At 45.6% G+C, this 288358-nt stretch overlaps 3 protein-coding genes across 15 annotated transcripts; 1 reads left to right on the top strand and 2 right to left on the bottom strand.

Moving 5' to 3' along the window:
• Positions 1-93710: 93710 nt before the first annotated feature.
• RB1 (RB transcriptional corepressor 1) lies at positions 93711-226214 on the bottom strand. 12 transcript variants are annotated; one of them, XM_084821242.1, is made up of 28 exons: positions 225169-225389; positions 214449-214563; positions 211228-211337; positions 204808-204942; positions 192487-192525; positions 191794-191861; positions 191137-191247; positions 189224-189366; positions 180520-180597; positions 179841-179950; positions 179061-179135; positions 178631-178718; positions 175684-175800; positions 174248-174304; positions 174114-174145; positions 173953-174029; positions 173515-173723; positions 151194-151312; positions 140467-140525; positions 139175-139320; positions 133333-133437; positions 132358-132471; positions 132100-132266; positions 124899-124929; positions 115163-115305; positions 109557-109664; positions 97735-97784; positions 93711-95022 (listed from the first exon to the last, which is right to left on the bottom strand). In XM_084821242.1, the coding sequence occupies exons 1-28, from the start codon at positions 225276-225278 to the stop codon at positions 94949-94951; spliced, it is 2790 nt and encodes a 929-aa protein (XP_084677368.1). In that variant the 5' UTR covers positions 225279-225389; the 3' UTR covers positions 93711-94948. The 12 variants fall into 12 exon arrangements, with proteins under 12 accessions (XP_084677368.1, XP_084677394.1, XP_084677359.1 ...); XM_084821268.1 differs by lacking the exon at positions 225169-225389 and adding an exon at positions 224823-225087; XM_084821233.1 differs by lacking the exon at positions 109557-109664 and having other exon boundaries at positions 225169-226214.
• Positions 226215-247668: 21454 nt separating this feature from the next.
• ITM2B (integral membrane protein 2B) lies at positions 247669-275066 on the bottom strand. Its single transcript, XM_084821206.1, has 6 exons — positions 274755-275066; positions 267413-267541; positions 263343-263549; positions 261749-261859; positions 249511-249661; positions 247669-248363 (listed from the first exon to the last, which is right to left on the bottom strand). Exons 1-6 carry the CDS (start codon positions 274878-274880, stop codon positions 248272-248274), a joined length of 816 nt encoding a protein of 271 aa, XP_084677332.1. The 5' UTR covers positions 274881-275066; the 3' UTR covers positions 247669-248271.
• Positions 274718-286268, top strand: LOC146358832 (uncharacterized). 2 transcript variants are annotated; one of them, XM_084821217.1, is made up of 3 exons: positions 274761-275271; positions 285774-285974; positions 286080-286268. In XM_084821217.1, exons 1-3 carry the CDS (start codon positions 275215-275217, stop codon positions 286182-286184), a joined length of 363 nt encoding a protein of 120 aa, XP_084677343.1. In that variant the 5' UTR covers positions 274761-275214; the 3' UTR covers positions 286185-286268. The 2 variants fall into 2 exon arrangements, 1 of the variants encoding a protein (XP_084677343.1); XR_014785934.1 differs by lacking the exon at positions 286080-286268 and having other exon boundaries at positions 274718-275505.
• The last annotated feature ends 2090 nt before the right edge of the window (positions 286269-288358 follow it).

The raw sequence follows: 288358 nt of genomic DNA, 5'->3' as shown, positions 1-288358 counted from the left end.
AGATGCTGGTTCCTTCCTGGGAAGCCTAGTGTCCCCAACCCTAACCCTAATTTGAGTCTCAACCCTTATTTCCTGTTTTGACTGAAACATCACCCCGTCCTCACGTTGTACGAAAAGATGGTCGGCACCCCTTTCTGATGACCTGCTCAGTTCGTTTCACCAAGCTAGTCTTCCCTAAGAACCTGGTTCCCTCCTCGGAAGCCAAGTCTCCCCAACCCTAACCCTAACTTGGGTTTTTACCCAAATTTTCTAGAGGAACTTTAACATCCCCCAGTCCACGCAGTGTACTAAAAGACAGGAGGGAACAAATCCTGTTGGGCCACTCAATCCGTTTCAACATGCTTGGCTTTACAGACGCCCTGGTTCCATCCTGGGAAGCCAAGTCTCGCCAAACCTAACCCTAATTTGATTCTCAACCCTAATTTCCTCTTTGGACTGAAACATACCGCCGCCCACAGAGTGTACCAAATGTCAGTATGGAAGACATCTTGATGTCCCCCTCAGGCTGATTCACCAAGCTAGGCTTCACCAAGAACCCGTTTCTTACCTAGGAAGCCCAGTTACCCCAACCCTAACCCTAACTTGGGTTTTTACCCTACTTTATTTTGGGAATGAAACATCCCCTCGTCCACGCGGTGTACTAAAAGACAGGAGGCAACCCATCCTGCAGGCCCACTTATCCTATTTCTACATGCTTGGCTTTTCCGAGGCCCTGGTTCACTCCAGGGAAGCCAAGTCTCCCGAACCCTAACCCTAACCTGAGTCTTAACCCTAATTTACTTGTGCAACTGTCACAAACCCCCATCCACAGGTTGTACTAAAAGACGGCAGGCATACCATTCCTTTGGCCCTCTCAGTCTGTTTCACCATGCTTGGCTTCAGCAACACCCTGTTTCCATTCTGGGAAGCCAAGTCTCCTGACCCCTAACCCTAAGTTGGGTCTGAACCCTAATTTCCTCTTGGGACTGAAACTTGTCCCTGTCCACAAGCTGTACTAACAGGCAGTTAGTTAACCACCAATGGCTCACTCAGTCTGTCTGACCAATCTAGGCTTTACCAAGACGCTGGTTCCTTCCTGGGAAGCCTAGTGTCCCCAATCCTAACCCTAATTTGAGTCTCAACCCTAATTTCCTGTTTAGACTGAAACATCGCCCCGTCCTCACGTTGTACTTATAGAGGGTCGGCACCCCTTTCTGATGACCTGCTCAGTTCGTTTCACCAAGCTAGTCTTCCCTAAGAACCTGGTTCCCTCCTCGGAAGCCAAGTCTCCCCAACCCTAACCCTAACTTGGGTTTTTACCCAAATTTTCTAGAGGAACTTTAACATCCCCCAGTCCACGCAGTGTACTAAAAGACAGGAGGGAACACATCCTGTTGGGCCACTCAATCTGTTTCAACATGCTTGGCTTTACAGACGCCCTGGTTCCATCCTGGGAAGCCAAGTCTCGCCAACCCTAACCCTAATTTGAGTCTCAACCCTAATTTCCTCTTTGGACTGAAACATACCGCCGCCCACAGAGTGTACCAAATGTCAGGATGGAAGACATCTTGATGTCCCCCTCAGGCTGATTCACCAAGCTAGGCTTCACCAAGAACCCGTTTCTTACCTAGGAAGCCCAGTTTCCCCAACCCTAACCCTAACTTGGGTTTTTACCCTACTTTATTTTGGGAATGAAACATCCCCTCGTCCACGCAGTGTACAAAAAGACAGGAGGCAACCCATCCTGCAGGCCCACTTATCCTATTTCTCCATGCTTGGCTTTTCCGAGGCCCTGGTTCACTCCAGGGAAGCCAAGTCTCCCAAACCCTAACCCTAACTTGAGTCTTAACCCTAATTTACTTGTGCAACTGTCACAAACCCCCATCCACAGGTTGTACTAAAAGACGGCAGGCATACCATTCCTTTGGCCCTCTCAGTCTGTTTCACCATGCTTGGCTTCAGCAACACCCTGTTTCCATTCTGGGAAGCCAAGTCTCCTGACCCCTAACCCTAAGTTGGGTCTGAACCCTAATTTCCTCTTGGGACTGAAAAATGTCCCTGTCCACAAGATGTACTAACAGGCAGTTAGTTAACCACCAATGGCTCACTCAGTCTGTCTGACCAATCTAGGCTTTACCAAGACGCTGGTTCCTTCCTGGGAAGCCTAGTGTCCCCAATCCTAACCCTAATTTGAGTCTCAACCCTAATTTCCTGTTTAGACTGAAACATCGCCCCGTCCTCACGTTGTACTTATAGAGGGTCGGCACCCCTTTCTGATGACCTGCTCAGTTCGTTTCACCAAGCTAGTCTTCCCTAAGAACCTGGTTCCCTCCTCGGAAGCCAAGTCTCCCGGACACTAACCCTAACTTGGGTTTTTACCCAAATTTTCTAGAGGAACTTTAACATCCCCCAGTCCACGCAGTGTACTAAAAGACAGGAGGGAACACATCCTGTTGGGCCACTCAATCTGTTTCAACATGCTTGGCTTTACAGACGCCCTGGTTCCATCCTGGGAAGCCAAGTCTCACCAACCCTAACCCTAATTTGAGTCTCAACCCTAATTTCCTCTTTGGACTGAAACATACCGCCGTCCACAGAGTGTACCAAATGTCAGGATGGAAGACATCTTGATGTCCCCCTCAGGCTGATTCACCAAGCTAGGCTTCACCAAGAACCCGTTTCTTACCTAGGAAGCCCAGTTTCCCCAACCCTAACCCTAACTTGGGTTTTTACCCTACTTTATTTTGGGAATGAAACATCCCCTCGTCCACGCGGTGTACAAAAAGACAGGAGGCAACCCATCCTGCAGGCCCACTTATCCTATTTCTCCATGCTTGGCTTTTCCGAGGCCCTGGTTCACTCCAGGGAAGCCAAGTCTCCCGAACCCTAACCCTAACTTGAGTCTTAACCCTAATTTACTTGTGCAACTGTCACAAACCCCCATCCACAGGTTGTACTAAAAGACGGCAGGCATACCATTCCTTTGGCCCTCTCAGTCTGTTTCACCATGCTTGGCTTCAGCAACACCCTGTTTCCATTCTGGGAAGCCAAGTCTCCTGACCCCTAACCCTAAGTTGGGTCTTAACCCTAATTTCCTCTTGGGACTGAAAAATGTCCCTGTCCACAAGCTGTACTAATGGGCAGTATGTTATCCTCCAATGGCTCACTCAGTCTGTTTGACCAATCTATGTTTTTCCAAGATGCTGGTTCCTTCCTGGGAAGCCTAGTGTCCCCAACCCTAACCCTAATTTGAGTCTCAACCCTTATTTCCTGTTTTGACTGAAACATCACCCCGTCCTCACGTTGTACGAAAAGATGGTCGGCACCCCTTTCTGATGACCTGCTCAGTTCGTTTCACCAAGCTAGTCTTCCCTAAGAACCTGGTTCCCTCCTCGGAAGCCAAGTCTCCCCAACCCTAACCCTAACTTGGGTTTTTACCCAAATTTTCTAGAGGAACTTTAACATCCCCCAGTCCACGCAGTGTACTAAAAGGCCCGAGGGAACAAATCCTGTTGGGCCACTCAATCTGTTTCAACATGCTTGGCTTTACAGACGCCCTGGTTCCATCCTGGGAAGCCAAGTCTCGCCAACCCTAACCCTAATTTGATTCTCAACCCTAATTTCCTCCTTTGGCTGAAACATACCGCCGCCCACAGAGTGTACCAAATGTCAGTATGGAAGACATCTTGATGTCCCCCTCAGGCTGATTCACCAAGCTAGGCTTCACCAAGAACCCGTTTCTTACCTAGGAAGCCCAGTTACCCCAACCCTAACCCTAACTTGGGTTTTTACCCTACTTTATTTTGGGAATGAAACATCCCCTCGTCCACGCGGTGTACTAAAAGACAGGAGGCAACCCATCCTGCAGGCCCACTTATCCTATTTCTACATGCTTGGCTTTTCCGAGGCCCTGGTTCACTCCAGGGAAGCCAAGTCTCCCGAACCCTAACCCTAACTTGAGTCTTAACCCTAATTTACTTGTGCAACTGTCACAAACCCCCATCCACAGGTTGTACTAAAAGACGGCAGGCATACCATTCCTTTGGCCCTCTCAGTCTGTTTCACCATGCTTGGCTTCAGCAACACCCTGTTTCCATTCTGGGAAGCCAAGTCTCCTGACCCCTAACCCTAAGTTGGGTCTGAACCCTAATTTCCTCTTGGGACTGAAACTTGTCCCTTTCCACAAGCTGTACTAACAGGCAGCTTAACCACCAATGGCTCACTCAGTCTGTTTGACCAATCTAGGCTTTACCAAGATGCTGGTTCCTTCCTGGGAAGCCTAGTGTCCCCAACCCTAACCCTAATTTGAGTCTCAACCCTTATTTCCTGTTTTGACTGAAACATCACCCCGTCCTCACGTTGTACGAAAAGATGGTCGGCACCCCTTTCTGATGACCTGCTCAGTTCGTTTCACCAAGCCAGTCTTCCCTAAGAACCTGGTTCCCTCCTCGGAAGCCAAGTCTCCCCAACCCTAACCCTAACTTGGGTTTTTACCCAAATTTTCTAGAGGAACTTTAACATCCCCCAGTCCACGCAGTGTACTAAAAGGCCCGAGGGAACACATCCTGTTGGGCCACTCAATCTGTTTCAACATGCTTGGCTTTACAGACGCCCTGGTTCCATCCTGGGAAGCCAAGTCTCGCCAACCCTAACCCTAATTTGATTCTCAACCCTAATTTCCTCTTTGGACTGAAACATACCGCCGTCCACAGAGTGTACCAAATGTCAGTATGGAAGACATCTTGATGTCCCCCTCAGGCTGATTCACCAAGCTAGGCTTCACCAAGAACCCGTTTCTTACCTAGGAAGCCCAGTTACCCCAACCCTAACCCTAACTTGGGTTTTTACCCTACTTTATTTTGGGAATGAAACATCCCCTCGTCCACGCGGTGTACTAAAAGACAGGGGGCAACCCAACCTGCAGGCCAACTTATCCTATTTCTACATGCTTGGCTTTTCCGAGGCCCTGGTTCACTCCAGGGAAGCCAAGTCTCCCAAACCCTAACCCTAACTTGAGTCTTAACCCTAATTTACTTGTGCAACTGTCACAAACCCCCATCCACAGGTTGTACTAAAAGACGGCAGGCATACCATTCCTTTGGCCCTCTCAGTCTGTTTCACCATGCTTGGCTTCAGCAACACCCTGTTTCCATTCTGGGAAGCCAAGTCTCCTGACCCCTAACCCTCAGTTGGGTCTTAACCCTAATTTCCTCTTGGGACTGTAACTTGTCCCTGTCCACAAGATGTACTAACAGGCAGTTAGTTAACCACCAATGGCTCACTCAGTCTGTTTGACCAATCTAGGCTTTACCAAGATGCTGGTTCCTTCCTGGGAAGCCTAGTGTCCCCAACCCTAACCCTAATTTGAGTCTCAACCCTAATTTCCTGTTTAGACTGAAACATCACCCCGTCCTCACGTTGTACGAAAAGATGGTCAGCACCCCTTTCTGATGACCTGCTCAGTTCGTTTCACCAAGCTAGTCTTCCCTAAGAACCTGGTTCCCTCCTCGGAAGCCAAGTCTCCCCAACCCTAACCCTAACTTGGGTTTTTACCCAAATTTTCTAGAGGAACTTTAACATCCCCCAGTCCACGCAGTGTACTAAAAGACAGGAGGGAACACATCCTGTTGGGCCACTCAATCCGTTTCAACATGCTTGGCTTTACAGACGCCCTGGTTCCATCCTGGGAAGCCAAGTCTCGCCAAACCTAACCCTAATTTGATTCTCAACCCTAATTTCCTCCTTGGACTGAAACATACCGCCGTCCACAGAGTGTACCAAATGTCAGTATGGAAGACATCTTGATGTCCCCCTCAGGCTGATTCACCAAGCTAGGCTTCACCAAGAACCCGTTTCTTACCTAGGAAGCCCAGTTACCCCAACCCTAACCCTAACTTGGGTTTTTACCCTACTTTATTTTGGGAATGAAACATCCCCTCGTCCACGCGGTGTACTAAAAGGCAGGAGGCAACCCATCCTGCAGGCCCACTTATCCTATTTCTACATGCTTGGCTTTTCCGAGGCCCTGGTTCACTCCAGGGAAGCCAAGTCTCCCAAACCCTAACCCTAACTTGAGTCTTAACCCTAATTTACTTGTGCAACTGTCACAAACCCCCATCCACAGGTTGTACTAAAAGACGGCAGGCATACCATTCCTTTGGCCCTCTCAGGCTGTTTCACCATGCTTGGCTTCAGCAACACCCTGTTTCCATTCTGGGAAGCCAAGTCTCCTGACCCCTAACCCTAAGTTGGGTCTTAACCCTAATTTCCTCTTGGGACTGAAACTTGTCCCTTTCCACAAGCTGTAGTAACAGGCAGTTAGTTAACCACCAATGGCTCACTCAGTCTGTTTGACCAATCTAGGCTTTACCAAGACGCTGGTTCCTTCCTGGGAAGCCTATCCTATTTCTCCATGCTTGGCTTTTCCGAGGCCCTGGTTCACTCCAGGGAAGCCAAGTCTCCCCAACCCTAACCCTAATTTGAGTCTCAACCTTTATTTCCTGTTTAGACTGAAACATCGCCCCGTCCTCACATTGTACTAAAAGACGGTCGGCACCCCTTTCTGATGACCTGCTCAGTTCGTTTCACCAAGCTAGTCTTCCCTAAGAACCTGGTTCCCTCCTCGGAAGCCAAGTCTCCCCAACCCTAACCCTAACTTGGGTTTTTACCCAAATTTTCTAGAGGAACTTTAACATCCCCCAGTCCACGCAGTGTACTAAAAGACAGGAGGGAACAAATCCTGTTGGGCCACTCAATCTGTTTCAACATGCTTGGCTTTACAGATGCCCTGGTTCCATCCTGGGAAGCCAAGTCTCGCCAAACCTAACCCTAATTTGATTCTCAACCCTAATTTCCTCTTTGGACTGAAACATACCGCCGCCCACAGAGTGTACCAAATGTCAGTATGGAAGACATCTTGATGTCCCCCTCAGGCTGATTCACCAAGCTAGGCTTCACCAAGAACCCGTTTCTTACCTAGGAAGCCCAGTTACCCCAACCCTAACCCTAACTTGGGTTTTTACCCTACTTTATTTTGGGAATGAAACATCCCCTCGTCCACGCGGTGTACTAAAAGACAGGAGGCAACCCATCCTGCAGGCCCACTTATCCTATTTCTCCATGCTTGGCTTTTCCGAGGCCCTGGTTCACTCCAGGGAAGCCAAGTCTCCCGAACCCTAACCCTAACTTGAGTCTTAACCCTAATTTACTTGTGCAACTGTCACAAACCCCCATCCACAGGTTGTACTAAAAGACGGCAGGCATACCATTCCTTTGGCCCTCTCAGTCTGTTTCACCATGCTTGGCTTCAGCAACACCCTGTTTCCATTCTGGGAAGCCAAGTCTCCTGACCCCTAACCCTAAGTTGGGTCTGAACCCTAATTTCCTCTTGGGACTGAAACTTGTCCCTGTCCACAAGATGTACTAACAGGCAGTTAGTTAACCACCAATGGCTCACTCAGTCTGTTTGACCAATCTAGGCTTTACCAAGACGCTGGTTCCTTCCTGGGAAGCCTAGTGTCCCCAATCCTAACCCTAATTTGAGTCTCAACCCTAATTTCCTGTTTAGACTGAAACATCGCCCCGTCCTCACGTTGTACTTATAGAGGGTCGGCACCCCTTTCTGATGACCTGCTCAGTTCGTTTCACCAAGCTAGTCTTCCCTAAGAACCTGGTTCCCTCCTCGGAAGCCAAGTCTCCCCAACCCTAACCCTAACTTGGGTTTTTACCCAAATTTTCTAGAGGAACTTTAACATCCCCCAGTCCACGCAGTGTACTAAAAGACAGGAGGGAACAAATCCTGTTGGGCCACTCAATCTGTTTCAACATGCTTGGCTTTACAGACGCCCTGGTTCCATCCTGGGAAGCCAAGTCTCGCCAACCCTAACCCTAATTTGAGTCTCAACCCTAATTTCCTCTTTGGACTGAAACATACCGCCGCCCACAGAGTGTACCAATTGTCAGGATGGAAGACATCTTGATGTCCCCCTCAGGCTGATTCACCAAGCTAGGCTTCACCAAGAACCCGTTTCTTACCTAGGAAGCCCAGTTTCCCCAACCCTAACCCTAACTTGGGTTTTTACCCTACTTTATTTTGGGAATGAAACATCCCCTCGTCCACGCAGTGTACGAAAAGACAGGAGGCAACCCATCCTGCAGGCCCACTTATCCTATTTCTCCATGCTTGGCTTTTCCAAGGCCCTGGTTCACTCCAGGGAAGCCAAGTCTCCCGAACCCTAACCCTAACTTGAGTCTTAACCCTAATTTACTTGTGCAACTGTCACAAACCCCCATCCACAGGTTGTACTAAAAGACGGCAGGCATACCATTCCTTTGGCCCTCTCAGGCTGTTTCACCATGCTTGGCTTCAGCAACACCCTGTTTCCATTCTGGGAAGCCAAGTCTCCTGACCCCTAACCCTCAGTTGGGTCTTAACCCTAATTTCCTCTTGGGACTGAAAAATGTCCCTGTCCACAAGCTGTACTAACGGGCAGTATGTTATCCTCCAATGGCTCACTCAGTCTGTTTGACCAATCTAGGCTTTACCAAGATGCTGGTTCCTTCCTGGGAAGCCTAGTGTCCCCAACCCTAACCCTAATTTGAGTCTCAACCCTTATTTCCTGTTTTGACTGAAACATCACCCCGTCCTCACGTTGTACGAAAAGATGGTCGGCACCCCTTTCTGATGACCTGCTCAGTTCGTTTCACCAAGCTAGTCTTCCCTAAGAACCTGGTTCCCTCCTCGGAAGCCAAGTCTCCCCAACCCTAACCCTAACTTGGGTTTTTACCCAAATTTTCTAGAGGAACTTTAACATCCCCCAGTCCACGCAGTGTACTAAAAGACAGGAGGGAACAAATCCTGTTGGGCCACTCAATCCGTTTCAACATGCTTGGCTTTACAGACGCCCTGGTTCCATCCTGGGAAGCCAAGTCTCGCCAAACCTAACCCTAATTTGATTCTCAACCCTAATTTCCTCTTTGGACTGAAACATACCGCCGCCCACAGAGTGTACCAAATGTCAGGATGGAAGACATCTTGATGTCCCCCTCAGGCTGATTCACCAAGCTAGGCTTCACCAAGAACCCGTTTCTTACCTAGGAAGCCCAGTTACCCCAACCCTAACCCTAACTTGGGTTTTTACCCTACTTTATTTTGGGAATGAAACATCCCCTCGTCCACGCGGTGTACTAAAAGACAGGAGGCAACCCATCCTGCAGGCCCACTTATCCTATTTCTACATGCTTGGCTTTTCCGAGGCCCTGGTTCACTCCAGGGAAGCCAAGTCTCCCGAACCCTAACCCTAACCTGAGTCTTAACCCTAATTTACTTGTGCAACTGTCACAAACCCCCATCCACAGGTTGTACTAAAAGACGGCAGGCATACCATTCCTTTGGCCCTCTCAGTCTGTTTCACCATGCTTGGCTTCAGCAACACCCTGTTTCCATTCTGGGAAGCCAAGTCTCCTGACCCCTAACCCTAAGTTGGGTCTGAACCCTAATTTCCTCTTGGGACTGAAACTTGTCCCTGTCCACAAGATGTACTAACAGGCAGTTAGTTAACCACCAATGGCTCACTCAGTCTGTCTGACCAATCTAGGCTTTACCAAGACGCTGGTTCCTTCCTGGGAAGCCTAGTGTCCCCAATCCTAACCCTAATTTGAGTCTCAACCCTAATTTCCTGTTTAGACTGAAACATCGCCCCGTCCTCACGTTGTACTTATAGAGGGTCGGCACCCCTTTCTGATGACCTGCTCAGTTCGTTTCACCAAGCTAGTCTTCCCTAAGAACCTGGTTCCCTCCTCGGAAGCCAAGTCTCCCCAACCCTAACCCTAACTTGGGTTTTTACCCAAATTTTCTAGAGGAACTTTAACATCCCCCAGTCCACGCAGTGTACTAAAAGACAGGAGGGAACACATCCTGTTGGGCCACTCAATCTGTTTCAACATGCTTGGCTTTACAGACGCCCTGGTTCCATCCTGGGAAGCCAAGTCTCGCCAACCCTAACCCTAATTTGAGTCTCAACCCTAATTTCCTCTTTGGACTGAAACATACCGCCGCCCACAGAGTGTACCAAATGTCAGGATGGAAGACATCTTGATGTCCCCCTCAGGCTGATTCACCAAGCTAGGCTTCACCAAGAACCCGTTTCTTACCTAGGAAGCCCAGTTTCCCCAACCCTAACCCTAACTTGGGTTTTTACCCTACTTTATTTTGGGAATGAAACATCCCCTCGTCCACGCAGTGTACAAAAAGACAGGAGGCAACCCATCCTGCAGGCCCACTTATCCTATTTCTCCATGCTTGGCTTTTCCGAGGCCCTGGTTCACTCCAGGGAAGCCAAGTCTCCCAAACCCTAACCCTAACTTGAGTCTTAACCCTAATTTACTTGTGCAACTGTCACAAACCCCCATCCACAGGTTGTACTAAAAGACGGCAGGCATACCATTCCTTTGGCCCTCTCAGTCTGTTTCACCATGCTTGGCTTCAGCAACACCCTGTTTCCATTCTGGGAAGCCAAGTCTCCTGACCCCTAACCCTAAGTTGGGTCTTAACCCTAATTTCCTCTTGGGACTGAAACTTGTTCCTTTCCACAAGCTGTAGTAACAGGCAGTTAGTTAACCACCAATGGCTCACTCAGTCTGTTTGACCAATCTAGGCTTTACCAAGACGCTGGTTCCTTCCTGGGAAGCCTATCCTATTTCTCCATGCTTGGCTTTTCCGAGGCCCTGGTTCACTCCAGGGAAGCCAAGTCTCCCCAACCCTAACCCTAACTTGGGTTTTTACCCAAATTTTCTAGAGGAACTTTAACATCCCCCAGTCCACGCAGTGTACTAAAATGCCCGAGGGAACACATCCTGTTGGGCCACTCAATCTGTTTCAACATGCTTGGCTTTACAGACGCCCTGGTTCCATCCTGGGAAGCCAAGTCTCGCCAACCCTAACCCTAATTTGATTCTCAACCCTAATTTCCTCCTTTGGCTGAAACATACCGCCGCCCACAGAGTGTACCAAATGTCAGTATGGAAGACATCTTGATGTCCCCCTCAGGCTGATTCACCAAGCTAGGCTTCACCAAGAACCCGTTTCTTACCTAGGAAGCCCAGTTACCCCAACCCTAACCCTAACTTGGGTTTTTACCCTACTTTATTTTGGGAATGAAACATCCCCTCGTCCACGCGGTGTACTAAAAGACAGGAGGCAACCCATCCTGCAGGCCCACTTATCCTATTTCTACATGCTTGGCTTTTCCGAGGCCCTGGTTCACTCCAGGGAAGCCAAGTCTCCCGAACCCTAACCCTAACTTGAGTCTTAACCCTAATTTACTTGTGCAACTGTCACAAACCCCCATCCACAGGTTGTACTAAAAGACGGCAGGCATACCATTCCTTTGGCCCTCTCAGTCTGTTTCACCATGCTTGGCTTCAGCAACACCCTGTTTCCATTCTGGGAAGCCAAGTCTCCTGACCCCTAACCCTAAGTTGGGTCTGAACCCTAATTTCCTCTTGGGACTGAAACTTGTCCCTTTCCACAAGCTGTACTAACAGGCAGCTTAACCACCAATGGCTCACTCAGTCTGTTTGACCAATCTAGGCTTTACCAAGACGCTGGTTCCTTCCTGGGAAGCCTAGTGTCCCCAATCCTAACCCTAATTTGAGTCTCAACCCTAATTTCCTGTTTAGACTGAAACATCGCCCCGTCCTCACGTTGTACTTATAGAGGGTCGGCACCCCTTTCTGATGACCTGCTCAGTTCGTTTCACCAAGCTAGTCTTCCCTAAGAACCTGGTTCCCTCCTCGGAAGCCAAGTCTCCCCAACCCTAACCCTAACTTGGGTTTTTACCCAAATTTTCTAGAGGAACTTTAACATCCCCCAGTCCACGCAGTGTACTAAAAGACAGGAGGGAACACATCCTGTTGGGCCACTCAATCTGTTTCAACATGCTTGGCTTTACAGACGCCCTGGTTCCATCCTGGGAAGCCAAGTCTCGCCAACCCTAACCCTAATTTGAGTCTCAACCCTAATTTCCTCTTTGGACTGAAACATACCGCCGCCCACAGAGTGTACCAAATGTCAGGATGGAAGACATCTTGATGTCCCCCTCAGGCTGATTCACCAAGCTAGGCTTCACCAAGAACCCGTTTCTTACCTAGGAAGCCCAGTTTCCCCAACCCTAACCCTAACTTGGGTTTTTACCCTACTTTATTTTGGGAATGAAACATCCCCTCGTCCACGCAGTGTACAAAAAGACAGGAGGCAACCCATCCTGCAGGCCCACTTATCCTATTTCTCCATGCTTGGCTTTTCCGAGGCCCTGGTTCACTCCAGGGAAGCCAAGTCTCCCGAACCCTAACCCTAACTTGAGTCTTAACCCTAATTTACTTGTGCAACTGTCACAAACCCCCATCCACAGGTTGTACTAAAAGACGGCAGGCATACTATTCCTTTGGCCCTCTCAGGCTGTTTCACCATGCTTGGCTTCAGCAACACCCTGTTTCCATTCTGGGAAGCCAAGTCTCCTGACCCCTAACCCTCAGTTGGGTCTTAACCCTAATTTCCTCTTGGGACTGAAAAATGTCCCTGTCCACAAGCTGTACTAATGGGCAGTATGTTATCCTCCAATGGCTCACTCAGTCTGTTTGACCAATCTAGGCTTTACCAAGATGCTGGTTCCTTCCTGGGAAGCCTAGTGTCCCCAACCCTAACCCTAATTTGAGTCTCAACCCTTATTTCCTGTTTTGACTGAAACATCACCCCGTCCTCACGTTGTACGAAAAGATGGTCGGCACCCCTTTCTGATGACCTGCTCAGTTCGTTTCACCAAGCTAGTCTTCCCTAAGAACCTGGTTCACTCCTCGGAAGCCAAGTCTCCCCAACCCTAACCCTAACTTGAGTCTTAACCCTAATTTACTTGTGCAACTGTCACAAACCCCCATCCACAGGTTGTACTAAAAGACGGCAGGCATACCATTCCTTTGGCCCTCTCAGGCTGTTTCACCATGCTTGGCTTCAGCAACACCCTGTTTCCATTCTGGGAAGCCAAGTCTCCTGACCCCTAACCCTCAGTTGGGTCTTAACCCTAATTTCCTCTTGGGACTGTAACTTGTCCCTGTCCACAAGATGTACTAACAGGCAGTTAGTTAACCACCAATGGCTCACTCAGTCTGTTTGACCAATCTAGGCTTTACCAAGATGCTGGTTCCTTCCTGGGAAGCCTAGTGTCCCCAACCCTAACCCTAATTTGAGTCTCAACCCTAATTTCCTGTTTAGACTGAAACATCACCCCGTCCTCACGTTGTACGAAAAGATGGTCAGCACCCCTTTCTGATGACCTGCTCAGTTCGTTTCACCAAGCTAGTCTTCCCTAAGAACCTGGTTCCCTCCTCGGAAGCCAAGTCTCCCCAACCCTAACCCTAACTTGGGTTTTTACCCAAATTTTCTAGAGGAACTTTAACATCCCCCAGTCCACGCAGTGTACTAAAAGACAGGAGGGAACACATCCTGTTGGGCCACTCAATCCGTTTCAACATGCTTGGCTTTACAGACGCCCTGGTTCCATCCTGGGAAGCCAAGTCTCGCCAAACCTAACCCTAATTTGATTCTCAACCCTAATTTCCTCCTTGGACTGAAACATACCGCCGTCCACAGAGTGTACCAAATGTCAGTATGGAAGACATCTTGATGTCCCCCTCAGGCTGATTCACCAAGCTAGGCTTCACCAAGAACCCGTTTCTTACCTAGGAAGCCCAGTTACCCCAACCCTAACCCTAACTTGGGTTTTTACCCTACTTTATTTTGGGAATGAAACATCCCCTCGTCCACGCGGTGTACTAAAAGACAGGAGGCAACCCATCCTGCAGGCCCACTTATCCTATTTCTCCATGCTTGGCTTTTCCGAGGCCCTGGTTCACTCCAGGGAAGCCAAGTCTCCCAAACCCTAACCCTAACTTGAGTCTTAACCCTAATTTACTTGTGCAACTGTCACAAACCCCCATCCACAGGTTGTACTAAAAGACGGCAGGCATACCATTCCTTTGGCCCTCTCAGGCTGTTTCACCATGCTTGGCTTCAGCAACACCCTGTTTCCATTCTGGGAAGCCAAGTCTCCTGACCCCTAACCCTAAGTTGGGTCTTAACCCTAATTTCCTCTTGGGACTGAAACTTGTCCCTTTCCACAAGCTGTAGTAACAGGCAGTTAGTTAACCACCAATGGCTCACTCAGTCTGTTTGACCAATCTAGGCTTTACCAAGACGCTGGTTCCTTCCTGGGAAGCCTATCCTATTTCTCCATGCTTGGCTTTTCCGAGGCCCTGGTTCACTCCAGGGAAGCCAAGTCTCCCCAACCCTAACCCTAATTTGAGTCTCAACCTTTATTTCCTGTTTAGACTGAAACATCGCCCCGTCCTCACATTGTACTAAAAGACGGTCGGCACCCCTTTCTGATGACCTGCTCAGTTCGTTTCACCAAGCTAGTCTTCCCTAAGAACCTGGTTCCCTCCTCGGAAGCCAAGTCTCCCCAACCCTAACCCTAACTTGGGTTTTTACCCAAATTTTCTAGAGGAACTTTAACATCCCCCAGTCCACGCAGTGTACTAAAAGACAGGAGGGAACACATCCTGTTGGGCCACTCAATCTGTTTCAACATGCTTGGCTTTACAGATGCCCTGGTTCCATCCTGGGAAGCCAAGTCTCGCCAAACCTAACCCTAATTTGATTCTCAACCCTAATTTCCTCTTTGGACTGAAACATACCGCCGCCCACAGAGTGTACCAAATGTCAGTATGGAAGACATCTTGATGTCCCCCTCAGGCTGATTCACCAAGCTAGGCTTCACCAAGAACCCGTTTCTTACCTAGGAAGCCCAGTTACCCCAACCCTAACCCTAACTTGGGTTTTTACCCTACTTTATTTTGGGAATGAAACATCCCCTCGTCCACGCGGTGTACTAAAAGACAGGAGGCAACCCATCCTGCAGGCCCACTTATCCTATTTCTCCATGCTTGGCTTTTCCGAGGCCCTGGTTCACTCCAGGGAAGCCAAGTCTCCCGAACCCTAACCCTAACTTGAGTCTTAACCCTAATTTACTTGTGCAACTGTCACAAACCCCCATCCACAGGTTGTACTAAAAGACGGCAGGCATACCATTCCTTTGGCCCTCTCAGTCTGTTTCACCATGCTTGGCTTCAGCAACACCCTGTTTCCATTCTGGGAAGCCAAGTCTCCTGACCCCTAACCCTCAGTTGGGTCTTAACCCTAATTTCCTCTTGGGACTGAAAAATGTCCCTGTCCACAAGCTGTACTAACGGGCAGTATGTTATCCTCCAATGGCTCACTCAGTCTGTTTGACCAATCTAGGCTTTACCAAGATGCTGGTTCCTTCCTGGGAAGCCTAGTGTCCCCAACCCTAACCCTAATTTGAGTCTCAACCCTTATTTCCTGTTTTGACTGAAACATCACCCCGTCCTCACGTTGTACGAAAAGATGGTCGGCACCCCTTTCTGATGACCTGCTCAGTTCGTTTCACCAAGCTAGTCTTCCCTAAGAACCTGGTTCCCTCCTCGGAAGCCAAGTCTCCCCAACCCTAACCCTAACTTGGGTTTTTACCCAAATTTTCTAGAGGAACTTTAACATCCCCCAGTCCACGCAGTGTACTAAAAGACAGGAGGGAACAAATCCTGTTGGGCCACTCAATCCGTTTCAACATGCTTGGCTTTACAGACGCCCTGGTTCCATCCTGGGAAGCCAAGTCTCGCCAAACCTAACCCTAATTTGATTCTCAACCCTAATTTCCTCTTTGGACTGAAACATACCGCCGCCCACAGAGTGTACCAAATGTCAGTATGGAAGACATCTTGATGTCCCCCTCAGGCTGATTCACCAAGCTAGGCTTCACCAAGAACCCGTTTCTTACCTAGGAAGCCCAGTTACCCCAACCCTAACCCTAACTTGGGTTTTTACCCTACTTTATTTTGGGAATGAAACATCCCCTCGTCCACGCGGTGTACTAAAAGACAGGAGGCAACCCATCCTGCAGGCCCACTTATCCTATTTCTACATGCTTGGCTTTTCCAAGGCCCTGGTTCACTCCAGGGAAGCCAAGTCTCCCGAACCCTAACCCTAACCTGAGTCTTAACCCTAATTTACTTGTGCAACTGTCACAAACCCCCATCCACAGGTTGTACTAAAAGACGGCAGGCATACCATTCCTTTGGCCCTCTCAGTCTGTTTCACCATGCTTGGCTTCAGCAACACCCTGTTTCCATTCTGGGAAGCCAAGTCTCCTGACCCCTAACCCTAAGTTGGGTCTGAACCCTAATTTCCTCTTGGGACTGAAACTTGTCCCTGTCCACAAGATGTACTAACAGGCAGTTAGTTAACCACCAATGGCTCACTCAGTCTGTCTGACCAATCTAGGCTTTACCAAGACGCTGGTTCCTTCCTGGGAAGCCTAGTGTCCCCAATCCTAACCCTAATTTGAGTCTCAACCCTAATTTCCTGTTTAGACTGAAACATCGCCCCGTCCTCACATTGTACTAAAAGACGGTCGGCACCCCTTTCTGATGACCTGCTCAGTTCGTTTCACCAAGCTAGTCTTCCCTAAGAACCTGGTTCCCTCCTCGGAAGCCAAGTCTCCCCAACCCTAACCCTAACTTGGGTTTTTACCCAAATTTTCTAGAGGAACTTTAACATCCCCCAGTCCACGCAGTGTACTAAAAGACAGGAGGGAACACATCCTGTTGGGCCACTCAATCTGTTTCAACATGCTTGGCTTTACAGACGCCCTGGTTCCATCCTGGGAAGCCAAGTCTCGCCAACCCTAACCCTAATTTGAGTCTCAACCCTAATTTCCTCTTTGGACTGAAACATACCGCCGCCCACAGAGTGTACCAAATGTCAGGATGGAAGACATCTTGATGTCCCCCTCAGGCTGATTCACCAAGCTAGGCTTCACCAAGAACCCGTTTCTTACCTAGGAAGCCCAGTTTCCCCAACCCTAACCCTAACTTGGGTTTTTACCCTACTTTATTTTGGGAATGAAACATCCCCTCGTCCACGCGGTGTACAAAAAGACAGGAGGCAACCCATCCTGCAGGCCCACTTATCCTATTTCTCCATGCTTGGCTTTTCCGAGGCCCTGGTTCACTCCAGGGAAGCCAAGTCTCCCGAACCCTAACCCTAACTTGAGTCTTAACCCTAATTTACTTGTGCAACTGTCACAAACCCCCATCCACAGGTTGTACTAAAAGACGGCAGGCATACCATTCCTTTGGCCCTCTCAGGCTGTTTCACCATGCTTGGCTTCAGCAACACCCTGTTTCCATTCTGGGAAGCCAAGTCTCCTGACCCCTAACCCTAAGTTGGGTCTTAACCCTAATTTCCTCTTGGGACTGAAAAATGTCCCTGTCCACAAGCTGTACTAATGGGCAGTATGTTATCCTCCAATGGCTCACTCAGTCTGTTTGACCAATCTATGTTTTTCCAAGATGCTGGTTCCTTCCTGGGAAGCCTAGTGTCCCCAACCCTAACCCTAATTTGAGTCTCAACCCTTATTTCCTGTTTTGACTGAAACATCACCCCGTCCTCACGTTGTACGAAAAGATGGTCGGCACCCCTTTCTGATGACCTGCTCAGTTCGTTTCACCAAGCTAGTCTTCCCTAAGAACCTGGTTCCCTCCTCGGAAGCCAAGTCTCCCCAACCCTAACCCTAACTTGGGTTTTTACCCAAATTTTCTAGAGGAACTTTAACATCCCCCAGTCCACGCAGTGTACTAAAAGGCCCGAGGGAACACATCCTGTTGGGCCACTCAATCTGTTTCAACATGCTTGGCTTTACAGACGCCCTGGTTCCATCCTGGGAAGCCAAGTCTCGCCAACCCTAACCCTAATTTGATTCTCAACCCTAATTTCCTCCTTTGGCTGAAACATACCGCCGCCCACAGAGTGTACCAAATGTCAGTATGGAAGACATCTTGATGTCCCCCTCAGGCTGATTCACCAAGCTAGGCTTCACCAAGAACCCGTTTCTTACCTAGGAAGCCCAGTTACCCCAACCCTAACCCTAACTTGGGTTTTTACCCTACTTTATTTTGGGAATGAAACATCCCCTCGTCCACGCGGTGTACTAAAAGACAGGAGGCAACCCATCCTGCAGGCCCACTTATCCTATTTCTACATGCTTGGCTTTTCCGAGGCCCTGGTTCACTCCAGGGAAGCCAAGTCTCCCGAACCCTAACCCTAACTTGAGTCTTAACCCTAATTTACTTGTGCAACTGTCACAAACCCCCATCCACAGGTTGTACTAAAAGACGGCAGGCATACCATTCCTTTGGCCCTCTCAGTCTGTTTCACCATGCTTGGCTTCAGCAACACCCTGTTTCCATTCTGGGAAGCCAAGTCTCCTGACCCCTAACCCTAAGTTGGGTCTGAACCCTAATTTCCTCTTGGGACTGAAACTTGTCCCTTTCCACAAGCTGTACTAACAGGCAGCTTAACCACCAATGGCTCACTCAGTCTGTTTGACCAATCTAGGCTTTACCAAGACGCTGGTTCCTTCCTGGGAAGCCTAGTGTCCCCAATCCTAACCCTAATTTGAGTCTCAACCCTAATTTCCTGTTTAGACTGAAACATCGCCCCGTCCTCACGTTGTACTTATAGAGGGTCGGCACCCCTTTCTGATGACCTGCTCAGTTCGTTTCACCAAGCTAGTCTTCCCTAAGAACCTGGTTCCCTCCTCGGAAGCCAAGTCTCCCCAACCCTAACCCTAACTTGGGTTTTTACCCAAATTTTCTAGAGGAACTTTAACATCCCCCAGTCGACGCAGTGTACTAAAAGACAGGAGGGAACACATCCTGTTGGGCCACTCAATCTGTTTCAACATGCTTGGCTTTACAGACGCCCTGGTTCCATCCTGGGAAGCCAAGTCTCGCCAACCCTAACCCTAATTTGAGTCTCAACCCTAATTTCCTCTTTGGACTGAAACATACCGCCGCCCACAGAGTGTACCAAATGTCAGGATGGAAGACATCTTGATGTCCCCCTCAGGCTGATACACCAAGCTAGGCTTCACCAAGAACCCGTTTCTTACCTAGGAAGCCCAGTTTCCCCAACCCTAACCCTAACTTGGGTTTTTACCCTACTTTATTTTGGGAATGAAACATCCCCTCGTCCACGCAGTGTACAAAAAGACAGGAGGCAACCCATCCTGCAGGCCCACTTACCCTATTTCTCCATGCTTGGCTTTTCCGAGGCCCTGGTTCACTCCAGGGAAGCCAAGTCTCCCGAACCCTAACCCTAACTTGAGTCTTAACCCTAATTTACTTGTGCAACTGTCACAAACCCCCATCCACAGGTTGTACTAAAAGACGGCAGGCATACTATTCCTTTGGCCCTCTCAGGCTGTTTCACCATGCTTGGCTTCAGCAACACCCTGTTTCCATTCTGGGAAGCCAAGTCTCCTGACCCCTAACCCTCAGTTGGGTCTTAACCCTAATTTCCTCTTGGGACTGAAAAATGTCCCTGTCCACAAGCTGTACTAATGGGCAGTATGTTATCCTCCAATGGCTCACTCAGTCTGTTTGACCAATCTAGGCTTTACCAAGATGCTGGTTCCTTCCTGGGAAGCCTAGTGTCCCCAACCCTAACCCTAATTTGAGTCTCAACCCTTATTTCCTGTTTTGACTGAAACATCACCCCGTCCTCACGTTGTACGAAAAGATGGTCGGCACCCCTTTCTGATGACCTGCTCAGTTCGTTTCACCAAGCTAGTCTTCCCTAAGAACCTGGTTCACTCCTCGGAAGCCAAGTCTCCCCAACCCTAACCCTTACTTGAGTCTTAACCCTAATTTACTTGTGCAACTGTCACAAACCCCCATCCACAGGTTGTACTAAAAGACGGCAGGCATACCATTCCTTTGGCCCTCTCAGGCTGTTTCACCATGCTTGGCTTCAGCAACACCCTGTTTCCATTCTGGGAAGCCAAGTCTCCTGACCCCTAACCCTAAGTTGGGTCTTAACCCTAATTTCCTCTTGGGACTGTAACTTGTCCCTGTCCACAAGATGTACTAACAGGCAGTTAGTTAACCACCAATGGCTCACTCAGTCTGTTTGACCAATCTAGGCTTTACCAAGATGCTGGTTCCTTCCTGGGAAGCCTAGTGTCCCCAACCCTAACCCTAATTTGAGTCTCAACCCTAATTTCCTGTTTAGACTGAAACATCACCCCGTCCTCACGTTGTACGAAAAGATGGTCAGCACCCCTTTCTGATGACCTGCTCAGTTCGTTTCACCAAGCTAGTCTTCCCTAAGAACCTGGTTCCCTCCTCGGAAGCCAAGTCTCCCCAACCCTAACCCTAACTTGGGTTTTTACCCAAATTTTCTAGAGGAACTTTAACATCCCCCAGTCCACGCAGTGTACTAAAAGACAGGAGGGAACACATCCTGTTGGGCCACTCAATCCGTTTCAACATGCTTGGCTTTACAGACGCCCTGGTTCCATCCTGGGAAGCCAAGTCTCGCCAAACCTAACCCTAATTTGATTCTCAACCCTAATTTCCTCCTTGGACTGAAACATACCGCCGTCCACAGAGTGTACCAAATGTCAGTATGGAAGACATCTTGATGTCCCCCTCAGGCTGATTCACCAAGCTAGGCTTCACCAAGAACCCGTTTCTTACCTAGGAAGCCCAGTTACCCCAACCCTAACCCTAACTTGGGTTTTTACCCTACTTTATTTTGGGAATGAAACATCCCCTCGTCCACGCGGTGTACTAAAAGACAGGAGGCAACCCATCCTGCAGGCCCACTTATCCTATTTCTCCATGCTTGGCTTTTCCGAGGCCCTGGTTCACTCCAGGGAAGCCAAGTCTCCCAAACCCTAACCCTAACTTGAGTCTTAACCCTAATTTACTTGTGCAACTGTCACAAACCCCCATCCACAGGTTGTACTAAAAGACGGCAGGCATACCATTCCTTTGGCCCTCTCAGGCTGTTTCACCATGCTTGGCTTCAGCAACACCCTGTTTCCATTCTGGGAAGCCAAGTCTCCTGACCCCTAACCCTAAGTTGGGTCTTAACCCTAATTTCCTCTTGGGACTGAAACTTGTCCCTTTCCACAAGCTGTAGTAACAGGCAGTTAGTTAACCACCAATGGCTCACTCAGTCTGTTTGACCAATCTAGGCTTTACCAAGACGCTGGTTCCTTCCTGGGAAGCCTATCCTATTTCTCCATGCTTGGCTTTTCCGAGGCCCTGGTTCACTCCAGGGAAGCCAAGTCTCCCCAACCCTAACCCTAATTTGAGTCTCAACCTTTATTTCCTGTTTAGACTGAAACATCGCCCCGTCCTCACATTGTACTAAAAGACGGTCGGCACCCCTTTCTGATGACCTGCTCAGTTCGTTTCACCAAGCTAGTCTTCCCTAAGAACCTGGTTCCCTCCTCGGAAGCCAAGTCTCCCCAACCCTAACCCTAACTTGGGTTTTTACCCAAATTTTCTAGAGGAACTTTAACATCCCCCAGTCCACGCAGTGTACTAAAAGACAGGAGGGAACACATCCTGTTGGGCCACTCAATCTGTTTCAACATGCTTGGCTTTACAGATGCCCTGGTTCCATCCTGGGAAGCCAAGTCTCGCCAAACCTAACCCTAATTTGATTCTCAACCCTAATTTCCTCTTTGGACTGAAACATACCGCCGCCCACAGAGTGTACCAAATGTCAGTATGGAAGACATCTTGATGTCCCCCTCAGGCTGATTCACCAAGCTAGGCTTCACCAAGAACCCGTTTCTTACCTAGGAAGCCCAGTTTCCCCAACCCTAACCCTAACTTGGGTTTTTACCCTACTTTATTTTGGGAATGAAACATCCCCTCGTCCACGCGGTGTACTAAAAGACAGGAGGCAACCCATCCTGCAGGCCCACTTATCCTATTTCTCCATGCTTGGCTTTTCCGAGGCCCTGGTTCACTCCAGGGAAGCCAAGTCTCCCGAACCCTAACCCTAACCCTAACTTGAGTCTTAACCCTAATTTACTTGTGCAACTGTCACAAACCCCCATCCACAGGTTGTACTAAAAGACGGCAGGCATACCATTCCTTTGGCCCTCTCAGTCTGTTTCACCATGCTTGGCTTCAGCAACACCCTGTTTCCATTCTGGGAAGCCAAGTCTCCTGACCCCTAACCCTAAGTTGGGTCTGAACCCTAATTTCCTCTTGGGACTGAAACTTGTCCCTGTCCACAAGATGTACTAACAGGCAGTTAGTTAACCACCAATGGCTCACTCAGTCTGTTTGACCAATCTAGGCTTTACCAAGACGCTGGTTCCTTCCTGGGAAGCCTAGTGTCCCCAATCCTAACCCTAATTTGAGTCTCAACCCTAATTTCCTGTTTAGACTGAAACATCGCCCCGTCCTCACGTTGTACTTATAGAGGGTCGGCACCCCTTTCTGATGACCTGCTCAGTTCGTTTCACCAAGCTAGTCTTCCCTAAGAACCTGGTTCCCTCCTCGGAAGCCAAGTCTCCCCAACCCTAACCCTAACTTGGGTTTTTACCCAAATTTTCTAGAGGAACTTTAACATCCCCCAGTCCACGCAGTGTACTAAAAGACAGGAGGGAACAAATCCTGTTGGGCCACTCAATCTGTTTCAACATGCTTGGCTTTACAGACGCCCTGGTTCCATCCTGGGAAGCCAAGTCTCGCCAACCCTAACCCTAATTTGAGTCTCAACCCTAATTTCCTCTTTGGACTGAAACATACCGCCGCCCACAGAGTGTACCAATTGTCAGGATGGAAGACATCTTGATGTCCCCCTCAGGCTGATTCACCAAGCTAGGCTTCACCAAGAACCCGTTTCTTACCTAGGAAGCCCAGTTTCCCCAACCCTAACCCTAACTTGGGTTTTTACCCTACTTTATTTTGGGAATGAAACATCCCCTCGTCCACGCAGTGTACGAAAAGACAGGAGGCAACCCATCCTGCAGGCCCACTTATCCTATTTCTACATGCTTGGCTTTTCCGAGGCCCTGGTTCACTCCAGGGAAGCCAAGTCTCCCGAACCCTAACCCTAACTTGAGTCTTAACCCTAATTTACTTGTGCAACTGTCACAAACCCCCATCCACAGGTTGTACTAAAAGACGGCAGGCATACCATTCCTTTGGCCCTCTCAGGCTGTTTCACCATGCTTGGCTTCAGCAACACCCTGTTTCCATTCTGGGAAGCCAAGTCTCCTGACCCCTAACCCTAAGTTGGGTCTTAACCCTAATTTCCTCTTGGGACTGAAAAATGTCCCTGTCCACAAGCTGTACTAACGGGCAGTATGTTATCCTCCAATGGCTCACTCAGTCTGTTTGACCAATCTAGGCTTTACCAAGATGCTGGTTCCTTCCTGGGAAGCCTAGTGTCCCCAACCCTAACCCTAATTTGAGTCTCAACCCTTATTTCCTGTTTTGACTGAAACATCACCCCGTCCTCACGTTGTACGAAAAGATGGTCGGCACCCCTTTCTGATGACCTGCTCAGTTCGTTTCACCAAGCTAGTCTTCCCTAAGAACCTGGTTCCCTCCTCGGAAGCCAAGTCTCCCCAACCCTAACCCTAACTTGGGTTTTTACCCAAATTTTCTAGAGGAACTTTAACATCCCCCAGTCCACGCAGTGTACTAAAAGACAGGAGGGAACAAATCCTGTTGGGCCACTCAATCCGTTTCAACATGCTTGGCTTTACAGACGCCCTGGTTCCATCCTGGGAAGCCAAGTCTCGCCAACCCTAACCCTAATTTGAGTCTCAACCCTAATTTCCTCTTTGGACTGAAACATACCGCCGCCCACAGAGTGTACCAATTGTCAGGATGGAAGACATCTTGATGTCCCCCTCAGGCTGATTCACCAAGCTAGGCTTCACCAAGAACCCGTTTCTTACCTAGGAAGCCCAGTTTCCCCAACCCTAACCCTAACTTGGGTTTTTACCCTACTTTATTTTGGGAATGAAACATCCCCTCGTCCACGCAGTGTACGAAAAGACAGGAGGCAACCCATCCTGCAGGCCCACTTATCCTATTTCTCCATGCTTGGCTTTTCCGAGGCCCTGGTTCACTCCAGGGAAGCCAAGTCTCCCGAACCCTAACCCTAACTTGAGTCTTAACCCTAATTTACTTGTGCAACTGTCACAAACCCCCATCCACAGGTTGTACTAAAAGACGGCAGGCATACCATTCCTTTGGCCCTCTCAGGCTGTTTCACCATGCTTGGCTTCAGCAACACCCTGTTTCCATTCTGGGAAGCCAAGTCTCCTGACCCCTAACCCTCAGTTGGGTCTTAACCCTAATTTCCTCTTGGGACTGAAAAATGTCCCTGTCCACAAGCTGTACTAACGGGCAGTATGTTATCCTCCAATGGCTCACTCAGTCTGTTTGACCAATCTAGGCTTTACCAAGATGCTGGTTCCTTCCTGGGAAGCCTAGTGTCCCCAACCCTAACCCTAATTTGAGTCTCAACCCTTATTTCCTGTTTTGACTGAAACATCACCCCGTCCTCACGTTGTACGAAAAGATGGTCGGCACCCCTTTCTGATGACCTGCTCAGTTCGTTTCACCAAGCTAGTCTTCCCTAAGAACCTGGTTCCCTCCTCGGAAGCCAAGTCTCCCCAACCCTAACCCTAACTTGGGTTTTTACCCAAATTTTCTAGAGGAACTTTAACATCCCCCAGTCCACGCAGTGTACTAAAAGACAGGAGGGAACACATCCTGTTGGGCCACTCAATCCGTTTCAACATGCTTGGCTTTACAGACGCCCTGGTTCCATCCTGGGAAGCCAAGTCTCGCCAAACCTAACCCTAATTTGATTCTCAACCCTAATTTCCTCTTTGGACTGAAACATACCGCCGCCCACAGAGTGTACCAAATGTCAGTATGGAAGACATCTTGATGTCCCCCTCAGGCTGATTCACCAAGCTAGGCTTCACCAAGAACCCGTTTCTTACCTAGGAAGCCCAGTTACCCCAACCCTAACCCTAACTTGGGTTTTTACCCTACTTTATTTTGGGAATGAAACATCCCCTCGTCCACGCGGTGTACTAAAAGACAGGAGGCAACCCATCCTGCAGGCCCACTTATCCTATTTCTACATGCTTGGCTTTTCCGAGGCCCTGGTTCACTCCAGGGAAGCCAAGTCTCCCGAACCCTAACCCTAACCTGAGTCTTAACCCTAATTTACTTGTGCAACTGTCACAAACCCCCATCCACAGGTTGTACTAAAAGACGGCAGGCATACCATTCCTTTGGCCCTCTCAGTCTGTTTCACCATGCTTGGCTTCAGCAACACCCTGTTTCCATTCTGGGAAGCCAAGTCTCCTGACCCCTAACCCTAAGTTGGGTCTGAACCCTAATTTCCTCTTGGGACTGAAACTTGTTCCTTTCCACAAGCTGTAGTAACAGGCAGTTAGTTAACCACCAATGGCTCACTCAGTCTGTTTGACCAATCTAGGCTTTACCAAGACGCTGGTTCCTTCCTGGGAAGCCTATCCTATTTCTCCATGCTTGGCTTTTCCGAGGCCCTGGTTCACTCCAGGGAAGCCAAGTCTCCCCAACCCTAACCCTAATTTGAGTCTCAACCTTTATTTCCTGTTTAGACTGAAACATCGCCCCGTCCTCACATTGTACTAAAAGACGGTCGGCACCCCTTTCTGATGACCTGCTCAGTTCGTTTCACCAAGCTAGTCTTCCCTAAGAACCTGGTTCCCTCCTCGGAAGCCAAGTCTCCCCAACCCTAACCCTAACTTGGGTTTTTACCCAAATTTTCTAGAGGAACTTTAACATCCCCCAGTCCACGCAGTGTACTAAAAGACAGGAGGGAACAAATCCTGTTGGGCCACTCAATCTGTTTCAACATGCTTGGCTTTACAGATGCCCTGGTTCCATCCTGGGAAGCCAAGTCTCGCCAAACCTAACCCTAATTTGATTCTCAACCCTAATTTCCTCTTTGGACTGAAACATACCGCCGCCCACAGAGTGTACCAAATGTCAGTATGGAAGACATCTTGATGTCCCCCTCAGGCTGATTCACCAAGCTAGGCTTCACCAAGAACCCGTTTCTTACCTAGGAAGCCCAGTTACCCCAACCCTAACCCTAACTTGGGTTTTTACCCTACTTTATTTTGGGAATGAAACATCCCCTCGTCCACGCGGTGTACTAAAAGACAGGAGGCAACCCATCCTGCAGGCCCACTTATCCTATTTCTCCATGCTTGGCTTTTCCGAGGCCCTGGTTCACTCCAGGGAAGCCAAGTCTCCCGAACCCTAACCCTAACTTGAGTCTTAACCCTAATTTACTTGTGCAACTGTCACAAACCCCCATCCACAGGTTGTACTAAAAGACGGCAGGCATACCATTCCTTTGGCCCTCTCAGTCTGTTTCACCATGCTTGGCTTCAGCAACACCCTGTTTCCATTCTGGGAAGCCAAGTCTCCTGACCCCTAACCCTAAGTTGGGTCTGAACCCTAATTTCCTCTTGGGACTGAAACTTGTCCCTGTCCACAAGATGTACTAACAGGCAGTTAGTTAACCACCAATGGCTCACTCAGTCTGTTTGACCAATCTAGGCTTTACCAAGACGCTGGTTCCTTCCTGGGAAGCCTAGTGTCCCCAATCCTAACCCTAATTTGAGTCTCAACCCTAATTTCCTGTTTAGACTGAAACATCGCCCCGTCCTCACGTTGTACTTATAGAGGGTCGGCACCCCTTTCTGATGACCTGCTCAGTTCGTTTCACCAAGCTAGTCTTCCCTAAGAACCTGGTTCCCTCCTCGGAAGCCAAGTCTCCCCAACCCTAACCCTAACTTGGGTTTTTACCCAAATTTTCTAGAGGAACTTTAACATCCCCCAGTCCACGCAGTGTACTAAAAGACAGGAGGGAACAAATCCTGTTGGGCCACTCAATCTGTTTCAACATGCTTGGCTTTACAGACGCCCTGGTTCCATCCTGGGAAGCCAAGTCTCGCCAACCCTAACCCTAATTTGAGTCTCAACCCTAATTTCCTCTTTGGACTGAAACATACCGCCGCCCACAGAGTGTACCAATTGTCAGGATGGAAGACATCTTGATGTCCCCCTCAGGCTGATTCACCAAGCTAGGCTTCACCAAGAACCCGTTTCTTACCTAGGAAGCCCAGTTTCCCCAACCCTAACCCTAACTTGGGTTTTTACCCTACTTTATTTTGGGAATGAAACATCCCCTCGTCCACGCAGTGTACGAAAAGACAGGAGGCAACCCATCCTGCAGGCCCACTTATCCTATTTCTCCATGCTTGGCTTTTCCAAGGCCCTGGTTCACTCCAGGGAAGCCAAGTCTCCCGAACCCTAACCCTAACTTGAGTCTTAACCCTAATTTACTTGTGCAACTGTCACAAACCCCCATCCACAGGTTGTACTAAAAGACGGCAGGCATACCATTCCTTTGGCCCTCTCAGGCTGTTTCACCATGCTTGGCTTCAGCAACACCCTGTTTCCATTCTGGGAAGCCAAGTCTCCTGACCCCTAACCCTCAGTTGGGTCTTAACCCTAATTTCCTCTTGGGACTGAAAAATGTCCCTGTCCACAAGCTGTACTAACGGGCAGTATGTTATCCTCCAATGGCTCACTCAGTCTGTTTGACCAATCTAGGCTTTACCAAGATGCTGGTTCCTTCCTGGGAAGCCTAGTGTCCCCAACCCTAACCCTAATTTGAGTCTCAACCCTTATTTCCTGTTTTGACTGAAACATCACCCCGTCCTCACGTTGTACGAAAAGATGGTCGGCACCCCTTTCTGATGACCTGCTCAGTTCGTTTCACCAAGCTAGTCTTCCCTAAGAACCTGGTTCCCTCCTCGGAAGCCAAGTCTCCCCAACCCTAACCCTAACTTGGGTTTTTACCCAAATTTTCTAGAGGAACTTTAACATCCCCCAGTCCACGCAGTGTACTAAAAGACAGGAGGGAACAAATCCTGTTGGGCCACTCAATCCGTTTCAACATGCTTGGCTTTACAGACGCCCTGGTTCCATCCTGGGAAGCCAAGTCTCGCCAAACCTAACCCTAATTTGAGTCTCAACCCTAATTTCCTCTTTGGACTGAAACATACCGCCGCCCACAGAGTGTACCAAATGTCAGTATGGAAGACATCTTGATGTCCCCCTCAGGCTGATTCACCAAGCTAGGCTTCACCAAGAACCCGTTTCTTACCTAGGAAGCCCAGTTACCCCAACCCTAACCCTAACTTGGGTTTTTACCCTACTTTATTTTGGGAATGAAACATCCCCTCGTCCACGCGGTGTACTAAAAGACAGGAGGCAACCCATCCTGCAGGCCCACTTATCCTATTTCTACATGCTTGGCTTTTCCGAGGCCCTGGTTCACTCCAGGGAAGCCAAGTCTCCCGAACCCTAACCCTAACCTGAGTCTTAACCCTAATTTACTTGTGCAACTGTCACAAACCCCCATCCACAGGTTGTACTAAAAGACGGCAGGCATACCATTCCTTTGGCCCTCTCAGTCTGTTTCACCATGCTTGGCTTCAGCAACACCCTGTTTCCATTCTGGGAAGCCAAGTCTCCTGACCCCTAACCCTAAGTTGGGTCTGAACCCTAATTTCCTCTTGGGACTGAAACTTGTCCCTGTCCACAAGATGTACTAACAGGCAGTTAGTTAACCACCAATGGCTCACTCAGTCTGTCTGACCAATCTAGGCTTTACCAAGACGCTGGTTCCTTCCTGGGAAGCCTAGTGTCCCCAATCCTAACCCTAATTTGAGTCTCAACCCTAATTTCCTGTTTAGACTGAAACATCGCCCCGTCCTCACGTTGTACTTATAGAGGGTCGGCACCCCTTTCTGATGACCTGCTCAGTTCGTTTCACCAAGCTAGTCTTCCCTAAGAACCTGGTTCCCTCCTCGGAAGCCAAGTCTCCCCAACCCTAACCCTAACTTGGGTTTTTACCCAAATTTTCTAGAGGAACTTTAACATCCCCCAGTCCACGCAGTGTACTAAAAGACAGGAGGGAACACATCCTGTTGGGCCACTCAATCTGTTTCAACATGCTTGGCTTTACAGACGCCCTGGTTCCATCCTGGGAAGCCAAGTCTCGCCAACCCTAACCCTAATTTGAGTCTCAACCCTAATTTCCTCTTTGGACTGAAACATACCGCCGCCCACAGAGTGTACCAAATGTCAGGATGGAAGACATCTTGATGTCCCCCTCAGGCTGATTCACCAAGCTAGGCTTCACCAAGAACCCGTTTCTTACCTAGGAAGCCCAGTTTCCCCAACCCTAACCCTAACTTGGGTTTTTACCCTACTTTATTTTGGGAATGAAACATCCCCTCGTCCACGCAGTGTACAAAAAGACAGGAGGCAACCCATCCTGCAGGCCCACTTATCCTATTTCTCCATGCTTGGCTTTTCCGAGGCCCTGGTTCACTCCAGGGAAGCCAAGTCTCCCAAACCCTAACCCTAACTTGAGTCTTAACCCTAATTTACTTGTGCAACTGTCACAAACCCCCATCCACAGGTTGTACTAAAAGACGGCAGGCATACCATTCCTTTGGCCCTCTCAGTCTGTTTCACCATGCTTGGCTTCAGCAACACCCTGTTTCCATTCTGGGAAGCCAAGTCTCCTGACCCCTAACCCTAAGTTGGGTCTTAACCCTAATTTCCTCTTGGGACTGAAACTTGTTCCTTTCCACAAGCTGTAGTAACAGGCAGTTAGTTAACCACCAATGGCTCACTCAGTCTGTTTGACCAATCTAGGCTTTACCAAGACGCTGGTTCCTTCCTGGGAAGCCTATCCTATTTCTCCATGCTTGGCTTTTCCGAGGCCCTGGTTCACTCCAGGGAAGCCAAGTCTCCCCAACCCTAACCCTAACTTGGGTTTTTACCCAAATTTTCTAGAGGAACTTTAACATCCCCCAGTCCACGCAGTGTACTAAAATGCCCGAGGGAACACATCCTGTTGGGCCACTCAATCTGTTTCAACATGCTTGGCTTTACAGACGCCCTGGTTCCATCCTGGGAAGCCAAGTCTCGCCAACCCTAACCCTAATTTGATTCTCAACCCTAATTTCCTCCTTTGGCTGAAACATACCGCCGCCCACAGAGTGTACCAAATGTCAGTATGGAAGACATCTTGATGTCCCCCTCAGGCTGATTCACCAAGCTAGGCTTCACCAAGAACCCGTTTCTTACCTAGGAAGCCCAGTTACCCCAACCCTAACCCTAACTTGGGTTTTTACCCTACTTTATTTTGGGAATGAAACATCCCCTCGTCCACGCGGTGTACTAAAAGACAGGAGGCAACCCATCCTGCAGGCCCACTTATCCTATTTCTACATGCTTGGCTTTTCCGAGGCCCTGGTTCACTCCAGGGAAGCCAAGTCTCCCGAACCCTAACCCTAACTTGAGTCTTAACCCTAATTTACTTGTGCAACTGTCACAAACCCCCATCCACAGGTTGTACTAAAAGACGGCAGGCATACCATTCCTTTGGCCCTCTCAGTCTGTTTCACCATGCTTGGCTTCAGCAACACCCTGTTTCCATTCTGGGAAGCCAAGTCTCCTGACCCCTAACCCTAAGTTGGGTCTGAACCCTAATTTCCTCTTGGGACTGAAACTTGTCCCTTTCCACAAGCTGTACTAACAGGCAGCTTAACCACCAATGGCTCACTCAGTCTGTTTGACCAATCTAGGCTTTACCAAGACGCTGGTTCCTTCCTGGGAAGCCTAGTGTCCCCAATCCTAACCCTAATTTGAGTCTCAACCCTAATTTCCTGTTTAGACTGAAACATCGCCCCGTCCTCACGTTGTACTTATAGAGGGTCGGCACCCCTTTCTGATGACCTGCTCAGTTCGTTTCACCAAGCTAGTCTTCCCTAAGAACCTGGTTCCCTCCTCGGAAGCCAAGTCTCCCCAACCCTAACCCTAACTTGGGTTTTTACCCAAATTTTCTAGAGGAACTTTAACATCCCCCAGTCCACGCAGTGTACTAAAAGACAGGAGGGAACACATCCTGTTGGGCCACTCAATCTGTTTCAACATGCTTGGCTTTACAGACGCCCTGGTTCCATCCTGGGAAGCCAAGTCTCGCCAACCCTAACCCTAATTTGAGTCTCAACCCTAATTTCCTCTTTGGACTGAAACATACCGCCGCCCACAGAGTGTACCAAATGTCAGGATGGAAGACATCTTGATGTCCCCCTCAGGCTGATTCACCAAGCTAGGCTTCACCAAGAACCCGTTTCTTACCTAGGAAGCCCAGTTTCCCCAACCCTAACCCTAACTTGGGTTTTTACCCTACTTTATTTTGGGAATGAAACATCCCCTCGTCCACGCAGTGTACAAAAAGACAGGAGGCAACCCATCCTGCAGGCCCACTTATCCTATTTCTACATGCTTGGCTTTTCCGAGGCCCTGGTTCACTCCAGGGAAGCCAAGTCTCCCGAACCCTAACCCTAACTTGAGTCTTAACCCTAATTTACTTGTGCAACTGTCACAAACCCCCATCCACAGGTTGTACTAAAAGACGGCAGGCATACTATTCCTTTGGCCCTCTCAGGCTGTTTCACCATGCTTGGCTTCAGCAACACCCTGTTTCCATTCTGGGAAGCCAAGTCTCCTGACCCCTAACCCTCAGTTGGGTCTTAACCCTAATTTCCTCTTGGGACTGAAAAATGTCCCTGTCCACAAGCTGTACTAATGGGCAGTATGTTATCCTCCAATGGCTCACTCAGTCTGTTTGACCAATCTAGGCTTTACCAAGATGCTGGTTCCTTCCTGGGAAGCCTAGTGTCCCCAACCCTAACCCTAATTTGAGTCTCAACCCTTATTTCCTGTTTTGACTGAAACATCACCCCGTCCTCACGTTGTACGAAAAGATGGTCGGCACCCCTTTCTGATGACCTGCTCAGTTCGTTTCACCAAGCTAGTCTTCCCTAAGAACCTGGTTCACTCCTCGGAAGCCAAGTCTCCCCAACCCTAACCCTAACTTGAGTCTTAACCCTAATTTACTTGTGCAACTGTCACAAACCCCCATCCACAGGTTGTACTAAAAGACGGCAGGCATACCATTCCTTTGGCCCTCTCAGGCTGTTTCACCATGCTTGGCTTCAGCAACACCCTGTTTCCATTCTGGGAAGCCAAGTCTCCTGACCCCTAACCCTCAGTTGGGTCTTAACCCTAATTTCCTCTTGGGACTGTAACTTGTCCCTGTCCACAAGATGTACTAACAGGCAGTTAGTTAACCACCAATGGCTCACTCAGTCTGTTTGACCAATCTAGGCTTTACCAAGATGCTGGTTCCTTCCTGGGAAGCCTAGTGTCCCCAACCCTAACCCTAATTTGAGTCTCAACCCTAATTTCCTGTTTAGACTGAAACATCACCCCGTCCTCACGTTGTACGAAAAGATGGTCAGCACCCCTTTCTGATGACCTGCTCAGTTCGTTTCACCAAGCTAGTCTTCCCTAAGAACCTGGTTCCCTCCTCGGAAGCCAAGTCTCCCCAACCCTAACCCTAACTTGGGTTTTTACCCAAATTTTCTAGAGGAACTTTAACATCCCCCAGTCCACGCAGTGTACTAAAAGACAGGAGGGAACACATCCTGTTGGGCCACTCAATCCGTTTCAACATGCTTGGCTTTACAGACGCCCTGGTTCCATCCTGGGAAGCCAAGTCTCGCCAAACCTAACCCTAATTTGATTCTCAACCCTAATTTCCTCCTTGGACTGAAACATACCGCCGTCCACAGAGTGTACCAAATGTCAGTATGGAAGACATCTTGATGTCCCCCTCAGGCTGATTCACCAAGCTAGGCTTCACCAAGAACCCGTTTCTTACCTAGGAAGCCCAGTTACCCCAACCCTAACCCTAACTTGGGTTTTTACCCTACTTTATTTTGGGAATGAAACATCCCCTCGTCCACGCGGTGTACTAAAAGACAGGAGGCAACCCATCCTGCAGGCCCACTTATCCTATTTCTCCATGCTTGGCTTTTCCGAGGCCCTGGTTCACTCCAGGGAAGCCAAGTCTCCCAAACCCTAACCCTAACTTGAGTCTTAACCCTAATTTACTTGTGCAACTGTCACAAACCCCCATCCACAGGTTGTACTAAAAGACGGCAGGCATACCATTCCTTTGGCCCTCTCAGGCTGTTTCACCATGCTTGGCTTCAGCAACACCCTGTTTCCATTCTGGGAAGCCAAGTCTCCTGACCCCTAACCCTAAGTTGGGTCTTAACCCTAATTTCCTCTTGGGACTGAAACTTGTCCCTTTCCACAAGCTGTAGTAACAGGCAGTTAGTTAACCACCAATGGCTCACTCAGTCTGTTTGACCAATCTAGGCTTTACCAAGACGCTGGTTCCTTCCTGGGAAGCCTATCCTATTTCTCCATGCTTGGCTTTTCCGAGGCCCTGGTTCACTCCAGGGAAGCCAAGTCTCCCCAACCCTAACCCTAATTTGAGTCTCAACCTTTATTTCCTGTTTAGACTGAAACATCGCCCCGTCCTCACATTGTACTAAAAGACGGTCGGCACCCCTTTCTGATGACCTGCTCAGTTCGTTTCACCAAGCTAGTCTTCCCTAAGAACCTGGTTCCCTCCTCGGAAGCCAAGTCTCCCCAACCCTAACCCTAACTTGGGTTTTTACCCAAATTTTCTAGAGGAACTTTAACATCCCCCAGTCCACGCAGTGTACTAAAAGACAGGAGGGAACACATCCTGTTGGGCCACTCAATCTGTTTCAACATGCTTGGCTTTACAGATGCCCTGGTTCCATCCTGGGAAGCCAAGTCTCGCCAAACCTAACCCTAATTTGATTCTCAACCCTAATTTCCTCTTTGGACTGAAACATACCGCCGCCCACAGAGTGTACCAAATGTCAGTATGGAAGACATCTTGATGTCCCCCTCAGGCTGATTCACCAAGCTAGGCTTCACCAAGAACCCGTTTCTTACCTAGGAAGCCCAGTTACCCCAACCCTAACCCTAACTTGGGTTTTTACCCTACTTTATTTTGGGAATGAAACATCCCCTCGTCCACGCGGTGTACTAAAAGACAGGAGGCAACCCATCCTGCAGGCCCACTTATCCTATTTCTCCATGCTTGGCTTTTCCGAGGCCCTGGTTCACTCCAGGGAAGCCAAGTCTCCCGAACCCTAACCCTAACTTGAGTCTTAACCCTAATTTACTTGTGCAACTGTCACAAACCCCCATCCACAGGTTGTACTAAAAGACGGCAGGCATACCATTCCTTTGGCCCTCTCAGTCTGTTTCACCATGCTTGGCTTCAGCAACACCCTGTTTCCATTCTGGGAAGCCAAGTCTCCTGACCCCTAACCCTCAGTTGGGTCTTAACCCTAATTTCCTCTTGGGACTGAAAAATGTCCCTGTCCACAAGCTGTACTAACGGGCAGTATGTTATCCTCCAATGGCTCACTCAGTCTGTTTGACCAATCTAGGCTTTACCAAGATGCTGGTTCCTTCCTGGGAAGCCTAGTGTCCCCAACCCTAACCCTAATTTGAGTCTCAACCCTTATTTCCTGTTTTGACTGAAACATCACCCCGTCCTCACGTTGTACGAAAAGATGGTCGGCACCCCTTTCTGATGACCTGCTCAGTTCGTTTCACCAAGCTAGTCTTCCCTAAGAACCTGGTTCCCTCCTCGGAAGCCAAGTCTCCCCAACCCTAACCCTAACTTGGGTTTTTACCCAAATTTTCTAGAGGAACTTTAACATCCCCCAGTCCACGCAGTGTACTAAAAGACAGGAGGGAACAAATCCTGTTGGGCCACTCAATCCGTTTCAACATGCTTGGCTTTACAGACGCCCTGGTTCCATCCTGGGAAGCCAAGTCTCGCCAAACCTAACCCTAATTTGATTCTCAACCCTAATTTCCTCTTTGGACTGAAACATACCGCCGCCCACAGAGTGTACCAAATGTCAGTATGGAAGACATCTTGATGTCCCCCTCAGGCTGATTCACCAAGCTAGGCTTCACCAAGAACCCGTTTCTTACCTAGGAAGCCCAGTTACCCCAACCCTAACCCTAACTTGGGTTTTTACCCTACTTTATTTTGGGAATGAAACATCCCCTCGTCCACGCGGTGTACTAAAAGACAGGAGGCAACCCATCCTGCAGGCCCACTTATCCTATTTCTACATGCTTGGCTTTTCCAAGGCCCTGGTTCACTCCAGGGAAGCCAAGTCTCCCGAACCCTAACCCTAACCTGAGTCTTAACCCTAATTTACTTGTGCAACTGTCACAAACCCCCATCCACAGGTTGTACTAAAAGACGGCAGGCATACCATTCCTTTGGCCCTCTCAGTCTGTTTCACCATGCTTGGCTTCAGCAACACCCTGTTTCCATTCTGGGAAGCCAAGTCTCCTGACCCCTAACCCTAAGTTGGGTCTGAACCCTAATTTCCTCTTGGGACTGAAACTTGTCCCTGTCCACAAGATGTACTAACAGGCAGTTAGTTAACCACCAATGGCTCACTCAGTCTGTCTGACCAATCTAGGCTTTACCAAGACGCTGGTTCCTTCCTGGGAAGCCTAGTGTCCCCAATCCTAACCCTAATTTGAGTCTCAACCCTAATTTCCTGTTTAGACTGAAACATCGCCCCGTCCTCACATTGTACTAAAAGACGGTCGGCACCCCTTTCTGATGACCTGCTCAGTTCGTTTCACCAAGCTAGTCTTCCCTAAGAACCTGGTTCCCTCCTCGGAAGCCAAGTCTCCCCAACCCTAACCCTAACTTGGGTTTTTACCCAAATTTTCTAGAGGAACTTTAACATCCCCCAGTCCACGCAGTGTACTAAAAGACAGGAGGGAACACATCCTGTTGGGCCACTCAATCTGTTTCAACATGCTTGGCTTTACAGACGCCCTGGTTCCATCCTGGGAAGCCAAGTCTCGCCAACCCTAACCCTAATTTGAGTCTCAACCCTAATTTCCTCTTTGGACTGAAACATACCGCCGCCCACAGAGTGTACCAAATGTCAGGATGGAAGACATCTTGATGTCCCCCTCAGGCTGATTCACCAAGCTAGGCTTCACCAAGAACCCGTTTCTTACCTAGGAAGCCCAGTTTCCCCAACCCTAACCCTAACTTGGGTTTTTACCCTACTTTATTTTGGGAATGAAACATCCCCTCGTCCACGCGGTGTACAAAAAGACAGGAGGCAACCCATCCTGCAGGCCCACTTATCCTATTTCTCCATGCTTGGCTTTTCCGAGGCCCTGGTTCACTCCAGGGAAGCCAAGTCTCCCGAACCCTAACCCTAACTTGAGTCTTAACCCTAATTTACTTGTGCAACTGTCACAAACCCCCATCCACAGGTTGTACTAAAAGACGGCAGGCATACCATTCCTTTGGCCCTCTCAGGCTGTTTCACCATGCTTGGCTTCAGCAACACCCTGTTTCCATTCTGGGAAGCCAAGTCTCCTGACCCCTAACCCTAAGTTGGGTCTTAACCCTAATTTCCTCTTGGGACTGAAAAATGTCCCTGTCCACAAGCTGTACTAATGGGCAGTATGTTATCCTCCAATGGCTCACTCAGTCTGTTTGACCAATCTATGTTTTTCCAAGATGCTGGTTCCTTCCTGGGAAGCCTAGTGTCCCCAACCCTAACCCTAATTTGAGTCTCAACCCTTATTTCCTGTTTTGACTGAAACATCACCCCGTCCTCACGTTGTACGAAAAGATGGTCGGCACCCCTTTCTGATGACCTGCTCAGTTCGTTTCACCAAGCTAGTCTTCCCTAAGAACCTGGTTCCCTCCTCGGAAGCCAAGTCTCCCCAACCCTAACCCTAACTTGGGTTTTTACCCAAATTTTCTAGAGGAACTTTAACATCCCCCAGTCCACGCAGTGTACTAAAAGGCCCGAGGGAACACATCCTGTTGGGCCACTCAATCTGTTTCAACATGCTTGGCTTTACAGACGCCCTGGTTCCATCCTGGGAAGCCAAGTCTCGCCAACCCTAACCCTAATTTGATTCTCAACCCTAATTTCCTCCTTTGGCTGAAACATACCGCCGCCCACAGAGTGTACCAAATGTCAGTATGGAAGACATCTTGATGTCCCCCTCAGGCTGATTCACCAAGCTAGGCTTCACCAAGAACCCGTTTCTTACCTAGGAAGCCCAGTTACCCCAACCCTAACCCTAACTTGGGTTTTTACCCTACTTTATTTTGGGAATGAAACATCCCCTCGTCCACGCGGTGTACTAAAAGACAGGAGGCAACCCATCCTGCAGGCCCACTTATCCTATTTCTACATGCTTGGCTTTTCCGAGGCCCTGGTTCACTCCAGGGAAGCCAAGTCTCCCGAACCCTAACCCTAACTTGAGTCTTAACCCTAATTTACTTGTGCAACTGTCACAAACCCCCATCCACAGGTTGTACTAAAAGACGGCAGGCATACCATTCCTTTGGCCCTCTCAGTCTGTTTCACCATGCTTGGCTTCAGCAACACCCTGTTTCCATTCTGGGAAGCCAAGTCTCCTGACCCCTAACCCTAAGTTGGGTCTGAACCCTAATTTCCTCTTGGGACTGAAACTTGTCCCTTTCCACAAGCTGTACTAACAGGCAGCTTAACCACCAATGGCTCACTCAGTCTGTTTGACCAATCTAGGCTTTACCAAGACGCTGGTTCCTTCCTGGGAAGCCTAGTGTCCCCAATCCTAACCCTAATTTGAGTCTCAACCCTAATTTCCTGTTTAGACTGAAACATCGCCCCGTCCTCACGTTGTACTTATAGAGGGTCGGCACCCCTTTCTGATGACCTGCTCAGTTCGTTTCACCAAGCTAGTCTTCCCTAAGAACCTGGTTCCCTCCTCGGAAGCCAAGTCTCCCCAACCCTAACCCTAACTTGGGTTTTTACCCAAATTTTCTAGAGGAACTTTAACATCCCCCAGTCGACGCAGTGTACTAAAAGACAGGAGGGAACACATCCTGTTGGGCCACTCAATCTGTTTCAACATGCTTGGCTTTACAGACGCCCTGGTTCCATCCTGGGAAGCCAAGTCTCGCCAACCCTAACCCTAATTTGAGTCTCAACCCTAATTTCCTCTTTGGACTGAAACATACCGCCGCCCACAGAGTGTACCAAATGTCAGGATGGAAGACATCTTGATGTCCCCCTCAGGCTGATACACCAAGCTAGGCTTCACCAAGAACCCGTTTCTTACCTAGGAAGCCCAGTTTCCCCAACCCTAACCCTAACTTGGGTTTTTACCCTACTTTATTTTGGGAATGAAACATCCCCTCGTCCACGCAGTGTACAAAAAGACAGGAGGCAACCCATCCTGCAGGCCCACTTACCCTATTTCTCCATGCTTGGCTTTTCCGAGGCCCTGGTTCACTCCAGGGAAGCCAAGTCTCCCGAACCCTAACCCTAACTTGAGTCTTAACCCTAATTTACTTGTGCAACTGTCACAAACCCCCATCCACAGGTTGTACTAAAAGACGGCAGGCATACTATTCCTTTGGCCCTCTCAGGCTGTTTCACCATGCTTGGCTTCAGCAACACCCTGTTTCCATTCTGGGAAGCCAAGTCTCCTGACCCCTAACCCTCAGTTGGGTCTTAACCCTAATTTCCTCTTGGGACTGAAAAATGTCCCTGTCCACAAGCTGTACTAATGGGCAGTATGTTATCCTCCAATGGCTCACTCAGTCTGTTTGACCAATCTAGGCTTTACCAAGATGCTGGTTCCTTCCTGGGAAGCCTAGTGTCCCCAACCCTAACCCTAATTTGAGTCTCAACCCTTATTTCCTGTTTTGACTGAAACATCACCCCGTCCTCACGTTGTACGAAAAGATGGTCGGCACCCCTTTCTGATGACCTGCTCAGTTCGTTTCACCAAGCTAGTCTTCCCTAAGAACCTGGTTCACTCCTCGGAAGCCAAGTCTCCCCAACCCTAACCCTTACTTGAGTCTTAACCCTAATTTACTTGTGCAACTGTCACAAACCCCCATCCACAGGTTGTACTAAAAGACGGCAGGCATACCATTCCTTTGGCCCTCTCAGGCTGTTTCACCATGCTTGGCTTCAGCAACACCCTGTTTCCATTCTGGGAAGCCAAGTCTCCTGACCCCTAACCCTAAGTTGGGTCTTAACCCTAATTTCCTCTTGGGACTGTAACTTGTCCCTGTCCACAAGATGTACTAACAGGCAGTTAGTTAACCACCAATGGCTCACTCAGTCTGTTTGACCAATCTAGGCTTTACCAAGATGCTGGTTCCTTCCTGGGAAGCCTAGTGTCCCCAACCCTAACCCTAATTTGAGTCTCAACCCTAATTTCCTGTTTAGACTGAAACATCACCCCGTCCTCACGTTGTACGAAAAGATGGTCAGCACCCCTTTCTGATGACCTGCTCAGTTCGTTTCACCAAGCTAGTCTTCCCTAAGAACCTGGTTCCCTCCTCGGAAGCCAAGTCTCCCCAACCCTAACCCTAACTTGGGTTTTTACCCAAATTTTCTAGAGGAACTTTAACATCCCCCAGTCCACGCAGTGTACTAAAAGACAGGAGGGAACACATCCTGTTGGGCCACTCAATCCGTTTCAACATGCTTGGCTTTACAGACGCCCTGGTTCCATCCTGGGAAGCCAAGTCTCGCCAAACCTAACCCTAATTTGATTCTCAACCCTAATTTCCTCCTTGGACTGAAACATACCGCCGTCCACAGAGTGTACCAAATGTCAGTATGGAAGACATCTTGATGTCCCCCTCAGGCTGATTCACCAAGCTAGGCTTCACCAAGAACCCGTTTCTTACCTAGGAAGCCCAGTTACCCCAACCCTAACCCTAACTTGGGTTTTTACCCTACTTTATTTTGGGAATGAAACATCCCCTCGTCCACGCGGTGTACTAAAAGACAGGAGGCAACCCATCCTGCAGGCCCACTTATCCTATTTCTCCATGCTTGGCTTTTCCGAGGCCCTGGTTCACTCCAGGGAAGCCAAGTCTCCCAAACCCTAACCCTAACTTGAGTCTTAACCCTAATTTACTTGTGCAACTGTCACAAACCCCCATCCACAGGTTGTACTAAAAGACGGCAGGCATACCATTCCTTTGGCCCTCTCAGGCTGTTTCACCATGCTTGGCTTCAGCAACACCCTGTTTCCATTCTGGGAAGCCAAGTCTCCTGACCCCTAACCCTAAGTTGGGTCTTAACCCTAATTTCCTCTTGGGACTGAAACTTGTCCCTTTCCACAAGCTGTAGTAACAGGCAGTTAGTTAACCACCAATGGCTCACTCAGTCTGTTTGACCAATCTAGGCTTTACCAAGACGCTGGTTCCTTCCTGGGAAGCCTATCCTATTTCTCCATGCTTGGCTTTTCCGAGGCCCTGGTTCACTCCAGGGAAGCCAAGTCTCCCCAACCCTAACCCTAATTTGAGTCTCAACCTTTATTTCCTGTTTAGACTGAAACATCGCCCCGTCCTCACATTGTACTAAAAGACGGTCGGCACCCCTTTCTGATGACCTGCTCAGTTCGTTTCACCAAGCTAGTCTTCCCTAAGAACCTGGTTCCCTCCTCGGAAGCCAAGTCTCCCCAACCCTAACCCTAACTTGGGTTTTTACCCAAATTTTCTAGAGGAACTTTAACATCCCCCAGTCCACGCAGTGTACTAAAAGACAGGAGGGAACACATCCTGTTGGGCCACTCAATCTGTTTCAACATGCTTGGCTTTACAGATGCCCTGGTTCCATCCTGGGAAGCCAAGTCTCGCCAAACCTAACCCTAATTTGATTCTCAACCCTAATTTCCTCTTTGGACTGAAACATACCGCCGCCCACAGAGTGTACCAAATGTCAGTATGGAAGACATCTTGATGTCCCCCTCAGGCTGATTCACCAAGCTAGGCTTCACCAAGAACCCGTTTCTTACCTAGGAAGCCCAGTTTCCCCAACCCTAACCCTAACTTGGGTTTTTACCCTACTTTATTTTGGGAATGAAACATCCCCTCGTCCACGCGGTGTACTAAAAGACAGGAGGCAACCCATCCTGCAGGCCCACTTATCCTATTTCTCCATGCTTGGCTTTTCCGAGGCCCTGGTTCACTCCAGGGAAGCCAAGTCTCCCGAACCCTAACCCTAACCCTAACTTGAGTCTTAACCCTAATTTACTTGTGCAACTGTCACAAACCCCCATCCACAGGTTGTACTAAAAGACGGCAGGCATACCATTCCTTTGGCCCTCTCAGTCTGTTTCACCATGCTTGGCTTCAGCAACACCCTGTTTCCATTCTGGGAAGCCAAGTCTCCTGACCCCTAACCCTAAGTTGGGTCTGAACCCTAATTTCCTCTTGGGACTGAAACTTGTCCCTGTCCACAAGATGTACTAACAGGCAGTTAGTTAACCACCAATGGCTCACTCAGTCTGTTTGACCAATCTAGGCTTTACCAAGACGCTGGTTCCTTCCTGGGAAGCCTAGTGTCCCCAATCCTAACCCTAATTTGAGTCTCAACCCTAATTTCCTGTTTAGACTGAAACATCGCCCCGTCCTCACGTTGTACTTATAGAGGGTCGGCACCCCTTTCTGATGACCTGCTCAGTTCGTTTCACCAAGCTAGTCTTCCCTAAGAACCTGGTTCCCTCCTCGGAAGCCAAGTCTCCCCAACCCTAACCCTAACTTGGGTTTTTACCCAAATTTTCTAGAGGAACTTTAACATCCCCCAGTCCACGCAGTGTACTAAAAGACAGGAGGGAACAAATCCTGTTGGGCCACTCAATCTGTTTCAACATGCTTGGCTTTACAGACGCCCTGGTTCCATCCTGGGAAGCCAAGTCTCGCCAACCCTAACCCTAATTTGAGTCTCAACCCTAATTTCCTCTTTGGACTGAAACATACCGCCGCCCACAGAGTGTACCAATTGTCAGGATGGAAGACATCTTGATGTCCCCCTCAGGCTGATTCACCAAGCTAGGCTTCACCAAGAACCCGTTTCTTACCTAGGAAGCCCAGTTTCCCCAACCCTAACCCTAACTTGGGTTTTTACCCTACTTTATTTTGGGAATGAAACATCCCCTCGTCCACGCAGTGTACGAAAAGACAGGAGGCAACCCATCCTGCAGGCCCACTTATCCTATTTCTACATGCTTGGCTTTTCCGAGGCCCTGGTTCACTCCAGGGAAGCCAAGTCTCCCGAACCCTAACCCTAACTTGAGTCTTAACCCTAATTTACTTGTGCAACTGTCACAAACCCCCATCCACAGGTTGTACTAAAAGACGGCAGGCATACCATTCCTTTGGCCCTCTCAGGCTGTTTCACCATGCTTGGCTTCAGCAACACCCTGTTTCCATTCTGGGAAGCCAAGTCTCCTGACCCCTAACCCTAAGTTGGGTCTTAACCCTAATTTCCTCTTGGGACTGAAAAATGTCCCTGTCCACAAGCTGTACTAACGGGCAGTATGTTATCCTCCAATGGCTCACTCAGTCTGTTTGACCAATCTAGGCTTTACCAAGATGCTGGTTCCTTCCTGGGAAGCCTAGTGTCCCCAACCCTAACCCTAATTTGAGTCTCAACCCTTATTTCCTGTTTTGACTGAAACATCACCCCGTCCTCACGTTGTACGAAAAGATGGTCGGCACCCCTTTCTGATGACCTGCTCAGTTCGTTTCACCAAGCTAGTCTTCCCTAAGAACCTGGTTCCCTCCTCGGAAGCCAAGTCTCCCCAACCCTAACCCTAACTTGGGTTTTTACCCAAATTTTCTAGAGGAACTTTAACATCCCCCAGTCCACGCAGTGTACTAAAAGACAGGAGGGAACAAATCCTGTTGGGCCACTCAATCCGTTTCAACATGCTTGGCTTTACAGACGCCCTGGTTCCATCCTGGGAAGCCAAGTCTCGCCAACCCTAACCCTAATTTGAGTCTCAACCCTAATTTCCTCTTTGGACTGAAACATACCGCCGCCCACAGAGTGTACCAATTGTCAGGATGGAAGACATCTTGATGTCCCCCTCAGGCTGATTCACCAAGCTAGGCTTCACCAAGAACCCGTTTCTTACCTAGGAAGCCCAGTTTCCCCAACCCTAACCCTAACTTGGGTTTTTACCCTACTTTATTTTGGGAATGAAACATCCCCTCGTCCACGCAGTGTACGAAAAGACAGGAGGCAACCCATCCTGCAGGCCCACTTATCCTATTTCTCCATGCTTGGCTTTTCCGAGGCCCTGGTTCACTCCAGGGAAGCCAAGTCTCCCGAACCCTAACCCTAACTTGAGTCTTAACCCTAATTTACTTGTGCAACTGTCACAAACCCCCATCCACAGGTTGTACTAAAAGACGGCAGGCATACCATTCCTTTGGCCCTCTCAGGCTGTTTCACCATGCTTGGCTTCAGCAACACCCTGTTTCCATTCTGGGAAGCCAAGTCTCCTGACCCCTAACCCTCAGTTGGGTCTTAACCCTAATTTCCTCTTGGGACTGAAAAATGTCCCTGTCCACAAGCTGTACTAACGGGCAGTATGTTATCCTCCAATGGCTCACTCAGTCTGTTTGACCAATCTAGGCTTTACCAAGATGCTGGTTCCTTCCTGGGAAGCCTAGTGTCCCCAACCCTAACCCTAATTTGAGTCTCAACCCTTATTTCCTGTTTTGACTGAAACATCACCCCGTCCTCACGTTGTACGAAAAGATGGTCGGCACCCCTTTCTGATGACCTGCTCAGTTCGTTTCACCAAGCTAGTCTTCCCTAAGAACCTGGTTCCCTCCTCGGAAGCCAAGTCTCCCCAACCCTAACCCTAACTTGGGTTTTTACCCAAATTTTCTAGAGGAACTTTAACATCCCCCAGTCCACGCAGTGTACTAAAAGACAGGAGGGAACACATCCTGTTGGGCCACTCAATCCGTTTCAACATGCTTGGCTTTACAGACGCCCTGGTTCCATCCTGGGAAGCCAAGTCTCGCCAAACCTAACCCTAATTTGATTCTCAACCCTAATTTCCTCTTTGGACTGAAACATACCGCCGCCCACAGAGTGTACCAAATGTCAGTATGGAAGACATCTTGATGTCCCCCTCAGGCTGATTCACCAAGCTAGGCTTCACCAAGAACCCGTTTCTTACCTAGGAAGCCCAGTTACCCCAACCCTAACCCTAACTTGGGTTTTTACCCTACTTTATTTTGGGAATGAAACATCCCCTCGTCCACGCGGTGTACTAAAAGACAGGAGGCAACCCATCCTGCAGGCCCACTTATCCTATTTCTACATGCTTGGCTTTTCCGAGGCCCTGGTTCACTCCAGGGAAGCCAAGTCTCCCGAACCCTAACCCTAACCTGAGTCTTAACCCTAATTTACTTGTGCAACTGTCACAAACCCCCATCCACAGGTTGTACTAAAAGACGGCAGGCATACCATTCCTTTGGCCCTCTCAGTCTGTTTCACCATGCTTGGCTTCAGCAACACCCTGTTTCCATTCTGGGAAGCCAAGTCTCCTGACCCCTAACCCTAAGTTGGGTCTGAACCCTAATTTCCTCTTGGGACTGAAACTTGTTCCTTTCCACAAGCTGTAGTAACAGGCAGTTAGTTAACCACCAATGGCTCACTCAGTCTGTTTGACCAATCTAGGCTTTACCAAGACGCTGGTTCCTTCCTGGGAAGCCTATCCTATTTCTCCATGCTTGGCTTTTCCGAGGCCCTGGTTCCTTCCTGGGAAGCCTAGTGTCCCCAACCCTAACCCTAATTTGAGTCTCAACCCTTATTTCCTGTTTTGACTGAAACATCACCCCGTCCTCACGTTGTACGAAAAGATGGTCGGCACCCCTTTCTGATGACCTGCTCAGTTCGTTTCACCAAGCTAGTCTTCCCTAAGAACCTGGTTCCCTCCTCGGAAGCCAAGTCTCCCCAACCCTAACCCTAACTTGGGTTTTTACCCAAATTTTCTAGAGGAACTTTAACATCCCCCAGTCCACGCAGTGTACTAAAAGGCCCGAGGGAACACATCCTGTTGGGCCACTCAATCTGTTTCAACATGCTTGGCTTTACAGACGCCCTGGTTCCATCCTGGGAAGCCAAGTCTCGCCAACCCTAACCCTAATTTGATTCTCAACCCTAATTTCCTCTTTGGACTGAAACATACCGCCGTCCACAGAGTGTACCAAATGTCAGTATGGAAGACATCTTGATGTCCCCCTCAGGCTGATTCACCAAGCTAGGCTTCACCAAGAACCCGTTTCTTACCTAGGAAGCCCAGTTACCCCAACCCTAACCCTAACTTGGGTTTTTACCCTACTTTATTTTGGGAATGAAACATCCCCTCGTCCACGCGGTGTACTAAAAGACAGGGGGCAACCCATCCTGCAGGCCAACTTATCCTATTTCTACATGCTTGGCTTTTCCGAGGCCCTGGTTCACTCCAGGGAAGCCAAGTCTCCCAAACCCTATCCCGAACTTGAGTCTTAACCCTAATTTACTTGTGCAACTGTCACAAACCCCCATCCACAGGTTGTACTAAAAGACGGCAGGCATACCATTCCTTTGGCCCTCTCAGTCTGTTTCACCATGCTTGGCTTCAGCAACACCCTGTTTCCATTCTGGGAAGCCAAGTCTCCTGACCCCTAACCCTCAGTTGGGTCTTAACCCTAATTTCCTCTTGGGACTGTAACTTGTCCCTGTCCACAAGATGTACTAACAGGCAGTTAGTTAACCACCAATGGCTCACTCAGTCTGTTTGACCAATCTAGGCTTTACCAAGATGCTGGTTCCTTCCTGGGAAGCCTAGTGTCCCCAACCCTAACCCTAATTTGAGTCTCAACCCTAATTTCCTGTTTAGACTGAAACATCACCCCGTCCTCACGTTGTACGAAAAGATGGTCAGCACCCCTTTCTGATGACATGCTCAGTTCGTTTCACCAAGCTAGTCTTCCCTAAGAACCTGGTTCCCTCCTCGGAAGCCAAGTCTCCCCAACCCTAACCCTAACTTGGGTTTTTACCCAAATTTTCTAGAGGAACTTTAACATCCCCCAGTCCACGCAGTGTACTAAAAGACAGGAGGGAACACATCCTGTTGGGCCACTCAATCCGTTTCAACATGCTTGGCTTTACAGACGCCCTGGTTCCATCCTGGGAAGCCAAGTCTCGCCAAACCTAACCCTAATTTGATTCTCAACCCTAATTTCCTCCTTGGACTGAAACATACCGCCGTCCACAGAGTGTACCAAATGTCAGTATGGAAGACATCTTGATGTCCCCCTCAGGCTGATTCACCAAGCTAGGCTTCACCAAGAACCCGTTTCTTACCTAGGAAGCCCAGTTACCCCAACCCTAACCCTAACTTGGGTTTTTACCCTACTTTATTTTGGGAATGAAACATCCCCTCGTCCACGCGGTGTACTAAAACACAGGAGGCAACCCATCCTGCAGGCCCACTTATCCTATTTCTCCATGCTTGGCTTTTCCGAGGCCCTGGTTCACTCCAGGGAAGCCAAGTCTCCCAAACCCTAACCCTAACTTGAGTCTTAACCCTAATTTACTTGTGCAACTGTCACAAACCCCCATCCACAGGTTGTACTAAAAGACGGCAGGCATACCATTCCTTTGGCCCTCTCAGGCTGTTTCACCATGCTTGGCTTCAGCAACACCCTGTTTCCATTCTGGGAAGCCAAGTCTCCTGACCCCTAACCCTAAGTTGGGTCTGAACCCTAATTTCCCCTTGGGACTGAAACTTGTCCCTGTCCACAAGATGTACTAACAGGCAGTTAGTTAACCACCAATGGCTCACTCAGTCTGTTTGACCAATCTAGGCTTTACCAAGACGCTGGTTCCTTCCTGGGAAGCCTAGTGTCCCCAATCCTAACCCTAATTTGAGTCTCAACCCTAATTTCCTGTTTAGACTGAAACATCGCCCCGTCCTCACGTTGTACTTATAGAGGGTCGGCACCCCTTTCTGATGACCTGCTCAGTTGGTTTCACCAAGCTAGTCTTCCCTAAGAACCTGGTTCCCTCCTCGGAAGCCAAGTCTCCCCAACCCTAACCCTAACTTGGGTTTTTACCCAAATTTTCTAGAGGAACTTTAACATCCCCCAGTCCACGCAGTGTACTAAAAGACAGGAGGGAACACATCCTGTTGGGCCACTCAATCTGTTTCAACATGCTTGGCTTTACAGACGCCCTGGTTCCATCCTGGGAAGCCAAGTCTCACCAACCCTAACCCTAATTTGAGTCTCAACCCTAATTTCCTCTTTGGACTGAAACATACCGCCGTCCACAGAGTGTACCAAATGTCAGGATGGAAGACATCTTGATGTCCCCCTCAGGCTGATTCACCAAGCTAGGCTTCACCAAGAACCCGTTTCTTACCTAGGAAGCCCAGTTTCCCCAACCCTAACCCTAACTTGGGTTTTTACCCTACTTTATTTTGGGAATGAAACATCCCCTCGTCCACGCGGTGTACAAAAAGACAGGAGGCAACCCATCCTGCAGGCCCACTTATCCTATTTCTCCATGCTTGGCTTTTCCGAGGCCCTGGTTCACTCCAGGGAAGCCAAGTCTCCCAAACCCTAACCCTAACTTGAGTCTTAACCCTAATTTACTTGTGCAACTGTCACAAACCCCCATCCACAGGTTGTACTAAAAGACGGCAGGCATACCATTCCTTTGGCCCTCTCAGTCTGTTTCACCATGCTTGGCTTCAGCAACACCCTGTTTCCATTCTGGGAAGCCAAGTCTCCTGACCCCTAACCCTAAGTTGGGTCTTAACCCTAATTTCCTCTTGGGACTGAAAAATGTCCCTGTCCACAAGCTGTACTAATGGGCAGTATGTTATCCTCCAATGGCTCACTCAGTCTGTTTGACCAATCTATGTTTTTCCAAGATGCTGGTTCCTTCCTGGGAAGCCTAGTGTCCCCAACCCTAACCCTAATTTGAGTCTCAACCCTTATTTCCTGTTTTGACTGAAACATCACCCCGTCCTCACGTTGTACGAAAAGATGGTCGGCACCCCTTTCTGATGACGTGCTCAGTTCGTTTCACCAAGCTAGTCTAAGAACCTGGTTCCCTCCTCGGAAGCCAAGTCTCCCCAACCCTAACCCTAACTTGGGTTTTTACCCAAATTTTCTAGAGGAACTTTAACATCCCCCAGTCCACGCAGTGTACTAAAAGACAGGAGGGAACACATCCTGTTGGGCCACTCAATCTGTTTCAACATGCTTGGCTTTACAGACGCCCTGGTTCCATCCTGGGAAGCCAAGTCTCGCCAACCCTAACCCTAATTTGATTCTCAACCCTAATTTCCTCCTTTGGCTGAAACATACCGCCGCCCACAGAGTGTACCAAATGTCAGTATGGAAGACATCTTGATGTCCCCCTCAGGCTGATTCACCAAGCTAGGCTTCACCAAGAACCCATTTCTTACCTAGGAAGCCCAGTTACCCCAACCCTAACCCTAACTTGGGTTTTTACCCTACGTTATTTTGGGAATGAAACATCCCCTCGTCCACGCGGTGTACTAAAAGACAGGAGGCAACCCATCCTGCAGGCCCACTTATCCTATTTCTACATGCTTGGCTTTTCCGAGGCCCTGGTTCACTCCAGGGAAGCCAAGTCTCCCGAACCCTAACCCTAACTTGAGTCTTAACCCTAATTTACTTGTGCAACTGTCACAAACCCCCATCCACAGGTTGTACTAAAAGACGGCAGGCATACCATTCCTTTGGCCCTCTCAGTCTGTTTCACCATGCTTGGCTTCAGCAACACCCTGTTTCCATTCTGGGAAGCCAAGTCTCCTGACCCCTAACCCTAAGTTGGGTCTGAACCCTAATTTCCTCTTGGGACTGAAACTTGTCCCTTTCCAAAAGCTGTACTAACAGGCAGCTTAACCACCAATGGCTCACTCAGTCTGTTTGACCAATCTAGGCTTTACCAAGACGCTGGTTCCTTCCTGGGAAGCCTAGTGTCCCCAATCCTAACCCTAATTTGAGTCTCAACCCTAATTTCCTGTTTAGACTGAAACATCGCCCCGTCCTCACGTTGTACTTATAGAGGGTCGGCACCCCTTTCTGATGACCTGCTCAGTTCGTTTCACCAAGCTAGTCTTCCCTAAGAACCTGGTTCCCTCCTCGGAAGCCAAGTCTCCCCAACCCTAACCCTAACTTGGGTTTTTACCCAAATTTTCTAGAGGAACTTTAACATCCCCCAGTCCACGCAGTCTACTAAAAGACAGGAGGGAACACATCCTGTTGGGCCACTCAATCTGTTTCAACATGCTTGGCTTTACAGACGCCCTGGTTCCATCCTGGGAAGCCAAGTCTCGCCAACCCTAACCCTAATTTGAGTCTCAACCCTAATTTCCTCTTTGGACTGAAACATACCGCCGCCCACAGAGTGTACCAAATGTCAGGATGGAAGACATCTTGATGTCCCCCTCAGGCTGATTCACCAAGCTAGGCTTCACCAAGAACCCGTTTCTTACCTAGGAAGCCCAGTTTCCCCAACCCTAACCCTAACTTGGGTTTTTACCCTACTTTATTTTGGGAATGAAACATCCCCTCGTCCACGCAGTGTACAAAAAGACAGGAGGCAACCCATCCTGCAGGCCCACTTATCCTATTTCTCCATGCTTGGCTTTTCCGAGGCCCTGGTTCACTCCAGGGAAGCCAAGTCTCCCGAACCCTAACCCTAACTTGAGTCTTAACCCTAATTTACTTGTGCAACTGTCACAAACCCCCATCCACAGGTTGTACTAAAAGATGGCAGGCATACCATTCCTTTGGCCCTCTCAGGCTGTTTCACCATGCTTGGCTTCAGCAACACCCTGTTTCCATTCTGGGAAGCCAAGTCTCCTGACCCCTAACCCTAAGTTGGGTCTTAACCCTAATTTCCTCTTGGGACTGAAAAATGTCCCTGTCCACAAGCTGTACTAACGGGCAGTATGTTATCCTCCAATGGCTCACTCAGTCTGTTTGACCAATCTAGGCTTTACCAAGATGCTGGTTCCTTCCTGGGAAGCCTAGTGTCCCCAACCCTAACCCTAATTTGAGTCTCAACCCTTATTTCCTGTTTAGACTGAAACATCGCCCCGTCCTCACGTTGTACTTATAGAGGGTCGGCACCCCTTTCTGATGACCTGCTCAGTTCGTTTCACCAAGCTAGTCTTCCCTAAGAACCTGGTTCCCTCCTCGGAAGCCAAGTCTCCCCAACCCTAACCCTAACTTGGGTTTTTACCCAAATTTTCTAGAGGAACTTTAACATCCCCCAGTCCACGCAGTGTACTAAAAGACAGGAGGGAACACATCCTGTTGGGCCACTCAATCTGTTTCAACATGCTTGGCTTTACAGACGCCCTGGTTCCATCCTGGGAAGCCAAGTCTCACCAACCCTAACCCTAATTTGAGTCTCAACCCTAATTTCCTCTTTGGACTGAAACATACCGCCGTCCACAGAGTGTACCAAATGTCAGGATGGAAGACATCTTGATGTCCCCCTCAGGCTGATTCACCAAGCTAGGCTTCACCAAGAACCCGTTTCTTACCTAGGAAGCCCAGTTTCCCCAACCCTAACCCTAACTTGGGTTTTTACCCTACTTTATTTTGGGAATGAAACATCCCCTCGTCCACGCGGTGTACAAAAAGACAGGAGGCAACCCATCCTGCAGGCCCACTTATCCTATTTCTCCATGCTTGGCTTTTCCGAGGCCCTGGTTCACTCCAGGGAAGCCAAGTCTCCCGAACCCTAACCCTAACTTGAGTCTTAACCCTAATTTACTTGTGCAACTGTCACAAACCCCCATCCACAGGTTGTACTAAAAGACGGCAGGCATACCATTCCTTTGGCCCTCTCAGTCTGTTTCACCATGCTTGGCTTCAGCAACACCCTGTTTCCATTCTGGGAAGCCAAGTCTCCTGACCCCTAACCCTAAGTTGGGTCTTAACCCTAATTTCCTCTTGGGACTGAAAAATGTCCCTGTCCACAAGCTGTACTAATGGGCAGTATGTTATCCTCCAATGGCTCACTCAGTCTGTTTGACCAATCTATGTTTTTCCAAGATGCTGGTTCCTTCCTGGGAAGCCTAGTGTCCCCAACCCTAACCCTAATTTGAGTCTCAACCCTTATTTCCTGTTCTGACTGAAACATCACCCCGTCCTCACGTTGTACGAAAAGATGGTCGGCACCCCTTTCTGATGACGTGCTCAGTTTGTTTCACCAAGCTAGTCTAAGAACCTGGTTCCCTCCTCGGAAGCCAAGTCTCCCCAACCCTAACCCTAACTTGGGTTTTTACCCAAATTTTCTAGAGGAACTTTAACATCCCCCAGTCCACGCAGTCTACTAAAAGACAGGAGGGAACACATCCTGTTGGGCCACTCAATCTGTTTCAACATGCTTGGCTTTACAGACGCCCTGGTTCCATCCTGGGAAGCCAAGTCTCGCCAACCCTAACCCTAATTTGATTCTCAACCCTAATTTCCTCTTTGGACTGAAACATACCGCCGCCCACAGAGTGTACCAAATGTCAGTATGGAAGACATCTTGATGTCCCCCTCAGGCTGATTCACCAAGCTAGGCTTCACCAAGAACCCATTTCTTACCTAGGAAGCCCAGTTACCCCAACCCTAACCCTAACTTGGGTTTTTACCCTACTTTATTTTGGGAATGAAACATCCCCTCGTCCACGCGGTGTACTAAAAGACAGGAGGCAACCCATCCTGCAGGCCCACTTATCCTATTTCTACATGCTTGGCTTTTCCGAGGCCCTGGTTCACTCCAGGGAAGCCAAGTCTCCCGAACCCTAACCCTAACTTGAGTCTTAACCCTAATTTACTTGTGCAACTGTCACAAACCCCCATCCACAGGTTGTACTAAAAGACGGCAGGCATACCATTCCTTTGGCCCTCTCAGTCTGTTTCACCATGCTTGGCTTCAGCAACACCCTGTTTCCATTCTGGGAAGCCAAGTCTCCTGACCCCTAACCCTAAGTTGGGTCTGAACCCTAATTTCCTCTTGGGACTGAAACTTGTCCCTTTCCAAAAGCTGTACTAACAGGCAGCTTAACCACCAATGGCTCACTCAGTCTGTTTGACCAATCTAGGCTTTACCAAGACGCTGGTTCCTTCCTGGGAAGCCTAGTGTCCCCAATCCTAACCCTAATTTGAGTCTCAACCCTAATTTCCTGTTTAGACTGAAACATCGCCCCGTCCTCACGTTGTACTTATAGAGGGTCGGCACCCCTTTCTGATGACCTGCTCAGTTCGTTTCACCAAGCTAGTCTTCCCTAAGAACCTGGTTCCCTCCTCGGAAGCCAAGTCTCCCCAACCCTAACCCTAACTTGGGTTTTTACCCAAATTTTCTAGAGGAACTTTAACATCCCCCAGTCCACGCAGTCTACTAAAAGACAGGAGGGAACACATCCTGTTGGGCCACTCAATCTGTTTCAACATGCTTGGCTTTACAGACGCCCTGGTTCCATCCTGGGAAGCCAAGTCTCGCCAACCCTAACCCTAATTTGAGTCTCAACCCTAATTTCCTCTTTGGACTGAAACATACCGCCGCCCACAGAGTGTACCAAATGTCAGGATGGAAGACATCTTGATGTCCCCCTCAGGCTGATTCACCAAGCTAGGCTTCACCAAGAACCCGTTTCTTACCTAGGAAGCCCAGTTTCCCCAACCCTAACCCTAACTTGGGTTTTTACCCTACTTTATTTTGGGAATGAAACATCCCCTCGTCCACGCAGTGTACAAAAAGACAGGAGGCAACCCATCCTGCAGGCCCACTTATCCTATTTCTACATGCTTGGCTTTTCCGAGGCCCTGGTTCACTCCAGGGAAGCCAAGTCTCCCGAACCCTAACCCTAACTTGAGTCTTAACCCTAATTTACTTGTGCAACTGTCACAAACCCCCATCCACAGGTTGTACTAAAAGACGGCAGGCATACCATTCCTTTGGCCCTCTCAGGCTGTTTCACCATGCTTGGCTTCAGCAACACCCTGTTTCCATTCTGGGAAGCCAAGTCTCCTGACCCCTAACCCTAAGTTGGGTCTTAACCCTAATTTCCTCTTGGGACTGAAAAATGTCCCTGTCCACAAGCTGTACTAACGGGCAGTATGTTATCCTCCAATGGCTCACTCAGTCTGTTTGACCAATCTAGGCTTTACCAAGATGCTGGTTCCTTCCTGGGAAGCCTAGTGTCCCCAACCCTAACCCTAATTTGAGTCTCAACCCTTATTTCCTGTTTAGACTGAAACATCGCCCCGTCCTCACGTTGTACTTATAGAGGGTCGGCACCCCTTTCTGATGACCTGCTCAGTTCGTTTCACCAAGCTAGTCTTCCCTAAGAACCTGGTTCCCTCCTCGGAAGCCAAGTCTCCCCAACCCTAACCCTAACTTGGGTTTTTACCCAAATTTTCTAGAGGAACTTTAACATCCCCCAGTCCACGCAGTGTACTAAAAGACAGGAGGGAACACATCCTGTTGGGCCACTCAATCTGTTTCAACATGCTTGGCTTTACAGACGCCCTGGTTCCATCCTGGGAAGCCAAGTCTCACCAACCCTAACCCTAATTTGAGTCTCAACCCTAATTTCCTCTTTGGACTGAAACATACCGCCGTCCACAGAGTGTACCAAATGTCAGGATGGAAGACATCTTGATGTCCCCCTCAGGCTGATTCACCAAGCTAGGCTTCACCAAGAACCCGTTTCTTACCTAGGAAGCCCAGTTTCCCCAACCCTAACCCTAACTTGGGTTTTTACCCTACTTTATTTTGGGAATGAAACATCCCCTCGTCCACGCGGTGTACAAAAAGACAGGAGGCAACCCATCCTGCAGGCCCACTTATCCTATTTCTCCATGCTTGGCTTTTCCGAGGCCCTGGTTCACTCCAGGGAAGCCAAGTCTCCCGAACCCTAACCCTAACTTGAGTCTTAACCCTAATTTACTTGTGCAACTGTCACAAACCCCCATCCACAGGTTGTACTAAAAGACGGCAGGCATACCATTCCTTTGGCCCTCTCAGTCTGTTTCACCATGCTTGGCTTCAGCAACACCCTGTTTCCATTCTGGGAAGCCAAGTCTCCTGACCCCTAACCCTAAGTTGGGTCTTAACCCTAATTTCCTCTTGGGACTGAAAAATGTCCCTGTCCACAAGCTGTACTAATGGGCAGTATGTTATCCTCCAATGGCTCACTCAGTCTGTTTGACCAATCTATGTTTTTCCAAGATGCTGGTTCCTTCCTGGGAAGCCTAGTGTCCCCAACCCTAACCCTAATTTGAGTCTCAACCCTTATTTCCTGTTCTGACTGAAACATCACCCCGTCCTCACGTTGTACGAAAAGATGGTCGGCACCCCTTTCTGATGACGTGCTCAGTTCGTTTCACCAAGCTAGTCTAAGAACCTGGTTCCCTCCTCGGAAGCCAAGTCTCCCCAACCCTAACCCTAACTTGGGTTTTTACCCAAATTTTCTAGAGGAACTTTAACATCCCCCAGTCCACGCAGTGTACTAAAAGACAGGAGGGAACACATCCTGTTGGGCCACTCAATCTGTTTCAACATGCTTGGCTTTACAGACGCCCTGGTTCCATCCTGGGAAGCCAAGTCTCGCCAACCCTAACCCTAATTTGATTCTCAACCCTAATTTCCTCCTTTGGCTGAAACATACCGCCGCCCACAGAGTGTACCAAATGTCAGTATGGAAGACATCTTGATGTCCCCCTCAGGCTGATTCACCAAGCTAGGCTTCACCAAGAACCCATTTCTTACCTAGGAAGCCCAGTTACCCCAACCCTAACCCTAACTTGGGTTTTTACCCTACTTTATTTTGGGAATGAAACATCCCCTCGTCCACGCGGTGTACTAAAAGACAGGAGGCAACCCATCCTGCAGGCCCACTTATCCTATTTCTACATGCTTGGCTTTTCCGAGGCCCTGGTTCACTCCAGGGAAGCCAAGTCTCCCGAACCCTAACCCTAACTTGAGTCTTAACCCTAATTTACTTGTGCAACTGTCACAAACCCCCATCCACAGGTTGTACTAAAAGACGGCAGGCATACCATTCCTTTGGCCCTCTCAGTCTGTTTCACCATGCTTGGCTTCAGCAACACCCTGTTTCCATTCTGGGAAGCCAAGTCTCCTGACCCCTAACCCTAAGTTGGGTCTGAACCCTAATTTCCTCTTGGGACTGAAACTTGTCCCTTTCCAAAAGCTGTACTAACAGGCAGCTTAACCACCAATGGCTCACTCAGTCTGTTTGACCAATCTAGGCTTTACCAAGATGCTGGTTCCTTCCTGGGAAGCCTAGTGTCCCCAATCCTAACCCTAATTTGAGTCTCAACCCTAATTTCCTGTTTAGACTGAAACATCGCCCCGTCCTCACGTTGTACTTATAGAGGGTCGGCACCCCTTTCTGATGACCTGCTCAGTTCGTTTCACCAAGCTAGTCTTCCCTAAGAACCTGGTTCCCTCCTCGGAAGCCAAGTCTCCCCAACCCTAACCCTAACTTGGGTTTTTACCCAAATTTTCTAGAGGAACTTTAACATCCCCCAGTCCACGCAGTGTACTAAAAGACAGGAGGGAATACATCCTGTTGGGCCACTCAATCTGTTTCAACATGCTTGGCTTTACAGACGCCCTGGTTCCATCCTGGGAAGCCAAGTCTCGCCAACCCTAACCCTAATTTGAGTCTCAACCCTAATTTCCTCTTTGGACTGAAACATACCGCCGCCCACAGAGTGTACCAAATGTCAGGATGGAAGACATCTTGATGTCCCCCTCAGGCTGATTCACCAAGCTAGGCTTCACCAAGAACCCGTTTCTTACCTAGGAAGCCCAGTTTCCCCAACCCTAACCCTAACTTGGGTTTTTACCCTACTTTATTTTGGGAATGAAACATCCCCTCGTCCACGCAGTGTACAAAAAGACAGGAGGCAACCCATCCTGCAGGCCCACTTATCCTATTTCTCCATGCTTGGCTTTTCCGAGGCCCTGGTTCACTCCAGGGAAGCCAAGTCTCCCGAACCCTAACCCTAACTTGAGTCTTAACCCTAATTTACTTGTGCAACTGTCACAAACCCCCATCCACAGGTTGTACTAAAAGACGGCAGGCATACCATTCCTTTGGCCCTCTCAGGCTGTTTCACCATGCTTGGCTTCAGCAACACCCTGTTTCCATTCTGGGAAGCCAAGTCTCCTGACCCCTAACCCTAAGTTGGGTCTTAACCCTAATTTCCTCTTGGGACTGAAACTTGTTCCTTTCCACAAGCTGTAGTAACAGGCAGTTAGTTAACCACCAATGGCTCACTCAGTCTGTTTGACCAATCTAGGCTTTACCAAGATGCTGGTTCCTTCCTGGGAAGCCTAGTGTCCCCAATCCTAACCCTAATTTGAGTCTCAACCCTAATTTCCTGTTTAGACTGAAACATCGCCCCGTCCTCACGTTGTACTTATAGAGGGTCGGCACCCCTTTCTGATGACCTGCTCAGTTCGTTTCACCAAGCTAGTCTTCCCTAAGAACCTGGTTCCCTCCTCGGAAGCCAAGTCTCCCCAACCCTAACCCTAACTTGGGTTTTTACCCAAATTTTCTAGAGGAACTTTAACATCCCCCAGTCCACGCAGTGTACTAAAAGACAGGAGGGAACACATCCTGTTGGGCCACTCAATCTGTTTCAACATGCTTGGCTTTACAGACGCCCTGGTTCCATCCTGGGAAGCCAAGTCTCGCCAACCCTAACCCTAATTTGAGTCTCAACCCTAATTTCCTCTTTGGACTGAAACATACCGCCGCCCACAGAGTGTACCAATTGTCAGGATGGAAGACATCTTGATGTCCCCCTCAGGCTGATTCACCAAGCTAGGCTTCACCAAGAACCCGTTTCTTACCTAGGAAGCCCAGTTTCCCCAACCCTAACCCTAACTTGGGTTTTTACCCTACTTTATTTTGGGAATGAAACATCCCCTCGTCCACGCAGTGTACGAAAAGACAGGAGGCAACCCATCCTGCAGGCCCACTTATCCTATTTCTCCATGCTTGGCTTTTCCGAGGCCCTGGTTCACTCCAGGGAAGCCAAGTCTCCCGAACCCTAACCCTAACTTGAGTCTTAACCCTAATTTACTTGTGCAACTGTCACAAACCCCCATCCACAGGTTGTACTAAAAGACGGCAGGCATACCATTCCTTTGGCCCTCTCAGGCTGTTTCACCATGCTTGGCTTCAGCAACACCCTGTTTCCATTCTGGGAAGCCAAGTCTCCTGACCCCTAACCCTCAGTTGGGTCTTAACCCTAATTTCCTCTTGGGACTGAAAAATGTCCCTGTCCACAAGCTGTACTAACGGGCAGTATGTTATCCTCCAATGGCTCACTCAGTCTGTTTGACCAATCTAGGCTTTACCAAGATGCTGGTTCCTTCCTGGGAAGCCTAGTGTCCCCAACCCTAACCCTAATTTGAGTCTCAACCCTTATTTCCTGTTTTGACTGAAACATCGCCCCGTCCTCACGTTGTACTTATAGAGGGTCGGCACCCCTTTCTGATGACCTGCTCAGTTCGTTTCACCAAGCTAGTCTTCCCTAAGAACCTGGTTCCCTCCTCGGAAGCCAAGTCTCCCCAACCCTAACCCTAACTTGGGTTTTTACCCAAATTTTCTAGAGGAACTTTAACATCCCCCAGTCCACGCAGTGTACTAAAAGACAGGAGGGAACACATCCTGTTGGGCCACTCAATCTGTTTCAACATGCTTGGCTTTACAGACGCCCTGGTTCCATCCTGGGAAGCCAAGTCTCACCAACCCTAACCCTAATTTGAGTCTCAACCCTAATTTCCTCTTTGGACTGAAACATACCGCCGTCCACAGAGTGTACCAAATGTCAGGATGGAAGACATCTTGATGTCCCCCTCAGGCTGATTCACCAAGCTAGGCTTCACCAAGAACCCGTTTCTTACCTAGGAAGCCCAGTTTCCCCAACCCTAACCCTAACTTGGGTTTTTACCCTACTTTATTTTGGGAATGAAACATCCCCTCGTCCACGCGGTGTACAAAAAGACAGGAGGCAACCCATCCTGCAGGCCCACTTATCCTATTTCTCCATGCTTGGCTTTTCCGAGGCCCTGGTTCACTCCAGGGAAGCCAAGTCTCCCGAACCCTAACCCTAACTTGAGTCTTAACCCTAATTTACTTGTGCAACTGTCACAAACCCCCATCCACAGGTTGTACTAAAAGACGGCAGGCATACCATTCCTTTGGCCCTCTCAGGCTGTTTCACCATGCTTGGCTTCAGCAACACCCTGTTTCCATTCTGGGAAGCCAAGTCTCCTGACCCCTAACCCTAAGTTGGGTCTTAACCCTAATTTCCTCTTGGGACTGAAAAATGTCCCTGTCCACAAGCTGTACTAACGGGCAGTATGTTATCTTCCAATGGCTCACTCAGTCTGTTTGACCAATCTAGGCTTTACCAAGATGCTGGTTCCTTCCTGGGAAGCCTAGTGTCCCCAACCCTAACCCTAATTTGAGTCTCAACCCTTATTTCCTGTTTTGACTGAAACATCACCCCGTCCTCACGTTGTACGAAAAGATGGTCGGCACCCCTTTCTGATGACCTGCTCAGTTCGTTTCACCAAGCTAGTCTTCCCTAAGAACCTGGTTCCCTCCTCGGAAGCCAAGTCTCCCCAACCCTAACCCTAACTTGGGTTTTTACCCAAATTTTCTAGAGGAACTTTAACATCCCCCAGTCCACGCAGTCTACTAAAAGACAGGAGGGAACAAATCCTGTTGGGCCACTCAATCCGTTTCAACATGCTTGGCTTTACAGACGCCCTGGTTCCATCCTGGGAAGCCAAGTCTCGCCAAACCTAACCCTAATTTGATTCTCAACCCTAATTTCCTCTTTGGACTGAAACATACCGCCGCCCACAGAGTGTACCAAATGTCAGTATGGAAGACATCTTGATGTCCCCCTCAGGCTGATTCACCAAGCTAGGCTTCACCAAGAACCCGTTTCTTACCTAGGAAGCCCAGTTACCCCAACCCTAACCCTAACTTGGGTTTTTACCCTACTTTATTTTGGGAATGAAACATCCCCTCGTCCACGCGGTGTACTAAAAGACAGGAGGCAACCCATCCTGCAGGCCCACTTATCCTATTTCTACATGCTTGGCTTTTCCGAGGCCCTGGTTCACTGCAGGGAAGCCAAGTCTCCCGAACCCTAACCCTAACTTGAGTCTTAACCCTAATTTACTTGTGCAACTGTCACAAACCCCCATCCACAGGTTGTACTAAAAGACGGCAGGCATACCATTCCTTTGGCCCTCTCAGGCTGTTTCACCATGCTTGGCTTCAGCAACACCCTGTTTCCATTCTGGGAAGCCAAGTCTCCTGACCCCTAACCCTAAGTTGGGTCTGAACCCTAATTTCCTCTTGGGACTGAAACTTGTCCCTGTCCACAAGATGTACTAACAGGCAGTTAGTTAACCACCAATGGCTCACTCAGTCTGTCTGACCAATCTAGGCTTTACCAAGACGCTGGTTCCTTCCTGGGAAGCCTAGTGTCCCCAATCCTAACCCTAATTTGAGTCTCAACCCTAATTTCCTGTTTAGACTGAAACATCGCCCCGTCCTCACGTTGTACTTATAGAGGGTCGGCACCCCTTTCTGATGACCTGCTCAGTTTGTTTCACCAAGCTAAGTCTTCCCTAAGAACCTGGTTCCCTCCTCGGAAGCCAAGTCTCCCCAACCCTAACCCTAACTTGGGTTTTTACCCAAATTTTCTAGAGGAACTTTAACATCCCCCAGTCCACGCAGTGTACTAAAAGACAGGAGGGAACACATCCTGTTGGGCCACTCAATCTGTTTCAACATGCTTGGCTTTACAGACGCCCTGGTTCCATCCTGGGAAGCCAAGTCTCGCCAACCCTAACCCTAATTTGAGTCTCAACCCTAATTTCCTCTTTGGACTGAAACATACCGCCGCCCACAGAGTGTACCAAATGTCAGGATGGAAGACATCTTGATGTCCCCCTCAGGCTGATTCACCAAGCTAGGCTTCACCAAGAACCCGTTTCTTACCTAGGAAGCCCAGTTTCCCCAACCCTAACCCTAACTTGGGTTTTTACCCTACTTTATTTTGGGAATGAAACATCCCCTCGTCCACGCAGTGTACAAAAAGACAGGAGGCAACCCATCCTGCAGGCCCACTTATCCTATTTCTCCATGCTTGGCTTTTCCGAGGCCCTGGTTCACTCCAGGGAAGCCAAGTCTCCCAAACCCTAACCCTAACTTGAGTCTTAACCCTAATTTACTTGTGCAACTGTCACAAACCCCCATCCACAGGTTGTACTAAAAGACGGCAGGCATACCATTCCTTTGGCCCTCTCAGGCTGTTTCACCATGCTTGGCTTCAGCAACACCCTGTTTCCATTCTGGGAAGCCAAGTCTCCTGACCCCTAACCCTAAGTTGGGTCTTAACCCTAATTTCCTCTTGGGACTGAAACTTGTTCCTTTCCACAAGCTGTAGTAACAGGCAGTTAGTTAACCACCAATGGCTCACTCAGTCTGTTTGACCAATCTAGGCTTTACCAAGACGCTGGTTCCTTCCTGGGAAGCCTAGTGTCCCCAATCCTAACCCTAATTTGAGTCTCAACCCTAATTTCCTGTTTAGACTGAAACATCGCCCCGTCCTCACGTTGTACTTATAGAGGGTCGGCACCCCTTTCTGATGACCTGCTCAGTTCGTTTCACCAAGCTAGTCTTCCCTAAGAACCTGGTTCCCTCCTCGGAAGCCAAGTCTCCCCAACCCTAACCCTAACTTGGGTTTTTACCCAAATTTTCTAGAGGAACTTTAACATCCCCCAGTCCACGCAGTGTACTAAAAGACAGGAGGGAACACATCCTGTTGGGCCACTCAATCTGTTTCAACATGCTTGGCTTTACAGACGCCCTGGTTCCATCCTGGGAAGCCAAGTCTCGCCAACCCTAACCCTAATTTGAGTCTCAACCCTAATTTCCTCTTTGGACTGAAACATACCGCCGCCCACAGAGTGTACCAATTGTCAGGATGGAAGACATCTTGATGTCCCCCTCAGGCTGATTCACCAAGCTAGGCTTCACCAAGAACCCGTTTCTTACCTAGGAAGCCCAGTTTCCCCAACCCTAACCCTAACTTGGGTTTTTACCCTACTTTATTTTGGGAATGAAACATCCCCTCGTCCACGCAGTGTACGAAAAGACAGGAGGCAACCCATCCTGCAGGCCCACTTATCCTATTTCTCCATGCTTGGCTTTTCCGAGGCCCTGGTTCACTCCAGGGAAGCCAAGTCTCCCGAACCCTAACCCTAACTTGAGTCTTAACCCTAATTTACTTGTGCAACTGTCACAAACCCCCATCCACAGGTTGTACTAAAAGACGGCAGGCATACCATTCCTTTGGCCCTCTCAGGCTGTTTCACCATGCTTGGCTTCAGCAACACCCTGTTTCCATTCTGGGAAGCCAAGTCTCCTGACCCCTAACCCTCAGTTGGGTCTTAACCCTAATTTCCTCTTGGGACTGAAAAATGTCCCTGTCCACAAGCTGTACTAACGGGCAGTATGTTATCCTCCAATGGCTCACTCAGTCTGTTTGACCAATCTAGGCTTTACCAAGATGCTGGTTCCTTCCTGGGAAGCCTAGTGTCCCCAACCCTAACCCTAATTTGAGTCTCAACCCTTATTTCCTGTTTTGACTGAAACATCGCCCCGTCCTCACGTTGTACTTATAGAGGGTCGGCACCCCTTTCTGATGACCTGCTCAGTTCGTTTCACCAAGCTAGTCTTCCCTAAGAACCTGGTTCCCTCCTCGGAAGCCAAGTCTCCCCAACCCTAACCCTAACTTGGGTTTTTACCCAAATTTTCTAGAGGAACTTTAACATCCCCCAGTCCACGCAGTGTACTAAAAGACAGGAGGGAACACATCCTGTTGGGCCACTCAATCTGTTTCAACATGCTTGGCTTTACAGACGCCCTGGTTCCATCCTGGGAAGCCAAGTCTCACCAACCCTAACCCTAATTTGAGTCTCAACCCTAATTTCCTCTTTGGACTGAAACATACCGCCGTCCACAGAGTGTACCAAATGTCAGGATGGAAGACATCTTGATGTCCCCCTCAGGCTGATTCACCAAGCTAGGCTTCACCAAGAACCCGTTTCTTACCTAGGAAGCCCAGTTTCCCCAACCCTAACCCTAACTTGGGTTTTTACCCTACTTTATTTTGGGAATGAAACATCCCCTCGTCCACGCGGTGTACAAAAAGACAGGAGGCAACCCATCCTGCAGGCCCACTTATCCTATTTCTCCATGCTTGGCTTTTCCGAGGCCCTGGTTCACTCCAGGGAAGCCAAGTCTCCCGAACCCTAACCCTAACTTGAGTCTTAACCCTAATTTACTTGTGCAACTGTCACAAACCCCCATCCACAGGTTGTACTAAAAGACGGCAGGCATACCATTCCTTTGGCCCTCTCAGTCTGTTTCACCATGCTTGGCTTCAGCAACACCCTGTTTCCATTCTGGGAAGCCAAGTCTCCTGACCCCTAACCCTAAGTTGGGTCTTAACCCTAATTTCCTCTTGGGACTGAAAAATGTCCCTGTCCACAAGCTGTACTAATGGGCAGTATGTTATCCTCCAATGGCTCACTCAGTCTGTTTGACCAATCTATGTTTTTCCAAGATGCTGGTTCCTTCCTGGGAAGCCTAGTGTCCCCAACCCTAACCCTAATTTGAGTCTCAACCCTTATTTCCTGTTCTGACTGAAACATCACCCCGTCCTCACGTTGTACGAAAAGATGGTCGGCACCCCTTTCTGATGACGTGCTCAGTTCGTTTCACCAAGCTAGTCTAAGAACCTGGTTCCCTCCTCGGAAGCCAAGTCTCCCCAACCCTAACCCTAACTTGGGTTTTTACCCAAATTTTCTAGAGGAACTTTAACATCCCCCAGTCCACGCAGTGTACTAAAAGACAGGAGGGAACACATCCTGTTGGGCCACTCAATCTGTTTCAACATGCTTGGCTTTACAGACGCCCTGGTTCCATCCTGGGAAGCCAAGTCTCGCCAACCCTAACCCTAATTTGATTCTCAACCCTAATTTCCTCCTTTGGCTGAAACATACCGCCGCCCACAGAGTGTACCAAATGTCAGTATGGAAGACATCTTGATGTCCCCCTCAGGCTGATTCACCAAGCTAGGCTTCACCAAGAACCCATTTCTTACCTAGGAAGCCCAGTTACCCCAACCCTAACCCTAACTTGGGTTTTTACCCTACTTTATTTTGGGAATGAAACATCCCCTCGTCCACGCGGTGTACTAAAAGACAGGAGGCAACCCATCCTGCAGGCCCACTTATCCTATTTCTACATGCTTGGCTTTTCCGAGGCCCTGGTTCACTCCAGGGAAGCCAAGTCTCCCGAACCCTAACCCTAACTTGAGTCTTAACCCTAATTTACTTGTGCAACTGTCACAAACCCCCATCCACAGGTTGTACTAAAAGACGGCAGGCATACCATTCCTTTGGCCCTCTCAGTCTGTTTCACCATGCTTGGCTTCAGCAACACCCTGTTTCCATTCTGGGAAGCCAAGTCTCCTGACCCCTAACCCTAAGTTGGGTCTGAACCCTAATTTCCTCTTGGGACTGAAACTTGTCCCTTTCCAAAAGCTGTACTAACAGGCAGCTTAACCACCAATGGCTCACTCAGTCTGTTTGACCAATCTAGGCTTTACCAAGACGCTGGTTCCTTCCTGGGAAGCCTAGTGTCCCCAATCCTAACCCTAATTTGAGTCTCAACCCTAATTTCCTGTTTAGACTGAAACATCGCCCCGTCCTCACGTTGTACTTATAGAGGGTCGGCACCCCTTTCTGATGACCTGCTCAGTTCGTTTCACCAAGCTAGTCTTCCCTAAGAACCTGGTTCCCTCCTCGGAAGCCAAGTCTCCCCAACCCTAACCCTAACTTGGGTTTTTACCCAAATTTTCTAGAGGAACTTTAACATCCCCCAGTCCACGCAGTGTACTAAAAGACAGGAGGGAACACATCCTGTTGGGCCACTCAATCTGTTTCAACATGCTTGGCTTTACAGACGCCCTGGTTCCATCCTGGGAAGCCAAGTCTCGCCAACCCTAACCCTAATTTGAGTCTCAACCCTAATTTCCTCTTTGGACTGAAACATACCGCCGCCCACAGAGTGTACCAATTGTCAGGATGGAAGACATCTTGATGTCCCCCTCAGGCTGATTCACCAAGCTAGGCTTCACCAAGAACCCGTTTCTTACCTAGGAAGCCCAGTTTCCCCAACCCTAACCCTAACTTGGGTTTTTACCCTACTTTATTTTGGGAATGAAACATCCCCTCGTCCACGCGGTGTACGAAAAGACAGGAGGCAACCCATCCTGCAGGCCCACTTATCCTATTTCTCCATGCTTGGCTTTTCCGAGGCCCTGGTTCACTGCAGGGAAGCCAAGTCTCCCGAACCCTAACCCTAACTTGAGTCTTAACCCTAATTTACTTGTGCAACTGTCACAAACCCCCATCCACAGGTTGTACTAAAAGACGGCAGGCATACCATTCCTTTGGCCCTCTCAGGCTGTTTCACCATGCTTGGCTTCAGCAACACCCTGTTTCCATTCTGGGAAGCCAAGTCTCCTGACCCCTAACCCTAAGTTGGGTCTTAACCCTAATTTCCTCTTGGGACTGAAAAATGTCCCTGTCCACAAGCTGTACTAACGGGCAGTATGTTATCCTCCAATGGCTCACTCAGTCTGTTTGACCAATCTAGGCTTTACCAAGATGCTGGTTCCTTCCTGGGAAGCCTAGTGTCCCCAACCCTAACCCTAATTTGAGTCTCAACCCTTATTTCCTGTTTTGACTGAAACATCACCCCGTCCTCACGTTGTACGAAAAGATGGTCGGCACCCCTTTCTGATGACCTGCTCAGTTCGTTTCACCAAGCTAGTCTTCCCTAAGAACCTGGTTCCCTCCTCGGAAGCCAAGTCTCCCCAACCCTAACCCTAACTTGGGTTTTTACCCAAATTTTCTAGAGGAACTTTAACATCCCCCAGTCCACGCAGTGTACTAAAAGACAGGAGGGAACAAATCCTGTTGGGCCACTCAATCTGTTTCAACATGCTTGGCTTTACAGACGCCCTGGTTCCATCCTGGGAAGCCAAGTCTCGCCAAACCTAACCCTAATTTGATTCTCAACCCTAATTTCCTCTTTGGACTGAAACATACCGCCGCCCACAGAGTGTACCAAATGTCAGTATGGAAGACATCTTGATGTCCCCCTCAGGCTGATTCACCAAGCTAGGCTTCACCAAGAACCCGTTTCTTACCTAGGAAGCCCAGTTACCCCAACCCTAACCCTAACTTGGGTTTTTACCCTACTTTATTTTGGGAATGAAACATCCCCTCGTCCACGCGGTGTACTAAAAGACAGGAGGCAACCCATCCTGCAGGCCCACTTATCCTATTTCTCCATGCTTGGCTTTTCCGAGGCCCTGGTTCACTCCAGGGAAGCCAAGTCTCCCGAACCCTAACCCTAACTTGAGTCTTAACCCTAATTTACTTGTGCAACTGTCACAAACCCCCATCCACAGGTTGTACTAAAAGACGGCAGGCATACCATTCCTTTGGCCCTCTCAGGCTGTTTCACCATGCTTGGCTTCAGCAACACCCTGTTTCCATTCTGGGAAGCCAAGTCTCCTGACCCCTAACCCTAAGTTGGGTCTGAACCCTAATTTCCTCTTGGGACTGAAACTTGTCCCTGTCCACAAGATGTACTAACAGGCAGTTAGTTAACCACCAATGGCTCACTCAGTCTGTCTGACCAATCTAGGCTTTACCAAGACGCTGGTTCCTTCCTGGGAAGCCTAGTGTCCCCAATCCTAACCCTAATTTGAGTCTCAACCCTAATTTCCTGTTTAGACTGAAACATCGCCCCGTCCTCACGTTGTACTTATAGAGGGTCGGCACCCCTTTCTGATGACCTGCTCAGTTCGTTTCACCAAGCTAGTCTTCCCTAAGAACCTGGTTCCCTCCTCGGAAGCCAAGTCTCCCCAACCCTAACCCTAACTTGGGTTTTTACCCAAATTTTCTAGAGGAACTTTAACATCCCCCAGTCCACGCAGTGTACTAAAAGACAGGAGGGAACACATCCTGTTGGGCCACTCAATCTGTTTCAACATGCTTGGCTTTACAGACGCCCTGGTTCCATCCTGGGAAGCCAAGTCTCGCCAACCCTAACCCTAATTTGAGTCTCAACCCTAATTTCCTCTTTGGACTGAAACATACCGCCGCCCACAGAGTGTACCAATTGTCAGGATGGAAGACATCTTGATGTCCCCCTCAGGCTGATTCACCAAGCTAGGCTTCACCAAGAACCCGTTTCTTACCTAGGAAGCCCAGTTTCCCCAACCCTAACCCTAACTTGGGTTTTTACCCTACTTTATTTTGGGAATGAAACATCCCCTCGTCCACGCGGTGTACGAAAAGACAGGAGGCAACCCATCCTGCAGGCCCACTTATCCTATTTCTCCATGCTTGGCTTTTCCGAGGCCCTGGTTCACTGCAGGGAAGCCAAGTCTCCCGAACCCTAACCCTAACTTGAGTCTTAACCCTAATTTACTTGTGCAACTGTCACAAACCCCCATCCACAGGTTGTACTAAAAGACGGCAGGCATACCATTCCTTTGGCCCTCTCAGGCTGTTTCACCATGCTTGGCTTCAGCAACACCCTGTTTCCATTCTGGGAAGCCAAGTCTCCTGACCCCTAACCCTAAGTTGGGTCTTAACCCTAATTTCCTCTTGGGACTGAAAAATGTCCCTGTCCACAAGCTGTACTAACGGGCAGTATGTTATCCTCCAATGGCTCACTCAGTCTGTTTGACCAATCTAGGCTTTACCAAGATGCTGGTTCCTTCCTGGGAAGCCTAGTGTCCCCAACCCTAACCCTAATTTGAGTCTCAACCCTTATTTCCTGTTTTGACTGAAACATCACCCCGTCCTCACGTTGTACGAAAAGATGGTCGGCACCCCTTTCTGATGACCTGCTCAGTTCGTTTCACCAAGCTAGTCTTCCCTAAGAACCTGGTTCCCTCCTCGGAAGCCAAGTCTCCCCAACCCTAACCCTAACTTGGGTTTTTACCCAAATTTTCTAGAGGAACTTTAACATCCCCCAGTCCACGCAGTGTACTAAAAGACAGGAGGGAACAAATCCTGTTGGGCCACTCAATCTGTTTCAACATGCTTGGCTTTACAGACGCCCTGGTTCCATCCTGGGAAGCCAAGTCTCGCCAAACCTAACCCTAATTTGATTCTCAACCCTAATTTCCTCTTTGGACTGAAACATACCGCCGCCCACAGAGTGTACCAAATGTCAGTATGGAAGACATCTTGATGTCCCCCTCAGGCTGATTCACCAAGCTAGGCTTCACCAAGAACCCGTTTCTTACCTAGGAAGCCCAGTTACCCCAACCCTAACCCTAACTTGGGTTTTTACCCTACTTTATTTTGGGAATGAAACATCCCCTCGTCCACGCGGTGTACTAAAAGACAGGAGGCAACCCATCCTGCAGGCCCACTTATCCTATTTCTACATGCTTGGCTTTTCCGAGGCCCTGGTTCACTCCAGGGAAGCCAAGTCTCCCGAACCCTACCCCTAACTTGAGTCTTAACCCTAATTTACTTGTGCAACTGTCACAAACCCCCATCCACAGGTTGTACTAAAAGACGGCAGGCATACCATTCCTTTGGCCCTCTCAGGCTGTTTCACCATGCTTGGCTTCAGCAACACCCTGTTTCCATTCTGGGAAGCCAAGTCTCCTGACCCCTAACCCTAAGTTGGGTCTGAACCCTAATTTCCTCTTGGGACTGAAACTTGTCCCTGTCCACAAGATGTACTAACAGGCAGTTAGTTAACCACCAATGGCTCACTCAGTCTGTCTGACCAATCTAGGCTTTACCAAGACGCTGGTTCCTTCCTGGGAAGCCTAGTGTCCCCAATCCTAACCCTAATTTGAGTCTCAACCCTAATTTCCTGTTTAGACTGAAACATCGCCCCGTCCTCACGTTGTACTTATAGAGGGTCGGCACCCCTTTCTGATGACCTGCTCAGTTCGTTTCACCAAGCTAGTCTTCCCTAAGAACCTGGTTCCCTCCTCGGAAGCCAAGTCTCCCCAACCCTAACCCTAACTTGGGTTTTTACCCAAATTTTCTAGAGGAACTTTAACATCCCCCAGTCCACGCAGTGTACTAAAAGACAGGAGGGAACACATCCTGTTGGGCCACTCAATCTGTTTCAACATGCTTGGCTTTACAGACGCCCTGGTTCCATCCTGGGAAGCCAAGTCTCGCCAACCCTAACCCTAATTTGAGTCTCAACCCTAATTTCCTCTTTGGACTGAAACATACCGCCGCCCACAGAGTGTACCAAATGTCAGTATGGAAGACATCTTGATGTCCCCCTCAGGCTGATTCACCAAGCTAGGCTTCACCAAGAACCCGTTTCTTACCTAGGAAGCCCAGTTTCCCCAACCCTAACCCTAACTTGGGTTTTTACCCTACTTTATTTTGGGAATGAAACATCCCCTCGTCCACGCAGTGTACAAAAAGACAGGAGGCAACCCATCCTGCAGGCCCACTTATCCTATTTCTCCATGCTTGGCTTTTCCGAGGCCCTGGCTCACTCCAGGGAAGCCAAGTCTCCCAAACCCTAACCCTAACTTGAGTCTTAACCCTAATTTACTTGTGCAACTGTCACAAACCCCCATCCACAGGTTGTACTAAAAGACGGCAGGCATACCATTCCTTTGGCCCTCTCAGGCTGTTTCACCATGCTTGGCTTCAGCAACACCCTGTTTCCATTCTGGGAAGCCAAGTCTCCTGACCCCTAACCCTACGTTGGGTCTTAACCCTAATTTCCTCTTGGGACTGAAACTTGTCCCTTTCCACAAGCTGTAGTAACAGGCAGTTAGTTAACCACCAATGGCTCACTCAGTCTGTTTGACCAATCTAGGCTTTACCAAGACGCTGGTTCCTTCCTGGGAAGCCTATCCTATTTCTCCATGCTTGGCTTTTCCGAGGCCCTGGTTCACTCCAGGGAAGCCAAGTCTCCCCAACCCTAACCCTAATTTGAGTCTCAACCTTTATTTCCTGTTTAGACTGAAACATCGCCCCGTCCTCACATTGTACTAAAAGACGGTCGGCACCCCTTTCTGATGACCTGCTCAGTTCGTTTCACCAAGCTAGTCTTCCCTAAGAACCTGGTTCCCTCCTCGGAAGCCAAGTCTCCCCAACCCTAACCCTAACTTGGGTTTTTACCCAAATTTTCTAGAGGAGCTTTAACATCCCCCAGTCCACGCAGTGTACTAAAAGACAGGAGGGAACAAATCCTGTTGGGCCACTCAATCTGTTTCAACATGCTTGGCTTTACAGACGCCCTGGTTCCATCCTGGGAAGCCAAGTCTCGCCAAACCTAACCCTAATTTGATTCTCAACCCTAATTTCCTCTTTGGACTGAAACATACCGCCGCCCACAGAGTGTACCAAATGTCAGTATGGAAGACATCTTGATGTCCCCCTCAGGCTGATTCACCAAGCTAGGCTTCACCAAGAACCCGTTTCTTACCTAGGAAGCCCAGTTACCCCAACCCTAACCCTAACTTGGGTTTTTACCCTACCTTATTTTGGGAATGAAACATCCCCTCGTCCACGCGGTGTACTAAAAGACAGGAGGCAACCCATCCTGCAGGCCCACTTATCCTATTTCTACATGCTTGGCTTTTCCGAGGCCCTGGTTCACTCCAGGGAAGCCAAGTCTCCCAAACCCTAACCCTAACTTGAGTCTTAACCCTAATTTACTTGTGCAACTGTCACACACCCCCATCCACAGGTTGTACTAAAAGACGGCAGGCAAACCATTCCTTTGGCCCTCTCAGGCTGTTTCACCATGCTTGGCTTCAGCAACACCCTGTTTCCATTCTGGGAAGCCAAGTCTCCTGACCCCTAACCCTAAGTTGGGTCTGAACCCTAATTTCCTCTTGGGACTGAAACTTGTCCCTGTCCACAAGATGTACTAACAGGCAGTTAGTTAACCACCAATGGCTCACTCAGTCTGTTTGACCAATCTAGGCTTTACCAAGATGCTGGTTCCTTCCTGGGAAGCCTAGTGTCCCCAACCCTAACCCTAATTTGAGTCTCAACCCTAATTTCCTGTTTAGACTGAAACATCGCCCCGTCCTCACGTTGTACGAAAAGATGGTCGGCACCCCTTTCTGATGACCTGCTCAGTTCGTTTCACCAAGCTAGTCTTCCCTAAGAACCTGGTTCCCTCCTCGGAAGCCAAGTCTCCCCAACCCTAACCCTAACTTGGGTTTTTACCCAAATTTTCTAGAGGAACTTTAACATCCCCCAGTCCACGCAGTGTACTAAAAGACAGGAGGGAACACATCCTGTTGGGCCACTCAATCCGTTTCAACATGCTTGGCTTTACAGACGCCCTGGTTCCATCCTGGGAAGCCAAGTCTCGCCAAACCTAACCCTAATTTGATTCTCAACCCTAATTTCCTCCTTGGACTGAAACATACCGCCGCCCACAGAGTGTACCAAATGTCAGGATGGAAGACATCTTGATGTCCCCCTCAGGCTGATTCACCAAGCTAGGCTTCACCAAGAACCCGTTTCTTACCTAGGAAGCCCAGTTTCCCCAACCCTAACCCTAACTTGGGTTTTTACCCTACTTTATTTTGGGAATGAAACATCCCCTCGTCCACGCGGTGTACTAAAAGACAGGAGGCAACCCATCCTGCAGGCCCACTTATCCTATTTCTACATGCTTGGCTTTTCCGAGGCCCTGGTTCACTCCAGGGAAGCCAAGTCTCCCGAACCCTAACCCTAACTTGAGTCTTAACCCTAATTTACTTGTGCAACTGTCACAAACCCCCATCCACAGGTTGTACTAAAAGACGGAAGGCATACCATTCCTTTGGCCCTCTCAGTCTGTTTCACCATGCTTGGCTTCAGCAACACCCTGTTTCCATTCTGGGAAGCCAAGTCTCCTGACCCCTAACCCTAAGTTGGGTCTTAACCCTAATTTTCTCTTGGGACTGAAACTTGTCCCTGTCCACAAGATGTACTAATGGGCAATATGTTATCCTCCAATGGCTCACTCAGTCTGTTTGACCAATCTAGGCTTTACCAAGATGCTGGTTCCTTCCTGGGAAGCCTAGTGTCCCCAACCCTAACCCTAATTTGAGTCTCAACCCTAATTTCCTGTTTAGACTGAAACATCGCCCCGTCCTCACATTGTACTAAAAGACGGTCGGCACCCCTTTCTGATGACCTGCTCAGTTCGTTTCACCAAGCTAGTCTTCCCTAAGAACCTGGTTCCCTCCTCGGAAGCCAAGTCTCCCCAACCCTAACCCTAACTTGGGTTTTTACCCAAATTTTCTAGAGGAACTTTAACATCCCCCAGTCCACGCAGTGTACTAAAAGACAGGAGGGAACAAATCCTGTTGGGCCACTCAATCTGTTTCAACATGCTTGGCTTTACAGATGCCCTGGTTCCATCCTGGGAAGCCAAGTCTCGCCAAACCTAACCCTAATTTGATTCTCAACCCTAATTTCCTCTTTGGACTGAAACATACCGCCGCCCACAGAGTGTACCAAATGTCAGGATGGAAGACATCTTGATGTCCCCCTCAGGCTGATTCACCAAGCTAGGCTTCACCAAGAACCCGTTTCTTACCTAGGAAGCCCAGTTTCCCCAACCCTAACCCTAACTTGGGTTTTTACCCTACTTTATTTTGGGAATGAAACATCCCCTCGTCCACGCGGTGGACAAAAAGAAAGGAGGCAACCCATCCTGCAGGCCCACTTATCCTATTTCTCCATGCTTGGCTTTTCCGAGGCCCTGGTTCACTGCAGGAAAGCCAAGTCTGCCGAACCCTATCCCTAACTTGAGTCTTAACCCTAATTTACTTGTGCAACTGTCACAAACCCCCATCCACAGGTTGTACTAAAAGACGGCAGGCATACCATTCCTTTGGCCCTCTCAGTCTGTTTCACCATGCTTGGCTTCAGCAACACCCTGTTTCCATTCTGGGAAGCCAAGTCTCCTGACCCCTAACCCTAAGTTGGGTCTTAACCCTAATTTCCTCTTGGACTGAAAAATGTCCCTGTCCACAAGCTGTACTAATGGGCAGTATGTTATCCTCCAATGGCTCACTCAGTCTGTTTGACCAATCTATGTTTTTCCAAGATGCTGGTTCCTTCCTGGGAAGCCTAGTGTCCCCAACCCTAACCCTAATTTGAGTCTCAACCCTAATTTCCTGTTTAGACTGAAACATCGCCCCGTCCTCACGTTGTACTTATAGAGGGTCGGCACCCCTTTCTGATGACCTGCTCAGTTCGTTTCACCAAGCTAGTCTTCCCTAAGAACCTGGTTCCCTCCTCGGAAGCCAAGTCTCCCCAACCCTAACCCTAACTTGGGTTTTTACCCAAATTTTCTAGAGGAACTTTAACATCCCCCAGTCCACGCAGTGTACTAAAAGACAGGAGGGAACACATCCTGTTGGGCCACTCAATCTGTTTCAACATGCTTGGCTTTACAGACGCCCTGGTTCCATCCTGGGAAGCCAAGTCTCGCCAACCCTAACCCTAATTTGAGTCTCAACCCTAATTTCCTCTTTGGACTGAAACATACCGCCGCCCACAGAGTGTACCAATTGTCAGGATGGAAGACATCTTGATGTCCCCCTCAGGCTGATTCACCAAGCTAGGCTTCACCAAGAACCCGTTTCTTACCTAGGAAGCCCAGTTTCCCCAACCCTAACCCTAACTTGGGTTTTTACCCTACTTTATTTTGGGAATGAAACATCCCCTCGTCCACGCGGTGTACGAAAAGACAGGAGGCAACCCATCCTGCAGGCCCACTTATCCTATTTCTCCATGCTTGGCTTTTCCGAGGCCCTGGTTCACTGCAGGGAAGCCAAGTCTCCCGAACCCTAACCCTAACTTGAGTCTTAACCCTAATTTACTTGTGCAACTGTCACAAACCCCCATCCACAGGTTGTACTAAAAGACGGCAGGCATACCATTCCTTTGGCCCTCTCAGGCTGTTTCACCATGCTTGGCTTCAGCAACACCCCGTTTCCATTCTGGGAAGCCAAGTCTCCTGACCCCTAACCCTAAGTTGGGTCTTAACCCTAATTTCCTCTTGGGACTGAAAAATGTCCCTGTCCACAAGCTGTACTAACGGGCAGTATGTTATCCTCCAATGGCTCACTCAGTCTGTTTGACCAATCTAGGCTTTACCAAGATGCTGGTTCCTTCCTGGGAAGCCTAGTGTCCCCAACCCTAACCCTAATTTGAGTCTCAACCCTTATTTCCTGTTTTGACTGAAACATCACCCCGTCCTCACGTTGTACGAAAAGATGGTCGGCACCCCTTTCTGATGACCTGCTCAGTTCGTTTCACCAAGCTAGTCTTCCCTAAGAACCTGGTTCCCTCCTCGGAAGCCAAGTCTCCCCAACCCTAACCCTAACTTGGGTTTTTACCCAAATTTTCTAGAGGAACTTTAACATCCCCCAGTCCACGCAGTGTACTAAAAGACAGGAGGGAACAAATCCTGTTGGGCCACTCAATCTGTTTCAACATGCTTGGCTTTACAGACGCCCTGGTTCCATCCTGGGAAGCCAAGTCTCGCCAAACCTAACCCTAATTTGATTCTCAACCCTAATTTCCTCTTTGGACTGAAACATACCGCCGCCCACAGAGTGTACCAAATGTCAGTATGGAAGACATCTTGATGTCCCCCTCAGGCTGATTCACCAAGCTAGGCTTCACCAAGAACCCGTTTCTTACCTAGGAAGCCCAGTTACCCCAACCCTAACCCTAACTTGGGTTTTTACCCTACTTTATTTTGGGAATGAAACATCCCCTCGTCCACGCGGTGTACTAAAAGACAGGAGGCAACCCATCCTGCAGGCCCACTTATCCTATTTCTCCATGCTTGGCTTTTCCGAGGCCCTGGTTCACTCCAGGGAAGCCAAGTCTCCCGAACCCTACCCCTAACTTGAGTCTTAACCCTAATTTACTTGTGCAACTGTCACAAACCCCCATCCACAGGTTGTACTAAAAGACGGCAGGCATACCATTCCTTTGGCCCTCTCAGGCTGTTTCACCATGCTTGGCTTCAGCAACACCCTGTTTCCATTCTGGGAAGCCAAGTCTCCTGACCCCTAACCCTAAGTTGGGTCTGAACCCTAATTTCCTCTTGGGACTGAAACTTGTCCCTGTCCACAAGATGTACTAACAGGCAGTTAGTTAACCACCAATGGCTCACTCAGTCTGTCTGACCAATCTAGGCTTTACCAAGACGCTGGTTCCTTCCTGGGAAGCCTAGTGTCCCCAATCCTAACCCTAATTTGAGTCTCAACCCTAATTTCCTGTTTAGACTGAAACATCGCCCCGTCCTCACGTTGTACTTATAGAGGGTCGGCACCCCTTTCTGATGACCTGCTCAGTTCGTTTCACCAAGCTAGTCTTCCCTAAGAACCTGGTTCCCTCCTCGGAAGCCAAGTCTCCCCAACCCTAACCCTAACTTGGGTTTTTACCCAAATTTTCTAGAGGAACTTTAACATCCCCCAGTCCACGCAGTGTACTAAAAGACAGGAGGGAACACATCCTGTTGGGCCACTCAATCTGTTTCAACATGCTTGGCTTTACAGACGCCCTGGTTCCATCCTGGGAAGCCAAGTCTCGCCAACCCTAACCCTAATTTGAGTCTCAACCCTAATTTCCTCTTTGGACTGAAACATACCGCCGCCCACAGAGTGTACCAAATGTCAGGATGGAAGACATCTTGATGTCCCCCTCAGGCTGATTCACCAAGCTAGGCTTCACCAAGAACCCGTTTCTTACCTAGGAAGCCCAGTTTCCCCAACCCTAACCCTAACTTGGGTTTTTACCCTACTTTATTTTGGGAATGAAACATCCCCTCGTCCACGCAGTGTACAAAAAGACAGGAGGCAACCCATCCTGCAGGCCCACTTATCCTATTTCTCCATGCTTGGCTTTTCCGAGGCCCTGGTTCACTCCAGGGAAGCCAAGTCTCCCAAACCCTAACCCTAACTTGAGTCTTAACCCTAATTTACTTGTGCAACTGTCACAAACCCCCATCCACAGGTTGTACTAAAAGACGGCAGGCATACCATTCCTTTGGCCCTCTCAGGCTGTTTCACCATGCTTGGCTTCAGCAACACCCTGTTTCCATTCTGGGAAGCCAAGTCTCCTGACCCCTAACCCTACGTTGGGTCTTAACCCTAATTTCCTCTTGGGACTGAAACTTGTCCCTTTCCACAAGCTGTAGTAACAGGCAGTTAGTTAACCACCAATGGCTCACTCAGTCTGTTTGACCAATCTAGGCTTTACCAAGACGCTGGTTCCTTCCTGGGAAGCCTATCCTATTTCTCCATGCTTGGCTTTTCCGAGGCCCTGGTTCACTCCAGGGAAGCCAAGTCTCCCCAACCCTAACCCTAATTTGAGTCTCAACCTTTATTTCCTGTTTAGACTGAAACATCGCCCCGTCCTCACATTGTACTAAAAGACGGTCGGCACCCCTTTCTGATGACCTGCTCAGTTCGTTTCACCAAGCTAGTCTTCCCTAAGAACCTGGTTCCCTCCTCGGAAGCCAAGTCTCCCCAACCCTAACCCTAACTTGGGTTTTTACCCAAATTTTCTAGAGGAGCTTTAACATCCCCCAGTCCACGCAGTGTACTAAAAGACAGGAGGGAACAAATCCTGTTGGGCCACTCAATCTGTTTCAACATGCTTGGCTTTACAGACGCCCTGGTTCCATCCTGGGAAGCCAAGTCTCGCCAAACCTAACCCTAATTTGATTCTCAACCCTAATTTCCTCTTTGGACTGAAACATACCGCCGCCCACAGAGTGTACCAAATGTCAGTATGGAAGACATCTTGATGTCCCCCTCAGGCTGATTCACCAAGCTAGGCTTCACCAAGAACCCGTTTCTTACCTAGGAAGCCCAGTTACCCCAACCCTAACCCTAACTTGGGTTTTTACCCTACCTTATTTTGGGAATGAAACATCCCCTCGTCCACGCGGTGTACTAAAAGACAGGAGGCAACCCATCCTGCAGGCCCACTTATCCTATTTCTACATGCTTGGCTTTTCCGAGGCCCTGGTTCACTCCAGGGAAGCCAAGTCTCCCGAACCCTAACCCTAACTTGAGTCTTAACCCTAATTTACTTGTGCAACTGTCACACACCCCCATCCACAGGTTGTACTAAAAGACGGCAGGCATACCATTCCTTTGGCCCTCTCAGGCTGTTTCACCATGCTTGGCTTCAGCAACACCCTGTTTCCATTCTGGGAAGCCAAGTCTCCTGACCCCTAACCCTAAGTTGGGTCTGAACCCTAATTTCCTCTTGGGACTGAAACTTGTCCCTGTCCACAAGATGTACTAACAGGCAGTTAGTTAACCACCAATGGCTCACTCAGTCTGTCTGACCAATCTAGGCTTTACCAAGATGCTGGTTCCTTCCTGGGAAGCCTAGTGTCCCCAATCCTAACCCTAATTTGAGTCTCAACCCTAATTTCCTGTTTAGACTGAAACATCGCCCCGTCCTCACGTTGTACTTATAGAGGGTCGGCACCCCTTTCTGATGACCTGCTCAGTTCTTTTCACCAAGCTAGTCTTCCCTAAGAACCTGGTTCCCTCCTCGGAAGCCAAGTCTCCCCAACCCTAACCCGGGTTTTTACCCAAATTTTCTAGAGGAACTTTAACATCCCCCAGTCCACGCAGTGTACTAAAAGACAGGAGGGAACACATCCTGTTGGGCCACTCAATCTGTTTCAACATGCTTGGCTTTACAGACGCCCTGGTTCCATCCTGGGAAGCCAAGTCTCACCAACCCTAACCCTAATTTGAGTCTCAACCCTAATTTCCTCTTTGGACTGAAACATACCGCCGTCCACAGAGTGTACCAAATGTCAGTATGGAAGACATCTTGATGTCCCCCTCAGGCTGATTCACCAAGCTAGGCTTCACCAAGAACCCGTTTCTTACCTAGGAAGCCCAGTTTCCCCAACCCTAACCCTAACTTGGGTTTTTACCCTACTTTATTTTGGGAATGAAACATCCCCTCGTCCACGCGGTGTACAAAAAGACAGGAGGCAACCCATCCTGCAGGCCCACTTATCCTATTTCTCCATGCTTGGCTTTTCCGAGGCCCTGGTTCACTCCAGGGAAGCCAAGTCTCCCGAACCCTAACCCTAACTTGAGTCTTAACCCTAATTTACTTGTGCAACTGTCACAAACCCCCATCCACAGGTTGTACTAAAAGACGGCAGGCATACCATTCCTTTGGCCCTCTCAGTCTGTTTCACCATGCTTGGCTTCAGCAACACCCTGTTTCCATTCTGGGAAGCCAAGTCTCCTGACCCCTAACCCTAAGTTGGGTCTGAACCCTAATTTCCTCTTGGGACTGAAACTTGTCCCTTTCCACAAGCTGTACTAACAGGCAGCTTAACCACCAATGGCTCACTCAGTCTGTTTGACCAATCTAGGCTTTACCAAGACGCTGGTTCCTTCCTGGGAAGCCTAGTGTCCCCAATCCTAACCCTAATTTGAGTCTCAACCCTAATTTCCTGTTTAGACTGAAACATCGCCCCGTCCTCACGTTGTACTTATAGAGGGTCGGCACCCCTTTCTGATGACCTGCTCAGTTCGTTTCACCAAGCTAGTCTTCCCTAAGAACCTGGTTCCCTCCTCGGAAGCCAAGTCTCCCCAACCCTAACCCTAACTTGGGTTTTTACCCAAATTTTCTAGAGGAACTTTAACATCCCCCAGTCCACGCAGTGTACTAAAAGACAGGAGGGAACACATCCTGTTGGGCCACTCAATCTGTTTCAACATGCTTGGCTTTACAGACGCCCTGGTTCCATCCTGGGAAGCCAAGTCTCGCCAACCCTAACCCTAATTTGAGTCTCAACCCTAATTTCCTCTTTGGACTGAAACATACCGCCGCCCACAGAGTGTACCAAATGTCAGGATGGAAGACATCTTGATGTCCCCCTCAGGCTGATTCACCAAGCTAGGCTTCACCAAGAACCCGTTTCTTACCTAGGAAGCCCAGTTTCCCCAACCCTAACCCTAACTTGGGTTTTTACCCTACTTTATTTTGGGAATGAAACATCCCCTCGTCCACGCAGTGTACAAAAAGACAGGAGGCAACCCATCCTGCAGGCCCACTTATCCTATTTCTCCATGCTTGGCTTTTCCGAGGCCCTGGTTCACTCCAGGGAAGCCAAGTCTCCCGAACCCTAACCCTAACTTGAGTCTTAACCCTAATTTACTTGTGCAACTGTCACAAACCCCCATCCACAGGTTGTACTAAAAGACGGCAGGCATACCATTCCTTTGGCCCTCTCAGGCTGTTTCACCATGCTTGGCTTCAGCAACACCCTGTTTCCATTCTGGGAAGCCAAGTCTCCTGACCCCTAACCCTCAGTTGGGTCTTAACCCTAATTTCCTCTTGGGACTGAAAAATGTCCCTGTCCACAAGCTGTACTAATGGGCAGTATGTTATCCTCCAATGGCTCACTCAGTCTGTTTGACCAATCTAGGCTTTACCAAGATGCTGGTTCCTTCCTGGGAAGCCTAGTGTCCCCAACCCTAACCCTAATTTGAGTCTCAACCCTTATTTCCTGTTTTGACTGAAACATCACCCCGTCCTCACGTTGTACGAAAAGATGGTCGGCACCCCTTTCTGATGAACTGCTCAGTTCGTTTCACCAAGCTAGTCTTCCCTAAGAACCTGGTTCCCTCCTCGGAAGCCAAGTCTCCCCAACCCTAACCCTAACTTGGGTTTTTACCCAAATTTTCTAGAGGAACTTTAACATCCCCCAGTCCACGCAGTGTACTAAAAGGCCCGAGGGAACACATCCTGTTGGGCCACTCAATCTGTTTCAACATGCTTGGCTTTACAGACGCCCTGGTTCCATCCTGGGAAGCCAAGTCTCGCCAACCCTAACCCTAATTTGATTCTCAACCCTAATTTCCTCTTTGGACTGAAACATACCGCCGTCCACAGAGTGTACCAAATGTCAGTATGGAAGACATCTTGATGTCCCCCTCAGGCTGATTCACCAAGCTAGGCTTCACCAAGAACCCGTTTCTTACCTAGGAAGCCCAGTTACCCCAACCCTAACCCTAACTTGGGTTTTTACCCTACTTTATTTTGGGAATGAAACATCCCCTCGTCCACGCGGTGTACTAAAAGACAGGGGGCAACCCATCCTGCAGGCCAACTTATCCTATTTCTACATGCTTGGCTTTTCCGAGGCCCTGGTTCACTCCAGGGAAGCCAAGTCTCCCAAACCCTAACCCTAACTTGAGTCTTAACCCTAATTTACTTGTGCAACTGTCACAAACCCCCATCCACAGGTTGTACTAAAAGACGGCAGGCATACCATTCCTTTGGCCCTCTCAGTCTGTTTCACCATGCTTGGCTTCAGCAACACCCTGTTTCCATTCTGGGAAGCCAAGTCTCCTGACAACTAACCCTCAGTTGGGTCTTAACCCTAATTTCCTCTTGGGACTGTAACTTGTCCCTGTCCACAAGATGTACTAACAGGCAGTTAGTTAACCACCAATGGCTCACTCAGTCTGTTTGACCAATCTAGGCTTTACCAAGATGCTGGTTCCTTCCTGGGAAGCCTAGTGTCCCCAACCCTAACCCTAATTTGAGTCTCAACCCTAATTTCCTGTTTAGACTGAAACATCACCCCGTCCTCACGTTGTACGAAAAGATGGTCGGCACCCCTTTCTGATGACCTGCTCAGTTCGTTTCACCAAGCTAGTCTTCCCTAAGAACCTGGTTCCCTCCTCGGAAGCCAAGTCTCCCCAACCCTAACCCTAACTTGGGTTTTTACCCAAATTTTCTAGAGGAACTTTAACATCCCCCAGTCCACGCAGTGTACTAAAAGACAGGAGGGAACACATCCTGTTGGGCCACTCAATCCGTTTCAACATGCTTGGCTTTACAGACGCCCTGGTTCCATCCTGGGAAGCCAAGTCTCGCCAAACCTAACCCTAATTTGATTCTCAACCCTAATTTCCTCCTTGGACTGAAACATACCGCCGCCCACAGAGTGTACCAAATGTCAGGATGGAAGACATCTTGATGTCCCCCTCAGGCTGATTCACCAAGCTAGGCTTCACCAAGAACCCGTTTCTTACCTAGGAAGCCCAGTTTCCCCAACCCTAACCCTAACTTGGGTTTTTACCCTACTTTATTTTGGGAATGAAACATCCCCTCGTCCACGCGGTGGACAAAAAGAAAGGAGGCAACCCATCCTGCAGGCCCACTTATCCTATTTCTCCATGCTTGGCTTTTCCGAGGCCCTGGTTCACTGCAGGAAAGCCAAGTCTGCCGAACCCTATCCCTAACTTGAGTCTTAACCCTAATTTACTTGTGCAACTGTCACAAACCCCCATCCACAGGTTGTACTAAAAGACGGCAGGCATACCATTCCTTTGGCCCTCTCAGTCTGTTTCACCATGCTTGGCTTCAGCAACACCCTGTTTCCATTCTGGGAAGCCAAGTCTCCTGACCCCTAACCCTAAGTTGGGTCTTAACCCTAATTTCCTCTTGGACTGAAAAATGTCCCTGTCCACAAGCTGTACTAATGGGCAGTATGTTATCCTCCAATGGCTCACTCAGTCTGTTTGACCAATCTATGTTTTTCCAAGATGCTGGTTCCTTCCTGGGAAGCCTAGTGTCCCCAACCCTAACCCTAATTTGAGTCTCAACCCTTATTTCCTGTTTAGACTGAAACATCACCCCGTCCTCACGTTGTACGAAAAGATGGTCGGCACCCCTTTCTGATGACCTGCTCAGTTCGTTTCACCAAGCTAGTCTTCCCTAAGAACCTGGTTCCCTCCTCGGAAGCCAAGTCTCCCCAACCCTAACCCTAACTTGGGTTTTTACCCAAATTTTCTAGAGGAACTTTAACATCCCCCAGTCCACGCAGTGTACTAAAAGACAGGAGGGAACACATCCTGTTGGGCCACTCAATCTGTTTCAACATGCTTGGCTTTACGGACGCCCTGGTTCCATCCTGGGAATCCAGGTCTCGCCAACCCTAACCCTAATTTGAGTCTCAACCCTAATTTCCTCTTTGGACTGAAACATACTGCTGTCCAGAGAGTGTACCAAATGTCAGTATGGAAGACATCTTGATGTCCCACTCAGGCTGATTCACCAAGCTAGGCTTCACCAAGAACCCGTTTCTTACCTAGGAAGCCCAGTCTCCCCAACGCTAACCCTAACTTGGGTTTTTACCCTAATTTAATTTGGGAATGAAACATCCCCTCGTCCACGCGGTGTACTAAAAGACAGGAGGCAACCCATCCTGCAGGCCTACTTATCCTATTTCTACATGCTTGGCTTTTCCGAGGCCCTGGTTCACTCCAGGGATGCCAAGTCTCCCGAACACTAACCCTAACTTGGGTTTTAACCCAAATGTTGTAGAGGAACTTTAACATCCCCCAGTCCACGCAGTGTACTAAAAGACAGGAGGGAACACATCCTGTTGGGCCACTCAATCTGTTTCAACATGCTTGGCTTTACAGACGCCCTGGTTCCATCCTGGGAAGCAAAGTCTCGCCAACCCTAACCCTAATTTGAGTCTCAACCCTAATTTCCCCTTTGGAATGAAACATACCGCCGTCCACAGTGTGTCCCAAATGTCAGTATGGAAGACATCTTGATGTCCCACTCAGGCTGATTCACCAAGCTAGGCTTCACCAAGAACCCGTTTCTTACCTAGGAAGCCCAGTTTCCCCAACCCTAACCCTAACTTGGGTTTTTACCCTACTTTATTTTGGGAATGAAACATCCCCTCGTCCACGCGGTGTACTAAAAGACAGGAGGCAACCCATCCTGCAGGCCCACTTATCCTATTTCTACATGCTTGGCTTTTCCAAGGCCCTGGTTCACTCCAGGGAAGCCAAGTCTCCCGAACCCTAACCCTAACTTGAGTCTTAACCCTAATTTACTTGTGCAACTGTCACAAACCCCCATCCACAGGTTGTACTAAAAGACGGAAGGCATACCATTCCTTTGGCCCTCTCAGTCTGTTTCACCATGCTTGGCTTCAGCAACACCCTGTTTCCACTCTGGGAAGCCAAGTCTCCTGACCCCTAACCCTAAGTTGGGTCTTAACCCTAATTTCCTCTTGGGACTGAAACTTGTCCCTGTCCACAAGATGTACTAATGGGCAATATGTTATCCTCCAATGGCTCACTCAGTCTGTTTGACCAATCTAGGCTTTACCAAGATGCTGGTTCCTTCCTGGGAAGCCTAGTGTCCCCAACCCTAACCCTAATTTGAGTCTCAACCCTAATTTCCTGTTTAGACTGAAACATCGCCCCGTCCTCACATTGTACTAAAAGACGGTCGGCACCCCTTTCTGATGACCTGCTCAGTTCGTTTCACCAAGCTAGTCTTCCCTAAGAACCTGGTTCCCTCCTCGGAAGCCAAGTCTCCCCAACCCTAACCCTAACTTGGGTTTTTACCCAAATTTTCTAGAGGAACTTTAACATCCCCCAGTCCACGCAGTGTACTAAAAGACAGGAGGGAACACATCCTGTTGGGCCACTCAATCTGTTTCAACATGCTTGGCTTTACAGATGCCCTGGTTCCATCCTGGGAAGCCAAGTCTCGCCAAACCTAACCCTAATTTGATTCTCAACCCTAATTTCCTCTTTGGACTGAAACATACCGCCGCCCACAGAGTGTACCAAATGTCAGGATGGAAGACATCTTGATGTCCCCCTCAGGCTGATTCACCAAGCTAGGCTTCACCAAGAACCCGTTTCTTACCTAGGAAGCCCAGTTTCCCCAACCCTAACCCTAACTTGGGTTTTTACCCTACTTTATTTTGGGAATGAAACATCCCCTCGTCCACGCGGTGGACAAAAAGACAGGAGGCAACCCATCCTGCAGGCCCACTTATCCTATTTCTCCATGCTTGGCTTTTCCAAGGCCCTGGTTCACTGCAGGAAAGCCAAGTCTGCCGAACCCTATCCCTAACTTGAGTCTTAACCCTAATTTACTTGTGCAACTGTCACAAACCCCCATCCACAGGTTGTACTAAAAGACGGCAGGCATACCATTCCTTTGGCCCTCTCAGTCTGTTTCACCATGCTTGGCTTCAGCAACACCCTGTTTCCATTCTGGGAAGCCAAGTCTCCTGACCCCTAACCCTAAGTTGGGTCTTAACCCTAATTTCCTCTTGGACTGAAAAATGTCCCTGTCCACAAGCTGTACTAATGGGCAGTATGTTATCCTCCAATGGCTCACTCAGTCTGTTTGACCAATCTATGTTTTTCCAAGATGCTGGTTCCTTCCTGGGAAGCCTAGTGTCCCCAACCCTAACCCTAATTTGAGTCTCAACCCTTATTTCCTGTTTAGACTGAAACATCGCCCCGTCCTCACGTTGTACTGATAGTGGGTCCGCACCCCCTTCTGATGACCTGCTCAGTTCGTTTCACCAAGCTAGTCTTCACCAAGACCCTGGTTCCCTCCTCGGAAGCCAAGTCTCCCCAAAACTAACCCTAACTTGGGTTTTAACCCAAATTTTGTAGAGGAACTTTAACATCCCCAGTCCACGCGGTGTACTAAAAGACAGGAGGCAACCCATCCTGCAGGCCCACTTATCCTATTTCTCCATGCTTGGCTTTTCCGAGGCCCTGGTTCACTCCAGGGAAGCCAAGTCTCCTGAACCCTAACCCTAACTGGAGTCTTAACCCTAATTTACTTGAGCAACTGTAACAAACCCCCATCCACAGGTTGTACTAAAAGACGGCAGGCATACCATTCCTTTGGCCCTCTCAGGCTGTTTCACCATGCTTATCTTCAGCAACACCCTGTTTCCATTCTGGGAAGCCACGTCTCCTGACCCCTAACCCTAAGTTGGGTCTTAACCCTAGTTTCCTTTTGGGACTGAAACATGTCCCTGTCCACAAGCTGTACTAATGGGCAGTATGTTATCCTCCAATGGCTCACTCAGTCTGTTTGACCAATCCTGCAGGCCCACTTATCCTATTTCTACATGCTTGGCTTTTCCGAGGCCCTGGTTCTCAGGCCCCCCAATTCAGGCCCCTCAATTCAGTTGGAGCTCTCAGGAGCACCTAGTGAGCTCATAGGCACTCAGAAGGAAAAGGTCAGCCCCCTGGGCTTACTCCAGCCCACTTACCTCTTTGCCTTTATCGCCTTTGTCACCTTTGTCTATTCTTCCCCTGGCCAACTCCTGTTCGCTCCCCCTGTTCGCTCCCCCTGTTCGCTCGCTCTGTTCTCTCTCTCTCTGGGAGCTTGCTTGCTTCTATAGCGTGTCTGTGTGTGTGTGTGTGTGTGTGTGTGTGTATACACACATTATATAAAGTATAAAACCATTAATGTAATGACATTACGTTACAACAATAGCACATACTAGAATGTATATCTACAACAATTTAAAACAATCAGCCAGAGACAAAGAGCCTCCTTATATGCTGCCAAATGCCAGAGAAGGAGGGCAGTTTTAATCTGGCACTGAAAAGTTGACAATGTTGGCACATAGCAGGCCTCATCAGGAAGATTATTCCATAAATAGAGGGCCACCACCAAAAAGCCCCCCCCTTTGTTGCCACCCTCCGAGTCTTCCTTGGAGGCGGCTCCGAGAGGAGGGCCTTAGATGCAGAGTGTAGTGTACGGGTCGGTTCATATTGGGAGAGGTGTTCTGTCAGGTACTGTAGTCCTGAGCTGTGTCAGGCTTTATAGGTCAAAGCCAGCACTTTCAATTAGGCTCAGAAGCATATAGGCAGCCAGTGCAAGCAAGCCAGAACTGGTCTTACATGTTCTGGTCCCTGTTCTAAGTCTGACTGCTGCAGTTTACACAAGCTGCAGCTTCTGAACTGTCTTTAAAGGCAACCCAAATGTACAGCACATTGCAGTAATCTAACTTGAAGGTTACCAGAACATAGACAACAGAAGCCAGGTTATCCCTGTCTAGATAGGGGCGTAGCTGGGCCACCAACTGAAGTTGGTAGAAGACACTCCATGCCACTGAGCCTCAAGTGACAAAGTTGGCTCCAGGAGAACCCCCAAGCTATGAACCTGCTCCTTCAGGGGGAGTGTAACCCTATCCGGAACGGGTTGAGCACACTTCATCCAGTCAGGAGAACCACCCACTAACAGCATCTCAGTCTTGTCTGGATTGAGTTTCAGTTTATTAGCCTTCATCCAGTCCATTGTCACAGCCAGGGACTGATTTAGCACATCCACAGCCTCACCTGAAGACGATGAAAAGGAGAAATAGAGCTGCGTGTCCTCAGCATATTGATGACAACGCACTCCAAAACTCTGGATGACTGCACACAATGGTTTCATGTAGATGTTAAATAGCATGGCCGAGGAATATCCCCCAAGTACCACCTTCTGGAGCCTATCCTCCAAATAGGGGCAAAACCACTGCAATGCAGTGCCTTCCACTCGCAGCTCAGACAATCATCGCAGAAGGATACCATGGTCAATGGTATCAAAAGCCGCTGAGAGATCAAGGAGAATCAACAAGGTCACACTCCCCCTGTCTCTCTCTTGATAAAGGTCATCATACAGGGGCGACCAAGGCTATAGCCATGCCAAAACCCAGCCTGAACCCTCACTGAAATGGATCTAGATAATCAGCCTCATCTAAGAGTGTCTGGAGCTGGTTGGCAACCACCTGCTCAAGAACCTTGCCCAAGAAAGGAACATTTGCCACTGGCCTAAAATTATTGAACATTTTCTGGGACCAGGGAGGGTTTCTTTAGGAGTGGTACCACCACCACCTCTTTGAGATGGCCCGGGACCACACCCTCCCACAAGGAGACATGTATCTCCTCCCTGGCCCAGCCAGCTGTTCCTTCCCTGCCAGTTTTTATAAGCCAAGAGGATCCAGTACGGAAGTGGGTGCATGAACCAGCCCAAGGATGTCAACATACAACAATAGCTGTATCAGCTGAAACTCATCCAAGAAAACTGGACAAGGCTGTGCTCTGGAACCTCACGAGATTCACCTGCTGTAACAATGGAGTCTAAGTTCCAGAAGATGCAAGAGATTTGATCCTGGAAGTGCCTAGGAAATGAATTACAGCAGGCCTCAGATGGGTCTACAGTGTCCTTAGGGCCAGCCTGTGATAGGCCACGAACGACCCTGAAAAGCTCTGCTGGTGGCATATGGAAGATTGAGCGGAGGGAGAGAAATGTTGTTTCTCTGCCGCCCTCATTGCCCCTGAGTATACCTTACCGTAGGCACATACCAGGGTTTGATTGCACCCACTAGGAGTTCTCTATCTGTACTCAAGCCATCTATTTTGTTTCGTCACTCTCAGCTCTGGAGTACACCACGGAGCAGTATGAGCTCTGCTCAGGAGAGGGCGCTCAGGAGCAATCATGTCAACTGCCCAGGTCCTTTCTGCATTCCACAGATCAACCAGGGTTTCAACATGAGAGCCAGCCATATCAGCTGGAAATCTCCCCAGAGCCCTCTGGAAACCTTCTGGATCCATTAGTCTCCGGGGGTGGAGCATCTTAATAGGTCCCCATCCTAGCAGAGGGGGAAAGCTGCCATAAGTCTAAACCTCAGCAAGCAATGATCTGAGCATGACAGAGGCACAGAAGCAAAGTTCCCCACCTTCAGATCACCATCACCCTGTCCACTTGAGAAAACCCAGTCTAGGGTATGCCCTTCTACAAGTGTTGGGCCAATGACATGTTGGGAGGGCTGTCATGGAGACCATGAAATCCTGAACTGCCCCAGAGAAGGTGCCCTCAGCATTAACGTTGAGATCCTCCAGAATCAACGGTCTGGGAGGATCTCAACAATGCACCTGAGACCACCTCCGTCAGCTCAGATAGGGAGTCTGCTGAGCAGTGGGGTGGGCGATACACCAACAGAATCCCCCATATGTCCTCCTGGCCCAACACAAGGTGCAAACACTCCAGACCAGTAGTCACAGGGACAGGGAGCCTGCAGAGGGAGATGACATTCCTATAGACCACAGCAATGCCCCCTCCCCAGCCCTCAGGTCTTCCCTGATGCCCAACTAAGTACCCCAGTGGGCAGAGCTGGGAGAGACGAACTCCTCCCTGCTCACACAGGTCTCAGTTATGCATGCCAGTTCAGCTGTCTCATCCGCTATCAAATCATGGATAAGGGAGGTCTTATTCTGAACCAATCCGGCATTTAACAGCAGCATTTGGAGGCCCAAGGGCAGGATGCCAAGGCACCATGCTTGCAGGGGCGGAGAGAGCCGGAACATGACACTGCCATTAACCGCCTGGGCCATTTCCCCTAACCTAGCTAGCCCTCCTCCCAACACCATATGTCCCTTGACCTGTAACAGCACTAATTGGGGGCCCCTCAAGTCCTCCAACTTGGCCCCATAGCCAAGGCACATGACAGAAGTTTTGTGGGAGAAACAGCCAAGTCCACAGATAATGCTGCAAAGCCCTTGCCCTTGCCTCCCCGCCCCCCAAGGGGTGACCCTGGCTTTGGTGGCAGTGCCTTTGGTGATGCTGCTGCCAGGGCACTACCACCTCACATCGGTGGGCAGTAACAAGAGCCGCCCCAGGAGCCTCGAGCCCAGCCGGCCCAAATCAACAGTGGCCTGCCCGGGGAGTGTCTTCTCCCCCCAGCTCTGCCCTCGGAGGCAGCGTCTCTCTCAGGGAGCAACACAGTGCCAGGCAGGGCCAGGAAGATGGTGGGTTGCCCCCACCAGACTTTTATTTCCAGATATTTTACATCTCTCATCTTTCAATAGAAGTGCTCCTATTCCATAGTTTTTAGAAATCATTTTGGGGGGAGTAAAGGCTGGGTAACACTATATAAATATATCTTAAATTCTAAAAGAAAATATTTCATAATCCAAAGCTGTTCAATTTTTCAAATTTTTCAGTGGGGGGAAATGGTCCTTAGAAAAAACTGAGGAAAAAAAATGTTTTTTTCTGGATTTTTGCAGGGCTTCACATCTCTAGTCAGAAATAGAGAATCCACTCTTGTGAGTCTTAACAGCGCTTGTGTACCAAGCAGTCCGTAAATGTAGCTGCCATCATGGCAACCAACAATTTAATTCCAGTGAGCAGGATTACGATGTACTCTGCAGCCAGCAGCCATAGTATAGTAGTATAATCCATGCTTATGCTAAAAGCCTCCGAGGCACGACAGGAGAGTTTGAGTGCTTGGTTTTAAAGGAGAACATAACAGAAACAGAACGGAAAGAACCAGTGGGATACGGTCATCTCTGAATACAAACTCTAGAAGAAGAACAGGGAAGAGTGTATTGGGGTTAGTGTCACTCTGTACCCCAATGTCAAAAAAAGTTAGAGAAGCTGAAAGGGAAAGTAAAGAGGGTTGAATCTCTCCAGAATGCTTGGGGATTACTCAAAACCATAACAACAGAAGCTCAGCTAGAATGCATACTGCAGGTAGCACAAAGTCCAGGAGTTTATTTATTTATTACATTTCTATACTACTCAATAGCCAAAGTGGTTCACAACAAAAAGAGTTCAACATCTTGCACTAGGTTAACTTGCAGTGCAGAAACTGGAAGTCTTGCCCAAACAAGAACAAATGTGTGCACAAAAGAACTACAAGGTATGCAAAAGAAAAAAAGGGGGGGGGAGGGTTTTGAAGAGCATATCAATAATATTAGAAGCAGGAAACCAGCAGGGACTGTTGGATGTTCAACTGAATCAAAAGATTGCAGAGAAGCTGAATTCTGTGCAGAGAATTCACTGCAGAAAAACGTGGATACCCAAATATGTGGAAACCCCTATGATCCAGTAGACATTGTTTACTTGGACTTCCAAAAGGTTTTTGACAGTCCCTCACCAAAGACTCCTGAGCAAACTTAGCAGTCATGGGATAAGAGGAGAGGAAGCAAAAAGTTTATTCCTATACATTTTTTCCTATAAATGAACAGCTCTCACAATGGAGCGGTATAACTGTCTGTATTCAATGTGTTCATAAATGCAGCGAGCAGTGAGGTGGCCAAGTTTGCAGATTATTTAGGGTGGTTAAAAGAAAACACTGAAGAATATCCAAAATGAGGGAATGAGCATTAAAATGGCAAATGTTGTTCAATATAAGCAAGTAATGTCATTGACATTGAGGCAAATGATATGGTGTCTAGGCTGCTGGGAAAATAAAAAATTCTGTGTTGGGGATCATATCATAATGCCTTTATACAAATCTATAGTGCAACCATACCTGGAATACTGTGTGCAGGTCTGGGCAAAGGGCCTCAAAACTGATATTGTAGAGCAGGGGAAGGTGCAGAGAAGAGCAAGCAAGGGGCTGGAGCAACTCCCCTTTGAGGAAAGGTTACATTTGGAGCTTTTTTAGAAAAAGGGGTGCTCATATTCATCACAGCTCTTTTGCAGGGTTTTTTGTTTTTTTTTAATTGCTTGCATTTTACCTATTAAAAAGCTAAGTAAGATCGTGTCACTTCTCCTATCACACTCTGTAATCTTCTGACTCAGCTGGAGCAGGCATGGGCTTTTAAAAATATTCTGCAGAGTTCTCTAGTTCCCTAGCCCCCCACTCTTCCCTTTGCAAGTGCATTATGCAGGAATTGCTTCTAAACTAATCTCTCATGTCCAACCCTTAAAGGGTGAGAAAGACATTTTACACCAACCCAGTCAAGTTGTCCTTCTAAGACTGATGCAAAGAAAGGAAGACAGTCCCCACCGCGGCTCCTCTAGGGAACAGAGAGTGACAGAAAAAACTGGAGATCGTTTCTTTTGTGGAAGGAAAGACTGTATTTACTACCTTTTGGCTCTGGGGTTGCAAACAGATTTCTGCTAAGTGTGCTCTGGCACAAAGATCAAATTGGGTGAACCTGCCTTTTCCAATCTGTTTTCAACACCAAGGCCAAAAACAGTAGTACATTTCCTTCCACAAAACAAACAAATCTCCAGCGGAGGGAGGAAAGCATTTTAATTGGGGAAAGTTGCAAAACTAAGTGATGGTGAAGGAGTGTATATTTGGGAGAGTGATTTTGTGTTCTTTAGCTAATTATGGCATATGTGCTAGAGGTGGGACAGTGTTTAATCACAGAAAAGATGTGAAGAGACTCAAGACTTTTGAGGAACAATGGCTTCTGTGGGGTGAGGGGCAGGGCAGGCTGCACTTACTTGGTAGAATGGGAAAGCCACTCCATGTGTGCTCAGAGGTAATTTTACTATATTCCCACTGGGCTAGTAGAAAGAATGGTTCACTATAAAGCCAGGGCACAATTTATGGACCTATCTCCTTTTTATAGCTTTATCTCGGGGTGACAATTGTGAGGATGCTTCTGTTTCTTGTTGACAACAAATATCTAGAGTATTTTGAATTCAGGGATGGACGAGGAACAGCACAAAACCTGCTGCTTCCTTGCCCATGTGGTCCAGCATTTTGTCCATAGACCTACTCTTTCAGCCCACTCGCTGACCGAAGGGCTATGGTTCTATGTTTGGAGTGGGTGGAATTTTGCACCAATAAAAGCTGAATTTTGCCAGCCAGTATGCCATAATTTATCCTGCTATTCATGGGGAGGGCAGGTATGGAACTTCTGGTACTTGCCTAATAAAAATCCTACTCAGCCCCTCTTCAGTTAAGCTTCTGAGACTCTTACCAGGCATTATTCCCACATACGTTTCTCAACAGTTGCTACCAAGCCCATTCTTAAATAGCCCTAAGTTTAAAAAACTGCTTGAGGGTCTGATACAAAAACAGTTCAGAGGGATATTGCTATCAGAGCACCCCAAGTTTAAAGAATTTAAGCAGCACTTTGGAGGCAGCTACTGCATGGTAATTGCTTAGAAAAATTCAATAGATTGCTTAGAAATATTTCAATTGGCTCACAGCTAGAGATCTAAAATTACCTATCTTCATTCAGATATATGCACTGGCATGTATCAGTAGCAACTGTTATTAGAAACTGGAAAATTACTCTTAGATTTGGGTTGTTAAAATACACATCTACCATAGCTCTTCCAGATACGTTGGCATCTGAAAACTGAGGCCCAACAGAACTCTACCCTAGTTTAAAGGGCTGATAATCATACAGCCCAAATCTGAACCATCAGAGAAATAGACAGTGCGTCTCCAAAAATGGATCCATTTCTCTCCAAGCTCTTCCAGATATGTTGGCATCTGAAAACTGAGGCCCAACAGAACTCTACCCTAGTTTAAAGGGCTGATAATCATACAGCCCAAATCTGAACCATCAGAGAAATAGACAGTGCGTCTCCAAAAATGGATCCATTTCTCTCCAAGTTCTCCAGATAAGGAAAACACCCAGGGGCTGGGATGACTACTCTAGCTTCTAATCACAGTTAATGGTTTTAACAGGGCACTCCAATCCCAGTGCTCTGAGGGAGGGGTGTTACTGTGACTTTATGTCACAGAACTGATCTTCCTCGCTAGTTAGCTCTCCCAGGAGCAGGAACATTAAAAGAGGTTTGGTGGGGGCTGTGGGATCTGAGATGGTATAGAACTGGGCGCTTGCTTGGAAAATGTTGCATGTTCAAGTTTTTCTGCCTCTGCCATTGTGTGCTCCACATCCATCATCCACCACTGCAATTTTTGATTTTGGTGCCAAATGAGCAGAAAACAAAAAGTCTTAAAACTGTTTTTCATTCATCCTAACTCCCTAACCCCTGCACCTATGTTGCAGGCTTCTTGCCTAGGGCTACCTCTAGGACATATGCCATTTTCACACAAATTACACACACACACATACACCCATGGAGGGGAATCACTCCCCCTCCCCCATATTTGAACATTTTCCTTCCCCCCAAAACAGTGCACCTATCTTTCTGAAAAGTTGCAGGTTTCTTATAAGTCCACCTCTATAATGCATGTCATTTCCATAAAAATTATCCCCCTATGTTTTTTGTGGACAAGTGCATCCTTTTTGGGAAACCCTCAAACTGTAAAGACTACTCTTGCACAAAACTCCCGGCATCTATTTGTCAGAAATTTCACAGGGATAGTCCTCTGCAAATGGCATCGAATTCTGACAAAAAAGCGGGGGGGGGGAGTTTCCTTTTTTTGTTTGTTGTTTCCCAATTGTAGTCAACGGAGAGCATGACAATTGTGATTTCCAAATTGGAATTTGTGTTTGGGCCCAAATTGAAGTGGGCGGCCTTCAAATCAATCTGAGCCAAATCAGGCTGTTTTCCAAATTGCTGAATTGGGATCCAAACCAAATCTTACGGTCAATGCACACCCCTAACAGAAAGACATAGCCAATATGTAGCAAAAGTACAGATGCAAATACATGGCAAAAGTACTGATCAACTTTGCCGGGAGCATAGGATGCAAATGAGAAAGTAATGCTAATACAGAATCTAAATTATAAGAGATTTTGAAATCTGAATGATTTCAAGTATTCTTATAGATTTATTGTTGTTTATTCATTCAGTCGCTTCTGATTCTTCATGACTTCATGGACCAGCCCACACCAGAGCTTCCTGTCGGCTGTCGCCACCCCCAGCTCCCCCAAGGTCGAGTCCGTCACCTCCAGAATATCATCCATCCATCTTGCCCTTGGTCGGCCCCTCTTCCTTTTGCCTTCCACTTTCCCTCGCATCAGCATCTTCTCCAGGGTATCCTGTCTTCTCATGATGTGGCCAAAGTACTTCAGTTTTGCCTTTATTCTTGTAGGTATAATGTATTTAATAAAATATGATGCAAAACAGAAAATGTTAAGGCGCTTAAGACTGAAATCTTCTACTTCAAGGGACACATGCGGGCACCTGTAATGGAGCCCGCAAATGGATACCCAACGTGGTGCCTGTGGGCACCCAAAACATTTCCCCCCATTTTTTTTATATATCCACTTAAATGGATGCGTATGAAATGCATACAATTTTCTGGCAATTATACATGGGCTGCAACAAAAGTGGACCAAATACCCACACAAGTATCCATTTGAAGGTCGGTTCTATATGCCACCCCTGCAAATATTGAAAGCATTGTAAGGTCCTTAGTCCATTGCATTATAGGAGATGAGTGTTTATCCTTCCAATGTTGTAATATTAGTCTTTTAGATGTCAAAAGTGTGCAGGGAATCCATTTATGCTGACCACTTGTTAATTTCCATGACGCAGGTATATAATTTAAAAGAGTGTGTACATCAGTGAATATTAAAGACTGTTCCAGTACGATTTTTTTTTGCAACATCCTTGCAAAAAGAAGCAACTACTGGACATTGCCAAAACGTATGTTTAAAAGAAGCATTAGCTGTATTGCACTGCCAGCAATTCACTGAATTAGACAATCCCTTCTTAAAGAGACGTTGTGGTGTCCAATAGTGTTTTTTTTGCTGAGTAAGATAAAACCTACGATCCATAGATGTGAAAGGTAGATGCCAAAGTGGCGATCCACTGATTAGGCATTTTGTGGGGGTGCCCACAGCAGTATCTTAGATTCCCAAACTTGCCCACGGGTCCAAAAAGATTGGGGACCCCTGTTGTACTTATTTATGTGGTAGTAAATAAATCATATTAGTGATTATCATCCTGTAGAAACATATAACTAGTTTCTTCATACCTTGTGACTGGAAAATTGACTGAACAATTTTGTACTACAGTATGTGGTTTGTACTGTCACGTTTTAATATTAAATTACCCACCCATATTCCATTATAGAAACCTGTCAGCATTGAAGTCAATTACAAAATTGCATATTACTGTATATTTTTACTTTACTGGAATAACATTTCCAAAAAAGTTAGAACCTCTAACAAATAAGCTATACCTAGCAGGAAAATAAAACCATACTCAAGAGACAAACATGAGAAAAGAGATTGTTTTTTCTAGCTCCACACTAAGCCATGCTAGGACCAAATTCAAGAGTGCAGTGTTATGAATGTTCAATGTCATTTCCACAACAGTTAGATTACCCATGCCTATTTTTAAAAGTGTTTTTATTAACAATTTAAAAGTGTTTTATTATTCCTTAAAGGAGTAACTTCTATTAGTACAGAGAACAATATTTCTATACTGATCAATGCTGGATAACTGTCAGTTTGCCTGTATACATAGTTATAACAAGGACCTCTAGCATAGCATTAGTAGATTATGCTACTGGTGTTGCGCTAGTTGCTTACACTAGCGCTACATCAATTACATTACTGCAGCGACCCCATTTATTACCCAATGGTAGTAAAATTCCTGATCTCATTTTGATAGCTTAGGCTATCAAATATAACTATTGATTTGCATGAAACCAAAGCATGAAACCAACAGCTCTGGCATTTTATCTCGTCATTATACAGACAGAAAAGTGCACACTTTGCAACTATTCTAGCTTTCTGAGTAATTCAGCGGGCTAGCATATTACCAAAACCCATCTACATGCATGTTTTAATAAAGATAAAAAGATGGAAATGTTAATGAGGTATAGGAAATTTATTTCAGTAGTATGCCTATACTGAATTTAGACTGTTAGTTGCACTTAACTGCACTCAGTGTAGATCCAGCCCAATGAGTTTACACCTCACAGTCAAGTTGTATACATTATTGCTGAGCTCACTCCTGCATTTATTACTGATTACATTTGTAGTTAAAAATTTGGGAATTGCTTTTGGGTGTGATGGGGTTCTAATACATAATATATGTAAATAGCACATCAAGTCTAATATGACTTTTTTTTAACACTAGTGCATTTTGACTAATTCTATTTCAACATAGTCTTTATTTTAGACAATGGAGATCATTATAAGTAGAATGCTCTCCATTGGTGCACTGGGAAATAATTATTTTTTTTACTTAAATTAACATTTAAGTGGCTAATATTGCATATTACATGGCAGCATAAAACACATGGTCCAACTTCATCAAATTAGCTAAATTGTGGGTGCCAAAGACAAAGTAGAAATCAAGAAAGCACACAGTGCACATAATGACATCTTAATGGAAGTTCACTTTTGTTCGGTAGGTGAAGCATCAGCTCCATCATTCAGTTTCTGGTTTTGTATTCTGGTTCGAGTAGATGCTAGAAAACAAACATGACATTTCTTTTTAAACAGTTGTTAGTCTCATTTGTGGTAAAGAGGCCATTTCAGTATTTTAAAAAAGCAGAAGAGGAACAAGCAGCTAATCTGGCACTGGGTCCAAGAAACTGGTCTTCTATTCATAAAACAAGGATATGTGAAAAATACCACAGAATTAAAAAAAAAAAAGCAGCATCAAGGATGACACTGAAATGTTGGCACAGAAGCACTTGAAATTTCATCCATTATTAAAGGACATTATTTGACAGATCTCGTTCAGCAGTTAGATAATTAAGCAAATCAAAACAAACAAAAACAAGCACAGTCATGATAAGAGGATTCATATGTTTATATATCAGTTTCTGAAAGTCAGTATTAATATTTTAAACTATTAAAGTAGTAAGCAATAAACCAAGCAACAAACTAAACTAATTTTGTATGCAAAAATGGAAATTTTCTTACTATGAATTTCTGTTCTCTGATCTTTACGGAGGGCATTCCAAACCTCAGGATGGTGTCTCCTCTTGGAGCAAGTAGGCAGGGTCCACTTCTAATTATTGCCTCTCCAGGGGGAGAAACCATCCTGTCCCTTTCAACTGGACTGGACTGGAAGACTACGCCTCAACCCCTCACTGGAACATGTCCATCATCCCTGCTGAGAAATAAACTGGAACAGGAGTTTAGAAAATTACTTTGAACTATTTGAGCATGGAGAAAAATACAAAGGTTAGAATAACAAAAAGAATTCCCCAGGAATAGCCCAGGATTAACCTGTCTACCACCCCACATGTAGGACGCTGGCAGAAGCCTCTCACAGATTGAAGATCCTGGAAGAAGAGAGGGTGGAGGAATGCCCTCCATGAAAATCAGAAAACAGAAATTCATGGTAAGAAAGTTTCCATTTTCTCCTGACCTTCACAGAGGGCATTCTAAAGCTTGGGGCGTATCAGAGCAGTACCAGAGCGGGTGGGCTTCCAAGATCATCACCTGCACGACCACCCCCTGTAAAACTTTTCAGCCAAAGGTTGCTGATGCTGAAGCAAACTTAAAAACTTTGTAGTGCTTCAAAAACTTATGTGTTGAAGCTCAAATTGCAGTTTTACAGATATCCTCTATGGGAAAATTTCCTTTAAAAGCAGCAGTGGCTGCCCCCTCTCCCTGTAATGAGTGCTTGTCCAAGGCCTAGTATGCCTGGATAATGCATTCCCCGCAGCCTCCTACATAAGGAAGAAGTTGATACTTAGTTCCCCAAGTACTTTCCCTGAAAGCCAACAAACAAGGCTTCAATTTTCCAAACCTCATAGATATCTCATAGAATCATAGCGTTGGAAGGGGCCTACAAGACCTATATGATTCAAGTACTCTGAACAATTCATGCTCTTTTGGGCCTCCAACTGGGACCAGATTCCCTGCATCATCATGTTGTTTAGGTAAACTGCCTAGCAGAACAAGCTGGTGTTGGCTATGATCACGACTCTACCGGGATCCTCAAGGCTGATTCTCACTGACATTCTGCCTGGAATCAACCACCAGTCTGGTTCGGTCCTGAGCTACCAGGTCCTTCACCCACTTGTGAAACTAGGGAAGCACATCCTGCCCTGGGAATTGCAAGCTGGGGCTCCTCCCCCCACACCTTCTGGCATCCTTTTGGAGTTGGCACCAAGGCTGCATTAGGCCCTGCAGACCTAGGCCTGCCCTAGGTGCTGCCATGCTAGATTCAAAGGTCTCCATGTTTTGGCTCCACTTATTTGCATTGGCAGCATTTCCAACAACCCGTAGGGGAAAACAGCCATGGAAGCTGCTCTGAAAGGGTACACTGGGCCTGACCTCGCCCGGTTGCTGCTAGTAGCAGAAAAAGGTGGCCACATTTTCAGCACTCTGCTTCCCAGTGACCATGAATTCCCCTGCCTGGGAATCACGAGGGGGGAAGATGCAAAAAACCTCCTTTCCACCCAGCTCCCGACCAATATAGAGTGCGGGGGGCGGGGGAGAAAAGGAATTAAGGATAGAAAGAGAAATACTTATACAGACATACAGACAGATCTCTCGCTCTCTCTCAAAGTGTTAAGAACTGGGAGCTCCAACCAGTCCCAACTGCTCTGCTCAGGGCTGGTCTGGGGGCAGGATGGTTCCTCCCCCTGGACAGACAAGAATTAATAGTGAAGCCTGTTCCAGGAGGAGGTACCATCCCGAGGTTTGGAACGCCCTCTGTGAAGGTCAGGAGAACTTCCAATTTCAAAAAAGTGAGAAAGTTCCACTCAAAAAATGTAAGATCTTTTTACAATACTGTTCTCTGAGCCTGAAAACTCAATGTTTAATGACAAAAGTGCCTCATGTTAACACTGGGTTGTATTTAACAGCATCATTCTGCTAGTGCAGAAACCAAATTCTGAATCCAAGGGGAGAATCCAACTCAAGTTCTACTTGTGCAACTGCTTGCAGATCTTAGGTTTACAAAATGGCCGCTAGTGCTTGCACAATTGCTTGCACACCAGGAAAAGGCAGAGGAGCTCTGCTAGCACAGCAGTTTCTTCTGCTAATGATACATTGGATTTAGGCCAAAAGCTACTTCAGGCAACAGAATGGGATTTCTTTTAAAATAAATGGGTATATGGAACTAGTTGTACAGTTCTTTGGATCTTGGCCATTAAACAGCCCTTTTCTCTGCTTATGGCAGTAACTTCTAATAACTCCTATGGTGAACAAGTACTTACTCATTTCTGCAAGCTTTTGTTGGAACTTGGACTCTCCAGTGAGGTGCTCCCTGTAGATAGGGGGAGGGAGAGAGAGAGAGAGAAATCTAATTACAAAGTTACACATAACTTCAGTCCAGATGGCCACATAACTTGTGGCCCAAAACAATAGTCATTTGTATTGCTGAAAAAGGATGTGTATTCCCATTCACACTGCAAACTAGATGACAACATAGATACAATGTCTATAGTACAGGGCAGATGGGAATCACACTGAATGACTCTCCTTTGGATGTACTTCTACACCTGATGTGTGAGTGAAAGAATCTGACTGAGTGAAAGAATCTAGATACAGATGACTACTTTTCCAATGCAGATGTCCTTTGGAGGATCAGAACAATATACTTCACATTTTTTGTATGACCTTAATTATGTCCCTTCAAACTGACATTTAATTTAACCTTTTCGGTCACAATCCTATCCAAATAGTTGGCAGCCTCTGAATTCGGAGGCTGCCGAGTATCCAATGCAGGGCAGAAGGACGGCACAGGCTCCATGCTACAGCCACCCTGCATTTCTGCTAGATGGGTAACTTTACCCATCTAGCAGTGGTGCTATGGAGGGCGAGGAAAGAAGGCTGGGGCAGCCACAGGAAATGTCATATGGCCACCACCTCTGTCTCCCTCCCTTGGGAATGCCCCCTTTTCCCCATCTCCGCACTCCATTTTCACGCATGGAGCGACAGCCAGCACAGTTTTCTCCATGCCAGCTATGAGGAGAAGGGGGTGGGGAGTGTGGTTTCCTGCTCCAAGCTCAGAGCCAGGAAACCAAACAATCCTACACCTGCCGCGACACTGTCTGCAGGGAGGGGGGAGCATAGGATTGCTCTCCCCAAGATGCAAATTAGACTGAGTTCCTCAGTCCAGTTAACTAGGGTGATTTCAAAAGTTGTCCATTACGCCCACTTTTGCTGGCTTGACACAAATTGATTTAGCAGTTATACTGCTTGGGTAAGAAAACATTTAAAAAAAGAAGTTCTGTATATCTCAGAATCTGTAAAAGTCTAGGAAAAATAGTTTGACTTGGGCAAAATTGTACCACAATCATTTGAAAAGTGTTTTCCACTCAGAAATGATAGCTGATAAACTTATCCAAAATCTGCCAGAATCAAAACATGGGAACATCCTTAAATTTGCATTTCAAAATGGCAGCCATGTGCTAATCTGCAGGTAAGTGTAATTTCTCCTTAAACTTCTATTTTTCAATTTTGTAATCAGTGATGATGTCGTGCAATGTCAGGAATTGTGCTTGCTACCATCCATGCACCCGGTTACATCTTATTCAGCAAAAACTCTTGTTTTGGATCTACTGGATGCTACAATGTCTCTTTAATAAGAGTTTGTCTAAGTTGACTAATTGCTGGCGGTGTAAGACAGGGAATGCTTCTTTTAATCATATCCTTTGGCAATGCCCAATAGCTGCCTCCTTTTGGGAGGAGGTCATTATACAGAACACTCTTTAATATTTACTGATGTACATTTACCTGCTTCCTGGAAGTTAGCACACGATCAGCATAAATAGCCCTTTTGACAGCTAAAAAGTGATACTACTACAACAGAAGGATAAGTGCTCATGCAAAAGATTGTGGACCTAACAATGCTATCGACATTTGAATGGGTGGTATCTAGGCACCACTCGGGAAAGGCTACTTATATGGATATTTGGTCTGCTTTTGTTGACGTTTATGCATGATCTACTCTTTATAGAATGCTTATTTTCATATATGTATCATATATATCAATTGAAACTGATACTTTTAAAGCATGTAGCTATACTCCATTATTTTTCTCCTTTTTCTGTTCTATGGTTTTGTTTTGTTGAAATTCACAATAATAAGAAGCAAAGATGCCTCACATTGTCCTTTTCTTGTATTGCCTTATGAAGCCCCCAGCCTTACTGCTAGAAGGGGGTTCCCTCTCACTGTTTAAGCAGTCCTGCCAACCACTGACGTAAGCAACAAACAGGCTTTGGCCAGCTCACAGGTGGATTCCTCTAACAATACAGTAAGGCTCAGATGCTTCATACGGCAATACAGGACCAAGACAGCATGGGCATCTTTGCCAGACACTCCTCCCTATCTGGATTTGGGCCTGAAAAACAAAGGAAAAGTGTGGATGCATGGTAAGGCAAGAGCAAGTCACAGGGCATGAGCTTTAGCTTCCAGTTTCCTGGTTTTGTGAAGCTTGAGATAGCTTTAATTCTAGTTTTAAACCTGCAGGGTTTTTCAATCATTGAATTGCCCTGGTTTTTGAAGAGAAAATTTATAATTACAGTGTTGGCAATCCTACCCTCTCCCCAATGTATTTGAATCTGCTTTCTTGAAAGTTTACCTATATGATAAATGGGATTATAATTACTTAACTAAAGGTAATCATTATTTCATTTCAAGAATCAGGAATTCTAAAATCTTGGAGAGAACTTTCATGGGTAGAGGGGCTGTCCTCTGCAGGCAGTCACCCTCCACATGTAGAAAGTGATGAGAAGGGCAAATGAGGGGATGAAGCTAGCGACCTCATCCCTTCTTCACTTGTAGAACTTATACACAATGAGAACGACTGAATAGGGCAAAATTCTCACAAACATCTTCATAAGTGCGCACAGAGTGTGAATATGTAATATTCAGTGTAATGTGTGAATATGCCCCCTAGTGTGACACATGATCCTTGCATGTTCTTTTCCCACCACACAGAAAGTTAGAACAAGGATCAGGGCCCTTGTGCTGCATTTCTGCTTTCAGAAAGGTGGTGTATGAGCCTTGATCCTTCTGCCCTCCCCCACAGCTATGCATTCCATTCCCACCCCTCCCAAATTCTCTGAGGGTCAAACTGCATGCTACCTTAAAGATGTAGCTAGGTTTTTTCTCTTTTTTATTCAAAAGTAAGCTCATGGAACCTCATATGGATCAGGACCCCCGATGTCCCTAGTATGTAAGGGGCCTGCAATTCACATCATCATCATCATCATCTCCCGCCTTTTCCCCAATATTGGGACTCAAGGCGGCTTTACAACATTAAAAACTTATGCAGTTAAAACATATAGATAGAAATATACAAAAGTTAAAAATATAATTAAATCATCAATAATACAGTTATACAATAAAATTGTATAAAATATCATAATTTAAACAACAACAATATAAACAATAGTACCAATCCATCATATTCTCACAGGTCCAGACTATCTATCCCCAAAGGCCTGCCGGAACAAAGAAGTTTTTGCCTGCCTGCAGAAACATACCAAGGAGGATGCCACTCTCACCTCCCTGGGAAAGGAATTCCAGAGCCTTGGGGCAGCCACCAACAAGGCCTTCTCCCGCGTTCCCACCAGGCGAGTCTGTGATAGTGGTGGGACCGCGAGCAGAGCCTCGCCTGAAGATCTCAGTGTACGAGCATGCTCATAGGGGAGAATATGGTCTTTCAGATAACCTGGACCCAAGCCATATAGGGCTTTACAGGTCATGACCAGCACCAGTGAAGCTGTTTTAGTAGCGGAGTCATATGCTCCCTGTAGCCAGCCCCAGTCAACAGTCTGGCAGCAGCTCTTTGAACCAGCTGAAGTTTCCGAACACTCTTCAGAGGCAGCCCCAAGTAGAGCGCGTTGCAGTAATCCAAACGGGATTTAACTAAGGCACGTGTCACTGTGGCCAAGTCAGACATCTCAAGGAACCTGGCGCAGCTGGCGCACTCGCTTTAACTGTGCAAATGCACTCCTGGCCACCGCTGAAACCTGGGCATCCAGGCTCAGGGCTGAGTCCAGAAGTGCACCTAAGCTGCGATTATAATATAGTAAATTAACATTATAATGTAATTATAATAATTATAATAACAACATTATAATAATATTATAATTGGATGCCTTTTTGGCAATGTAAATTTGAGGCATGGGGGACATGATCCAAATTGGGGCATCTTTGCTTCTTATTACTTGGGTAAGGGAGCAAAGGCTTAAAGTCTCCCTACAACCCCGCATAATCCATGTAGTAAAAAGTAGTAACCTCGTAAGGTCACATTCCATAAATAAAGGAATAGGTAATGCACATAGAAGCCCACTGTAATAGCATTCTTCTGAAAACCTTGGAGTACTGGCAGCGTTCTTCAGAGGGACACTGAGCGTGCCCAGCATAACTGCCTGCAGTGTAACTTTGCTGCCATAGGCTTTTATGGGGCAAGAAAACCTAAGTAACTTTTGAACTGCTGTTCAGAACTTCACCATACCAATTGAAGACACATCTCCTCAACAACCCTGAATAACATAATTTTACCAAAATTTGAAAGAAATATATATGCTGAGCTGCAGCTTGGAATAAAAAGGACAAACGTGTCAATTTTCAGCACTTTTTAACTTGCTGTACCTGTGGCAATTTGTATCAGATTGGCTTGGTATTTTATACAATTGTAGACCTCATCAGATAGATCATGGATACCAAGTTATTAGCTCAACAGCTGTCATTTTTATAAGCAACAGAATTTTGAGGCTTGCAATGGAAGGACCTTTTTTCTGCCCCTCACCCCTGCCCCTCCTTGCATTCAGAGTCATCTGGCAAGAGCAGTCAAAACCATTGCGGCTGCTCTGCTCCAGCCTGCATGGCTCATTTTCCAAGATCTGACAAGCAACTGAGGAACAATCGCAGCCAAACAAGCACAGCCTTCCCTGATACCGCGCTACAGTTACAAAATGACAGCTTTCCCCGAATACAATGGCAGCCTGACACTATCGTGCTACCCTGCTACAGTGAAGTTACACAATGACAGGCTTCCCTGATCACTATTTTGGAACTGCGCAACTTGGGACATAGAGGAAAATAGTGGAATAGGGAAAGAACTGCCCCCTTTTCCATGAAGAACCACAGTTCTGCAGTAATCCACTATAGCACCTAGAGGCTCCCCACGAGGGCACTGCACCTGCACAATTTTGCCCCATTCCAGCAAACTGTTAGGGAGTTACAGCTCCCACCCCCTTTCTCCTTCTCTGATCACTTTTCCATGAAGAAGCAAAATGGCCATTGCGGGGGATGCGCAATTTTGCTTTAGAGCTAAACTCTTACAGGGCTATAGCGAAGAGAAGTGGCTCTGCCAGCAATGTCTAGGGAGGGACGGTGAAATTCACAACTCAATTATCGTTGATTTTGGACACTAAAGGCATCTATGCTAGCAATGGCTATGGGGAGAAAAGAGCAACTGAGGATTTGGTCCCAATCCTGCAAATCCCCAAGGGTTTATTTGTGCTGCCCTCTTTTTGTTGCACCTAGGATTTTCCCTCCTATGGAATAATTGCACAGGGCTTTGATGGTGTATCGGGTGCCTCCCAACTAGGAGAGGCTGTGTATGAAGTTTGGTCCTGCAAACCTCCAAGGTTTTATAGCCACCACCCCCTTTTTGGTACACATGGGATTTTCTCTCTGTGAGTAATAGCGCAGTGTTTTGATGATGTGTCAGGTGCCTCCTGACTAGGCATGAAATTTGGTTCCGATCCTGCAAACTTCCAGCACTTTAGAGCCACTATCTCTTTGTTGAGGTGATGCTGGAAGCACTGAATCAAGCCCCTGTACTCCACACCTGTCCCCTTCATTGGGATATTGTTGAAGGTTAAAACAGGTGGCTGTGATGTAGCTTATTAGCCCAGTCATGTGGCGGGGCATTGTGGACTATTTCAAATATAAGTCACTGTGAGTAGCTTAATAAGCCACCATGGCTTAAAGTGACGTCTGAACATGGCCAGTGTCTTCATACTCTACTGTCAAACCATTGTCACATCCACTAACTTGACAATTACAAAAATGGTTGAACACGGCAGGCCATTTTGTTTGCATCCACAGTGCAACATTGAACACCCTGTTACACAGCTGTAGCTAATCATTTTCACAGACATTCAGGAGCTGGAGCCATATTGCACATTTTTGGCTAGTACATCTGATCTTTCAGATATACACCCCAATCTGCAGCACTGACCAAATGTTGCGTTGACTTTCACTGTAGGGTTTAGAAGTATGTGCACTGTGCTATTTCGTGGCTGCTGTTGTTTGGAAGCAAATGTTCAAGTGTAACAAAGGATTTTGAACAAACAACCACAATCATATGATAGCCAGTCATCCCCATTCCATGGTAGAGGATAATACCTAATTGAAAGACAGACATACTCTCTGACAATGGCAGCAATGCATTCAAATTGTGTCACCTCATCATAGGATGAGCAAAAACTAAGTCAATTGAGAGGATCAATTAGGTATCTTGATCTAAAACTACGATGCAACTGTACCACAAAACCAAGGTGTAGAAAAGCCATTATAGCTTATAGCTGTATAGCCTGCATGATGCTTCATCCAACTGATCCAGCATTTTAAGATGCATCCTTTCCTGCGAACAGATTCATACACAAGAGCTTCATACTATTTAGGGAACACTTGAGTGCTTGTTCTTCACCGAGGTCATTTAGGGTATACATCTTTAAAACTTGACTGAGACAAGATGTCACTTCTGATGAGTTTTCCTGCAGTTTCAATTACAGGTAGACTGTAAGCCTGCAGGCAGGATCTGTCCTGTTTTATTGATTATATATATAAGCTACTTTGGGAGCCTTTTTGAAATAGCATAAAAATACTTCAAATAAATGAATAAATAAAATGTATCTTCTGCAGGTTGATATCACATTCTTTGGACTTTGCATAGTACTTGTGCAGATATGATCAGATGTGTTAATCTGGTACCAAAAGGGTTAAATAACATTGCTAACAAAGAGTAAAGATGGCTACTTTGATCTGGAATGGTTGAATGACCTGAGGGTTTGGGGGAGACCTATAAGAAACTGGAAACAAAGCCCCATGAAGAGAGACTGAAAGAACAGGGCATGTTTAGCCTTGAGAAGAGAAGACTGAGGGGAGATATGATAGTGCTCTTCAAGTACTTGAAAGGTTGTCACAGAGAAGAAGACCAGGATCTCTTCTCGATCATCCCAGAGTGCAGGACACGGAATAATGGGCTCAAGTGACAGGAAGCCAGATTCCGGCTGAACATCAGGAAAAACGTCCTGACTGTTAGAGCAACACGACAATGGAACCAATTCCCTACAGAGGTCGTGGGCTCTCCCACACTGGAGGCGTTCAAGACGAGGCTGGACAGCCACCTGTCAGGGATGCTCTGACTTGGATTCCTGCACTGAGCAGAGGGTTGGACTCGATGGTCTTATAGGCTCCTTCCAACCCTACTATTCTATGATTCTATGATGGGCCCCTAAAAGACTCCAAACTTGTATTTAAGAATCAGTCTTATATTCCAGCCTCTTGACCCCTGGACAAGAAGAACTTGAAATTTGATTTTACAGGACTGTCTTTGAAGGGGAAAAAAAACGTGCAGCTGTCTTTACAAGTGGCTTCACAGAGTTTGTTAAAGGCCATGGTGTTCTGGCAGAGTGTATAAGTGAGATGAATCGAAGAACTGAGCATGCTCAGATGCCTACTAAGAGCAAGAAAAGCACTGTCTTGACATCTTGTGGTGTACACCTGCTGATAAGAGAATGTCCTTACTCGACGCTAGTTGGGTGGAGGAAGCTGTAGCCCTGAGCACGAGCGACAACTGGGAGGAGGTGTTCAGGCGGATATATGACCAAAAATGGCCAAAGATGACAGTGAGTTCAAAGAAGATGTACCAAGGAGAAATGTGTCATGCCCAGATGGCAGACTTTTTAGGACATGTCAAAGTAACCCATTTGTAGTGATGCCAGGTAAGTTCCCCAAACATGTCAAATTGTGGAGGATAGATGAGACACCTTACTTCTGATTGGTAAGCGAGTGGTCTAACCACACACACACAATTTTGATGGAAGATGGTTGTCTCATTGCTCCTTGGGGCCCCACCTTTGACCAGAGCAAGTGTATAAAAGCACAGGTAATGAGAGATCATGGTTGCTCTTGTTCCTGCTGCTCTTTGCTCTTTCTGCCTCACAACCAGGATTTGGGTAACTATGGACCACTTCAGAATCTTAGACTTTGGAACATAGAATATTTTCTGAAGTTAGGACCTAGAGTACATTCTGAAAGTAGAACCTAGAATTTGAGTTTGGGACTTAGAATTATTTCTGGGTTTGGGACTTGAGAGTTATTTCTGAAGATGGGATCTGGAATTATTTCCAAGTCTTGGGTTTTTCCTTTCACTCTAACTTCTACCTCTATTCTTTACATGCCTAGAGGAACTTAGTAATGCTTTGGTGTAGTTGCAATATATTCAAGTAAGGTGCGGGAGGAAGTAAGGGGAGAGTTAACATTTATGTTTTAGTTTAGTTTTGTTTTAGTTTAGCTTTGAACCACTAGTAGTGAACAGGAGGAAGTTGGAAGGAGGAGTCATAACAGAGTTAGAAGTTATCTTGTTAGCCTTATCTTGTTAGCCAAGTTCATAACACCAGCTTTGTCAATTGCAATTCTTTTTATTAATTTTCTATTTTTGTTGCATTCTTTTCCCCTGTAATTATAGAGAAAGTTTCTAATGCTCATATAACCACCATGCCACTTTATATTTTGTTTTTAGATTTCAATTTACCATTTTGTCTGTAGTGATGTTTGTCTGTTGGGATTAGCTTGGTTACCCACCGGGGTGCTTCGAACCCATTTGGTGCAGGTTCTGAGGTTAAACAGGACCGAATTTACAAGCAGTTTCAATGTCACTACATCAGTTTTATCACTTTCACTAGATATGACAATGCTGTCCTCATAAACTTGTGTTTGATGTGCCTTCTATAGTAAATCACCACCTTCAAGGAATGACAGATGACAGCCATCTATCAGGGATGCTCTGATTTGGATTCCTGCATTGAGCAGGGGGTTGGACTCGATGGCCTTGTAGGCCCCTTCCAACCCTACTATTCTATGATACTATGAACCCATCAGTGATATGAATTCTGCAGCACTCAGCTGTTCTTTATCATTTGCTTCTAAGTAGCTACATGTCCTCAGAAATAGTACATGCTGTTGTTCATTAAGTTTTGGCCAGATGTTCATTATTTGCAAGACTATTATGGGATGTTTTCTCATTGCAGAAATTTGTGCTACGGCTTTGAAGGTTGGTATCTGAAAAATGAGATGTACTGGCCAAAAATGTCTAGAGGAGGTCACCACCCTGCTTTTCACTGAAGAGAAGGCAGCTGTCAATCAAGGAGGGAAGATTTAATTTTCCAGATTTTTAATTTTAATATACTATAAGGCTTACTTGTTAACCAATGATTAGAAACTTTTTTCTTTTAATGCCCCTCCATGGGTTGTTTTGGTCAACTTATTGGCACCTTTAAGAAAAATATGTATTAAGGGTGATATAAAGGATTATCATATACTGTTATGCTTTATGATATGTTCTCTCTTATTTCCCCCCCCTTTTTTTTTGCAGGTCCCCCTTGTATTTGTTATTGTTGTATTTGCAAAAACAAAAAAAGGTTGAGTGAAACCACACCCACTGGCACTCCTGGGCATAGTTCCTTCATTGGTGCATTCCTCTAGCCCTCTGAGGGAGGGGTCTGTCCACTCCATTCCCCTGAGGGGGGAGCTGTCCCATATTAGGGGGAGGGAGATGCCATATAACTCTGTCTCTCAGCCTACCAATCTCCCCTGGCTTCAAACTGTATCAACTGCAAAACTATGTGCTGGTTAGGGAAATTTGCCACCTAGTGAATGAAGATGTAACTGCAGGCTTCAAACACACAGCCACATTTAAATTAATTAAATTTAACAAATGCATTTTAAAAACCAAATAATCCTGAGGTGCACACCCCTATCATTCCTTTAGTATGCAGGCCAAGTTTCAGGTGTCTAGGTTTCATGTTCTTGGCACTATGGCACTGACAGAGAGACATCCTCTTTTATTATTATAGATAAGATGGTTATTATGTATAATAAATGCAATACCATCTTCCTGCACATTTCTTAGACCTTTATAATTAATTGCTAATCACTGGGACATTACAAAATTGAAAAAAATAAAAGTTTAAGGAGAAATTACACTCACCTGCAGATTAGCACATGGCTGCCATTTCAAAATGCAAATTTCAGGGTGCTTCCGTGTTTCGATTTTGGCAGACTTTGGATATGATAATCAGCTATCATTTCTGAGTGGGAAACACTTTCAAATGCTTCTGTTACAATTTTGCTCATGTTGAGTGTTTTTGCAGCCCCCCCCCCAATATCTTTCCTAGACTATATGGTGATACACTGTATATGCGATAGTAGTATCACAGAAAACCAGTTCAACAGAACTGCTTTCTCCGATCATGCTTCCCATTCTGAGCGAGTCTCAGGGGCTGCTTCCTGAAGGCAAGAAAACAGTACAAAGTCCAGCAGTCAGCTGGGGGAGCCCTGGGTTGGGTTGGCAAGTGAGGTAGAAATTTAACAGAATAAATTACTAGATCTAGACAACACTATTTTGTATTAATAAGTCTTCATTTTCCATTTTATGCCTACGTAAATTCTGATTACAAATAGACAGGCTGCTTACCTGTAACTGTAGTTCTTCAAGTGGTCATCTGGGCATTCACTTGTGCCTGCACGGAGCCCCATTCGAGAACCTTCTACAGCTGAAGAATTCACATGCTCCTAGTGGATTCCTGCCTATTTGTCAGTTCCTTGAGACTGCTGAACACAGTCTCAGAACACCTGAAACTTGGCATGCACAGATAACCACTTGAAGAACTATAGTTATAGGTAAGCAGCCTGTCTTTCTTCTTCACGATCTCTGTGCATCATGCAAGCTGACTTACCAGAGGTGGGTTTGGTGTCCTATTGCAGAACAGCCAACAGGACAGCATATCCAAAGGAGCAGTCAGCTCTAGCCCTGAAGTCACCTCCAGCCTGTAGTGACTTATGAAAGTCAGTGGCTTCAACCAGGTAGCCACACGACACAGCTTTGGAAGAGGGCCTTTAGTGAATGCCACCAATGTAGCCACTTATCGAGTGGAATGAACTTGGACTGGATCCAATAGTTGGAGATCAGTGGTCATAGGTCAGTGCATGACCCAGAGGCAGAACCTTTGGGATGACACCAGTAAACCCTTGCATGGACCTTTGTAACAGAGGAACAAGTGGGGTGACCTATGAAACTGTTCTGTCTGAGACTTGCAGAATGCCAATGCACGACAGACATCCAAATGAGCATATTCAACTGATGTCAAAGCTGAAGGGAAGAAAGCTGTCAGAATGATGTCCTAATTTAAGTGAAAATCAGAGACAACTTTCCGAAGGAAGGGCAGGTCAGGTCAGAGCGCTACTATGTCACAATGGAAAGGTGGATCTACACTCAACGTACAAAATTCTCTAGACCTATGCACATAAGTCACCATGAGGAGGAAAGCTGTCTTTCCAGGACAGTGAGTGAAGTTCAGCAGTGGCTAGCAGTTCGAATAGCTTGGCAGTCAGAAGTCTGCAGAACTACAGAGAGGCTCCATGCCTGAACTGGTCTCTGAACCAGAGTGAGGTTCTGAATACTCTGTAGGAACTGCTTCACTGAGGGGTTTGAGAATACTGGTACCACGTCCACAGGTCGAGAAGCAGACTGCCGCCAGGTACAACCTCAGCGAGGAAACAGATAAAATCTTATTCATGAAGGGAGAGCAAGGACTTTAGAAATGGTGCAACAGGCACCAAACAGAAATGAACCTGTGAAAGTCTGCAAAACTGCAGAAAGAAGTCCGTTTGCAAGTATAAGACTTCCGTGTAGATGGTTTGCATGCCATATCAAGAACACGATGAAGAGCATCAAGATGAAGAACATCAAGAATATATTATTCAGGATACAAATAGGTGGAGCACTCACTGAATCCTCCTCCACGCCATCATGTGGAGAATCTCCAGATCTGGATGGCAGATCCTGCTCCTGTCATGAGTCAGTAGGTTTGGGATCGACAGGAGGTGAACGCACTCCCTGAAGGATAGATGGAGAAGAAGTGAGAACCAGGGTTGCCTCGGCCACCAAGGGATGAGAAGCAGGCAGTTCATCCTATCTACTCTGATCTTTTCTAGGACTTTGGTGAGGAGAAGAAAGATGGAATGGAACAATCCCGCCCAGGGATAAAGGAATATGTCCCAGCAATTCCAAGTCCATGCCTGCCCTGCTGCAGAAAAAATGTCACTTACTGTTCTCCGCTCTGGCAAACAGGCCTATCTGAGGAATGTCCCTTTTGTGAAAAACATTGTCCGCAACAAAAGATTGCCCTCAACCCTCTACTTGTGGGATGATGAGAAATTCCTACTGAGGTCATTGGCAAGGAGATTGTCTACCCCTGTGATGTGAACCACTACTAGACCGACGTGATGGGGAATACACCATCAATAGATCTGGACAGTGAAATTCAGGAAGGATAGGGACTTTGTTCTACTTGCTTGTTCAGATAATAAATGGTAGTGGTATAGTCTGGTACTATCTGAACTGAGCGGCCACACAGCTCCTCAATGAATGCCTTCAAGGCCTTCAGTACAGCAAGGAGTTCCAGCAGGTTGATATGAAGCCTGGACTTGTCCTCAGACCATCTCCCATGCGCCTATCAGGTCCCTTGGTCCCCTCCCTTCGCAGTCACATGCTCCAGGGTACCAGGCTTCAGGCTCACTACTTTATTAGTTAACAACCAGGCTCTTTACAAATGAAAATCCTCAGAGACTCTCAGGCTCCAAAGGAAAACAGCTACTCCACACAATTACGAATATCAATAGAGGAGCCAAGTGGGAATCAGAGACATTGCCAGCAGTTTGAAACAAGAAATTGCTGGCCAGAATAACTAGGAGGGGATGTCCCTCCCTTACAGTTGTGCCCTCCTACATAGGCTATCACGCATAGCCAGCCGGGTGGAATGTCTGAGCTTCACCTCTAACTTTTCCCGCTTCGTTCTGCACTGGACTCTAGCATCCCTCAGGTCACACCCTGCACTCTCCTCCTCCTCCGAGACCTGATTTCTCATGGGGGGGCCTTCAGGTTGAGCCATCTGTGCCAAGTTCCTAAGAATGTCTATCCATATCTGAGCTCACTAGGGAGGAAGCCTCCCCCGGTTCTGGCTGTTTCCATTCTGAGTCTGAGCTGCTAACTATCTCCACACACTCAGAATCATTCCTGACAGCACCATAGAGTCCTCCAGCCCAACAAAGAAGCATCTGTAGTTACTGCTCTGGACAGGGATGGGGAGCAGACAGGCATGCTTTCTTGAAGACTGGAAATGTCTGTCCCCCAAGTCAGAGAGGAGGCTACACTGCTTGGAAGGTGTAGGCACATCCTCTGGGCATCCCAGGATAGACTGAATGCTCGAACAAATCAGTTCTGGAGGATATGCATCTGAAGACATGCCAGCCCAATCACAGATGTGGCAGCTGCCATAAGGCCTAACAGCCTCTGTATTCACGTAGTGGTGAGAGTTCTGTGTATGAGTATCCCTCCTGCAAGACTCACCAATGTCAATGGGGAAGAACACTTGACTGGTGATGTATCACCCTAATTAATTGGATGTGCTGGGTTGTGTGTATGGTGGATGTGTCCGCAAAGAAGGCAATAAATGGTAGAGAGAGCATGAACAACGCCTGCCCTTATTGGTAGCAGCAAGAGACAATTGTTTGCATCGGGGTAGATGGATAGTCGTTTTAGATGAAGGTGGGCCACAATGATGGCCATGCATTTGGTGAATATTTTCGGTGCTGTTGTCAGGCCAGAGGGTAACACCTGAAACTGGTATGCTTCCATACCAATAGAAAAATGGAGGAAATTTGTTGATGGAAAGTAGGTCTATTTCAGATCCAGAGATGCAAACCAATCTCCCACTCAAAGGGGAAGGACAGAGGAGAGTGTGACCATCTGAAAGTGCTGGGGAGTGATGAAAAGGCTTTCCTCTCAGGATGGACAGCCGAAATTGCTGTCTGTCCTATCTTAGAACAGTGAAGTAATGAGAATAAAGCCCGTTTCAAACCTCCTGTTCCAGGACAGCATCTATTGTCCCTTTGACAGAAGGGTGTTTACTTCGGCAAGTAACGTGATCAAGAGACCAGTAGCCTTGAAGGGAAGTCATCGAACTCTATCCTGTAACCTTGTTGAAAACGAAGAGGACTCATGCATCTGATGTTATCTGTCTCCAAGCCTGGAGATTGTGTAAAAGACAAGAACTGAAGATGGCATGATGGACAGAGAGAGAAAACTGGAGGAGTCAAAGACAATGTTTGTTACTGTTGCGCTGTTCCCATCGAGCGTTTCTGAATTTGGAAGACTGGAACTGGTGTTTTGGGTGGTGGCACGAGGGGCTGGCGAAATGATTGCCCAGCTGGTGAGCAGTCTTGCTTATAGGAGGGCTGCTTATACCACCATAATGGGGATTGCTGGCCAATGCCCACGTGTCTTGCTGTAGCCTAAGCCTTCTGCACTGTATCCATTGCCTTGTCCTTTTGGCATTGAAGAAACCTGTCACACAGGAGATTCTTAATTTGGGAGCAGGCTTCCTGTGAGAGCCCAGCCGATCAAAACCATGCATGTCTTCACAATGCAAAAGAACTGACCATCGCCTCTGAAACACAAAATATTTTGTGATACTTTGGTTAATAGGCAGTTGGATGGTGACTAGGCAGTTGGATAATGGTGATATGATCGGTAGATGTCTCTACCAGAATTGCCACCAGAGCTCCAGGGAGGTTCATCCTGGAATTATCTTCATGGAGGTGGTTCCCAGCATGTAGGTGGCTCCCAGCATTCCGAACTAGAATGGGGGGAACATGATATATGGCAAGGTCGTTCATGCCACGACAAGCTCCAGCCCCTCCAATCTGAATAAAAGTAGCCTGAACAGGCCAAATCGGGAGATCCTGTATGCAGAACAGAAGCGGCTGAGTCTATCTTCAGCTCTCCTCCGTGGTGGTGGGTTGGAGAACTCTACATCACAGGATTCAAAGCCAGCCTTCCAAAAACATATAAGTAAGGGAGGTGGTGCCAGAGTGGGCATTCTCTGTGAATGAATCGATATAGGTGCTAGAACTAAAGGAGATGTGGAACGAACAGTCAAAGACTTCTTGTACAGCTCCAGTTGAGGCAGCTTGTGAATTCTCGCCCTTTTGGATAACTTCGCGTTGGAGGGTCACAGTGCAGGTGAGCTTGGAGTTGGATGGAACCAACAGAGAGGCTGGAGTCAGAGCCACTGAGGAAGCCATGTTAGAGTGGTCAGAAGTCCCCAATGCCCCAAGGGCAGGGGTCTGTGGACAACAGAGATATCTCCAATTTTCTAGACAAGCAGATGGTCAGCGATCTTTGGTCCGTGGACTTAGGGTCAGTCTCAGGATGGAACCCAGGCTCCCTGGTTTGCTATCAAATTCGGAGGCAGATTCGGAGGCAGAGCAAGAAGCCCAGTTAAAACAGAGCGGGGGAGGAAATTTCCAAGACTCTCCAGGAGTCAGGGATGAATCTTCCCAGGAGCTTATTGAACAGGTGGCCCAGGTTCAGAAACCATCTTCCTGCCCTCCCCTTGCCCCCCTGGTGGGAACTCAGTCTTTGTCGGAGGGGGAGGGAGCACCAGAATTGACAGATCCCAGAGTCCGCCATAGGGTTAAGTAGGCAGAGTTGAGAGGAGATGGAAGGCAGTCTGCCATATTGGCTGCATATCAGAAATTGGGTCAGGAGGAGTCCAATAAAAGCCTGTCAGACACGGTGGGAAACCATCCATTTAATTGATAGGCAATTGCCTTACATTATTTAGCTAATTAGGCTTAGATGACAGCTCCTAGGCTTCACAAATGCTACAGGTGTGAAGACGTGCTTTAACTGAATAAAGACTTTGTGGATTGCACAGCAAGTCTCTGTTGCCTCACTGTTCAGTAGGAGGGCTTGGAACCCTGACAGGTCAGTGTCCACTGCCCTCAAAGCTTGCTCCCAATGCAGCGCACGTCTGGCGGACAGATTACAACAAGCCTGCTTTGTGAAGACTTTATGGTCTTCTCCCAGATGAAGCAGACAAAGGGGGAAGTTTGCTCCCACAACAAGCACACTTGCAAAAGGGGGCATGAAGGGCGATAAGCCCTCAGACAATTGTGAAGACCACAACAAAAGAAAAACGCAAAACAAATAGACAGAAAGAACAAGAAGGTAAGAAGGAGACAAGCTAATAGAAAAAAATGAAAAATAAACCTCAGTGTGTTCTAATTTTCCCTCAGGAAGCAGTAAACAAACAGATTACCTATGAGGCTGCCACAGCGAAAGAGAACTGAGGGAATAGACAGAAACCCGCCTGGATGTCATGCCCCCTTTGGAGGAATCCTCTTCAGAGGATGATCTGGAGCCTTCCAAGTTGGATGTTCCCAGGGAGAAAGTCACTTCAGGGCATCCAGGGGCTGACTAGGAGGGTCCAGGACCCTTGGGGGAGAGAGTTTTGGATCTTCTCCCCCTAAAGGGTGGAATGTTCAGCTTCTGAGGCAGAGGAAGATGCTGAGATTCATGACAGGATGGTGGCAAGGCAGAGGAGTGCTCACTTACTGACAAGGGTTCCTCATGAGAAAAGGACTACTCATGAGGAGAACCCTCCTCATGAGGAGGGCATGAGACAAGCCTCTAACATGATGCAGCTGAGCCTTTGGTGGGGCTCTGGTAGCTCTAGCTACATCAGCTCTCAGCTGTATACTCAAGTGAAAAAACCCTCACCTATGTAGCTACAGCAGGGGTAGGCAACCTTTTTTGGTCTGTGAGCATATTTTACATTTTGAGAAAATGTCCATGGACACCACCACGAATTACCATCAGGGGTGGGTGCACGTTCCTCTGCTCGTGATTTCCTTCTCCCCTTCCCCGCTCACAATTTTCTCTCTCCTGGCATTCCCCCTGACACTTCTGCTCCCCCTGCTCAAATCAGCGTGATATAGTTTCCCCCAATCCGCTGACTTCCTGTTGCATAGGTGAGCACAGAGTAGGCAGTGGCAAGGAAATAATGATCGCAATGAGGAGGAAAGAAGAAAATTACAGCGGGGGCGGGAGGCAGTTGCAGTGCTGATGGGGCAGAAGGAAGGAAATCACAGCTGCAGGAAGGAAATCTCCAGTGGGGATGTGGGGAGGGGAGTAGAAGGGGGTCTGGTAGGCACACTTTGGGGTCTTAGTGAGTGCACACTCCATTGCCAATCTCTGAGGTAGAGGTTTCATTAAAGTTTCCAGCCCAGTCACTTGTGTTGCTAAAGAAGCAAGCCAGATTTCAATATAAAATACAGTTTGCCTCTCCAGAAGTATAAGCAGCTGCTTTGAAAAATTCATCAACTGCCTTATTGCTTTGTTGAATTATGTTGAATTGTTACTAAATATATATGCACGTATCAAAATATTTCATTGCCCTTTTCTTTAAGAAATAATTGATAAATAGATGGAAGAAAGTCAATGCAATTTAATTCACCAAGCAGAAAGGATCAATTTTAAAATGTACCCACCTTCCATCGGCTTCATCTTGTCCTTCTATATCAAAACGCAGTCTCTTCAGAGGTTTGGGAGCTGTGCTTACGTCAGCACCACGTTTCAGATGACGATCACTGTTACACACCATCTGGTTTATCTTTTGAAACTTTTCAGAAGTCTAGAAATACCAGAAGACCACACAAAAATTCTAATTTAATCCTTTATCTTGAAAATATGATAAATTAAAGTTCTGAATAGCCCTATCAAAATAGTCTTCAAGTTCTTTGGATAAACGTTAAAACAAGAATGCCACTAAGGGCCAAACTACAAGTTACGTGGAATTCCACGTAACTTTCGCTGAAAGTTGTATGAAAATCTCCAAGGCAAAGACACTAACTGAAAACCCCCAAGAGTTGGAGATGAGCCACTTCTTCCCCCACACTCCAGTAGAGAGACATATCTGTCCAGGGTGGGTAGGATTCCTTCCATTCACTGTAGAAAATGAACTTATCATGGTAAGTTCAACCATCTATTTTCTTAGAGTGGAGGAGGATGTCCCCGAATAAGATGTTCAAAAGTGATACCCATTGCAGGGCAGGGCTCTCACTGCATCTATTTCCCAACTGAGACCACAGCTGGAGTATTCTTCTCCTAAAGGTGAAAGTGATGGCTAACCAGCACTGGATCCAAAAACATGAGATTTTTCTCCAGACTCCTGACAAAGAAAGTGCAGTAGATAGCTTTGTGGCACAGTGTGCTGGTGTATGCCTTGTCCTCTGCAGCCATGCTAGCAAAGGCACTGCTGCAGGTACATGCCACAGAGATTATTCTGGTGGCCCCAGACTAGAGGGTGCAAAACAGTGCTGTGACCATCCAGGGATGGGACATTGCTAGAAGTACTAAACAAAAATTGCTTGTTGGAGCCCCTATTGCAAGGGCAATGTTGGAAGACCTACTGGAGGGCTAAACAAAAATAGACACCCAAGTGGCAGCTCTACAGTTAACTAAAAGAGGCATGTACATTCTCAAGGTGGCTTCTCAAGATGGCAGAAGCACCCACCCCTCTGCTAGATAGGAAGTGAACCTGGGCAGCGTATTGTATGCTTGGGAGATACAGGTGTTTAATAACCCAGTTGAAGATCCCTTGCAACTTTTTCTGTCCCAAGAAAGGGTGGAGGGGAATGATTAAACCCTTCAGATTCATCAAAATTCGTATGTTCCTTTAACATACATCCTCAAAGCCCTGCTCACCTCGAGTGCATAACATACTTTCCTTTAGATTATCTATGATATAGACAATATCTATAGTTAGGATTGAAAATGCAGGTTGCTTACCTGTAACTGTTGTTCTTCGAGTGGTCATCTGTGCATTCACACATATGGGCTCTGTGCCTGCGCAGAGCCTCGGTTGGGGAAACTTCTATAGCTGAGGAATATTTTTGGTGGGAACCCTCCCCCACCATCCACTGCGCATGTCCGAGTGGGTTCCCACCTGTTCCCTCAGTTCCTTGAGACTGCCTAATGTGGCCTCAAACCAGGAGAGAAAAGCAAATCTCGCCTTGGTACCAACATCGAATCCGACATTGACACCGAAGCGGGGATGGTGGGCAGGTTGTATGAATGCACAGATGACCATCTGAAGAACAACAGTTACAGGTAAGTAACCTGACTTTCTCCTTCGTGCATCTGTGCATCACATATATGGGTGAATGACAAGTTAACTTACTGGAGGTGGGTCAGTGGTTCAGTGTAAGATAGATGATAGAACTGCACGACCAAAAGTACAGTCCGCTCTCGGACATCGAGCCTGTAGTGCTGTATGTAGGTGGATGGCTTCGCCCAAGTCGCAGCCTTGCATAAATCAGGCAAAGCCACCCCTCTGTCAAATGCTACAGAAGTAGCCAGTCCTCTTGTTGAATGAGCTGTTACGTGTGGCAACAGTGTCCAATCAGCTAGTTCACAAGCCAAACGAATAGTCTGGACAACCGAATAGTCTGGACAACCCATGAAGCTAGTTGTTGCGATGATACCGGAAAACCTTTCCACTGCCCTCCGTAACAAATGAATAATCTACTGGACTTGCAGAAAGAGTCTGTACACGCCTTGTAGAAAGCCAGTGCCCTCCGAACATCCAGGGAATGCAAAGATATTTCCAATGGTGATGCGGAATTCGGGAGGAAGGCTGACAAATTTATGTCCTGGTTCAGGTGAAACTCCGTCACTACCTTAGGAAGGAAAGTAACGTCCAGATGGAGAACGACTTTGTCTCTGTGAAAAATCAGGTATGGAGAATCTATTCTCAATGCAGAGAGTTCACTCGAACTTCTAGCCAAAGCAATGGCTACAAGAAATGCCATCTTCCAAGACAATAGACATAAATCAACCATGGCCAGCAATTCAAAGGGTTTGGTTGTGAGGGCATGTAGAACCACCGATAGACTCCACTGTGATACCGGTGATCGAACCTCTAGTCCTCTAAGAAACTGTCTTAGTAAAGGATGAGAAAAAACCATACAACCATCCACGGTCGAATGGAAAGCAGAGGTAGCTGCTAGATAAACTCGGATGGAAGAGTATTTCAAGCCCTTGAGAAATAAGGAATGTAGAAAACATAGAATGTAACTGGAAGAGCAATGGAGAAGATCCATGTTGTTGGTAGCGAGAAACATAGAAAACACTTTCCATTTATTAGCAAAGGAGTGCCTTGTTGATGGTTTCCTCGCTGCTTCTAGCAGCTTGAGAATTCCCAAATCTGGGTGCCTCATCTGCCCTTGATTCTGTGACAATAGAGACAACGGGAGGCGCCAATACCTGCCCTTGGAAAGGGCTAGCAGAGGAGCAAACCAGCTTTGTCGTGGCCACCACAGTGCAATTACAATCACTTCTGTCTTGTCCACAATTAACTTCTCAATGACTTTTGATATCAGTGGAAAGGGAGGAAACAGGTAAAACTGCCTGTCCGTCCAAGAAAAGAGAAAAGCATCTTCTAGAGATAGATTTCCTGTCCCTGCTCTTGTGCAGAATTTTTCGCATACCGCACTGTTTGGAGTCGCAAACAGGTCCACTGTAGGGGTCCTCCATACCTGAAAAAGACAGTGGAGAATGTCAGGCGCAAGCTGCCATTTGTGGGATTGCTGAAAAATCCTGCTTAGGGAGTCTGCTAGTATGCTGTCTTTCCCTGCAATGTGTACTGCTGACAAAGAAATCCCCCTGTGATTGGCCCAATGGTAGATCTTTAGGGTCAGAGATACTAAACCTTGTGCTCAAGTCCCGCCTTGCTTGTTTATGTACCAAACAACTGCTGTGTTGTCCGAAGCGATTCGTACATGATGACGCGTTCAAATGTTGTAAGTACACAGTACGGAGGAGTTGGATGAAAAGGTAGCCTTTGGCAAAGATTCTCGACCATTGTCTACCACAGAAGAGATTGCAGCATGCCACTCAGCACCTGGAGCTGAACCCGATGAGCACTGTCATGGATAAAGTCTGCAAGAAACAATTTTGAAGAGGCTGCATCCGAAGTCTTCACCACCGAAACCGTGGCTGCCATCAATCAGAGAAGACATTGGATATAAAAAGCTGCCACTTCCTTCCGACATAATATTTCTGCAGCTGGACTGGTAATGGCCGCTATCCTGTTTGGTGGGAGAAAGGCCCATCCAACCGTGGAGTCCAGGACAGCTCCGACAAACAGGGTTTTTTTAGAAGGGCGGAGTTGTGATTTCTCTTTGTTGATGCGCAAACCTAAAACCTGCAAAAGGTTGCATACGAGAGTGATGTGTCAACATAGTGGGACAGTCCAGAGCAACTCTATTAGCCAATCGTCCAGATATGGATATATCTCTATTACGTGGGTCCGAAGGAAGGCACAGTCTACGGCCATACATTTTGTAAATACCCTTGGAGCCATGGCCAATCCAGATGGGAGTACTTGGAACTGCAAAATCCGCTGGCCGATCGCAAAACAAAGGTACTTGTGATGCGAGGGGTGGATTGCTATGCGAAATAAGCATTTTTGAGATCAATCGATGTGAATCACACACCCTCTTGCAGAAGTGGCAGGATGGTCGTGAGTGTGATCATGCAAAACTTCCTGGTGGAGATGAAGAAATTTAGATTTCTGAGATCCAGGATCGGTCGAGGCCTCCTTCAGTCCATCCAGTCAAGATAGGGCCGACCTTGCAAAGTACAAACCTGCAATACCAGCCCACAAGGGGAGTGTCACAGCCTCTGAATAGTGCTTAATCAGACCCTTCAGCTTACGGTCCTGAGTGTCCTTTAGCAGGGCTTCAGCTGCCAAGGGGACTGTGATGTTCTTGCTGAAGACCACTGCTGCAGTGTCTATCAAGGGCATGGTGAAGAGGGGCTCCTTGTCTTTGTCGCAGCAGTATAGAGAGGGCTATGATTTTGGGGGCTTGGAAATTTTGATAGGATCTTGCCATTCCTGCAGAACCAGTTTCTCAAAGCTGGGATTGAGGGGAAAGGTAGTGCTGGGAGCAGAGAAATGGTATTTGTTGCTGCTGCTTGCCTCCTTCTCTTCTGGCAGGTTCTGCTGGGTTAGACACCTTCTTCTTCTGGAAGGCTCCTGGGACACCTTGGGAGCCATCTGTCAGAGAAAGGTCTGAGGAAATATGAATTGCTGGGAACCCAAGGGTGTTTCCATGTCAGAACCAGAAAGTTTTCCTTCCTCAATCAAGGAGTCCTCTTCCTCCTGCTCCTCCAGCCTGGATTATTTGGCAGGGACCTTCTGATGTTTGGACTTGGAGATCTGTTTGCCCTTCTTAGGAGCTGGAGTCTCCCCCCATTTGGTCGGCACTGGGCTTTGTCTGCAAAATTGAGTGCTGTCCCGTGGCTTGAGCCCTGAATGCCCAAAATTGTGACAGGAGCTATTCCTGCATATCCTGCTTTTCAGCCTTCTCCTCGAGTCAAGCCTGTTTGTCTCCTGAGAGATCTAGAGGAGAGAACAAAATAGGAATAGGGAACATATAAGCAACCCTAAGGAGAAGGGGTGTCTAATGTTCCAGGCGTGAAGCCCCCGGGGAAAACAGACTGGAGCCAAAAAAGGGGGTCATCATTGCCCACCAGGCCGCCCTCCAGAAATGGGAGAAGGTGCAAGAGAGGGCGTGAGGGAAAATAAGGGGGAGGGAGACTCTCTTTCTCCCCTGCTCAAAAAGGGGTTTGCTGAAAACAGGTGTATCCCTTTCTAAAAATACTGTTCCAGCCAGGATTTTCCTTGCAGGGGGGGGCAGGTGAGCAGAACCTCCAGGTACAGAAAGCGAGAGGGCCCCTAACAACAGGCTTCAGGCAAGCTGCACCTGATCCAGCTGACAAAATCTCCCATGGAGGGAGCCCGAAAGGGTATGGGCCAAACAAACGGTCATTGCAAGAGGCGTCTGATTTGTGTGTGTGTTTTCTGTGATAGGAGGAGGCAATAAGGGCAAGGTGTCGAGGGGCCATGTGTAGTGATAGAGCCTTCCACTGCCTACTCACAGGGCTTGAATCCAGAGCTCCTCACAGACCCGGTCCACACCACATGAAATGAATGGTGGATTGGGGTGGGGAAGGGGTGGCCAAGCACGCTTTTTCACCCCAACCTGTGATCGGTAGCAACAGCAGGAGAATGTAGCCCAGGCGTAGGGTCCATTCCGAAATTGGGACGCAGATGATAGACACACCAGCCAGGAGCACATACCACTTGGAACGGGGGAGGGGAGGAGGAGGTCGTATAACCCCTGTCCGGTTCTGTGGAGGCTCTGGGAAAGTCAGCCCCGAGCACTGGGTCCTCGCTTAAAAGGGGGCGTGGATGGGCACAGGGAGGAAAGGGCCTCAAGGTCTGATCCAGCATGGACCCTGGAGCAGGGAACACAGAGCCATTGGCCAGGACCTTCCACCCCAGTACTGGTTCACCTCCTTAAATTGGGAACACGGGTGGGGGGAGAAATACCTTGCTTCAAGCTGTAGTTGTTTTCCCCGACTTCTCTGGAGATAAGAGAAACAAGAGGAGAGGAGAGGAGCTGTGCCCCAGAATGTACATCTGCCCTTAACAGGCAGAAAAAGAAGACTGAGGAACTTGCAATGGAGGAGGCACCAAGGAGGCAGGACTAGAAACTTATAGTAAGATTTGAAAGTTCTGCCAATCAACAGGGAGCCTTCGACTAACCCATACCTTATTGGTGCTTAAAGGGAGAAGTCAGGGGAAGATTTTGGCTACCCCAAAAACAAACCTTCAAATATAGAATATAAGAGATGATGATGTAATAGGATCAGGAAACTCCTTAGAAAAAACCAAGAACCTTGTGCATATTCCACCAGGGTTATTTGTGAACATCAGGTGGATCAGCGGACCACTCCCTTAATGAAAATCACTGTTTTATCCTGTTCAACCACCAAGATTCCTACCTTGGCTTACAGAAGAATCCCTTTCCATGTAGTTTTATAAATACAATGAATGGTTTTCCTGCTGGAAACAATAGAACCCTGCCCACTTCTTCTATCTACTCCAGGATGTAACCATAGGCCTCTAAATCAGTCAAGTGCAGCTAAGTAGTGGAGGATATAGTGGGAGACCCAGTGATATAAGGAAGTAGGTCTGAGCATTCAGATCATGAGAGCTGAAACCTCACCCATCTTTGCCAATAAGGGCCTACCATAATTATATCCACTCTTTCTGCTCTCTCTTTGCAAAAAGGAGATGAGAGGTTGAGAGGTGGGAAGGTACATATGCAAACTTTGGGAACATTGTGTTAGTGCATCTATGGTTTCTGTTCATTCACATATAAATTTGCAGAGAATCTGTGAACTTTGTTGTTGAATGGAGAGCCAAAAGGGTGTACTAACTATCAGTTTGCTCTGATGCTATGAATTTCTCTTAAGGGAAACACCATTAAAGATCATAACTACCCAGTGAAGGGAAGAAGAGCCTTGCTGAAAAAGAAACCAAGACTATTGGATCAGTCGCTCTAATGCCTGTTGCTGTGTCTGGATTATGAAACCATCTGCTTGGAGCACTAGACTGTCAAACTTTCTTGGATCCCCAGCCCAATAAGCTTCTAGTCCTTGGGTCTGGAATATCTTTCGAAAGGGATTCCCAGAACAGATGACTCAGTCAGTCCCTGCTTGAAGGATGCAGTCATCCCTTGTGGTGGAAGGGCATGAGATAACATTGAGTTGCAATCACTTCTTGATAAGGTTGCCTGAACTGCTACACCAGACTGGAATGAGAGCTGGCTCACAGGACACAGGCTGTGCTGAAAGTCATGTGGCCTTACCTGTCTTAAAATGGGCTGTGAAGGATTTTACAAACAACGACACTGAGGTATGTTCCAGAAAACAGAGTCGATGCAGGCTCACACATTTTCATGTGGTTGTATCAACTGCAAGCAATGTGGATCCTCCATTATTATTATTATTATTATTATTATTATTATTATCATTATTAGTATTATGTCAATGGGGCATAGAACCCAACAAATAGTTTACTGCTTTACTAGAAAAGAAGAGAACTGCATTGCCAGGTCACAAGAATGCTTGCAGAAAATAAAACCAGATGCAATGGTTAGGTAAAATACAGGTTAATATGCATCCCCTGTAGACACCAATGAGTCAACAGAGGGCATCTAGTATTAGCATCTTGTATTAATAGCAATAGCTCCATAAATACCTCTGGATTATTAGTGGAGCTTCTGGAGAAGGAGAACATGACTATATACTCCCATGAGATCTGCAGAACCTAGAGTTCCATCCCTGGAGAACTTAAGAGTCTTCCTCCCTCAATGGGTCTTGAACCCATGTTCCAAGGAATGCTGTGTTATCTCCTCTCTGCAGATCTCCTGCCAAGGGAACTAGATGGGTGCTACTCACCTACTGTTTTGGGAACTTCCATGTGATGCTTTACTTTTGCACAAGGAAAATGAAGTAATCTGAGAATTTGTCATGAGAAGTACCTGATCAATAAACCTGTTTCCAAGAAAATGCTAGGTTCTTCAGAGAGCATACAAATGTTTTGTCTTAAACCCACACTGTGGAGGAAGAGTTACAAATATCAAACTATAGTGAGGTTTAGACAATAACATTCTTGAATGCCTTAAAATCACCCAACTGTCTGTGGAGAAAACTTCTCCAGTTGAAACTTCCTCCATACTGGCAGGATATTGTCATCCTGTCAGAAAATTGTGACGTTCCTATAATCCCTGTAATTAAACTGGTGCCTAAAGGTACATAAGGAATTAGTAAAGCACTTAGAATGGTTCCGTTCTTCTTATCTAGGGAACAGAGGAAGAACCTACTTATTGTTCTTGATTCTATTATAATATCTTCAAAGACTCTCCTGCCAAAGAAAGGAGTACAGACAAATCAAGCTGAGACTTGAAGTATACACTCCATATATTACGAGCTGTACATTTAGTCTGATCAAATCTGCTGCTAGGGTTTCTGCTGTGGGGAAATGTTTAGGGACTAATCTTGTATCTATCATCAAGGGCAGAAGCCTTAGCTAGCTCGCCTAAACCTTGCAGAGAATTAAGTTCTGCTGAGGCGCATTTTCCAGGAGTTTCTTAGGCCAAAGGTTTGAAATCCTGATAGAAGGAAAGGTGATCTTTAGGCAGAGTCTGAGGTTTATCCACAGCTTTCAAATCAGAATGCCAGGGGCCAGTGTTCCTACAGAACCATCCAGTAGGGGAACCCTAGAACTCCTCAGAGTTATGAAGCAATCCTTTTAAAAAAAAAGTTGTAGCATCTACTGCTGTTGTCCTTGGAAACTCCCACTTGGCCTCTCAGGGCTTGGGAGAGACAGGCAGCTCCCTAAACAGAACAAATAGCTTCTCCTGTTACAGTGGCTTCAGAGGAAAAAGGCAGGCAGGAAACTCCTCAGATAGGGATAGAATATCCTTGCCCAGAAACCCTGCACCTTCTGAAGGGGAGAGTGTTTAAAATTCTTCACAGAAAAAGGTTCTGGAAACCCTTTGTTTCCTAACCAGAGGAACAACAACCCCCTAGTGTTCTGAGTCTCATTTGCTCCCAACTGTAGACTAAACCCATAGGGTAGTAGCCAATGGTACTACACAAAGTAGCCCCACTGAAGTGAATGAGCCTAATCTAAGTAAGACTACCACTGGATAGTGCCCATAGTCTCCTTATTCCAAATGGCTTGATCCTTTAGATAGGGTTGAAGAATGCTTTTTCTAGGAAGGGCTGGTAATGCATGGGAAGAATCATTCAGGGCTGCACCTGGTGGTGGGTGGAGCCAGAGCCACAAGTGAGTGGAGATCTCTCTTTCTGCCATGCCCATATCTCTCTCCTCCCCACAGCCAGGAAGGACACCTTCTGAAAATGTGGATCCAGCTGGATCAAATGTCTATATCACTTTTTGGCTGGTCCTGTTTCACTTTCAAACTGATAGGCGCCTAACCACCTTAGCTCACTAGAGAGCGATGATCCCCTTGAAGCTGTAATCAGAAAAACACAGGATGGACTTTCCCTGTTTGTGATTTTTTTCTCTCAAAATTGTTTCCCCACTTCAATGCAGGTGAAGAAAAATAGATTCCAGTATCTTTCCCCTACTGGGAGAAATGAAACTTGAGGGGGACAATTTTGAGAGGAAAAACAGTGAAACAGTTAACATCTCATTGCTTGCTCTCCCTCCAATGCTGTTTGCAGCGTCAAGCAGCTGCTTTTCATTTTTAAAAAAGGCGGTGAAATGTCTGCATAATGACATCTGTATAATGTACTGTTTGGCCCACTTTAAAGGATTATAACTTAAAACAGTAAACTCACCCCAAAGGATTCACCAATTGACACCAATATTCTGTAGAAACAAGAATTAAGAAAAGCATTTTATTTTTATTTTTGTATGACATGGATGTCAAAAGGCCATGCAAAAGATATGAGATGTAAGAACTGGCACACCAGGATGAAACAACTTGTACAAATATTCTCCATAAAATCAACTTGTACATTTTTACAGATGTTTGAATCAAGTGAACTAAAATTATCCTGCTGAAAGGCAACTGAATGAAAAAAAAATCAATACCTAATTTGTTAATCCCCAACCTATAATGCAGGGGTGTTGAACCTCAGACCCGCTAACCAGGTTCTGCTTGCCTGGGGTCCCCAACTGACCCTCTGGGGTTCCACAGATGGCCATGCCCTTTGCCTTGGCCCCACCAGGCGGTTTCCCAGCAGGGGCGCATTCCCCCTTCTGAAAGGCCGAAATGCCTCTCCTCACCCTTAGTTACTGGCAGCAAGAGCTCTGCACTAAAATGCAACTGTATCTCGGCCCCGGCCCTTTCGCCCCCCTCACTGCTGGAGTGCCCCCAGAATCTCTCCAAAATTGAATCCAGCCCAAGGGCTGGAAGACGTTTGACAATGCTGTTATAACGAAACACATTTGTGGGGAAAGAATACCCTAATTTGGCTATCCTTACTGTTGAACAAGCCACAGCCCAGCCTAGGGATGATGCAGTACAGTTCTGAGAGGGTGCATTCCTTCGACCAAACTAAACCAGTTTTGATGTTTGCCTTCCCTCAAGCTGCTTTTCTTCCATCCCTGGAGCTCCCTTGTCAATAGCCCGATGAAACAGACCTGCTCTGGCCAGACAGGTGTTAGATAAGAAAGAGCAAGTCACGATGATCATAGTCATGATGAACATAGCTGAAGTGGAAGTTGAAAGTTGGAGGGAGCAATCCTATGGCTCCTAGACAGAGGCTAGATGGCCACAAGATACGCTGCTTTCCGGGAACTGACCTCGGAGCCTGCGCTCCGAGGTTGGTTCCTGGAGAACCGACCTCCCCACAATTCCGCGCTGCCTCAGGGGCAGCACGGAACAGCCCCATCCTCCGTGCTTGCAAGAGGAGCACAGAGCGTCTGAAAAGGGGCGTGGCTGCTTACTTGTAACTGTAGTTCTTTGAGTGGTCACCTGTGCATTCACACATATGGGCTCTGTGCCTGTGTGGAAACTCATTCAGGAAACTTCCAACCTGCAGAGTTTTTTGGCCGGAACTCCTCCCCCACCGCCTGTGGCATATATAGCGTGGGTTCCTGCCTTCCCCTCAGTTCCTTGAGACCGCAAAGAGTCCCGGACTGAGAAAAATAACACCTCGGTACCAACAGGCTGTTGACAGTGAAGTGGGGACGGGGGGGGGGGGGTTGTGTGAATGCACAGATGACCACTCAAAGAACTATAGTTACAGGTAAGCAACCTGACTTTCTTCTTCGTGGTCTCTGTGCATCACACGTATGGGCGAATAACAAGCTAACTTACCGGAGGTGGGTCGGTGTGTCAATGTAGTACCAACAAAAGCACAAACCTACCAAAGGCACAGTCCGCTCGAGCTCGAATGTCCAATCTGTAGTGCTTTATGAAGGTAGAAGGCTTAGACCAGGTAGCCGCCTTACATAAGTCTACAAGAAGACCCTTGTAAAAGCCGTGGAAGTCGACACTCCCCTCGTCGAATGAGTCCGAATTCGGGTCGGTAAGTCCTTCCCAGAAACTTCGTACGCCAATTGGATGGCGTGTACTATCCAGGAGGCCAGTCTCTGAGAGGAGACTGGAGAGTCCTTATTGTGTCCTTCGTAGCAGAGGAAGAGCCGTTGCGAGTTGCAGAAAGGCTCTGTCTGACACCTGTAAAAAGCCAGGGCTCTCCGGACATCTAGAGTGTGCAGCCGCCTTTCCAAATTGGAGGTTGGAGATGGAAAGAAGGTGGGGAGGACGATCAGCTGATTCACATGGAAGTCCGTGGCCACCTTTCGAAGGAATGCTAAGTCTGGCCGAAGGACCACCTTTTCCTTGTGAAAAATGGTGTAAGGTGAGTCTATTCATAATGCGGAGAGTTCGCTTGCTCTCCTCGAAGTCGTAATGGCTACTAAGAAGGCGACCTTCCAGGAGAGTAGCCTCAAGTCCATGGTAACGAGAGGTTCAAATGGCATTGATGTGAGGCTGTTGAGCACCAGGGTCAGGTCCCATTGAGGAACGAAGTCTCTCAGAGGGGGAGCCAAGTTTCTGAGTCCCCATAAGAACTGTTTGCATAAAGGATGGCTGAAGATGGGGCACCCATCGATGTTGCCCCGCAAAGCGGAAATCGCTGAAGGATACACTCTGATGGAGGAGTACTTCAGGCAAACTGAACAAAGGAAGCCCATTTAGCTGAGTACAAGCGGTGTGTGGATGGTTTTCTCGCCGCATCGAGTACAGCCTGCACTAATGGTGGGATCAGCGGAGAGTGGTGTCTGAAGGTTGGATCCTCCAAGCTGTGAGGTTCAGGGTGTGGAGATCAGGATAGAGGATCTGACCTTGGTTCTGAGAAATCAGGTTGTTTATCCGCAGGAGCAGCAAGCAATGTCCATGTGCTAGGTTCCGTAGCGTTATGAACCAGGGCTGCCTGGGCCACCAGGGGGCTATTAGGATGCAGTTCGTGGCTTCCTGTCTGATTTTGGAGATCACCCTCATGAGTAGTGGGAACAGAGGGAAAAGATAGAAAAGGCGGTCTGTCCATTCTAAGAAAAAGGCATCGCCTAGTGACTCGCGGCCAACTCCGGCTCTGGAGCCGAACTGTCTACAGACTGTGTTTGCTGGAGTGGTGAAGAGATTGATCTCTGGTTGGCCCCACTGGTTGAAAATTACCTGCAGAACTGTCTTGGTGAACTGCCATTCATGGGAGCACCGAAGGAGGTGGCTGAGAGAGTCTGCCAACAGGTTGTCTTGTCCTGCAGTATGGAGAGCGGTCAAGCGAATGTCCTTGACAACGACCCAGGTGTAGAGGTGTAGAGTGAGAGAAAGAAGACAGGAGGAGTGCATTCTGCCCTGTTTAGGTACCAGAGAACTGTGGTGTTGTCTGTGAGGATCTGGATGTGTCGACGTCGGAGGCACGGTTTGAAGGCGCAGAGAGCTTTCCAAATTGCCACCAACTCCAAGAAATCTATTTGGAAGACCAGAGACCCTGAGTTCGCAGGGGGCCACAATGTGCTCCCCAACCTAGGTGGTCAGAACCCTGGATGGAGGAGTGGGAAGGAAAGGCATCCCGTGCGTCAAGTGTCTGAAGTCCATCTACCACTTCGGGCTGAGAGCAACCTCCTCCGGTACCAGGAGTGTGACAAAGAGGGGGTTGCAGGTCAGATCGAAGGTCCAGATGAACCAGTTTTGTAGTGGCCTCATCTGTAGTCAGGCCCATTCCATGACCGACACCATCGCTGCCATGTGGCCAAGTAGGCATTGGATGTCGCGTGCCCTGACCTGGCAAGTGATGAATATCGAAGTGGCTTCTGTGACGAGATTTTGTGATACAGCTCGACAGAAGGTACACCCGGCCCATTCTGGAATCGAGGACGGCCCGTATGAATTGAACCGTTTGTGTGGGGGCCAAATGAGACTTTTCCTTGTTGATTCATAGTTCCAGTGCCTGAAGAAGGTTTAAGATGTCCATGATAGCATGCAATAAGGCTTCTCGAGAGGAGTCCACTAGTAGCCAATCGTCGAGATACAGGTAGATCTCCACTCCTTGAGGCGGAGTTAAGTGCAGACCACAGCCATACACTTCAGGAACACACACAGAGCTGTTGAAAGACCGAACAGTAGAACGTTGAACTGGAAAAGTTCTTCTCCGATCGCAAAGCAGAGGAATTTTCTGTATGAGTGTTCTACGGTTACGTGGAAGTACACATCCTCGAGGTCCATCGTGGTGATCCAAGAGCCCTTCTGAAGGAGTGGGAGAATTGTGGCTAGGGTTGTCATCCTGAACCCCTTGGGAGTGATAAACTTGTTCAGGACTCCAAGGTCTAGAATGGGCCGGAGGCCTCCGTCCCGTTTTGGTACCGTGAAGTATCTGGAGAAGAACTCCTCCGTACCGGGGTTTGGATGAATGCACTGGATGGCGCCCTTTTGTAGGAGAGATTGGGTTTCTTTGTGAAGGAACTCCAAAGGTGGAGTGGTCCAGACTGGGCCCAGACGCAGGAGAGTGTTGAATTCTATTTTGTATCCGCGACGGACAATGTCGAGCACCCAGTTGTCGGATGTCACTCTCGTCCAGGCTGAATAAAATTTGTTCAGAAGGTCTCCAAAGGGAGGTTTGTAAAGGTTGGTACAGAGGGGGGATGAGTTGAAGTCAAAGACGACATTTAGAGAATCCCTCGCCCTTTGCTGGAACCTGGGGAGGGAGTAGTTTTTTCGTTGTTGTTGTTGTTGTTGTTGAGGGTATCTGGGTGTCCGGTCCCCAGATTGCCAAGGTGGGTAGGCCTGGTGTTGGTACCAGCGGCACTGACGGTACGGAGTGTATTACTGTTGTTGCTGGGATTGGCCGATGCCCATCTTACATGCAGCCGTTCTGGCTTTCTGCACAGAGTCCATCTGCTCGTCTGTTTTCGCACTGAATAAACCCTCGTCATCGAAGGGTAGATTTTCCATCCACGAGCAAGCTTCAGGGGTTAGGCATGCAGAGCGGAGCCAGGCATGTCGCCTCAGGGCAACAGAGCCTATCATGCCCTTGGCATTGTAGTTCTCCTGATGACGGACGGTATTGATTTGCTGACGAGATAGTTTGGATGCCTTCACATGAAACATCCTGGCTAAGTTGCGTTGATCCTCAGGGAGGTACGCGATAAGGGAATCCATTTTCTCCCAGAGGAAGAGTTGATACCTAGCCATCATCACCTGGTAGCTGGAGATTCTAAGTCCCAATGCTGCTGAAGAGTAAAGGCAAAATCCAACGAGACTGAGTTTACAGCCCTCCTTATCCACAGATGAGGCATGTGTTTTCTGCAAGCGACCTTGAGCAGACTCCACTATTAAGGAGCTCAGTTTAGGATGTGAGAAGAGGAAAGACGTGTCCGTCTCTTGAACCCTGTACATAGATTCCAGGCTCTTGGATGCTGGGGTCAAGGACGACGGCACTCTCCAGGTCTGCTGGACTGCACTCAGCAGGGCTAGAAGAAAGGGGATGGCCATCGGAGTGGACAGGTCCATCGTGACGGCATCAAATACGGGATCGTGGAGTTAATGTGGAGGTTGTTGTACCTCGATGCCCAATGATTGAGCCATTGTCAGCACCTGCTCAGAGAAGTGGCCCATGTCTTCGGAAGGCGAGGCTCTATCCCGTATCCCAATGACATCGTCTGGTGATGAGGTTGATGGGGAGGGGGGGAAGGAGGAACAGGAGGAGAAGTCTGATTGGTAGTCCTCCCCAGGTTCTTGCAAGTGGGCAGGGCATTGTGCCACATCAGGTGCATGAGGTGGAATTGCAGGTGGCGGGGGCTTGATGGTCCTGACTGGGTTGTTGTAGTGCTAAGGGCGTAGAGCGCCTCGGTACCGGAGGAGAGGGCAGAAAATGTCCCGAGAACCTGGAGTGTTGTCCGGGCTGAAAGGGAGCATGCGATGGAGAAGTAGCTCCTAAGTAACAGGATCCATCAAGGAAGAGGTCGCAGTCCCTCCGGAGTCTCCAGTCTGTATCCGAGTGCTGTCGGTGGGGAGGACACGACGAGGCTGAGAAACGATCCCAATCTCGGGATGCAGAGCATGAGCAATCATGCTTGTATTGCACCGGCCAACGATACGGACGGTATTGAACCGGAGATTGGTATCGAGGAGGCTGTCGAGATGAAAATGCAGGTCGATACTGAGGTGACTGGATGTCACAGTGATGCGGTGTTGGAGACCTGGCTCTCTGTTCCGGGGCTATTAGAGCTGGACAGGGTGGTGGGGTTGGTGTGTCCCTCAACTCACCCTCTGAGACCATGGAGGTCGGGTCCAGAGTAACGGCATGCGTGGGGGGCACGACATGACTTGGAGAATCAAGTAGAGGAGGAGGAGGAGGAGGTAGGTCCCACTGCTTTTCCTGTTGTTTGGAGGATTTCTTTTTCCTCTTCTTTTCCGGTGTATCCACCTCCGGTTTAAGGCGTTTTGCCCATTTTGAGAGCTTTTTTGCCACCAATATGGCCAGGCTCCTTCCCAGAGTACCCGAACCGGCTCAGCGGTTAGTGGGGGAGAAGACTGAATCGCAAGAGCCGCCTCTGCACTTGTGGAGGGGGCTACGATGGGCTGGTCCCTGGGCGTTTGGGCCTTAGGCATGTCAACCGCCAGAAGGGCCCATTGCCACAGGATCGCTTTTAGTTGATCAGCTCTATTCTTGTGACCCTACTTCGACAGCGATTGGCAGTGGTGGCAGGATTCAACCTTGTGGGTTTCTCCCAAGCAAATAAGACACAAAGTAGTGGCTGTCCGAGGAGGGCACCTTACTGCCACAACCTGTGTGTCTTCTGAATGGAGGCCTCAGGGCCATACACCAAAGGAGAAAAAACATGTCGCCACTGAGGCCAACGACACTCTCCAACACTGTCGACAATTGATGCGCTCTCTCTCTGTTTCTCCACTCTCTCTGGCTCTCTTATAAGATAAGGAAGAAGAATAAGGTAAAGGAAGAAAATAGGTTTTAGATAAGACAAGATAGAAATGCAGTGTGACAGAATGTCGAAAAGCTCCCCATGAAGTAAAGCTAAGGCGGTCTGAAAGGAACTGAGGGGGAAGGCGGGAACCCATGCTATATATGCCACAGGTAGTGGGGGAGGGGTTCCTGTCAAAAAATTCTGCAGCTTGGAAGTTTTCTGAAAGAGTCTCCGTGCAGGCGCAGAGCCCATACGTGTGATGCACAGAGACCACAAAGAAGAATATAAGGAATATAATATAATGCTATAAATGCTATATATAGTATAAAGCAAATATTACTTGTAGTTAATTTAGAAATTACTAGCAAAGCCAAATACTAAAGGGCTCATATAATGAAGGGATGGCAAGAGCTGATCATTTTCACTAAAAAAGACCCATTCTGTCTAGCTCGTTTTTGTGTTTGATTTAGTGACTTACTAAGCAATCCTATATATATTTACCTGGGAGTAAGGCCCCTTAAGCCCAAGGGGTCTTACCTTACAGTAGGCATGCACTGCACTGTACATAAAATTTTAGTCATTTGCTTAAATAAATAAGTTACCAACCTTGTTTTTGGTGTCATTTTGGTGGGTGATAACAACACTTCAGAGAATTTGTAGGGGCTTTTCAAAGGTGAGATATAGATGTTATTTCCCGCAGGAACACGTAAAGGAGAATTAGAAAACTTGTAAGGGCTCTGAGGAATCTGTGGTATGGGTGATAACGTTGGAGGCTGTAACGTGAGAATTTTAAATCAGTGCTGTGGAGTTTTCTTAACTTCTGTTAACTTACACTAGACATAGGACAAGAGCACAATTACTTACCCTATTGGAAGCATATTGCAAAATATTTGTTTTCAGTCTCTGCATGAACACCAAGTTGTAGAAGACTATAATGGAATCATATTGTCCTTCCCTGATCAAAACACACTTGAAAGTCTAGACAGGATTAGAAAATTATCTATAAACCATCTTTAATAGTAGCATTTCTGTGCATTCTACTCCACAGCACACTCCCAATGGGTATGCCAGTCTGTGGTGTCTATCATATGGTTAGATTTCCCTCCAGGGTTGCCTTTTGATAGGACAATTCTCTGAATCCGACTCAGCAATGATGGGCCAAGAAAGGCAATTCATCTTAAAAGAACATGGGCAATTGCATGCAAATGGGTTTAGTCGCTATAGGCAAGGGTAAAAATCTTTTAGCTAGCAAAGCTGAATGCACAAAGGGTTTGTTTCCAAAGCTTGACCATTTGTGGAACCTTCCCCTATGAATTTTAAACATACCTGCAACTGTATTTCACCAGCTGACCTTGCTCTTAAATTGTGAAACAGACACACCTTGAAAACCTGCCAGTAGCTGCAGGGTTTTCTTGACACTTACACAGAGATTAGCAACAGGACATTGGTGCTGGTCTCAGGTAGTTTCAAAGAATGACTCCAAAACCAGTGATAGATTAGGAACATCTCTCAGTGGAATAAAAAGGGGCTAAATATAATGTTTAAATATAATTTTGGATATTGCAAGAATTCAAGACCCTCTTTAATTTAAGTGACTAACACACCCATACTGTTTTAGTGCCTGCTGCCCTTTTCTGAAGGTCATATTTAGATGCTTCAGACACATAGTAGTGTCTTGGGGAAAATATTTTGTTTTCAAATGGCTCTCAGTGCTGGGATACAATAAGACTCATTTGATCTGCCCACATAATGCCCTACTGTCTCAAAGATATCTTGGATATAACAACAGATTTAATTCAAATAGTTACATAGAAAATTATGCTGAACAGCTTTCCATACCTCTTGATTTGCATTAGTGAGTTCCTTATATGCTGTCACAATAGTTTTAAATCTGAGATCAATGTTCTTCACCTTGCATATGCCATACATGGAACACATCATAATCTATTGAAAAGTAGAGAACGGCCATCAGAACTGGTAAATCAAGGAAGCACCTAAACTCCATTATGCGCCTTCTCAGAAGCTGTAAGACAGGAGTGGGCAACTTATGGCCCTCCAGATGTTTTGGCCTATATCTTCCATCAGCCCTAGCCAGCATAGCCACCCCTGCTATAAAAAGGTGAACACTGAGCAATGACTCAAGAAATTAAAGACCTGAAATGTTTCTGCTTGCTACCACAAATCAAATTACTGCTTTGAATTGCCTAGGATTTAAATTTATTTTAGATAAATATTTATATGCCATTTTCTACTAAAAATACTCAAAGTAGCTTCAAACAAATATTTAAAAAATCCTAACAATGCAAACAGACCATAATAGAATAATCTAAAATTCTAAAAATTAAATCTTAGAGCATAGCACAATTCCTTAAAAGCAGCAATCAAATCAACCACTAAAGCCTCAAAAGAATAAAAAGGTGTAAATCATTGTTGTCTGGGGGGACATAGGATACTGGGAATTTTCACCTCCAAGACCATAAATACAGCAATGACCTTGGAGGTAAAAATCTCCTCTTGGATATTTACCCCCACCCCCCTCCCAGCCGCTGCAGAAAGATTTGCAGTGGCTCCTTTTCCAAGGTCAGTGTCACCCAGTAAACTGAGTGACTTTTAATGTCAGCTATTTCATCAGGTCTTGGTATGTCACTGAGTGACACCACCCAGTGTCACTCAAGTAAACTGACAGGAAAAAATAGGTCACAGTATCCCCTGCTTGGTGGATTCTCCTGGTAGGTCAATCCACCAGAGCAAATCAAGACAGTTTCAGTGGGAAACCTGGGCATAAAATCAGATTTAAATGGGTCAAAATAATCGGTTTCCTCCAATAGCGTCTGGCATTGCACTGCCACCACCTACTTGAATATCTTGCCCAGAAAGGGGAAGATTTTCAATCTGCTGGCAGATATTTTAATTATTTGGGTCTAAGGACGATTTTTAAGAAGAAGCCACCCTTAAGGCAGTTGGGATTACATCCTGGTCCCAACCCACCTTTCCCTCCCTCCCTCCCCCCCTCCCTCCCCTTGTTGTTGTTGTTGTTGTTGTTGTTCAGTCGTGTCCAACTCTTCGTGACCCCATGGACCATAGCACACCAGGCCTTCCTGTCCTCCACTCTCTCCCGGAGCACACTCAAGTTCATGTTCATTGCATCGGTGATGCTATCTAGCCATCTCATCCTCTGCCGTCCCCTTCTCCTTTTGCCTTCAATCTTTCCCAGCATCAGGGTCTTTTCCAGGGAGTTTTCTCTTCACATTAGGTAGCCAAAATATTTGAGCTTCAGCATCTGTCCTTCCAATGAACAGTCAGGATTGATTTCCTTTAGGATTGACTAATTTGACCTCCTTGCAGTCCAGGGGACTCATAAGAGTCTTCTCCAGCACCACAGGTCGAAAGCATCAATTCTTCGGTGCTCAGCCTTTCTTATAGTCCAGCTCTCACAGCCATACATTACTACTGGGAAAACCAAAGCTTTGATTATACGGACCTTTGTCGGCAAGGTGATGTCTCTGCTCCTTAATATGCCGTCTAGGTGTGCCATAGTTTTCCTCCCAAGGAGCAAGTGTCTTTTAATTTCATGGCTACAGTCACCATCTACGGTGATCTTGGAGCCCAAGAAAATAAAATCTGTCACTGCTTCCATTTCTTCCCCTTCCATATGCCAGGAAGTGATAGGGCCAGATGCCATGATCTTAGTTTTTTTAATGTTGAGTTTCAAACCAGCTTTTGCACTCTCCTGTTTCACCTTCAACAAGAGGCTCTTTAGATCCTCTTTGCTTTCTGCCATTAGGGTGGTATCGTCTGCGTATCTGAGGTTGTTGATAATTCTCCCGGCAATCTTAATTCTGACCTGTGTTTCATCCAACCCACCGTTTCTCATGATGTACTCTGTATATAAATTAAATAAGCAGGGCAACAATATACAGCCTTGTTGTACTCCTTTCCCAATTTTGAACCAATCGGTTGTTCCATATCCGATTCTTATTGTTGCTTCTTGACCCTCATACAGGTTTCTCAGGAGACAGGTAAGGTGTCTCCCATCTCTTTAAGAATTTGCCAGAGTTTGTTGTGATCCACACAATCAAAGACGTTAGCGTAGTCAATGAAGCAGAAATAGACGTTTTTCTGGAATTCTCTTGCTTTCTCCATGTTCCAGAAAATGTTGGTTATTTGATCCCTAGTTCCTCTGCCTCTTCGAAACCCAGCTTGTACTTCCGGTAGTTCTCGGTTCACATACTGCTGAAGCCTAGCTTGTAGGATTTTGAGCATCACCTTGCTGGCATGTGAAATGAGCACAATTGTACAGTAGTTTGAACATTCTTTGGCATTGCCCTTCTTTGGAATTGGAATGTAAACTGACCTGTCTTGTGGCCACTGTTGAGTGTTCCAAATTTGTTGGCATATTGAGTGCAGGACTTTAACAGCATCATCTTCTAGGATTTTAAATAGCCCAGCTGGAATACTGTCATTTCCGCTAGCTTTGTTGTTACTAATGCTTCCTAAGGCCCACTTGACTTCACTCTCGAGGATGTCCAGCTCAAGTTCAGTGACCGCACCATCGTGGCTATCAGGGACATTACGATCTTTCCTGTATAATTCTTCTGTGTATTCTTTCCACCTCTTCTTAATCTCATCTGCTTCTGTTAGGTCCCTGCCTTCTTTGTCCTTTATCATGCCCGTCTTTGCACAAAACGTTCCCTTGATACCTCCGATTTTCGTGAAGAGATCTCTAGTCTTTCCCATTCTATTGTTTTCCTCGATTTCTTTGCATTGTTCATTTAAGAAGGCCTTCTTATCTCTCCTTGCTATTCTCTGGAACTCTGCATTCAGTTGGATATATCTTCCCCTTTCTCCCTTGCTTTTCACTTCCCTTCTGTCTTCAGCTACTTGTAAAGCCTCATCAGACAGCCACTTTGCTTTCTTGCATTTCTTTTTCTTTGGGATGGTTTTAGTTGCTGTCTCCTGTACAATGTTACGGACCTCCATCCATAGTTCCTCAGGCACTCTGTCTATCAGGTCTAATCCCTGAAATCTATTCCTCACCTCCACTGTATATTCATAAGGGATATGATTTAGGTCATACCTGAATGGTTTAGTGGTTTTCCCTACGTTCTTCAATTTAAGCCGAAATTTAGCAACAAGAAGCTCATGATCTGAGCCACAGTCAGCTCCAGGTCTTGTTTTTACTGACGGTATACAGCTTCTCCATCTTTGGCTGCAAAGTACATAATCAATCTGGTTTCACTATTGACCATCTGGTGATGTCCATGTGTAGAGTCCCCTCTTGTGTTGTTGGAAAAGAGTTTTTGCTATGATCAGCGTGTTCTCTTGACAAAACTCTATTAGCCTTTGCCCTGCTTCATTTTGTACACCAAGGCCATGCTTGCCTGTTATTCCAGCTATTTCTTGACTTCCTACTTTAGCATTCCAATCCCCTATGATGAAAAGGACATCTTTTTTCGGTGTTAGTTCTAGAAGGTGTTGTAGGTCTTTGTAGAACCGATCAACCTCAGTTTCTTCGGCATCAGTGGTTGGGGAATAGACTTGGATTACTGTGATGTTGAATGGTTTGCCTTGGATTCTTACTGAGATCATTCTATCGTTTTTAAGATTGTACCCCAGTACTGCTTTTCCCACCCTTTTATTGACTATGAGTGCTACTCCATTTCTTCTAAGGGATTCTTGCCCACAGTAGTAGATATAATGGTCACCTGGATTGAATTCGCCCACGCTTGTCCATTTTAGATTGCTGATTCCCAAGATGTTGATGTCCAATCTTGCCATCTCATGTTTGACCACCTCCAGCTTACCTTGATTCAATGATCTTACATTCCAGGTTCCTAAGCAATACTGTTCTTTACAACATTGGACTTTCTTTTCACCACCAGACACATCCACATCTAAGTGTCCTTTCAGCTTTGACCCAGCCGCTTCACTCTTTCTGGAGCTACTTGGAAATTCCCTCCGCTCTTCCCCAGTAGTATATTGGACACCTTCCGACCTGAGGGGCTCATCTTCTGGTGTCGTATCTTTTAGCCTTTTGATACTTTCCATGGGATTTTCTTGGCAAGAATACCGGAGTGGGTTGCCATTTCCTTCTCCAGTGGATCACATTTTGTCAGAACTCTCCGCCACGTCCTGTCCGTCTTGGGTGGCCCTGCACGGCACAGCTCGTGGCTTCACTGAGTTACGCAAGCCCCTTCGCCACGACAAGGCAGTGATCCATGATCTCCCTCCCCTAGTAAGATGTTATCAACCATAAAGGACAAGCACTAAGTGGACACAGAGGCCACATCCCTCCAAGCACTTTGGCCACATCCATTATTGCAATAACTGAAATTCATCCAAACAATAATGGTCAGATGCATCCCCAGTAACATCTTGTACTGCATGCAATATGGCATCCAAGTTGGATTGGAAGCGATCAATTTGATCACTAAAGTCGTTTGTTTGATCACCACATTAGAAGATTCTCTCAGATATCCCTGGTAGCCTGGTTCAATTACAGATTCAATGGTTTCAATCTGTAAAGCCTTACATGTCTTGGGACAGCAATACTTGATGGGGTGCAAATGAACGTACCCATATACCACAATCAACATAAGAATCTCCTCTGAGGGTCAGAGGATGGCAACAGGTGAGAGGGCCTTCTCAGTGGTACCCCCAATTATGGAATGCTTAATAATCTTCTACTCCCAGGCATTTGGTGGCATATGATGGGGGTTTTAATGTCAGCTGTTTTATCAGGTCTCAATATTTTATTGACAACTTTTTAGTTGTTATAATTTTTTAAAACGTTGTATGATAAATATTTTATATTATTTTTATGTTGTATTTTGGGTTGTGATTTTTGTGAACTGCCCAGGAGCTTTGGCTGTTGGGTGATATAGAAATGAAATGAAGGAAGGAAGGAAACCTATAATCAATAGCTCTGCACTACTCAAAATAGTTCAGCTGGGCAACACTGTACTGACACAGAGATGGTGGGAAAGTATTTCCTTCTTTGCCGACAGTGACTGGACTCCAAAAGAGTTCTAGCCTGTGTTTCATTGGCCGTGGCTCAAGTTTTCTTCTATTTATATTTTAGCCATCTTTCCTGCTACTCCATCACCAAGGTCCCTAGTATACCAGGAAGCTCTAATCAGTGGAACAAGGCACCTGGGTCATCTGTGCATATTGGAGATTAACCAATGCTCTTCAACAACAGCACCAGCTGTGTCAACAAGAAACTCCCTGAAAGGTATGAGGAAACCATCCAGACCCATCAGTCTCTGGGAACAGGCTTTCCTAAAAGTCCTCCATCAATTTTAAATTATTAATACTTGAAGAGCAGATTTATGATAGAATAAAAAGGGACTTATAAATTGCATAAGAATGTATCCCACAGTTCAGGATAGGCCATGATCCACTGGAGACCACTGACCAATTAATGTTGGCCAACTTGCATCTACTGGTTGCTGGGACTACTGGACTATATGGACCTTAATGTGATCCAGCAAGACACATCCTATGTTCTTAAGGAATATTCAAGATCACTTTACACATATTAGTCATGCCTTAACTGCTGAGAGATCCTGAGAACACACTCTTGTGTTCTAAAAGTATCACACACTGGTGGAGATTCTAGTTTAAAAAAAGAACAAAACATCATCTTTCAAAGTCAGCCCACCCCTATCAAAGGTATTACCTGGTCTAAGTGCCTGTCTTTCATAAGTTCATATTCATTTTGCAATGTGTGATGAAAAAGTGTCCAGATTAAATGTTTGAGTTCAGGGTGGTCAGACAGAAGACGTAAACATAAATCATTCAGTCGCATATAAGCCAACCAATACACTAGAAGAGAGAAATCACTATTTAGATATTAGAATAGTCTTCAAATCATTGCTTAATATATGATATTATGTAATGGCTTACTACCATAAGTACAAGAATGTACCACAAAAAATTGTGCTTTTAAGAACAGCAAAGTCAAGATACAGTTCCTGGTTACATTCTGCAGTTGGTCAGCGTATTTGGGGAGAATATGACATTTCTCAAGTGAAAGGTAGTCGCTTTTGAGTACAGCAGCTGGTAGCATGTACTTCAGCACAGATATATACTGCTCTTGTTGTCTTTGCTGTTAGTTCAGGAAAAGTCTTTTATGGTAATATAGAATCACTGAATAAATTTGAGTTATTAAACTTAAGAAGCATAAAATAAACTAGTAACCAACAATGAAGTTTCACAGTCTTGTTCTACCCTGCCTAACAGTAAAAGGAAAGGCAAACATTATACATGCTAGCAGTTAATCACATGTGGCAGGGCAAGGGTATCATTGAACAATTGCATTAAAATATCTTTAAATTGCTGTATCTGAAGATAGTTTGCACAATACCACAATTACTTAGATATAATTTTACAACAGTATCATTAAATAATACATTTCAGAATTATGTTTAAACTGCTATAAAAATAGATAAGAAGTATGTTCTGTAGCTTCCGAATATAAGAGTTTAAATTCAAACTATGCTGCAACAAGAGTTATCACATGGAGAACATTGTGAAGTTCTTTGGATCCAAGCCACAGTATCCTGCCCCCTTTGCTACAATTATGCCTGTTTATTATGCCCTCCATCATGCCTGGACACTGCTCCACCTGACAGCCACCTTCCCTCCTGCTATCAACTGTCACTACTGAGGATGTTAGTGGAAGAAGCAGCAGCAGCTCTCCCACTGTGTCCATGACCTGCAGAACTTTGCAAGTAAGAATGTAATGTTTGAATTTGCTTTTTTCCTCCTCCTCCTCAATCCTCTTTCCTTTTGTGATGTCTTTTAGATTCTAAGCCTGCAGGTTTACAATAAGAATTTATTTTTCTTATCTTTGTAAGCTGCCTTGGTAGCCTTTTTGGTTAAGAATAGGATAAAAAATGCGGTAAAAATGAATAAAACACAGAAAAAACAGGTTTGAAAAAAAAGATAGAAAAAAGAGCATTTACCAACCTTTTTTATAGAACAATGATAGGGAAGTAGATTTGTATAGTTTTGTGGGGGAGAGATACCTAGAAAAACAACACAAATAAAATCAAGAATGACCAGCAAGAATGACCAACAATGAACATTTTCAGATTATCTCAGGCTCTACAGCATAAATATTTGTTTCAAAAATTTACAGTAGCATAGCCTGGATTCCTCTTCATCAACTGCATTCCAACCCATTCTCAATTATTATCACTGATAGAGTGGCAAAGTCATGCTGAAAAAAGTAATGAACAGCCAAAAGTACTATGTGCACAGCTTAGAAGTCAGTGAGAATTTGCTCACTGATTTCTAAGGGCTTTTCTTGCTGCAGCATATTTTGGATTTAAGGTCACATTGGTAATATAGGGCTGTTTCACACTTATGGTGGCCACCATGACGGCTTTAGGAATGTATATGATGTGGCAGCACCATGTGTGAGAACTGGCACCTCCACATCTGGCTGTACATGGTGCTGCTGCAATATGTGCAGTTGAGACATCCTAACCAAGGTGCTATTTTTGTTATTGATACTTGAGACAACAACAAGTGGACTGTTCATCTACTATAATGGCAGCTGACTTGCTAAATCAAGCCTGCCTCAAAACAAATATGTTCTCCTACCTTGTGTACTTATAGCAACGAGCTGCAGTCAAAACTAGTTCTCAGGCACATGAATTACATTATACAGTGAAACATTTGTGTTTGATGCACATACACTTTATACTTTTTCATATATTTTTCATGTACAAAAAACCGAAAAGAATATATCATAGAATCATAGAATAGTAGGGTTGGAAGGGGCCTACAAGGCCATCGAATCCAACCCCCTGCTCAATGCAGGAATCCAGGTCAGAGCATCCCTAACAGATGGCTGTCCAGCCTCGTCTTGAACGCCTCCAGTGTGCAAGAGCCCACCACCTCCCTAGGGAATTGGTTCCATTGTCCTATTGCTCTAACAGACAGGAAGTTTTTCCTGATGTTCAGCCAGAATCTGGCTTCCTGTCACTTGAGCCCATGATTCTGTGTCCTGCACTCTGGGATGATCGAGAAGAGAACCTAGCTTTCCTCTCTGTGACAACCTTACAAGTACTTGAAGAGCACTATCATATCTCCCCTCAGTCTTCTCTTCTCAAAGCTAAACATGCCCAGCTCATTCAGTCTCTCCTCATAGGGCTTTGTTGCCAGTCCCTTGATCATCTTTGTTGCCCTCCTCTGAACCCTCTCCAGCTTGTCTGCATCCTTCTTAAAGTGTGGTGCCCAGAACTGGACACATTACTCCAGATGAGGCCTAACCAGTGCTGAGTAGAGGGAAACTAGTACTTCACTGGATTTGGAAGCTATCCTTCTATTAATGCAGACCAAAAGAGCATTGGCCTTTTTTGCAGCCACATCCCATTGTAGGCTCATATTCAGCTTGTGATCTACAACAATTCCAAGATCCTTCCTGCTTGTAGTATTGTTGAACCAAGTATCACCCATCTTTATTTATTTATTTATTACATTTATATCCCGCCTTTTTTCCTCCAAGAAACTCAAGGTGGCGTACATAATCCTCCTCCTCCTCCATTTTATCCTCACAACAACAACCCTGTGAGGTAGGTTGGGCTGAGAGTATGTGACTGGCCCAAAGTCACCCAGTGAGCTTCCATGGCCGAGTGGGGACTAGAACCCGGATCTCCCGACTCCCAGTCCAGCACTCTAGCCACTACACCATGCTGGCTCTCTTGTAACAGTGCATTTGGTTTCTTTTTCCTAGGTGCAGAACGTGGCATTTATCCCTATTAAATGTCATTCTGTTGCTTTCTGCCCAGCACTCCAGCCTATCAAGATCACTTTGAATGTTGTGTCTGTCTTCCAAGGTATTAGCTATACCACCCAATTTTGTGTCATCTGCAAATCTGAAAAGCATTCCCTGCACCTCCTCCTCCAAGTCATTAATACAAATGTAGAAGAGCACTGGGCCCAGGACTGAGCCCTGCGGTACCCCACTCGTTACCTCTCCCCAGTTTGAGAAAATCCCATTGATAAGCACTCTGAGTCCGATCCTGTAGCTAACTGTGGATCCACCTGATTGTTATTTTGTCTAGCCCCCTTTGAACTAGTTTGCTCATCAGGATATCATGGGGCACTTTGTCGAAAGCTTTGCTGAAGTCAAGGTATATGATGTCCACAGCATTCCCATGGTCCACAAGGGAGGTTACCTGATCAAAAAATGAGATCAGGTTTGTCTGGCAGGATTTGTTCTTGACAAATCCATGTTGGCTTCGAGTAATCACTGCATTGTTTTCATGGTGCTTACAGATGGATTGCTTTATCATCTGCTCCAGAATTTTTCCAGGGATTGATGTCAGACTAACTGGTCTGTAGTTCCCAGGTTCCTCCTTTGTACCCTTTTTGAAGATAGGGACAACATCAGCCCTCCTCCAGTCATCTGGCACTTCACCCGTCCTCCATGATTTCTCAAAGAGAATAGACAGTGGTTCTGAGAGTTCTTCTGCCAGTTCCATTATTACTCTAGGATGCAGTTATCTGACCCTGGAGATTTGAACTCATTCAAAGTAATTAGGTGTTCCTTGACCATATGCCTATCGATCTCAAGCTGCAATCCTGCCCCTTCAGCCTGTACTTCGCCTTTGCCAGGGGGCTCATAGACCCTCTTTTGGGAGAAGACTGAGCCAAAGTAGGAATTGAGCACTTCTGCCTTTTCCTTGTCATCTGTTATCATTTTGACATCCTTATTTAACAGCTGAACCACCATTTCTTTCCTCTTTCTTTTACTATGCACGTATCTGAAGAAAGCCTTTTTGCTGCTTTTAGCATCCCTTGCTAAGCTCAGCTTGTTGTCAGCTTTAGCCTTTCTGACACCATCCCTGCAATTCTGTGCTACCTGCCTGTACTCTTCCTTTGTAGCTTGGCCTTCCTTCCACTTCCTATGTGTGTGCTTTTTTGTTTTCAGGCCATCTCTAAGCTTTTTCTGAAGCCACATTAGCTTCTTCTATTGTCTTCCACCTTTTTCTTTTCCTTGGAATTGTTTGTAATTGTGCCTTGAGAATTTCGGTTTTTTTTTAACTCCCACCCATCTTGGACTCCTTTTCTCGTTAAGAGTCGCTTGCCATGGGACCTTACTGATCATTGTTCTGAGTTTATGAAAATCAGCTTTCCTAAAATCAAGGGTACGTGTTTGGCTACACTCGGCTTTTGCTTCCTTTAGAACCAAGAACTCAAGGATAACATGGTCACTTTCCCCCAGAGTTCCCGTCACTGCTACTTTATCCACTAAGTCATCTCTGTTGGTTAGGATCAAGTCAAGGATAGCAGATCCTCTAGTTCTTTCCTCCACTTTCTGTAGGAGGAGTTATCAGCAACACAAGTCAGGAATCTCTTGGAGGGGCCATGTTTTGCAGAATTTGTCTCCCAACAAATTTCGGGGAAACTGAAGTCCCCCATTACTACTACATCATGCTTCCTTGAAACCTTGGCAATTTGCTTTTCCAAAGTTTCATCCTCGTCCTCTCTTTGATTGGGTGGCTGGTTGTAGACTCCGACCACCATGTTCCTTTTATCCTTTGCTCCATTTTAACCCAGATGTTCTCGATGGGGCTACCAAGCTCATCCTCATGTATTTCTGTGCAGAGATAGGTGTTTTTAACACATCATGCAACTCCACCTCTTTTTCTGTTCCTCCTTTTTGAACAAGTTATATCCTTCAATTGCTGTATTCCAGTCAGGGGAGTCATCCCACCAAATTTCAGTTACACCTATCAAGTCATAATTACCCTCTTGTATTAAGAGTTCAAGTTTGTTCTGTTTGTTTCCATACTCTGGGCATTAGTATATAGACATCGAAGACCATGTGCTTCATAGTGTGGCTTTCTTCCTACATGTTTGTGAAGACTATTATTGGGCGCTATTAGAGCTGTTCTCTCTGTTGCGGTGCATGAGCCTTCGTCCATTGTTACCCCAACTTTATGTCTCCTTCCCCTGTAGGATTCAGTTTAAAGCCCTCCTGATGAAGTTCTTTATGCTGTGGCCAAACACATTCTTCCCATCCTTTGTGAGGTGCAACCCATCCCTTACCAACAGTCCATCTTCCAGGAAGCATAGCCCGTGGTCCCAGAATCCAAATCTCTCACACTGGCACCACCTTCGTAGCCAGTCATTCACCCGGAGTATTTTTCTTTCCCTTTCTATCCCTCTTCTAACTACTGGAAGGATGGATGAGAAAACTATCTGGGCCCCAAAGTTCTTGAGTTTCCTTCCCAAAGCTTCAAAGTCTGACGTGATCTCTTCGTAGCTCCGCTTGGCGGTATCATTTGTTCCCACATGGATGAGAAGAAAGGGATACCTGTCAGTGGGCTTTATGAGTGCAGGCAACCTTTCAGTCACGTCTCTAATCCATCCTCCTGGGAGACAGCATACCTGGTGAGAACATGGGTCTTCACAACATACTTGGGTTTCGATCCCACATAGCAAGGAGTCTCCCACTACTACTACTCTTCTCTTCTTGTTGTTGTAGGCCTTGGTTTCATCGTCTCTGCTTGACTGACCTTCAGCCTCTTGCTCGCTCTCATGCAGATTCCCCTGTAATTCTATCTCTGCAGGCTGTCCTCCAGTCTCATCCTCGAGTACCTGGAATCGGTTCCACAGCTCCACTGCTTCCACTGGTGCAGAGTGGCTTCTAGTTCTTCTGCTCCTAACTGTCACCCTTTTCTAAGGCGTATCCTCTACTGCATTTTTCCTCACCTCAGCATTTTCCTCTTCTGCCTCAGCTTGCTGTTGCTCTTCTAACTTCTGTACTTCGCTTTGCTGCTGTAGTTCCACCATTCTGTCCAAGAACTCTTCGTGTTATATTATTCCCTGGAGGGTTGACACTCGCCACTCCAGTCCTCTTACTTTTTCTTCCAACAGCGTGATCAACTTGCACTTGTTGCATGTGTAGGCCATGTTTATCTCAGGCAAGAAAACAAACATGGCACAAACACTGCAGGTCACCACCACTGGAGAGTCTTTTCCTTCCTAATCCTCTATTCCCTTTTTGTGTCTAGCTTTCTGATTGTTCTAGAATAGCCTGTGCCTGGTCCTCTACACACTGGAGGTTAAAAACACCAGCCCACTGGTATGGAAGTGTGTGTTACAAGAAAAAGTAATTGAAAAAAAAAGAAAAAAAATGAAAAAAGAAATTTAAAAAATGGAAAAGAAATGGAAAAAACCTTTAAGGGCCTCCCCCTTGACCTCCCCTGCCTTACTCCCTGGCCAACTCCTGTTTGCTCCCCCTGTTCGCTTGCTCTGGTCGCTCGCTCTCTGGGAGCTTGCTTGCTTCTGTAGTCCCTAGACCAGCTGGAGCAGCTTCCTCTGCTCAGCTGGCCAATGGTCAGGAATGCTGGGAGTTGAAGTTAAAAACACCTGGAGATCTACCGTTGCTCTAGACATCACTTCATCTCTTTGGGGACATTATTCAACTCAACTCCTCCTTGTCTTATTTCTGCGGCAGCACTAGCCATTATAGCAGCTTGTTAGGCAAAACTGTCAGCCTCTATAGTGTGGCAACATGTGGGGGTGAGCCTTCCAACTGTTACCTGTATGCTCCAGGAAGAGTCAGTAGAGGTATAGAGGTGTGAGGTCTTACACCAAGGACAGACTTACTGAATGGATGGATAATCCAAAGACAACAGTAGCCTATGCCCACAGCAGGGCCATCCATCCATTCAGCTACTATGTTGTTGCATGGTGTTGTCTGTGATACTCCAAGGTTCCATTGCTACCTCCTGGCAATGTTCAGAAGTCTCCTCCCCCCTCTATTTCCACACAATGGCAGCTGGTGGATTCGCAGCTGGTGGATTCGTTTGTTGTTGGGTTAAAACTCTGGCTTGTGAATGGGTAACGAGCTACCCATGATAGCTCGTTATGTGCAAACTAGGTCACTCTTTGGGAGTCAGCTCTCAAACAGCAGTATATAGAAGCTATGGGTTTCAAAGAAGCTTATATTAAAACATACATGACTCCTTTTCCGGTCCCATGAAGAAAACCTAAAAGCAGCTGAAAGGTTAACAAAAGCTGTTTCAATAAAGAACTGACATATGTAGGGCTTGTTGGGAAACTTACTGAAAGATAAACTTCCTAATAAAAAGAGTCTATTTAAAAAGCGTAGGGAGGGGAAGCCCATTTGCTTGGAGGAAAACACTTGCACATAGATTGTTTAAGTGACATCCCTGAAGCTGTTAGGTCTGTTTCCAGCATATACTTCAGTTCCTTGGTAGCATTCATTAATTCAGTTATCAGCTATTAAATTGATGCATCGTTCCCACACAAGAAAGATACAAAAAAAATCCATAATCAGTATAACAAAGACAATGAAGTCAGTATAAAGCATGATCAACATAGCACAATAATACAAATATAAATACAATACAATAAAAACAATGTAAAAACATTACAGTACTAAAAGTGTTCATCCACAATACTTAATTCAAATTCCCAAATATTCTCTGGGTAACTAATATCCAAATGCTTGAGGAAAAAATACATCTTCACCTAATGCTGAAAAGATTACCGTTGTCAGTGCCAGGTGAATTTCCTTCGGGAGAACTTTCCATAAAACACAGGGCCATCACTGAAAACGCCCATTCCTGAACTACCACCACCTTGAACGTCTCTCAGAGGGGTCACACAGAGAAGACCCTCTGATGTCAACCTCAGAGTCCAGGTAGGTTCATATGGAAGAAATAGTCCTTGGGTCCCAAGTTGTGCAGGGCTTTATAGGTTAAAACCAGCAATTTGAGTTTGGCCCAGAAACAAATTGGCAACCAGTGCAGGCAAGCCAGGACCACATTTATATATTCAAATATTCTTATCCCAATCAACAGCTTGGCTGCTAAACTCTGCTCTAGCTGCAGTTTCTGAATTGTCTTCAAAGCCAGCCCAACATACAACACATTGCAGTAATCTAACATAGATTATGAGACCACAAACCACTGAAGCTAGGCTATTACCATCCAGATAGGGTTGCAGTTGGACTACCAGATGAAACTGGCTGAAGGCATTCCATGCCATGGATGCCATCTGAGCCTCCAATGACAGTGATGAATTCAGGAGCACCCCCAAGCTGCACACCTGGTTCCTTCAGGGGGAGTGTGACCCATCCACAGCCCGTTGCACTCCCCTCATCCAGAAAAAGGAACCACACACCAACAGAGTCTCTGGATTGAGCTTCAATTCACTGGCTCTCATCGAGTCACAGGTTGAGGCCAGGCACTGGTTCAGGATACTGTGCTGAGGTGACCACACCTACTTGAGATGAAAAGCATACCTCAAAACTTCAGATGACTCTACTCAGCAATTTCATGTAGATGTTAAACAGCAAAGGGGATAGTATCAACCCCTGAAGATCCCCACACTGGAGATTCGTGGGGCCGACCAATAACCCCCAAGTACCGCACTCTGGAAACGACCATCCAGGTAGGAGCAGAACAACCGTAAAGCACTGCCCCCAACTCCTAATTTGGACAGCTGTTCCAGAAAGATACCATGATTGATGATATCAAACACCACCATCAAAAGGTCAAAGAGCATCAGCAGGGATACACTCCCCCTGCCTCTCTCCTGACACAGGTTATCGTACTGAATGACCAAGGCAGCTTATTCATACATGGATGGCCATTTCCAGAAGGTGATGTTGGGGGGGATCTCCACTTGACACCATGACATTTGCATTTCAGGGTTCCACAAGGTTTATTCTTATCCCCCATATTGTTCAATGAAATAACTAAGCGAGGTCATCTGGGGATTTGGAGGGTTGTCATCAGTATGCAGATGAGAACAAGGAAGTTTTCATCTCATCCAGGTGAGGCAGTGGGTGGGCTAGATCAGTGCCTGGCTGTGGTAATAGACTGGACAAGGGCTAACAAACTGAAGCTCAATCCAGACCAGACAAGACAGAGGCATTGTTAGTAGCTGCTTTCTCTGTCCAGAAGAGTGATGTTCAACATGTTCTGGAAGGGGTTGCACGCCCTTATAAAGGAGCAGCTTGAGGGAATTCTTAGATGCACTACTATCATTAGAGACCCAAGTGGTCTCGGTGGCACAGAGTGCTTTTTAACAGCTTAGGTTGTATCCTAGCTACAGCCTTATCTAGCTGTCCTGGGTTCAGTGGTCCATGCTCTGGTAATCCTGACTGGATTATTGTAATGTGCTGAATATAGTGCTGTCTTTGAAAACAGTCTGGAAATAGCAGCTGGTGTAAAATATAGCAGGAGGATGGTTAACTGGGATCAGATGTTATGAACATATTACACTAACCTATTCTCGACTGCACTGGCTCCTAAATCATTCTGGAGCTCAATTCAAAGTGGTGGTTTTGACCTATAAAACCCTACATGGCTGGTATCTCAGTACCAAATGGAATGCCTTATCCCATATTACCTGTCCGAGCCATAAGATCATCAGCAGAGACCTTTGCTTAAGTGGCCCCTCAACCTGAAGTTCCAGGCAGGCCATTTTGGCAGTGGCCCATTTGTGGAATGCTCTCCTGAGGCAGGTTTGCCTGGCACCCACCTTTTGGTGCCATGCTGACATTTTAATTCGCCCACGTCTTTTTAACATCGTGTTAACATTACTTCATTATCAATTTGTTGATTTTTATTTTTAGTATATTGGTTTAAGCTCTTTTACATAATTTCTTGAATTTTACTGGTTGTCTTATTTGTTTTATCATTTTATGCTGGATTTGGATATTATGGATAATTGCTGTGTTTTGTTTTAATTTTGTTTTTATCTTTCGAGATTTATATTTATTAGTCACTTTACAAAATACAACAAATAACATAAAATAAAGTGTGCTTCTGTGCCACATGGAATTGAGACTGGCTTGTCCCTTGCCCTCCCTTTGATATCCTAATCACATAACACCGCCTGTAGCTAAGAGGAGATGCTTTCTCAAATATGATTTATGCCTCCTTCTTGAGCCTGGGAAGAATGGAAATCAAGAGGCTACTGTTCAGAGGTAGAGCATATGCTTTTCATGCACAAGTTCAATCCTTAGCATGCCCAGCTAAAAGGAACTCATGTAGCAAGGTTGGGAAAAGAATTTTGTCTGAGACCTCAGAGAATTGCTTCAAGTCAGAGTACATAGTCCTGAGCTAGATGGGCCAGTGATCGGACTTAGCATCTTCACATGCTTATATGAATTTGCCCATAGTTGTACTTATTTATTTACTTGATTCGTGCCCTGCCTTTCTACCAAAAATGGCACTCAAGGCGGCTTACAATCACTGATCAAAACTACAATAACCAAATACATAAAACACAATTAAAAACAGAGTAAAAACAGCATCCAGCTCAACAGACCCAATTACACACCCAAAGTCCACTTGAATAAAGCGGTCTTTGCTTGCTGGCAGAAGGAAAGCAGAGAGGGACTGAATCTAGCTACCCTTGGCAGGGAGTCCCACAGCCAGGGAGCAGCCACCAAAAGGGCCGTTTTTCACGTTGCCACCAAACATGCCTCTGAAGATGGCGGTCTCAAACGAAGGGTCTCTTCCAATTATATTAAGGACTGGGCAGGCTCATATGGAAGAGGGTGGTCTTTCAGGTAGCCTGGTTGGAAGCCATATAGGGTTTTATAGGTCATAGCCAGCATTTTGAATTCTGTCTGGGGACAGACCAGTAGCCAATGAAGCTGCTGTAACAAAGGAGTCATGTGCTCCCTGTAACCAGCCCTGGTCAACAGTCCACTTGCAGCATTCTGGACCAGCTGAAATTTCTGAATAGTTTTCGAAGGCAGCCCCACATAGAGTGCATTGCAGTAGTCCAAATGGGATGGGACTAAGGCATGTGTGACTGTGGCCAGATCAGATTTCTCTAGGAACGGGTGCAGCTGGCACACTAGCCTCAGCTGTGCAAAACCAGTCCTGGCCACCGCCAAAACGTGGGCATCCAGGTTCAAGATCGAGTCCAAAAGTACACCCAAACTGCACGACTGATTCTCCAGGGGGAGTGTAATCCCCATCCAGCACAGGTTGAATCCCTATTCCCTGATCTGCCTTTTAACTAACCAGGAGCACCTCTGTCTTGAGCTTCGCTTTGCTTGCCCTCATCCAGTCCATTACAGGCATCAGACATTGATTTAGAACTAGAACAGCTTCCTTGGATATGGATGGAAAGGAGAGACAGAGTTGGGTGTCATCAGTGTACTGGTGGCGCTGAACCTCAAAACTCTGGAAATCTCTGCAAGCAGTTCCATGTATATGTTAAATAACATGGGGGATACATGAGAGCTATTGTATAACAACACCTTCCAGTCCCCTCTCAGACAGACACCTCAGAAGGATACCATGGTCGCTGATATCGAAAGCCACCAAGAGGTCCTGCAGAACCAACAGGGACACACTCCCGCTGTCCAGTTCCCGGCATTGGTCGTCCACCAAAGTGACCAAAGCAGTCTCTGTCCCATAACCTGAAGCCAGACTGAAATGGATCTAAACAATCTGCATCATACAGAAATCCCTGGAGCAGAGAAGCCACCACATGCTCCAACAACTTGCCCAATAATGGAATATTAGAAACCAGAAAGAAATTATCCAAAACTGTGGGATTCAGGGAGGTTTTTTTTTAAAAAAAAAACAAAGGTCTTACCACAAAAGTCTTTAGGCAAGTTGGAACCACACTTTACTATAAAGCAGCTTCACCACTACCTTTACACACTCACTACTTACAGGTCCGCAGCAGTGTGATTATGCTGAAGAGGCTGGGTAAAATAGTTGGTAGGCTCAGGCTCATCAGTCTGCCCATCTCGCTCCTTTGCCTGTTTTATAAGCTCAAATAATGGCGAATCCTAAAAAGCACACATACACAACAATAAGAACTGCATTACTTGTTGAAATTCTTTTAAAATTTTGAACAACTGAAAATAACTTCTTATCTGTGAAAGTGACCTGACTAGGCCTTGTAAGTAGTTTGGTTCAGGCAAAGTGTCTAATGGGATTGAGAGAATGTATGTGTCTGACGATGAGAAGGTAATTGTAACTTGCTCATTGTAAGCAAGAAATTCCTATCCACTAAAGTAGCTCATCCGTGAAGATAAGCAGGCAGCTGTGCTGATAAGACTGTTACTGAGCTAAATTAACTCTTCAGCCTGCGTAGTGTATTTTCTTTGTTCTCCAACTTTCAGCCTGTACAAATGCATCCTGTTTCTTTTTTCTTTTTTTTGGTGAGATAGTTTTGGCTGTCTCTCCCACAGCTGTGATGTGCTTTAATAAATTTCTAACTGTTCAACCGAACCTGCCTTAGATATTTCCTTAACAATTTAGTGCTGTGACTCGGATCCCAAATGCTGACGAGAATCGAACCAATTTGGGCCGTCATTCACTGAACATTCCAGACATGCACACTAAGGTAAGAGACCTTCTGAAATCTCTAAGTCTGGGACTCAGTGTGAGGCTACCCGTGGGATGATTCTGTCCTGGCTGACAGGATACTGCCTTTAAAGAGACGGTAAATAACATAAGCATTTGGTAGGGTTGGGGGGGGGGTTATAGAGGTCTGTGGGATATGGTGTCAGGTGAATGAAAATTGCCTTGTGTGAATTGAGGAAAAGAACTGAACAAGAGTTGCCTGGTATGAATTGAGGTAAAAAGGCCCAAGATAAATTATAGTAGTTGGAACCTTGTGTGAGTGAGTTTTCCTCCTTCCCTCCATGGTATGAGCTGGCCGGCAAGGCACAGATCTCCTGAATAAATCATTCCTGAATGAACAGAGATTGCAGTGAGTGATCTAACCTTTCCTTCACCCCCTGCCATGGTATGAGCTCCCTAGATCATGAGTGACTGATTGTGCCTCCAATTCAGTGAGAGTTGGTCTCTGACTGCACCTTGGAATCTGGCAGTGCCTTTCATTTCTCGCAACCTGTGGAGACTTCCCGATGGTTTTCCTGTGTGCTCCTGAAAAAATTGAGGATGGGATCGGATTCTTCCAGAAAATTCCGCATCCCCCAAAAGGGACACCTTCAGTGTACATGTACAGGAATTACGGACCTAAGTCTTGCAAGTTTTGGACAAATGGAACTTGACCCGTCCAAACTATTTACCTTGGTTGGGACCTTTGTTTTGGACAAACTGTGCATTTAAAGGCAGCCTTGGAAGCTTGGGGTTCCAGGGTAGCACAGGGTCAACGGGAATGCATTCTTTGGTATGTTGAGATGTCAAAAAGGTTACCCAAGTCCCAGGGAGTGCAGTCTTAAGGACTCCCAAGAAAAACTAAAAGACCAGGTCAAATTTTGAAACATCAGAGAAAAGCCATGGAAATTTAGAGAAGAATTGCCAACAGTGATCACTTGTTAAAATCCTAATTGGGCTAGCATGAACGAACTCATGCGAGTTACTTTGCCCTAAGAAGTGTGCACTAAGTTAAAGGAACAAACAAACTGGCCAAATCAAGAACGAGTTGATCTTGATACTTTAGACCAAGTGCACAGCAGACTCCCAGGAACAATCCTAGAAATTTCTCTGCAGAAAACTGATCAGGCTAAAAATCAACCATAAACAAAACAAAGGGAGCCTACAGCAGACTATATGGATCGTCTAAGGACATTTTTGAAAAACATTCTAGCATTGCTCCCACTTTTTTGTAGCCAAGTTGAGCATTAGAAAAATAAGTGCCACCACTGGCCTGGCCAGCCAACGGAAACACTTCATACATCCCAGCTGCTTTCCCTCCAAACTTCTAAGACAGCAGAGAAGTTTGTAACTTCATCAACACCCCTTTACTTTCTACTGACCAGAGACCTTTTGTGTAAACTTGGATGCACTATCTTTGTTCCCTGACAAAGTATATTTAGATATTCCTGAACTACTTCCCCTGGTCTCCTGAAGCTGAATCTGTTTCCACTGCTCCAAAACAAGCACTGTTCTAAAACAACTTGGGCTTCCTGAGTATTCCATTCACTCTCTTCTGTTATGAAAAAAAATCTTGTTCACTTAATGTGCTTATCTAAAAGCATGGAAATAAGAACTTATTACAATACTTTCCTTGATTCTGTAACCGCTGCCCTCCTTGTTCAAGCCTCTGAAAATATTGTGTTAAGTTTTCCTTTAACTCTTTGTGTACCTCACTCAGGGGCAGCTCTTCTATTTAAAACAAGGACTCAGCAGCTATCTCAATCATGCCTCTTCAGGTATGAAATCTTGCTTCTCTCTAGCAGTCATATGTTGCAATGTTGTTCCACTCTAAACCCTGCTTCTTTGCTGCCTGACCCTTCTGAGGGTATCCCTTATAATTGTTTAAAAATGGTTGAGCACTTAGCAAGGCCACGTCCAGACTTGTCAGAAGAGCCACTGATTAATGTACATTGTATCTTGTAGATGGATCTTATCACAGAAATGCTGAAGAAATAGGCTGACTGTACTTCCCATACTGTAATAGAACAAAATATTTTGCCTAACTGTACTTCTGCTCAAGTGGCAGAACTTTTTACCCTCTCTAGGGCTACTGCCTTATTCCTTTCACAGCAATAAACCAATCTGCCATGGTAACTTTTGCACAACTCCAGAATCAGGCCCAAATGTTGAAAAAGAAAAGTGGAGACTGGCTGGTTGGTCTTAGTACACTGACCATTTGTGGTGCTCCCTAGACGGCCACCTGGTAGCGCCCATGGTCCTTCTTCCCCACCTTGTAATAGCAGATAAGGGTAGAATTGATTGAGTCATTCTCCTGAGGAGGGCAAGTGCCACAATGATTTAAATCAAGCAAGTTGCATAAATGCGAATTATGTGTTTCATTTACTCAGTAACTTCATTTTCGTTTTTGCTTTTAGAGAAAATGTCTTTATATCTGTGCCTATGGTTCCTGCCATGTGGAGGTGTAAATTTTTTTACTCCTCTTAGTCATCAAATGTCTGTCCTTTAAGTCAGCTAGACAGATTGTTCTATATGTCAACCAAGAGCTACAATAGCAGCAGCCTCTCCCGTGCAAAGATACAATGTCTGCCCATGTGACTAACAATGAGAAGTGGGTGTCAGCTAGGGACCGTCTGTATTGTTATATATTAGCTAACGTGTTTGAACATGTATTGTAGCTTATGCCCAATCTTCTGTGTGTACCAGTAAGTGTTACTTCACAAAGAAGAAAACGCAAGCTAAACTGAATGTTTGTTGAGGGATGCTGCATGTGCTAGAATGATGCTGTCGAAATGAGAGTTTTAAAGCGGTCTAAGCAAGTGTAAAAGTCACTGATGAAGCATATTTGTACACTGAAGTAACAGTGGATTTGAAATCCTATGTGTTGTGCCATTGTTATATTGGTTATTGTTATTCTCTTGCTTTGTTCTTTTTGCTTTGTATGTATAAAGCTTAATGATATATTCGTTTTAATTGTTTAATGTAAAGCTGCATATGGAATCTGAAAATTCAAGAGGTTGAGTGTATTAGATTTGTTTTTAGAAGAATGGCGGGCAGTCACATGTGAATTTGCCCAAAATCATATGTAGTAATAACGCAGTAATCAACAGGACAAGTATACTGATTTGCTAGAAAGTTGGCAATTTTCATGATTTTCGAGTTTGTTCTCATAGCAGTATTCACATATAATGAAAGCCATGCTTTTTCCTACTAACAGAAGCTAAAACAATGCACAGTAATGGCTCTTCACACTGTGTACCTTCTAACTGATAAGAGATGCTTCTTTCTGTACTGAGAGAAAACTTATTTTGCTGCCAGAAGAGAAAGGGAGACCAGCAGTATGTGTACTTACTGACAGTTCTTTAACTTAGTGAGACTTGCTCTATAAAATCCTGAGTGAATTGGCCTGTTACCTGTTCTCATCTGAAAGAAGAAAGGTACACCATCTGCACAGATAATCATCCCCAAAATATGGCGCCCTGTCACTCACCTAGAAATCAGAGTGACTGAACCAAGAGTTAAGGGACATGTAGCCTTTCTTTTAACATACAAATGTTTCATTCAGATGAAAAAATGCTGTTCTTTTAAATATGTATTAATAGTTGTGTGTACAAAGCTCTGCAAATTCAACAGCATTTCCAGTGCCCCTACCAGCCAGCAGGGCTGGTAGAAAAAAAAGAATGGAGTCATAAGAACAAATTAGCCAAAATCTGTGCTGAAACTGGACTTAAATAGCAGGATGCTCTAACTTCGGGCCTGCTGAGCATGCGTGCCACTTCGCACCAACAGACTGGACTCAGCCCCCATGAGATCCTTATGGGAAGACCCATGAGACTCCCATCTTCAGCACCTATTAAACAACAGCTTACTAACTTGCATTTAAGTGATGAGATTGTGTTGAACTATTGCCAAGCATTAATGAAGTGTGTGAACGCTTTCCATTTACAGGTTAAAAAGTGCTTCCAGAAGTTCCTACAATACAGTGTCACAACCTGTAGCCTAGAGATTAAGTCTACATAAAAGTCCACCAGAAGAAGTCTTCCCTTGAGCCTCACTAGAAAAGACCCCATAAGGTGCTCTTGACCACCCACACTACCGTGAAGCTGCAAAGACAGCCTACCTAGATCCCTGCATCCCACTGCAAAGAAGTTTTGCCCTCTGGAGACGATGCACCCCAGAACCAGACAACGCTGGATGTGCCCTAATACAGAGTTCATCAGCCCTGTGGGTCATTTCAGACCCACGAGAAAAGAACATCTCTGACTGCCACTGTGGTATTGGCTTGTTGCCCTTTTTCCTGCTATTGTGTAAAATCTTCTTAGACTTTGGGCACCCTCCTCTGGATTACAAAATAGCCACCTGTAAGAAACCAATAGTGAGCCAAGCACTTGCTAGCAAGGTGAGCATAAGCCTAGCAGGGAGCCTAGCACCTGCTAGTGAAGAAAGAGTTGTCTCAGCATCCACCAAAGGCACATTCTCATGACGTGGCCCACCTGCATCCTGCTGCTGCTTAGCATCTTTTGTTGCATAAAAGCAAAGAATGCTTTCCTGAAAGTAGTGAACCAGATTCAAGTAGACTTAAATGTATCCATCTGCTAGATCTGCAGGCATGTGCCAGTCCATGCCCACAGAGGCATACCAATGATCAGAATCCCACTAAATCAGACTAAAATAATTAAACCCTATTACCTAAATCTACCAGAAACAGCCACACAGCAAGATGTACAATGTAATAAGCATAATTGTTGTTTGTATTGTTTTGTTCCATGTGATCATTGCTTTAATTAAATGTTTTATCAAATTCCTTATTAAAACTATACATAAAGCTGAACAGCATCAGATAGTCAGAATGCAAATAAAAATGTAAAAACAAAACAAAAACAAAAAGATCGAACTAATAATACAAATATAGATGGTAAGCCTAACAGGCTCAAATGGGGGATTGTAAAAGTAAGCTCAACTAGGCCTTGTAAATAGTTTGGTTCAGGCAAAGTTTCTAATGAGATTAAGAGAATGTGCATGTGTACGTGTCTGACCATAAGAAAGTAATTGTAACTTGCTCATTATAAGCAAAAAATTCCTATCCACCAAAGTAGCTCATCCCTGAAGATAAGCAGACAGCTGTGCTGATAAGACTGTTGCTGAGCTAAATTAGCTCTTGAGCCTGCGTAGTGTATTTTCTTTGTTCTCCAACTTTCAATCTGTATAAATGCATCCTGTGTCTTTTTGGGGGTGAAACACAGTTTCGGCTGTCTCTCCCACAGCTGTGATGTGCTTTAACACATTTCTGACTATTCAACCTAACCTGCCTTAGATATTTCCTTAACATATCTGAAATTCACACTTGATCTTAGCCCAAAAGCCTTAGTATCTGAAATAGGAACAGCATATAATAGAACTAGTAAGTTTGCATTTATTTAATATACTTAAGTTTTGGATAAATATATTCTACCCAACGCAAAGGTAAATGTATTTTATGTGGTGGCTGCTGAACTTCCTGGTGTTTCAAGCTGCATATTCAATTATTCAAATTATTCAGCCAGTGGATAGCATTAACATGCTTGAAAGAAATCCATTAGTCTAATGCTTATAAAAATTCATGAGTTTCACACACTTGCATCTCTCCTCATTCACAAGCCCAGTTTCTATTCACCCCAAACCCACATTGGTGAGTGTATCAGGTACAGAAATCTTCCTTATCTGAAGCGTTTCACAGCTCATAAAAGCAGCAGCATGGCCACCCAGTTAAGCAGCATGCCAATCACTGAATAAAACAGTAAGCAAGACATCATATGAAAAGGAAGTTTAGTATATATATGAAAAAATATATGAAAAACAGAAATGTTCTCTGTTCAAATATTCTTTGTTCAAATCTGTTCACTGACCACCCCCTGTGGAAAAATACATAAACTGCCCAGCAAATGTAACTTAAGACTGGGAAGGAACTGTGCTGAGAGATGAAAGGGTGGGGGAGAGTATTGTTTTACACCAGGAATGTTACTTCAGTAGAGATATGATCAATCGTTGATCACGGTCAGATAACAGGCTAAATGAAGAAAATGTTGGTGTACATATCCAGAAGACAGACCACACCTCGGCCTCTATGAACAATTTTATCCATAAGAGAAATCTAAAACACAAGATTTTTTCCACACATGACACAGATTTTGTACTGTATTCTGCATCTTTTCAGTGATCCTCCCAATAATTATTTTTCAATAACATTCTGGCTGTTGTCCAATCAATTTGATCCCTCTTGGGCTCTAACTAGGCAAAACAGATGTCAAATGTGTAGCTCCAAAGAAGCATCACATATTTTCAGCTTCTTATTTTTAAAATATAGTTAAGGTGATTTTTCCGTGAAAGGTACTCATTCCTGACAGGCCAATACTTTTACTACGGCCACAGACCACCAAACAAAGGCTACCTTATTAATTCATTCCACATAGCTCCTTTTTCAGAGTTGTGGCCCAACTGGGATGTACAAAAGCAATACAGTCCCCAATTATCAACAAGTTGATGGAAAACACCCTTCAGGGAAAGAAAAAAAAAAAAGGACAGATCCTCCCACCCCCCAGGACCAAAGAATTTTAAATAGGTTGCAGAACTCTGCAGCCAAAAGCAGCTTCTACAGAACACAGAGTATCTGTTTTGTAGCGTCTTACTAGCAAAAGCATGGATAACCAAGTAGCCATCTTTACAAAACTAGGAGGTTGTAGCCTTGTAAGGAAAGCCATAGCCTGAGATGGTGTAGTCAAACTCTTGTAAGTCTCTAAAATACAAGCCTTTATCCATTTAGATATGTAAACTGTATGTAATATGTAAACCTACCTGCACTTGATAACGTGCCATAGTTAAAAATAAAGAATCTACTCTAAAAAGGTCCAATTCTGGACTTATACTGTTAAGGATCTCTGAAGAGACAACCCGCTCCCACCTAAAAGACTTGACTAGCAGATGTGAGTTTGAGGAAATTACTTTCTATGCTAAAAGACATAACACCGAAGTTCAAAGAGAGACCTCATTAAATATTTTAAATGTGTCAACGTATTTTAGATGTATACCATAAAAGGGCAAATGCCCTTAAATACACAATTCAGGGGATGTGCAAAATTTCTCTGTACCTTGTTGCAGAAAATGACAGGTGTGACTTGGGTTCTTAGCTTAAGCCTCTAAACTAGGGTTCTTAGCTTAAGCCTCTAAACTAAATGATCTTGAAGAAAATTTAGGATGTCAGCCCTTTGCTTTAATGGGAAAACTATATAATAAATCGTATTAGTCTATTTTCTACATAAAATCATAGAATACTACAGTTGGAAGGGGCCTGTAAGACCATCGAGTCCAACCCCTACACGCTGCCTATGAGGTACTTCCAACTTTTCCTGAGTGACCTAAAGTCTTACCCTTTGCTGTAGGGATGGGGGAGAATTTCTCCCCGAAACTTCGGGGGGCCGAGTGCCAACGTATTCGGCCCCCCGAAGTAGTTTCGGGGAGAAATTCTCCGCACCCCCCCACCCCCCGCACCCCCCCCCCGGGATGGGACTTACCTTTCCCGAATGTCGCTCCCGGTGGCGGGTCACAGCAGCGGTTCAGCAGGGCTTCGACAGGGGCAGGGGCGGCAGCCAGTCTTCTGACCGGCTGCCGCCACCGCCGCCATTCCAAGAAAATTAAAACAAAAAAAATGCCCCCGTGATAGGCTACGTGATTAACGTAGCCTATCACGGCTAGATTTGCAAAGTCAGCCGTGATAGGCTACGTAAATCGTCACGTAGCCTATCACAGGTGACTTTAAAAAAAAAAAGCACGTACGCAAATGGCGGCCCCCATAGGGAGCCGCCATTCGCGTTCCTTATTTGGTCACTGTAGTCTACGTAAAGATTTACGTAGACTACAGCGACCAAATAAGGAACGTGAATGGCGGCTCCCTATGGGGGCCGCCATTTGCGTACGTGCTTTTTTTTTTTTTTTAAAGTCACCCGTGATAGGCTACGTGATGATTAACGTAGCCTATCACGGCTGACTTTGCAGATCTAGCCGTGATAGGCTACGTAAATCGTCACGTAGCCTATCACGGGGGCGTGTTTTTTTTTTTTAACTTTTTCTTTCGCGGCCGGGCGAGGCGAGGCGCCTCCCCCCCGGCCTGAATTTCGGCCGGGCGAGGAGGGAAGCCTCCCCCCCCCGGCCTGAACTTCAGGGGGAGCAGCGAAGCGCCTCCCCCCCACCACGAAGCAAGCTGCAAGAGCAGGTAAGTGACTTTCGTGCACCCCTACTTTGCTGTATAAATGAACAGTGCATTCGACTTTAGGTCACTTAGGAAAGGTTGTAGCTACCTCATGGAATGGGGCCTTGTCATAAAGTATCAATTTTTCAAATATTACATTTATATTCCACGTTTTTTCCTCTTACACAGAACCCAAATGGATTTCTATCCATTTCTATCCATAATCTGAATGGAGTCACAACACTAATTTTTAGAAGCTCTGAACCATGGCCTATATGGTCAGTACAGCGCAATTTGAATTATCATAGAATAGTAGGGTTGGAAGGGGCCTACAAGGCCATCAAGTCCAACCCACTGCTCAATGCATCCCTGACAAATGGCTGTCCAACCTCATCTTGAATGCCTCCAGTGCGGGAGAGCCCACTACCTCCCTAGGGAATTGGTTCCATTGTCGTATTGCTCTGACAGTCAGGAAGTTTTTCCTGATGTTCAGCCGGAATCTGGCTTCCTGTCACTTGAGCCCATTATTCTATGTCCTGCATTCTGGGATGATTGAGAAGAGATGCTGGCCTTCCTCTCTGTGACAACCTTTCAAGTACTAGTGTTGCTGAGCCAAGTACCACCCATCTTGTAACTGTGCACTTGGTTTCTTTTTGCTAGGTGCAGAACTTGGCATTTATCCCTATTAAATTTCATTATGTTTTCTGCCTAGTGCTCCAGTCTATCAAGATCACTTTGAATGTTGTTTCTGTCTTCCAAAGTATTAGCTATCCGCCCACCCCCCTCACTTTGTCATCTGCAAATTTGATCAGCATTCCCTGCACCTCCTCCACCAAGTCATTAATAAAAATGTTGAAGAGTACTGGGCCCAGGACTGAGCCCCGCAATACCCTGCTCATTACCTCTCCCCAGTTTAAAGCAGTTGCTTCTGCTTCTTCCATCAATTTTTAAAAGAAGTTTGTTTCAGGGCTGGAAGAACAGGGGAAGCTTAAAGAGACCACAACTCAGAGGCCAAGTGTCTACACCAAAGCAAAAGGGTCTCTCTGCCTGCCATAAAATAAACCCCTTTTCTTGTTTTCTCTATAGTGAATACCCATGGAGACTTGGTTTTCTCAACTAGACAGGGAGATGGTGATCTGAAGGTGGGGAACTTTGCTTCAGTCCCTGTTATGTTCAGATGATTGCTTGCTGAGGCTTAGACTAATGGCAGCTTTCCCCCTCTGCTAGGATGGGGACCTATTAAGATGCTCCACCCCCGGAGACTAATGGATCCAGAAGGTTTCCAGAGGGCTCTGGGGAGATTTCCAGCTGATATTTATTTATTTATTTATTGCATTTATACCCCGCCTTTCTCCCTCTCGCAAGGAACTCAAGGCGGCTTACATTATCCTCCTCCTCACCGTTGTATCCTCACAACAACAACCCTGTGAGGTAGGTAGGGCTGAGAGTCTGTGACTGGCCCAAAGTCACCCAGTGAGCTTCCATGGCCAAGTGGGGACTAGAACCCAGATCTCCCGGCTCCCAGTCCGTCACTCTCACCACTACACTACACTGGCTCTCCAGTGATATGGATATGGCTGGCTCTCATGTTGAAACCCTGGTTGATCTGTGGAATGCAGAAAGGACCTGGGCAGTTGACATGATTGCTCCTGAGCGCCCTCTCCTGAGCAGAGCTCGTACTGCTCCGTGGTGTACTCCAGAGCTGAGAGTGACGAAACAAAATAGATGGCTTGAGTACAGATAGAGAACTCCTAGTGGGTGCAATCAAACCCTGGTATGTGCCTACGGTAAGGTATACTCAGGGGCAATGAGGGCGGCAGAGAAACAACATTTCTCTCCCTCCGCTCAATCTTCCATATGCCACCAGCAGAGCTTTTCAGGGTCGTTCGTGGCCTATCACAGGCTGGCCCTAAGGACACTGTAGACCCATCTGAGGCCTGCTGTAATTCATTTCCTAGGCACTTCCAGGATCAAATCTCTTGCATCTTCTGGAACTTAGACTCCATTGTTACAGCAGGTGAATCTCGTGAGGTTCCAGAGCACAGCCTTGTCCAGTTTTCTTGGATGAGTTTCAGCTGATACAGCTATTGTTGTATGTTGACATCCTTGGGCTGGTTCATGCACCCACTTCTGTACTGGATCCTCTTGGCTTATAAAAACTGGCAGGGAAGGAACAGCTGGCTGGGCGAGATACATGTCTCCTTGTGGGAGGGTGTGGTCCCGGGCCATCTCAAAGAGGTGGTGGTGGTACCACTCCTAAAGAAACCCTCCCTGGTCCCAGAAAATGTTCAATAATTTTAGGCCAGTGGCAAATGTTCCTTTCTTGGACAAGGTTCTTCAGCAGGTGGTTGCCAACCAGCTCCAGGCACTCTTAGATGAGACTGATTATCTAGATCCATTTCAGTTGGGGTTCAGGCCAAGTTTTGGCATGGAAACAGTCTTAGTCACCTTGTATGATGACCTATGTGGGGAGAGAGACAGGGGGAGTGTGACCTTGTTGATTCTCCTTGATCACTCAGTGGCTTTCAATACCATTGAGCATGGTATCCTTCTGGGGCAATTGTCTGATTGGGAGTGGGAGGCACTGCATTGAAGTGGTTTCGCTCCTACTTCGAGGGATGGCTCCAGAAGGTGGTACTTGGGGGATAACTGCCCAGCCCTGTAGATTCTCCAGTATGGCGTTCAGAAGGGGTCATTTCTGTCCCCCATGTTATTCAACATCTACATGAAACTGTTGAGTGCGGTCATCTGGAGTTTTGGAGGGCATTGTCATCAGTATGCTGATGACACACAGCTCTATTTCTCCTTTTCAGCTTCTTCAGGTGAGGTTGTGGATGTGCTACAGTGGTGTCTGGGTGCAACAATGGACTGGATGAGGGCTAATAAACCGAAACTCAATCCAGAGAAGACTGAGATACTGTTAGTGGGTGGTTCTCCTGACCAGGTGGAAGGTGCTCAACCTGTTCTGGATGGGGTTGCACTCCCCCTGAAGGAGCAGGTTTTGTAGCTTGGGGATCTTCCTGGAGCCATCTTTGTCACTTGAGGCTCAAGTAGCCTCAGTGGCACTGAGTGCCTTCTATCAACTTCAGTTGGTGGCCCAGCTACACCCCATCTGAACAGGGATAACCTGGCTTCAGTTGTCTATGCTCTAGGAACCTCCAGGTTAGATTACTGCAATGAGCTCTAGGTGGGTCTGCCTTTGAAAACAGTTTGGAAGCTGCAACTTGTACAAAATGCAGCTGCCAGACTGATAACAGGGACCAGAAAGTCTGAACATATAAGACCAGTTCTGGCCCGTTTGCACTGGCTACCAATATACTTCTGAGCCCAATTCAATTCTGGTTTTGACCTATAAAGCCCTACGCGGCTTGGGTAGTACATGATGGAACGCCTCTCCAGGCATGAACTGACCTGTACACTACGCTCTGCATCTAATGCCCTCCTTTGGGAGCCTTCTCCAAAGGAGGTTCAGAGGGCGGCAACAAAGGAGAGGGCGTTCTCGGTGGTGGCTCCCCATTTATGGAATAATCTCCCTGATGAGGCCTGCCTGGCACCAACACTGTCATCTTTTCGGCGCCAGGTTAAAACTGCCCCCTTCTCTCAGGCATCTGGCAGCATATAATGAGCCTCTTGATTTTCTCTGGCTGACTGTTTTTGTTTTAGATAGATGTTGTTGTTGTTGTGTGTGTTCTTTGTTATTACATGAATGGTTTTATATTTTATATAATGTATTTTAATGGTTTTTAATTGTTGTGAACCATCCAGAGGGCTTTGGCTATGGGGTGGTGCAAAAATATAATAAATGAAATGAAATGAATGAACACAACAAGTAAAAGAGTCTTCCAGGAACTAGAATCCCACATTTCCCACATCTTCTGTAACACTTCAGGCAGAATTATGCATTGGTCATAGAAGGTGAGCCAGGTTGGCCTGGCTGCCAATTAAAAATATAGCATTCTCAGGACTTCCGGTTGGAACCAATGTCGCCCTCGCAGCATCCTGCGGAGAAGAGGGCTGCATCGCCGCCCACTCCTCCCATACCACCTTTGTCAAGAGCTCCGAGAACAGAAGATATAGGGGAATTATTTACTTTGATAAAAACTTTATCTTTGCAATTTGCAGAGCAAGCCAAGAGGTTGGATTTAATCCAAAATTCCGTCACCGCCCTGCAAGGAGCGGTGGATTCAATTAATGCTTCCTTGCAAAAAATGGAGATGAAAGTTAACGACCTACAAGATAGGCTCACAATGAATGAAATTATGACACAAGCTTTTTAAAAAAATATCTCTGCCAGAATTTCTCAACTGGAGGCCTTCACGCACAGATCCAATGTGCCTATTACTGGGATTAAAAATCTGCCTACTGATGTAAATTTGCCTACCTTTGTAGACAAGCTTTTGCATGAGATACTCCCTGTGCCATCTGATTATTTACTTGATATTGAGCAGGCATTTAGTTAATTCAGCTTTCTATAATCAACACAAAAATGTATTGATCCATCTGGCTTAGTGACCAATACTATGGGTGAGGCCCAGAGACTATTTGACTCCCTAAATACCCCAACTCTAACATCAATGAACCTTCCTCCTTAAATCTGCAAGCACTTTCCCATTCACCCTATAAGCAACTGTACGGATGGGTGGATGTTTCCTAGTATTAATAACATGACTAATAAGGTTAGTTCTACCAGCCTTTGAACTAAAAGGGTTTGAAATCTGCTGTGGAATTTCTAAGATGGCTAGTTGGATTTCTGTGGAAGTATCCTTATTCCATTTTATCTGATCAAGACCTCCTCCTCCTTTACTTTCTTGTAAAAGATATTGGTTTATCTTATTCTCATTAGATGTTTTATTTATTTATTTCATTTCTATACTGCCCAATAGCCGAAGCTCTTTGGGCGGTTCACAAAAATTAAAATCACAGAGTGCAGCAATATAAAAGACGAAAGCTTAAAACCACAGTATAACAATACAACCAGAATAAAACCTAGCAGCAACGCAGGGATTTAAAATACAGATTTATAGCACCAGACCTAGAAGATTAGGAAGCAAAATACTGGGAGAATAAAATGGTCTTCACCTGGTGCCGGAAGGAGTGCGCCAGAAGGAGAACAATGTAGGCGCCAGGCGAACCTCTCGAGGGAGCTCATTCCACAGCCACAGTAGAAAATACTGCCAGGCTAGAAAGGTTTCCATGTTTTATCCTAGTGGAGGTAACAAAAAAGGACTTCCTTTCCTTTTTTATAGTTCAGAAAAGTTGCAGACAGCACTGTTCTTAACATTGTCTGCATTAAGATGTTAAAAATGAAATTAGGTATGAAATTATGAAACTGTTTTTGTATTGGAAGATAATGTTATATGCATATTTAGTCAGTCCATTTTTCTTGAACTCTCTCACCTAGCATGTCTCAGCATTCAGCACTTCTGCCTTCAGTCGCATTGTTTTTCAAACAGCATCTCACCTTTGAGTACTTCATATTTCTTCATACTTCAACACAAACAGTCTTGAAATAATTGTACTTCAACACAGTCTTGAAATCCCTTATTAAACGAAGCTACACAAAAGTAAACCTTTCACAACAGAACACAATGATTAAATTTCCTGGCTTTGAAAGTGATATTGCTAGTATGAATATTAATATTATTAACATCAACATTAACATATATCAATATTAACCAGTATCAATATTGACCCATCAAACATTGAGCAATGTGAAGTCCTATTTATTTCAATGGCAGAGGTTTATGTGCAGGTTTAACTCTCCCATGGAAATAAAACGAGATCTAAATGCACTTCACTAGGATCATGGCCAGTATTAGAAAAACTCACTCCGTTTCTAGTCAGGAGGATTTATGACTGTCAGAGAAGATGCAAAAAAATGCCCTACTATGAACAGGAAACAAGGCAGTTGCATAGCCTATGGACTCGACAGTATTAGGCTCCCAGATATACTTGGTTTACTGGGGTTCTGCAGCTTGCACCAGTGCACAAGAGAGAGGGTTAGGTCCTTTCACGTGAAAACATTTCAGGATTGTGCCATAAATGTCTGTATTTAGACACAGGATGAACAGAGTGTACTCATATCTAAGGCTTAAATTGTCATCTTAAGTTAAGTTAGGGTGCAATCCAATCCAGATAGGCGGCCACCTCCGAACTCCAAGGCAACCACCTATCCAAAGCAGGGCAGGAGAAGCACGGAGGGGATCGTTCCCTCCGTGCTCCTCCTGCCCTGCATTTTCAGCTAGCCAGCCGATTGTAGCTGTCTAGCAACGGGAAGGCTGAGAGGGGAAGGAGGCTGCTGTACGACACACTGGATGTGTCATACAGGCATTTCTGCCCTCCCTGCCCTGGAACGCTCCCAGACCCTTCCCTTTTCAGCCACCGCATGCTCCTCTTGCGAGCATGGAGGACAGAGCTGTTCTGGACTGCCTTGGAGGCAGCGTGGAAGTGGGGAAAGGTCAGTTCCTGGAAAACAAGCTATCCTATGGCCATCTTGCCGCTGTCTAGCAGCCATAGGATTGCTCCCTCAGTCTTTAATACAAATATAAAACCTAAATTGGCAAGATCGTGCGTCCAATTTATTTTTGGTGTTCTGTCCTACATTAATAAATTCATGTGTTTCACAAGTAACACAAGGGGCTAGGGGTGTTATTATCTAGGAATTGCTGAACTAAGACAGCAAGAGGAAGTTCAGACATGAAGCTCACTTGCCTTGGGCAAATACTTTTAAGGCTAGCCAACCTCACTGGTTTATTGCATTTTTCCCCTCCTTACTGATGCCCTCAGAGCACTTTACAAAATCCAATAGAATTCTTTTTAATCCACATTATTAAAATCATAAGTATTATGATTTTAAAATTGTAAGTAAAACAATGACTACGAACATAATGGGAGGACTTGTGCGGGCAGAAGGATGATGATAATCTTAAGGTTTTGAGGCAGAGAGTTCCATATACAGGGTACTGCCACTGAAAGGGTCCTCTCATGCATTGCTATTTATTATTTACAGTATGTCTGTGGTTTTAATTTTTGTGAACCACCCAGAGAGCGTTGGCTATTGGGTGGTATAGAAATAAATAAATAAATAAATAATTCCATTGGCCATGGAACAACCAGAAAGGGAACCTCAGAAGATCTCAGGGGTTGACCGAGTACATATATGGGAAGATGGTCGGCTAGGTATCCTGGCCCCAAGCCATTTAGGGCTTTGTATGTGAGCAGCAAAACCTTGAACATGACTCGATAGCTAATAGAGAGCCAGTGCAGTTCTTTTAACATGGGTGTAATGTGTATGTCTAGGTGCTCTACTGAGCATCCTAGCTGCTGCATTCTGAACTAACTGAAACTTTCGAACCCCATGCAGAGTACATTACAATAGCCTAACTACAATGTTACCTCTGCATGGATTGCAGTGGCTAGTCTACCCTATCCAGAAATGGCTGCAGCTGCCACATCAACTGAAGCTGGTGATGTGTGCGCCGGGCCACTGAGGTCACCTGGGCCTGTAGTGACAAAGATGGATCCAGATGCACCCCCCAGACCACATACCTATTCCTTCAGAGGGAGTACAAGCCCATCTAGAACAGGTGAACAACTCAATTCCCAGACCGGGGAACCACCCACCCATAGGGTCCCGTCAGGATTCAGCTTCAATTTATTGGCCCTCATCCAACCCATAATTACATCCAGGCACCTGTTTAGAACATGCATGGCCTCTCTCGAATTAGATGTTACACAGAAAAAGAGTTGAGTGTCATTAGCATACTGATGACACCTTGCCCCAAATCTCCTAATGACCATTCCCAGTGGCTTCATGTAAATATTAAATAACTTTCGGGACAGAACAGTAGCCTGTGGCACCCCACAGTTAAACTCCCAGGGTGCTGAGGCACAGTCACCAAGTCTTATTCTCTGGACTCAACCTCATAAGATCTGAACCACTGTAAGACAGTGCCCTCAGTTCCCAATTCATGGAGTTGGTCCAAGAGGACACCATGGTCAACGGTATCAAAAGTTGCTGAGAGATAAAGAACTAACAGAGTCGCACTCCCCCTGTCCCACTCCCAAGGAAGTTCATCCATCAGGGCAACCAAGGCCAATTCAGTTCCAAAACTAGTCCTGAACTCAGACTGGAATGGATCAAGGTGATCAGTTTCATCCAAGACTGCTTTTAACTGAGACACCACCACTCTCTTGAACACCTTACCAAAAAGGGGGGATTTGTGACTATATGATAGTAGTAGTACTAGTAAACCAGGGAGCCATCTGAATGCCACAGTGCAAAGCAGGGGCTCTGGAGCAATTGTATCAATGGCCCATCACTTCTCAGCATTCCATAGCACAACAAGGGCCACAACATAATCGCTGGGTCTGGCTACTGGAAAATCCCTCAGAGCATTCAGGTTTCCCTTGGATTCCATAAGTCTCCAGGGGCAGACCATGTTAATCGGTCCCCCACCTCTGCAGGGAGGAATTAACACTGTGAGACCAAGCTTCACAAGGAAGTGATCTGACCATGACAATGTGTTGACTTCAACCCTCCCCCAAATATCTATACCATCCCCTCACACCCTGAACAAAGGCCAGATCGAGGGTGTACCCTGCTCTATGTGTCAGACTGATGTAGAACTAAGACAGCCCCATGGTTGTTATGGAGGCCATGAAATCCCAAGCTGGTCCTGTTAAAGCAGCCTCAGTGTGGATGTTGATGGCCCCAGGACCAAATTCCTATTATTCTCCAGAACGACATCTGAGACTGCCTCAGTCAGGGAGGCCATTGGGCAGCAAGGTGGGAAGTACACCAATAACATCCCCAAACTGTCTCTTTGGCCCAGCACACGGTACAGGCCCCCATATCCTGTCCCAGGAGTAAGATGGAGTTGCTGTGGATCATGGTAATTCCTCCACCCCACCGCAACACTCCAACCTGGCCTGGTGCTGCACTGAGTATCCAGGTGGACAAAGCTGGGTCAGGTCAACACCTCCCAGCTCATCCACCCAGGTTTCAGTAATGCACACCAGGTCGGATCCTTCATCCATGGATGACTTATACTGGACCGACCTGGCATTCACCAAGAGGAGAACCAGGCCAGAGGTTACAGTAGCCTGGCCACCAGGAACTTGAGGGATAGGTGAGGGATCTACAAGAGGGATAGGTGAGGGATCTACAAGAGGGATGGCATATAGCCATCTAGCTCTTCTACTAGTCTGGTAACACCTTCTCCCCATCATACTGGACTGTCCCCTACCCATGACCACCATTATAGGGTCACTTATATTTCCATTTTGCTCCCACTCAGACACTTCCTAACATGCAAACATTAACCAGCAGGTACAAATCTGCTCTGTGTGGAGCTATAACACAAGTCATATCACTTCAACAAGCTGTCCAGGATAAACTTATAATGGCCAATGATAGTAAATTAGGGCCAGTAGAGTAAAATAGGGACCAATAATGATGAGCACATCTCACCTCTGCCAATTAGAGGAATGACTTATTCACTATGCACCACCTCCTGAGTCTCACTCAGAAGGACCTTGCTGACCCCAGTTTCCGCCCATCCAGCCTCTCACCCTAGGTCAGGGTCTCAGGTCTGTCTCTCACACAGGCTCAGCCAGCCTTCCAATTCTCAAATGGCAGGGGAGGATGTCCCTACCCTCGCCTTCTCCCAGATCTGCTCCAATCTCCAAATGAAGCTTGGCTCCATGCCCAGGCACTCCACTCCTCCAGCTGCAACGCATCAGCAAACCATCCCACAGTGAAAACAGAAACAGAAAAGTACACTTAGTGGTGGATGATAACAAGCCAAGCAGAGGGTGGGTGTTTTTGTCTGCTCTGTCTTTCTCTTTGCTACCAACCATACCTCAAGGCCTTGGTTTATACAAGAGGGCTGAATCACCTGACCTTAAGGTCACATTCACATGGGAGGAGACTATCTGTCAAGTAGCATGGTCCCAAGCCATTTCGGTCTTTAACGGTAATAACCAGTACCTTGAATCCAGGACACTTGATACAATAGAGCAGCCTTCCCCAACCTGGTAGCTGCCAAATAAATCCCATCATCCCCAGCCAATGACCATGCTGGCTGGAGATGATGAGAGTTGTTCTCCCAACTCCCAAAGGGCACCAGACTGGAGAAGGCTGCATCAGAGAGATTCTGTGATCCAACCACTTGGCTTAGTCAACATTTTGGCTGTAACATTCTGCACCAACTGAAGTGTCTGAGTAGTTTTTAAAGGGCAGCACAATGTACAGCATATTACAGTAGTCCAATCCTGATGTAACTAATGCAAGTAGAATCACACCCAGTTCCAACTGTACCAGGAACGGGTGTACGATATTCAAAGCTGGGCAAAAGCACTCTTGGCTATAGATACCAGCTGAGCCTTGCCAGGTAGCAAAGCCAGATCCTGAGGTATGTCAATGAGAAGCTAGATGTAAGGCATCACACACAAATGGGAATATGTCCTCTACTGTTATCGTATCTGCCATAAACCCAGTGAAGAAGGGAGGGATACAAGAGAGATTGTGCAGTTAATGTCCACACAGGATGTGAAAAGAGCATGTTTTTATACCTGATGATTCGAAGTGTATGGTGGGAAAGCCCTCCATTTACTGGGGGGTGATTCATTAAGCAGCAAAGTGAAGGAGCCAACTTCTATGGAAGACCAATAATATTGGAAGACATACTGTAGAACAGAGTGTGTGTGTGTGCGCATGTGTGTACACGTACGCATACACACATAATATTATTATTAGATATATTACACTATATTGTTATATAGTATACTAGCACACAGGCTTCACACGGGATGGAAAGCCCTTAGTTAGAAACAGCGAAACCTTCAAGCAAATTTACACATCTGTCACAGTTGGACACATTGGGCCCACCCCACTGAGCGAAGGCATGCCCACGGCCACTCCTAGGCACCATCCCTGCCATGGTGAACCCTATAGCTCACTGACAGAGGGGTCTGTCCATTCCATTCCTGAGCCGGGGGGGGCTGCCCCACAACAGCGGGGAGGGAGCAGGCATATAACACCACCCCTCAGCCTACTAATCTCCCCTGGCTTCAAACTGTATGGCAACCTCAGGGCCAGGTCAAATCTGGCCTTCCAGGAGTCCCCCAAAGGCCATGCCCTCTTCCCATAGCCCCACTCCCTTTTCCCTAACCACAGATAGTTTTGTGGTTTCCCAGTGTTTGTGCAGTTTTTTCCCATTCTAAGAGTCTGAAATGCCTTAAGAGTTTTAAGCTAGAATATGCTGGTATTCTTTGTATTTTTGGCCCCACATTTTGCCTTTGGCCCTACCCCCTTGCATTGCCCCACCCACCACTGGAAAACACCCTCCTAGAGCTTCTTCAAAATAGAATTTGGCCCTCAGGCTGAAAGATGTTTTGCACTCCTGTATTCAGAACTTTGCAGCGTATGGAGTGCAAAGCTATGTGCTTGTTAGGGAAGTCTGTTCCCACTGGCTGAAGACCACATGGGGACATTCAAATTAATTAATGCATTTTAAAAACAAAATCACCCTGGAGGTGCACCCACCTAGGGTCCCCTTAGTATGCATGCCAAGTTTCAAGTGTCTAAGTTTCACAGACTGGGCACTATGGCACTGCTGGACAGACACACGTTATCTTTTATTATTACAGATTATAACAGATCATGTAAGCATCTTTGATAACTTTGAATTCTGCCATTTTGGAAAAATGTGACATGAGACTTCAACTACTCTTGGTCTTCTCTCTTTTGGAGACAAGGGACTCTTACACTCTAGTTTTTAACATCAGTATATATAATTTACCAGAAGCAAAGATCAACTGACTTGCCATTCAGTTCCCAAAAACTCATACCAGGACTGTTTGGGGTGGTTGTTTATATCTGAAAAGCAGTATGTCAATGTTTAAATATTGAATTCCCTCTGTACTTCTTGTAAGTCATGCCCCAACGGAGTTTGTACTCCCCAGTGGTACAGACATGGGAGTTTAATCTTTATTTCTCTGCAAAAGCAGACCCCATTCATTTCCCCCATGTTTAAATTTCAAATAGCAAAAGTACTTGATGGCTTACAACGTCTCTAAAGGGAAGAATAATAGTAATCGAATATATTAAAAAGGCTAATTCCCAGGTCCCATTTGTTTGGACCAATTCATATATTAACTTTGTAGTGTTGGTTGTACTGCTGAATGCACAACAACACTTGAATCAGGGACACACTGAAACAGATCTATTCAATTCTTTTGACAGCAGCACTAGCCAGACCCAGGGAGTGGTAGCATTGGCATGTGGAGTAGCTTTGTCATCCACCTGGCCCATACGGTTCCCATGGCACGGGAACCAGCCACACAGATGCGAAAATGACAACATAAAAATTGGCCCAAAGGATGCACCAAGGAGATTATCCAATAGCAAACCACATAATTCAGTGCTACTTACAAAACATGATGCTTGTTATATGAAATCTTATCCACAGGGAAGTGTTTTTGATGATTATCTGTTCACAAATATCATTGAATTTGGGTCTGTTACTCTGTAGCAGGGAAAAGCAAACTGGTGCCCCCCAGATATTTTGGACTGCAACTCCCATAATCGTTTACCATTGGGCATGCTCGCTAGGGCTGATGGTAGCTGTAGTCCAAAACATATGCAGGGCACAAGGTTACCTAGCACAGCTGAATAGAACCCAGAACTAAACTAAACTAAACCCAGAATAGAACTAAAACAGAACCCAGGATGGGGCTAAGTAAATGAAGAGCCAGAGTGGCTCCCATAAAGTTCTATGGAACAAAATTATCAGGCTGTAATCCGGGGCAAGCTGGAGAAGGGGGGAACCCAGATACTTGGGTTAAAGTGGAAAATCACAAAGTAAGAACTAAGATAAAAGAATGGGATAGAATATACAAGGGAGATGATTAGACTGGGTAGCCAAGAATCACAGGTCGACAATTTACATGACAAGGTAATAATTAGAAGCAGAATAAAATGAGACCCATAAGCAAAATTACATTCCTAGCTTGATGCTAAAATCTGCTTCTTTTGTTTACAACTGAGTGAGCCAGCAGGTGAAGCACAAAAGAAACTCAAATCCACAAAACTCAGAAAGTGTAAGATGTATCAAGCATTTGTTCACTGTGTCACTCATGTTATTACTGATACTGAAACATATTTGCTTGATCTGAAGATTCCAGTGCTTCAAGGGAGAAGTTAGTGACAGTTTTCAGGGCCAGGCCTCTACTACCAAGCATAAGGTAATTGAATTTGCCAATGACTGAGGTAAATCTTTTTTTCATGGGGGAATACAGACAAAACATCTATCCTATAATTCATTATACTACTAGAAATAGTACCATAAAACTTTGAAATTGTCCAGGTGATACTTAAATACATAAATACAGACATTATGTGTTTAAAAGGCAACTTACTGATTGCCATGCTAGGGATTCCATAATTTGGTGTTCACAGCATTCTAGGTGTTTTATCATCTCTCTTGTCAGGCTTGGTTCAGCTTTAATAAAGCTTTCAATGACCTTGTATAAGTCAAAGGCTTTTAAGTCAAGTATGTTGATGATCCATGGGAAAGACAGGTCTGTTTCCATATTCATACTATCACTTTGTGAAGTATTCCTTGAGGCTAAAGAGAATACACCTAATTAATATTTGACTATCAAAGTCCTGTATAAATTATTTTCTTCATATGTTGAGATGTGTGTCATTTGTGGATTTACATTTAGCGTAACAAATTCCCTACCCTCAAAATACTGTTATAGTTCTACTGAAAACAAGTATTGCTTGAGCATTAAGATCTGAGAACAGACACTGCTTAATAATATATTATATGTGGATATTTAAGTTCAACTTACTGCCATATGTAGCTATGACAACCTCAAGAGCACAGGCCAGCAGAGATGTGTGGAAGGTGTTGTTATTCAAAAGTTTGCTGTAAAAAACAAGTCTCAGTAATAGGTTTCAACATAAACAAATTCTAGAGGGTAAAAAATAGTGATCTTTGAAGCAAACATACCTAAAATTATGAACTGACAGCCGCTTTTCTTCCTAGGACATATGCATAAATACAGACTTCAGTGCATTAAAAAGGAAATATCAGTTGTAAGAATATCAATTGCATGAAATATCAATTGTATCATGAAAACCTACCGACTTTAAAATGGATTCCATCACTCTGTAATATAATCGTATCCCAAGCCCATACCTCTGAAAATAACAATTTAAAAAGCTGTTATAACAAGTTATAACGTCATGCCTTTCTTTTAGAGCAAAGCATTATCTAATATAACTCAGCCAATTTGTGATGAAAGGGTTTGATAAGTTCACTTAATGAACTTAGAAGTTCACTTATACGTTCACTTAATGAACGGATCTATTACACCAGACATTCAAAAATAAAAAAAGAAAAGCTATACTCTACACCAGGACATTTGTAGAAAGCTGTACATCCATTCCTAAGCAATGTTTGCATCCATGAATTTGATTTTGGGAACATATTACATGGAAATTACAGAGCCCTAAACAACCTAGGACTAGGATACCTGAGAGAGCACCTTCTTCTTTACCAACCTGCCTGGTCACTGAGTTCATCAGAAGGCACGTTCCTGGTGGTTCCACATGGACCTATGGCCTATTTGGAGTCCACCAGGAGAAGAGCCTTCAGTGTGGTAGCCCCTGTCCTACGGAATTCCCTGCCTTAGGAAGTCAGGCAGGAGCCAACATTGTATTGCTTCCAGCACCTCATGAAAACATTGTTATTTCAGGAAGCCTTCCTTGAATGACAGGCTGCGATTTAATCAGTTTTATCAGAACTGTTTCTTTTAAAAATAATGTTAACATGGTGTTTCTATTATTTTATCCTACTTGTATTGTTCATCACTCTGAAATCTGTCTGGATGTGAGGCAGTATACAAATGTTGTAATAAAATAAATAAATTAGAATGAAGTTTTGCAAGCAGAGTAATGGATCCCTATTATCCTCTCCCTCCCAGCCCCTGAAACTCTCCCCCCAAATTCACCAAATTTAATCTAACGTTTTTGCATAATTTAATTAATGGAAATATTGCCAAAGCTGAGATAAGAAGCAAATTATACATCAAAATAGATGCTGAAATAAGAATCTTAGTTTGCATCTTGAAAAACTAAGACTCTAGCCTTCATGACTGCAAAGACATCTGTATTTTCAAGATTGTAGAACGCATGGATACCAAAATATAGAGCCAGGAGTATTGGCATGGGGCCTGGAAAAATTCAAGCACCACAGCCTGAACTGGTCCAACACTGACCCATGTGAGCTATGTGTTAAAAAATGTTGTGGGCTAAAGCACTTTACATCTGGACTGCAAGAATCAGAAGTTTAGCTGACCCCTACAGGTTCCATTAACACTGATCATGACTAGAGGCAAACAAAAACATAATTTTGCCTATGATTCCCATAAGACCCTTAATCCAGCACATCTGAGCATTTAATGCACTTCCCATTTCAGAATCTATCTAGCTCTATAGCTTGAACCAGAAAGCATATTTTCATAGTGCTCTCCTATCTCAGCCTACAGTATTTTTGAACTACTACTAGAGAACCCTACCTGTGATCCAATTTCAGCACATCCTTGTCCAACTGCTTCAGCAAACTTCTCTTTGAAGATACAACCCAGATTTTCTATTCTTTCCAATATGTCTTGCATAGGATTCACTGTACAGTTCTGTAATGGTTGAGAAAAGCTTTCCCTTATATGAACAGATGTATTGGACAAGAAAATTCTTGGAATCATTGGAGCCCAAGCTTGACAGAGAGTACTATTAGTTAAGAGACTCCAACTTTCAAGCACGTCTGAGTATAAAGGTGCTAATTTTTCACTTTGTTGGCAACAGGAGGGGCTTCTCTTAAAATCACAAAGTCAGAACACAGAAAAATAATTTGTTATTATTTAAGAGATTAATTAGGGACTAGCTGTAAAGGAAGGCTGGATATCTAGGCTCACTCAGCCCCCGTTGATCCACAGCCCCCCGCCTCTCAGAGCCAGCTCAGCTTAGCCCATGAGCACACCCCAACCCCCTCCCTACCAAGCAGAGGAGATGGGATTTACTGGATTTAGCCTCGGATGGTCTTCTCTCTGTCCCATCAGCCAGGACAGTTAGACTGGCGGGGACGAGGGAGAGCGCCTGTTCTGTGGTGGCCCCCACTCTGTGGAACTCCCTCCCTAGGGAACTCCGCCATGCCCCCTCTTTAATGACCTTCCACCGTGCGTTAAAAACGTGTTTGTTCAGGCAAGCATTTGGGGTGGGTTAGGGTATTTTAGAAAATGTTTTTATTGTAGAATTTTATTGTTTTAAACTGTTTTATTATATGCTGTACATCGCCCAGAGTGGCTGGGTGACCAGCCAGATGGGCGATTAATAAATTTAATAATAAATAAATAAATAAATTTAGCGCTGACTCAGGAAAGAAACAGAAGCAATAATTTTGAGGTACATATTTATTTACAAGTAAGGGGTGAGGGAATGGGAAGAGAGGCAAGGCGAAGTACAATTTAGAATTCCCCAAATATCAGTTCCCCATTTGGAAACCCAACATAGACTAAAACAATAGAAGACTACATAACCCTAGTCTACTCACACCTCTGAGCAGGATCTTTACTTAATGCCAGCGTGCCAACACCTTCCACCCAGACCAGATGGAAATCAAAGGACCCAGAAGAATGGCTGCAGGTCTGTTTTTATCCTATTCCAAACCCAGTCCTTCACTCTTTCATCCCCCTCCCTTCCCTCAAGGAGGATGAGCTGGGTTTTTCCACACCTCTCCAGCTGTGCTGACCCCTTGGCAGGCCAAGCTGTTTTACAACCTTGGGTCCCTGATAAGGCCTCCGTCCTGGTGCCTTCAATCCTGGCATGGCCACGTCTCTTCCTCTCTCCAGGTGGCCTGACTTGTAAATCTTCTTGCAAGATCCCACTCTCTCCTACCATAAAACACTAAAACCCCATCGAAAACTATTGCAAGGTAAAATTACCTCTTTCCCACCACAGCTGTGGCCCTGTAAGGCCTTTTCCTTGACACTAGCATATAACAAGGTTTTAAATACATTCATAGCTTGGAGGCTGTCTCAGATCCATCACTGTCATTAAAGGCATAAATGGCCTCTGTGGTATAATCCGGGTCCGGACAATCGCAGGAGTAAAAGAAGCCACTGCGGCTTCTCCCCTATGCGCACCTGTTGTTTGCATAATTACCCGCACTGCAGCGCAGGTTGCCATGTCATCCAAACCTGGCGTGTGGCACAGCAGGGGTGGCTTTGTAGCCACCCTACAACCCAAGACTTGCAGTAGGGGTTGTAGGGTGGGTACAAACCCTCCCCCCAACCGCCAAACTGCATGCCAGGTTCAGACAACATGGCAACTCATACTGCAGCGTGGGTAATTTTGCAAATGACAGTCGCGCACATGGCACATGCCGGGGAGAAGCCACGATGGCTTCTTTTACCCCCATGATCACCCAAACACCCCCAACAGACTGGCTTTTACCAGCTTAAGCTGGTGTCCCAGCCACAACCCTACTGGGAGGCAGATAGCCTAGATTCTGCTCTGCTAACCTACAGTTTGTATTACTGTAATCTATTGTACATGAGGCTGCCACTGAAGACATTCTGGGAACTTCATCTGGTGCAGAAAATGGCAGAAAGATCGTTAACTGGGGCCAGGCATTATGAACATATTATGCCAGTCCTCTCTCACTTTCACTGGCTTCCAATTTGTTTCTGGGCTCAATTCAAAGTACTGTTTGTGAACTCTAAAGTTCTACATGATATGGTACCTCAGTGCTTGGCAAAGATGTCTTTATTCTCCCAGGCCATTTAACATCTTTTTTCATATTCATTTCAACTTCAATGGATTTTTTTAACAATCTTATAGATAATTTAATATTTGTAAAGTTTCTTTATATTACTGTCTCAGTGATTTATGGGTGGTTTTTAGTTTTGAAATGATTTCAGTTCTGTCTGAAATTTGTCTATGTTCAATATTTCTTTTTGTGCTGATTTTTTCTAAAGAGGATTTTGATGCTAATTTTGATTGTACTTATTATATTGGTATCTATTTTACATATTTAAATCATGTAGAGAATTTATTCTATAAGACAACTAATAAACAAAAACTGCAGAAAAGTTTATTTCCTCTCATCAGCAATAGTAATACCGATAAATTCCTATCAGTTAGTGAAATCCAACATTGTACAAGTGGACTTTCATTCAAATGGGACTTCTGCTTCCTCTCCTACTACACCCCACCCCCAGTCTACTCTAGAGGGTCCTCCAATTTTGGAGAAGTGCAGGGGGAGGGGGAAGCAATGGTACCTGTCCTGTAGATGGATGGATGGACACCATTGGATTTCACTCTATTATTCAAAGAGAGTGATATGTTTTTAAAAAAACCCATTAGTAAGCATTTTTGTGATGACCTCATCTTTTTCATCTCAAGTCAAAAGATTTGCCAGAAACATCCACCCTCGCTGAAACCTTTAGCTAAAATGATGCTACTCACATTAAAGTAGATGATAAGGTTGTCTGATGGTCTATCACTTGCAGAGTTTAAAACCACCATTAATTGCTGAATAGTATTCATCGCAGCCCTACAGAGAGGGAAACTGTTTTTTATTACATTTTCTTAAAATGAACTTTGAACAGAAAAAAATCATCTAATAAAATGATGCATTAGGAAAAACATTTTTAATGTCATTCCAACAGAGCTGCAATTTCCCTACATTAGCACTGTCAGAAGCATTTCAAACAATTTATAAATGTACTCTGTAAACGCTTTTGTACAACACTATCACATTTAAATCAGAGAAATGAAGAGTTCACAACGCTTGCAGGACTGAAATACAATTTCAAATACCATTCCTATACTCCTAAAAATATTTTTCTAAAATTTTTATTAAATTAAAAATTAAGGCAACTTAAATTTTTCTTACCGAACTGGAGTCTGTGGGAGTACAACAGAAGGGTCTTCACCTGGGTTTTTTGTTGGTGTTCTCTCTAACTGTAAACTTAACATGAGAAAAATGTAATTTCTCTACACACCCAGGCCTGATGTCTTCCTGCCAGGTATATGAAAGCTCCATGTTCTAAGTCAGGCTAAGTTTCTTTGTCTGCACGAAGTGGAGTATTATTTCCTCCTCTCTACTACCTATCCGCAGTCATTTGAGGTGTACACCTCATTCTGTTTTTATTTCCTACCGGTAGAACCTCCCTTTTTTCATGAGGGTTTTTGCTTCATCCTCCTTTTTAATTTAGTTTAGAAGGTGCTAAAGGTCATGTGGCCCTGCTTACTCTCTTTTCCTTTAACTTACCTCCAGGCCTCAGACAAGATGCAGCTCTGCAATTTGCAATCACATGGACTTATTACAAACTGAGCAGGATCAAACAATTCCACTCAAATGTCATCTAGTCCAAACTGATGCAGGAAATCCAATGTCATATGGAAATCCCTGATAGGGATTTTTAAGCAAAAGGCTGGATGGCCATCTAACAAAGGAGAGACCCACCTTCCAATGCAGTCTGTTCCACTGTAGAACAGCTTGTACCATCAGGAGGTTCTTCTTAAAGTTTAGTTCTTATCTAATTTCTCACTAGAACAATCATGTCAGGCTAAGAGACAGTTATTTCCCCAGAGCTACTAGTTTGCTTCATGAGTGAACAGATTACTGCAATTAACATATAAGTCATGCAAAAATGAAAACAAAAAATATTACCATTGTGTATGATCATATTGTAAAGTTCCATCTTTCTCTAGAAATAATCTGGCATCAATATCCTTGTTTTTCAGATACATTTCTTCATATTTGCTTGACATATTCTCAACCTCAGGTTTCAAAAGATTAAAAGATTCATGGTGACAATGGACTCGTTATTCATATGGAACATGTTTATCTGCAATTATTTCATTCCTGTAACTGATTATATTTCAGTGGGCAGAATCCAATGTCAAGGCAGAAGCCTGCTTGTGCAATAGGTCTTTCTCCTCCCTCCTGCAGGTCCCTGTGCTCTCTGAATTCAGCTCCAGAGGGCCCCCCAACTGTCCAGAGCAGATTTTGAGGGGGAATTGCTCCTCATCCCCATTCCACAGACTGAAGCAGTTTTATTAGTGGAAAGACTTCACTGGATTCCACCCCACTGCTTTAAGAAAAGCATTGTTGAATCAAGTTATAAATCCATCTAACTCAGTCCCCTTTATCTGACACTCAGACTTCTCTATATTCCCAACAGTTCCAATGAGATACTCAATTAATGAGTTGTTTTCAAGTAGCTATTCACTACTTGAAAACAAAATATGCATCACGAACCAAAAGCAGTATATAACTATAAGACACAAAGCTAGGATTCATTGAGGTCATCCTTGAACTAAAGATTTTAAAGTTATTATAATATTACCTCTGGGAGTCCACTGAAAGCTGTAATACCCATAGAATCCAGGAATGGAATAAAACTAGTGAAGTAAACATTTTTCACCTAAAAAAGGATAAAACAGCAACACTGTCACTATTGAGAGGTCTCTTTCTATGCATCATATCGCAAGACAAATTGACTGCACTTGTTTATTGAGAAACTGTAACCTACCACTACCAATATGAAGATACCCCTACATTCGACAGTCAGACTGGTTACTCAGTCCTAAGTATTTGGCCTAGCATAAAATGCCTACAAAGCACACACATGACTTAGGATATTGTACTGTTTTCATTCATCCTAGGCAGATATATGCAGAGTAGGGCAGGGCCTTAAGATATGCACACATTAGATTGAGCTATTTATGAAGTATCTTCAGCCACTTTATATTTTCAGAGGTAAATTTAGGGCATGATTTAGAAGAATGCTTAATGATCCCACTACATAGAAAACAAGGCAAACACAGTGAATCCTTAAGTGCTGAACTTTATTGTGTCATTAATGTTAGGAGTATATAAATTAGGAAAGGTTCCTCCTGTGCAAGCATCGGGTCATTACTGACCCGTAGAGGGACGCTGCTTTTGCTGGCGTTTTCATGGCAGACTATAGCGGGGTGGTTTGCCATTGCCTTCCCCAGTCATGACTACCTTTCCCCCAGCAAGCTGGGTACACATTTTACCGACCTCGGAAGGATGGAGGGCTGAGTCGACCTGAGCTGGCTACCCGAGACCCGGCTTCTGCTGGGATCGAACTCAGGTCGTGGGGAGAGTTTCGGTTGCAATACTGCCACCTACCACTCTGTGCCACACGAAGCTCTATATAAGTTATAAATGTATTTATATAAATTAGATGAAGCTATAATTATAAATAACAGACTAAGAATGGCTGTCACTTGTCTTCAAGCCCTACTGTAGCAATTGACTGAAATATTAACAGGTCATAAACCTTTAGAAATATTTAACTGCTAGGGTCAAGAAGTGGGGGAGAAAACAGGCCCATTGACAAAAGAAGCCCATTACTTTGTAAGCAGAGTGAGATCATTTTCACTGCGACAAACACAATCCCTGTGGACAGAAGGATCTGAACACTGGCAGGATAGGGAAAGGACAGGGAGGATGGAATGGAAAGTTGGTCTTACCGTGAAGGTTCCTTTCTACTGTGGATGAAGGGTATCCTAGTTTGGATTGCTCCTCCCACTCACTCCAGAAGGCAGGGCCAAATCTGCATGAAGTTGAAGTCACCTTCCTGGTGTGGGAAAGCGCCTCCCAGTTTAGGAAATAAAATAGCTCAAAAGCAAAACATAGTTTCATCTAACCTAGTTTTCATCGAAAAAACAGCAAGAACAGATAGAGAAGGAAGAGAGGCACTTCCCATGAATCCAACCTCTAAATAACTTGAATAAAAATAACCTGAGAGAACTATTTCCCTCCCAGCAGCGAGACAAAATCTCACCTGGGTGGGTTGGATACCCTCCATCCACTGTAGAAAAGGAACCTTCACGGTAAGTCCAACGTTCCATTTTCCTACAGTGGAGTACGGTATCCTAGTCTAGGACATTCCTGACCTGTACTCTCTTAGGGTGGGCCTCTTGCTGTTTTACAATTTAAGTAGAGACTACCTGCTGTAGAACCCACCAGCCAAAGAATGCTTCAGCAAAAGCAAAGGTATTCAGCTTATAATGGCAGACAAATGAGGAAATGGAAGACCAAGTTGCCGCTCGACAAATGTCGATCAAGGGAGCATTAGTGCTGAATGCAGCCAAAGTGTCCCCCCCTCCTCATGGAATGAGCTGTAACACCCTCAGGGACAGCACCAGCCAAAGCCTCATAGAACAGGGAGATGCAGTCTTTGATCCATCTTAAAAGTCTTGCCACTGAAACCTTTCTTCCCATAGTGGCTGGGTGGAAAGTAACAAACAAAAATCAGACGTTCTAAAGTCTTTAAAACAGGCCAAATATATCTTGATCACCCTACATACATCCAATTTGTGCCATTCCTTTTCTTTTGATCTTTGAGGGTTGGGACTAAATGAAAGATTAGTTTTTGAGATCAATGGTACAAGCTGTTCACTTTGGCTACAAAGGTATGGTCTCTGCACAGAACTACATAGTTCTTATGATCAATGCAAAGTTCTTTTCTGGCCGAGAGCGCACCGAGCTCCAATGCCCCATGTGTTGACATGATGGCAACTAAAAATAAAGCTTTCCAGGAAAGAAGTTTGAGAGGCACCATACGTAGAGGTGAAAAGGGAGGTTTCAGTAAGCCCCTCAAAACCTTATGGAGATTCCAAGAAGGAAACCTGTGCACAGTGGGATGTTTTAGTAAAGAGGCTCCTTTAAGAAATCTCCTAATACGTGGATGCTGGATAGGGGAGTCTTCCAGATAGTGCCACAAATGGGGCTAGGGATCACAACCTGCCTTTTTAAAGTATTTGGTTGCAGACCCTGACCCAATCCAGCTTGTAGGAAGGCCAGCAAATGTTTAACCCCAGCACTCAAAGGTTGGAATCCTTTGCGCACGCACCAATGGCAGAGGCTCTGCAAGATGTTAACATGGTAGAGACTACCTCTTCACTGTATCCTCATTGTTCTAATTTGCCCAGCTCATCCTCCATGCATGTAGTTGTAGTCAGTCTGCGTCAGGATGAAAAACACTTCCCTGACTTAGGAGATCATTTCTGGAGGGAAGTGGCCATGGATCCTGAATAGACAGAGCTAGCAGGTCGGAAAGCCACACTCTTCTGGGCCACGTTGGAGCCATTAGGATAAACTGTTCTTCCTCCAGACAAGCCTTCTGAAGAACCTTTGATAGGAAAGACAGAGGTGGCATACCCCAGTATCTTGGGCCAGGCCACTGAGGGGGCATCTATCCGATCTGCCCCTTCTGTGTGGTACCTGGCCATGAACCTGCTCACCTTGTAGTTGGTTGGGGAGGTAAACAGATCCACACCTGGAGTCCCAAATTGAAGGACTATAGTAGCGAACACCTGAGGATGGAGGCTCCATTCTCCTTGATCTACATCCTGTCGACTCAACCACTCCATTTTCGTACTAAACTGCCCCTGGAGGTGTTGAGCTAAGAGAGACAATAGACTGTTCTCCGCTCACTGAAGGAGCTCTGCCTCTCTCATGAGGGACCTGGACCTGGTTCCACCTTGATGATTTACATAGGTTTTCACTGTCATGCTGTACGAATCAAGACATCCCTCCCTTGAACAACAGACTGAAAGTCCTGTAGGGCTAGGTGGACCAACCGAAGTTCCAGCCAATTTATGCTGTGGGGAGACTCAGAAGTGGACCACCTTCCCTGAGCAATTGCCGTGCCACAATTGGCTCCCTAGCCTCTGAGGCTGTCATTGGTGGTCACTTGTACCCTTATGGGATCTTTTAGAGGACTCCCTTTCCTGATTGCTACCAACAGCCAGCAGAGGAAGGATTTCTTTACTGACTGAGGAACTAGTATTCTCTTGTGTTGGTGTAGGACAAGGTTTGACTGGAAAGGTAGAAGCAGCCACTGTAGAGGATGGGAGTGAAACCTGGCCCAAGAAACAGGGTCTATGCAGGCTACAATGGAGCCTAGAAGACTTGCCAGAGACATTAAATCGGAGTGAGTGGAATGTAGGACTGACCTGATAGCCTGCTGAATCCTCATGGTCCTATCCCTTGGAAGGGACACCATACCTGTCTGAGTGTTGATTATAGTCCCCAGGTATTGCAAGCACTGTACTGGCTTCAGATGACTCTTCTGTGTGTTGATGAGAAAGCCATACAGTGTCAAACATTCCATCATCTCCTTGACATCTTGTGTTGCCTGCTAAAAGGCCGGAGAGTGGATTAAGAGATTGTCAAGATAAGGATAGACATGTACGTTTTTCCTTTGGAGATGTGCTACTAGTGCTGCCAGAATTTTTGTGAAAACTCTGGGAGCGGATGACAGCCTGAACAGAAGGGCTTTGAATTTATAGGGTTCCCCTTGATAAGAGAAGTGTAGGTCCTGTCTGTGGGCAGGGTGAATTGGTATGTGAAGATATGCCTCTGACAAGTCTAGAGAGGCTTAAAAAAACCCTTCTTGTATACTCTCCAAGATTGTTCTGAGAGTTTCCATGTGGAATTTGCACTTCTTCGCAAACTGATTCACCCTTTTCAGATCTACAATTGGCCTCCAGCCCCTGTTTCGTTTCAGCACAATGAAGAATATCGAGTAGGGACCGGAGAAACGTTGAGAAGATGGGACCAGCTCGATGGCCCTTATGTGCAACAAATGCTTGATGGCCTATAATACCAGGTGATGCTCCTGTGGTCACTTGGACCTGAGGGAGGAAAGAAAATGACAGCAAAGCAGACATTTGAAATCTATTATGTTGCCCTCTGTGATTGTGCATCTGTGGTGATCTGAGACCAGAAGTGAGAGAAGTGCATGAGTCTTCCCACCACTGCAGGCTCGATGTAGTCACTGCTGCTGCTTGTGACTGCTCCGATTGTTTCCAGAGAAGGAGCCTCTGGAAAATGGCTGTGACTGCTGCTGTCTCCAGTAGGTCACAGCGCCACTCCACGAGGATCTAAATCCCCCGTTTTCACGATTTCTAAATTGAGGCGTATAGGATAGGGAATGGTTAGGCTGCCAAAGGAAGTGGCTGCAGAGGCGCATTTGGATAAGGCTTAGGCTTCATGTGATCTTCTGAGAAAAACTGCAGTCTCAGGGTGTTTAGGAGTATCATCTTCTCTTTTGGATAAATAGCACTGGATATTAGGGCTGCCACAGCAGTATCCACCAGAGGCACCTTCAATTTCCCTATAGTTTCCTCTGGAAAAACATAAAAACGTTTTGCATACATAGTGTCTGCATAGTTGACCCTGGGCAATCCCATTCCCCCTGAACAGTGTCCAGAAAAATATCTGGAAAAGGCACAACTGAGGAATCAGATTTTGGCCTTGGGCAAACTTTAGGAACTCCAGAGGGCTGTGCATCCAAGCACTGAGCTCCTGCACTTTTATCCTTAATTCCTAGGACCATTTTGTGCTTTTCTGAGAAGCACTGGAAAATCCTCAGCTGCAAACAGTCTAATGGTGGTGGTTTAGTAGGAACCTCCTCCTCCTCCACTGACAACTCTCCTACCTCTTTATCTGAGGAAAGAGAAGACTCAGACAAACCACCTAAACATGTAGAACTAATCTCTGTTGTTGCCCCATTGAGTTAGCTGTGGACATGGTGTTTGCTAGAAGCCCTGGTTCCTGACCCTGTCTCCTTAGACAAGAAGGCTTCCAGTCTGCGAGCCCTCTTCCCTTCAACTACGCCTTTTCTGGGTCATTGAGAGCTAGGAGAAGATTGTGATGATGTGGAGGAGGAATGTCATCGTTTGTGGCTTCTCCAACAAGAATGCCCTCTATCAAAAGCCACACAAATTTCCTCATCAGAGGAAAAAAACAGTGAGGGAGAAAATTCCCGCCTTTTCCCCTTAGGGCAGCTAAAATGGTGGATGGTTGAGGAGCAACATGTCAGGGTGGAAACTGAGCCGACAGAACCCCAGAGCAGTTCTGATTCTGAAGAGGAACAGCAATCCATGGGAGAGGAGCGCGCTCATCTCTCACAGGCACAGCAGCTGGCAGATATTCCTCCTGCTGGCATTGCTGCGATAGTGACCCTGGCAGTGAGAGCGCGCTGGAGGGGGGCTTGCTGGATGCTCGACGCCAACGCCAGGAGCAACGACAGCTGGAGGGTGCGGAAAGGAGGCGTAACACTCGTTTGGCACGCAAGCAACTGTCGCGTCCCGAGGACCCAAGGGAAAGAGGGAGGAACTCTCCCTAGCCCATAAGTTCAGGGTCTTCCAATAATTCTCCTTCAAATGGGGACCAACTGCCTAACCTGGAGCATAGGCTACTCTGCTGTTCCTTGCTTAGTCGCTGGTGATTAGCATCTGAAAAAGTCATTAAGTTATAAAAGGATTAAAGCCTTGAAAAGAATCCTCTTGTCTGTGTCTTGAGTTAGCTATTGGAGTAGACTGAAAGAGGCCGCCAGGGCGCTCCTTGACACAACAAAACAAAGTGGTCTGAGGACAATTACTTTGAATGAGTTCAAATCTCCAGGGCTAGATGAACTGCATCCTAGAGGAATAAAGGAACTGGCAGAACAACTCTCAGAACCATTGTCTATTATCTTTGAGAAATCATGGAGGACAGGTGAAGTGCCAGATGACTAGAGGAGGGCTAATGTTGTCCCTATTTTCAAAAAGGGCAAAAAGGAGGAACCTGGGAACTACAGACCAGTCAGTCTGACATCAATCCCTGGGGAAATTCTGGAGCAGATGATAAAGCAATCCATCTGTAAGCACCTTGAAAACAATGCAGTGATTACTCGAAGCCAACATGGATGTGTCAAGAACAAATCCTGCCAGACGAATCTGATCTCATTTTTGGATCAGGTAACCTCCCTTGTGGACTGCTGTGGACATAATATACCTCGACTTCAGCAAAGCTTTCGACAAAGTGCCCCATGATGTCCTGAAAGTGGGCTAGATGAAACAACGATCCGTTGGATCCACAGTTGGCTACAGAATCGGACTCAAAGAGTGCTTATCAATGGGATCTTCTCAAACTGGGGAGAGGTAACAAGCGGGGTACCGCAGGGCTCAGTCCTGGGCCCAGTGCTCTTCAACATTTTTATTAATGACTTGGAGGAGGAAGTGCAGGTAATGCTGATCAAATTTGCAGATGACACCAAATTGGGCGGGATAGCTAATACCTTGGAAGACAGAAACAACATTCAAAGTGATCTTGATAGATTGGAGCGCTGGGCAGAAAACAACAGAACATTTAATAGGGATAAATGCCAAGTTCTGCACCTAGGAAAAAGAAACCAAATGCACACTTACAAGATGGGGGATACTTGGTTCAAAAATACTACAAGTGAGAAGGATCGTGGAATTGTTGTAGATCACAGGCTGAATATGAGCCAACAATGGGGTGTGGCTGCAAAAAAGGCCAATGCTCTTCTGGGCTACATTAATAGAAGGATAGCTTCCAAATCCCGGGAAGTACTAGTTCCCCTCTACTCAGCACTGGTTAGGCCTCATCTGGTGTACTGTGTCCAGTTCTGGGCACTGCACTTTAAGAAGGATACAGACAAGCTGGAGAGGGTTCAGAGGAGGGCAACAAAGATGATCAGGGGACTGGAAACAAAGTCCTATGAGGAGAGACTGAAAGAACTGGGCATTTTTAGCCTTGAGAAGACTGAGGGGAGATATGGTAGCACTCTTCAAGTACTTGAAAGGCTGTCACAGAGAGGAAGGCCAGGATCTCTTCTCGATCATCCCAGAGTGCAGGACACAGAATAATGGGCTCAAGTACAGGAAGCCAGATTCCAGATGAACATCAGGAAAAACATCCTGGCTGTTAGAGCAATACGACAATGGAACTACCTAGGGAGGTAGCGGGCTCTCCCACACTAGAGGCATTCAAGGCAAGGCTGGACAGCCACTTGTCAGGGATGCTTTGGCTTGGATTCCTGCATTGAGCAGTGGGTTGGACTCAATGGCCTTATAGGCCCCTTCCAACCCTACTATTCTATGATTCTATGAGGCTGAGCTTTGCACCTTTACTGAGGAAATATTTCCTGAGGTAAGGTTTCAACTCGTCTGCCTTGCTCTGCTGCTGGTCTAATCGCTTTAACTAGAATTTGACAAATCCAGTAACAAAACGCAGGATGAAATGTTGAGCCATCCATAACAGGGGGATGTGGGGATGCCACAGTACTCACCAAAGGGGACCCCGAGTCCCACGCTCTGTGTCCCCCCTGATGGGGGAACTAAGCATCCAGGCAAATCTAGGTGGAACCTTTGCAGCCTTCCTGGGACTTGGCATACTCTTTTGAAACACCAGAGCACTCACCACCCATATGGGCACTCTTCGCTCCTAAGGGGCGAGGCATCTGGGAGAGACTCCCCCGCTTGCACTTTCCCCAATCCTCTGAGAGCTCTTCTGAAGTATCAATGGACAGCGCATAACCCAAAGTGATACCAGGAGGCTCCCCAGACAGAAGGCAGGATAAAGAAAGAATGCTGTAAAATGTATAAAAGTAGTCTGCAGGGAGAGCTCCCCCAAAGCCCTGCTTTCTTGATCTAGGCAGGACCGAAACTGGGAGGCGCTTTCCCACACAAGAAAGGTGACTTCAACTCTATGCAAATTTGGCCCTGCCTTCTGAAGCGAGTGGGAGGAGCAACCTAGACTAGGATACCCTCCTCCACTGTAGGAAAATCTGGGAAATTTTAAAGGAAGAGTAGCCAAGAGGGACAGGGACAGAAGCAACAGCCTAATTTGCACATAACGATAACTCAGAATATGGATTGAATATGAGATGTTGTTGAATTGCAGGTTATTATTATTAACCGCAAACAACCCAAGAAGAGAGCCCACGGTTTGTTGTTGAGTTGTGAACTCTGGGTTGTTCATGATTAACAGCCCATAGTTAAACCAAAAGGCAAGGTTCACATGTAATGCTGACTCAAGATTCAGTGACAACTCATACTCAACCCATATTCTGTGCTGTCATTAAGGGCGAACCATGTCATTGAGAAACAGGCATTTGAGAGAAGGACAAGTGAAGGAGACAGGGAACTGGGGAAGGATGAGAAAAATGAAAAAGTGGGCTGGGGGAAAAGACTTTGCAGAAGTTAGGAGTCCTAAACTGGTCTTACCTCATCTAAATTACAACCATGTTCTTTACAAAGTTCTTCAATAACCTTTATATCTGTATCTGTTTTTGATGTACGTGTACTCCTTTTCTGGCCTCGCCTCGAAATTCGAGTTGAGCCATTACTCGAAATTGTACTCAGAGATTCTATGATAAGAAAGCAATCATTATATATCGTTTCAAAACAAAAAGGCAAAGTTTCAAAAGTCAGCAGGGCTCTCAGAAGGGAGCTCCACTGATCTGTCACAATCTGGAAATGGTTGTTTCTGCTTTTTCTGGGCTTGCTTTAGGCAGCGCTAACTCCCCATTGTGCTAGTGGCAGGTCCCACTGGCGCAATGGAATGAGTGGAAGCACAGCACCTGAATTAGATACTGCCCATAGCACTTTACAGAGTAAACAGAAAGAGAGTCCCTACTTTTAAAAATCTGGATGTTGCACTTTATTTTCTTTCTGCACATTTATTAGGGGTTTTACAAGTAACATAAAAACCATCGTCAGCAAAAGATAATTCTATATTGCATTTTAAATAAAACTGAGGATCGAGTTTTCTTCCATGTTATTTTACAATGACTCTTAACAGGAATATTACAGTCTCATACTTATGAATGGAAGCTAATATTTCTGAATCAAATGTGACTGATTGTTAGGCACAAACTGACACAATTTTGTCTCATCCTGAACTCAAAACTATACTTTGAATACCTCCTGCGACTGGCACTATTTTAGGAAGCAGTAAGCAATCCTCTTATGAACTGATGCCATATTACTATGATAGTGGCCCTTGCCTACTGTATCCAATTCATACCAGGACCATTAAAGTAATGTAGTTGATATACTACATAGACATCCAGAGTATATTTACCACCCTATATTTTTAGCGTCAGAACATCTGTGAAATTTTGCTGCAGTTTTTGCAGGGATCTAGGAGAAATTCATGTAACCATCTTACATGGCTGTGAAGATCAACACATTACAGGTTAATTTCTCTGAAATTAAACACACCTTTTTGAGTATGACATGAATATATGATGACATAGTGAATCACCATTTCCTAGTTAAATGCATATTTGCAAGCTTTCTTGCAAATATGTATTTAAACCTGCGACCCTCCCTATGTTGTTGGACTCCAACTCCAATCAGCCCCAGCCAGGACAGCCAATGGTCAGGAATTATGAGAGTTGCAGTCCAACACCATCTAGTTGCGAGCCTTGTTTTAAGCCCAAATCCTAACATATGTCCAAGCACCTACCAGCCCAGCTAGCACAGTACAAATACACCTTCCTCATTTTAAGTAAACATGCACACATGTACAATTTTTTACTGTGACAGAAAACATTCCAGTTTTCCTAGTTTTACTTTTTATTATGATGACATGCCCTCTTTGTATTTGGAATATACTTTATCCCTTTATATTTAAATCTCTTGTTTGCGACCACTCCTATTATTTCAAAGAGTTGATGTAGAAGAGACAAAGACTTTTCTTGTCTGGTGAGACAAGAGCAGAGCAATCTAGGAATTCTCAGGCATGTGGGAGAGATGCATGGGCAGTAACAACACTATGCAAGTAGTATAAAATACTACTACTGTGATACTTTTCTACAGTTTTCCGATATGTTTCAAATCTAAGGTTTTCCATTTTTGTCTGTTCTTTCACATCAGCTTATGGCAGCAGTTCTGTACAGCCTCTCCTATAGAACGGTCTAGCGAGACAGAAGAGTGCAAGTGATACAGCAAATGGCATGTGTGTCCATTTAAAAACACTATCAAATTATCTTTAAAGACCTACAATTAAAATAGAAAGACAGCTATGAAACATACAGGACAGAACACACAATCTCTTATATGGACTGCTATCAGAATTCTTATGATGAATGTAATAATCTTTTTGGACTATCATGTTAATTAAAAATCCTTACTGTATGGTTCCTTAAGTAGTGCAGAGGGCAGTAGTTTGATAAAATAATCAAGAACACAAAGTAGTAACTGGAAGGAGATAACCAAATCATCTTCCATCTGCAGTATTTTTCCTGAAAATATTAAATAAGCAAGTTTATATTTGGCTGACTATTTCTTTATACACTAAGCAAGACATTTATCATATTTCACATTCAGGACACCTAAGCTAGAAATATACAGTATAAGGCACATAATACACCTTCTTGTCAAATTACATAGACAGTAGTCATAATAGTTCTTCAGGTATATGCCCTTGTAGTAGAGGGTGGGGAGCCTTTTTTGGTCTGGGGCCAAATTCCCCACCTCGGACCAATCCAGTGGGCTGAATAATGGGGGCAGGGCCCCAACCTGAAGCCCCTTCCCTGACATCATCAGCCCTACCCATTTTGCTTTTCTCTATGCCTCTCTCTGCACGGAGAAAGGGATTTGATTCCCCAGGAAGGAATCAACACTATTAAAAGAGAATCTGAGATTTCAAAATACTAATGAAAAAGGTTACAGACAACTCACCAAGGATATAAAACCAATCTTTTGGGGATTATATTTTAACACCGCATGAATAAATAGCACTTGAAATCAAGTGCATCCATCTTAAGCATTCTACCACTACTACTAACCTTTTGCCAAAAGAAACATGATCCAGCATAGTTTTAGAACCAATGAAGAACTCAATTCAGCACAAGTTCTACAAAAAGAATATAAAAACACTAGAGTAAAGACTCTACATTTGCTGCTTTAAAACAATTATAAAGGCATGCAACCAAAGACTACAGCCAAAGGTTTACTCATTTGTATGGCAGTTTAAGTCAAGAAAAATGTAGTTATACTTGGGAATGCTTAAATTAAGATAAACTGCTTGCTCTGCAATGAAGTGCTTTCTTTAAAGGAAACTTGTACCATTTAAAGCAGCCCCAAGAAAGGGCAAAGCAGCATGACTGCCCTTTTGCCTCTTAGTTCAATCAAGTCTCACACAAATCTAGGCTTGCCACCTCCTATTGCAACTCTGTGAGTCTTCTTTCTTAATGCAACTTCTAAACATAAAAATGTTTCAGGTTAGATGACTTTACTATGTCCTGCAGCTACTCTCTTCATACATGAAAAGTCTTTATTACAGTTCTTTGGATAAATGTATTACTGAATTCAGTGGGACAAATCCCATTGTGTTGCTTTTTTTGCCACTGAAAGGAAAATACAGCTTCTCTGTAACGAACATGAATCATACCTACTTCCCCCCACCTACTGCTGTCCCATCAACTTATGCACCAGCTTTTAGCTGTTCTTCCTTATTATATGAAAACAGACAAACTTACTGATCGGTAGGCTGGTCAGCATAGATAAGTCCACAAGTCCTAAAAACAAAAATTACACATTACTGCTGTGCTATAAAACTTCAGCTCAATGTACCCATGGGATCTTAATCTTGATTGCTTTGAAGAACATGATTCTCCCTTGTTGCGGTGGGATAGGAAACACGCGCGAACAGGCACGTGCGCACAACCTTAGCAGACAAAGAACTGCTGATGTTTGCCAGAATTACACAGACATTAAAAAAATGGAATTTTTACTCACTGTAAATTGCCATTCTTGAAGAATGCAGGAGGCCAGTCCTCACTTTTCAGATTACCCCTCCCACGGAGCTCAGTAGGCAGGGCCAACTTACTGAATGTGCTCCTGCATAGGAAGGTCAGCCACTCACCAAAATCAAACTGGAGAAACTTCTGAACGCTTAACATAATAAAAACCAGAAATCTAGCACACATGGTCATGCTAACTGTCAGCACAACCTGCTGGTCACTGGTGTAGCACAGAGCTACTATTTACGAGGATATATAGGAGGCCCTATTACCTACCCACCTCATTCAAAAGGATGAGACAATTCTAGTCGTGTAAGAGGTGAGCGACTGTCCTCCTGCATTCCTCAAGAACAGAAATTTACAGTACTTCCTATTTTCTCCAAGGAATACAGGAGGACAGTTCTTGCTCTTCAGGATATAACATAGCAGTACAAAAAACTACTGGCTATGCATAGTTAGGAACAGTCCAACCCTCTGTAACCTCTGTTTCCCAAAGGCAACATCTCCTTATGCCATCTTAAACTCTAAACTATACTTTGAATACCTCCTGCGACTGGCACTATTTTAGGAAGCAGTAAGCAATCCTCTTATGAACTGATGCCATATTATTATGATAGTGGCCCTTGCCTACTGTATCCAATTCATACCAGGACCATTAAAGTAATGTAGTTGATATACTATATAGACATCCAGAGTATATTTACCACCCTATATTTTTAGCGTCAGAACACCTGTGAAATTTTGCTGCAGTTTTTACAGGGATTCATGTACAAATCCATGTAGCCATCTTACATGGCTGTGAAGATCAACGCAGCCTGTTAGTTCTTAGTGGAAGTATGCATAGAGGACCCAGTAGCTAAGGATGACCATCCTCTGAAGGCTGCTGAAGCCTTCCCTTTAAGAGAATGTGCCATGATGCCCTGTGGAGGCACTTTATTGACATATATGCTACTGAGATGCATCCTCTAATCCAGGGATTGGCAGAAGATAGATCAGAATCTACTGGTAGATCTTTGGGTGATTTGCAGTAGATCTGCAAGGGTTTCTGACTCACTAGTGACTAACAATAGCATCAGCTAAAAAGCTTTTCCCCACTGAATTGCTGACAAAGAATTTTTGGAAAAAACCAGGAGTGAATTTATATGCAAAAGGATGCGAGAACTGATTCTGATATGAATTCATGGGCTAAGTATGTGCTCAGAGGCATCCTGTTACTTAACTCTTAGCATATGTCCACCTGCCCATGCCATTATTTTGTACCTGGGCTTTGGATGTTGGACCTGAGTGTTTGAGTACAAAAGCAGAACCCACAAACTTGAAATCTGCCCACCCAAGCCCTAATCCAACCTGGAATATAGTTTTGATGCATTCTGTTTCTAGGACCTGTCTGGGTAAGAAACAAATAATGCCTTAGATTTCTGGAGGCTCTCCGTCCTGGTTAGGTAGAAGCAAAGAGAATTCCTCATGTGTAGCTTGTGCCAAGCCTGTTCCCTGAGGGTGGGCCAAGTCTGACACAATTAAGGATCACCTCCAGCATTCTATGAAACATTGAGTTGACCTGTGGGAAGGTGGCAGGCTCCAGTCACACACCACCTTATTGCTGCGGAAAACACACAAGTCAAAATAAGATGACAGCTCAGAAAATCTCTGGGTATACGTGATTGCCACCAGGAAAACTGTCTTAAGGGTTAGTTCACCCAATGGAATTGTGGCCATCAGTTCAAAGGGTGGCCCCATGAGTGCAGTTAGTAGCTAGTGGAAGTTCCATGTAAGGGATCTCTGATCTGTAGATGGTTTGATTACAGCTACCCTCTGTACGTAGGGTGGATATGCAGGTGGACAATATCCCTTGATTTGTAACCATTAAGGGTGGCCACCTGATGCTTTAAAGTACTAGTGCTTAGCCCTTTATCCAACCACTCCCAAAAGGAACTCCACTATAGTTGGAATGGTCTCCTTGTCCAGAGTCCTTTTCTTTTTGCTACACTAGGCAACATGTTTTCCATAGTGATCTATAAGCTTTACTGGTGGGATCCCCTCTGACAACTAGCAAAGTGCTCAAAACTACGTCCACATAGCCAAATTTACTTCAGGTTGTTAGATGGAACATTTCAGGTCTTGAAGAAGACAGTGTCATCTCAGTAGAACCCAGTGCCTAAGTACCAATGTTGCTAGGAGAACCACAGTCTTTGAGGCCAGTGTGACCTACCAGAATTATCTCTACTTTTTTTATCTCAGTCTGTGTAGCACTCTGGGGAAGAGCCTGAAAGTCAAACAGCAGCTGCTCCAGCCATTCCTCCGCTAGTGCATGCAACCTGGTTTCTGCTATGTTTCATTGTCTTGTCATGAATTCCACTTCAGCTCTTTGATTATCTTTCTGCTCAACCTATCCACGATTGTGTTTATAATGCCTGCCAGATGTTCTGCCCTTATGGATACCAGATTCTGCTCAGCCCAGTGTAGAGCTTCTGCTGCCTCCTGATGAAGAAAGAGTGCATACCTCCCTGCTTGTTTGTGAAGGCCTTTGCCAAGATGCCTGTACGAATTAGGACATGTCCTCCTCGAGTCTCCATTTGGAGAGCCAGCTTGGTTGCTCCCAATTCCAGCTAGTTTACGCTCTTCTGTGTTTCTAGGGCTGACCACATGCCCTAAACTACCCTGCTCCTGATATGTTCCCCACCCTGACAGGCTGGCATTTGCCATTATCACCATACATCTTGGGGTTACAGGCTGACTCCCTTGGCCAGGGTGTTCTCAGCCACCATTCTAAATTCTTTTGAAGTGTCAGCAACACTTGAAGAGTCCATTTCTCTTGCTTTGCAATCTGGTCCTGAAAGAGCAGAAGGAAATGCTGGCATGGCAGTAAATGAAGCCTGGACCACTCCACAACATCTTGACAGGACACCATGCCCAGTAGCTGTGCTATGGTGAGAGGCGCATTGTCTGATGTGTATACTTGCTGTGTCAGAGTAATCAGCTTGGATTGTCTCTCTTGTGTCAGACACATGTAGAACTGGCCAATATCAATTTGTATTCTCGGGTCTTCCAGTTTCTCTGATGGGTCTAAACAGCTCTTGCAGTAATTCACTTACAAATCCATGGCTTCTGAGACAGTACAGAGAGATAACTTGATATCCCTAACCCCCTCGTGAAGAGCACTCAACCATATAAGGGTGTTGCCCACATGGGAATGTTGAACCCCTTTCAGTCCAAGGGCTGAATTCAGTATCAGAGATATCCTTGAGTGCTGCATTCCAGAGGCAGGCATAGCCAAAACAAAAGGGATGGGGCCAAAATGCCAGCATATTTTAGCTTAAAGCTCTTACTGCCCATAACTAAGCATTGGGAAAGGCATTTCAACTTCTCAGCATGAGAAAAAAACTGCACAAAAGCCACCAAAAGATCAGCAGCCAAAGGAAAGTGTCAGGCAAAGGTGGTACAACCATCTTAGGAACCCTGGAGAGCTGGATTGAGGGCTGTAGACATGCGTTTCAACACCCCTGAGATAGGGGAATACCCCTGTAGATGGGCCACCAGGATCTTTGTGAACATATGGAATGCTGATATAAGCCCAAACATGAAGGCCCTGTGCTGGAAATCCTGGCTCTCTTATGAAAAGCATAACACTTCCTATGTGATAGGTGGATTGGGATGAGCAGGTAGGCCCCTGTGAACTTTATCAAGGTCTAGAAGTCTCACCAAGGACTTTAGAGTCTCCATTCTGAAGTATAGAATCATAGAATCATAGAATAGTAGGGTTGGAAGGGGCCTACAAGGCCATCGAGTCCAACCCCCTGCTCAATGCAGGAATCCAAGTCAGAGCATCCCTGACAAATGGCTGTCCAGCCTCGTCTTAAAGGCCTCCAGTGTGGGAGAGCCCACCACCTCCCCAGGTAATTGGTTCCATTGCCGTATTGCTCTGACACTCAGGAAGTTTTTCCTGATGTTCAGCCGGAATCTGGCTTCCTGTAACTTGAGCCCATTATTCCGTGTCCTGCACTCTGGGATGATCAAGAAGAGATCCTGGCCTTCTTCTCTGTGACAACCTTTCAAGTACTTGAAGAGTGCTATCATATCTCCCCTCAGTCTTCTCTTCTCAAGGCTAAACATGCCCAGTTCTTTCAGTCTCTCTTCATTGGGCTTTGTTTCCAGTCCCCTGATCATCTTTGTTGCCCTCCTTTGAACCCTCTCCAGCTTGTCTGCATCCTTCTTAAAGTGTGGTGCCCAGAACTGGACACAGTACTCCAGATGAGGCCTAACCAGTGCTGAGTAGAGGGGAACTAGTACTTCCCGGGATTTGGAAGCGATGCTTCTATGAATGCAGCCCAAAATAGCATTTGCCTTTTTTGCAGCCACATCACATTGTTGGCTCATATTCAGCTTGTGATCGACGACAATTCCAAGATCCTTCTCGCTCGTAGTGTGGTTGAGCCACGTATCCCCCATCTTGTAACTGTGCATTTGGTTTCTTTTTCCTAGGTGCAGAACTTGGCATTTGTCCCTATTAAATGCCATTCTGTTGTTTTCTGCCCAGCACTCCAGTCTATCCAGATCACTTTGAATTTTGTTTCTGTCTTCCAAAGTATTAGCTATCCCTCCCAATTTTGTGTCATCTGCAAATTTGATCAGCATTCCCTGCACCTCCTCCTCCAAGTCATTAATAAAAATGTTGAAGAGCACTGGGCCCAGGACTGAGCCCTGCGGTACCCCGCTCGTTACCTCTCCCCAGCTTGAGAAGGTCCCATTGAGAAGCACTCTTTGAGTCCGATTCTGTAGCCAACTGTGGATCCACATGATCGTTGTTTCATCTAGCCCACTTCGAGCAAGTTTGCTCATCAGGATATCATGGGGCACTTTGTCGAAAGCTTTGCTGAAGTCGAGGTATATGATGTCTACAGCATTCCCACGGTCTACAAGGGAGGTGACTTGATCAAAAAATGAGATCAGATTTGTCTGGCAGGACTTGTTTTTGACAAATCCATGTTGGCTTCGAGTAATCACGGCATTGTTGTCAAGGTGCTTCCAGATGGATTGCTTTATGATCTGCTCCAGAATTTTCCCAGGGATTGATGTCAGACTGACTGGTCTGTAGTTCCCAGGTTCCTCCTTTTTACCCTTTTTGAAGATAGGGACAACGTTAGCCCTCCTCCAGTCATCTGGCACTTCCCCGGTCCTCCATGATTTCTCAAAGAGAATAGACAGCGGTTCTGAGAGTTCTTCTGCCAGTTCCTTTATTACTCTAGGATGCAGTTCATCTGGCCCTGGAGATTTGAACTCATTCAAAGTAATGAGGTGTTCCTTGACCATATGCCTGTCGATCTCAAGCTGCAATCCTGCCCCTTCAGCCTGTACTTCGCCTTTGCCAGGGGGGTCATAGACCCTCTTTTGGGAGAAGACTGAGCCAAAGTAGGAATTGAGCACCTCTGCCTTTTCTTTGTCATCTGTTATCATTTTGCCATCCTTATTTAATAGCTGAACCACCATTTCTTTCCTCTGCCTTTTACTATGCACGTAGCTGAAGAAAGCCTTTTTGTTGTTTTTAGCATCCCTCGCTAACCTCACCTCGTTCTCCGCTTTAGCCTTCCTGACGCCATCCCTGCAATTCTGTGCTACCTGCCTGTACTCTTCCTTTGTTACTTGGCCTTCTTTCCACTTCTTATATGTGTCCTTTTTTGTTTTCAGGTCATCCCTAAGCTTTTTGTGAAGCCACATTGGCTTCTTCTGTTGTCTTCCACCTTTTCTTCTTGTTGGAATTGTTTGTGATTGTGCCTTGAGAATTTCCTTTTTTAAAAGTTCCCACCCATCTTGGACTCCTTTTCTCGCTAGCATTGTTTGCCATGGGACCTTACTGATCATTGTTCTGAGTTTATTAAAATCAGCTTTCCTAAAATCCAGGGTACGCGTTTGAGTACACTCGGCTTTTGCTTCCCTTAGAACCAAGAACTCAAGTACAACATGGTCGCTTTCCCCCAGAGTTCCTGTAACTGCTACTTTATCCACTAAGTCATCTCTGTTGGTTAGGATCAAGTCAAGGATAGCCGATCCTCTAGTTCCTTCCTCTACTTTCTGTAGGAGGAAGTTATCCGCCACACAAGTCAGGAATTTCCTGGAGGGGCCATGTTTTGCAGAATTTGTCTCCCAACAAATATCGGGGAAATTGAAGTCCCCCATTACTACTACATCATGCTTCCTTAAAACATTGGCTATTTGCTTTTCAAAAGTTTCATCCTTGGCTTCTCCTTGATTGGGTGGCCGGTAGTAGACTCCGACCACCAGGTTCCTTTTATTCTTTGCTCCATTTATTTCAACCCAGATGCTCTCGATGGGGCTACCAAGCTCCTCCTCCTGTATTTCTGTGCAGAGATATGTATTTTTCACATACAGTGCAACCCCGCCTCCCTTTCTGTTCCTCCTGTTCTTTTTGAACAAGTTATATCCTTCAATTGCTGTATTCCAGTCATGAGAGTCATCCCACCAAGTCTCAGTTATACCTATCAAGTCATAATTTCCCTCCTGTATTAAGAGTTCAAGTTCATTCTGTTTGTTTCCCATACTCTGGGCATTAGTATATAGACATCGAAGACCATGTGCTTCATAGTCTGGCTTTCTTCCTACCTGTGTCTGAAGACTATTATTGGGCGCTATCAGCGCTGTTCTCTCCATTGCAGTGCATGCGCCTACGTCCATTGTTACCCCCAACATTACATCTCCCTTCCCCGTAGGATTCAGTTTAAAGCCCTCCTGATGAAGTTCTTCATGCTGTGTCCAAACACATTCTTCCCAGCCTTTGTGAGGTGCAACCCATCCCTAGCCAACAGCCCATCTTCCAGGAAGTATAGCCCGTGGTCCCAGAATCCAAATCTCTCTCGTCGGCACCACCTTCGTAGCCAGTCATTCACCCGGAGTATTTTTCGTTCCCTTTCTATCCCTCTTCTAACTACTGGAAGGATGGATGAGAAAACTATCTGGGCCCCAAAGTTCTTGAGTTTCCTTCCCAAAGCTTCAAAGTCTGACGTGATCTCTTCGTAGCTCCGCTTGGCGGTATCATTTGTTCCCACATGGATGAGAAGAAAGGGATACCTGTCAGTGGGCTTTATGAGTGCAGGCAACCTTTCAGTCACGTCTCTAATCTGTCCTCCCGGGAGACAACATACCTGGCGAGTCCACGGGTCTTCGCGACATACTTGGGTCTCGATCCCACGCAGCAAGGAGTCTCCCACTACTACCACTCTTCTCTTCTTCTTCTTGTAGGCCTGGGTTTCATCGCCTCTGTTTGACTGACCTTTAGCCTCTTGCTCACTCTCATGCAGGTTCCCCTGTGATTCTTCCTCTGCAGGCTGTCCTCCAGTCTCATCTGCAAGTACCTGGAATCGGTTCCACAGCTCCACCGCTTCCACTGGTGCAGAGTGGCGTCTAGTTCTTCTTCTCCTAACTGTCACCGTTTTCCAAGGAGTATCCTCTACTCCATTTTTCTTCTCCTCAGCATTTCCCACTTCTGCCTCATCTTGCTGTTGCTCTTCAAGCTTCTCGTCTGCCCTTTGCTGCTGTAGTTCCCCCATTCTGTCCAAGAACTCTTCGTGTTCTCTTATTCCCCGGAGGGTTGACAGTCGCCGCTCCAGTCCACTTACTTTTTCCTCCAGCAGCGTGATCAACTTGCACTTGTTGCAGGTGTAGGCCATGTTGTTCTCAGGCAAGAAAACAAACATTGCACACACCTTGCAGGTCACCACCACTGGAGAGTCTTGTCCTTCCATAGCCCCTTTTCCCTTTTTGTGTCTAGCTTTGTGATTGTTCTAGACTAGCCTGTGCCTGCTCCTCTACTCAGTAGAGGTTAAAAGCAGAGTCCCACTGGTGTGGAAGTGTGTGTTACAAGACAAATAAATGGGAAAAAGTTAGTTAAAAAAAAAAAATGTTAGGGGCCTCCCCCTTGACCTCCCCTGCCGAACTCCCCTGGCCAACTCCTGTTTGCTCCCCCTGTTCACTCGCTCTGTTCGCTCGCTCTCTGGGAGCTTGCCTGCTTCTGTAGTCCCTGGACCAGCTGGAGCAGCTTGCTCTGCTCTGCTCTGCTCAGCTGGGAGGCGGGAAACAGACTGAAGCTTCCCGCCCAGTCAGCTGCTGGGAGTACTCAGGCCACACCCCTCCAATTCAGTTGGAGCTCTCAGAAGCTCCTGGTGAGCTCACAGCCAGTCAGAAGGATAAAGGGCAGCGCCCTGGGCTTCCTGCAACCCACTTACCTCTTAGCCTCTGTCTCCTTTGTCTCCTTTGTCTCTTCAACCACTGCAACTCCCCTGGCCAACTCCTGTTTGCTCCCCCTGTTCGCTCGCTCTGTTCGCTCGCTCTCTGGGAGCTTGCCTGCTTCTGTAGTCCCTGGACCAGCTGGAGCAGCTTGCTCTGCTCTGCTCTGCTCAGCTGGGAGGCGGGAAACAGACTGAAGCTTCCCGCCCAGTCAGCTGCTGGGAGTACTCAGGCCACACCCCTCCAATTCAGTTGGAGCTCTCAGAAGCTCCTGGTGAGCTCACAGCCAGTCAGAAGGATAAAGGGCAGCGCCCTGGGCTTCCTGCAACCCACTTACCTCTTAGCCTCTGTCTCCTTTGTCTCCTTTGTCTCTTCAACCACTGCAACTCCCCTGGCCAACTCCTGTTTGCTCCCCCTGTTCGCTCGCTCTGTTCGCTCGCTCTCTGGGAGCTTGCCTGCTTCTGTAGTCCCTGGACCAGCTGGAGCAGCTTGCTCTGCTCTGCTCTGCTCAGCTGGGAGGCGGGAAACAGACTGAAGCTTCCCGCCCAGTCAGCTGCTGGGAGTACTCAGGCCACACCCCTCCAATTCAGTTGGAGCTCTCAGAAGCTCCTGGTGAGCTCACAGCCAGTCAGAAGGATAAAGGGCAGCGCCCTGGGCTTCCTGCAACCCACTTACCTCTTAGCCTCTGTCTCCTTTGTCTCCTTTGTCTCTTCAACCACTGCAACTCCCCTGGCCAACTCCTGTTTGCTCCCCCTGTTCGCTCGCTCTGTTCGCTCGCTCTCTGGGAGCTTGCCTGCTTCTGTAGTCCCTGGACCAGCTGGAGCAGCTTGCTCTGCTCTGCTCTGCTCAGCTGGGAGGCGGGAAACAGACTGAAGCTTCCCGCCCAGTCAGCTGCTGGGAGTACTCAGGCCACACCCCTCCAATTCAGTTGGAGCTCTCAGAAGCTCCTGGTGAGCTCACAGCCAGTCAGAAGGATAAAGGGCAGCGCCCTGGGCTTCCTGCAACCCACTTACCTCTTAGCCTCTGTCTCCTTTGTCTCCTTTGTCTCTTCAACCACTGCAACTCCCCTGGCCAACTCCTGTTTGCTCCCCCTGTTCGCTCGCTCTGTTCGCTCGCTCTCTGGGAGCTTGCCTGCTTCTGTAGTCCCTGGACCAGCTGGAGCAGCTTGCTCTGCTCTGCTCTGCTCAGCTGGGAGGCGGGAAACAAGTACTTCTTGTACTTCTGTACAAGTACTTCTTGTACTTCTGTAAACAAGTACTTCTGCTCCAAGAACTTTAGCCAACTTAGGTCAAGAATTGCCTGCACATCTCCATTCTTCTTGGAGCTAAGAACATGGAGCAAACCTCACAGCAACCCTGTTCCATTTGTACTAGTTCTATGAGAGCAAAGTCCAGGAGATAGTGGTTGCAATCATCATGGACTGGTCTTTTCTCTTGTCTCTGGACCTCAGTGAGACAATAACTTGTTTCTTCAGAGTATACCCTTTGGCCACCATCTTCTCCACCCAGGCATCTCATGTTGTTTGGGACCACTGGTAGGCAAAGCTCTGTGATGGTAGCGACTACTGCGAGAACTACAGAAGTCCCTGGTGGATTATTTGGACCTGGAGTAACTTCTACAAGAAGAACTATGTTTCACTCTGTGGTGTTTGTGTCTTGACCAGGCCTGGGAGCAGGACGTATGTCTATGCTCTTTTCAGTCTTTAGGGAACTTCATAGGGAATGAGATAATGACTCTCTTGTCCTAAGGTTCGACACTGAGGAGTGTTATGTCCCTGACTTCCTTCTGTACCAGGGACTTCAGCCATGGTAAGATCTTCAATCCTGCCTGTTCTCCATTGAGGTCTCCTTGGAAAAGCCTCCCTCATCTCCTACCTCCTTGATGCATCACTGTCCAAAACTTCCTCATGCTGATGTGGCTGGGCATGAGAGGTAACATAAAGAGTGTCAGACTGTCCTCAGAAAATATGATGTAAGGACCTCCAGCTCCTTCTCAGGTTCCAAGCCCAGTTGTGCTTAAGAACCTGGGACCCACCCTGTGCGCCTGGCTCAGAAGAAAGGGCGCAATACGGGGGGATTGGGAGCACCCTTCAATGTCCCTTATTCAGGCAATTAAATATATATTAAATTATATTAGGTAGCAACCCTATGGGGATAGTCAGCCGCCTCCGAACCCGGAGGTGACCACCTATCCAATGCACAGCGGGAAGGGCACGGAGGGGATCATCTCCTCCGCAATCCAGCCGCCCTGCATTTGCAGGTAGATGGCCGATTTTGGCTGTCTAGCCATGGGACATCAGATCATGGGGTGGGGAGGCTGGACAACACATAGGAAGTGTCATACTGGCACTTAAGAACTCCCCACCCTGCCCCCAGGAACGCCCCCTTTCCCCCCGCTCTGTGCTGTTCTTACGAGCACAGAGCATGGGGACAATCTGCGCTGCCTCCGAGATGACAGGGGTGGGGTGGGGATGCGGTTCTCCAGGAACCGACCAATCCTATGGCTGTCTAGCCGCTGTCCAGCGGCCATAGGATTACGCCCTTCATGTATTAATATCACTATTAATATTTATTTAATCCAGTTCGCTACCCTTGGTGGTCCCCACCTTGGCGGAAGATGGACCTGCCAACGGGGACATGGGGGAGTTTTACAATCCACTTGTGTCCATGTGCACTCAGTTCTGCAGAAAACACACCAAGAAGGGTGGCAAAAGAAAAGGTACAAAGAACCAGATGTTGTGCTGCTGAAGCTTACTCTTGGATCCCTTTCCCTTACTGCTTGTGCAGCCAGGCCCAGCCCTGAAGAAGTGGCCTGCCACTGTATTGTTCATGCAGCTGCTACTAGTGCCTCCAGAGGCCTCCCAGCCAGAGCCACTGCTGCACCTGGCATCTCCTCTCCCTCTTCCCTCGAGTACCCCTAACGGCAGGAACAGAGGGATGTATTTCTGGGTTAAGTGGTGCAACAAGTGCCACAGCTGGTGTTGTCTGTCCAGGGCTATGGGAAGAGTCATGTGGATCTCTAAGGACCTGCTCTCTCTCTCTCACACACACACATGCTACTCTGCAGACAGTAAGCCCACTGGAGGTCAATGCCCCTGTCCATGACCTGACCCTCTCTGGATGCATCAGAAAGGAGGGAAGAAAGGAACCTAACTAAAAATAATAACATTTTTAAAACACTCTTTTAAATGTTAAGATTTTTAGCAGGATTTTATGGAGCCGTGCTGAAGCCCTGCTACCAATTTCAGCAAGAGAGAAGGGGGTGGGGAGATAACTTTTGCTTAGTTTGGTTGGATCATGCCAAAGTCTGAAATGGATTTACTACTACTACTACTACTACTACAGCTTATTTTGTGAGCTACCTTGAGTGCACAATTTGCAGATGAGCAGAACAGAAGTTTATGAAGTAAATGCATATCCCAACATTCAAGAAGCGCAGGATGCTGTACATTAACGTATTCTTTGTTAAGCTTCTCTGCAACCCCATGAGGCAAATTAGGCCAGAAGGTAGTAGTGACTGGCCTATACCATTATTTTCCAAGCTGTTTTTTTCCTGAACAAGTGTTTACTAACATCTGTGCAATCATGTGACTCTGCAGTAAATCTAGCAATTGAAAGTTAAGGAAATGAAACTAAAAGTGCTGTGCAAAACAATCCTAAATATGTTTACTTAGGAGTAATATCCCACTGAATTCAATGGCTTAACCCCCTCAAAACAGAAAGCAAAGTTTTTGAAACTAAAGGCTTAAAAATTCTTGATTAAGCAAACTGCAAGATTTTTTTTAAAAACTGAAAGTTTAAGATGCAATGAACAACGCTTTACCTTTCAAACCTCTGGTATAGTGCGAACAGTACATCATACTTTTTCTTCAGGCGTGATATAGTACTATCCACTTTAGTACTAATGATGTCCATGTTGGCATCCATTTCTTTAATCAAGTGTAAAAATTTGCACACACTGTAGGAAAAATGTAAGAGGCAACAACCAATTCTTTTAGAATTACTAAATTAAAAGATGCATGTTTCTCCAGATACAATGAAACTATACCCCTCTATTGTGATAGCCAACAGTCCACAAATTGCAGCTCATTTTTGTAGCCAACTATTATTTTCTACTATCCAGCTATGAAGAACCTCACCATGATACTGCAACAATATTTATATGCAATTCAAAACAGATATTCATTTCATAAGACTGAAAGGTGTATTAATAAGTGCACACTCCTCTGCACACTTGGACAGAAAGAAGTTCCACAACCCCTACAACTTAAGGCTGTAATCTTACCTGGATGTAAGCCCCACTGAACTCCATGGGTCTATATATGTAGGATAATTTAATTTGTAAAGAAACAAACAAAAAAACCAAAACCTTAACAAAATTTTAAGGCAACATTATAAAATTAAAATAAGATTCATCAGTGTTTTAGAAAAGAGCCGTCATTAAAAACCACATTTAAAATAGAAGACAATCTAAACTGAAGCTAAAACAGCCCCCTAATATTATTTGGCCCACAGTGGGCTTGGTGGGGGGCAAACAGTTCTGCATCCCTAACATAGAAGGTTCAATCCTCAGTCACCATTTCCTAGGGACACCTAAAGAATAGCCTCCCTAGAAAACCTTATAGTGTGGGTTATATGAAGTTATAGTGTGGGTTATATAAACCTTCATATGAGAGCTAAGAGCCCTTGAGATACCCTGTTCTCAAGCTATAAAAGGCTTTATTGGGTAACACCAACACTTTGAATTAAGCCAGAAAATGAAGAGGGAGTTGATGAAATAAAATGGCAAGATAATACAGTCCCTGGAACATACCCTTGCAGCAAAGTCAAAACTATTTAGTTAAAAGATTTACAACATAGAGAATGACTATGAAGTAGCAGAAAAACGTAAATAGACATTTCCATCTGCTGAATGGAACCTGGGCTCAAAGGCAATTTTGTTAAATGGCTGCTGTTTTGGCTTGTATTCCCCTTCCTGAATAACCAATGAACATAATCTGGTTGGCTAATCATGGAATTTTTTAGTCAGAGCTACTGGAAACGGTCCTTACATCACTAGGACAAAATATCAGATATTTTTGAAGACGACAATAGTGGCTTTGCTTTCATGTCTGATGTTTGCAGTTAAGGCACAAATACAGAGTGTATAATATGAACATAACAATGTAATTATGTTATTGCGTTGAAAAGAAAGAATACACCACATCAAGTTTTAAAACAAAAATATTACCACCTTTTGGCAATGATCACTGTATTGCACCAAACGCCCTAAGAAGCCAAAAATCTATAGGTACTGGGATGGGTTCCTGGAGCTTTTCCATCATTTAAAAAATCACATAGCAGTCAAGAAACTGGGAAGGGCATTTTCAGGCAATGCAGGACCTCCTCCCTATATTCTGGGAGTGTGAGAGCATTCCTATGGTATGCATTCTAATAAAATGTAAAATGTGCCTACTCCAAAAACAAAACATCCTGAAGCATCTCATAACTTTTCAATGGGCCATTTCATTGAGAGGCAACTGAATATTCAGTGCAGTCAGTCTCCAGATTTGAAACTGGACGAGACTATTCTGAAATCACACAAAAATCCTAGTAATGGAATCATTGGTAAAACTAGCCCACACAGTAGTAACTAGGGTACCATAATGTTCTAGTGGAAACAACATGTATTGAGATGTTCTTTGAACTGGCAGAAGGTATCATGAAGCAACTACTCATAAGAAAATGTCAAGCAGTACAGCCTTCTCCACATCATGTGTTCCTTTGGTATTCAGGTTCAGAGAGTGTAGTGACAAGGTCTCCAACATGGTGTCTGTGGAGCCCCTCTTGAGTTTCATTTTATTTTGTAGATTTAAAAAAAATTAAACTGGGAGGCTGACATGCTGCAAAATGAAGATCCCACAAGCACAGACATCTTTATTTCCAGAATGTCCTTAGGCCCCATATTGCATTTTTGGCCAAGTTACTTGTCTGAGCCTCACCACTTTCCTTTCTGTGAGATGGGTGTTGCAGCACAAAACTGTGGGTTCTAAAGGGTGGTTTTGTGTTTTGGAGCTCTCTACCTTGAATTTAGGTTCTTGGGCAAGTTATGTTTCTTTTAGTCTTCTGGTTTGTGACAGGCCACACCTACCATGGCAGCCATTTTGTGAGAGCATTCACAACACTCTCTCCAATGTGCCCACCAACTCAAAAAGGTTGAGGACCACTCGTGTAGAGGAAACCCATATATAAGAGTCAGTCAAACACAAGTTAATCAGGCAGTGTGCATCAAAGGCAGCAGCAGAACATCTTCCATTCAAAGAATATGGATATGATGCTTACATACAGTTTAGATTGCATTGGAATTTAAAGGTGCCCCATGCCAAACATTGGGGGTGAGGGGGCAAAATCCATCTCCTCCTCAAAGAAGGACTGTTGGAGCAACACAGTACTGGGGGGGGGGATTTCACCCCAGCCCAGACCCAAAAGAAGTCAAAGAATTGGGGGGAAATCCACCCCCTGCCAAGGACTGTGTTGCTCCAACAGTCTGTGGCAGGGGGGATTTCACACACCCCACCCCCCATTTTCAGCACAGGGAACTTTTAGATTCTATTTCAATCCAACGGGATTTAAAGGCGCCCATTGGATTGCATTGGAATCCAAAGGTGGGGGGATATGGTTTGCAGGTGGGGGGATATGGTTTGCAGGCGGGGGGAGGAGTTGGGCGGGGGGAGTGGATGCCCAAGTGTGGAACCCGCTTGGGGTGTTGGCTCACCCAGGCATGAAGGGGGGATCCTGCAGATAAGTAGGTGTTTCAGACCTTTATCCTTTGTCCCACCCCATGGGGGATGGGAGAAGAGTCTTAAAGACCCACTTACCTGTGGGATCCCCCTTTTTGTGGGAGTATGCCAGCAACCCAGGGGGTCCCCACTTAGCCATCCCTTCCCCCCCGTTTGGGACCAAGATGCTTCCCACAACTTGCCTTTTAAAAGGTAAGTTGCGAGAAGCACCTTTACCCTGAACTGAGTGGGAATGGTTTGGGGAGGGAACAATGGGGAGTGGATGGTGAAGTGTGGGATCCCCCTAGGGTGTCCCATCCCAGCAAAAATGGGGAACCCGCAGGTAAGTGGGTTTTTCAGACCCTTGCCCGACCCACCCATCCTCCCATGGGGGGGACAAGGGATAAGGGTCTGGAATACCCACTTACCTGCAGGATCCCCATTTGTGCCAGGGTGGGCGGACCCCTTGGGGGGTCCTGCACTTCGCCATCTACTTCTCCACCCACTCACCCTCCTTTCCATATGTTTTTCATGTCTTCATTCTGATCTTGCGCAAGATCAGAACATGGAAATGAAATTAAAATTGTAGCACCCCATCTCTTCTGAAGAAGCAGGGGTGCCAGGCATGGGGAAGGGTAGGAGGGCACCCCTCCCCATGCTGGGTACCTCGAATACTCAGTAGAAACAGGACACTTCCCCACCATCCCACAGGGATCGCTGTCTTGCACTTGACAGCTGTCATTTTTGACAGCTGACAGCAGCAAAGCAGAGGCGGTGATTACAGGGCTGGATACTGGCTCTCCCCACCTGCACCCCCGCATGTTTGGCCAACGTGCAGGGGGGCAAGGGGGGAAAACCAGTATCCGGTTTCCCACTGCACATTCTGCCATTATGAAGAAATGAGGGAAAAGTTTCCCAGTCCTGTTTTTGGGCAAAAACATGACAAGGAAAATTTAAAAGGGACCCGACCTCGATGGCAATCACAATTAGAGCCAGGAAGGGGGAATCGGTGGGGTGAAGGAGGCGGTTGACAGCCCCTCCAAGTTGCCATTTGGGCACCATTGAAGGGGTTGTTACTGGCAAGGGAAAAGGGGTATGGGCAGGGGCTTTGCTACAATTGCGAATGGTGAACACAGCCCCACTGGGCAAGAGCAGCAAGGGTTTCTGCTGCTCTTGCCAAGTGGCTCGCTACCCGATGCCCTTTACTAACAATGGCTGGCAGATGACATGCCAACCCATCATAGGTAATCTCTACTGCAGACCATGTGTTCTCAGGGTGGGTTGTTTGGGAAAAACAACCCTGAGAAGCATGGTCTGGGCTCGCATGACAGGCTAACCAACAATGGCTTCTTTGGGAAAATAAACCATTGTTGTTTAGTGTGTCATGAGAACCCAGACAGTATGTTTGAGAACTTATTAACAGCTGGCTGATAAAACAGAAGGTTTGGTTTTTTCTTCTTCACAGGCTGTTAATCTCAGTGTCATATGAAAGTACCAGGCGTTTAAAAACAGCATGGAAAGGAGATGTAGGAATTCCTATATCAGATGCAGGCTGGAATTCTCTACGGACAACCAACTGCTATAAGCCATATTGGTGGCAGTCTGTGAGTAATCTATAAAGCTAACTCAGATGGCATCTCACTCCAGAAAAAGTATATCCCTTCAACAATAGTTTAACCCCTCTCTAATGGAGGTGCAAAGAACAAGGATCTCTTCCATGCATGTGGTAGACTTGTTCATATATGAAAAGCTTTTGGCAACGTGTATTTGGACTTCTTAGATATAGTGCAATAGACAATTCAGCGTGATCCACTATAGCCCTCCTATCAATTTTCAATATCACCAGGATCAACTTTTTGACAAAGCAGTCATTTTATTACTAACAGCATGAAAACTGTTTAACACTGGAAAACTTCTATAAACAGGTAAACAGGCTTAGCAGAAAAATTAATCCAAGACAGTATAACAGGTATAACAAAATAAGATACACAGTATTTCTTTTATATTAAGAGTTGTCTCTGGATTTTGTCCTCCTGTTATGCATCCCCTACCCCAGAAATAACCATATTTACTATCAGATGTATTTGTCTGATCTTCCTATTATTTTGTCTTATTTTATCTTTAGAAGTCCTCTAGTCTTTGTTGTTTAGTGTTCACTTTGACCAACTTTATTGTTTATATATTGTCAATAAAGCATTTGTAGGGGTAAAGAAACAAAGTTATATTGTCAATAAAACATTTGTAGAGATGAAGAAAGAAAGTTATTGCAGCTGTCAGCCAAACACTTCTATGACAAAGCATGAGATTTGAAGTTAAACACTGTGTAAACTGGAACTGTGGCTGAAGATAGTGAGGACAGACAAGCTGCTGTATTACTTGATCATGAAGCTTAAAAATACAGTTACCTTTCTGTCCCTATAAAGGAAGCAGATGACTGTTTGGTCATCCACTTGTTTGATGCAGTACCATCAAACAAGCCATAGTGCTATGTAATGATACAGGTGCATTGCCCTACTGATAATGTATTTCAGCTGTTTGAAAAAGGACTGAACACTCATGGTGAAGGTGGGCTTAGATTAAAAAAAGCTGTTTCTTTCCCTTCATTACTGTGAATAGGAAATTGAGGGCAACAATTTGCAATGTTGCATATGGAACCTCTAGAGCAATGCCAATAATGTTAGCTTGTGCAGTGCATTTCCCGGGGTTGTGCTAGAGTTCCCTTAGCACAATGTAATTTGTATTAGTGGAATGAGATCATTGGGTACTGCCCCCAGATTACGTTTTGCAGTTACCCAGGAGGGGAGATACATGCCAAGACAGCATAAAGGTGATCATTTAACAAGATGACATCCTCCTGGATTCCATCCAGCAAATGGGGATGTCTACCAATTTTTTTTCTGTTCTTGCACATGTGCTTAACTAAAACAATGTTGACTTTGCTACAGGTGTAAGATATTTCAAACAATCCATGACACTTCTAGCTTCTTGTATTTTGGACCAACCAAAACCAGTTTCCAAAATGTCTTCAATGGGGGCCCTATGTACAACACATTGTATTAGTAAATTATAGGTTTCAAAGAACATGGATGACAGTGGCCATGCTACCTCTGTCTAAGAAGGGTCATGCTGGTGCACCAACCTAAACTGCTAACACAGAAGCCACCAAAGTGTCCAACGTAAGGGCCAGATCTAAAAGTATTCCCAAACTGGGAAATGGATACTTAAGGGGGAGTGCAACCCCATCCAGGAACAATCCTGCTTCTACCAGCATAATTCATCCTGTTCCCACTACAGCTGATCCATCAGGCAACCAAACTGCTTATTGTAAAGCAGTTGCCATTACAAACCTAGGCCTGAAATGGATCCAGATAATGTCATCCAAGGATGTGTGGAGCTACCAACTTAAGCACCTTGCCAAGAAGGGAATATTTGTTCAAAGCTTCATATCTGTTTAACTGCATGGATCTTGGTTAACACAAACCTACCTAATACCTAGACATTTCAGAAGGTCCGTAAAAGTGAATGTCATCTCATCCAAGTCAACTGCTGCTGTAAAAATGTAGATTCCCCACAATTCTTTATTAATATGGCCGTCCTAGAAGAAAAAAAATAGTAGTTTCCATGTACATTGAAAATCAGAAGCACAGCAGAGCATCCTTCTATTTTGTCACTTCAAATGCTGTATTGTTTAAAAATGAAATACGTAGCTAGTTTCAGATTAAACAAAATTTGCATAGTTTTCCTTTCCACTGAGGCCACACTCCAGTGCATGTTCCACTCTAACTGTCCTTAAGTAATGCATCCATTTTACACAGAAATTTTGCAAACTGTGGGTTAAATCCAATGTTATGCTAGCAGAACTCCACTAGTGCTGTGGGCCTTTCTCCTTCTCTCCTCCCCCACCCCACAGCCCTCCACGCAGCCTGAAAATCTGCTTCTGTGGGTTTTCCAGCCATCCAGAGCAGATTTTGAGGGAATCACCATTACCTCTAATACCAAACTTGAAACAACATGCCTATTATTTTAGTAGTGAAACGGGTTGACACAAAAATAAGGTCATGGTTTCTGCATAGTTCAGGAACTTCCCAAGTATAACAGTTTTAAAAAATAATTTTCATTTATAAACAGGAACCACAGCCCAACAAAGACCTATGATCAGTACCTTCCAGGTACTGATCATAGACTACTGATCATAGACTACTCAGCACAGACTAATGAGGGCTTCTGAGCTGTGGAATTTTAAGGGTACCATTTGGAGATGGACAGGGGATATAAAAAGGAGGAGTAAGCCTGCTTGAGCCCCTAACAGTTTATACTATCCTGGTTACATTTGGTGAGCTTGAAACACTTGCTATACTAGGAGCTGTCAGGAAGGAAATCTCCCCCCGCCCCCCAGTATATATAGTATTGAAGAGCTCAGATTCAAGGCAGGCTGCCAGCTCCAAACTGGAACTCTTTATCAATATTTAGCAGCAAATGAGGGGGGAGGTTTCTGAACAATGAAAATAAGTCTTTTTTTCTTCTCCTGAAGAATCCCTCCCTGGGAGTCCCAAGCAGTATTTTCCTGTTCTAGACTGTCTAGAACCATGAGCAGGCATACTCTTGTTAGGGACCAGAGGTATACAGCAATATTTGTGTTTCAGGTCCTCTTATGTATATTTAATACAATTCTTTATTTGTTGCCAGGAGTATTAAATATAAATAAAAACAATCTTTAAGAGTTAAGCACAAAACACTGCCAACAGATGCTAATACATTCTTGTTTTGTATAAACTTTGTAAGAAAACAAGTTTCTCACAGGAACTGAACATTTTATTTGAAGGTTAAAGAGGAGTTTCCTCCAGCCGAGGTTGACTAACTACAGAGGTTTTTATTTACCTGTAGAGTCTCATTAGTCTGACCTATCTTACTCCATTGTTTACATGCACTTCTGGGATGTTTTTATTCCACTGCAGCCTGCTTGTGACACACAGAGCCACTCTGCTAGTTGTTTACTTATTTAAGTATTACATTTCTATACTGCCCAATAGCTGAAGCTCTCTGGACAGCTAACAATTAAAACCATAAAATATAGTAGAAGATATGCTATAAAAATTTAAAGTATAAAACCACAGTATAAAATGAACTAAAACCAGAATAAAATCTAGCAGCAATGCAGAGATTTAGGATACAACAGATTTAAAACAACAGAGCTAAAAGACTAAATGTCTGAGAAAACAAAATGGTCTTCACCTGGCGCCAGAAAGAGCACAACGAAGGCGCCAGGCAAGCCACTCTGGGAAGCTCATCCCACTACTGGGGTGTCACAGCAGAAAAGGCCCTGTTCTTTGTAGCCACCCACCTCACTTCCTTTGGTAGGGGTCTCAAAGAAGGACCACTGAGGATGATCTTAGGGTATGGGCAGGTACATATGGGAGGAGACAATCCTTCAGATAACCTGGCCCCAAGCCATTTAGGGCTTTGAATGTTAATCCCAACACTTTGAACTGGGCCCAGACATGGTTGGCAGCCAGTGAAGATGGAAGAGTACTAGCATAATATGATCACATTGGCCAGCCCTCACTAACAATCTTGCTGTCCTATTTTGGAGCCAGCTGAAGTTTCCAGACAGCCCCATGCTTCAAAGGCAGTCCCACGTATAATGTATTCCAAAAATCCAGATGAGAGGTTAGCAGAGCATGGATAACTGTAACTAGGCTATCTCTGTTGAGATAAAGACGTAGTTGGTATATCGGCCTAAGCTGATAAAAGGTACTCTGTGCCATCAAGTCCACCAGTGCCTCGAGTGACAGTGCTGGATCCAAGAGCACCCCAACCTATTAATCTGAACTTTAAGGGGGACTGCGACCCCCTCCAGAACAGGTTGAACATCACCTAGCTGGGCAGACAAACCACTCACTAACAGTATCCCTGTCTTGTCTGGATTGGGTTTCAGTTTATTGGCCCTCATCCAGTCCGTTACTGTGCCCAGGCACTGATTCAGAACAACCACTGCCTCACCCAGATTTGATGAAAAGGAGAGAGCTGGGTGTCATCTGCATACTGATGATAACCTCCTTCAGCTGTTTCATATAGATATCAAGCAGCATGGAGGATAGAATAGAGCCCCCACAAGGCACAGAGCAATAATCTCCCAGCACCACCTTCTGGAATCAGCCATAGAAGTAGGATCGGAACCACTGCAACGCAGTACCCACAACAACCAGCCTATCCAGAAGGACACCACGGTTGATAGTATCGAAAGCCACTGCGCGGTCCAAGAGAATTAACAGGGTTGCACACCCCCTGTCGTGCTCCCAGCAAAGGTCACCCCACAGGGCGCCCAAGGCAGTTTTCGTTCCAAAACCAGGCCTGAAGCTACAACATGATAAACTGTTTACTAACTTTTACTACAGAACAGTAGTACTGTAGTTGAGCTTCAGGAGTATGCTCAGCCTAAACATAATCTTCACTATTGTACAGATTGCTGTTCATCATATGGTAGGGCCATTACCACAAGGCACAGCGAAGGGTTACGAGGCCATCTGGTTACCACATGCAGATCCAGGCCCGGTCTACACCCTTCCAGGGGTTTCTACACCTACTCCCTGTGCAAAAAGGTTTTGTCAGGAAAACACTGAAACAATAACACCAAACAATTTATTATGTTGAATGCTTGCTAACATGAATGGCCATTACACTGTTTAAAAGCAAGCTAAGTACTCACTACAAATCCATCCATAGATACTTTTTCACAGGCCTTCCAAGCAGTTACTCTCACACTGTCTGTTACTCGTAAAGCATCACAGAGGGCAACGAAGTCTGTTTCAGCAAATGGAAGCCTAACAAAGAGAAATATATTCTTTATGAGACTGAAATATGTCATTTGTTCAAGCATATTAAGGCACTTTAGAAGATTATAAAGTTAATTTGAGAGCATGTAATACAGCAAACCGTTTTAGCACACAATGCGTTGATTTTTCACCTACATTACAATATTCCTATTGTGTACCAGTACATGAAATACACCCTATACACTGCAGCTGCACTTTAGAGGGCTTTATGTGGTATGGAAGAGGCAGACAAGTAGCATGGTGGCATCCTGTCCTCCTTCCAGCATTTTGCAGACCAAATCCCAACAGAGAAGCTTATCTGAAATGAGAACTCAATAATTTCTTTTATCATCAAATTTAAAAACAAACAGGACATAATTTCCTGCAACTATGCTAACACAAACGAAAAATGCAGTAATTTCAGTTTCATTTTTCTAAAAAAAAAAACAGCAACATTATTTCTAAGAGCAGGGGCAGGCAACCTTTTAGGACTACGGGCACTTTTGGAAATTTGAGGAAATGTCCTGGGCACAATCATAAAATGGCTGCCATTGGTGGGCATGGCTAGTCACAAAGGACAAGTAACCTGCCCAAAAGCATTCTTGAGAAATTAAGTGGGAGCAGGTAGAGGCTCCCACTTCACTTTGAAGCAATCCCAGCTGCCAGTAAGAAAATATAACAATATTTTTAAAATAAAAATTGGGAGGAATTAGGGTATCTCTGGGCAACAAGGAAGGTGTCTGGGGGCACACTGGTGCCCATGGGATGACATTGCTTACCCCTGCCTTAGTTTCAACATCCTCTAGCCTTATGAACTTCACTTCATCTCCTTCTTAACATTCCAAAGAGCATAACAATTGGACAGGTCTTCTAATAATTGTTTAGGATGGGAAAAACACAGAACATGAGCAGACTTTATCACATCCTTGGAATGTTTCTTCAGTTCATCCAAACTTCCACATGGATTTTGACATTTTATCAGGATGAAGTCATCCACCTTGAGCTCAGTGCTCTGCTTTGGGGGATTGCTGTAATGCAGGACTTCGCTTGGAGACTGGGGTCTCTTCTGTCTGGCTTTTAGATTCTGGTTAAAGCTTGCCTTTGCTGATACTTCTGTGGGTTATTTCTATCTCCTCCAACAGGGTCAGTTCATAGTGCAAAGCCTTAGCAATAAATTACAACTCTTAGGCGTATCAGTAAATTTTCTGCTCACACAGGCCCCGTCAGGCAAACTCTATTGTTAAAATGCCGGATTATGGATATGGACAAACAGTACCCAATGTATGCAGCCCAGAAAACTTGTTCCTCACTGCATTTAGGTTTGGATTTTGATCTTCCAAAAGAGAACACAACGGTCCCCAAATACCACTTGATTTTTTCCAGGGCTAGGTTTAACTGTCTGATTTCCCTGTATCAGATGGCCATTTCTCAGGTTTTAATTAATGATTTTGCCCTGTGGGGATGGGGCTATAGAAATATTAGCCCATTTCTTTTGTGTCTAGCTTCTATGAACATTACCAAAACAGATTAACTCCAATCTTACCAAAATACCCAGGTAGGACTTCTGAATGGTATCTGGTTTCCTTACTACCAGATGAAAAAAAAAAAAACACTGTTTTTTTTTTCTGGCCACACACACTGTGGCCAGATTAAATTTTATATTTTAATTTACTACCCTATATATTTTAGTCCACATTTCTTAATTTTCTGTGCCATGTATCATAGCCTGTATATTTTAATTAAGCATATTACATTTTTATCTTCATAATTTTAAAGTACTTTGTTATTTATTCCCGTCTACATACTGTAATTGATCTTATGTTAAACTTGACTGCTTCTGGTACATCTTCGTTCTTTGAACAGCTCTGTGACTGCATAATAAACTTTTATTTATTGATTGAATTGCTGTACTGTGCGGATCTTAATTCCAGGATATACTCCTTAACCATCTGTTCCAAAATAAATCAAAGTTTGTCGGTATTTCCACCTCCTGGAAAGTTTTATGGAGTGACATTTGTAGGAGTGTCATTTGGATTTTCCTTAGTAGGGTTGTTTCCACAACAATAAAATGAGCCAGGATCAGCACTAATGATTCTTCTGTCTTGAGTTCAGTGTTGCTACTATTTAGTTAAGGTTGTTTTGTGTTCATAAGACAAAGCAGATCTTCTTAGGGTTTTTTTGGCACAAGTCCTGGCCGCTCAAACAAGTATTTCCCATAATACTCACCTCTAGGCTCCTCACTCAACAATGTATTTCCAAATAATCCCCCTTTCTCCAAAGCATTCTTGAAGTTTGTCACTCTGCCACAAAATTCTTTCAAATCTTGATCAGCTTGTTGAAGGTTTTGGCATTTTCAGAATACACGAACTTACACAGTCTGTTTCTGGCAACCACTTAATTTAGCGCTAACACAAAACATTTTGCACCTTGTTCTAAAACCAATTCCAAGTGAATTGCTCTAGCAATTCATCTAGCAATTCATTTGGAACTAGCTCATGTAAGGAGCACAATATATGCTTTCTCCAATAAATTCTTTGCTCATATTGGGGGGGGGGGAGAGAAAAGTCTACTTGTTACTTTAGAAAGTGGAGCTTCTAGGGGTCAGTCCTCAGGTAAATGGACAACTACTTCCTGGTGGCTCTTGATGCTGTTTGCATACTACACAATTCTGAATTACTGTTTTAACATACTGCCTCTCTCTTATAATCCAGGACTTCCCTTAGCTGTGCTAGGATATGCCATAGACCAGCATGCATTAATCTTTCATGTTGGCATTGTATCTGTAGTTCAGGAAACTTGTGCATTGATGGTAGTATCCATATAACTTAGCCTTTCATACCTTCTCTATGTGTGTATGCCCACTGTTGTTCAGGAAAACATTAAGCTCACGTAATGGGAAATATTTAAGTTGCATGCTTGCTTTCCAGTATCTTTCAACATCAAAAAAAATCATCAACTCACACTTATGTTTGCCTGCTAGAGACTGGAGGTTGTGCATGCAAAAAATGCATCTAAGGAGTTATGTGCAGAAAGCATCTCACCAAACACAAGGAGCTCATGACAAGGTGTCAAGGTAAAAAGAAGTTTTTAGCACACATGCAAGTTAAGCACCTGTGCAAGTTTAGCAACAGGCTGAGGAGGCCAGGGAAGTCGACTGTTCCCAGCCTTGTCCTAGTAAATAACTTAGCTTTCCAGGTAAACACACCCAATAACAATAAAAAAAACAGTTATGAAGATAGAATGCCAGAAAGGGTGTGAGGGCTATCCAGTGTAGTGCATAGGGTGCCACATGTATGACTGCCTTCCAGCTGGCAGTATGACTTCATCTGCGTGTGCTCGGTGTAATGAACATTTTCCCTTGAAACCAAGGCTGCTGACCTGGAGAAGCTGAGACAGGCAGAGGGGTTGGTGGACAAGACTTTTGCAGACTAACAACAGTGTCCCAATCCCTGAGTGACAGCTCCTCTGTCATGAATTTGGGATCTTGGCAAAAGAGAGTGTGATTCTGTGGAAGAGGGAAATGATCCCTTAGAAGGGACCCATTCCTCAGAAGATGAATATCCTCTTGCACCAAGGATGTGCCTCTGGCGGGTGGCTGGCTTGTCGTAGAGGGAGATTCAATCATTAGACACATAGACGACTAGGATTTTGATAGGTATGAGGACAACATGATAAACTGCTTGCCTAATGCAAAGGTTGCAGATATCATGCACTGTCTAGATACATTTATAGACAGTGCTGGGGTGGAGTCACTGATCGTGGTCATTTTGATACCAATGAAGTAGAGACATGTAGTTTTGAGGTCCTGGAAGTCAAATTTAGGTTGGTAGGTAGGAGGCTGAAATCTAGGACCACCAAGGTGGCTTTCTCTGAAATGCTACCTGTTCCATGCGCAGGGCCAGCTAGACAGACGAAGCTGAGGCGTCTTCATGGATGAGACTGTGGTGTAGGGAGAAGGGCTTCAGATTTGTTAGACCCTGGGGAACATTTTGGGACAAATTGGGTCTGTACAAGGGGCGAGCTCCATTTGAAGAAGAATGGAACCAGATTGCTGATGCTTAACGTAACAAAGGTGGCAAAGCAGCTTTTAAACTGAACTGTGGGGGAAAGTCGACAGAAGCTGGGAAGCATCTGGTTCGGGCTGAATCATCCCTAGGGGATGAAGGTGAAAGTGTTTTTCATTGCACAAATGGGGTCAGGGAGGGAATAGGCCATGAGTATATGGTGAAACATGATAGCCCGTCAAAGAGGCCTAAGGGCCATAGCAGAAGATGCACCTGCCAGAGACATCTGGGGAGGGACATCATGTAAAACTGTTTCTATGCTAATACTAGAGGCCTCTGAGCCAAGATGGCAGCATTGGAGCATGTAGTTTTAAAGGTGAACTTATAGAGGGCATAACAGAAACCTGTTGGGGTGGAGAGAACCAGTGGTCATAAACTCTAGAGGAAGGAAAGGGAAGGGTGTATGGAGGTGTCCCTCTGTACATCAAAGAGGGCATAATGTTAAGCAGACTAGAAAACCATAAAGGAGCGGACTCCTCCACAAACGCACTGAGAGGAACAATACCAGGCTCTAAAAGTAATTTTGTACTGGGGACGTACTATCATCACCCAGACCAGAAAGTTCAGGATGATCTTGAAATGGAAAATGAAAACAGGGAGGCCTCTAAATGAGGAAGTGTTGTAATGATGTGTGACTTCAACTACCCCTAAACTGATTGAATAAATGACTGGAACATGCATGACAAAAAGGTTGTATTTTTTCAATCCCCTGAATGACTGTGGATGAACTGCTGGTCATAGAACCGACCAGAGGGGAGGCAAACCTGGATTTAACCCTAAATGGTGCTGTCCAGGACCTAGTGCGAGATGTGTTATCAAATCCATTAGAAACAGTGACCACACTGCTATCAGATTTAATATTTATATGTTAAGGGGAAAACTGCCAAGGCAGACCAACACAGTCCCATTTGACCGCAAAAGAGGAAACTTCTCTAAAATGAGAGAACTAGTAAAAAAAGGAAGTTGAAAAGGGGAGTCTAGAGGGTTAAATCCCTTCAAAATGCTTGGAGGTTACTCAGAACCACAATAAGAGACGCTCCACTAGAATGTAAACCACAGGTTAAGAAAGGCAGCACCACGTTCAAGAGGCACCAGCATGATTAAAGACAGTGTCAAGTAAGTAATTAGGAAAAAAAAAAAAAGGATTCCTTCACAAAATGGAAGTCCTGCCCAAATGAGGCAAAAAAAAGGAACACAAACTTGTACAAAGGAAACTGAAGCAGACAATAAGGAAAGCAAAAAAGCATTTTGAGAGCATATTGCTAACAACATCAAGGTCAACAATAAAGAATTCTTTAAATACACCAAAAGCAGGCAAGCAGTTGAACTGTTGGATGGCAACAGTGCTAAAAGTATTAAAGGAAGATGAGATTGTGAAGAAGCTGAATGAATTATTTTCATGTCTTCACTGAAGAAGATGTAGGACCTGTCCCTGAACTGATGTTTTCAGAAGGGGTGTCTGAAGAATTGAGGCAAACAGTGGTGACAAAAGATGAAGTTCCATCTGTAAGCACCTTGAAAACAATGCAGTGATTACTCGAGGCTAACATGGATTTGTCAAGAACAAGTCCTGCCAGACAAATCTGATCTCAGTTTTTGATCAAGCAACCTCCCTTGTGGACTGTGGGAATGCTGTAGACATAATATACCTCAACTTCAGCAAAGTTTCCATAAAGTGCCCCATGATATCCTGATGAGCAAACTAGCTCAAAGTGGGCTAAATGAGATAACGATCCGGTGGATCCACAGTTGGCTACAGAATCAGACTCAAAGAGTGCTTATCAATGGGATCTTCTCAACCTGGGGAGAGGGAACGAGCGGGGTACCGCAGGGCTCAGTCCTGGGCCCAGTGCTCTTCAATATTTGTATTAATGACTTGGAGGAGGAGGTGCAAGGAATGCTGATCAAATTTGCAGATGACACCAAATTGGGTGGGATAGCTAATACTTTGGAAGACAGAAACAAAATTCAAAGTGATCTGGATAGACTGGAGCGCTGGGCAGAAAACAGCAGAATGACACTGAATAGGGATAAATGCCAAGTTCTGCACCTAGGAAAAAGAAACCAAATGCACAGTTACAAGATGGGGGGATAAGTGGCTCAACCGCACTACAAGCGAGAAGCATCTTCGAATTGTTGTCCATCACAAGCTGAAGATGAGCCAACAATGGGATGTGGCTGCAAAAAAGGCAAATGCTCTTTAGGGCTGCATTCAAAGAAGCATAGCTTCCAAATCCCAGGAAGTACTAGTTCCCCTCTACTCAGCACTGGTTAGGCCTCATCTGGAATACTGTGTCCAGTTCTGGGCACCACATTTTAAGAAGGATGCAGACAAACTGGAGAGGGTTCAGAGGAGGGCAACAAAGATGATCAGGGGAATGGAAACAATGCCCTGTGAAGAGAGACTGAAAGAACTGGGCATGTTTAGCCTTGAGAAGAGAAGACTGAGGGGAGATATGATATCATTCCAGAAGGCAGGACACAGAATAATGGGCTCAAGTGACAGGAAGCCAGATTCCGGCTGAACATCAGGAAAAACTTCCTGACTGTTAGAGCAATATGACAATGGAACCAGTTACCTAGGGAGGTGGTGGGCTCTCCCACACTGGAGGCGTTCAAGATGATGCTGGACAGCCATCTGTCAGGGATGCTCTGACCTGGATTCCTGCATTGAGCAGGGGGCTGGATTCGATGGCCTTGTAGGCCCCTTCCAGCCCTAGTATTCTATGATTCTATGATTCAACCTTAAGTTCTCAAACTGAAAGCTATCACCGGGCCCAGATGGTATCTATCCTAGAGTTCTCAAAGAATTCAAATGTGAAATTGATGATCTTCTAAAAAAATATGTAAGAAAATCTTCTAACAAAAATATGTAACATGTCCCTAAGATCAGTCTCTGTACCAGAGGACCAGATAATGGCCAATGTAATGCCAATATAATACCATAAAAAAGGGATTCAAGGGGGATCTGGGAAATTACAAGCCGGTTAGCTTACCGTCTGTTCCACATAAATTGGCTGAAGGCATTATTAAATACAAAATTAGCAAGCATATAGAAGGACAAGCCTGCAGAAATAGAATCAACAAGCCTTCTGCAAAGGTAACTCTGTCTCACTAATCTTCTAGAATTCTTTGAGACTGTTAATAAACATGACTGTTGGATCACCCCTGTCTCTATTTTGGAGACTCCTAGTTAACTGTGTTCCCCGCACATTGCCGGGAGCTGCTGCCATCATCAGCTAGGGAGGAGGGCAGGAACGCACTGACACAAGTGCCTCTGAGCATGTGGATAGTGTCCCCTCTCTCTCAATACTCTGAGGCAGATGGCTCTCCTTCCCCTGCCCTCTGTGTACACTGGGAATATTTTGGAGATGTCTAGCCAGGTGCATGACTTCCCCACATTGCCAAGTTAAGCTGCCACTATTGCCAGCCTGGAAAGCATGGCAGGCACATGCTGGAGAACACGCGAGCATGCCCCATATGAGCACGAGTGTGTCTAAGCACACTGATAGTGCCCACCTCCCTAGTCTGAGGCAGCTTGCTCTCCCACATCTCAAAGGAGGCTGGTTCTCCCTTCCTCTGCCCCCCATGAACACTGACAATATTTTGAAGATTCCTAGCCAGACACACACCCTCACTACCTTGCTGGGGGTAGCTGCTGGGGGTAGCATGGGCATGAGTGCATATACGCACATGTAGAGTATCTCCCCCCACCCCCTGGTACTGTGAGGAGGCTGGTTCTCCCTCCGCCTGCTCTCTGTGATCACCAGCTTTTGTGCCCAGTGGGCTGTGGGAAGAACGACTCATCATGGGTTTGGTATGGTTACACAGGCAGATTCAGGAAGTACAATTCCCCAGCAAAGGTGGGGAAGATCCTGGGGTTGCAAGTGGTGCTGAGAAAATCTGCCTATTATTTTCCTGAGCTAGAGCAAGAGACCTTGATCTGGGGCAAGACATTTTGGGATAGTCCCCTACTTACTCCCTGCCCCCAACTTAATTTCTTTTGTCTCTCTTTTGCCTCATGCTCCTTCTCCATGGTTGGTGGCTTCTGCCCCAGCTGGGGGGAGAAAAAAATGGGGTGAGGTGAGGTTACGGGAGGTTTTTTTACATTGGGAATAAGGAAAGAGAGAGAGAGAAAGAGAGAGAGAAAGAGGGAGAGAGAAAGAGAGAGAGAGAGAGAAAGGGATGTGTGCTGCCTGGTCTCCAAATCCCAGAGAGGTGTATTCACAAGGAAGGTCCTCCAGCCCCAATGACCCTTTTATCCCTAGCTGGCCACTGTGGAAACAGAATGCTTGTCTAGAAAGGCCATTGGTCTGATCCAGAACAACTCTTCTTAAGTTCTTAACATGACTACAAAAAAAAAATTGGACTAGATGTGAGCCAATGCCATCTGATAGAGGACACCACCCGGAGCATGCAAGTGTGTAATCTGGCATGGTTCAAACCTTATTGTGTAATTTGTACCCCCGATTACTTATCTGCAGTTGTCACTTTGGGTCATCACACATTAACATGCATTGCACAAAAATGACAGTTTTGATTTGGAAATAATTATTGTTTATCTTGATGGGGACAGTCCAACATTTATTTTGGGGTGCAGGAGTTTCATAACCTTTAGATCCTTATTCAGTTTACTGACTGAACTACGTTTTGAACTGTCACACAAATAAGGAACTAGGAGCTGGTACCTCATTTTGTAGTCACCTCTGCGTGTGTGTGTGTCTGATGGATCATACTATTTAGCTTTAGTAGCACAGACTCTTTATGGAACAGGCTTCAGTTTGCCTGAAGTAACTCAGGGACGTATAGGTCCTAATTAACCGTCGCTTGTTGCCCTCCTTCATATAGGGTAGTGCAACACTTATTTTTGAGATTCAGGGACATATGAACTTTATTCAGTTTACTGAGTGAGCTTAGTTTCAAACGCTTGCACAAATAAGGATATGGAAACTAGTAACCAACTTAAGCATTGAGGTGACTAGTATGTAACTAAAATGGAATCACTCGCAAACAAGCCAGGGTTTCTGCAAATTTGGCAGACTCCCATTTTACAAAGAAAAATATGGGGGGGGGGAATCTCCCAAGTGCAAAGACCTCTCAGAGGAAAATATTAGAAACAGGTAAGAGTCCCGAAATTATACTTGGGTTAGGGGCTAATATCTAGTCTCAGGGTTAACCCCCCACTGCACCCTGTACTATTCTAACTGGAAACTCACCCATACTATCCCACAACACCAGTTCCCTTCCTGCAATGATTACCAAGGGAGAAAGGCGGCTGAACCCCACAGGTTCCCAAGTTGCTCTTTTAATAGGGTTGCTACGCTTCACAGAAGAAAAGCAAGTGTGGGTTATTATTTAAGGCAACTATAACAGAACACTGTACTAATTAGCTTAAAAATAATGATCCCTGAGAAAAAAAAAAAAGACTCCTAGAGCTCAATCCTGTGGCCCGTAATCAGCGGCTAGACGGCCATAGGATACGTCAGTTTCTGGAGAACCAACCCTCACCCCCTCCCACGCCACCTCATAGCGCAGATCAGCCCCATGCTCCGTGCATGGAAGAGCAACGCGGAGCGGGTGAAATGGGGCGTCGGTGGTGGGCAGGGGTGGGGAGGTCGGAAGTGTCGGTACGAGACATCCTATGTCATCCGTCCACCTCTCCCCACGCTCTGAGGTCCCACAGTTAGACAGCCGAAATTGGCAGTCTAGCCACGGAAGCAGGGCAGTGGGAGCGGGGAGGAGATCCGCTCCTCACTAGTCCTCCCTCCCTGCACTGGATAGGTGGTTGCCCCTGGGCTCAGCTGCGGCCGTCAATCTGCATAGGATTACTCCCCTAGAAGCTCTGATGAGCATTCATCACAGCTAATTTAGAGGCATCTGCAGCAGATAAACCTTATATCCATAGTGCCGTTACATTTTCTTGATACCAAGATCAACTTACTGACAAAATCAGTAGAACTTGCATATACAGGCATTGCTTGCAAGCACCATATGCACTGCAATATATGATGGCTCATGATGGTTTCATGGTGCCCTTGGCATCTTCTCTAGCTTTCCACCTTCCACCACAAAAGGAACTGCTTTTATATCTCGTCTCGCAGATACAAGATACTCAGATTATGGTCAAATTACATTAAGTCTGTTAGACTTTAAAGGACCACGTGACTTGCGGTTTTCTTAACACCAACCAAATAGCACAGCTACCTTTCTCAAACCATTTCTTCGGTATAACGCACGTTCACCGTCCCCGCGAGGGAAAAAAATACAGCAACAGCCAATTTTGTAAAGTGTCGACAAGATACAGACTACGCTAACTCCAGCAGCGTCCACCAGTGCGGGGAGGGGGCGCCGAGCTTCCTCCGCTCTGCCGGTAGAAAATGGCAACCCGACTGCCGGCCACGTAACGCAAGGCAGCGGGAAACTGCGGGCGGGAGGCGCCTCTGCTGCCGCAGCCGCCACCTGCTGCTCCGCACCGCGCTCGCCCAACGCAAAGGGCGCCTCGGCCGCCGCCCGCCAGCCAGCCACGCAGGCCCCACGCCCGGAGACTGACCTGTCAGGGGCCGCCGCCGCGGCGGAGGCTCCGACGTCCCCCACGAGACCCGGGGCGCTCCGGGGCGCTGGCGCGGCTTGCTCTCCCCCCGGGGGACTGGCTGCCGCCATGCTGGAGCCTCCAGCCACGAAAAGTGTAATCTCAAATTCAAACAGCGGCCAGAAGAGGCCAGCCGGCAGCAGGCTCCCGCGCCCCTCCCCCCGCCATCGCCTCCGGCCTCCCCGAGCCGCGGGAAAACGCCTCACGCCCCCCGCGTGCGCCACTTCCTGCTCAGGGGGCTGGGCGGGGCTCTCGGTCGCGGATATAAATATTTTGGATTCACACGCCACGCCGGACCTCGCTGGCGTCTCTCGGAAAGCTGGGCTGTCGCTTCCTGTGTGAGGTGTAGCGGGCTTCCCCTGCGCAGAAGCCCCGCGCTCGCAGAGTGTCATGGCGAGTGGCAGCTCCCGTTTTTTGCCGGACGCTTGGGCAGCCTCTGTCTCTCTCCCTGTCTCTGTAGATTTTTCCTCAGCTTGCGGAGTTTGAGCGCTGCGAAGTAGGAAAAAGCCGGGTCGGATACGGAGCTAAGGAGGCCCGGAAACGAGCCATGAATGAAACGCCCTGGCGCACGCAAAGGCCGACCCTCGAGCGCCTGGAGGAGCAGTCTTGGAGAGGGGCGCAACGGAAATAACATGGGAGGGAAATCCGGCCGCCAAAGAAGTCGAAATGACACGAGCGAAGCTTGCGTTTGCTTACACGTTACTTTTGGGCGGCCATGACCACCTTTCCCGGTGCTACTTCCAAACCCGACTGTTGTAGCCTCTCCCCAGAATCAGCCGAGGCCTCCCTCTCTCGCCTTCTAATGTTTCCTTCTGATGCCCTACCAAGTTCATTTACTTATTCATGAGTAAATTACGAATGTATTATGCCTCATCTTCGCAAAAGCAGTTTACTTCATGACGTTTTAAAATAAAAATAAATGCTTTTTGATAATCATAAACACTAAAAAGCAATGTCAACTGAACAGGCAGGAGGTCAGATGTTCATACCAAAATCCTCTGTCTCCTACCCCCTTCTGTGCTTCATTGAACACCAGCCACTTCTTGGGTGCTTCCAGATTAGGTTTTTATTGTGCAATGGCTCTGCCTCAAACAATGAATTTTATGGGTGTGCATCATCTTCCACTTGTGCTTTCCCATATTTTCCCACCTTTTTCCTTAAGGTGCTTCCAGACAGAGTGCTACTTATCAAAAGGCTTTGTGCAGCTATTCCATCCTCAACCATTTTTGTGATAAGAAAAAAGAAGCCATGGGAAAACATGGACAGGTTGTAAATGGAAGATGTCTGGTTACCCCCATAAAATTCCATGTTTGAGGCTGGGCAACTGCACAATAAAAGCAGTGTCTGGAAGCACCTAGAAAATCCAGTAAGGAGGGACATATGGAATAGCTGCACTATGTCTTTTGATTGGAAACATTAAGCGCTGTCCATCCAGATGAACTCTTTGTCTGATGCCTCTTCCACATTCTTTCCCTAACAAGGCCAGATTTGGGGGGGGGGGGGATTTTTTGCCATTAGTGCAATGCCTGGGTGATTTGTGTGGCACATGATGCACTCCCCAACCCATTATGCTGAGGAAATAGGAAAGGGAGTGGGGGGATAAAACAAAAAGGAACGAAGTACTATCCCTTCACCCAGCGTGATCAGGTCCTGCGAACAATTAATTTCTAAAACAGGCTCCTGCGTTCAGGGTTGGTAGGAGGACAAGCCCTCCCCTCTGAGTTGACTTCAGGCAGGAGCAGGGAAGGGATCTAGAGCAAGGAAATTTGCCACAAAAAGAATAATTTGAGGCTATTTTTCACTGCAGACCTACAAAGGTGTGCAGTTATGACTAACCACACTATTTTTATGCCTTCATTCCTGCACAGCTACAAAGGTGTGCATACAATTACCAGACTTTTTTTTTTAAGCAATCTGAAAAAGCAGCATGACCTTGGCTTGGGGAATTAACCCCTCCATTTCCAATCACCATTCTTCTTTTCCTTTTCTTCCCTCCCCTATCCTAGGGGCCATCTTCATGGAAACACATTGAGAATTGCTTTCAGCTTTTCTACACTTTTTCCTGAAATCAGCTGTGGTCCATCAGTGGCACACTAAGCTGAAAAAAGTATACTATTCCCTTTCGAAACCAACCGCTTTCACAGGTCACACTGGACTCTAATCCACCTTATTTGGGATGGGGTGGGTAGAGTCCTGCCAGTAGAAATGAACATCATCTACCACCTATGAGAGGCTTGGTCCCTGCCCCCCTCTTTCCCCTGCTCAGGGACAGGCAGTGTATTGTAAGGGATATCAGGCATCCAGGGAAAAGCAACCAAATATTAAACTGCAATTAGCACACAACTGAAAACTGGTCTAGGTATATTAATCTAATAATGTTGAAACACAATGATTTATAATTTTTGTTCCTGTAAACGTTCAGAAAAGACTCTTGGAAAAAGACTTTTAGAAGACCTTCAGAAAAGACGTTTGGAAAAAGAATTTCACAAAGTATTCTTGAATATACTTATTGTTTAAATTTTCTACTATAACATATCTGCATTGTTTTTTCACATTTATATTATTTCTGTTTAAGCACTATTCATTTTCACTAAAAGATAACTCAGCAAAAATTATAAATGATTGTAGGTGTGTTTCAATATTGTTACATTATTAGACTGATATACCTAGACCAGTTTTCAGTTGTGCGCTAACTGCAGTTTTATATTTGGTTCTCTACATCTGTGGCCCCATTTTTCATCCAGGGAGGAGTAGAGCCTTCTGTCTGGACATTTCCCTACATCCCACCAACAAATGTGCTTGCCAGTCTTTCTCCATAGAAACAAGAGTCCCCTAAGCATACAGAGCTGCATTATATCGCCATAGCACTAAAGCAATCAATCTTTAACATATCCCAGTCCTGGGATACTCGGAGGTAAGAATGTTTACTTGAAAGTAAGAAATACATCTCGCTCCCCTGCATTGGGATCTGTTAAAGATTAACTGCAGGGAAGTGAGAGTTATTTCCTACTTCCTAGTAAGCATGCACAGAAGGCGGGGAGGGGGGGATATGTTAAAGATTAAAAGCAGGCTGCCTAAGGTGAATGAGTGTCCCCATTACTGTGGCATTGTGAGGGGCCGCTGCAGCACTCCTGGGGATTTTCTCAGTGGGAAAAGCTACTTCAATTGGGGAAACAAGGTGAATGGGGCAGTCCCACCCCTTTGACCATGTCACTGCCAGGTCACAGGAGCATGTCCAGGCTCTAATGCAGGGGGACATGGCACATTGTGGCAAAACCATATTTTAGGACAAAGATGCAGTAAAAGGACTTTTCCAGAGGGAAGTGGTTGGCTTTGCTGTAGATTGGTAAGAATGTCATGTGTCACAAAAGACCTCAAAATGCTCCCCCTCTGCACTAAATTGCCTCTGAAGATTGGCCTCTGGTCTTCCTTTTCCTTCTTTATTCCACCCAGAGCATATCTTGGGGAATTCTTAAAAAGAATTCTCTTTGGCAGGCAAGAGAAGTTCTGAACTGTATTTGACTTTATACAGGGTTTGTTTTTCTCCTCCTCCTCACCCAGGTCTTTGAGAAAAGTGGGTTCACATGGTTGCAGAGGAACGGATCTGGTGCTTTTTTGTTTGTCAGTTGCTACTAACCAGCAATAGGAAGGGCTGTAGTTCAGTGGAGGAGTAATTGCTTGGCATGCATGAGGTCCCAGGTTTAATCCCCAGCATCTCCAGGTAGGGCTAGGAAAGAATCCTGCCTGAAACGCCAGAGAGACGCTGCTGCCAGTCAGTGTTGACAATACTGGGCTAGGTGGACCAAGGTTCCGACTCAGTATAAGGCAGCTTCCTATGTTCCTATGCATAGAAAGCTTTAATAAAAATAGGGTAGTTTTTTTAAGTGGAGGGGTGAGAAACACTGCTCACTTATACAAGCCTATGTATGCCTACTCAGAAGTAAGCCCCATTATGTTTAATGAGGTTTACCCCCAGGAAAGTATGCATAGGATTCCAGCACAAGTTACTTTGGCAGGGAGGTTTGCATCCTGATCTTCTGCATGTTTACTCAGAAATAAGTCCTGAGTTGTGAGCATGGTACTGCAGGCTTAATACACAGCTCACCCAATCCCAGTCTAATGAATTAACTGCCTTTTCAGCCCAGTCCTGTGCATGTTTTGTTGTTTGTATTGTTTTTTCATTTTGCATGAACTCTAGCTTCAGTGGTGAGGGAAAGGCACTTAGTACATGCTCAGAGTTTCTCCATAAATGAGCCCTAGTTTTGAAAAAAGACTAATTGGCTGAATCCTAGTGAAGTTTTGCACAAATTAAGTTATGTGGAGGAAGATAGAATGACAGCTTGTGCGTAACAAGGAGGATGTACAGGAGAGCTGCACAAAACAAGACATCTGTTTTTATTAAGAATTGCCGGAGGACAGAAGAATGAGGAGGGATTGTTGTATGGAAAGAAACAGAATTGGTAGGGAGAGAATGTAAGTGCTCAGTGGTGAAAGAAAAGCATTGTGCATATGCTCAGAGGCACTTTATATTTAAGAACATAAAAAGAGCTATCTTGGATCAAACCAAGGTCCATCTAGTCCAGCATTCTGTTCACACAGTGGCCAATCAGATGCCCACAGGAAACTCACAAGTAGGACATGAGTGCAATAGCACCTTCTCACCCATGTTCCCCTGCTGCTTACATTGGTGAAATGTAAATAAATTCTAGTAATTCTAAACTTGCATATAATTAGGGATGTGCACTGAATTCAGACAAAGTCTGACGCCCAAGCTGAACTGGGCAGTCTTTATGTCTCAAAATAACATATTTTCCTTTAGTTTCACTAACAGCTGCAGGAAGAGAGACGGAGTGTGGTTCAATGGCTTACAGGTCCATCTTCTAATCCTATGGCACATTTTTACCATGGTCTCCCATCACTATGTTTTGGGGGAGGGCAAGGATGAGACCATGAGGTGGCCATTCTTCCAATGCCAGCACACTTAACTATGAAAAAGCCTTAAACTGGATTTCAGGTATCATAATTCCCTAGTCTCTGCTCCTATCCTTCTGAAGCTTTGCTGGTTGCTTGCCTGGGGGACACCTCTAATGGCCTGTGGATTTTCATACAAATTTACTCCAACACCATGGGGTGGTGAAGGGAAGGGAAAGCAAATCACTCCCTCTCCCAAATTTCAGAACTCCCACATGAACTGCTGCACCTATCCTTCTGAAACTTTGCTGGTTTCTTACTTAGGGATACCTCTAGGATGTCTGGAAGCTGCCCTCACGGGGGATTTGCTGTGAATTGGGAGTGTGTGGAGGTTGTTCGGGGCACATGCTGTCGTGGCCATCCTGTAGCCATCCCACAGATTTCTGGTGGAAAAGCTGGATTTTCTGAGGCTACTTTTGGTCCATTTCTTTTATTTAATTTGGGTTCTCCGTGCTTCTGTTGCTATGTGCCCCAATCCTCTGCATTTACTTTGGCATGATAGTATGTCTTTCACCTGGCCATGACCTCACTGACCCCGGTCAAGGGGTGTTTCCCCTCCCTGAGTTTTTCCAGTGTTTCCACCATTTTGCAGCTGGCCATTCCAGAGTTCAGAGCTACCCATTGGTATTTATTTCTCCTCACCTGCTCACACTGCTTTACTTCTCCACACAATATAATTGATTTCTCTCTTCCTCTAACCTTCATCAGCGACCCCCACAGAAGTAGGTGACCTCGGCTTAGGAGCCCTTAAAAAAAAAACATTAAATCAATAAGGCGTGAAAGCTTGAAGTCACAATTGCACATTACCATAACCCCGTGCACCCCAAGTAAGCGGACAGGGTTCAGCAACCCCAGCCTCCTGGGAGCGTAGAGTGACTGTTGGTGTGTGTGCTCCTGTGTGTACCCAAGGTAACTAATCCTGGCTGGGGAGGGCCAAGGATTGACTGAAATCATGCGGGACTCCACAAGTGCACATTTGGGGGAGAAGCAAATATACCCGGCTTCCAGTATTATGGCTTAAACCCGTGAAAGCTGACTAGGAAGGGTAAAGTGCATGCAATGGTTGGTGTGTGTGACCCCATGTGTAGCCGAGGTAAATAATCCTGGCTAGGGAGGCTCTGTGTGCACTGAGGGGAAATCATTACTGCAGAAGTCCCCAAGCGCGCATTTAGGGGGAAAGCAAATACACCCGCCTTTCGGTATTATGGCTTAAACCTGTGAAATCACAAATGTGCAATATCAAAATTCCCCCCAGTCTCTGTTTCTTGGGAGTATTCTTTACTTTAAAATATCACCTTTCCTTTCTCTCTCCAGGGTTTCAACTGCGGTACTTTTCCTGAAACAGCTTGCAACGGATGCAGCAGAGTCTGCTAGCAAGGGCCGTGAAGTTTCCTGGAAGCATGAGGAAATCATGGATCTCCTGGACATATGGGTGATTACTCAAAGCCAACATGGACATATGAGTGATTACTCGAAGCCAACATGGATTTGTCAAGAACAAATCCTGCCAGACGAATCTGATCTCATTTTTTTGAGCAAGTAACCTCCCCTGTGGACCGTGGGAATGCTGTGGACATAATATACCTCGATTTCAGCAAAGCTTTCGACAAAGTGCCCCATGATATCCTGATGAGCAAACTAGCTCAAAGTGGGCTAGATGAAACAACCATCAGGTGGATCAAGTACTAGCCAAGTACTGCACCTAGGTAAAAGAAACCAAACGCACACTTACAAGATGGGGGATACTTGGCTCAAAAATACTACAAGCAAGAAGGATCTTGGAATTGTTGTAGAACACAAGCTGAATATGAGCCAACAACGTGATGTGGCTGCAAAAAAGGCAAATGCTCTTTTGGGCTGCATTCATAGAAGCATAGCTTCCAAATCCAGTGAAGTACTAGTTCCCCTCTACTCAGCACTGGTTAGGCCTCATCTGGAGTACTGTGTCCAGTTCTGGGCACCACACTTTAAGAAGGATGCAGACAAGCTGGAGGGGGTTCAGAGAGGGCAACAATGATGATCAGGGGACTGGAAACGAAGCCCTATGAGGAGAGACTGAAAGAACTGGGCATGTTTAGACTTGAGAAGAGAAGACTGAGGGGAGATATGATAGCGCTTTTCAAGTACTTGAAAGGTTGTCACAGAGAGGAAGGCCAGCATCTCATCTCGATCATCCCACAGTGCAGGACACGGAATAATGGGCTCAAGTGACAGGAAGCCAGATTCCGGCTGAACATCAGGAAAAATGTCCTGATTGTTAGAGCAATACAACAATGGAACCAATGACCTAGGGAGGTGGTGGGCTCTCCCACACTGGAGGCATGCAAGATGAAGCTGGACAGCCATCTGTCAGGGATGGTTTGACTTAGATTCCTGCATTGAACAGAGGGTTGGACTCGACAGTCTTATAGGCCCCTTCCAACCCTACTATTCTATGTTTCTATGAGCTGAACCCTATTCACAGTGATGGTGGGGTTCCCAGGAACAAAGACGCCAGCCTCCATTGTTTCAAAAAGGGCAGAGTTCCAGAACGTGAAAGCACTGTGATTTTTCCCATTCCAACCAACCTCCATGTCAATGAACTTGCCTGTGTGGTCAGTCGGTCCTTGAAGGAGAATGGAGTAGAAATGCTTCCGCTTGATAAAGTCATCCCCCGTCTTAGGGGTGACACGATCGCCACGTGAGAGCCCTCCATGGCCACAGTGCAGTGAGGGAACCCAACTTTCTGAAACCCTCCATGATCTGAAAGAGAGGAATTGAATGAGTAGTTGCTTTCTGATGCAAACAGAGCAATTCCCCACATTGCCACTTGCAGCCCCCTAGCAACCCCTTTCCCAATGAGCTAGTTCTGAAGAAGTAATCCATGACAACCCCAAAGTAAAAACCCTTATGGAAGTACAGAAACCCCAGGCTCAGTCTTGCAGTGCAGTACTACAGGAGACATACTGGGGCTATATTGCTGAGCTTCACCATCCTTCTCAGCAAGAGATGTTCCACGTCCAGGCACACTTCAACCACAATACTTGCTGCAGTGGTTCTCCTCATGCCAAACCTAAGAGCAGCCTCCCTGTACATGCAGACATTAGCCAGGCACCATATACAGATTACCACTCATTTCATCACTGGAATTGGCTCCCTCATGTTGGTAATTTGCCTTTCCAGCACTGGTTAGAGAGCCTCTGCAATTTCAAAGAGGGTCCCCCGTGTCATCCTGAAGTTAGCAATCCACTGCTCGTCATCCCAAATTTTGAGAAAAAAGTTCTCTGACCAATCCTGACTAGTAGGGAAATGCCACCAATGCCGCTCAATTTTGGGTCTGGACATGTGGAATGCAGCAGCCTTCCCCTTCCTATAGAGCCACAAGGCAGCTGTTCTCCTTTGCCTTTAATTCATATCCCTTCAAAGCTTCTTCAGCCTGTACTGGTGGTCCTGTAGAAGCAGCAAAAGGGAGAGCATAGCATGAATGTTGGAAACCAACATGCAGGTTGCTGAGATGCACAGCTGCACCGACCGAGGATCCATGTTGGAATGGCTGCTGTGCATGTAACCAGGAAGTCTTGCCACATCTGCATAGGACCGGAAAGCACCTATGAGGGTGGGGCTCCCCTGAGGTAGGCACTGAGTGGGCATGCTGATTTGGAAGGAAGGGTCAGAATCACTAGAATCACCAGACAGAGCAGTGATGTACTCCCATGGCCTTTATTCCCTCTAGAACTGGTCTCTGGGACCCCAATGCATAATGAAGGCAATGGACTGGGAAAACCCAGAGAAAGGCAGGAACTGGTTTCTGCAGAGGAGTCTAGAGATCAGATCTGCTGTAGAGTCTAGACATCAGATCTGCTGGTCTGAAATCTTTCAAGGAAGTCCTAAAAGTCCTAATACATTGATTCCCTCAAGTGGCTTTAAGGGAGAGAATCACAATCTATTTCCCTCGCAACCAACTATTTATCCAACTTCTGCTGATGACAAGGATTCTAATTTATACTTAGTAACTAATCTGCTCAGTAACCAACATGAGCTGATAAGGAGTTTGTTTATTCATTGGGCAGCCAATATATTTCAGATAATGAAGTTCCTGTCTGAGTACAAGGAGCTTCTGACAGCTCTAACAAATCTTGTACTAGTTAAATCAAGAGGGGGAGTAAAACCAACTCAAGAGAAATTGAAAGAAAGGACCTCAAACAAAAGCCCAAGCTAGATTCTAGTGCCACAGTTGTAAGTGAGCTCTCTGCTCAAGCAAATCTAATTGGGAAGGATGGCAAAAATCAAAGCAGAAGAAAGAGTGACAAAAATACAACAGACATGGTCAGCAGGAAAACCAAGTATAAAAATATTACGGCCCTAACTTGCACTGAAAAGAAAACCATAAATATAAAAGCCACAGCTAGTTCCAAAAGCTCACCTAAAATGAATTTACCATACTATTCAAGCTACTGGAAGAAAGGGATATTAGAGACCTACTAATAAAGCGAATGATACCCTTAACAGAGCGTGTTCAGCACCGAAGCCAAGCATTCCCTGCCAACAGAATACCATTAGGTGCAATACAAGACCTCTGTTGGGAAGTGCTGGGAGACAAAAGGATGCAAAGCCATTTGCATAAATATGGTCACAGCACCAAGTCTCTTGAAACAAGACAATGTCAAACTAATTCATATAAGAAAGAAAATCAATACAAGACCCCTAGTCAATTTAACAGCTCCCCAATAAGGTAACATCCCCTCCTCTGGAGCTACAGGAGCACGAACTTACTCAGCATCACACTTTGGTAAACGAACCCTGGCATTTACAGTTAATGAAACAGAATTTGGTTTTCACCAACTATCCAAGCCAAAGCGTGTGTTGACACAATCGGAGCGTACAGCATACTTTTTACAACTTACAAAAGCCTCTTCTGGGATACCGTTAGACCCAGATTCTGTCCAGAACGTAGAATACCTCTTTTATAACTACAGCTCTGCCTTGGCCCTGGAGCTGAGAGCCCCCAACTTGACCCTACTCCTGTTCAATGTTTATCCTGTTCCATCAGCCTGCAGGGAGGCACTGTGTCAAACTGGCTATTGCTGCTATCATAAGAATAATGAGTGCTAACTACCTCATTCATATTAAGGAAAGAATATAAGAAGCTTTTACACCGCAAAAAAAGTGAGGCTACCGGAGAGTTATGGCAACTGCTGATAGCGGCATCTGTCACTCATAACTGCAAAACCTTTTGTGTCAGGACCTTGTAGTGAGTTGGTTAATGAACAAAACCTTGGACTCCACAGAGTTCCTAAAATGCATAGAGACCTGTGTAGTTTAACTTAACCAGCAGTTTTATGATTAAGAAAGCAGGCCTTTAACAGAAGCTGGTAATTCACACCCTGCCTTGAAGCTGTTTATGCCAGCTAAATTATGTAATCCTGAAGGAAGAGATAAGGGTAAATTGCTTTGATTCTCATAGACGAGATGGGAGCCCCCACCCAGGAGCTGGAATGTTGAAGCCTCTATTTGCAATTAGTTTCCCAAGCTGGATGCTTTGATCAGGGGAGACCCCCCTTCTCTTAAATGTGTGTGTGTTAGCTTGTTGGTTTGAGAGAAGAGGGGGAGAGGCTTTGTTCATGGGCTAGAACGAGGCATCTAGCAGAAAAGCTTATAAGATCCAGTTTTCTGGCCCACCCTTTGGTCTCACTCTAAGCAGGGATATGCTACCAGCCTAGAGAATCTTGTGATCCTGAGGAATGGCCTCTGTCTATCTTGCAGACCCAGATAGACATTCAGGGTGTGGCAACTGCTTTGTCACCTGAAGGGAGGTGTGAACTTCCTTTGCACATATATATTCTGCATCCATTTTCTACCAGTAGACTGTAATCTTTTTGCAGAAGTGGCTTGTTTCATCTTGGTAATCAAAAGAATCTGATTGATGACTGGGATCTGACAGAATCAGAACCCCAGATCTACACAGTGCTTTAAGTAATACCAACGGAAATCCGGAATGTCATATTCTTATTAACATTTGGGAAAAGCATTTCCACACAGTTTTTAATGACTCTCACATATCTAATTCCTCCCCCTGTCTGTCTCCTGATACTCCTGAATGGCCTAATATTGATATTGATACTGTTGAGGAATTATTACTCCAGCTGAAGTTGAGTAAGGCACCTGGACCAGATAGTATTTCCTCAGAGTTGCTGAAATGTAGTATTGGCTGGTGGACTCCATAGTAGGCTTCTCTTTGTTCCTTAATAAATGTATCTGGTTTAATTCCTGCAGCCTGGCTGAAGGCCTTCATTATTCCAATTTACAAGAAAGGTCCCAAAGACTGTCTGTATAATTACTGCCCTAGCAGTTCGTTATGTATGGTTGGGAAGGTTTATGCCAGTTTTCTAGGCCTTTAACTAAAAGCGTGGATCAGTGATAATGGTATTTGCGGGGAAGAGCAGATTGGCTTTAAAGCTGGCCCCTCCACTCTTGATCACTGCCTGTTATTGACCCACTTGGTGCATAAAGAGCCAGTGTGGTGTAGTGGCAAGAGTGTTGGACTAGGAGCTGGGAGATCCGGGTTCTAGTCCCCACTCAGCCATGAAGCTCACTGGGTGACTTTGGGCCAGTCACAGACTCTCAGCCCAATACAGCTACTGGGAGTCCTCAGGCCACGCCCCTTCAATTCAATTGGAGCTCTCAGGAGCACATGGTGAGCGTTTGGTGTTATTCAAGATCTTTTGGTTAAGTAATGGCAATCCTATGGCCACTAGACACTGTCTAGTGCAGGGGTCCCCAACCCCCGGGCCACGGACCGGTCCATGACCCATTAGGGACCAGGCCGCAGTAAGGGTGTGGGAACCCCCCCTTACCTTGGGTCCGCGGGGGAGAGGTGATCTGTCCCTCCCCTCCACCCCGGAATCCTCACTGGCCCTGGCCGGCTCCGCTCCGTGGCGAGTCCGCGGAGCTGCCGACCGGCTCCGGACCTGTTCTTTGCAGTAATAGCCTATTACTGCAAAGAACAGTGACGTAAATGGCGTCCACTATGCGGACGCCATTTGCGTCCCAGCAGCCAGAAGTCCTCCCCCGGCCGGTGCCAGCTGGCAGCTCCACGGCGAGTTCAGGGCTGACGAGGATTTGCGGGGGGGAGGGATGGATCGCCCCCCCCACAGACCCAAGGTAAGGGGGGTTCCCACACCCCTACTGCGGCCTGGCCCTATCCCCCCACCCCCGGTCCGTGGAAAAATTGTCTTCCATGGACCAGTGGGCCATAGGATTGTTTGGTTTCTGGGAACCAAGGTTGGAGCCAGGGGTCTGACCTTGGTTCCCAGAAACCAGACTCCCTGCCCCCTCCTCCTCATAGCTGGTGCGGTTTTCTCTGCATTCGGAAACGGAGCATGGAGAGGGCAAAAAGGGGGTAGTCCCAGGGGCAGGGAGGGGATGAGACAGTGGAAGCTGCTTTATGCAGCTTCCTATCAGGTCTCCAGGCCTGTTCCCTCCTACTCCCATAAGCAAAATCACCCATCTAGGCAAAAATGCAGGACGGCCACGCCCCAGCCACTCTGCATTTTGGAGGCTGGCAAATATCTGGATAGGATTGTGCTCTAATATATTTAGATGTGTATATTGATTGTGTTATACATATAATGATATGTCATATATTGTTTTAGTTTATTAATAAAAGCTTTAAACATTTTAAAAAGGAAAGCTATGTTCAAAAAGCTCAGGGAAAGGTTGGGTGGGATCCTGAAGGAAATCCTGAAGGAAGAAAGAGTTAAAGAGGGACAGAGAGCCTGAAAACTGAAATACTGAAGACACAAACTATCCCCATGAGATGTTAAAACAGGAACATTTAAAGAAGCCTACACAGATGGAGAGAAGGTGGAACTTGTTGTTTATTGGGTCAGTCGCTTCCGACTCTTCGTGACTTCATGGACCAGCCCACACCAGAGCTTCCTGTCGGCCGTCACCACCCCCAGCTCCCCCAAGGTCGAGTCCGTCACCTCCAGAATATCATCCATCCATCTTGCCCTTGGTCGGCCCCTCTTCCTTTTGCCTTCCACTTTCCCTCGCATCAGCATCTTCTCCAGGGTATCCTGTCTTCTCATTATGTGGCCAGAGTACCTCAGTTTTGCCTTTAATGTCATTCCCTCAAGTGAGCAGTCTGGCTTTATTTCCTGGAGTATGGACTGGTTTGATCTTCTTGCAGTCCAAGGCACTCTCAGAATTTTCCTCCAGCACCATTACTCAACTCCTATTTTGCCTCAGTCTTCTCCCATAAGGGGAGCTGGGTTCAACCTGAGACAATTGGAACAAATTATATACAAAGGGATTTGTCACCCAGAATAAGGATATATTTAGACAGCACTTAGATACCTTAAATGAATTCAAGTCTCAAGTGCGAGATGAATTAATCTCTTAGTGCTGAAGGAGGAGGCGATCCACACTTACACTTTACTCCGTTCCCAAAGAGTTTTCATCACCTAAACAAAGCATGACATAATCCCAGATTCCCAGAGATGCGTTCCACCTTCCCGCCTTTGTGACCGTATATCAGCCTGGGGTACTCATATCGATGTCCTTATATGGGAGAGTTTGTATTTCCCCACTGGCCAATCACAGCTCTGAGCGACTGCTGTGGAGGGCTCTCCCACTAGAGATCTCGTTAAATCCCTTCCTTCTGTCCTCCATAGGGATATTAGGATGGTATTTAATCCCTCCCGGGTTTTCAGGTTTACCCTTCCGTTGGCAAATGCCTTGGGTCTGGTTTGCCGTGCCTACCTCTTTTCAAGGAGGGAGGGGAATCTCATTGGAAGCAAATTGCCTTTAAGGTTTCTTTCTGACTTTGGAGGCCATGGAGAACGCCTTTCCCACCCAAGTATGAGTGCCTTATCTAAAGCAATTCCTTAAAAAAAAAAAAACTTTTAAAAATGACCCTGCCAAGCTCTGCATGATGAATGTATTCAGGGAGGGGGGAAAGGCACTTTAAGTAGCCCCCCCCCCCGCCCATCAAACTGGTGAGCCAAAGGGAGAAGACGCAGGCAAGGGTTAAGGATGACAATCCTCCTCTCCTAGATAAAAACCGCACTGAAAATGGACGTGGGAGGTTCCACATAGATGCACTGAAGGGGATGCGGGATCTTAAGAGTGCTACTCCAAGCAGAGGTACAGTGCGCGCCTATGCAAGCCTGCTCGGAAGCAAGCCCACTGAATTTCATGGCACGCAGTCCCAGGAATGTAATGGGTCAGGTGTATTCATGGAGCCACACATTTCACGATCTACAAGTCAGCTCAGCCAAACTCCCTCTTTTAATGTTGGTTGGCACCCTGTTGCAGTTAGAACTGACACTGGATTCTAAACACTTTGAGGACTGACGCAGTAAAGCACAAAGTTTGTTGAGAAAGACAAGGCCTCCCTGTGCCCTTCCAAAAAAAACACAAAAAACACATAGCCTTACAGCCAATGTGTTTACTCAGAAGTAAGCATTGCTTTGTTCAGTGGGATCTCAGAGAAGCATTGGGGATGGCTAACTAATTTACAGCTCAAGTCTGTGCACATCTACTCAACAGTAAGTCCTACTGATTTCAATGACAGTTACTCTCAGGTAAGTGTGTATAAGACTGAAGGCAGGAATGCTGTCAATGGGCACTTTCCCTCCATGCAGAAAACCTTTCCCTGCAGGCAACTTCTCAGGAAACTGCAATCCCCATCAGATGAACTGGAGTTCTTGTATGGAATTCCAGGAAGTTCACCAACACAAAAGACATTACAGCAGACTAGGATTTAAACGGAAAATAAGAACACCCATACCGCTCGCTATGTTACGGGTAAGCATAATACTGTACACACACACCTATATCAAATGTCTAAGGAAGTTGCTGCTTCCCTGAATGACATTTTAAAAGCTGAGGAAATCACGGACCAATCCAGATTTACTAGATTCCGTTTCAGATTTCTCCAGCAACCCTAGTTATTTCTGGAGATATCGGCTGGTCAGTCTTGCTCTTCCTTGAAGAGGAAGTCTTTTACTGCATTCAGCATTCCCCTATTGGAAGTGTGGGGGCGAGGTTACACTTTCCAGGAAGTATGAGAACGTGGAAATTGAGTTGGTGTGAATTACATTATAATCCGATAGTTTTGAAAGCGATCTTCTGCTGCCTTCCTTCGTTGGGCTTGCATGCAAGGTGTAAATTCTCTCGAGCTTGCAGGATTAATTTCAGAGCTGTTGTCTGTAATCTTTGAGAACTCCTGGAGAACAGGTGAGGTGTCAGAAGACTTCTTGTTCAGTCGTTCAGTCGGACTCTTCGTGACCCCATGGACCATGGCACGCCAGGCCTTCCTGTCCTCCGCTCTCTACCGGAGTGTGCTCAAGTTCATGTTCATTGCATCGGTGATGCTATCTAGCCATCTCAGCCTCTGCCGTCCCCTTCTCCTTTTGCCTGTAGTCTTTCCCAGCATCAGGGTCTTTTCCAGGGACTTTTCTCTTCTTGTTAGGTGGCCAAAATATTGGAGCTTCAGCTTCAGTATCTGCCCTTCCAATGAGCACTCAGGGTTGATTTCCTTTAGGATGGCCTGATTTGACCTCCCTGCAGTCCAGGGGACTCGTAAGAGTCTTCTCCAGCACCACAGTTCAAAAGCATCAATTCTTCGGCGCTCAGCCTTCCTTATAGTCCAGCTCTCACAGCCATACCTTACGACTGGGAAAACCATAGCTTTGATTAGACGGACCTTTGTCGGCAAGGTGATGTCTCTGCTTCTTACTATGCTGTCTAGGTTGGCCATAGCTTTTAATTTCATGCCTACAGTCACTGTCTGCGATGATCTTGGAGCCCAAGAAAATAAAATCTGTCACTGCTTCCATTTCTTCCCCTTCTATATGCCAGGAAGTAATGGGGCCAGATGCCATGATCTTAGTTTTTTTAATGTTGAGTGTCAAACCAGCTTTTGCACTCTCCACTTTCACCCTCAACAAGAGGCTCTTTAGATCCTCTTCACTTTCTGCCATTAGGGTGGTATCGTCTGTGTATCTGAGGTTGTTGATAATTCTCCCGGCAATCTTAATTCCAACCTGTGATTCATCCAACCCAGTGTTCCTCATGATGTACTCTGCATATAAATTAAATAAGCAGGATGACAATATGCAGCCCTGTCGTCCTCCTTTCCCAATTTTGAACCAATCGGTTGTTCCATGTCTGGTTCTTACTGTTGCTTCTTGTCCCTCGTACAGGTTTCTCAGGAGACAGGTAAGGTGGTCTGGTATTCCCACCTCTTTAAGAATTTGCCAGAGTTTGTTGTGATCCACACTATCAAAGGCTTTAGTGTAGTCAATGAAGCAGAAATAGACTTTTTCTGGAATTCTCTTGCTTTCTCCATGATCCAGCGAATGTTGGCGATTTGATCTCTAGTTCCTCTGCCTCTTCAGAACCCAGCTTGTACTTCCGGTAGTTCTTGGTTCACATACTGCTGAAGCCTAGCTTGTAGGAATGAGCGCAATTGTACGGTAGTTTGAACACTCTTTGGCATTGCCCTTCTTTGGAATTGGAAGGTAAACTGACCTTTTCCAGTCTTGTGGCCACTGTTGAGTGTTCCAAATTTGTTGGCATATTGAGTGCAGGACTTTAACAGCATAATCTCTTAGGATTTTAAATAGCTCAGCTGGAATACTGTCATCTCCGCTAGCTTTGTTGTTACTAATGCTTCCTAAGGCCCACTTGACTTCACTCTCGAGGATGTCCAGCTCAAGTTCAGTGACCATACTATCATGGCTATCAGGGACATTCAGATCTTTCCTGTATAGTTCTTCTGTGTCTTCTTTCCACCTCTTCTTAATCTCATCTGCTTCTGTTAGGTCCCTGCCTTCTTTGTCCTTTATCATGCCCGTCTTTGCACAAAACGTTCCCTTGAGATCTCCGATTTTCTTGAAGAGATCTCTAGTCTTTCCCATTCTGTTGTTTTCCTCGATTTCTTTGCATTGTTCATTTAAGAAGGCCTTCTTGTCTCTCCCTGCTATTTTCTGGAACTCTGCATTCAGTTGGATATATCTTCCCCTTTCTCCCTTGCTTTTCGCTTCCCTTCTTTCCTCAGCTACTTGTAAAGCCTCATCAGACAGCCACTTTGCTTTCTTGCATTTCTTTTTCTTTGGGATGGATTGAGTTGCTGCCTCCTGAACGATGTTACAGACCTCCTTCCATAGTTCCTCAGGCACACTGTCTATCAGGTCTAATCCCTTAAATCTATTCCTCACCTCCACTGTATATTCATAAGGGATATGATTTAGGTCATACCTGAATGGTTTAGTGGTTTTCCCTACGTTCTTCAATTTAAGCTGAAATTTGCAACAAGAAGCTCATGATCTGAGCCACAGTCAGCTCCAGATCTTGTTTTTACTGACTGTATAGAGCTTCTCCATCTTTGGCTGCAAAGTACATAATCAATCTGATTTCGATATTGACCATCTGGTGATGTCCATGTGTAGAGTCGCCTCTTGTGCTGTTGGAAAAGAGTGTTTGCTATGATCAGCGTGTTTTCTTGACAGAACTCTATTAGCCTTTGTCCTGCTTCATTTTGTACACCAAGGCCATGCTTGCCTGTTATCCCGGTGATTTCTTGACTTCCTACTTTAGCATTCCAATCCCTATGATGAAGAGGACATCTTTTTTTGGTGTTAGTTCTAGAAGGTGTTGTAGGTCTTCATAGAACCTTTGAGAACTCCTGGAGAAGAGGTGAGGTGTCAGAAGACTGGAGATGGGCGAACGTTGTCCCCATCTTCAAGAAGGGGAAATAGGTAGAAACCTGGAATCTACAGACCAGTCACTCTGATGTCAATACCAGACAAAATTCTCAAACAGATGATTAAGTGGTCAGTCTGTGAACATCGAGAAATAACACATTGATTTATCAGGAATAAGTCATGCCAACCTTATCTCCTTTTTGAAAAGATCATGGGAATACTGTGGACATAGCAAATCTTCATTTGGCAAAGTTTCCCATGATATTCATGTTGACAAGATGGTAAAATGTGGGTTGGACAATACTACAATTAGGTGGATCCATAGCTGGTTGAGCAACTGTACTCAACAAGTGAGTACAGGGCTGTGTCCTAGATCCTGTGCTGTTCAACATTTTTATAAATGACTTGGATGAGGGTGTACAGGGGACCTATGTGTCTTAGGGCACGATCCTATGCATGTTTAGACAAAAAAAAGTCTTACCACTCCCAGCATTCCCTAGCCAGCATGGCTAGCTAAGGAATGCTGGGAGTGGTAGGACCTTTTTCTGTCTGAGCATGCATAGGATTGCACCCTTAATGGATCACATCCGTGTTGAATATGAGCCAGCAGTGTGCTCATTCCACATGTTGAATATGAGCCAGCAGTGTGATGAGGCTGGTAAGAAAGCTAATAAGAACATAAGAAGTGCCATGCTGGATCAGACCAAGGATCAATCTAGTTGAGCAGTCTGTTCACACAGTAGCCAATCCACTGTGCCAATCCACTGTTGACCAGGAACCCATAAGCAGGACACAAGTGCATCAGCACCCTCCTGCCCATGTTCCCCAGCAACTAGCAAACATGGTATTGGTATTACTGCTTCTGGTATTGGAGGTAGCACATAGCCATCAGGACTAGTAGCCAATGCAATCTGGGGCTGCATTAATAGAAGCCTACTGTCCAGATCACAAAAAGTAATAATTCCACTCTATTCTGTATTAGTCAGGACACATTTGGTGTACTGTACACTGTGTCCAGTGCTGGATGCTCCATATTAAGGAGGACATTGACAAGTTGGAACATGTCCAGGCTGGTGAGGGGTCTGGAAACTAAGTCCTGAACGGTTGAAAGAGCTAGAGGTATTTAAGCAGAGGCTGGACGACCATCTGTCAGGGATGGTGTAGCTGCATCCTGAAGTGCAGAACCTCCATCGAACAGGGGGTTCGACTAGATGGCTCTTATATAAAAGTAATATGATATATTCTTATAAAATATATAGGGCAATGCCAAATCCCACCATTAGAGCAACAGGAAGCTAGTGGTTCCAGGATCAGCAGGAAACAAGCAGAAATGCTTGTCTCTGAAACAGGTCAGGTCAGCGGAGCTTGCAGAAAGAAGCTCTGCTGACCTGTCCCAATCTAGAAACAAGCATTTCCACTTGTTTCTGGTGTTGCCTTTTGAACGACAACTTTCTGTTGCGCAAGCAAATGGTGGCTCAAGCAGAAGCGCAGCAGCAGTACTGGATACTGCGCATAATGCCTGTATTTCAAACACCACAAACAAAACCAAACTTACTTCAAAAACTCCCAAATGGCTACTTAAGGCGATCTCACTTCTGACTCATCCAAAGAATACTAAATGTAACTGACCTCATGTTCTAAAACAATATTGGTGTCCCATACTTAAAACACCCCTAAGGGCTGGGGTATGTCAGATTGAACCATGCAACAATTACTATCAGCAACAGCACACACTACTTAACTCAGAAAAGGAATGTAATCAATACTATTATTTAACTCTTTCAGGGTCACAAGGTCACCTCAGAATCCGAACAGCTTCCTTCCTCAATACTTTTAAGCCTCCTTCCTCTGTTATTTGGCCCATAACGTGATGTCTCCTATTTTATATCCATGTTGAAAAAAATGCTTAACTAAGGGTTCAGTTTCTTTTTTTGTTTTGTTTTATATTATGCAACAAATCCTGCTAGACGAATCTGATCTCATTTTTTGATCAAGTAACCTCCCTTGTGGACCATGGGAATGCTGTAGACATAATATACCTTGACCTCAGCAAAGCTTTCGACAAAGTGCCCCATGATATCCTGATGAGCAAGCTAGCTCAAAGTGGGCTAGATGAAACAACGATCCGGTGGATCAACAGTTGGCTACAGAATCGGACTCAAAGAGTGCTTATCAATGGGACCTTCTCAAACTGGGGAGAGGTAACGAGTGGGGTACCGCAGGGCTCAGTCCTAGGCCCAGTGCTCTTCAACATTTGTATTAATGACTTGGAGGAGGAGGTGCAGATAATGCTGATCAGATTTGCAGATGACACAAAATAGGGCGGGATAGCTAATACTCTGGAAGACAAACAAAATTCAAAGTGATCTTGATAGACTGGAGCGCTGGGCAGAAAACAACAGAATGACATTTAATAGGGACAAATGCCAAGTTCTGCACCTAGGAAAAAGAAACCAAATGCACAGTTACAAGATGGGAGATACGTGGCTCAACAACACTGTAAGCGAGAAGGATCTTGGAATTGTTGTCGATCACAAGCTGAAGATGAGCCAACAATGTGATGTGGCTGCAAAAAAGGCAAATGCTATTTTGGGCTGCATTAATAGCTTAGCTTCCAAATCCCAGGAAGTACTAGTTCCCTCTACTCAGCACTGGTTAGGCCTCATCTGGAGTACTGTGTCCAGTTCTGGGCACACTTTAAGAAGGATGCAGACAAACTGGAGAGGGTTCAGAGGAGGGCAACAAAGATGATCAGGGGACTGGAAACAAAGTCCTATGAGGAGAGACTGAAAGAACTGGGCATGTTTAGCCTTGAGAAGAGAAGATTGAAGGGAGATATGATAGCGCTCTTCCAAGTACTTGAAAGGCTGTCACAGAGAGGAAGGCCAGGATGTCTTCTCCATCATCCCAGAGTGCAGGACACAGAATCATGGGCTCAAGTGATAGGAAGCCAGATTCCGGCTGAACATCAGGAAAAACTTCCGGACTGTTAGAGCGATACGACAATGGAACCAGTTCCCTAGGGAGGTGCTGGGCTCTCCCACAGTGGAGGCCTTCAAGACGAGGCTGGACAGCCATCTGCCAGGGATGCTGACTTGGATTCCTGCTTCGAGGTTGGACTCGATGGCCTTGTAGGCCACTTCCAGCCCTACTATTCTATGATTCTATAATGATCCCCAATTCTTATGTTCATCAAACATCAAATTGTCACAATCTGAAGCACACCTAGACTAGCAAAAGTAGCAAAACCTCATAGGCAATACGTCCATTGATTATTTGGGACAAATCTTGTATGTATACTTACAATATCCACAGGGTGCACAAGGGTGTTTACCTGTAGGTTGCGTAACAGCTAGTATGTTCTACCTTCTAAACTAGAATGCCTGTGTACCAATATATCCTTGATATTATTGGTCTTCATAGGCAAAAATGTTCTTTCCTAGAAAGTACATCTATTTTCCAAAATATGCCATTGTTTCAAAATGCTTTTTATGGACATACTGGCTTTATTAAAGGTTGAACTACATACTTATCTTTTACCCCTCTGATGTAACATTCCTTGTTTGTCTTGAGATGTCAAAATTTCATTATGTGAGGTGAAAAGGGCTCTTCAGTATGCCTTACAGATGTCCTCATTTGGATAGCCTGTATTTTTAAATTTTTCCTTTAATTTAATGGCTTCTCTTTTGTAATCTTTTATTTGTGCACAATTTCTGTGTATTCTCGAAAATGATCCACAGGAATATTTTCTATCATATATCACAGATGTGAACTCTGAAAATGTAAGTATGTGGTAGAATCTGTGGGTTCTTTGGATGACATGGTTTGTAATTTCCCTGCCTTCTTTATAAGCATAATTTCCAAATAAATATTGCATTTCAAACCTAATGAATTGCATTTCAAAACCTAATTTTTGGATCTCTACGATTAAGGGTACAATCCTATCCAGGCTGAGTCAGAAAGAGTCCTACAACTGCCACCATGGCTGGCTGAGGAATGCTGGGAACTATAGGACTTTTTTCTGTCTGAACCCGCATAGGATTGCACCCTTAGTCTTCCTTTGGTAAGTAAGTGAGATAGTCCTAAGAAGGCATTTGGACAACTTGGAAGAAACTGAGAAGTATGTTTTGAGCTTTTCTGTTTGTATTATTTGAAATACATGTACATATTAACGTGTAGGAGTGTATTTTATAATTGTTGCATGTTGCACATTATACATAGGAATATAGAGTTATGTTGCATAGAAATTGTTGTAATAGTTGTTTCAAGAAGTTTTTTTCTTTAAGATATGTAAAGAAGTATTTAAATATTTTTATTTACTTTTCCAGTTTTCCTTGGGATTTTCTCAAAATATGTTTGGAATAATACATTGGTGCAGATGTCTCTTTTTTTTGGTTTTGATTTTTACAGCTGGCTTTAAACCCCTTTTGTGGTTGATTCACTAGTGGAACTGGTACCAACTTTGTGGTGGAAAAAGGAACAAAATTGAGGACAACAAATATGAAGTAACTTTGCATAACTTTTACTTTTTAGTAATTCATACTTAAGAGTGCTTCTTATTGGTTAGCCTGTCACATGATTTACAGTCCTTTAGGGCACAATCCTGTGCATGGCTAGCTGGGGCATGCTGGGATTTATAGGATTTCTTTCTGCCTAAACATGTATAGGATTGTGCCCTTAATCTCCATTTTACTTCAAAATAGTATTAGCATTGAAATCCAGTAATTCTACATTATTCTAAAGCTCTCCATCTAAAGGAAATTGTACAAATTTTTTTTTACAAAAATGTTAGACAAACGGATTTGTAATATTTATTTTCCATTGCACATATATCGCTTATATACATGTCAATAACATAGTTACTGTTCAATTTTGTTACAGCACAGTTATGTTAGAACAGTTGGAAATCAAAATTTTAAGTCAAACTGCATTAAAGAAACACATACAAGAAACTGCAGTTTTATTTCTTTCATCAATATACTGTAAGCAACCACATCCCTAGTTGTGCTGTTAGTAAATATGCTGTTAGAAATCTCAAGTGTCACAGTCTATTTATACATGTATTTTTTGTTTTTAACCCAGAGGAGTTATTCTATCCAATTTTACTATAAGATATGAAGTATTATTGGCCTCCTGGTATTTCTTCAAGGTTCATTACATGAAATGCGCTAACAACTACAAGTGTATATAGCTGCCGGTCAAACATATAAAGAGGACATCATGCTTCAAAATATGAAAAAGAATTATAAAGGTGTATCATGAAACAAGAAAGTCGTTGTATAGCTATAACAGCTATAAAGCCTTGTCCACTACTTACACAAATGATTTAAAATTAAAGTCACTGCATATAATAATAACAGTGTCAATGTGTTTTTTCAGTGTTCTGTTACAATAGTATTCCTTATTCTTCTTCACAAATGAGCGTTTCCACAGCAAATCTGTTCTCAAAGTGTCTAATTTTTCGGCAGTTACTTGCTTCACGCTTCTGAATTCCTGTTATGGGAGAATTAACAAGGTATCAAGTTACTTCAGTAGGAAAAAATTAGTTGCATTTTGTTTCCTATGAAAGGTAAACTGTACTAACTGAAAAACCCTGGTGTTGTTACCCATATAGGCTCCATATTTAGGATCATTATCATAACAAATGCAGGAGTCATGACTCTAACAAATCTGGGCTCTAACAGATACTCCCCAGCCTCAGTTTTGCCCCAACATTGTTCAGATTCTTCTGGCAAAAGCAAGCAAGTGCAAGAAATGCTCCCTTATTCTTTACTCCCTCCTGACCCTCTAGGGTGGGTAAGTATGTAGTGTCATCCCCATTCTCTCTACCCAACAGAAGAGCAATGGTGATAGCAACCATACCACCACACACCTTCTCGTATAGAAAAAGTGTGGGAAAAGAACTAATAGTGGCCAAGATGGTTGTGGTTCATGAACTCTGCCACATTAAGGCTCCAATTCTATGTATACTTATCTGGGAATAAGCCACATGGAGCACAGTGGGATTTACTTCTAAGTAAACATGCACAGGATTGCATTGCACAACCTTAAGATGCTCTCCATCAGCACAAACACAACTGTTTCCTTCTTTCTTTCAAGTCTGCTGGTTTCATGGAAAGATTTTCTCTCCATTCACTGTCCAGAACAATGACTCAACAAAGTTACTCAATTTTATTTCAACATATAGAGCTACTGTGAGACGCTGCAACCCATTTAAACACACTGGTATGATCCAGTGAAAAATCAAGTCCCGCTGATTTTAATGGGAAAGTTTTAACCATATGCTTAACTCACCCGCTGCAATGAATGGGGCTCAGGAGTGCTTACGTTTTGGCTGGAGTGTGCTGCACTGCCAGTTTTCCCTAACCTGGTGCTCCCCAGATGTTTTGGACTACAACTCCCATCAGCCTAAGCCAGCATGACAATCATCAGGGTGTATGGGCATTGTAGTCCAAAATGATCTGGAGCGTACCAGGTTGGGAAAGGCTACCTTATGCAAATAGCTTGATGTATAAAAATACTATGGTTTAAATCAGTTTGATAATTATAACTAAAGAAGTGAATATAGTTCTTTGTCCACAAGTATAGTGGACCACAGGAGCTGACCATTTTTATTTTTTCATCTATATAAAAGCCATACCTTTCAGAGTTTCTTTGCGCTGCAATTTATAGGTCTCTTTGCCACGACATAAGCGATAAATAAAAAAGCCTAGCTGATCCACATTTTCTATGCGGTCAGTAACTGTCATCTGCTCATGAACCAAATATGACTGAGGCAAGTACGTTCCAGCCTACAGCAACCAAAATAAATAGTTTAGTGATAAAAACATTAACACCGCCATATTAACTTTCATATTCATAGTTTTTAAATATAAAAACACTTGCTTCAGGTGCACAGAAAAGAAAGTTTAGCTCTGCAGAATGTGTGTCAAGGGAAATAATATTTGGAAAAGATATGACATTGGTTTTGAACTAACCATATTTTTAAAAAAAATATTATTATGCATATCACCAACCAATACCAAATACAAGTTACATATACAAATATAGCATTACATTCAAGTATTAACAGGAGAACTACATAGCAACTTCACACATGCCTATTATCTTCCCACTCAGACAGCAACCAATACATCTATATGTCCAACCTATACCCCATCCCCTATCTTCCCTACAAATACCTGCCTTAGAGCACACTCCTACGGGACTGCCTCTTATTAGACAGAATGCTCCAAGACTGGAGTCTTCTGTTTATCCTATATCAACCAGCAGAACCCAGGCCGGCCAGGAGGACGTCGGGAGGCAAAAGTGTCTCCCATTCCTACTTTTCTTTACATTTACAGATAGACAAGCCTCTCAGCTTGTCTAACTGACTTACCTTTTGTTGGGTGGGATAGGTAATGGAGAGGCGTTAAGATCCTGCAGATCTTGGCCTCTCCTCATCCCTCCCCTCCTGGCCCACCAGCACACACCCTTTTCATCCTCTCCGATTCCTCTTAGGAGGCTGCAACTGCAACCTCATAAGAGAAGCATTCTGTGGTGTCTAGGGGAGGTGGGTGGTGTGGGGGAGGAGATATCCATGATCAGATCCCCCCCTCCATTGTCACAGATCTGTATGTAGCTGTGGAAGAGATCACCACCATCCAGTGGCTCCCCAGACATTGCTCTACCCCTTTCTTTTACAATATTTCCTCTGTTCCTAATAAACACCAGAAGTAAATACACATATTAATGGTCATTAGTATCAATATAATTATAAAAATGTATTCATACATTGACATAAAAAGTCATAAACAGTCCTGTTAATAGAAATTAAGAATCATGAATGGTCATAAATATTAAACAAAGGAATATTCAAAATCATATTTAAATAGCCATTAAAAATCTTATATGATAGATGTTTGTGAATATCAACAACTTTCATATAAATATATGTCCCTAGGGCCCCTGGTCTTTGGCACTTCAACGTTTCTCTTCTTAATGATGAGAAGTTTAAAACTTAGATGTTAGATGAACTGACAACGTATTTTAATACTAATGAGGGTATGGCAAGTTAATGCGCCATTGAGTGGGAGGCCAGTAAAGCTTTTATAAGGGGTTGAATTATTGCTTATGCTTCTTACCATTTAAAAAAAAAAACCTCAACAGATGTTTTAAAATAAGAAGTTGAAATCTGTTATACTCCGTTTCGGTATACTACCGAGAAGACTGTATCTCTTAACTCGGTTTGCCATTTTCCCTACTGCACAACTTTATCAAGAGCTGCAGAACACTAAGCATGAGTTCAATAATATCCTTTCATAGCAGGCGGAATTTGTTCTGACTTGTTTATGACAGGTGTATTAGGAAAATAGTGGATGTCCTAGTAAGATCCTTGCACATCATCTTAAACAGCATCAACTTCAAAATGTCATTACAGCTATCAAAGATGAGAGTGACAAAGTATGTACTTCTCCTATAGATATAAACTCACAATTTTTAAAGTTTTATTCTGATATTTACAGCACTGGTAACAAGATATCAGAGCAAGATATGGAAGCTTTTTTCCTCATATTAATCTTCCATGCTTAGATTCTTCACAATGACAGCTTCTTTTGGCTCCTTTGCATCTGGAGGAAATTGTGAATGTAATTATGAATATGGACACTGGGAAATCACCTGGTCCAGATGGATTCCCAATTGAATGGTATAAAACATTCTCCAGCCTTTTAGCTCCAAAGCTGTACTGCCTCTATACCCATAATTGTGAGGCGGGCTCCCTTTCTTCATCGTTAAATGATGCTTGTATTACCATGATTCCTAAGCCTGGCAAGGATCATACCTATTGTGCTAATTATCGACCTATATCATTCATTAATGCAGATATCAAAATATTATCAACAATTTTGGCCAATAGAGTGCAACAAGTTCTTTCCACATTGGTTAGACTGCACCAAGTGGGATTTATTAAAAATAGACAAGGGGCTGATAATCTTAGATTAGTTGTCGATCTAGTCACTTTAAACTCTGAAAGAACCAACCAGGTGGCCATCATTTCCTTAGATACAGAAAAGACCTTTGACAAAATTCAGTGGAAATTTATTTTTACCACATTGACTAATTTCATTTTGCCTATAGAATTTTTGAAATGGATTAAAATTTTATACTCGGCTCCAAGAGCAAGAGTAATAACTAACAGTTTATTTTTGGCCTTTTTTTTTTTTTTACTTGGGTGGGGCATCAGACAAGGTTGTCCATTTTCCCCATTGATATTCAACTTATGCTTGGAACCCCTGGAATGTGCTATTAGACAAAATAGTAGTATTGATGAATGTGTGCATTTAGGCTTGTAGCAGCCATATCGGGGGTCAGACTAAGTAGCCTCATGCAGTCTCATGCTTCATGCTCTTGCTGAGCTCTTGCTCTCTGAAATATATGTTTGTAAGCTGACGAGACACAGGAATTTCTTATCCTGTCAACAAAGGCTAAGGTCATGGTGATATGTATATCATGTTCTCTGCTGTTCTCTGCTTATCATAGCTACCCTATAACCCATTTCTTGTATTATAAACAATGGTGCTAAGAGAAGAAATGTTGAGGACTGCAACCCCACATGGGAGGGAGAGGAGGAGCCGTTTCCTATGTGTCACAATATCTATAAAAACAATGTGCTGATGTAAATCGGGGCTTTTGGCTCTTTGGAAGTGATTCCAGCCATAAAGCCTGCGCGTTAAATAAAGAAAAACTCTTTTTCCTTCACTCCGTGGTCTCTCTGACTCTGAGTTCTGCAACATAAATGGTGCCGTGACTCAGATTGTGGCAGGCGCTGAGACAGAGAGGTGGCAGTTGCCTGCTCTTAATCGCCGCACCGGGAGGGAGGGCTCGGCACATGCCTCCCTTTCTTGGCGCCACCGACCTTTTTGTCGGGTGAACGGGAGAAAGCCTGCGCCGGGACCGCCCAAACGGCAGCGAGCAGCAAGAGAACCTTGGGAAGCGGAGGAAGGAACTTGAGCCCTGCCTGTACTGCAGCTGCAATTGAGTTGAAACCCACACTGGAAGCCTTCAGGAGAAAGGCAAGTATATGGAGTAAAAAGAGGGCCCCGCCTTCGGGAGAAAGGCCACTGGGCAGAAAAAACAGGGCCCCGCCTTATGAAGAAGGTCAGTGTTAGTATACGTATACAAAAGGTGACCCACCCGATTGGGGGTGGAGGGGGGACTTGATCACTCCCCCGAGCAGGCACTAATACTCAGCAAGGCGCTGAGGAAACTGCTTCGCTCTAGTGGAAAAGTGGGAAAGTGGGTGGCAGGGACATATGAATGAAGTGGTGAAATTGATGATTGTGTGAGTGGCTACTGTGGTTTCTGTTGCATAACGTTGACCGTCTGGGTGCCCAGGCCAGTAGCAAAGTGCATGGTGTAAAAATTCCTCTTGTGCCGGTCAGTGAGACCCCTTACTCGCTGACCAATCCCCTTTCCTCCATTGTGTCCGTCTTTATCTTCATTCATTCCAGCCAACTTGTCTGATAACCACCCATGTTGCCTTAGCCGCCTGGTGCCAATTCTTCCCCCGTGGCTAGAGAAAATCCGTCGACGGCAGCCTAGAGCACTCCAACTAACTGAAAATTGTAATAGCCACCTACAGCTATACTCTGACTCAAAAAAATTGGCACTGGCAGTATCGTTAGTTGGAGTTCCAGGTCTAGCCTTGGCTGATGGTCTGAAAATCAACCGGTTAGCTTGCAGCTTGGCCAAGAGCATAAATGCCACCTCACGAGCATTGTCATTATTAAATAAAGAGTTGCGTGATTTAAGAGGTGCTGTTTTAGAAAATAGAGCTGGTATAGAAGGCTCTTCCTTCTTCATCATCTGAGTTATGAGACGCACCAAAAGCTTTGCTGTTTTAATTTAACTGATAATAGTAATGCTGTAGATGAACAGATCAACAATCTGCACCATATAGTGGCTGACATAACAATAAGACAACATGATTGGCTCGACTGGTTAACTTCTTGGCTTCCAGATCTTAGCTGGCTCAAAGCATTATTTGTTCTGATCTTACCAGTGGTATTAGTAGGGGTGCTGTTATGTTTCTGCACTCCCTGGTTTATGCGTTGCTTAAACAATCTGTTTACTGCCTCGGCCACAAAAACAGCTGCCCACTACGCTCTAATAGCCCAACAAGAGGTTAAGTGATATGTATGTTATAAAAAGTTTTGTATTGTGCTTTGCAGACTATTATGAGCATTCGCTTATCAGAAATGCTATAACTGTAATAAAATTATGCATTTAAGGGGGGAATGTAGCAGCCATATCGGAGGTCAGACTAAGTAGCCTCATGCAGTATCATGCTTCATGTTCTTGCTGAGCTCTTGCTCTCTGAAATATATGTTTGTAAGCTGACGAGACACAGGAATTTCTTATCTTGTCAACAAAGGCTAAGGTCATGGTGATATGTATATCATGTTCTCTGCTGTTCTCTGCTTATCATGGCTACCCTATAACCCATTTCTTGTATTATAAACAATGGTGCTAAGAGAAGAAATGTTGAGGATTGCAACCCCACATGGGAGGGAGAGGAGGAGCCGTTTCCTATGTGTCACAATATCTATAAAAACAATGTGCTGATGTAAATCGGGGCTTTTGGCTCTTTGGAAGTGATTCCAGCCATAAAGCCTGCGCGTTAAATAAAGAAAAACTCTTTTTCCTTCACTCCGTGGTCTCTCTGACTCTGAGTTCTGCAACAGGCTTAGAATTTAAAATTATCCTTTATGCTGATGATCTTTTGCTGTTTATTTCGAAACTCCAGTCGTCAGTTCCAGCTTTGATGAAATTAATGCTTTCAATGATTTGTCTGGCTATTCAATTAATTGATCAAAGTCGGAAATAATGCCAATTGAAAACAGGGTGTACTCTAGTGTATTAGCCCATCGGCAATTTCAATGGTGCCCAGAGCTTATTACTTATTTAGGAATAATTAGCCCTAGAGATATATCTCAAATGATTACGTTAAATATAAATACATTGATTAACGATATTTCACGAGATATAGATATATGGGCAACTTTACAGTTGAGTTTATGGGGTAAGGTTAACACACTTAAGATGAATACTATACCTCAAATTGTTTATATTATACATGGGATTCCTTTGCTTATACCTGGCAAATATTTCCAAAAACTTAATGCTTTGTTTTGTAAATTCTTTTGGGGTTCCTTTCCACCAAGAATATCTTTGAAAAGGATGCAGCTTCCAATTAAAGAAGGTGGTTCACTTTTCCAGATCTTGCTACATCTCATCGGGCTTATTAGCTGATCTGTACTAAATTTTGATCTTTTCCACTCAGATTTCATTTTCCACCTTGGTCAGTTTTGGAATCTTCCAGTCTGGAGCCTTTCTCCAAATGGATAGCATTAGGTTCTTGGCATATTACGGCAGATAGAGCTCCTCCCACAATCTTGGCAGTTAGAGATGCAGGGTGTATAATGTCACGCCAATTACAGTTTGACCCATTTTCCCATGCCAAATTGACTTTATAGGGAACTTCTGATCTAAGAATAGGAAAGAAAATGTTTCTGTGGTGGACCTGGACAGATAATAATTGATCCAGGGTAAAAATAATTTTAAGTCTTGATGATGAGTTTTTGCCATTTTCAACTCTGCGAGATAAATTTGATTTGCCCGCTATTGCTGAATGGCAGTATTTGCAATTGAAACATTTGGTAGTATCCAGATGCCGGATGCAAGATGAAAGAGCAACCTTCTTCCAGAATACTGGAAGATTATTGACAATCTCCAGCTACCAATATTAAATGATGTAACCTACTTGGAGCAAAACAGGTTAAGATCGAGACATCCAGCCATTTCTACTGCTAAAGCTCTTCTAGAAGATGATTTCAATATCCACAACACGTGGAAACAACATTGGCTAGGAAATTGCCCTCTACAATGCCAAAGCTTGCCCTGCATCCTTGAAAAACCATCTGGATTTGACCAGCCCCGTGCAATATGGGCAACCTTGAACCGAATTCGCACAGGTCATGGTAGATGTGCAGATGCCCTTTATAAATGGGGCAAAACAACATAATCAAAAAAACAAACTATCCAACATATAGTGACAGAGTATCAAAACCGAGCCTACAATGGAGACTGCTGATTTCCTGGCTGTGACAACAGAAATAAAAAACTATATCTGTAACCTAGACATACGTTTGTAATATTCCTGTCTATATTTTATATTTCATATTTATTATGCTCTATGTTTTTATTGTAATGTGATGTAAATGTGCCATACGATAAATAAATAAATAAATAAATAAATAAATACTGCCTCAGAGTCTCCTTTAGTATTGGAAATACTTATTGAAGCTGAACAGGTATATCGACCCACGAGTCATATTTATAAATACTTATTATCAGTGAATAAATATGATACATGGGGTCTACAGCAGGAATGGAATTGGAACGTCCTATTTTGTTTAATCAATGGACCGCCATTTTGGCATCTGTATCTGATATCTCTATGGACCTCCAGTTATGTCTTATTCAGCAAAAACTTTTGTTTTGGGTCTACTGGACACCATAATGCCTCTTTAACAAAGGTTTGTCAAACTTGGCTAATTGTTGGAGGTATAATGCAGTTAACGCTTCTTCTATTCATATATTTTGGAAATGCCCAATACTGCCTCCTTTTGGGAGGGAGTTATCATACAGATAAACTTTGTATTGGAAAGCTCTTTAATATTTACCGATGTACATGTTCTCTTAAACTAGTTACCTGCGTTTTGGAATGTAACACAAGGTCAGCGTAAATGGATCCTTCCTGCCTTCTTGGCTGCTAAAAAACTGATACTACAGTATTGGAAGGATAAAAGCTCACCGCCTATAATGCAGTGGATTGAAGACTTAACAGCACTAGTGGCATTTGAAAGAGTGGTATATAGGCGTCACTTGCAAATGGACTTATATTTGGATATCCGATCTGCTTTTACTGAAGTTTACGTGTAATCTATTCTCCTCACCCCTACCCCGAATGTTGTAATATTTGAAACTGAGGAATTTAGAGTATGTTATTATATTTTCAATTTTTTGGTTTTGTTATGTTTTTGTTTGTTTTGTTGAAATTCACAATAAAAAAACTGATTAAGAAAACCTACTCCTGGGGGTCCTAGTCTGGTGAGGAGGAGGATATACCAATCTGGGCTCCCTGTTTCCAGCCTTGGAACTGGGCTTGTTACTTCTCTTCAGCGCAGCTCTGATAAGTCTAACCAGTTCCTCATCTCCCACGAAGGAAGGGGAGGAAAGGGCGAGTGACGGCCCTGCTACTCTCTCCACCCCTGGGTGTTCCTAGTGGGTAAAGTATTTGCCAGCTCCACTGCTGCTGGTGAAGCCTTGTGGGTGTGTAGAGGTCTGTGTAACTGCCACTCGCTGCAACTGGACCCTCTGCTTTCAGTGGGCACAAGGTGGATGTGGGTGGGCATGCTGACCCTTCTACTCTCAGCTGCTGCTTTCCCCCTGCATGCATTGCTGGGTGAACTAGCTAGATGAAGGGATGATTTCCTTCCCTCCCTGGGGGAATGTAGAAACTGGACCTGTCTCAGTCTGGGAAAGACCACTGCAGCTGCTATTTGGAGCTCTGCAGCAGCCAGGCAAAACCCATAACTGGCACCAATCTTCCAGGGCCCTCCCACACTGCTTCTTCTTCTGTGTGGGGTGTTTTTTTGGTGGGTCTTGGATTGCCACAAGAGCACCACAGGAATCTGCCTCTTGTCTTGAGGTGGGAGGACGGATTAGAGATGCGGCTGAAGGATCGCCTGCACCCATAAAGGCCACTGACAGGTATCCCTTTCTTCTCATCCATGTTGGAACTAATGATACCGCCAAGCAGAGCTATGAAGAACTCACGTCAGACTTTGAAGCTTTGGGAAGGAACCTCAAGAACTTTGGGGCCCAGAAAGTTTTCTCATCCATCCTTCCAGTAGTTAGAAGAGGGATAGAAAGGGAAAGAAAAATACTCCGGGAGAATGACTGGCTACAAAGGTGCTGCCGATGACAGAGATTTGGATTCTGGGACCACAGGCTATACTTCCTGGAAGATGGACTGTTGGCAAGGGATGGGTCGCACTTCACAAAGTCTGGAAAGAATGTGTTGGCCACAGCACGAAGAACTTTATCAGGACAGCTTTAAACTGAATCCTATGGGGAAGGGAGACGTAAAGTTGGGGGTAACAATGGATGAAGGCTCATGCACCGCAATAGAGAGAACAGCTCTAATAGTGCCCAATAATAGTCTTCACAAACATGTAGGAACAAAGCCAGACTGTGAAGCATAAGGTCTTCGATGTCTACATACTAATCCCCAGGAAAACAAACAGAACAAACTTGAACTCTTAATACGGGAGGGAAATTATGATTTGATGGGTGTAACTGAGACTTGGTGGGATGACTCCCATGACTGGAATACAGCAATTGAAGGATATAACTTGTTCAAAAAGAACAGGAGAAACGGAAAGGGAGGTGGGGTTGCACTATATGTTAAAAATACATATTTCTGCACAAAAATACAGGAGGATGAGCTTGGTAGCCCCATCGAGAACATCTGAGCTAAAATAAATGGAGCAAAGAATAACAGGAACATGGTGATCGGAGTCTACTACCGGCCACCCAATCAAGGAGAAGATGAGGATGAAACTTTGGAAAAGCAAATAGCCAGTGTTTCAAGGAAGCATGATGTAGTAGTAATGGGGGACTTCAATTTCCCCTGATATTTGTTGGGAGACAAATTCTGCAAAACATGGCCCCTCCACGAAATTCCTGACTTGTGTGGCAGATAAATTCCTGCTACAGAAAGTAGAGGAAGGAACTAGAGGATCGACTATCCTTGCCTTGATCCTAACCAACAAAGATGACTTCGTGGATCAAGTAGCAGTTACAGGAACTCTGGGGGAAAGCGACCATGAGTTCTTGGTTCTAAAGGAAGCAAAAGCCGAGTGTAGCCAAAGGTGTACTCTGGATTTTAGGAAAGCCGATTTTAATAAACTCAGAACAATGATCAGTAAGGTCCCATGGCAAGTGACTCTAATGAGAAAAGGAGTCCAAGATGGGCAGGAGTTTTTAAAAAAGGAAATTCTAAATTACAAACAATTCCAACAAGAAAAAAAGGCAGAAGACAACTAGAAGAAGCCATTGTGACTTCACAAAAAGCTTAGAGATGACCTGAAAACAAAAAAGCACATGTAGAGGAAGTGGAAGGAAGGCCAAGCAATAAAAGAAGAGTACAGGCAGGTAGTACAGAACTGCAGGGATGGCATCAGGAAGGCTAAAGCTGACAACGAGCTGAGCTTAGCAAGGGATGCTAAAAGCAACAAAAAGGCTTTCTTCAGATACGTGCATAGTAAAAGACAGAGGAAAGAAATGGTGGTTCAGCTATTAAATAAGGATGGCAAAATGATAACAGATGACAAGGAAAAGGCAGAAGTCCTCAATTCCTACTTTAGCTCAGTCTTCTCCCAAAAGAGGGTCTATGAGCCCCCTGGCAAAGGCGAAGTACAGGCTGAAGGGGCAGGGTTGCAGCTTGAGATCGATAGGCATATGGTCAAGGAACACCTAATTATTTTGAATGAGTTCAGATCTCCAGGGCCAGATGAACTACATCCTAGAGTAAGAAAGGAACTGGCAGAAGAACTCTCAGAACCACTATTATCTTTGAGAAAACGTGGAGGACAGGTGAAGTGCCAGATGACTGGAGGAGGTCTAATGATGTACCTTCAAAAAGGGCAAAAAAGGAGAACCTGGGAACAACAGACCAGTCAGTCTGACATCAATGCCTGGGAAAATTCTGGAGCAGATAATAAAGCAATCAGTCTGTAAGGACCTTGAAAACAATGCAGTGATTACTCGATGCCAACATGGGTTTGTCAAGAACAAATCCTGCCAGACGAATTTGATCTCATTTTTGGATCAGGTGACCTCCCTTGTGGACTGTGGGAATGCTGTGGACATAATATACCTCAACTTCAGCAAAGTTTTCAACTTCAGCAAAGCTTTCAAGTGCTGGGCAGAAAACAGAATGAAATTTAATAGGGATAAATGCCAAGTTCTGCACCTAGGAAAAAGAAACCAAACGCACACTTACAAGATGGGGGATACTTGGCTCAACAACACTACAAGCAAGAAGGATTTTGGAATTGTTGTAGATCACAAGCTGAATATAAGCCAACAATGGGATGTGGCTGCAAAAAAGGCAAATGCTCTTTTGGGCTGCATTCATAGAAGCATAGCTTCCAAATCCCAGGAAGTACTAGTTTGCCTCTACTCAGCACTGGTTAAGCCTCATCTGGAGTATTGTGTCCAGTTTTGGGCACTGCATTTTAAGAAGGATGCAGACAAGCTAGAGAGGGTTCAGAGGAGGGCAACAAAGATGATCAGGGGACTGGAAACAAAGCCTGAGAGACTGAAAGAACTGGGCAAGTTTAGCCTTGAGAAGACTGAAGGGAGATATGATAGCGCTCTTCAAGTCTGTGAAAGGTTGTCACAGAGAGGAAGGCCAGGATCTCTTCTCAATCAACCCACAGTGCAAGAAATGGAATAATTGGCTCAAGTTACAGGAAGCCAGATTCCGGCTGAACATCAGGAAAAACCTCCTAACTGTTAGACCAATACAACAATGGAGCCAATTACCTAGGGAGGTAGTGGGCTCTCCCACACTGGAGGCATTCAAGATAAGGCTGGGCAGCCATCTTTCAGGGATGCTCTGACTTGGATTCCTTTATTGAACAGGGGGCTGGACTTGATGGTCTTATAGGCTCCTTCCAACCCTACTATTCTATGATTCTATGAGGCAGAAAGTTCACCTGGAGCTTGCGGAGAGGCCCCACTTCCTCCTCTAGAAATTGAAAAGAAGACTGCCTGCCAGCCCCAGAAGGTGAGGCCTTCTCCCAGGCTAGCTGGCCTCCTTCCCCTCAAATGGAGAAAGGCCCACTCATGAGTAGCCACCCACCAATTCTCAGTATGTGAGTGCTCTGAACAGAGCCACAGATGATGATCTCAGGGCATTGATGGGAACCCAGGGAAAGAGTTGATCCTTCAGATACTGTTGCTCCAAGCTATGAAGAGCTTTATAGGTTAAGACCAACACCTGGAACTGACCTAGAAGTTAACTGGGAGCCAGTGAAGATGGTACAATACAGGCATAATGCGGTCATAACATCCAATTCCTATCAGTACTCTACTCATATTTTGTACGAACTGAAGTTTTTTGGACCATCTTTAAGGGCGGCCCCACATACAACACAGTGCAGTAATCTAGCCAGGAGGTTACCAGAACATGGACCACTGAACCCACGCTCTCTCTATACGGGTAGGATCATACAAGCACCCCAAGCCACGAGTGCAATCCCTTCAAGAACAGGCTGAACACCACTCTCCCAGTCAGATGAATCACCCATCAACAGTATCTACATCTTGTCTGGATTGTGCTTCAGTTTATTGGCCCTCATCCAGCCCATTACTATGGCCAGGCACTGATTAAGCACTTCCACTGCTTCAACTGGATCTGATGAAAAACAGAGATAGGGCTATGTGTCATCAGCATTCTGATGACACTGCACTCTAAATCTCTGAATGTCCTCACTCAACCATTTCGTGTAGATGTTAAAAAGCATGGGGAGGAAGATAGAACTCAAAGCATAAATGCCACTGGGTCAAGCAGAAGTGACGTACCATCATCTTCTAGAAACAACCATCCAAGTATGAGTGGAACCAATGCAAAGCTGTACCACTGACACCCAACCTTTCCAGAAGGACACCATAGTAGAATACCATTTTATACCTGCAACTTGAAAGTTTAATAAAGATACATATTATTCAAATACATTCAACAGACTCTTATAATTTAGTCATACCTTGATATTGATCAGCAACTCCAAGAAGTTTTTAGGTGGCATAACAACTGACGTGTTTAGAGGAATGACATAGCACTTATCCAGGCTGAGGTCAAGGTAAGCTGTAAGTCTCTGATGAAGAAATGTCATGAATATTATGTTAGTAACTTTAGAATACACAAAATTATGTATGAGTAATACGTTCTAATTAACCACTTAAATTTTCCTGCTGCATATTTGAAAGACTGAATATTTGAATATTTTTGATAATGCCTATTCTACTTCAGTCTGCAGATACCATTTGTAATGCTCCTTCAGGTTTAAATAAACACTAAAAAAAACCCTACCACATTAGGGAGAAAAGCCCTGCTTACTGTGCTAATGTTCTATTTGCAGGGAGTTTTTCACATAGGGGAGCTCTCAGAAATGTGACCCATCACCTGTAGCCTGAAGTGCAGTGTACCACCTGAGGTCTCCATCACTTCATTCCACTGTATGTGTATTCCAGGCCTAAAACAGTAACTGCAGAACACATTAAAACCTATCATATTTGGTATACAAATGCTCTGGCTGATCAAGCTCAGATGCTTCAGATATGCTAGAATTCTTCAAATTGTAACTATTTGATCTATGGGCACTAGATCTAAACTACTGAGAGTTATTCTATCCCCCAACTTCCTTACATCCCAAAACACATCTAAATGATTCAAAATTGTGGATAACATTCAAAGAATATATCATGTGATTTCTTATTCAACACACTTGAGATAAATAGTTCTGTGTTTGGGGCGGGTGGGGGTTCTCTGATGAATATGCAGTGTTTTAAAATTCTGCATTGAATTCCAGTTCCAATTTATGCAAAGCTTAGGCTAGAGCAGGGTTGCACAACATTTTCAGCCCTGGGGGCTGCATTGGGTGTCTGCGCATGCACACGAGAAGAGTCACATACATACAACTCTCTCTCTCTCTCTCTCTCCCCCTCCCTCCCTCTCTCTCTCTCTCTCTCTCTCTCACACACACACACACACACAGTTACTCAGATTCAATTTCTGCCCCAGAATTTCAAAGGCCTAGCACCAGCTTTGATCAAATAAAACCAAAAGTCCTCTCAGAAACCTGTTTGCAAACCACACAAACATCCAGGAATCCTGGGTCCTATCCCTTCTTCCTCCACTAATCCACTTTCTTATGGAAGAATCTGGACATCCCACACACTGTTACCTGGAACTTTTCCAGGAAAAAGCCCAGGGAGGTAAGTGCTAGGAACAGGCTCTATGGTTCCTACCACAGAAGCCCCATTTCTAGAATGTCGTAGGTAGCAGACAAGAACCTTTGAACACCACTTCCTAGGATGCTCCAGCGATGCTCTAAGAATGAGGCTTCCATGGCAGGAATGATGGAGCTTGATCCTAGAGCTTATTTGTCTTTCTTCATGTTCCTCTGTGCATAACTGTCCAGCACATGGTTTATAAGCTTTAGAATAGTTTCCTAAACATCTGCCTGCTGCAAACCCTGCTTCTGAATAATCAACTGAAACAATCAATGGTTACAAACAAAAGTATGCCAAGCAACTCTTGTCTCTGATTATATGTGGTGCTTTTTAGATGATCCTTACCCTATGAAAATCATGAACAATATCAGCTGGATCACTGTCAGCAAATTCTGGAACAGGCACACTGATGAATTCAACGTCCTCCTCCTGGAGGATCTGAATGTTCTCTTCAATTATCTGATAACGAGGAGCTGGAGCATCTCCATCTGGCTCAGTTAGAGTTAAGCCATCCTCAATATACTTTATTCCACAAAAGTAAACACCACTTTCCTAAAAGTCAAATAAGAAAATATAATTAACTTTAAACCATAACGTATCAGCCCCCTTTCCATTCTCATACCTCTAAACACAGAATGCTAGATACACCACAGTCTTCTTCACACATTCTCCTGAATGTGTCACGGCTTAAGCTGGGGGCAGGACTGTGCACATTGGCCCTGCCCCCAAGGTCCCCTGGCCCCACCCCTTCAGTTACCGGAGCATGCTGTGTTCAATGGCAGGGTCTGCAGGGAAGTTCTTCTTGCATTCAAGAAAAAGTGTTTAGAATTCCCTTGTAGACTTTGCCACTCAACATGGAACTGAAGGGTGGGGCCAATACGTGCTGCCCCATCCCCAGTTCAAGTCCTCACTCATTCAGAAGGAGGCTTGAAAAACATATTTGTTGAGAAATAATTTGCAAGTAACTCTGAATGCGAGATTGGAGGGAGTGGTATGGACCCCCTACAAGATGACTTGGCGATGAATCCAGCCACCAATAGGGTTATCTTCTCTGCCCACCAGCTACCCCCCCGCATTCTTCACCCACTGTTGCTCCATATCTGCTGCCCTATACCTCCCCCCACTGCCCTGATTCCCAAGCCTCTGCCGGCTCCATTCTCAGAATGGGATGGATTCCCATTCTCAGAGAAAGGGAATCCATCCCATTCTCAGCTGTTTCTTCCCTGTTAGCCCCTCCTCCCCAGGCCCTCATTTCAAAGCCTGACTCCCCAGCCTTTGCTGCTTACCCTTCTCCTCCCCCACCCGGGTATCACTTCCTTACCCACCGCCCTGAACCAAGCTGGACTTCCAAGCCTTCGCTGGCTCCCCTTGCTCTGCCTGCTTTCAGTTAAAAAGGGGGTGTGGCGCCTCCAACTTCTTGAAACTTTGCAGGAATGCCACGATATTTTATAGATCCAATCCCCATATTGGGGCCCACCTGATGCACTACTGAATAATTGTGCTGCATCACATTTTAATGAAAAATGAAGACTTATACGTGAAACCATTTGCTTCCCTTCCTCCCTTTCCCATTCCTACACCCTCCTCCACTGTCCCTATTCCGTTTCCAAGCCTTGCCGACTGCCCCCTGACCAGCATCAGAATAACAACACAGAATAAAAAGAAACTTTTTATTGGTACACAAAGCTGCTTCTTTGGCTTGCATAATACTACACTTGCTTAGTACTGCTTTTCCAACTACTAAGGCACTACTTGGAATCATTCCTGGAATGGACATACATGGGATGGCTGAGTGATGGTGGTGGTAGAAAGGGAGGGAGGGAGGTTCAGTCTCATGGGCCATGGGGAAGATGCATCTGCAGCACTGGGAAGGGAGGAATGCTTGTGGTTGGGTTGAAGTCCCTTTACCCATGGGAGACGCATGGGAAATGATTCTAGATCCATTCTGCAATGGCAGAGCACACCCATCTCAGTCATTCCCCCTCCCATTGATGGCCACCACCTCGGTTTCTGCCCCCGGCTCTGGGAGCTCAGGAAGATCCTGCAGCAGCACATCTCCCCTTGACTTACAGATGTTTATTTATTAGATTTATTAGCCACCCATCTGGCCAGCTACCCGGCCACTCTAGGCAGCATACAATACAAATACCACGAAATACAACAAATTTACATAATCAACTGAACAAAGCAACGTTGCTCTAAAAAAAACCCTAACCCACCCCAAATGCCTGCCTGAACAGCCAGGTTTTCAAAGCCCGGCAGAAGCTCATCAAAGAGGGGGCATGGCTGAGGTCACCAGGGAGGGAATTCCACAGAGTGGGGGCCACCACAGAAAAGGCCCTCTCCCTAGTCCTCACCAACCTAGCTGTCCTGGCTGATGGGACAGACAGAAGGCTGTCCGAGGCCCATCTCGTTGAGCGGCATCCCTGGTGTTGCTGGAGGTACTCCTTAAGATAGACTGGCCGGAACCATATAGGGTTTTAAAGCTCAATGCCAACACCTTGAATTGGGCCTGGAAAACAACTGGTAACCAGTGAGACTCCGTCAGTACTGGAGTGATGTGGTCTTGCTGACGGCTGCCTTTAATCAGACGGGCCGCCACGTTCTGCACCAACTGCAACTTCTGAACCATCAAGGGTAACCCCATATAGAGCGCATTACAGTAGTATAGGCGAGAGGAGACCAGGGCATGAACTACTGAAGAGAGCAGTTAGAATAGGGTGCAGCTCCCAGGAAGTCATGGTCTCCATGAAGTCCTGAGGCGCCCCCACAAGGATGGCTTCCAAATGTATACTGAAGTCCCCCAACACCAACAAGTTAGGGGACTGAACACATACATCAGAGACCACCTCAAGATGTTAAAGATGTTGTGCACAATACAGCAGACAACCATAACATCTGCCACAAGGTCTTCCTCCACATTCAGAAGTGTGCACACCCAAAGGTGTGCTCCACTGGCATTCAAGTGCGGCTGTGGTAGTAGTTGGGAGTTCTTCAGCTTGGCCGCCCTGGGAGAACGGTAGGGCACCATCAGCCATGGTTGGAGTGCAAAAGCCTGGCTGCCAAGAATGAGGGGGCACATTCACAGGTCACAGACCTTCACGGGGCAGGGGGCTGAGGGCTGGTGAAGAAACTCCACATTGTGAGCTTGTCTGCCTGGGGGGCATTCCAGAAAATAGCACCACGAGAAATGGTCTGACCACTTGGACACCCCCCCCCCATTTTCAGACTACTCATCTCACATCTTGGAGCAAAGACGAAATCAAGCCCCCCTTCACATGTTGTGATGATGACAAGCTAAGACAGTCCCATGGTTGTCACAGAGGCCACAAAGTCCTGAGCTGGAGCTCCAGAGACAGCCTCAACATGGAAATTGAATTCATTAGAACCATCCTCTTGGGTTCCTCCAAAGCCACATTTGAGACCACCTCTGCCAGTTCGGTCACGGAGTTGCTGGGCAGCAGGGTGGGCACCAGCAGCATCCCCAATCTGTCTCTATGGCCCAACACCAGTGTAATCCCTCAAGGCCTGCTCTAAGATGAAGTGATTTCCTGGTCAGGGAGATGGAAGTTCTGCAAACATGCCCCCCCCCCCCCCGGGCCTTCCAGCCTATGTTGGTGCTCTACCTGGTACCCAGGTGGGCGGAGATGGGTCAGGTCAGGTCAGCCCCACCCTGCTCACCACCCAAGTCTCAGTAATACATGTGAGATCAGCCTTCTCACCCACGATTAAATCATGAATGAGTGTGATCTCATTGCAGAGCAACCTGGCATTAAATAGCAGCGCTGCAAGACAATAGGGCTCAGTGGAAGTGGCATGTAGCTAAAATACCTTGAGACTGTCTCTCTACATGTTTTTTTTTTTTAATGTGGCAGACCCAACCAATCTGTTCTGAGATTTGGGTCAACAATTCCAAAGAGCCTCTATCCTTGGCTGCATGAACAAGCCTTTTTACTCAAATAAAAAACTTACTTGGAATGCTTAAAGTATTGCTGGATGCTTGACACATCTTTGAATGTTTACGTTTAGATGAACTACTACTCATCTGACTAATGAGCAGGAAACAGAAAAACAACTTCTTCTGCTAGCTGAAAAGCTAATTAGGATAGCTAACTGAAAAGCTATCTATAGAGATTTCCACGTTTCTCCTGGCTTTTAATTTCCACAGCAGGGGGGATGGCTAGTTTGCCCTATTATCATCTTAAATCTAAATATATTTAGAGTATGCTTTGTTCTGGAATTGGTTTTGCAAAACTTAAAACAAACACTAATCATCCAGATTAATGTGTTTGTTTTCATGTGAAGATTTAGGCTAAGAGTAAAAGTTAGATAATTCATAGCAAACTGTCAAAATAGTTCCTACAATTAATGTACAATTAACATATTTACTCCCATAAACAATACATTCAACCTACCTGGAATGCAAAATACTTGTACAGATAGGCACCACCAAGTATCACAACAGCAAGCATAAAAGCTAATCCAAAACACATACACCAACACCAAGCCCTCCTTTGTCCAACGGGAACCACTTCTCCTGGATCCTAGTGACACACAAAAAGGAAATAGTAATCAATTACAGGCTACATCCAACTACATCTTATAAGTCAGCCTTCCCCAATGTGGTGTCCTCCAGATGTTTTGGGCTACAAATCCTATCATTCCTGACCATTGCCTATGATGGCCAGGACTGATGGAAGTTGAAATCCAAAATATTTAGAGGGTACCAATTTGGGGAAGGCTACTATAAGATGAGACGAAGAGCTACATCCAATGCTGCACAAGCAGATGTACATTTGTGCAATGGACTTTTACAGTCCTCTCCTCCTCAGTGCAATCCATATATTTCAGATCTGATAGATTAACCCAGCCAAATCATCAAGAAAACATTGTGCGTGTCTGTTTAAAAGATAATCCTTGAATTCAAGTAGCCATGTACATTTTTATTCTAAACCTCTGAAATACAGAAGATTTTTTTAAAGATAACCACTACATATTCTAACATATTGACATAACCACATTTTAATGCTTATAGGTATTCATTGCTTTAGATATATACAAATCTATGTATGTACAGCAAAAAAAACCTGGGAAAAATAACTGTATTTTAATGTTTAAAATACTGAGACTATTCATTTTAAGGATTAAAAACAACAACCCCTGTAATCAGAAACATGAAGACACTGATTTCTGGATGCAACACCTAAAATTAAAATGTAAAATATTGTACAATAAACACATCAAAATGATGGTACACAGAAGCCAAGTTAGCGAAGGGTGCTAGCCATGCTGGCTGGGGAATGCTGGAAGTTGTAGGACTTTTTTCTGTAGAAACATGCATAGGATTGCACCCTAAGTTAGCTAAGATGAATGGGAACTGCTAAAATATGTGCTTACACAACCATGGGAAGTGTACAGAAATTGGAGATAAATGCCAAATACTGTATACATTGGTGAGCTAGTGCCACTATATACCTAAAAAACAGAAAGATTCTGAGGAGTCTATAGTCCTATGCAGGGCATTCGCCTGGAACCTGGTTACAGCTATAGGGCGTGCATGAGATGCATACCCTACTCCCAAAGTGCGTTGTTCCAGCACCCCTGGTTACATCATATATCTTCATGCATTGGGTGTGAAGGCCTGTATTGGGGCTTGTAAGAACATTCAGCTGATTGCACTTGCGGAGTTCCCACAATTTGGAACCCTGCCTCATCAGCCAAATGTGCTTACAAGCCCCTATGCAGACATTCATGCTCAATGTGTGAAAATTTATGACATAGCCAGAGATGTTTGGAAGCAGTGTGTGCACATCCCCTTCACAGTTTAACCAGGATGCAGCCAAATGCTTGCATAGGATGAGAGAATCTGGGATAAAATAAATGGAGCAAAGAATAAAAGGAACATGGTCGTTGGACTCTACTACTGACCACTCAATCAAGGAGAAGATGAGGATGAAACTTTGGAAAAGCAAATAGCCAGTGTTTCAGGGAAGCATGATGTAGTAGTAATGGGGGATTTCAATTTCCCTGATACTTGTTGGGAGACAAATTCTGCAAAACATGGCCCCTCCAAGAAATTCCTGACTTGTGTGGCAGATAATTTCCTCCCACAGAAAGTAGAGGAAGGAACTAGAGGATCAGCTATCCTTGCCTTGATCCTAACCAACAGAGATGACTTAGTGGATAAAGTAGCCGTTCTGGGAACTCTGGGGGAAAGCGACCATGTTATACGCGAGTTCTTGGTTCTAAAGGAAGCAAAAGCCGAGTGTAGCCAAACGCGTACCCTGGATTTTAGGAAAGCCGATTTTAATAAACTCAGAACAATGATAAGTAAGGTCCCATGGCAAGCGACTCTAATGAGAAAAGGAGTCCAAGATGAGTGGGAGCTTTAAAAAAGGAAATTCTCAAGGCACAATTACAAACAATTCCAACAACAAAAAAAGGTGGAAGACAACAGAAGAAGCCAATGTGGCTTCACAACAAGCTTAGAGATGACTGAAAACAAAAAAGGACACATATAGGAAGTGGAAGGCAGGCCAAGCAACAAAGGAGGAGTACAGGCAGGTAGCACAGAATTGCAGGGATGGCGTCAGGAAGGCTAAAGCTGACAACGAGCGGAGCTTAGCGAGGGATGCTAAAAGCAACAAAAAGGCTTTCTTCATATATGTGCATAGTAAAAGACAGAGGAAAGAAATGGTGGTTCAGCTATTAAATAAGGATGGCAAAATAATAACAGATGACAAGAAAAGGCAGAAGTACTCAGTTCCTACTTTAGCTCAGTCTTCTCCCAAAAGAGGGTCTATGACCCCCCCTGGCAAAGGCGAAGTACAGGCTGAAGGGGCAGGAGCACAGCTTGAGATCAACAGGCATATGATCAAGGAACACCTAATTGCTTTGAATGAGTTCAGTCTCCTGGAGGAGGGCTAATGTTGTCCCTATCTTCAAAAAGGGCAAAAAGGAAGAACGTGGGAACTACAGACCAGTCAGTCTGACATCAATGCCTGGGAAAATTCTGGAGGATAGACTCATAGAATAGTAGGGTTGGAAGGGGCCTACAAGACCATAGAGTCCAACCCCCTGCTCAATGCAGGAATCCAGGTCAGACATCCCTGACAGATGGCTGTCCAGCCTCCAGTGTGGGAGAGCCCACTACCTCCCTAGGGAATTGGTTCCATTGTCATATTGCTCTAACAGTCAGGAAGTTTTTCCTGATGTTCAGCCAGAATCTGGCTTCCTGTCACTTGAGCCCATTCTTCCATGTCCTGCATTCTGGGATGATCGAGAAGAGATGCTTTTCTTTTCTGAGGAAAACCATCAAGTGAAGACTTTAGTACAGACCATTAAGTAGGAGTAAAATGTGGACTTTTAGGAGATCCAGTGTGGTGCAGTGAACCTAATGGTGAACCTGGACGAAGGTGACCTGGGTTCAAATCTTCACAGCACTAAGTAGTCTTCACCAAGTCCCTAATCTTCCTCAGAGGGCTGCTGCGAGGATAGTGGGGCGGGTAGTGGGGCGGATAGTGGTAGCATACATAGACTCCATGTATGCTACGCCCAGGCTCCTTGGGAAAAGGGCAGCATACAAAAGTGATAAACCAGCTAACCCATTAAAGCTTGAGAAAATTAAGTCACAATGTTGCAGGGATAGTCAAGAGAACTTCTAGAATTACTCTTACATATACATATTTTTTGCAATTTCTAAATATCTGAATAAATTTATCTGAAGATAAAGTTATGACTACTTTTCTTTCCTGTTTTTATAACAACTACAAACATATTTGTAAATGTTACATTTCTATTCCATCCTTCTTCCATGGAACTCATGGCAGCATATGCGACATTAGCCTATTGTACTGTCTGTAACCCATGAGGTAGGTTAGACTGAAAGATACAAATTTTCCCATTAGGAAGAAATCCTACTGAAGCTTACTTTTGAATCAACATGGATTAAGTCACCCGACATGACCTCCTATACAAGTTTATGGCTGATGTGTTCATTCACATTTTCATTATTCTTTATACAAATACCTTGAAATCTGTCTTGTTTGTCTCTCTTATTACAGACACTTTCATGTTCTGCTAAGACTAAAAAGGATTCTTATCCATTAGGCCAACATTTGGAGGATGAGTTGCTTTCCACCTTTGTAAAGTAGTACATTCTGCAGCCAGAATACCCCTGAGAAACAGAGAGCTTTGGCTATTGGGCAGTATAGAAATATAATAAACAAACAAACAAGGCTTTGGCCACGGAAGGATCTCTCAATGGTCAATTCTAACTTCATTCCAAAAGAAAGAGGCCACTCCCATAAAGTGTGCCTGCATAAAACTACATCACCAGCATGCACCATCTAGACAAAAGAATCGTGTCAGCATCTAGTAAATTCTCAGCAAAATACTGTTGAATTAGCCATATGCAAAGATCTAGGGCAGGGAATCTTTTTTCTGTTAAGGGCCACATTCCCTTAAAGTAATCTGTCAGGGGCTGCATGGTGCTTGTGGGCAAGGTCTGAGGCAGCAGTGAGCAGAGCCAGAGCCAAAAGCAGTCAGGATTTGCAACACTGCAGGATTACAGGGTCAGTTCACATGACCAAACAGCCCACAGTTGCTTATTTAAGACACAGTGGTCTGTGGCAAGTGCCAGAGGCCATTTTGAATATTCAAGCCCTGGCCGTGGCGTGGCGTGGCGTCAAAACCTGGGGACCAGGGGTTATGCCCAACAACAGCCCAAGCAGAGGCTTGGATATTCAGAACCTACCTGGTACACACCACAGGATGTTTTGATCATGCAACACAACACAATAAACCATGGTAGAATATATGCCAGGAGCAGACAGGAGGGCTGAGGAGAAAACGAGCCATGGCCCAATTGTCTGCCAGGAGCAACAAGCAAACCCACCATGGCTCATTCTCAGGGTGGTTCAGCATGACATGCAAACTCGCCCTCTGTGTCTGTGCCACCCCATTTCTGTGGGCCAAATAAAATTAGGCCTTGGGCTGCTCCACTTAGCCATTATATGACACCATCTCTCACTTTTGTAATCTAAGCTCAAATATAGTACACTAACCAGATCAAATTGGATAAGATTATGAAAACATATAAAAACTAACTAATTTCGAAGTACCATCTTGTAGACTTCTAATCTCTTCCTTGTTAAACAGAATACGGGTCATATAATGGACAACTGAATCAAACTGTTTAAGACAGAAGCTTAGGAATACTAAATTTAGGGAGCAATCCTATGTGAATAAAGAGTCACCTTCAACCCCAGGGGCAACCGCCTACTCAGTGCAGGGTGGGAGGAGTAGTGAGGAGTGGATCTCCTCCTCGCTCCCCCCCACCTTGCTTTCACGGCTAGACAGCCAATTTTGGCTGTCTAGCCGAGGGACCTTGGAGTGCGGGACGCAGTGGCCAGATGACACATGGGATGTGTCATACTGGCATTTCTGACCTCCCTGGCCCGCCCCCAGGAACGCCCTGTTTTCGCCACTCTGCGCTGCTCTTATGAGCGTGGAGCCGATCCACGCTGCCTACGAGGCAGCGTGGAAGGGGGTCAGTCCTCCAGGAACCGACCTTGGGAGTGCGAGACCAACCTATCCTATGGCCATCTAGTTGCTGACTAGCGGCCATAGAAGCTTATTTTATTTATTGCATTTATATCCCGCCTTTTTTCCTCTTGCAAGGAACCCAAGGTGGCTTAAATTATCCTCCTCCTCTCCATTTTATTCACACAACAACAACCCTATGAGGTAGGTTGGGCTGAGAGTCTGTGACTGGCCCAAAGTCACCCATTGAGCTTCCATGGCCAAGTGGGGACTAGAACCCGGATCTCCCAGCTCCCAGTCCAACACTCGAACCACTATACCACAATGGCTCTCTTAGTGTGGCTCTCTTAGAAGCTTAGTGCATACATGTTTCAAATCAATAGCTTGATGTGCAAGAATTTTATATCCTTTGCTTGCAGTTGCAGCTTACAGTTTTAAGCTTTTAAAAAGTCAGAATCATGGGGGGGAAAGCCAGAATACTTCTATCTCCCATAATTATGATCAAAAGTACTTTACTAGACTTATCATCATGCTGCATGACAGTTGATTTGATTGCGATCAGGTGGACCTGGGAGTAGGCCCTGTTAAATTAAAATGGGGCTTACTTTTAAGTAGACATGTATAGGACTGTAATGTAAATGTGTCATCCACTGTCTTGTTATGTACTAAATACACTGATTACATCAAGGAAATCAACAGTTTCATGCAAGCAATTACAATTTAGTGAGAACATAAAAAGAGCCCTGCTACATCAAATTATGGGTCCATATAGTCCAGCATTCTGTTCACTCAGTGGCCAGCCAGTTGCCCAAGGGAAACCCACAAGCAGGACATGAGTACAACAGCACCCTCCTGCCCACGTTCCCCACCAACCGGCATATATAAGCACATTGCCTGTGATACTACAGGTAGCATAGAGCAATCAGGACTAGTAGCCATTGACAGCCTTCTCCTCCAGGAATCTGTCTAACCCCCTTTTAAAGCCATCCAAATGGGTGGCCATCATCACATCTTGTGGAAGTGAGTTCCACAGTTTAACAATGCACTGAGTGAAGCAGTACTTCCTTTTATCTGTCCTGAATCTCCCACCAATCAGCTTCATACGATGACCCTGGGGTTCTAGTATTATGAGACAGAGAGAAAAATGTCTCCCTATCCACTTTCTCCACGCCATGCATAATTTTTCACACTTCTATAGTGCCTCCTCCTATTTGCCTTTTCCCCCAAACTAAACAATCCCAGCTATTGCAGCTTTCCCTCACAGGGGAGTTGCTCCATCCCCTTGATCATTTTAGTTGCCCTTTTCTTATACATAAGCTGTTCAGTCTTTATAACTCTGGCCTTGTTGCAAAATACATCTGTTTACATAAAGCACTGTTCCTTTGTCATGCATTTTTTCGCTGTTATTGTCGTATCTTGCATTGGGAGATCAGAGTCCAGCTAACCAGCTGCCCCTTCACAACTGACAGCTTTCCCAAGTTAACTTTAGCTACAGGGCCGGATGAGATACTGCAAAGGGGAAAGAAGTCGTCTTAGAAGCCAATCTGGACCTAGTCTAAATGCTGTCTAGCTAAAATAAAAACCACTTAGGGTGCACTCCTATGAATGTTTAGACAAAAAAAAAAGTCCTACAACTCCCAGCATGCCCAACCAGCATGACTGCTGGGAGTTGTAGATCTTCTTTCTGTCTAAACATGGATAGGATTGCGCCCTCAAGTAGAAAGAAACCGAAAGACTGTTTTCATGTCAGCCATTTTAGATTCATGAGCTGAAGTGAGCTCGGCTAGGAATGCAGGAGGATGTGTTCTTCAGCTCTTCGTCACCCTTTTGAAGCACCTTTTCTATCTACCGCAGAACGAGAACGGGCCTAAACATCCGGCAAGCGTCTTCCCTCTGAAATCGGCCTTCTACAGGCGAAACTCTCCGCCGCCCCTACACAGCCTCCCCCCCCGCACAGCCTTCCTTCCAAGACCGCAGTCAAGGAGCCGCCTCCCATTTCGCAACCCCTGGACGCCGGGGACCATCAGTATGCTTCCCCCCTCCCCCGAAATGAGTCATGCTCTTGCTCCCAGGACTCCACGCAGCACTTTCTCTCGGTACCGCGAGGCCGCAAGACGGGCTGCTGCTCCATTTTCTCCCACACTCCTGCGTCTCTGCCCTCCCCCCCCCCCCCCGTCAGAGCATTTGTTGGTGCAGCAGCTGCTGCCTCCTCACCTTGGCATCGGGGGGCAAGATGAGCACTTGGCTGCTGCTGCAGCTGCTGTTTTCCTTGTCCCCTCCCTCCTCCTTTTTGCCTGCGTCTTTCTGCGCCAGGGCCGAGTTAAACGACACCTTCACCATAGCTGCGGAGAGACCTCAGCTAAGACTCAAGGGTGGAAACAAAGCAGCGGCGATTGAAAGGCGGTCCGGGCGCTTCCGGCTCACATCAGCCCCCGCCGCTCACTTCTCTGCAAGCCGCCGAGGCAAATCAGCCTGGCCGAAGGCTCTGCCGTCCCTCCTCGCTCAGTGCCAAACTGCTCCTACGACGAGGCAAGGAGGGCGGTGAGGTGGAAGAGAGCTCGAAAGGGGTGGATTCGGAGGACTCAAAAAGGGAGGGAGCAAACTTGGCTAGTTCGAAGCAGCCGGCCCGCTGTGCTAGACGGGCGAGAATAGTCATCCACGGGCCAGCATCAAAATGCGAGTTGCGAGGGCTCTGACCCTCTCAACAGACAAGAATCCAGGCTGGCTCAAGGTAGCGCGGACTTGGCCTCAGTTCCTACCGTGGCTAGTCTCAAACACGAATGGGAGAAACCAGGGAAGGGGGTTGCTCTACTTTACCGCCGTTGTTTCCCGAACCAGGGGTGCATGCTTTGCTGTGCGAAAAAGAATTCCCCTCGTGTGTTCTCCCCAACCCCCTTCCTCCCTGCAGCGCATATCGAAGTACAATATGGGAGTTCCCTTCCTTCTCCACTTGTCCATTTCAGAGGTAGGTGACATAGTGCCCATGGGCGCCAGTGGACCCCTGGACACAGTTCTTGCCCCCCCCCTATCCCTCCCACTTTGTTGTGGTTTTTAAAATTACAAATTTTCTTCCCAGTAGCTGGGACACTTCAAAGCAAAGTGAGGGCCTCCATCTTCATTTCCCATAAATGCCTGTCTGACTCTGTTTCTGAATGTGGTTTTTCTTGTGTTTATAGTGAGGAGAAGGGAGGAACATGTGTCTGTGCATATATATATATGTGTGCATGCATGATGGATACATGGGTGCATATGTGTGTGTATGTACAGTCAGGGCCAGAAATATTGGAACAAGGAACTGTTTTGGCAGTTGGCCTCCGTACACCACCACCCTGAAGTTGAAAGGAAACACACCCAGATGGGAGCGAAGGCAGGACTTCCAGCTGTAATTCAAGGGGCTTGACAAAAGTGGGGCACTAACCAGTCAGGAAGGACAGCCAGTGGCATACACACACACCCATAGTTGGTGGCTGATAAGTAATAGAACAAACCAACATCGTTTCAAACTTAAGGATCGCCTTTAATACCTGGATGAAAATCCTTTGCAGTCAATGACTGCCTGAAGTCTGGAACCCATGGACATGACCAAATGCGGAGTGTCCTCCCTCAAGATGCTTTGCCAGGCCTTTCCTGCAGCTGCTGCTTGTTTGTGGGTCTTTCTGCCTTCAGTCTTGTCTTCAGTAAGTGAAAAGCATGCTCTATTGGGTGGAGATCAGGTGACTGACTTGGCCATTGAAGAACATCCCACTTCTTTGCCTGGAGAAACTCTTGGGTAGCTTTTGCTGTATATTTTGGGTCATTATCCATCTGCAATATGAAGCGGCGTCCTATCTGTCTGGCAGCATTCGTCTGAATCTGAGCAGAAAGTATAGCCCTATACGCTTCAGAATTCATCCTGCTGCTTTTATCAGCAGTCAGGTCATCAATAAACACCAGTGACCTGGTTCCATTGGCAGCCATACATGCCCATGCCATAACACTGCCTCCACCATGTTTGACAGGTGATGTGGTATGCTTTGGATCATGAGCTGTTCCTTTCCTTCTCCATACTGTTCTCTTCCCATCATTCTGGTACAAGTTAATCTTGATTTCATCAGTCCAAATAATCTTATTCCAGAACTGGGCAGGCTTTTTTGGGTGTTTGCTGGCAAAGGCTAATCTGGGCCTTTCGGTTCTTGAGCATTACCAGTAGTTTGCACCTTGTTGTGAGGCCTCTGTATTTACATTCATACAGCCGTCTCTTGACTGTAGATGTTGACAATGACATGCCTACCTCCGCAAGAGCGTTCTTGACCTGGCTAGATGTTGTGAAGGGGTTCCTCTTCACCATGAGCAGCATTCTGCGGTCATCCACTTTAGTTGTCTTCTGTGGTCTGCCAGGCCTTTTGCTGTTGCTGAGCTTGCCAGATAATTCCTTCTTTTTCAGGATGTTCCAAACTGTTGTGTTGGCCACTCCCACTGTTTTTGCTATCTCTCTGATGGGTTTATTTTGTTTCCGCAGCCTAATGATGGCCTCCTTTACTTGCATGGACCCCTCTTTGGACCTCATGTTGGGAGTTCCAGTGAACAGCTACCAAAGGCAAATGCAACACTCAGAACCACCTCTAGGCCTTTTATCTGCTTGATTGGTCATGGGGTACCCAGGAAACAGGCCACACCTGGCCATGCAGCTGCTTGTCAGCCATTCGTTCCATTACGAATGGAATGGAATGAATGCCACTGGTGGGGTGTATGCCACTGGCTGTCCTTCTTGAATGGTTAGTGCTCCACTTCTGTCAAACCCCTTGAATTACAGCTGGAAGTCCTGCCTTCGCTCCCATCTGGGTGTGTTTCCTTTCAACTTCAATGTGGTGGTGTACAGAGGCCAACTGCCAAAACAGTTATCCTTGTTCCAATATTTCTGGCCCTGACTGCATGTGTGCGTGTGTGTGTGTATAGGCTGGACAGCCATCTGTCAGGGATGCTCTGACTTGGATTCCTGCATTGAGAAGGGGGTTGGACTCGATGGCCTTGTAGACCCCTTCCAGCCTTACTATTCTATGATTCTATGATATATATATGAGAGAGAGGATGGATGGACGGACAGACAGACAGACAACGGCTGGCTGGGGGGCAGGTGGTGTGTGGGCTTCTTTACACAGAGCTTTTATCCTGTGATTGACATTGCTCTTTCACGGAAGTTTGCAGGCTCATTACATGAGGCCTTGACCCTGCCGTGACCCTCCAGGGCGTCTCCTGCACTAAATGCTCTTTGTTCAGTTTTTAAAAGGATCGTAGATAACGAGCTATCAAATTACCCTGCTGTGTTCCGCTTGAGTTTCCTCGGTAAAAAGAGTTAAAGCGGCAAGAAGAGGAGCAAGATCAATGATAGATAATGGAAGACTCAGATGGGGGGGGGGAGCACATGTAAAGGGAGTCAGTCGTGATCCTGCATTTAAAATTGAGGCAGAAACCCCTGTTTTAAATGCAGGATTTTAGCTGGCATAGAGATGCCCTGTAAGTGAGTGAGACACATGTCTATTGTCTATAGGTGGCATACCAGACTGAGAAAGAAAAAGAGTTAGGGGAGAATGAGTCAGCTGGGGGGCAGGGAGAGAGAATGAGTTTGAGATACGCTCCTTCCGCACCTTCTGTGAAGTATGCTTCTGCTGGTGCTGAAAAGTATGGGTTCAATCGAATTCTTTAGTGTGTTGGTGCTCAGACTCCACCTCTGCCTCAGTCTTTTGGACAGGTTATGTGTCCTTTGTGGCTAGCCATGCCTCCCATGGCAGCCATTTTGTGGTGGTGCCCAACACAGTTGCCAAATGTGTCCATGGACCCAAAAAGCTTGCCCGCGCCTGGTCTAAGTTGATTGAGGGCTGCCTTCCTCCTGTGGCAGCAGTGCTGGAATCCTGGAGTGGGGAAAGGGTTTAGCAAGAGCACAGAGAAGTAACACTGCCCCCCTTTCATAGGGCCTAACACTTCTGTCCCCATAGAAAACTGGCATGTCAGGAAGAAGGCTGAGCTAGAACCCTGCTTTCTGACATTTAGTTTTCTATGTGCAAGGAATATATAATTAGAGTCGAACATATGACTGTATCCTAAAATAGCGTACACCAGCCTTCCCCAACTGCACCCTCCCAGTGTGTTGGACTACAACTCCTATAGTCCCCAGACAGGCTGTATTTTCTGGAACTTCTCCTTGTTAAATCATGGTCTCTCTTTTTTCACCCCAGAAATGTGAGCCTGAGTTAAGAACTTATGAAGCTTCCTTATACCAAGTCAGACCATTGGTCCATCTAGCTCAGTACTCTACCTGACAGCATCTCACCAGGTTTTAGACAGGAGGCTTTCCCAGCCCTACCTGGAGCATCTCTGCACTTGCCTAAAATCCTGCATTTAAAATGGGGCTTTCTGCTTCTGTTTTAAATGCAGGATCACGATGGACTCCCTCTACATGGGCTTCCTCCCCCCTCCTCCCTCCTTATCTGAGTCCTCTGTATGTTTCATCGGTCTAGCTCCTCTTATTGCGGCTTTTCCTTTCTCATGGGGGGAACTCAAGTGTGGTGATTTAATAGCTCATTATCTCCAATCTTTAAAAAAATTGAATAAAGGTCATTTAGTGCAGGAGATGCCTTGGAGGTTAACGATGTCATCTAAAGGATCAGCAAACTTCCATGAGTAAGTAATCTCAATAGCAGGATAAAAGCTCCATGTGAAGAAGCCCCTGGAGATGCCAAGGATTAGACCTCCTGGGATGTTTTGGATGCAAAGTACAAGCTCTACTTTTGGCTTGCGCTCCTTCATCATTCTTCAGGGTTGAATTTGCTCCCCATAATCTTTAAAAATTAACCGAGTGGTGGCTGGATGCATCTTGTCTCTGTTGCACATTCATGAACATTAAGATACCGTATATACCCTGCCATTTCACGTGCTCATGAGGCTTACTTCAAATAATTGTAGATCATTATGTTTTCCTAGCATATTTTTAATCTAAGGAACAAAAACCTTGGCTGTTATAGAGTGAAGCAGGGGATCGCAGAGTCAATTCATGCAGTAGACAAGGGTGTTACTAGTAGTAGGCAGATGGGGCATGTGCCCTAAATCTCAGCCAGGTGTAGAAATGTTCTTTTATTCCCCTGGGTACGTTTTTTGGTGGGTATGGATGGGGTGCAGAGTTGGCAGAGTGATGGGAGGGCCACTCAAGCTGCTGAAGCAGCAGCCAGCTGGGGAAGGTCCAGAGAAAGGGGAGGAGCCTCTTCATTCCTCAGGACCTCTCTCTTTTCAAAGTGCAAAGGCCTCTCTTCCTCTTGTTTCTCTGAAACCAATTTCTCAACCCTGCTCCACATCTTTCAACCTAGTCTCCAAATATTTTTCTGCAACATTGAATCAACTTAATGGAATTCACTGCCACAAGATTCTTGGCGGCAGGGGGGAGGGTAGTTACTGGGGAACAAACAGTGAGGGAGAGCTGTTGTCTTCATGTCTCCACAAAGCATCTAGCTCCTGAAAGATTCTGCATTTATAATCCTGTTTTCATGCTTTCTCTCCTGGCATTCTCCTTACCCCATTATGCTATAACTTCTGCCATTCCCTTTTCATTTTGTGTACACACACACTTTCTTTCTCCCCGCCCTCTGCAAAGAAAGCTACAGAGTTCCTGTACCTTTAATAATTGTGTGGAAGAGAAATTCTTGAACATTTTATTTATTTAATTATTAAATTGATATCCCACCGCTTTTCCTCCAAGTAATCCAAGGCAGCTTACAATAATCATCTTCTTCTTCATTTTTATCCTCACAACAACCTTGTGAGGTAGATTAGACTGAGAGTCAGTGATTGGCCCAAAGTCACCCTGGTGGGAACTTGAACCCGGATCTCCCGAGTCCCATTCCAACACTCTAGCCACTATACCACACTGGAAGCTTTTTGCATTCTCCTCCATGTTGAACAACATCCACAGCAAATATCTTTTGTACAATGTTGTTAAAAAGATGTGAGCTCTCTTCTTGCCCTGTGGTTACCCTTCTTGATTGCTGTCCCTTTCTTCACTATCTGTCTTGTAGCACTGCCTGTTAGCCTTCTCCAATTCCATCTCCTTGCACCTTCCCCCAGATCTCTCCTGCACTGGTTATGTGCAAAACCACACCACAATGGGCCCTTAAGTTACAATGTCCTTTGCATTTGAACAACATTCCAGTGGGGCCAACCAAAAGTTGTATGCAAATGCACATAAATGAGCCTTGTTTTTTGTTATTGTTTTTATGAAAGGGAGATTTGGGAGGCTGCCATTTTTTAGTTCTGGGAGGATGGGTAATTATTTCTACTAGGGAATTATTGGGAGGCCAAATTAAAAACTGGCTTATTTCAAGCCAAACACATCTGTACAAGTGAATATTAAGCCCACAAAAGTGGTACCCCCATCTTAAAAATGTTGATATCATGGATGCAAAACTCCAGGTTCTTCATAACCACTAGTGTTAAACAATTGGGCCTAGCAAGTGGCATCTAAGTTGCTGCAGATATTAGCACTCCAAGAGTTGGAGAAAAACCTACAAATCAGGAGGTTCTGAGACCATTATTTTGAATTGATAATCTGGTGACACTGGTGGTAATCTGGTGACCAGTATAGCCCAGTCAATTGGAGCAAGGCAATTGTTATTTCCAAACACTAGACACACAGTCAATTTAGCAATCATTTGCTTTCTTCAGCTTTTGGGTCTGAAGTATAGAGATGTCATTCCTGATGATACAGTGCGAGCTTTATGGCAAAATACCCCCTCCCCCCTAATGCAGTGGTAGGAACATGTGGCCCTCCAGATCAGCATAGCCAGATTGGTGTTGCAGACCAACAACATCCGGAGGGCCACCCGTTCGCCACCCCTGCCTTAGTGCATAACATTGGCAGAAGCTACACTGGAGTTCCTTCTGTTGCAGAAAAGTCACAATAGCTCCTCCATGGTCACATGCTAAGTAATACAGTTCATGATCACTTGTGTTTATAATGTTTATGACACACTCTGCATGGAAGTGTTATAATTCCATGAGAAGTACACTAGCAGCTGATACCACTAAGGAAGGTGGGGTGGAGGGCAGAGCCACCGGTGGCGGAGCAGTCTAGGAACAACTAGGAACCCATAGCACAGAAAGGAAAAACTGAGGCACAAGAACAAGGTCAATGCAAAGCAATGGGTGAGATTCACAAAGCCATACAAAAACACTCCTTTAGACCCAGATTATCGGGTTCTAGCAACAACTCAAATTGCACAAAGAATCAAGCGACTTTAAGATCATGAGTGCAAAACTCTGTGTGTGTGTGTGTGTGTGTAATCCACACAACATCACCACCATAAATCATCAGAGCCACACAACAGAAAAGGAGTCTTTGGAACCTAACAGCAAGTTCTGAGACCATCCCAAATCCACCACTTTGCATGTTGTATAAATTCTTCATTTATTTTAAATGTATAGCTGCTTCTGGCATCTCACAACTATTTGAAACACAATTACACAGTTGAAACACTATTAGCTACTGGGCCACAGAGAAGGTTATATGTTATTATCATATAAAGCCCTAACAACTTGAGACCAGGATACCTAGCAGACTGCCTTCCTTTATATATATCCAGGTGACACCTAAGATCATCAGAGGAAGCTTTCCTGGTCATTCCAAAATGAATAGAATGTTGCCATGAAGAACCCCGATGGCGGGCCTTCTCTGTAGCAGCACAACTGGTCTTAAATGGGGTTGCATTCCCCCTAAAAGACCAAGTGCACAGTCTCAGGGGAGTCCTGGATTCTGAGCTAACTGGAAGCCCAGGAGGCTGCACTGCCCAGGAGTGCATTTTACCAGCTAAGGCTATTATGCCAGCTGCAGCCCTATCTGGACAGGATGGACCTTGCCTCTGTTATCCATGCACTAGTGACATCCAGGCTGGACTACTGTAACGCTGTGTATGTGGGGCTGCCTATGAAGATGGTTCAGAAACGTCAGCTGGTTCAAAATGCAGCTGCCTGGGTACTGGTGAGGGCGAGGTGATTTGATCACATAATGCCTGTACTGCATCAGCTGCACTGGTTACCAGTGTGTTTCTGAGCTCAATTTAAAGTGCTGATTTTCATCTTTAAAGCCTAAAAGAGTTTGGGGCCAAGTTACTTGAAGACTTCACCCATATCAGCCTGCCCACACTTTAAGATCAGAAAGTGAGGCCCTTTTCATTTGCCTACTCATGAGAGCAGTTAGGTGGGTGACCACATGTGAGAGGGCCTTCTGTGCAGTGGCCCCACACCTTTGGAACAAGTTGCCATCGGAGGTCTGCTATGCTCCATCACTGCAGGCTTTTAAGAAGGCCTTGAAAACATATTGGGCCTGTTCAGACATCATGCTAAACTATGATGGTTAGCATTTATGAGCTAATCTTGATGGCTTAGCATGATGTCTGAATGACATTTTTCCCAACCATGGTGGTTTATTAACCATGGACTAACCACACTCACTAACTGCTTGCTGCAAGATGCTTAGTGGGCTCTACAATGGCTTAGTGTGACATCTGAACAGCCTCTGTGGTTAATTGACAGCTGACTATCAAAATGGCAGACAGCACCAAGCATCAAAATGGCTGACAGTGCAAAGGTCGCTGGGATGCATGGCTGCCCATCTGGAGGACTGCAGGTTTCTGCAAGAGGGAGAGTTTGTTAGAGAACAGAAAAACACATTATTCTTCTTTATTGCATTTATATCCCGCCTTTTCCCCTCCAAGTAACTCAAGGTGGCGTACATAATCTTCTCTCCATTTTATCCTCACAACAACCCTGTGAGGTAGGTTGGGATGAGATTTGCCCAAAGTCACCCAGTGAGCTTCCATGGCTGAGTGCAGACTACAACCCGGATCTCCCAGCTCCCAGTCCAACACTCGAACCACTACACCACACTGGGTCTCATGGCGTGGTTACCTGCACGTATGGCAGTAACACTCGCAGAGGTTAGCAGTAACCACCATGCTCCCGCTGCTGCTGCTGCTGTTGCAGCAGTGCTCTGGACAAGCACAGAGGAATGCTGTGGGGTAGTCTACAAAGGTGGAGGGTATTTTTCCTCCAATTAGCTAAAGGCATTTCAGCAGTCACCCATGCTTCAAAGAAAATTGTGTGTCCTGCATTTGAGCAGGAGGCTCACTCTGCCTCAATCCATGATGGGAGGCAGGGTGAGCATTCCCTATGACATCCTGCCCTCTTTGTTGCCTTCTCCTGCTCACTGCCACTAGGGGAATGTTCTGAGCATGTGCAGCAATTGCACATGCCCAGTATTCCCTTAGGAAGTGATGGGGAGGAAGAAACATGGAAGAAGCATTGCCACATCACTCTGCCACTCCGGGGTTGTTGTTTTTTAAACTGATTAAAGGTCTGGGGAGACTGGGGAGGGAGAAGTGGGTTGCTGCCCTCCTTGTCCCCAGTATTGGGCCATCCTCGAGAAGCAGGAAGAGTTTTTGCAGCATATTATGTAGATATACCATGAATAAGTACCACACATGAGGCTTTTTTATTGTAATTGTGGTAGTAATGTAATGTCTTTACAGCCATATGCACCTAAAAAAAGATATTGCAGAGCTGGAAAAAGGGCAACTAATGATCAAGGAGCTGGAGCAACTCCCCTGTGAGGGAAGGTTACAACAGCTGGGGTTGTTTAGCTTGGAAAAAAGACGAGTAAGAGGAGGCATGATAGAGGTGTACAAAATTATGTATGGTGTGGAGAATGTGGATAGGGAGACATTTTTCTCCCTGTCTCATAATACTAGAACCCCAGGGTCATCACATGAAGCTGATTGGTGGGAGATTCAGGACAGATAAAAGGAAGTCCTTCTTCACTCAGTGCATTGTTAAACTGTGGAACTCACTTCCACAAGATGTGATGATGGCCACCCATTTGGATGGCTTTAAAAGGGGGTTAGACAAATTCCTGGAGGAGAAGGCTGTCAATGGCTACTAGTCCTGATGGCTCTATGCTACCTTCAGTATCAGAGGCAGTGAGCCTATGTACTCCAGTTGCTGGGGAACATGGGTGGGAGGGTGCTGTTGCGCTCATGCCCTGCTTGTGGGTTCCTGGTCAACAGCTGGTGGGCCACTGTGTGAACACAGTGCTGGACTAGATGGACCCTTGGTTTGACCCAGCATGGTTTTTCTTATGTTCTTAATGTTGGTCCTACTCAACATGGTACATGATGCACCTGTGGAAGAGAAGTAGGAATTAGCCCCAACCCCAAGAAGGTAGTGCATATAGAAGACATACATGAATTATTATTATATTACATTTATTTATACTCCACCTTTTCCCCAGTACTGGGACATAAGGTGGCTTACAAAAATTAAAACATACACAATTAAAACATATGAAAATATACAAAAGTTACAATATAAATTAAACAACAATACAATTAAAATTATATTAAAACATTAAAACCGCATTTTAAACCAGCATTTTAGCAGCTTTTGCCCAGGTTCCAACTATGTCCCAAAGGCCTGCTGGAACAAGAATATTTTAGCCTGCCTCTGGAAACACATCAAGGAGGAAGCCATCCTAGCCTCCCTGGGAAGAGTGTTCCACAGCCATATTATGAATAGCCACATTATTTGCACTGGTGTAGCGAGTGGTAATTTTGTGTGGGTGTATGATAGCACATTGCTGTGCACCTGCACAGTGATGCAGACACAACAAATACATTCAAGGCTACTGGCACCCATACTGCTTTCACCCAGTGTGAATGTTTGAGTTTGCCAAAGATAGCAAATCGATCCCTTCAGCACAAGGATTAGAATCTGGTGGTATCCTAAGAGTCACTGTACCTGAAGCAGGCAATTCATTGGTGCATTCCTGTGTACATTTGCACCTGTGCAGAAGGTTACCATCTCTGAAACTTTTCTTAAGGATCTCCGGTACCATTATCCCATTTAAAAATGGGACCAGGGGACATGGCATGTATCATACAGCTCTATTTTCAACTACTTGAAGTTGAATCTCTACAGCAAGGGGGGTATACATATGTAGAACTACAAACACAATATGATGCAAGATGGAGGTTCAAGGCCATTCACAACAGACATTTCCATTGTTGGATGTACTTATCTCTAGTTCCCTGAAAACCAACAGGACAACAATTTGAAAGATTTATTGTCGCTGGTGGGAGAACTTTCTTCTGAAAATATGGATGTTGAGCAGTGGTTGCAGCACTTCTGTATGACCCAGGACTCCTTTTGAAATTGTAGGAGAATTTCAGCCTATGTACCATCATGAGACAGCCCATACCAGTGGAGAATAGAGTTACCATAACTACCGGAGGCTTGCTAATATGTTCTTCTGCAGTTGGAACTGGAAGATCTACAGAGGCAGAAATTGTAACTGAAGTCTGCCTGGCCTTGGAGCATGTTCTGTTGAAGCCCACTGTGAATCTTAGGAATGTGAGGCAGGTACGTATGAACGTGTACATGTCTTATCTGCATTGAGCACAGGTTTACATCTGCACATCTGCATAGGATAGGTTCCTACTAATTCCTTACCTGTCTCCTTTCCAGATAAGGAATGGATTCAGAAAACTTGGATTTCTTCATTTCATTGGAGCTTTTGATGGGAATCATGTGGCCATTATGTCCAATTTGGCAGGGAAACAATTTAATTAACAGAAAGATCCATTATTCCATGGTTCTCTAAGAAAGAATAGACCACACCAGACACTTTGTAGCAGGAGTGTGAGACTTCAGAGGGTTGGGGGGCTGCACTGCCCCCCCCCCCGGGAGCCTCACCCTGCTGCTGCCATCAGAAGTGGCTGGCTGCAGTGTCCGACTCCCAGCAATTATGTTGGGAAACAAGGTACATTGGGAGCACATGCATTGTTCCCCAGCAGACTCACACTCTTGACAGCCCATGAAACTGTGTGTTGCCAACTCCTGCTTTATGGCTATTTAAGTGGGATGGAGTGGTAATATCCATGATGCATATGTTAACTTGGCACTTTTGGGGGCAATGCATGCTGGTGCTTTCATTCCCAGTAACCCAACAGTTGCCACTGATGGCATGCAAATTCCTCCACTTCTTGTCGCAGAAGAACCCACCCCAAAAGTGTTCCCCATCCCTGCAGTAGAAACATTTACTTTGTGGTAATCACCCACGGTCATCATGTTGCATAGAAGGTGTTCAGTGGCAAAGCACACCTTGACTACTTTCACTCCAACTGTTGATTGCCTGAGTCCAAACTGTGTGGCAAGTTGGCTGCAATAGTCTAGATTGGAAGGCCACCATAGAGCAATAGCCACACATTCTTCAATTGAGATGGCTTCCTGCATGATGGTTTTCTGCCTCTGGAACTCTGGATGCAGTAGGTCTGCAATTTTGAAGAGGGTTTCAGAATTCTTGCATTTTGGGACCATGAGCCGTGGATAGCAAATATCCACACTGAAGATGTCCACGTGGATGTTTGCTATCCATTGCTCATCATCCCAAAATGCAAGGATTTCTTGATTTCACTTCCACCAATGTCTACTTTTATGGTAGACCCACCACTAACATGGCATTGTTCTGCAGTCAAGAATGGCAAGGACATGAACATTAGTTTCTGTTAACATTCTTCTGCAACGCCTATTCCAAAGCAGCACTTGCCTATTCCTTCAGAAATGGTCATGGACAGACAGTAGCATGAACTGCCTCCTTTGCTGTTGCCTTCACAAGTTCTGCAAGAACACCTTGTGTTGACTCACCATAAGATTAAGTACTGAACCAAGAGTTAAGTACTGAACCAAGTACTGAACACACTGAACCAAGAGCAGCTAGATTGGGAATGGAACCACACACAGTGTTCCTCAGCCACCCAAGCGCATAGGCCCTGTAACTGTATTGGAATGATCAACTATACATAGTATAATAGACATCCCTTATTTTAGTTCATCACTTTACATTTTCAGGATGGGATACCAATACTGCTTCACAAAAGGCATTATTTAAAAAATCTTGATTAGGCTACTTCAGGTACATTTTTATATATTCAGGGGCCAGAGGAATCTCCAGAACCACCATGTAAATTTTTTAAAGCAAAGATTAACTTATAAAAAGGGCGGGGGTGGGGGAGTCACCATCATAACTGTGTCAAATAATGCAATAAAATGATAATTTTTAAAAATTAAAACAAACATGGTATACAAATAAACATGGGTCATGCTGGCCCACTTTTAATGTGTCATATAAGGCTACTCAGAAGTTTTCAATAAGTTTAATGGGTCTTAATCTCAGGTTTGTGTGAATAGGATTGCAGCCTGCCACCCCATTACATTGTTTACCTGGACACATGAGCTGGTTCAGACCTAAGCCCAAACCACAGGAGTACCTGCACACTCTCCTTCCTCCCTTCACATGTGTCATTTTCTTCCTTTCTTCGGCGGAGGCAAATCATAACTTGTTGTTTCATGTAAATTGGCGAACTATGATTTATTTACTTAAAACATTTTTACCCTGCCCTTCATCCGGAAAAGTTACCAGAGCAGATTATGTAACTTTTACATCTGTCTGTTAGTCTGACAGAACTTTTGCCATCGCTCCTCTTCCCTGTAGCCCCCTGCCTCAAAAAAAAAAAACTGCTCTGGGGGGTCACAATCCTCCAGAGCAGGTTTTGACAGAGCGTAGGGGGTTGCAAAGGGGAGACTGAACTGCCCCCCTCCCCCGGTTCTGTCAGTGGAGTCTACCACAAATCAGTGAAAATAAGACAGTCCACCTGCAGGCCAGAGTCCAGGGCTGGTGGCCCAGAGGGGCAATAATGATCACCCAACGAGTGGCAAGTGATGGAGGCGTGGTAAACAGGCACGTG

Source organism: Heloderma suspectum, chromosome 1, assembly GCF_057233095.1.
Source record: "Heloderma suspectum isolate Gila_16-S chromosome 1, 16-S_ref, whole genome shotgun sequence".
Lineage (NCBI taxonomy): Eukaryota > Metazoa > Chordata > Lepidosauria > Squamata > Helodermatidae > Heloderma > Heloderma suspectum.
This window is presented reverse-complemented; position numbering and strand designations above follow the sequence as displayed.

What these genes read in the sequence shown, in the direction of transcription:
- RB1 (XM_084821233.1), bottom strand. Translation starts at nt 225,599, where the DNA reads ATGACACTCTGCGAGCGCGGGGCTTCTGCGCAGGGGAAGCCCGCTACA. An exon ending in GCTGACCAGCCTACCGATCA is followed by an intron (nt 191,862 to 192,486) that starts GTAAGTTTGTCT and finishes TTCTTTTTGTAG; the next exon opens with AACTTGTGCTGAATTGAGTT. An exon ending in CAATATGATCATACACAATG is followed by an intron (nt 179,136 to 179,840) that starts GTAATATTTTTT and finishes TCTCATGTTAAG; the next exon opens with TTTACAGTTAGAGAGAACAC.
- ITM2B (XM_084821206.1), bottom strand. Translation starts at nt 274,880, where the DNA reads ATGGTGAAGGTGTCGTTTAACTCGGCCCTGGCGCAGAAAGACGCAGGC. An exon ending in ACAAGTATTTTGCATTCCAG is followed by an intron (nt 263,550 to 267,412) that starts GTAGGTTGAATG and finishes TTTGACTTTTAG; the next exon opens with GAAAGTGGTGTTTACTTTTG. An exon ending in AGTTGCTGATCAATATCAAG is followed by an intron (nt 249,662 to 261,748) that starts GTATGACTAAAT and finishes TGGTTGCTGTAG; the next exon opens with GCTGGAACGTACTTGCCTCA.
- LOC146358832 (XM_084821217.1), top strand. Translation starts at nt 275,215, where the DNA reads ATGCGAGTTGCGAGGGCTCTGACCCTCTCAACAGACAAGAATCCAGGC. An exon ending in AGAATCCAGGCTGGCTCAAG is followed by an intron (nt 275,272 to 285,773) that starts GTAGCGCGGACT and finishes TTGAAATTGTAG; the next exon opens with GAGAATTTCAGCCTATGTAC. An exon ending in ATCTTAGGAATGTGAGGCAG is followed by an intron (nt 285,975 to 286,079) that starts GTACGTATGAAC and finishes TCTCCTTTCCAG; the next exon opens with ATAAGGAATGGATTCAGAAA.